Raw genomic sequence first — 288,358 nt, 5'->3', positions numbered from 1 at the left:
AACAAGGGCGATTCATCAACAAGTACAACACAGAATTTAAACATCTGTCACTGTTACTGACTGTTTGGGCACACGAACATGAACATACTGTAGTACATCTACGCACAATTATTTTATATATCTTTTTCACAATAACAGTCAGGATTTTAAATTTCATTGTATGTTGATGGCTTGATTGAAAACAACTTAAAGGAGTCATATGGCGCAATACGTGTTTTTCTGTGTTATAAGTTCCCATACATGTATTAGACACGTACAATTGCAAAAATGAAAGTGTATAACAAAAGATGGATTCTACGTCAGTTGGTGGTCTGATTTGACTAAGACCGCCCAAATGTATACGCAAGTAAGGTGGTGTATCTGTCAGTACAATTGAAGAGGAATCTAATGTTCCAAATATGGTCAGAGGCGTCATTACTAGCTTGGAGTATTCCACCAATCACTACACACTGGTTAACTGGCCAATCAGAGCACATCTCCATTATCAGAGCCATGAGCTTTCCGAAAAATTTGCCTGTTTTAGACAAACATGTGTTTTTGAACCTTAAATTGTGTATAGATATTGCATTACATCTAAAACAAACTACAATATTTGTTTTACCTGTATCATATGACTCCTTTAGAAAAAAACAATGCAATAAATAGTTCTGAAGAAAGATCTGCTTTTTCATAGAACCAGAGAGAAACTTTGAACATATCCATAATGACGCAGTCTCCATACTGCAGGAATGATAGCAGCAAGGCTTTCCTCCGTGTTCACATATCTTTAAAAGTACAATTTTAACTTTATTATTTGTTTTCCTTTCAAAGATTGCACCCATGACCAAGACCAGTAAACCGAGCATATGAAAAACCTGTGACTGTGTTAGCATATTCACTGTGTTCAATATCTAATCTTTCCATCGGTCAGACAATTCAGCCTGGACGATAACAGCATGTAAATCAATGTGGGAGAGTATGAAAATTGAACTCTCTCCTTGTATGACATTTATGAGATTTTTACGGCTAATTACTTGGAACAAGAGCTGAGCCACCTCCTCTCCGTATCTGTGTGCGTGTACGCCGAGGCGAGGAGCTGCCTCAAAGAATTAAAGAGATCAAGTGATAGCAGTCAGTGCAAATCACAGGAGATTAGATGTTCTGGCAGTAAGCGCACAAACAGCTTTGCGAAGTGTAATGCATCTCTCAGATGAGTTCTCCAGGAAACACACACGCGCTGCGTCGGACTTAACACAACATTAGTTCCATTGCCGCACAATGCGCAGCGCTAATGACGGCCATGATGAGTTCGGGCAGTAGCCTTAGGTGCTGTTCAGAGTGGTTGAAGCTGTCTGGGACAATTGAGTTTTCTGATGCTAATGGCCTGAGGCGAACAGGGGAACACAATTAGATCAGTTTGATATCAGAGCAGAGTAAGCCTATTGTTTCTGCATGAAGAGCGACGGCTCTGAGACGGTATTCCGTCACCATCAGCACAGCAAAGGCTGATCGAGATTTCATTGTGTTTGGTGACAGATGTCTCGGTACACCTCCAGTTCTGATGATATGATCTGGGACTATCACTTTTCAATCCCACAGAAATGTTGTGTGTTAATATTACATGTGAAACACTTATTGCATTTTTGTCATAATCCCATGTGAAAACCTTTTTTAATTTAGTGATCGAAAGTATTAAATATATTTATTTACATCAAATGAATTAACACTGTGACTTGTTTCTAATAATAATATATTTAGTTTTTGGGGTGACCTTTGTTCACAGATTGCTATGGACTTCAGCAACATCAGTGACAAATTATTAACCAATTATATATTTTAACTGTTTTCCCAGCTGACATTATGACTATTTGATTTATTATAAAGTCAATATCATCAATGTCTTTACACATTTTTATAGTGTAATAAATATTTCTAAATTTATTATTGACTTTGTCTTTCATCCAATGTCTCATATTTATAAATGCACATCAAATAAAAGTAATATGTCCTCATATCATTCTGCATTGCTTCTCTCTTGTGACACTAGTTCCTGTGCATCTTTTATTCATGTGATAATGTGACAGCGTTAAACGTGACGCTATGATAAAAGCAACAGCTCAGGTGTAAACAAGGGCTGATGGGAAAGAGCTTAGTTTTTTGCGGCACATATCCTGTTGAAATAGCAGCCGACAGAGGTGATGATGTAATTTATATTTACTTGCTTTGAATCATTAATATATTCTCTTTGAGTCGGGTTTGTAAAATGTTGTTGAAGCTGTTGTATCCGTTACGAGCAGAACCACAGAGGTAATGACACAGTGATGCTGAATTATTTATTTGTTTATCCAAGCTCATATTTTTCTGCTTGTATTTTTGTTAGCGAGAGAGACGTCCTCAAGCTTGTGTTGAGGTGTGGAAGAGCAATAAGTGAAGGGCACAGGTCACCAGAACACACTACAGATGATGAAACTTTAGAAAGGGGTGAATGAAATAACAGCAACACTGTTGTATTGTCTCCTGAGATTAGTTGCTGCTTTTTCTGTCTGTTGGACGAAGTGTACCGTTTGAACATTTCTCTTACTTCATCAACAACATCCGATGTGTTCTTGCCCTCTCTGTGAAGGATAAACAGTATTCATTTCTAAACTTTAATTAAACCTTTTAGGTTTGAGGTAAAATACAGTCGACGAAGTGAAACAAACTGGGTTTTAAACAGAGCAATAGTTCATCTCGGTAGCAGGTGCTCTGTTTCTGGGAAAATTGTATTCCAGCATTGATCCAGCATGGACATGTAGTTGTGATGAATGCTTATCCGCATCATTCCATCTTCTCTGAATCCTTTGATTTTATGACAGCTCAGAAGATGATCTTCCCAAGAAGATGGCCAGTCTCGCATGGCTACCACAGGCCACCGAGGTCTATTTATGACCCATCATACTCCATCAATCAACCATGCGGGAAAAATGTCGACTGCAGGCCATTTGTTCCCTCGGTGACATTGGCTCTGTTTTGTCACAACATCTCATCCATATACAAACATCCAGCCTCAACACATTCTGTTGATTCATTCTTTCGAAATACCCTTGTTGTATACATTATAAAACAGTGTGAGGAACATGTTTACTTCTCAAGGACCCTGGATGTCCTGCTTAACTGATCAAAATGCAAATGTAAAATTAAGGATCGTCTTGTTTGAAATGCCATTTACACAGTGCTTCAAAAACAGTTCTTTTAGACTTTACATTTGATATTGAATTGCATTTCAACTTGCAAATTGTTTATTTTACAGAAGTACAGTGCATGGACCATACAGTATCCGACTTATTATTTTGACTCACTACCGCAAAACAGAAGTTTATTCAAGTGTGTTACTAGTTTGCTTTAAAGCTAAAGTAGGAGAGCATACTTTTGCTTGACTTTACTTCTCTACTTAAGTATACTGAACTGTTCATGGGAGCATTTTGTCTCATCATTGCAGTATCAAGTCACGTGACATGTCTTCTATAAGAAAACACTTGAAAAAGTGTTTTAAAACTTTACTATCATTATTTTTGTAAAATCCACTTGCGCTTGTAATGTTTAATCACAAACATTAAGGACCTCTGTCCCTCTAAACAACAAGTCTTCTCTTCATGACGTAATGCCTGAAAAAGAGGTGGGGCTATACTGACCGTCCAATGAGTACTGCTGGTGTACAAGGCCAACATACTAATGATCCAATTAATTACAGGAGGGCGACATGAAGTCCAGCTATACTTTTCTTTCAAATTTCAGATGCCGTTTCACCTGGATGTTCGCCACGATTCTGAAATGAATACAATTGTAACTTCCATTTCATTGTGACTTTTAAGTATACTTATTAACATGAACATGACGTATAGACCGTTTCATCGGATGAGCGCATGCTAGATCCCAGGTTAACTCCGGTTTGTGTTTGGCTATTGTCAAATAATACAACAATTTATATTTAATTTAATTTGTATTAAGTTTTTTCTGTATAATTTTTGTATCAAATGAAGGATTTGTTGAATTTTGTTGTACCTTCATTTTATTAAATAAACAATTTGTTGAATGGGTCCTGTAGTTTGGTCGCATTTAAAGATCCGTATGGTACACTGACATCTAGCCGTTGAGCTTTGTATTGCAGTCTAAACAAATGAACATTGGAGAGACAAGTTTAGCCAAGTAACGCTTCTCGGTTTCTTTAGATTGTTATCAGAAATAATCTACAGGCGCCCTATTGTTTGTGAATTTGTACCGGAAGTTCAGTAAGGCTCACAAAAGTGTGCACGCGTGGTAACATTTGTTTATGTTGTTAAGATGGAACCGTTTATACTTGTTTTGTATGTGTAGACAACATTACAAAATTGCATCCCATATTGTGTTGTGACTCTCTAGTAAAGAACTCCCAATGCTGGGATTTCTACATTTTGTACATGGTGAGAAAATCCGTGTTATATTTTTAAAGATGGATTGTTTAAAATCAATTAATTTCATGTGATTCAGCGGAAATCGAGATATTTCATCCACATTGTAAACAGTTTACTTCATCCTCCAATATATACCACCATAAGTATAATGTACTTGTGTATACAGCTTGCGGACCACCAGCAGCCACCCCCTCAGATCTGATCAGTGTTCCAGCTTCACTGAATCCACACATGATACACCGAGAGAATTGAAAACCTGCCACAGCAGCTATTGTGTTTCAACCATCATTGTGTTCAATATCTCATTTAATCTAATCTCTTCATCGGCCGGACCGTTCGGTCGGGTTGATAACAGCATGTAAATCAATGTGGGAGAATATGAGAATAAAATATCCCTCTATGTGTGACATTTATGAGTCTTTTATTGCTAATTACTGGAAACGTGGGCTGTGAGACTCAGCAGCTGTGGAGAAGATACGTGTTTCAGTGGATAATAGACTGAAGGAGGAAAATGGTAAATGTGAATTCATCAATTCATGCTTTTTCAGTGATCTTAATCAATCCCATCGTATTTAGTTATTGCCACCTATAGCTGCATAATAAGAAGGTCTATGCTATACAGAAATGCATCGATTTTTGAATAACAGCAACCCAGCATAGGTTCATTTATAATGGTTGATTCTGTTCATATTTTACACATGCACAAGAAAAAATCATTTCAGTATTTTTACATGTACAAATTCAGTATAATTATTTACAAAAACTGACATCAAGTTATAAACTATCACGTATTTAACAAACTGTGACAGGCTAGCTGTCATGGATGTGCCAAGCTTCACCCTCACCTCACCTCGTCATTCATCATCTCCAGAAAGTCTGATTATCCACACCTGGACATTAATCAAAAGCTGTTTTGCCACACAGTAGGAGAAGTCAACACCACACACACATACTCCCTTTGACTGAAGTTGTTGACTGCTAAGATGCTCTTTGTGATACGTATAACTGTTATTTATTTACCTCCGTCTCCAACATCAGAATACAGTTTCCTGGACCCTCTTGTCATCCACATCATTTGGCATCTTCTGTAAGAAGGACATTTAAAAACAAGAATCTTGTGTGTGTTTATTTGGAGAAACTTATCAGATCGTCTTATAAATCACGGCTGTGGTTGTTGTTTCAACATTTAACACACTGTACCTTTTATGAAGTTTTCAATTGTGAATCAAGTTTTACTTGTCTTATGTATGATAGGCTGTAGTTCTCATTTTGTTTCACTGATACTAACCACATCAATATTGAATTTTATTAACAGCAGTCAGAGGTGTGCAGAGATATTTCTACGGCTTCCAAAACAGCTCATCAAATATTATCATAATGTTACTTTGTAATTTATATATTTTATTTACTGGAAGTTTTTTTTCACTGATGACTAAAATATTGTAAAAAATGGAATAACTGTTAGTGAATATGTCACATAATAAAGGACTTTAAGAGGTCTCTTCATCACAGGGCTCGAGACGATGTTTCTTGTTCACTGCCATACAGTCATCATGATGGGTAAAACATATGCTTAGTGTTTTATTGAAACAATTTAGTTGTCATTGTTTAAATCACAAGTTACTTCTATTAGTGCTTCTTGCTATGATACATTTCTGTTGCCTGCTTTCAGCTTTACATTACACATGATCTGTGAGACATCATTGTACCATCTCTTAAAACTCTGAGCAAAACTTTTAATTGCGTATCGGTGTGCTTTATTGATTTCCGCATTCCTGCCTCCTCGGGTCATTTGTAGAGTAGTCCGGCCTCTTCATTATAACATATCCCACAGTGACTTTGCTGCTCCTTGGTTGAAGTGTAATTAATAGCAGAACTAAAGAAAGGACTTTTCTTCACAACCATCACCAAGCGACACTTTCTCTTGTTGTCTCCTTCACCATAAACCGATAAGTTCAGAATACTCAAAACTTCTATGGAAAGTGATTACCTACGTTTTTTCAAGTAGCTAACATAGTTAAGAAGTATAACCATTTTGTTTAGCTTAATATTTTTATATAATCAAAACTTCATTATTTTGATGAAATATTCCTTAATCAATTATTACTTACACATAGAAATGGTTCAGAAGATTGGTGCTTGTGATACGATGGCACAAACCTACAAAATCCTAAACACACAAATGCATGAATGAAATTAAAGAAGTCTGCTCCTCATAACAACAAAAAGTGGTGCAATCATCTTGTTAAGGTAACCTTTGCTCTCTAAAGGGGTTGGTTATAAAAGGGAGCTTTCGGGAAGACTTAAAAAATAGTGGGAAGTGAAGATAAACACAGAAACAGACTATTTTTTACGTGCGATTCAAATCCGAACCGCTGCCCAGTTAAAACTGAAAGAAATTTAGCCTAAATGTCAAATTCATGTTTAAGCAAACATATTCAAAACATCTTATTTCATACAGATTACTTTAAAATTCTAAAACCAACAGTTCCTAAACATGAGAGTCTTATAATATTAGATCAAGAAGCCTTAAAGTGCAGTGCAGCTGCTCAATAATGTGAATTTGATCTTGTGGAAACAGTTTCAACAGGTTTTTGCAGCAATATTCTTCACATCTAATCTGCATTTAATTTTATACAACATTTCAAGTCTTACGCAACTCAACAATCAGTTGATTTAATCAAAATAACTGTTTACAACAACAGGGACTTTATAAAGATCTCACCTGCTCACAAAAACTGAAAAAACTTGATTTTTGATGATTTTTATAGCTTAGATCTGGTTTTGGCAAAGAGTACTGTAAAAACTGAGTAATAAGGACTCAGCATATACTAATGGTCCATTGGGGCTTCAACAATTTTTTATTATTATTATTGTTTAATATATTTTATTAATAACACTAAAAACAGCATATTTAACTCAGTAGCTCAACATTTAACCCAAATTAATTCGTGTATCTGCTAACAAAATTATCCAAAAGAAATGAAGAAGTGTTATGTTACATACCTAGTTCACATTTACTTTTTCTTAATCTAACAATTGCTCCGCATCCACTTCAGCCTAACGTTATGAGGAAAGGACATTTGAAAAGGTTAATGCAGGTTGGTAAGGTAATATTTAAGCTTATCTTGCTCACCGTGTGACATTAACCTTAACTTAATCGTGGATAAAGTTTATTATTGATTACACGCAACGCAAGCATTAAGATATACTAACGTTAATACATATTATCATAAATTCAAGAAGCAAGCAAGTCATAAAGTTTGACAACTTTAGTAACAAGTTTTTCAGGTGTATTGAAAAGTTTTATCTGGTAGCGTCGGTTAGAAAGAATCATACATCATGATGTATACTTTATGATGTCAGCGAACATCGCGCAGTACACTTAAAAAATATAATTGAAGCAGTAGTGTTTATTCAGTTTTATTTTGATCTAGCTCAACATTTCTAAGTAAATAGTTCAGACAATCCAAAAGTTGTAAGATCAATCAACTATCTGAACTATTTTAATTATGGTGTTGTCAGTTTTCATAGAGTAGTAGTTCTATTGGCTTTACAGTGTTGTTGACCTCATATCAGTGGTGTAGTTCTGGCCAAATTATATACACGTATTGTATACTTACTTCGTATATGAACGCTGCTTTTAACGTTTACAATAACAACTTAATCTATTCTTATACCCACTTATATTATTTTGCTGCTTGAAATGTCTTCATTCTGCTTTTGTGGTAACTTTCCCTTTAATTTTATCCCCTTTTTCAGAATTTCATTTTTACATGTGATTCTCAAATTTGCTTTTTGTTTTTCCTAAAAAATAATTGAAGGCTGCATTTCAATGACCGATTGTGCAACATTAGCCCTATTCGATGGCTACTTCAAATGCAGCATCACCTTTATTCAAATGAAACAGAGCGCTTTATAACACTACTGTTTGAAAATACATCTTCTCTGTATCCTTCTTCCTGTAACCGTTGTTTTAATCCCCCGCTATAGGTTCACATTTAAATGAAGGTATTTTTTACTTTAGAAATGTATCTCTTCCAATCAACTGATTTATAAGTATTCACACTGAGATGAGGTTTTGCCATCTATATTTGTACAAAGTAAAATCTGTATTGAAACTACATGTGTTTTTACTTATATTAACTGATATCAACTAATATTATCAGCACTCTTACTACATTTTAACAGTAAAGCTATTTAATTAAATTGAAATTTAATCGTAAAAAACCCAGAAACTTTCTGTAAACTGGAAAAACAGAAATATACCGTGAAATATTTTTTTCCTGTAAAATCAATCGGATATAAGAATGTATATTAAAAAAATCCCATATTTCCTTTAAATGTTGTTCTGTAATTGTTTTGAACTTATTATAAAAATAAGCTGTAAAAAAAATTCTTGTAAAAAAATGTTTCTGGCAGCAGGGAAATAAACTGTACAATAACTGTTTCCCCTGTAAAATGACCTTTTCCAAGGTCTTCTTGTAAATTTGCTCTCATTTTTTTCTGCAACTCCTCCTGAACCCAACTTCTGGAATCCTACAACCCTGCAAAAGAAGACTTTCTATTAGTTTAATAACAAGAATACATTTATTTTATAGGCGCCTTCACATAAAATCAATAAAATCAAATACAAAACAGTTAAAATACGAAAAACAATATAATCAAAAGGAGTAAGCAGCACTAAACAAATACATTTTAAGCTTAGATTTAATTTAATATAACAAAGTTCAGACAGGAGAGAATTCCAAAGCTGAGTAGCAGAACTAAGCTCTGCTCCCTATAGTAACAAGACGGACATGAGGAACAGAAAGATGAAAACAGGAAGAGGATCTGAGTGCACGTGCAGGTGTAGAAATATGGAGGTTGTCGAGAAGATATGAAGGTGCGAGATTATAAGTAACATTAAAAGTAAGAAGAAGTATTTTGTATTAAATTCGATAAGTGATGGGGAGTCAATGCAGCTGTTGTAAAATAGGTGTGATGTGATGGAAAGAAGAGGTGCGAGTGATAATACGGGCAGCTAAGTTTTGAAACAGTTGTAACTTATTGAGGGTTTTATGTGGAAGCCCAATCAAAAGGGAATTACAAAAAGTCTAAGGGAGACGTGACTAAACTATGAAAGAGAATGGCTCGAGGGAGGCGCGAGGGAGGAACCTAAACGGTTAATGCTTCAAAGGTGAAAGTAGACAGACCGGGTAACATTATTAACAATAGTGGGAATAGGTCCAGAGAGCTGACATACTGTAGCCTCAAATGAGTGACAGACGGGAACATTCACAGGTGTTAATTTCCACTTGTCGCAGCAAATTATTTTGAGACCTCCTCCTCTGCCAGAGCCACTCGGTTGAGAGATGTAAACAAATAAAAGTAATTTGGCTGCTGCCACGTTTCAGTTAAACATAAAAAGTCAAGCTTACGGTCAATAACACAAGATGCCACTTACTCAGAAGTGAGCAGATGTTAAGAAGACCAAAGTTGACAATGGTGTTGCTGAGTTTGGCTGCCGTGTTAGAGGACTAGCTGGGCGGGCCGCTCACTGAGGTCAGCGCAACGACCGGCATTCCTCGGTGGGCGTCGAGCAGTAGACCAGAATGACTTTATGGAACTGGCTTTGTCGTGCAGAAAGTTCAGACGCGGTCCACGGTGAATTTATTATTTCGATCCGGGTGCAGAACTAGAGCAGGTGGTGGTGGATTGTGCAGACATTGGCGGAACCTCCAAGGTTCAGCAGCAGAGTACTGGAGTAGTGATGTCGATGGGTGATGTACAAAAAACAGGACAGTCCAGCTAAACACAAGCCACACGTAGTTATGTCGTAGAAGGGAAATAAAATAAAATGACCAGAGAGCAGTGGCAGCAAGGACGCACAAGCGTTCACTCAACCGGAACTTGACAGTTTCAGGAACTGGTGAGTATCATCGGTATTTATTAACCATTCTCCAACTCTGTACACAGCAACTCGGTTCCAGCAATTGTCTGTGTCTGGAGTCTAGCTCCTGTTACAATAGTAAAACTAATAGTTAAAGGGATAAAATGAACATTCTGTTATCATTTACTCATCCAAACCTGTATGGCTTTCTTTATTCTGCAAAACATAAAAGAGAATTAAAGAATACTGATAACGGAACAGCGGTGGCACCAGTTGACTTCTATTGTATGGACACAAAACCAATGGAAGTGAATAGCTGCCATCTTTCTTCAAGACATCTTTTGTGTTCTGTGGAAGATAGAAACTCATACAGTCTTGACGTGACAAGAGATGATTGAATTTCATTTTTTGGGTGAACTATCACTTTAAAGCGGGTGTAACACAGGGTTTCTACCAATAAATCTTGAGTACCTATAGAGTAGTATTGCATAGTTTGTATCTTCGAAGAGTATTTAGTTTGATCACACATTACCAAGTGGCGACATTAGTGAATAACAGCAATGAGTAACATTAACAAACCTTTACAGCCCATGTAAATAATTCGCTCAAATTAGGTCTGATCTGAGCTAACTGCAAAGCATGCTGGGTAACCAGTAGTGCAACGACATTTTGGCATTTTTAACAAATAAAAGACTTAAATTACATTCTGAGACATTGTGTGAAGCAGCATGATCTCAAAGACAACCACTAAGATCATTTTCCATTGAATGGTCTAAAAGCTGAATTAAAGGTTGTAATTTGAGTTTTTTCTCCAAAGCGCCCAGCTTGGTGGGTTAGCGTTATAATTCAATTGCTCTTCTCCGATTAACTAATGATAAATCAACAACTCTAATGAATTTAAATGTTCAAAACAAGTCATTTAAAGTTCCCAGCATGATCCACTTTAAATTTGATCATCAAGTGAAAATGTTTGTTTGAGGAACGGTTTAAAAGCATCATCATATCAGTCGTGTCAACTGCATTTTTTGTTTATGACAGATTGATTAACCTTAAAACGCAAAGTTAACTAAACACTTCTGTTCTGCACTTTGGGTTAATGGATATTATTTGGAATTGTTTGAAGGAAAGATATACTGTGCATTCCGGGAAACGGGAGTGCTGTAGTGCCACCTGACTAACCTGTGCCGTTTTGCTTTGTTTCAAAAATTAGGTTTCAAAAATAATGAACAATCACAGTATTGATCTGTGTACTGTTCCTCTAAGAAAAATTTCACTGGTTTCATCTTTGCTACTGTAAGTTGTTCAGTGAAGATCTAATCTTCTGTTCGAGCAATACCATTAACATCAGTCAAATGTTACGGTTCAGACAAGTGCTGCACCACAGTCACCAGATTCTCTCTGGCACACTCAAAAATGGTCATTATAGCCAAAAAGTGAACATAAAAATCTTCAAAACATCAAACAAAAACTTCCCACAAGGGGGAAAAACATAACAGGGCAAGAACTAACAAAAACTGTAGATGACTTCAAGATTTGGCTAACAGGAAAAATGACATGGGTAGAAACGAGAACATAAATAATGAGGAAACGAGGGGGCGGGGTCAGGAGACGAGACAGGAGAGCACATAGGACACCAAAACACACGATGACCATGTTCTTACACACAAAAAACGTGGGACTGTCATGATCCTGACACAAGAATAGAAAAGCAGGACTGAAAAGCAGGATCATAACATGAGACTCCTTTCCTTTCAATTTTCTCCTTCCTGTAAGTAAAGTCTTAATCAATTCGCTCAGATAACAGAGCTCAGTCCCCAAGTTATATCACAGATGGTGTAATGGGTACATTAAATGTATTTATTATGTTTTTTATCAGTTTTCTTTCTCTGAGGGCAACTCTTTATCAACTGGAGAAGTGCGCTTGAGTCAACTGCCTGAAATGATAAGCGCTGGTCTTTGTTAGGTCTTCTTAATGCCAGCTCATCTTTAAATGTGAGGACCATGAGATCCGTCTCACAATGACCGTAATCTCCCGATGGAGGTCCTGCCATTCCACACAATACGAAACTGTCACATCCAAAATTCCCATTCGCCGCCAAAGGTGGGGACGATTCAAGCAAATTGCACCCGGAACGATTCCATGAGGCAGAATGCAGCAGAAACAAGACCTGAACTCATTGGAAAAACGCGAAGCATCGAGAGAAAAGTGGTACTATCTGATCTTTTGTGCAGACCCCCTCTTTCAGGATATAATTGCAGGCAGAGATGAAGATTGGTTGGGGGCAATTTGTCAAAATGGGTAGCATTGACTGCATGTGACAGGATCACGTGTGTCTTTGTAATAATGTAAGGTATGAGGCACGCGGGTGTGAAGATGGAGGATTAGTTATCAGAGCTGTCTAAAGGCCAGGGATGGCTTTGAGTAATTCCATAACGCGGTGGGAATAATTAGCTTCTGCTTGACCTTTAAACACAACCTGGCTGAAACGAGTAGAGGAGTATCATCGCTACACAGATCCGAGCGAGGTGCTTTGTCTTAGGTTTTACATGACGTTACCGACACTAATAACCCACCACTGGCTGTGTTTCTTGGACACATAAAGCCCTGGCTGAACAAAAGTTGTTTCATCTGGCTAATTGCTTCTTTGTTGTGCGTGAGATAAAGGATTCACTTCTTTCTATCAGTGTAACCCATGCCTGTGCCGACAATACATCCTACTGCTTCTCGTGTTCAAACAGTTCTCATCTCAAGCCAACTGACAAGGTCGCAAATTCATATTCATTCGATTGATCTCATTTGTAGTTTTGGTGCAATCTGCTTTTGTGACACTGACGGCTAGGTCTATGGGTTATGCTTTATTCTTCGTTTTTTTCTTATAATTGAATGTTTTTTTATGATTCCCGTCCTACAAAGTTATACGAATTAGAAACCTTGTAAAATATCTCGTCTATTCAGCTGTATTTGTAAAGATTAAAAAATCTCTAAATATCATTTATGAGAAGTTTGAAGTAAACAGGAAAATCCACATTATCAGATTATAAACACGTATTATGTCACAAATGCTTTCACTTGATTGCAAAAAGTGGCGTTTGGGTTATTTTATATTATATTCTTGTTTATATTGCCTTATGTACGAACAGAAACAGAAATGATCACCCAAAGATTTTAATTGTTTCATCATTCATTAACCTTAGTGTCGCTCCAGATCTGTGTGGGCTTCATTCTTCTGCAGAACACAAAAGAAGATATTTTGAGGAGCGTTGATAACCAAACCATATTGGCCCCCTTTGACTTCCATTGTATGAACACAGACATTTCTCAAAATATCTTGTTTTGTGTTTCCTTGAAGAACGACTCACATGACCGAAGTTTAGTTTTTTGGCAAAGGTATTTTTACAAAATATTTAATAATTCAATATATGAAAACAGAAAGTGAGCATTATCCATTTGGAAATGCTGACAGAAGACATACGGGAAAGATTCTGTTAATTGTTCCAGCAGGCACAGTTATCTTCATGGGCAATATATCATATGTTCAAACTCTTTCTTTGCTACCACAAAAGAAGGCTTATTAATGGAAGGGTGTGATGCTCTGTGCAGCTGAGAGAACAATTATTGATGGTTTGTAATGCAAAAATGATGTTCGCCTCAGGTTTGTGCCTCCCATATTCCCATAACTGCTCTGTGTCGGTTCACGTCGCACGGAATTACTGTCACTTTTAAACAGCAAAGTTTAATCACAATGGTCAGAAAAACCTGTCTGATCTGCTGGCTGCTGCGTTTTTTATTCCAACGCACGAATGCTGTCAAGCGGCAGTTAAGAGTAAACAACAGGGTCATATAAATGCATGATTGTATGAAGCAAACACCAAAAAAATATTAGGAAATGTTTTCACATTACAGCAAAGGTCCATGTTATTGCTTTGCAAGTCACACGTAGGTCTCAAGTCTTTGCATGCAAGTCTCGGTCAAATGTCCAAGTCGAGTCCAAGTCCTCAAGTTAAATGTGGAGCTCTTATTCTATGTCAAGCATTCTGATTTCTTTACACTGTTAAACGTGTTGGCTTCTCATGCTTAACATGGTCAACTTAAAAAATGAGTTGCACGTATGACATAGTATTTCTGTACTTGATACACTCCCCTAGCACTCCAACTTGTTTCGGAAAGTTTGGATTCCTGTGTCGTCCTTTTATTGGCCAAGAGCACGACAAAGCGAAGGCGAAAGAGCCCTCCCACGAGCCAATCGAACAGTGAGACCCCCTCACCATCAAGATTATCTGCAGCTGGTTACTCTTATAGTGAAGTTTAGGTGTTTAATGTTATATAAAGGTGGACATAACGCTGGATCTGGAGATGGTTTGAAACTTATAGATGGAGCGGTCCCAGTGCTAAAACACGCCGGACATGAACTGCACATGGTAAGTCAAACTCAGTCATACGTCTGTGTTTTGTTGGCAATCGGCATGATGTTCAATACAGGAAGGCATTAATGTGATGATATGTTGTGTGCACGTGTTGTAGTTTCATCCCAGTCTCCCCACTGGTCCCACCTCTCTTATTTGTTTAGCAGCTAGATTAAATGTAGGATTCACATATTAGTTGACAGTTGCATTGTTCAGGGACGTTAGATAATTCAGGGATGGATAATAATGTCTGAAATTTAAAACCCTATAATGTTTGGTCATACCAAAAGTGTGTTTATAAGTATATCAAACTTTTGTGTTGTGTTGGCTTGCTTACTGACTAATATTCATCTCTGTTTATCATTACTAAACCTTCATCATTCTCTAACTTATCTCCAGTGTTTTGTTCAGAAATCTGGTAGTGCCGGCAGCAATTGAAAAAAAATTGTGGCAATACTTAGCCCCCCTTTGGAAATTTTGGCCCCGATGTGGCCCCTACTTTAAAAATTCTAGATCCGCCACTAAAAGCCCCACACGCTATTCCTAGTGCTTGAGACTGAATACATTTTTTTTTTATTAAGGATGGAGCTGCTGAACTATAGGCCCCTTTTTTGTTTGTAAACATTGTGACACGTTTTTGTGGGCTGAGCATAGCTGGAGGCAGAAATATCCCCCTTGCAGCTTTACTAAGGCTAGCGAGCGTGTTTCGATAGCTTGTTTTTTTTTGACAATGACCGGAGAAAACCCAATTTAATTTGAATGTGTACGGTCAGTAACTGCCTGTGACTGTTGTTGAAAATTTGAACTTTAACGGAAGGAACTAGATTGGTGGACCTGTCTACACTCAGGATGTCAGGGTTACCTTCCAAACCAGTTAAGTGCATATATTTCTTTCTTTACGTATGCACTAGTTTGCATAAGTAGCATGCTAAAATGAAATGTCAATGTTTAACTATGCCTTTTAAAGGAAATTAAAATGAAATAAAAGAACTTAAATAAAGGAACTTAACATTCCAAGTAAGATTAACTATTTTTGCAAAACGTAACCAGACTATCCAAAAAGATAAATTAATTCAACAAGCTGTTTATTTTATCTAGTTTGCACAACTAATAATTGTAAGTGTATGCAACCAGACACTTAGTTTAAACAACTAAACATCAATAAACATTTGTTGGTCTTACTAATTTTATATTCTTCTTACTATGATTTAGTTGTTTGCACAACTTTCTTTTCTTGTTGATCCAATTGAAACTAAACAAAATATGAGGTTGATAAGAATTAACCTTTTTAACCCCAACTATTGATTCTTAATTCAAAGAACAATTAATATGTGTTAACAACCAAAGTTTATTAGCATTCTGAACTCAATATTTTAAGGCATCCAGGTTACAAATTATTTCAAGTTGAATAAACTTGTTTGTTTTACAGTGTCGAGCCCCAGCACATGGGCTGGCAGTCTTGATTTGCTCCCGGCTAGTGTATTACTCTTCTGGTGATATGGAGTGGCACTCCGTTGTGCCCCAGTATAAATCTCAAGTTTAAGTAACAATTTCTCCTTCTCTACTTTCAAAATACTGTAATATGTTTCTAAACATTGCAATACTGTAACACTGCATTACTACAGCTAGAAGATACTGTATTGTTTTGAAACCTTTTAACGAAATTCTGTCATTGTCTTTAGATGAGTTATTTTTATAATGCTAGTGCACGATGGGTTAAGAATTATAGCATTTGAATGAGTCCAGTGCTTTCTGGTGTTGGTATGTTGTGAGCCATCATGAACGCTGTGCTAATGAAAGACATAACTCAATGATTTTAAAGCTCCATAGGCAATGGTTTGGGGCACATTTGGCAAAGCTCTTTTTCTTTAAGAAGCTCTGAAAGGGATTATCTGGGATTGTCTGGGAGTCATCAGGATCCAGAAATCTCAGTCACCTCTACATGTCCTTTGTGTGATGTGTTTGAGTTGGATTAACCTTTAGGTTCAGTGTTGTGGCTATTGGGATATATTCTCTTTTTTATTTGTGAAGATTGTTCTCATTTGAACACTGTGATTCTGTTTGTATTCCATTTCGCTGTGAACATTTGTCTGTACGAGGTTGCTGAAATGTTGGTTCTGAAAGGGCAAACAGTGGGGTTCAAAACTGAAATGAAATTATTTGAGGCCGTGGTTGCAAAAGTCTGAAAATCATAGTATTTCTAGACATCAATAAGATTAGTTGGTAACAATGTACAGTAAGGTTGTTAAAATTAATTAACATCAACCAACAGCATATTAGCATTAAATGAATCATTGTTAATTAATGCCAATTTTTGGAGCAGGTGTTTCATAATGTATTGATTAACTTAATAAACAACCGGTCACAAGACACATGAGAGCCATGAATGGTATTTCACAATAACAGATGATGTAACGCTTGCTGGCGGAATTTTTTTAATCTTCGCGCAGCCGGACCAAGGTTTGATGGTGGACGGAGAAGGGCATCGCTTTTGGGTCTGATCTTCTGCCTTGGAATGCTTGGAATAATTGCACTTTTTAAATAAAAATATCATCTGTAGCTGGATCTGCCATATTTTAAATATGTCTAATTCAATAAAACAGATTTATTTCATTTTGAAACCAAACTCTTCAGTTCCAAACAGTATTGTTTAAAAAAAAAAACTTTTATAAAAATGTTTTGACCTCTACAATTCCATTTTACTTTTCATAAACAATGACAGTTTCATTTGTTTAAAACATTTTAAACAAAAGAAACATGATGACAAAACAAAATATTATATCGAAGATGCTTTTAGTTTAGTTAAAACTAGGCTGATATGTGACATTGATCTTGTTGTCCTATTTTTTTTAAAAGATCTGATTTTGCATCCATTCAACCACTAAATTTGTCCGATCATGCTGAAGTAACATGAATCCTTGGGGTTTCCTTCAAGTCCATGACAACGTTTGCTGACAAAGTTTTCAGCATCAAATTCTAACGCGAAATCCCCATATCATACATGCTGATGGTGTTTCCCGTGATTGTTCTTACTCACTTGTGACTTACTCACCCTCATGTCATTTCAAACCTGTATGCCTTTCTTCCCCAGAACACAAAATAAGATATTTTGAAGAATATTTTTAGCTGGCCCCCATTGAGTTTGTGTTCATGCAATAGAAGTGAATGTGTGCTGGTTCTTTTCGGTCACAAACTTACTTCTGAATATCTACTTTTGTGTTCTGCGGAAGAAAGTTCTAAAGGTTTGAAATGACAAGAGGGTATGTAAATAATGACATCAGAATCTTCCTTTTCTAGGTGAACTATCACTTTACTGGCACCTATACTACTTATGTCATAAAAACTAAAGAATTTCATGAAAGAGGGATTTACACTACACCATAATCAATGTCTGTGTAATGGAATTACCTCACTCGAACCTTTCCAAATGCTGCTAGAAGGAAAATTGCTTCATTTTCTTGGGCTCATTATGTGTGAAACAGTATAATATACTTGAGCAGCACTTTACATCCAAATGAGATTCTCTAGTTTGGCTCTCACTACTTCAAACCACTAAAATATACCTGAAATGAGTTCAATTCACTGTAGAGTGTTCAGAGAAATGAAGCACTTATTCCTTGATATTGTTTCCATATTGAGCTCTTGGGTAAAGGACAAAACCTCAACATGTGTTTATAAATTGCCATGATACGTAAACATAGTCACTGGACTATAGAATAACACATACAATATTCAGTTTGTAGACTGTTAACGATTTCTTCTCAATCTTCAAAGTGCATAATTATCAGCATATAAAGAATAAAAAAGCAAAACAAAATAAATCTCGATCCATGATTTTTGTTTTTGTGTGGAAAATGTGTTTGAGAATACTACGCCAGTTGCATAAATCACAGTTTTCTTTTAGAACGATGACAAAGAATTACTGTATACTAAACCTTGGCGCCTGTTTCAGAAGCACTCTGGTTTTATTGATAAAACACTGCCAGAATTTCATCAGGTTGTTTGTCTGTTTAGCGACTCAAAACAAATGAGAAATTCAAATTAAAAGTGTCTTTTCCGTGAACTGTTCTTTGCCAATGTCTCGTCACATGTGAACAGGTCAGCATGCTTCATTTTTCTTGTGTGTGATTATTGAAAGGAAAAACAGGGCTCAAAACCACTTTGCAGAGATTCATATTTCTGTGTTTCCAAAGTAATAAGGTTCAAATGTGTGTTTTGTACGAATCACATCTTGTCCGAAAAGTAATCATTAAAGATGTTGTGTATCGTTGATCATGTGATCATAAATCATGTAAATAATAAGGCAGATACAGGGGCCATTTCCCAAAAGAGTGCAGCTAAACACATCTGGCTTGACTAAAGTGGTATAGATAGACAGTACATGTACAGTAGATAGAACAGCACATCCATGTGGGATTTAGGTCAATATTTACGTAACATTTAATCAAGCAATAAACAGTCTAAAGATCACAAAATATTGTGCAGTGCCTGGTTATGGAAGAACACAGTTGTTGCAGAACCTTCCTTCGGATTCCGACATTATTAACTTATTAACATAATTAGCTTATTTTTAAAGCTGTTCCAGCTAACGTGCCCAAAATGTTGAGCGTTTCTTCACTTCATTTCACTGCAGATTTCTTTGTCAACAAGGAACATGTCGTCGCTGGATTTCCGGAGAGACTAAAATTAAAAAGCAATGCTGTGCCGTCAATATTGGATTAGACAGGATTGATGCTGCAATCTTATGTGAGTTAAACACATTTGTACTATGTGTCACTATTGCTCTGTTAGAGATTGCTTGATATATCATGATAATGTATATTCTTATGTTACTTGTCTCACCAAACGTCATAACTAGACCTCATACAACAGTATAAAACAATAAACAAGCCCAGTTTATCACGCCTTTAAAACAAAGATTACAAAATCAACCGGCACGAAACGGCAAACACAAGGGCATTAAATAGGGGAACTAAAGGGCATAATTACAAAGGGCAGGAGAGGGGAATAAAACACTCATGGGAAGCTAGACAGGAAACGAGGGGGCGGGGCTTAGACTCCCAACAGGAGAGCACATGGCACAAGGCAAACAAAACAAAACAAAAGCCATGTGCTTCAACACAGAGCATAATAAACACAAGGAGATAGTACTAGGGTTGTCACGGTACCATAAACATGTCTTACGATACTATACCAGCTGAAGTATCTCAATACCAAGTAGTATCACGATGTTGTGCCATGGTCATAATTCAAATCTATACGAAAAACACAGATTTAGATGAAACATTTTGTGTTTACTGTAGTAAACTGTATTATACTTTGCACTAGAGTAAGTTGTTGTATTAACTGTTGTAATTGTATAAATTGTAGCAAATACTGTATACTTAAATATTTACTATGGTAAGACTCAAAAACACGAATTACTGTTGTTTACTGTAGTAAATACTAAAGCACACAAGATAATTTTTCATGTGAGAAGTAATTCAAATGTGGGACAAACTTCATTGATACATCATTCGTTATGAAGGTAAATATTAGGCCTACCCCAAATGTAGAACTAAGACGGTCAGTAGGCGGCATCAATTTTCCACTGAGTTTCATCATTTAACCAACTCGTTCAAAACCCTAATTTGAATCATTATCTTGTCCGAGTCATTCAAACACACATTCATTTAGGAGAGCAACACCGCAAAAAGGCAGATGTAAGGGTTCAAATGAATCTAAATGCAACATTAACGGTATGATGCTACCGTTTCAAAAATAGAGAGGCATCGTGGGTATTTTGAAGCTCTAGAAATGCGATGCTACCGTAGCACCGGTACACTGTGCAAACCTACATGATACTGTCATGACCCAGTCCACAAAACTAGAAATTTCTTGACCAGAAGGACCGGATTATGACAACAAGTATTATAAGATCAGTTTTAATTGTTTTATTTAGTAGATATACAGCTGCAGTTATGTAGTGCCACACGTACATTTCAGGCCGAACACGCCAGGCCACCCATCTTAGACCCAAAGTGAAGGCGAATCAAATATATTTCGGGGGAGTGTTTGATCTTTATTTATATCACTTACAGTTTTGAATAGCATGATATTCTTTTTTAGATGCATGATGAGCTATTTGGGATTTAATAGGATTTGTATATACAACATAAATATTACACATAAATGACAATTGAAATACTAAAATTACAATATTTGAATATTTACTGATATCCTCTTTATTTGTAGTGCTTTCAATTCGAGTGTATGCCGTTCTGACATTTTGAAACACATATTTTGTTTGTAACAAAGAGATGAAGAATTAACATTTAATGTCAAACATACTTTTTATTAGCAATGAACAATAAGTTTAAAAAAATAAAAAATAAAGTTTTTTTTGAGAAACATTAAATGGCAAATTATCAACACTGTTCAAATAGAACTGAAATTCTCCCATTTTACACTACATTTACTAGCAATGGTAGAGAGACATTATCTTCTTCCGGCGACACAAGCAACAGTGACTGTTGGCGACTGGAAGTGGGTGTGTCTAGCGATGCAAGGAAGTTAAGAATTTCTCAACTTTATGCAAATGATTGCAGGGAGTCGTAATACGTTCCATTATATTTTGTCTGTCACGTCACGTCCAGTTTAGACACGGTGTAATACAACATGAATGCAATAGATACTGTGTTGTACTTCTTTTGTGAGGCCAAAATAAAGGGATTGTTCACACAGAATCAAACGTTGAAACTTTTCAGTGCCTTAAACTTCCTTCATTCCGAAGATCGTGTTAAATCCTGCATCTGTTGCATTTAATGAAGCGAGTGAGTCAGGGGTATTTTTTATTTGTTGTATTTACTGCATAATGCTATATGGAAGTATCTCTCTGCAGCCATTAAAGACTGACTCACGCTGTTAACAGTCAGTCTGAGGCTCTCATGATAAACAACCGGCCTGCTCAATGGGGAGGAAAAGGATATAAACAAAAAGATTTATGAGATCATAAGCTGAGGTCTGAGAAAAATATCACCGAAAGAATAATTCCTCAGGAGTCTGGTAAACCCATCATCCAGATTCATCATTCTGTTAGCCTATAGAAGGCAAGCATAGGTTGACATCTGGAAGAGTTAGAAGTTTGAGAAAAGTTCAAAATCGCTCATGTAGCTTCCGACTTTACATAACTCAAAATAAAATACAGTCGCTGTACTTCTGAAGCCTCGAATGTCCAAGCAGTTTTTAATGATTTTTTATTGGTAAGATATTTGCAAAAACCAAATGACAAACATAAAGGGTTGGTGATTATGATCATGAAGAATGGAGATACGAGGTTTCAGAAGGACAGCAGTGAAAAAGAGTGGGTCCATAAGTTTGAGTCCACATTTCTTCATGTGTTTTTTGTGTTGCTGTTAAATTAAGAACATATTTATTTAAGCTTTTGCAATATATATTATATATCTCAAGTCCACTGTGCTGCATAACTGTGCTTGAAATTGATGAGAAAATCTTTTGTTTATCCCTCGGACACGGCCTCCAGAATAAAGCAAACCGTGGGTTTAACATGCCTCACATTCGCAGTCGTCTAGCAAAAGATTTTGTTTGCTTTCAGTAAGATAACTAAACAGAACCTGAATAGTCTCGGTGTGAATTTCGCTTATAAGAGTTATTGAGGAAAGCAGATTTATTATGTCTCAGTGAACGCTGCCTCTCCTATAAATCTCCAAGCATGAAGAAATTGAAACATGGAGGGAATACTTTCTGAGGTAATGCCAGGGCAGCGGGATGCTGATGCTATCTGGTGTCATGACTAATTGTCTTTGATCGAATATTGAGGTGACAGAATCATTAAAACACACAGATCCTGTCAGAGCTCGCCAAAGGCAGACGGCTTTATTATTGCCTTGCCATTTCACCCCCCTCAACCAGCTAGATACAAATCTGGAATCGATAAAAGACAAAAACGGCTGTTTTCAGGTCTTGAAAGACCTGAATGATCTATTTCCCACACCCACCAGAGCTGCCAGGTTGGGTTTTTAATTTGTGTACACCAGCATCTGGTCTTCTTCTGCTATGTTGATGTGGCTTGAGGAAGTTTCTCAATAGTCTATGATAATAAAGGAGTGGTTCACAAATTTGCCCCCATTGACATTCCATAGGAATAGAAATTATTATGGAAAGTGAATCGGCGCAAATTTGGAACTTCTCCTTCAATGGCATCACTTTCATTGTACCATGTACAGTACACTCTTTAAAACAAACCAGTATTTGGCTCAAATCAAGAAAATCATATTGAAAATGTCAACCTTACCATAGTAAGTTTTTACTGTGGTACCAGCACAGATTTTAACATTTGGTGTTTCATATACTCATGTGAGATCTCTCTTCAAATTTGTAAAGCATTTGTTTTATTTTTTGTGGATGATTTTTCATAATCAGGTAAGAGCCATTTTAAGGATTGTCACATCCATAACGCTACATGTTCCTCATAAATGGACACATGAAAATGAATATAAAGTAAATATATATACTATGTTCTATAAAGAGGCATCAATTCTCCATTCATTGGGTATTATTGCTTCAGGATTGTGCATTTTATTTTACAATAAAGTTTTATGATAAGTTTATCATCTCCCAAAAAACGTGTACTTTTCTGTCACATCCATAATGCAACATGTTTATTTCCCTTTTTTTAAATATATATTTTTTTCATAGACTGACATTTTTTTATGTTTAGACTCTTTCAACAAGGGTTCGGTAAAATATAAACAGATGGTTCAATATATTCGTAACAAATTCATTCTCTGAGCATTTTTTGTCACGCTGGAATTGCCCAACTGTGAATGGATGTCCAACAGCTTCTTTTCCATTTTTGCTTGATTCTGCATAGTTGAGTGATGCCATCAAAATGCCACATGCTGCATCTTCTCGACCACGCCTTCTGACAATTTAGCAAGGAAATTGTTTTGTGCTTGTTAATGAAGCATGCCATCGCAGGTGAGATCGAGCTGACATAAATCAAAACCGGGCAGGACATTGTATACCTCTTGTATACTTCTTTCATTTAATTACCCTTGTTTTCTGTTTTTTTTTCAGATGCTGCAGCTCACGTCACATTCACAGCGCTGACAACAGAGGGCTCAACTCTTCTTACACTACTCAAGTTGGATGAACTCTGACTGGACAGTTATTTTCTCTAATATTGTTATATTGTCCAATAGGAAACATGTTCACTTAAAAGCTGTGTGTTTTTTTGCAGTGTTGCTGGACAGTAGAGTAGATGATATGTTTTGAATGATTATTGTTTTCTGTGTTGTATTTATTACAATATCATCATACAGTAAACAGCATTATTACATTTCATTTTTAACTTCATATTTTCATATTTCATGTATTTGTATGTATTAAGCTGCGCTAGTAAAGATGACTCGTAGTACTTATAGTTGAGCAGATTGACATCCATTTAATCATATGTCAGCATGTAATAACAGAGCTTGAAATGCTCTCATTGACCAATCAGAATCAAGTATTCGGATGGGCAATAAATGATAAAATCAAATCTGGATTTTAATAGAGCTCAATAATCTGCAGTGTTTAAGTGCTAAACTTCCATTAGACACTCGAGCATCATGAAAAAGGGGAACCCTCAAAAGTCACAGAGTTTCTAATGCTAAAGGCTGTCTGTGTTTAAATATACACAGAAAACATAAATATCCTTTAACAGAATGTGCTCTATACAGTGAGGACAGACCAGGGGTGGACTGAGAAGGGAAATTGTTCATGCCAATTTTTGCCCCACAGTGCCCCTCCAATATTTTTGTCGGCCGGAGAGGGACGGGGGGGTGCTAATGTATCTTGTCCACGTGGGGGTTTCGGTAGTGTGAATGGTAAATATTTTGCGGGGGACTACTCATGGTACCATATCTTTTGCATTCTCCGTGCATGCATTCGCTTTAAGAATAAGTCCGTCGGAGCGGCCAAAGCGTCCGTTCCGGCCCGATTCGTTAGTGGCCCACCGGGAATAGGCCTGGTACGCCAGATGCCCAGTCCGCCCCTGGAACAGAAAACCATCAATATCTTCAACATACCAGTGCTTAAGTCTTTATTTGAGCTGTCTTGATGCTTGTTTGACACAAATGAACTTACTGGAAAGCTTATTAAAGTTTTTAATCACATGAAGTGTTTTCTCATATTTTACTACTGTTCAGCTAAACCATATCTCATACAAATGGCATTTTAATGAACACAAAAGGAAGTTGAGCTTGGCAAAAATCAAAGTAAAAAAGTACAGACTTTATTTGTAAAGAAAAAACAAGGAATAACCTTCACCTGCATGTTATTATTATGGTGTTTATAATGTGCTCTAAGTATGTACTTTGTTAGAGATAGAAATGTTTTTAATCTGTTTTTAAAAATGATTTTATAAATTATAAACACACACACACACACACATTTTTTATTCAGGTTTGATCATAAATGTGTGAAAAGTCAAGACTAACTTTGATACTTTTGTAACATTATAAATAGAAGTTTAAATTGACTGCATGTTACATTGTTTTTATATACAGTATATACACAAATGAAGCAGTTATTTTCGCGTAGTTGGACGCTTGAACATTTTGAGTTTACTCGCTTCATTCGCGCGTCAAAATCACTTCATTGCGGACGCGAATTCGCGTCATGGGAGGGGCTTCTGCCAGGCGGCTCAGGTCTCGTATTTTGACAACCAGATTGTCCGACCTCCTCACTCACTTTCTTCCAAGCAAGATCCTTTTTATTCCTGTTTGTATAAAATTCAGATGTATACAGCTCCAGGTCTCCACATACAGCAACGATTATTTTGTCCTCCATTGTTGTTTGGGATTTCTGCCTCCGCTCGCAACATCACAATCACCTCATTGCCAGAGCAAGCTCCTGATTGGTTAACGCGGCGCGACTTTTCACCAAAGTTTAGATTTTTCAACTCGCGCGATTCGCATCATTCGCGCCGCCTCATTCGTGCAATTCGCGCCGAAAGTTGGTCTATCGCGTCTTTGCATTTACTTAACACTCTGACGCGTCATTCGCGTTTGGTCTGAACACAACATTACTCACATACATTTTTTAACACTGTCAAAGGGAGCAGTTGTCATCTGCTTGTCCTTTTATAATTAAAAAGATCATTTGTTTTATTGCAGTTCTTAATACAATTATTGGTCAACTAGCGAGTAATGTGTTATTCGTTTTAGACCATATAGGTTTACATCTAGGCGCCCTTTCAGTTCTTTCTAAACTTTCATTTTGTTTACTGCAGTCTCTCAATAGATTTTCCAAACACCCATAAGGGAAAAGCTTCAGGGCAGTTGACAAATATTTAAGTTCCTGAAGTTAATATACAAGACTATATTTAAAATATTGTCCAGATGGTTTCCTGAATAGTGCTTGAGAATCTTAACACAAACTTACATTGCTCCAAAATCTCCATGTAATGAAAATGAAGGAGGCACAGGCATGACAAGTTATACTACAAAAAAGCAACATTGAATATGGGTAACAATTGATATCATAAAAAGCAGTGAACTGTGTGGCTTTATGTGAGGAATAGACGGATACTGTTTACATACCAAAGCTGTATTATTTACTAATGTTATGCCTCAGAATAAATAAGAATTTAGTTAGATATATATGGATTTTAGCCAAGACAGTAACTGTCTTTGAAAGGTTGTGTTTAATGTCAATAATGCTTTTAAATTATAATTAGTACACTTCAATAAATAAGAACAATTAAATGAATGTGAAACACTAGTGTCAACGCTCGGGGTGTTGTTTATTAGAAAACTAATAGCAGAGGACACATTGGATTTATTTTACCCGTCAGCATATGAACAAGGAAAACCCTCAAGGATATTAAACTGTTTTATTTTTCTGAAGAAATAAATGCCTTTATACACATCGTTATCATGTCGGACCATTGGTGTATCATTCTGAAAATTAAAGATTTAATTTCCTCTGAAGACACTAAACATGAACATTAGGACCTTGTAGATCTGTATTTCCATCAGACCTAACCAACAAATCAGTTATCTCATAAAAATTGATTCTCATGTAAAGGTTTCAGTGTTTCAGTGCTGCGTTCACAGGCTCTGTGGTGATTGATTGAATAAGAATGAGTCAATACTGCCCTGAGCAAAAAAATTATAATGATGGGAAAGAGCTTAATGTGCTTGCAATTTTGTTAGTGTCCATGACCTTCACATCACCCGATAAGTCTTGACATATGAAGTGGGTCGATGCTCAGTGAGAGAGGAAGCATAAGCAAAAATGATATACACAGCCTAAGATATACTAAAGATTTTAAAGGCCTGAAAAACACGCCGGTAGCTGAAAAGCCCTCTAGGCCAGGCCATTTTTTATTTAGAGAACAGAAGAACCAAAATGAAAACACTGTTGTCATTTGTACAGCCTCCTATCAATCCTCTACGAATTTCTCAACACAAGAGAATATTCATGCAGCCAGTGTTCGAATTGTTTTCTGTTATTTTTCAATTTTGCATTGTACATTTTTTATTCACAAAAACAAATTTCTTAAGATTTAGCCTGTTTGATGTCGGTCTTGCTGAGATTTCACTTTTTGCAAAATCTATTAAATTTATTAATAACAGTAAAATAAACAATTTTTTCAAATTTTATGAGAACATTTTTCTTAGCAAATTAGATTTTCCTTTATTCATTTATTTTCTCGTCCTTTGATTTTTGTTCTTTATCTTACTGTAATGCAGTGCTGTTCCTTTTTTAGGAATATTAATACAACAATTCATTGGAAAGAGTGAGGGAGAGGACGCGTCAAAATCAATAGTGGCCGTCTGTACAGTTCTGTTCATCTCATGATAATGTAGATTAAGTATATGAAAATAATCCATATGAACCACTGCAGAATAAGAAAAACAAATGTAATTCCATTGGGTGAAAGCAGAAGTGTAACCTTCTCGTCAAAATCAGAGTTAATGTTTGGAAGAGGAAGAAAAAGGAAGTAAAGGAAGAAAAATATTCTTGAGGAAACGCAAAGGTTTTGCAAAGGAATGCGTTATTATTGAGGAGAGCAAAATATTTAAAATATTTTCGCTCCTTTTCCTATTTTTTCCACCACCTGTGTGTCCCTTTAGTTGCTTAGTAACTCATTGCATCTGTTTTGATAACATGAGATAACATCGTACATAAAGAAAACCTTGCATATCCAAATTATAGTAACTTTTAAGTTTAAGAAAGACGCTTTCAATATAAGAGGATCCGCACACGCCATTGTCTAAGTGCAACATCTCTGCACATGTATTCATCAAACACTGTGTGGTGCACTTGAACATGCAAATATATTTTTATTACCGTGTTATGAAATTTGGACAAATAACAGACAACAACAGTGTTTTGTTTTAGTATGACAATTTGACAAAATAATGTGGGGTTTTTAGTAGTCTAGTTTTAACGGAAAACCAGGGGAGCCCCAAATTCATTATTTTAGACCTTTATGAGGGGTCCAGGACCGCCCCAGCCCCCCCTCAATTCGAACCCTGCATGCAGCTCTTTCACATATAATGAGAGGGAATTGGGATAACAACTGTTAAGATCTATCAATCAAATTCATCTTTATTAAAACTTGAGTCCAGGGAGTTTGTAATCATTATGGCCAAACATTACTCCTGTGCAGAACCACCACCTATGCGGTTGAAATAAATATAATATTATCATATTATAAGTAATAACACAATATCATTAACCATCACAGTTATTCATTTCACGGTTATTGTCATTACCTGTATATTGTGATATAGTTGATCTGTGACACCAAATTCTATCCTCAGAACTTCTTTTGAGAACATCTTCATTTAATCAAAAAAAATGTACAAAAATGATAGTGCTCTATCTTAGAAAAGCAATTATGTAAGATTACATGCGTTCATAGGGAGTAAAAGCCCTCAATCACGAACAATGAAGAATGTAATTTCAGAATTTCTGATGCGAATGAATATGCGGCTTATGATGATTGACCCTACACAGCCTTTAACGTTCACAAACAGCAAAAAGGGGAAAAGCCACCCACAGCTCGGATGCATTTCCACTCAAATTTCATTCCTCAAAAACCTTCCTGCAATCTCTCAGAATGCAGACAGGGTCAGTCTTTGGATTTTTAAGCCCCTTGACAAAAGAAAACTCATCTTTGATCTTTTGTTCAGCGCTGTAATGCAACCAGCGGTCTTTAAAACCTGATTTAAAAGGTGTGTGTCTCATCTGTGGAGTTGATGAGACATGTTTGAAGGATTTAGCTACCTGAATGGGACCCTGGAAAGCCAATTTATTTTCCTCTGATTCCCAATTCTTCTTGTTTATTCCATCAAAATGAGTTTCAATAGCTGATGAAGGGGAATTGCATTTTAATTTGTCCAAAGCTTGTTAGAAAATGATAATAAAAGCACGCTTTGTGCCTTCGACAAACAACCACCACAATACTAAGAAGAGAGTTATGAATAACTCTTGTTCATTTACATTTTTGTATGCTTATAAATTTGCATCAGTACTTTAAAATCCAGCCATTTTTGGTGGTTGGATGAGCGTTCAATCAACTTGTTGGACTTGTAATCGTAACCTATGATTCTTTATAATTCTGTTCTTCATTGTTTTAAACACCTGCCCATTTGAGGACAAAATATATAGTGTATAGGTACATAATGGACTTTATTTTCTCTATTTAGAAACAGGGCAGAAGAGGAGATGGTCCTGGTTACATGAATGTATTCACATGTTGTTTCCAAATATGTTTTATAGATGTTTTCCTCTTTCTTTTTATGTTATAAGGGGTATAGAAAAGTGTATGTATGTACATGCAGTTCAACATTTGGGCACCTCATGCGGTTTTTAATACTGAGGTTTCTGATTAATTTCCTATCCAGAGATTCACACATGAAACTCTCATAAAACTTTGATTGTATTAAGAAGTTCACTGATTTGTTCCACACAAAATAGTCTACAAGATCTGTTTGAAATACTGATATTCTACTCGATAATTCGCTAGTTGCACAAGATGGTTCCGGTGAGCTTTTGGGATGCCAGAGTCGGCAGAATAATTTCCGGTCGTATGGAGAATGTGAAGCTACAACTTTGTCCCAATTTGGGGGCTAAGTGTTTAAAAGGCTGCATTTCAAGACCGATTGCATCAAAGCAGCGTGACTGAAGGCTTGTAAGGCTGTCCCTTGCAAATGTTGCTTCAGAGGCAGCTTCCAAATTCAACCAGTTTTTTATGCGGGTTGACAAGGCTACAACAAATTTATCCTTACATTAAGTCATTTAGCAGACGCTTCTATCCAAAGGGATATGTCAGACTGTAGCAATAATACAACTAAAACCAAGTTACTAGTTTAAACAAAACCTAGAACAATACCTGTGATCCTTAACAGTCTCAGTTATCTCGATATTCACTGCACGCATGTAACGGCTGCATATTGTTAAGTATAAATTCAAAACTTTAGATAAATAAAAGTACATAGTCTGCAGAAAACTGTTCCTCTCTGTGTTTTATATATTAAACATGATTTTGTTCATTCAAATTATTAATGCATTAGTGTGTTTAACATATACACATTTCTAAGGAGGGTTTATTTGATATACTGTTGAGCTGTTTTAATATCCTGTAAATGCGTAGTATTCTCTCAAATAAAATAAACATTTTAAGGTTCTGTGTCTGTTTAAAGAGTCAGAAATGTCTCTGCAGTGTCCCGCTGCTGTCATCTCCAGACAGGAGAAGCAGGTGACGTTACTTGGAAATCCTGCAAAAGGCTAGACCGTCTCATATCTGTTCGCTTCGTGGAACCAATACCTTGTTTTGAGTCTGTGATCTTAAAAGATTGCAGCCTTCAAATTGTCACGCTGTCTACATTGTTGCGCCATCTTTGGAGGGTCGCTGCTAGTGCGTTCAATGCAGTGTTTTATTTTTCGTGTTTGATTGGGAAATACAACTATACTGTAAAACTTTGCTGTAGTTTTGATGCAGGTTTGCCAGCAACGTACTGTAGATTTAACGACATTCCTATTAGTACTGTTTTCAATTTGAGTTAAACTTTACTGCAACCAAAATTAAAACACTTTGACTTTTGAGATTCAAAATTAGCAAGAAGAGACTGACATTAGCAGAGCATCACTGCAAAAAAAACCTCTTGTCCTAACCATTTTTGACTTTCTTTTTGTCAAAATATTTGAAACACCTTAAATTACGATAAGTTTACATAAGAATAATTATAATAACAAATATAAAGGCTTGTTTTATGAAAGAAATATAAGAAATGGGCAAGTTTATGTTTAAAACAAAATTGTGAATTAAATCTACCGTAAATTGGCAAACCTGCTGCAAAACTACAGCAAATTTTTACAGAGTATGGTAGGTTGGTCTTGCTGTGTTAAAAACTGCAATAGCATTACATAGAGTCGTTCAGGAAAAGCATAATATAAGCGATATGACAGATCCTCTTAACTTTGCTGAGCACACGACTATAACAACTCAATAGTGTTATACGACCGGAAATATGTCTACGGACTCTGGCGTCGCAAAAGCTCACCGGCGCCATCTTGTGAAACTAGCCCATTCTACTTTACAAATAAATCAACTAATTCTTTGACTATGACCTGACGGAATGTTCTCTCAAGTCTAATTATGATACAAAAGAGATGCCTCATAGACTTTCATCAAAGGCAAACTAATTGCATTTTAGGATATAAGTCTGGACAATGTTTTACATGCTTCGTTGTCTGAATTGTTAACATTGTCTTTTGCATCGTAAGAGTTCAAGAGAAGCCAGAAAATGTTACCTGTCATCAGTCCTTACATAAGCTTTGTGGAAGTCAAAGATGACAGCCTGCCAGTTCAGGTACAGATCTTCTGCTTTTCTAAGACTAAGCCTTATTTGCTTTATTCTTTTAGGGAGTGCTCTGTTCTTTTGTTCTCTGGTGTCTTTGTGATGTTAGAGTCAAGGTGTTGCCAACAAAATGAAATCCCCTTTGCTTTAATAAGCCAAGTCTAAAGGACCTTGAAGGACTAACTTGGAGCCCACTGTATGTTTACAGCCCTATTATATGGAACGGCACAGCTGCGGTTTCAATCTCACCTTGGCATGTCACTACAATGGGCAGAAACGGCACCCAGATATTTTGTTACTGAAGTTGGAGAAAGAAAGTTCACTTAAAGCAGTGTCGAACAAAACTGTGCTATTACAAACGTTTGCGATGGAAAATGAATTCTGTAACTGCTCAAAAGCGAGAGGTCAAAGGTGCGCTAAGTGCAAAAATATTGATCGCACAGACAAATAGGTGGTATATCTTTCACACAGCTTGAAGAAGAATTTATTTTCATTCTTTTAAACAACTTGACTGGTAGTACACCAACCTGGAGTGCTCAACAACTTAACACAACAAATCTTAGAAAAGTGTTTTTGACTCTCTTTAAAAATTGGAAAAATGCTTCAAGAATAAAATTTTACATTTTAGTAGACTTTCTGTGTTTTTTTGATTGCAGAGATCTGAGACATTTAAAATATTAGACCAGTAAAAAATGAATGTTAATTTAAATGAGTTTTTTAGTGTTGTAGAACACAAGTATAAGGTTTTTAACTTTCTGTTTTTAATGCAGATAAGCTAAGCTCATCTAAGTTAAACATCTCATAGGTAAAACACAGGCCAAGACACTCTCAAAAAATAATTCATGGCATCTGTTGGCACAACTTACTTTAATGAATTGATGTAACGTTAAAAAAATGTATAGAATGGGAAAAATTTTGTATAATTAAAACTTTTAAATGTGAAACTTTATTTTGATGAGTTGTACTGACTTAATAATGTTGATAATTACTTAAGCTTAAAATTGTGTGTAATTTTAACCTAAAAAACTGTGTTTATGTGTTTTCATAGTTCACTTTCAACAGTCAATTTTATCATAAAAAACTGTGTTTATGTGTTTCACTCATAGTAATTGGCTAGATTACTTAATTTTTCAACACCAAATGATTTCCAAATTTCAAGTACATAAACAAGTTCAAACTCTTTGTGTCAAGTGTTTGAAAAGCGTAAAGTAAAATACATTTGTTCATGTTCAATCATATAACTTAATCTATTACGAGGGTACAAGACTGATGCTTGTTTTATCAAAGTTGCTGAGGCTCTCCATTTCCCATCATGCTCTGCAGTCAATGTAGAAATACATTTATTTTATGGATTTTGATCAAGATGACAATAACATAAGACTTAATAATGCTAAAAATGTTGTTCTCTTGGCATTTAAAAGGGTTCTGGTTGTGTTTAAAGAGGTTACCATTGTCCTGAAGGATAGAGCATTTGCTTAGGATATGGTTAGGCTCAAAGAATAGGGCCACAAATGCTGATGCTCTCTACGGGCATCTTATTGGAGATGCTAAAGATACAATCTACTCTTGCTTTTAATTGTTATTGAGCATTTTGAAGTGTATTTGCAACGTCTTTGTATTTAGCGTCTTTGATTTAATTAGTATTAAAACAAGTTGGAACAACTTCACAATTTCAATAACGTGCAACAATTTTTAAGTTGATGTTACTTAAAAATACAAAATAAAGAAGTAACCTGTCTGACCCAAATTAGTTTGTTGGATGAATTTAATTTTGTTAGAAGTTGTCACCACTCAAAAAAATTGATGCAAACTGTTGCGTTTATTCTTTTTGTAAACTCTACACAATATTTTTTAGAGTGTATATTCCTTTCCCAAAATAACATGTTTTCGGAACAGAATGTATCCATTCCGTATAACTTTAAATAGTGTACTTATAAGATTTTATTAACCACTTAGTACACTCTGGAATTCTGATGGATCTATCAATGAGACACATTCTCCAGTCATGCTTTAATATACTGACCCAGCATAAGGAAATAATTTAAACCCAAAACATTATTTCATGTTTTTTTTCATTAATTGCTATAATGTATTTGATTACTTTTTGTCCTTGGTCTCCTTTTCTTCATTGGCGAATGCTCAGTGGTAGCGTCTGGTTTTCTTGAACCTTCTGACTCACATAAGTGCAGTCATTCAGAAAAGTGTTTTATCATGATGTATAGTACTTCAAAATCCCTTATTTACAGCAGGTTTTATTTCAGCCAGAAGGATATTAGTGTAGGTTTTTTGATCTTTCATCTTTCAGAGATCATTTGATAAAGTAAAAAGGGTATCGAAGGCCGGTTTACTCATTAATAGAAGGTTCATAAAACTTCACATAATATCATCTCTATCCTCATGTTCTGTTTCAAAAAGTCTTCAAATGAAACAGTTTGTAAGCTCCATGTATGACCAACAGCATCTCTCTGTAACATCAATTACAACATATCGAACAGTACTAATAGTATGGACATCGTTTACAAATGATGCAGGATGTGTATATATGTGTGTTTTTATTTAAACACCCTCTGTGGCAAGGATGTTAAACTCCATTTAAAATAATGCTTACCTTGTATAAACCATAAATTTTACATTTATGGGCATTTATGACCCTGGACCAGAAAACCAGTCATAAGTAGCACAGGTATAGTTGTATCAATAGCCAACAGTACACCCGGGGTCAAAATTATACATTTTTCTTTTATGCCAACAGATCTTTAGGATATTAAGTTAACATCATGTTCCTGAATATGTTGCACATGTCCTACTGTAAATATATCAAAACTTTATTTTTGTGAGTGGATACAACAAAATTGCAAACAAAAATGGCCAGAAACAGGCCTACAAACTTCCCTCGCTGTATCCTGCTCTTAGGTAACTACCCACTCAAGTTTGGTCTCTAAGCCAATAAAGAACGTTAAAACAAACTAGTTTTTTCTTAGCTACTGCCTGCAACAACGCCTCTGATGGACAATTTTAAAGAGGATTTTCTCAATATTAGGATTTTTTGCACCCTCAGATTCCGGATTTTCAAATATTGTCCTATCCTAACAAACCATTCATCAATGGAAAGCTAATTTATTCAGCTCACAGAAATAAAAAAATGAGACTCTTATGACTGGTTTTGTGCTCCAGACTCACATTTGATCATGGACATCTCAATGTAAACAGCCCTATATAACATCCTAATTTGACTTGGAGTTATTTTTAGGGAAGACTCGTCTGTTTACATTAAAACGTCCACATTAATACAAGTAAACGTATTTTCATAAGAGTGGATGCATGTGTGTTTCAGAATGTGATGTTTGTCCTCTGTTAGATCTCAGTATGCATCATTCTTGAACCTGAACCCTGTTTATAATTCTCATCTCATCAAAGCCACAGGAAAGACTAATTGATTCTTATAATGATAGACTAAATCCTGAGTCTAATGACTTTTTGTAACAGTGTGAATTCATTTTCAGCCAGATGAACAATTTATTGCTCTGATGTTGTCCTTTCATTGCTCAGGATGTGAAATGGAGTTCTCAGTTCACTTAAATATCAACATCGCCTACGATTTTTAACCTAAGTTTGTCATTGTTGATCGTGAAAAATGTTTCCATGCATGCTCTTATTTTATCATGTATAAAAAGAGATCTCATCTGTGACACAGGAGGGGTATTCACTGTAAAATTAGTGACTGTCATGTAATGAATTTCTTGACACAACGATCAGAAGTTTAAACACACTTGATCATACAGTGTGCCTCGTAATGGTACCATGTATCAAGAATATAACCGGCGGACCTTTTTTAAGGTTTTACTGGTTTAAAGACTTCTTTGGGCATCAAACAGGTGATTTCAATAATGTGTTTCAGGACATATAGTATGTTTGCTGGATGATAAGAAACAAAGATGTTTGTGAAAACAAAAATCCGTAAAAAAAACCCCAGGAAATTTTCAGTAAAAAATACTTCTTTACAGTGTCGGCTGTGGTTTTTGTTTATATTTCTTTATCATTTTGCTTCTTTGATTTCAATGAAGGCTTATCCGATGACTTTTGCTTACATGTTATCATTTACTGAATATTATTGATTTGATTTATAAACATTATGTGTACAACCAGTGTGCTTATTTACATGCATTTCTTCTCTGTAAATCATGTATTGTCACTGTATGCAGTTGTAGGATGTCTTTGCGTTGAAGTCAAATTCCTTATACTTTCACATGTCCATCACATAAATAATTGTACCAGTAAAAGTTCAACAAAGCTGCACTGTGACAACCCAATGATGTCTGTGATACTTTGATTTATGTTATAACCAGCCCGCCATGACAGATCCAGTATTTGCAATGTTTTTTAATACATTAGTGGTGGTCTTTGGTTGCATGAAAAGTGCAGATCCCCTGACAGGTAATCACAGCGACTCACTTCTTAGAAAGAATGAACAATGACTAATCTACCACCAACCTGTGAGGTCATGAAGAACTATTCACCTGTTCAACAATACACGTAGATTACATAATACATGACCTTGAAAACCTGAGAAACCCTGCTAAGCTTATGAAACATTTTTTTACTTTAGGGCAATTCACTTCTTTTGTGGTAAATGCAATGACCAATGGGAACGAAAGTAAATGAAACTACATCAAATTTAAACAAATATTCAAAATAAAAAAAAATGTATACATGTCACAAATATTCCTGAGTCAAGACAACGCCAACACCAATATTTCGTACGGGTCCGATAAGATAAAAATAGCTGTTAAGATGAAAATAATTTGTGCATTTTAGTTTATTTATTTATTGTCAACAAAGTAAGTATACTATTGTAACGAGGTAGAAACAAGGCAGAAAGAGGATCCAAGTGCAGTTGAAGATTTAATCAACACAACGTACAACAAAATGAAAGAACATAGAAACAAGGGGCAAAATTCATCCAAAACAGAGATGAACCAAAGCATAATAACTACAACTGACATACGACAAGTGAAACACAAGGGCAATGAACAAAATAAATTCAACGGACTACACAGGAAACAGGAAGTGACAACATAACTTAAAAACGTAATGTCCACATCAGACACGGGAAAGCATAGACCCGATGACAACTATAATGTATTCTTACAAATGTAGAATAAACAGTATTAATAATATTTTGACCAACACACGCTATAAGACAAAATAATGTTGAAGTGCATTAATTCCTTACTGTCTTAAAAAGATTTCATTTTTGTTCAAATGTGACGTGGAAATGTTTTTCTAGTTCATGAGATTCAGCCCTCAAACATATCTTTCTAAATACACACTGTCTCTTTCCTTTTTCCTTCCTTTCTCCCTCTCTTGTGATGTGTTTGTGTGTACGTGAACGATCTACCAAGAAGCCTTTGACAATGTCCTGAGTCTTGTGAGGAATGGAAATGAGAGCAGGAGGCTGCTTGCTAAAATGTGCAGAGAGCAGATGGAGAGATACCTGCTAAAATGCCAGCTGTTCTGCCAAAAGAAGCGTTGTTACTCAGGCTGAAAGAATTGAATAGATGCTCATTCTAGAGATAAACTTTGAGTTGGACTTAAGGGAGTTATTCTGGGTGAATTATAGGCAGAGAACAGTAGGAAAAAGACAAACATTTCCACATGTTACCCTGCTATGCAAAAAACAAGCCTTGCTGCTTCATTGAAGTCCTCTGTGAATTTAATGTTGATCATTCATTGGCACTGAAAAAGGATCCAATGAGCTGAAGTTAAACTGTGAGATTTAAGTAGATCCGCAGAAGAGTACTCCAATCAGAGAGACAGAAAAAACAGTAAAGACCCATTCACTTTGGAAAACACAGACAAAACTATTTTGAAGAATGTTGGTAACAGCAAATTGCCCCCCATTGACTTCTATTGTAAGAACACAATCAAAATATCCTATTTTGCTTCCCTCAGAAGAAAAAATCAAATACAAGTATTAAACAACATGATGGTGAATACTGTCATTTCTGGTAACTGTGTTGGCCAGTTTTAGAAGCTTCAATCTTTTCAAATTCCATTTGACTTTGTGGATTTGTGTATAAAAAACACCCAAACGTCACAATTTTAACAAAAAACATCACATGTCACAGAATATGACAAAGAACTCAACTTTGACAAAAAAGTCAAATTGAGTCCAAGGCTACAATTTTTCTTCACCTTTGGATTTGATTGTACTATAGGATTATAAGGAAAGACTTTTGATTTCAGTAATTGTGAAAACTGCTCTTAAAGAGTATTAAATGTGACTGTATCTAACGTCATGCCCCAGGTGAGATTAGACATGACGCTCAACACTCAAGAACCCGGAAAACCATGTGTCAGTCAGAAGCTTTGAGGAACGCAGGTAAAATGATTTTCATTAGCCATCATGTAAGTGCTTTGTGAATTATAAAGATTAAAAGACACCATTGGAATCCAAAAACTCGAAATTTTGTTCAACAATTCTCAGACTTGATTTATTTGCATAGAATATTGATTAATGGAACATTAAACGTCTGTGACATCTGCAACTGTTGTTTCCACTACCACCAGAGGGAGCCTTCACCCGAAAACTAATAAACCACGTGTATTCATGAATTCATTACATAGTCTTAACCTTTGTATGTCAAAGTGGACAAACATAGATGTCAAACTTAATGCATGTGGGTTCCTGTGTTCTTGAGGTTTGGACCCTGACAGTCCTGTTCTAGTCATGGTTCTTTAGCGGGGGTAAAACTCAACTATGTGTCTTTCCTGCTCGGGTGATTTTTGGGGGTAGGCGCAGAAGACCCATGTTTGCCATCTGCAATGCAGTCGTATGTTTGGTGTTGAAAGTATACGGCTGTAGTTTGGTTTCTGTGTCCCACGTGCTCCCCTATTTTGTAGAAGAGTTGTGACAACATCGCTGCCATATTGGAGAGGGCAAAACTGCCTTATGAACACATACAACAGCTGCAGTTTTTCTGAAAAAACATCTCTCAGCTGATTTCCTCATGACACACAAAGATTTTTGTCCCACTTTAGTTCTCAATGTACACCATGATCCATAGAAATCTGTAGATACATCTCATTCCACTGATGCTGAGACATACCATCAGTCAGACTTTATTTTGAACTCATGGGAAATTTGTGATTAAACCGGCCATATAATGACCACTATAATTACCGTTATAATGACCACATGCTTGGTTTTCTTCTATAACTGATGGAGGTTTAACATAATCAAGAAGTCATCCAGATATTCCTGCAGTATCTTTAAATCAGTGTTCCTGGTATCACAGTTTCCTTTCTGTCGGTCTCTCATCGTTGTGTCGAGAACGACAGATGGGGTTCGCCCTTGAGAACCAATCAACTCTGACTACTATAGAAAATGCCAATGAAATTTGGCGAATGCAATTTGCATGCCGGGCTCCGCCCCCGGAAATCCGGTATAAAAGGAGGCCGGCGTGCAGCATTCACTTACCTTTTGTTCTTCAGAGCCATCGCTCATGAGTACAACTCAGGATTCAATCCTCTACAACTACACGCTGGTGCTACGACGTGTTACAGCAGATCGTCCCTTCCTGCAGCGACCTTCCCCTGGGCGTCTCGGCGGTTCCGGAGGTGTTAGAATTTTTTTCTAAAAGTCCTTTTCAGGACTGACTGAGCATTCTCCAGCGCGGCATGTCCCGCTCTTCTCTTGGGTGCGGCACACTCATTGAGGAGGGGGATGGACACGATCGCTGCATTAGGTGTCTGGGCGTCCAGCACACTGAAGCAGCGTTCGTTGACACATCTGCCTGCACTGCGGGCAGATTGTCATTCAGAAGTTGCGGTCACGGGTGGCTGTCTTCCTACGGGAACCAGCCACCATTTCGTCTGCTACCCGGGCTGTGACATCTGTGGCTACGGCCCCGATGACCACCCACGTTAGCAGCGTTAGTGATATGGGGAACTCTGCGAACGTAAACCCGCCAGCCAAGTGCTCACGGGCCGATCGCACCCCGATTCGCTCTTCTGAACGTTCCCCAACCGGCGGTGGCATACCGTCCGGATCCTCACGCACACACTCGGAAACGATGTGTGACGTAGATGAGATGTCGCTCGCAGCATCGGAGGGAGACTGGCATCCGACTCTGCCGAATCCAAACTCCACCCCCAGCGGTCGAGTTCAGGAGGAAGCAGAAGTGATGTCATCCGTGCTAAACCGGGGATACGTGGTTCCCGAGGTCGGTGCGCGGTGCAAACTGCGCCCACCCCGGGTGCCATGTTTTTCCCGGAGGTGCATGAGGAGCTGTGTAAAACTTGGAACGCTCCACTCACGGACCGTTCCAGTGAAACCAGCTCTGGCTCCCTTACTTCCCTCGAGGGTGAGGCAGCCAAGGACTGCGTCGAGATCCCCCGGGTGGAACGTCCGCCTGCGGTGCACCTGTGCCGCGGACGGCTACCACCTGGGGGGGGATCGACCACTCCTACCGTCCAAAGCACGTAAGACTTCGGGCATCACTGGTGTCGAAAGCTTGCGATGTTGCGGGCCAGGCTGCCTCCTCTCTCTATGCCTTGGCCATCCTGCAGGTCCGCCAGGACAGGGCGTTGAGAGGGCTCCACGTGGGTAAGGCCGACCCGGGTATAATGCAGGATCTCCGTGCCACCGCTGACAGCGCTCTACGGGCGACTAAGGCGGCGGCACTGGCCCTGGGTCGGACGATGTCCACGGTAGTGGTCCAGGAGAGACACCCCCGGCTATACCTTGTGCAGAAGAGTGACAGCAAGGAAGTCCGCTTTCTTGATGCACTCATCTCGCAGGGTGGGTTGTTGGTAACACCGTCGAGGACTGCGCTCAGCAGTTTTTTGACGGCGAAGCAGACAGTGGCAATTAACCAAATTTTTTTTCACGCCGCGACTCGGCCGCCTACAGGCCTCCGAGATCTCACGTGACGTCTGCTTCCCTGCAACCCAGGACCCTTTCGACATCGGCTCCGGTTCCTCAACTCAACTCAACTCAACTTTATTTATATAGCGCTTTTTACAATTTTCATTGTTACAAAGCAGCTGTACATGAGACACATTTAATACAAGTATGAATTCTAAAGCAGCCCCCCCGGCCAGGCAGATAGTGCAAAACAATATGCAAACGGTGGTGAGGAACCCAAAACTCCCATCGAGAAAAAAACCTCAGGGGAACCCAGGCCCAACCAGGGGATTCCAGTTCCCCTCTGGCAAAAGCTGCTGCCTCTGCACAAGCTCAACAGTGCTTGCACAACAAGGCTTAGTAAAAATATAAAAATTAAGGATTAAAGATTATCATTAACAATCTAATAGCATTTGAAATGTTGTAGGAAAAACAAAGTTGTCGCGTCCTTTATCCAGCTCTATCCTCTTAGCACTTGTCAGGTCACCGCTTCCCATTCTCAGCTCTGCCATCAGGTCTGGGCATGAACTGCATCCTGCGGTAACCTTGGAACAAAGAGACAAGACTGGCTGAGAGTAGAGTACTGTTCTGCACTCTTTGATGCAACAAGTACATCATTTGTTGTTGGATGTGTTCCTGGTTCCGGTTGATCTAAATAATGCAGCCTAAATCCTCTGAGGATTAATATTATGGAGGTGTAGTGTATGCAAGATTAAAAAGATGAGTGTTTAGTCTAGATTTAAACTGACAGAGTGTGTCTGCCTCCCGGACCGTGCAGGGAAGAATATTCCGAAGTTTAGGCGCTAGATAAGAAAAGGATCTACCACCTGCACTTGATTTTGAAATTCTAGGTATTACCAACTGACAGGACCCCTTAGAGCGTAATGTACGTGGAGGTCTGTAATACAATAGAAGTTCATTCAAATACTGCGGCGCTAGACCATGTAGGGCTTTATAGGTAATAAGCAAGATCTTAAAGTTAATGCGATGCTTTATAGGTAACCAGTGCAAGGTTGACAGAACCGGGGTTATATGCTCATACTTTTTTGTACGTGTAAGAACTCGAGCTGCCGCGTTTTGAACCAGTTGCAGTTTTTGTAATAGGCCCGCAGGGCAACCACCTAGAAGTGCATTACAGTAATCTAGTCTTGATGTCATGAATGCATGAATTAATTTCTCTGCATCTGACAGTGACAGCATATGACGTAATTTAGATATATTCTTAAGATGGAAAAATGCAATTTTACAGGTGTTTGCGACATGGCTTTCAAATGAGAGAGTACTGTCGAATACAACGCCAAGATTCTTAGCTGATGACGAGGATTTTATGGAGCATCCGTCAATCGTTAAGCAGTATTCTTGGTTGTTACACATAGCAGTTTTCGGTCCAGTAAGTAACACTTCTGTTTTGTCCGAGTTTAGTAGTAAAAAATTGTTACTCATCCACATTTTTAAGTCAACTATGCAATCCTTTATTCGATGAAACTGCTGGGTTTCATGAGGCATCGAGGAAATTGAGTATTGAGTAATTGAGTATTGAGTAAAGTTGAGTATCATCAGCATAACAGTGAAAGCTAATTCCGTGTCGCTTTATTATATCTCCTAGAGGTAGCATGTATAATGCGAAGAGCAGAGGCCCCAAGACTGAGCCCTGTGGTACACCGTACTGGACTTGTGATTTGCGGGACACCTCATTGTTTATTGCTACAAATTGAAAACGGTCGGATAAATAAGACTTAAACCATTTCAATGCTATTCCGTTAATGCCGACGTATTTTTCGAGTCTATGTAGAAGTATGCTGTGGTCAATGGTGTCAAATGCAGCACTGAGGTCTAGCAGCACCAATAACGAAATACAGCCACGGTCAGACGCTAAAAGCAGATCATTTGTAACTCTGATCAAAGCAGTCTCTGTACTGTGACATGCTCGAAATCCAGACTGGAATTCATCATTAATGTCATTCCTTTGGAGGAAGGAGCATAATTGAGTTGAAACTACTTTTTCCAGAACTTTAGATATAAAAGGTAAATTCGATATAGGCCTGTAATTCCCTAGTTCTTTAGGGTCGAGTTTGGTTTTTTTAAAAGAGGCCTTATAACAGCCACCTTAAATGCTTTAGGCACATGTCCTAATGTCAGAGATGAGTTAATAATACTAAGAAGAGGATCTATAATTTCTGGGAGCATTTCTTTCAGTAGTTTTGTAGGTATAGGGTCTAGCAGGCATGTTGATGATTTAGATGATCTAATGATTTTAGACAGTTCATCGTGATCTACTGTAGAAAATAATTGCAATTTCTCCTTAGGGGTGCTGTAGTTAGTTTGTTCAGCGGATTTCACTACAGGTTGCATTGTTATAATTTTTTTCTTTTATATCTTGGATTTTACTCGTGAAGTAGTTCATAAATTCATCACTGTTATGCTGATAATCAGAATCTGACGTCGATGACGACTTATTTTTTGTTAATTTAGCCACGGTGTTAAATAAGAACCTAGGGTTGTGATGGTTCCTGTGCCCCCACAGGCGGCACCCCGGAAGCAGAGGTCGAGGGGGAAACCTCCACCCCGTCAGCAACCTCATCGCGAGAAGGGACACTGACGGGAAGTCCCAGGGAGAACAACATCGGGCCCGAACCTTCACAGCCACGGCTCTGATCGGTCGGTACGAGACGACTCCTGCCTCGTCACCAAAGCCAGGCCCTTGTTAGGGCTTGGCGCCCACTTACTCACTGAGTTTTCTGTTCTCCCCGGGTTTACTTGCAGCCGATCGCACACTCCACTGGACTGTGCTCGGCGAACCGACCTCACACCCTGGCGAGGCGTGAGGTCGTACACATACGACAGCCGTCACCACTCTCAAACCGACAGTGCGTGCCGTTGTCCCGCCAGGCAGGTAAGTAGGCGGAGCAAACCTTCCCTCCGGGGACTCCCCACGACATGGTTAGCTCCGCCAGCCGACGAACCACCCCCCGTGGGAATGATGAAGCAGACCGTCCCCTTGGTCACCCTGTCACAGTCCCTGGGAGCTCAAGAGCTGCCCACACTGTCTCGCTGGCTAATGAGGGCGGTCCGTCTTGGTTACTCGATCCAGTTCGCCAGAGACTCACCCAAGTTTCGGAGCATCATCTCTCCCTCTGTCAGAGGCAGGGACGCCTCCGTACTTCGGGTAGAGGTCACCACCCTTCTGGCAAAACAGGCATCGAGTTCGTCCCTCAAAACCAAGATGTTCAGTGGGTCACCACCCGCACTTCATCGTTCCCAAGAAAGACGGCGGGTTGCCCCCAAAGGCTGTGTACCCTGAACAGAGCACCTTCACAAGCTGCCATTCAGGGTGCTCACACAGAGGCGCGTCCTGACATCTATGAGGTGTCAGGATTGGTTCGTGGCAATCGACCTGAAGGACGCTAACTTTCATGTCTCGATCCTCCTCGACACCGGCCGTTCCCACGGTTCGCGTGCGAGAGGCGGGCATATCAGTACAGAGTCCTCCCTTTCGGTATGTCCCTGACCGCCCTTTCTCCCTGAGAGGAGGAAGGCGAGCGGGTACTAAACTATCTCAGCGACTGGCCTATCTTGGCACACTCGCGAGATCTGTTATGTACACAAAGGGACCTGGTGCTCCGGCACCTAGGTCGATTGGGACTCCAGGTCAACCAAGAGAGGGGCAAGCTCTCCCCAGTGCAGAGCATCCTCTTTCTCGGTATGGAACTCAACTCTGTCACCATGTCGGCACACCTGTCCGCAGCTGAAACAATTCAGAGGCTCCTGGGACACATGGCGTCCTCGCGGGTTAATACCCCTCGAGTTGATGCACATGACACCGCTCCAACACTGGTTTCAGAGTCGAGTTCCGAGGAGAGCGTGGCACACCGGCAGCAGGCGCATGGTGATGCCGCCCTGCTGCCGACGCACCATAACCCCTAGTCTTTATGACTTTTTCGACGGACTCAGGTCCCTCTGAGCAGGTTATGAGGCAGGTCGTGGTGATGACTGATGTCTCCCTGCAGGGGTGCGGTGTAGTGTGCAACGGGCACGCAGGTGGGGTGTTGGACGAACCCCCGCCTGCGCTGGCATATCAATTGCCAAGAGTTGTGGGCTATGCTACTTGCACTGAGCAGGCTACGGCCTCTCGTGCGAGACATGCATGTGCTGTTCCGAGGACAGCACTTTAGCTGTAGCGAATACAGATCGTCAGGGTGGCGTTCGCACACAGCAGCTAAACACAACTTGCTCGACGCCTCCTCCGGTGGAGTCAACAGGTGACTCGTTCCCTGCAGGCCACACACCCCGGGCAAACTGAACTAGACAGCCGACGTGCTTTCTCGCCAGTTTATGCCTCGTGGAGAGTGGCGATTCCACCCCCGTGCAGTCCAGCTCATTTGGAGGCTGTTCGGGTAGTCCCAGGTTAAACCTGTTCACCTCCCGTAACACCACCATTTGCCCGCTTGATAGTCCCTGCCCTCGGCACGGATATCCTTGCGCACAGCTGGCCGCGGGATGGGCGGAAGCACACCTTCCCCCCCCCAGGAGCCTTCTTGTACAGACTCTGTGCAAGGTCAGGGAGCAGGAGCACCAAGTGTTATTGGTTACAACACACCGGTCTAACCGCACTTGGCCTCAGAGCCGATGCTCTGGACAGCGACTCCCCCTGAACCATTCCCCTGACAGAGGACCTGCTCTCTCAGGGGAAGGACACGTTCTGGCATCCCAGATCAGACCTCTGGAACACCCATGTCTGGTCTCTAGACGGGACGAGAAGATCCTAAGATGGCTACTCCCCCTATACGGCTGAGACCATCACCCAGGCTAGGGCCCCATCTACTAGGCGGTTACACGCCTCTAGAAGGTGCCTCTTCTCGTCCTGGTGTCTTTCTCAACGAGAAAGACCCACTGAGGTGCTTGATCAGGATTGTGTTCCCCTTCTCACGAGACTGGAGACTAACATCTCCCTTCCACACTGAAAGTGTATGTAGTCGCTATTGCCACTCATCACGACTCAGTCGGTGGAAAGTTTCTAGGGCAACACGACCTGGTCACCAGGTTCCTAAGCAGCGAGAGGGCGGAATCCGCCTCATCTCCGCTCCATACCCTCTTTGGACCCTAAGTGGTCCTGGGGAGCCTCAGGGCCCCCCAAAGAGCCCCTCGGAGGTTCCGATCTTCCTCATAGAGTAAGACGGCCCTCCTGACGGCGGGGCCAAGTGGTGAACTTGCAGGCGCTCCCCATAGGGGAGGAAGACCCAACCCGATTAGTGTTGTGTCCAGTACGTACTGGACCGCACGCAGAGCTCTGAAGCTCTGACCAGCTCCGTGTCTGTTGGAGGACAGCAGAAGGGGAAGGCTGTCTCCAAACAGAGGCTGGCGCACTGGGTCGTGGACGCCGTTACGACGGCATTCCGATTCACTCCACACGGAGTTTAGCCACCTCCTGGACACTGGCAGAAGCGCCTCTCTAGCAGACATCTGTAGAGCTGCGGGTTGGGCTATGCCCAAACACCTTCGCAAGGGTTAACAACCTTCGCGTAAACCCGGTGTCAGCCCACGTCCTGCGTGGCGACATGTAGGACTGGCATCCGGGGGGGCGTATGCCTGCGAAAGCACCTTTACACCCTCTAACAGGTTGGGTCAGTGTGCTATTTACCTTTTCTTCTTACCCGAACACATCGCTAAGAAACTGGTACCTCACCAGCCTCCCTTCTTACCCAGACACTGGTTAAGAATAGGCATTCCATCCATCACCAAACAAGCACCCCCTGGGGGCTGGCTGGGCAGAGCAGCCTTCCCCCTTAGGCCGGGACACCATGTGAGCTATCACAGATAGCTCTAACCGGACCTAGTGCTACCGGACGTCTGTAACACCCCCTCCGTGGGCTGTTCCGTCTGATGTATCCTCATGAGAATGGTTCCCACTCCTGGTAACCCATGAGCTTCACCAGGTGGATCTCCACCTCGCGGTTAACTACTCAGTCCGCACGTTCCATGCGTTCTCCTCCAAGGACGAGACCATACCTATATCCACCATATTCCTCCCCACGGGTAGGAGGTGGCCTCTGTAGCGCTTCCCTGATTAAGAGTCGCGCTTACCCGGTGTAAACTGATCTGGACGGCCTCTCGCCTATAGAGAGCTAAGGCCCCGTCCGTGAAAGTTACCGGTCAGGGCTGTACCCATCTTTCTCCAAGAAAGCTCTGGAACCCCCCGACCACCACACTGGAAGGTTACAGTCTCACGAAAGCTTCGAGATGACACGCCCAGGCTTGTTACCGTCGCTTCGCTAGAGATTGTGACGCGATACAGCGTTGTGGCGTTTTCCATAGGCAACCCCATCTGTCGTTCTCGACACAACGTCGAGAGACCGACAGAAAGGGAACGTCTTGGTTACGTATGTAACCTCAGTTCCCTGATGGAGGGAACGAGACGTTGTGTCCCTTATGCCACGGACACGTATCGTATTCTGCTGCAGTTTGAGAGGTCTCAGGCTCTTCAGAACAAAGGTAAGTGAATGTTGCACGCCGGCCTCCTTTTATACCGGATTTCCGGGGGCGGAGCCCGGCATGCAAATTGCATTCGCCAAGTTTCATTGGCCTTTTCTATAGTAGTCAGAGTTGATTGGTTCTCAAGGGCGAACCCCATCTGTCGTTCTCGACACAACGTCTCGTTCCCTCCATCAGGGAACTGAGGTTACATACGTAACCAAGACGTTTCTCGCTTGACTTAATCTCGCTTGACTTACAGCTGCTTACGGCAACATTAAATATATAAAACACCAGCTGCCATAGAAAAACTTACAGTACAGCATACAGTCAAGAAAACAAGGATGAAAGAATCTCCAAAAGGATACGAGATGTTTTTGAAGGCATAATAATGTTGCTTGTTGAAAACTGGGACAGAGCGATATCTAAACGAAGAAAGCAACTTAAGGTTTGTTTCAAGAGCTCTTTGAAAATGAAGACAGTGAATCCCTTGAGTTTCAGAGATACTGCGTGCCCTGGGTTTCCTCTCTCACACATCCTAACAGCAGCTGGCCCTGAACGATAAGACTCCAACCAATAGGAAAGAGTGAGATATAAAAGAGGAAAGAACAAAAACAGATGTAAATGAAGAAGCTGCTGGAGCTGTGTGGCTTCAGGACTTTAAAGAGTCGGACAGTCAGGGTCAAAACAGAAAGTTGGGCTGTGTGAGGGGCTGTATTTAAATGTGCTCGGAGGGAAGCGAGTGGGAAAGCGTAAAGTAGCGTTTCTGTGACATGACCGTGGCACTATGGGATGTGCCAGCTGTCAATTGTTGGAGATGACAGCGATTTGTGAATGGTTACTCTTTTGCTGCGTATCTCTTTTGTTCTTATGCATTTCACCATTTTTCATCATTTTGTGTTTCCTTTCATTGTTTACCAATCTGATTTTGTGTCAAATGTATTTATCCCTTGCATCTGATAAATGCCGCTTGTCGTCAATACGCAATTCCACTTAGAAAAAGTGATTTACAGACTAAACTCATATGCATGTTGTTTCCTAACCATTATGAGTGGCAGCACAGCTTGGCAACAGAAAGTACAAGACACCATTATTTCTAACTATACCCTGAAAAATAAAACACACAGAGAGTGTCCTGCCATATTAGCAAATATGGTCTGTCTTTTAGCATATAAAGTATAAAAGCTGAGATTCAGCCCTCAAAGGACAACTGTGAGTGCATTTTTAATATTTATTAACAAACAGCAAGGAATAGGCTGATGAACAAATTGTGCTGCTCGGGTGAAAACATTTGCAAATTCTCTTAAAAACAGTTTTTTTTTCAAAACAACTTGCACCTTTAATTTTAAATTAATGGAATATTTTGACAGGCTTTTTGTTTGCTTGTTTTCAGTGTGCCAAAAATGTGGCAACTTCATTTATTCTCAATAAATATTCTCACAAAATGACTGGATTTTTGGGGGTTTATATAAAGTCCCTCCTTCGGAAACGTTCTGATCAGTTCTGTCGTGATTGGTTCCCCGCATTGAGTTTGTGAAGATGTCCCACCCATCCCATATCAGGGAGCTTCTGTTTCTCAAGCTGTTGTGATTGGTTGGTGCCCCTCTCAGTACACGTGTTTTCATAAACTTTGGCTTTTAGCGATGAACAGTAACAATGGCGTCAACTTCACTTCATCAGTTAAACACATGCGGATCCATCGAAGTGTGATGGAGGTCTGCTAGTACTTGTGCAAACCTCAATGTTTGTTAGAGATCACTTTGTTCTACTATTGCGAGGGAAATGACACCGGAATGAAAAGCTTCAAACTATATTAATCAACACAAATAACAGAAGCGTTAGTTTTGCTTTTTTATATTGGACCGGAGTAGGATAATATAACAAACAGATTGATCAGGAGACTCAAGCAGGACTGCAAAAGAAGTTTCATAGAAGTGTTTTAGAGGTTTATTACACAGAACAGCTTTCACAGCCGATGATAAAGTCATGAAGCTGTTATTTGAGCGCTGGTTTTCTTAAAATGTGTGTCGCTGAATTCTTATGACCAGCTGTAGGACTGTGATGAAAGTGAAAGTATTTTAGCGTGTAGCTCAGTCAAATGTTTACAATCTCTGACAAACAAACACTACTCCAGCGGCTCTTCCACTTCTCTAAGGATGATTTCACTCATTGTTTGCCGTATTCCTTTGGGTGAAGGTTATTAAAAGCACTCGGAATAGTGACATCATGTAACCAGGAAGTAGAGGGCTGTAGTCCGATCCAGCCATTCTCTGTAGTCCTTTAAAAGTGAATTCTGTTAAAGACAATATCTCGCTTGGCACTAAACTTTGAGCTTCATCATTTGTGTTAGTCACACTTAGGGAAACTGTCCAGACACTTTATCATAGTTATTGTGAGAAGAATGATTTTTGTTTTGGGTACATAAATGGGACATTCATAAAGTTCCCGAGCATTTAGGTAGCTGTGATGTAGTGTGAAGAACATAAGTGCTATTCTCTCTCAACGGTGAAGAAATGAAAACATTAACACACACCAGAGAAAAGGACACAATCTGCAATAGATACTCAGTCTGACATATTTATAAGGTCTAACACAAATATTAGCTTAAAATGAGCACACTCTTTTTTATACATTAAAGCCCACTGTCAACACTCACAGACCTGCTGTAGAAACAAGCATCGTGAAATAATGGGTTTTATTTAAGGAACAGTTGACCTCCAAATCAAACTTCTCTCACGCTGTATTGACTCACCCCAATGCTAGATAAGCATTGTAAATAAGTGCGAATAAAACCAATAGTTTCATTTGGAATAATGAAGCGTATTATTGGGTCTATGTAATTCATTTGAATATTACTCAATTTCATGATTTGGTTTGAAGGACAAATCTGAACACTTTGGGATTGAGTAAACATTTAAAGATTAAAGGGGTCATATGGCGGAAATACATGTTTTTCTGTGTCTTTGATGTGTTATAAGTTGGCCACGCATGTATTAGACACGTAAAATTGCAAACATTTAAGTGTCGTTTTGTAACCTTCAATCACGTATACACATTGAATTACATCTAAAGACAACAATAATATTCGTTTTAGTCGAGTCAAATGACCCCTTTAAAATAAAATCTGCTTATTATGCCAAACCAGCGCTAATAAGCACTATGCTGAAAAACATGTTTAAAAAGGTTATCATTTATTTGTCATTGAACATGAGGTTGTCTTCTGGTACACATGGCTTTTGGCATGTCTGTGTTGCTACTCTGGTTTGAAAATTATTCACTTAACATTTTGAACAGAGAAAAACAACCTGTTTTCACAATTTTTATTGAACCAAATAAAAGTGTTTCTTAGTACAAACAACAGAATACAGCCAACTAGATGTTTTGCTCTTTTTATTTTTTCTATTTTACTGCCGATGTTGTCTTTATGTACACCTGCAGATCACACCATACTGTATGTGCCTTTAAATTATCTATTGCAAATTCTAAAGCTGTCGGTGCAAATATATGTGGGGGTGTTTTTGTTCGTATGACAGTATACATGCGTATTTTACAAATATATATACATTTTTTGTCATTTCTGTTAGTTCTTAGGCTCTGCTTAAGTTTGAGTAATGCATCATTTTTTAACAACATGTTGGATGCACAAGAATTTTGTTTTTCTCTTTGATGTCTCTGTGGTTTTTCTGGCCGTTATTTCACCTTTCCCCTGGTTTCCATTTCAACAGATGCATGTGTGGCGCAGCAGAGGGAGGGAATCATTTGTGTGAAATTACCTTGGCTACTGACCACACACAGTCTCCATTCAGAATGAAAGCGCTGCGGGAGAGAGATGCCAGCACCATTTTTCAAAGAAGATTTGCATTATTCTTCAACAGGTAGATTAAAAAAAAAATGTTGATTGATAAACTTCATTTTATTACTACACCCATTTCCACACAATTGAATTGATTTATTGAAATGTAAGATTTACTTTTCCGCATAATTCACCCAATTTAAGTTCATCAACCTATTTTATTTTATTTCAGCTGAATGTAATTTATTTGTGTTGAGCAATTTAAATCCTTCAGTGATGTAAGCAAGCTGTGATGTATTGTGCTGGCAGGAAGCACCAGATAGTTTACTGCATGACCATTTGCAGAGTACGGATTTGCATACATGCATGAATGTGCTCGTCCAGAACCTAAGTAAAACCTTTACCCTTCACCGCTGTGGTAACCACTCAAAAATCTACTAAAAAAATCATATAAACAAATTATTTTCTAATCTTTGAAATTTGCCAGGAAGATTACAACAGCACACACTGATGAGGATGGAAAGAGAGGCAAAGAAGAACCTAAAGATCACAGTTTCATAAGTGCACAATGCATTATTTGAGTAGAGTCATGTGATATGATCAGATGAGACAAAGGCCGAACCTGTTGGTCATGATCATCACACAATCATCATGTTTGGTGAACGAAGCACTGATTATAAGGAGTGGTGGTTCATCGCTGGTCTGGAGCTGTTTTACTGCACGGTTCTTGGAGCTCCAGGAGAGATTTATGGCAATGAATTCTATAAGAGAAGGAAGTTTTAGCCCCAAATCTGATTGCATCTGCCAGAAGGGTAAATTTGGCAGAGGCTGAATCGTTTAGCCAGATAATGACCCCAAAATCCACACAGAAATGGCTTTAGGGAGAATAACATCCACAGTTTGAATCCAATTGGAGATCTGTGTCCCAAGGATGTAAAGGAACTGAACGTCCAAAATTACTTGATACATATTCTTCAGCCTCGGTAGACATCACAAAACAGCACCACCTGCCTCAGTGCTGTTCTCTTGGATGAGAAGCCTGACCTACTGGAGTGGATCTCAGATGGGACAATATGAAGACACGGGTTTGAGGATGCACACCACCTTTCAGATTTGCTGGGTGTCCCGTTAGAACGCAACAAGACCCTCATCGCCATACACAATATTATAAGATTTATGACAGCTGATGCAGTGAAGACTAATCTTTCTGAGTTTGGATGTGACTCTCACAAACATATGCCGACAGCAGATGGCTACAGTGGTATCGGGCAGCAAGTAAACAAACAAACAAATCATTTTTCTGACAGACATCAGAATGCCAGTGGCTCTAGAATTCTCTTGAGGATCCAACTCGTTTTTTTCATTTTGTCAGGCAGATGAAAAAAGAAGGAAAACTCATAAAAACGCATCTGAGCTCTGTGTTCTCTTTTGTTGTTCAAACCCAAGGCGAGATGAAAGAGCAAGTCCAGCTAGCATGACACGCTGTCACACACCCCACATTCCCACGCTTACCCCAAATCAAACCCCTGCTAACACACCATAGCTTTTTTCTTCGCCCTAAGAAGGAAATTAAGCTTTTGATCCAGGCTTGCTAAAGGCCAGTCCAGGTTTTCCCAAGATAATCCTCAGTCCAACTCTCTCTCTCTCTGAATCAATTAAATGTGGACGTGCAACAGAGCCTGTATTTCCCTGCTGGGCAGAAAGCCACAGCATAATCTCACACAAAGCAAAATGCTAACTGCAGATAAACCAATGACTCGTAGAAAATATATTTCATCATCTTACTCCTGCAAAGCCTCGTAAAGAAAGCTTATAACTTACTAAAAAGTATCTAAATTATTTTGCCTAACCCAAGTGGCACATTATTGACCTTCAATGTTGAAATAGGGTTGAAATGATGTCTGTTATTTTTCAGAATTGATATAACCTTGAAACAAGGTTTGATGCTAAATGGTTGTAAATGGTCAATAAAATACTTATAAATCAACGTTGAAATTTTGGCATATTAAATCAACGTCATTGCATATAATGCATAGTAAATCATATCAAATCAATGCATATTAAATAAGCATTATCTGTTTTCAACCACATACATAATATATTTGTCTGGCCTTTAGTTTGAATGATTTTTCTGATGATTATTCGTTTTTATATTTCAGTTCCACTACTTTTATAACAGCTCTGCCCAGGAATTTCCCAGGGTCCTAGAGTACTTTTGTTTATGCACATGCGCATAAAACAGCGCTTTAAAGGGGTCATTTGACACAGCTAAAATGAATATTATTGTTTGCTTTATATGTAATGTAATGTGTATACACGATTTAAGGTTTAAAAACGCTGTATTTTCCACATACCGTGCGTGTGTGTATCTCCTCTTTGATCCGCCTCTCTGAAACGCACAGATATTTTACAAAGCTCATGGCTCTGAAAAGTGTGGTGTGCTATGATTTGCCAGTTCACTAGTGCGTAGTGATTGGTCAAATACTGCACAGAAATGTAACGCGTATATTTGGAACATCAGGTTCCTCTTCCATTGTACTGACAGGTAAGGCCACCTTACTTGTGTATACATTTGGGTGGTCTTAGACAAATCGTGTTACAAACTGACGTAGGTTCGCAGGTCTGGGTGAGCATTCGCTTCTAGATAAAATACATCTTTTGTTCTGAAACTTACTTTTTTGCAATTTTACGTGTCTAATACATGCATGGGGAACTCACAACACACCAAAGACAAAGAAAAACACGTATTTTTGGTCAATCACCCTTTAATACTCTTGATGAACTAAAAGGCTTAAAATGAAATTTGTATACGGTTATAGAATGCTCTCCCTATTACTTGCTTATTTTTCTCAAGAGCATGATGTCTGCTAGTCTACATGTTATAATATTAAGGAATATGCTTCTAACCACAGCTCAAGAGTTTGCGATGCTGTCCTTACTTATTTATTTAATTCCCTTTTCTGGTGCATTGTAAACAAGTGGGAGTTATGCTCATAAGTGGCGTGGTTTTGTTAAATAATCATATGGTTTTCGTTTGATAGACCTATAATGAACTAACTTATGGTTTGTTTTTCCCATTTAGATACTTCTGTTATCAGCACATTCAACACAACACAAACAGAAGAAGAAGTCATGTCAATCTGTTTGAAGCATGCACCAGAACGGATGGGTGGTGGTGGCCATAAGAAGGTGGTCAGATTTTCTTGAATAAAACAGTTTTTTTCAGGTGAAAGAAAAATATGTTTGTTTCATATTGTATAATGGCATCTTATAATGTTTTTCTTTTATACTTGGAACAAGTAATAGAAAGATCAACTGGATCTTGCGATGCGTTGTGTACCGTCTCGATCAGACTCCTGAAGTCCCTCTTCAGGATCGCCAAGTGCCGCATCCTGACGTCGATCACCCCTGCGTGCAGCACGACAGCTGCGATGTTAGAGTCCCTCTTCAGGATCGTGGGTACCTGGGCAGACACATCAAGAACAAGGGCGCCGATGACAGTGTTGCATTCTGTCTCGCGGATGGCGTCGAAGCGGTTCTGGTCGTGCTCTCAGTTTTGTTTGTCTTCTCTGTCATTTGGAAAAGTTCTTGTAGTTTGTATTCTGTTCATGTTCTTTAGTAGTTCCATCACTGTTGTTCACATGATGACAATTTGAACTGTTGCAATTGGCTTGTCTCCTTGTTTTTTGATATTGAATATAATGCATTGCCTACAATACTGTTTCTGCTTATGAAAAGTTATGCTCGAAATGTCTTATACTGTATTGGTCAAGATATGCAGTAATTATTAGTTACGTATGGTTGTGTGCACCCATGGAAAGAGCTATTGATCATCTAATGAAAGCTATCGATGAATCTGTTAAGAAGCTATTAAAAGCTTCAGATTTGGCCTATTTTTGGTGCTCAGCATGTTTATTCATTTAGTTTGTCTTTCATACTAGCTTTAAAGTGTATGCCTTAAAGCGGTCATATCATGAAAAATCTCATTTTCTACAATGTGACATGCTTTTACTGTCTCATCTTTATGTTTATGGATCATCTGTCAAATATGTCACTGGGACTTATGTCTGGAATTTATAATTCACTCTATCCTAAAATTGCAATCCTGGTGCTCAACCTCGTGTTTCAGACTGACGTTTATCAATTCACTAAATTCCCTGGTCACTAGTCACCTTTTCAACTTTTGGAGTTTCAAGTTTTTTGTTCCAATAATCTTTCATCGATAGTTCTCCCACAAGCAGAAATATCTTAATCATTTACTCATGCCATATCAGATGTGTTTGACTTTCTTTATCTCAGTGCTATAATCAGTGTTGGGCAGTTGTGACGCTACTAGTTTGACTACATTTCTCAGTAGTGTGGTGGAAGCGTCGCTGTTTTCTCAAACAAATAGCTTTTCATTAGTCAAGCTCTTTTTTCCACAAAAGCGACATTTTCCCAAGCATTTCTAAACCTCAAGTGCAAATCAGAAATACTGCTAAGGATCACTGATCCTGGATCAGCAAGTGATGCAATCACCACACACGGATCTGAGTGACATCCAATTGGCCACCATGGGTGACAACCCAACATTTCATTTGATACTGATGGTGATTGATGTATTTATGATATGTCATGTGCTCATCAGACTTATTTTAGTTTAAAGACTAATCAACCTTATACGTTCTGTCCCTTTTACTATCCATATTTTTATTATGTACTTCTTGCATTGTACAATTTTCAGATCAGGATTATAATCAGGATATTTTCAGCGATTAATATCTTGAACTCTGCTCTGTTCCTCACACAAAACTGTAGTATTCCACCAGAGAGGGCTGTGACAGCATCATCATTCGGACACTTTTGGTATTTCTGAAATAAATTTTTGTTATTGCACTTATGTGTCTGTCATGTTTTCCTTTATGCTGTACATATTTTTAAGAAAAAGTTATGCTAAATTTGGAGGTAGAAGTAGGATTTGCGACTATAACTTATCTTTCTAATGGTATATTGTTACTAAAATGGTTTCTGCATGTTTCGGTCTATTACATTTTATACATTTTTTCTATTTACTATTAAGTGGGTAGGTTTATGGTTTAGGTTTGGGGGTAGGTAAGGGGTCTAAAATATCAATCTCATATCGTTACACTTTTTGAAACACACTTTTTTTTGCAAAAAATATGTAACAATTTGTATGTTTTATATGTTGTAATACATCCAAATGAAACAAAAATGTACCTTTTGTGCTTGTTAACAAATACCTACGTATAAACAAAGAGATCGGGCTGATTTATAAATGTGTTTTTTATCTCAAAGGGGTACTCCACCAAAAAATAAAAATCCTGTCATCAGTAAGATTGTTCCAAACCTGTATAAATGTCTTCGTTCTAAGCACACAGATCTCTTCCCAAATTAAATGCTATAGTAGGGAAAATATATATACAGGGATGTGTGTAAAATATTTATTTTATCATTAAATGTGTAATAATCATAATTACACATCTTCATGATACAGCATAGTCTTCCATTATAAAAGTCTGAGAAAGTCTGACATACAGTGTCATGACCCAGACAAAATGAGAGATCAAACACAAACATTTGAACCAAATTCACTGAAGGCTCCAACTACGCAAACTGTTATCCAATCAAAGCAGTGGGCGTTTACTTATAAAGTCTTCAATGTGGCACGCCCATTAAAACCGAGCGTTTGTAGAGCTGGCCTTCAAAACCCGTGTAGAAAAAGCCTATTGCTTATTGATCTGGATGTTTTTTAATGTAAAAATCATGCAAACGTCAAAACAAGTAAAAGTATTATAAAACAATAAACAAGGCAAGTTCATTAAACCTTTAAGTAACCACCAGGATAGCCAGGAGAAACAAGACCATGACTTGGATGACCAAATAAACACAAACTTGGAGGACGATTTGGATATATGGGCACAGAGAAAATAAACTGGAGATCAGGTGTGTATAAGGTTAACCAACAAAGCTCTCTTCAATTTTCAAGTGTTTGTCTGATATTTTCTGTCTTTATTTATTAGTTATTCGCTTTGTTCAATAATTGATTCAATCATTAAAAGGAATTGATCTTTGTACAACATCAGTAACAGACATCATGGTTTCTCATTGCATGAACTATATGAATGGACTATATGAATATTGAAAGTGGCACGGTGACTTGATCTTATGTACAAAATGAGATTTTAAATTGCTTTCATGGTTGAACATTTAAAACTGCAGGGAATCAAGAATCTGCTTATTTCTTATGAAGCAATTTAGAAGTGACTGTCGCCCCTGTCAGTGTGAAACATTAGATTTCATAAATGTGTCTGTGTCCTGTAAGAGCTGTCAGTGTAGTACAAAACCAGCTTTTTATTTCCCTCACATATATGTATGACACAGACTAAGATGATTGTGAGTGCCGTTAGCTGACCGGGAATACAAACAAAGTGACCAAAGACCCCATAAAACCAAATAGGACCACTCAGTTCATGTCTCGTTAGATCTATGTGATTCAGTCCTAAAGATTAATATTCAATAAATGCCTCTGTGATTAGCAATGTTTCTTTTCCAATATTGTAAATAAACCAGTGTCTGTAATCACTAATCACTGATGACCGTGATGACTAAGATTGCGTTGATACTCTGCACATTAAATAATGTAAATAAACCTGCATTAGTAACACTTATATTATTAACAGTGAATATCAATAACGCATTGATACTCTAGACATTATAATATTGTGAATTAACCAGCGTCATTAACACTGATGTCGTGATGACTGATGCCGTGTTGAGACTCTGCACATTACAAACAAACGTCAGTTACACTAACTAACAAATCTAAGATATCGTGTTGAAATTTGTTGTGTTGACGATTTTGTTGCACATTAAGTTTATATTATTATATTGTTTTACAACTTGTGGTCTTATTCGTCTAAAGTGAGAATCAATGCATGATATTTTAAATGTTTTGACAGTTACTGTAGTTTTGTTGGATAACATATATGTGTAGAATGTATTGCCAAAGCATTTGCAATTAACAGCACTTACAACAATTTACAATTAACAGCAGGGTTTTATCAAAGGTCATGATAGACATCTTCTGCAATCATTTCACAGTAATAATGATAAATCTAAAACAGACAGTTGTTTTAATGGGTTTGTGGGATTTATCTGAAGTTGTTTAAAGATTGATCATGTTTTGTAATTGCTGTTAACAAATAATTATTAGAAGTTTAGTCATTTGCACAACTGGTTTTAATAAATGTTGTTGTTTTTCTAAATAATGTTGTTTTAATGACCTGAAAGTAGGAGCATACGAGTTTTATCCAAAGAAAACCAGATTTGAGAAAATTGTGATGGGTAACATGGCTCAGACTTCCTGAATTTCCCAAGTAACGAATGTTCAACATAGTTTCTCACATATCACATTTCTACAAACTCTAAGCATAACGTATGACTAAAATCAAAAGGAAATGATAAGTGAATATAATGGTGAAGAAGCCTTAACTCTGGATGTGAGCCTGAACCTCAAATCTGATTTAATTCAATGTTGTGCCAGGGTCAATGATAATGCTGACCAGAGAACATCTCTCACTTCACAAAATGTTGAAGGTCTCAAAGTGGCAGCAGTCAGTGAAGAGAAAGCAGATATGTTCTGATGGTCTTGGGTGTGAGGTTTGAGGGCCATGGTTCTTGTGCAAGAAGAGGAATATGCACTGTAGACTATCAAAATCAAAACCTTTTTGAAAAAATGTACAAAGTATTTAACTCAGATTTCAGAAATTCAGGGTTCAGTCTAAGTTTAGGATCCAGTTTCAGGGGAAGGTGTTGGTGGGTGCCCTTGGGATGATCATGTCGAATGCTGATCTGTAAACATCAACTTAATGGAAGCAACACAACATCCTTCTTTTAACCAGAATGAAAAGTATGTCAAGTTTGCCATCGCCCTATAGCCTGATTGAAAAGCATGCTTTTTAAAACACTAAGCATACACGAACAAGCAGGTCCCTTCATATATTCACACTGTATAACTTCAGGAGCAGATTCTTGTCTTACCTGAAGAACAGTGCAAGATTATTTATTTTTCATATTTGACTGTCAAGGAGTTTTACTGGGAAACGAATGAAAAGAAAAATGAAAGGAGAATCTCATAAGGGAATCACAATGACAGTTGTCACACACAGCGGATGTGAATTTGACTGCTGTCACTTGGGGAATAAAAGTCATTTCAGTTGCAAAGCCTCATGTAGTCTGCGCTCAGCTCTGTATTGGTGGAACAACATGACCTGTGGAGTCGTGGATCCCTGTTGTTTCATGCAGGGATGTAGTGTACGAGCACTCTGAATGACATGCCCCCATCAGACACTGCAGGGAGTCAATGCCAGTCTGAGTTTAACCGCTGGCTTTTAACTTGAGGAGAGCATGTTGAATGGCGGTATGACTGCTTTTTGTTGAATCTGTGTTCAAAATTGTAAATTATTCGGGCCCTGGGACATGTCCTGGTGATTAAAAGTGATCTGAAATAAAATAGTAACAAGTCTGTGCTGGAGGTCCAGTGGATTGTGTGCCGACATGTTGTGTAGTTGCATTTTGGGCGACCCAAGCTTGAATCACGGCTCATGGTCGTTTCCTGGCTCGGATTAACCAATGTGCATTATGGACACAGGCCCAGGGGCCCAAGCAACAGAAAGAAAATTTAAGATAACAGTGTTTCGCTATATTGTGTATTGGATTGCACTTAAGTCGCAAATACAGAGACTTGCGACTTCATTTGGACTCCTCGATAACTGACTTTCCATCTCTGAGGTGTAAGGTGATTTGTTAGATGATGTCAAGTTGATCTAACAAGAGAAGCTGAAAATATTCACCAATGAGACGTTGTAAATGTAATCAATAAGTTATAATTAGCTCACGGTTGTCTTAAATATCAAAAGGCGAGTTTATTTTTATATGCATGTTCAAATGTGACTCGTAACGTGTCGTGTCGAGTCTGAAATCCTAAATTTGATTTGCCAATGATGAATTTTATTGATATGATGATGATCAGGTCTAACTGCCTTACTTTACCAAAATTTAGCCTTCATTATTTGTTAATGCGTCCCAAGGTGCTTGTTGTTACACACATGAAGTTTAATACATGGACAACTTTACTGTTACTCTTAGCAGGCGAGTATAACCATTACCAAAGCCTGCCCTTTTATTCTTACAAAAAATGAAGACGTTTATTTAAATATTTGATAACGTCTTAAGAAATGTTTAAGAAATTGCACTTCTTAACATTCTTAAGAACTTCCTATAGTTTCTCTTAAGAACAGTTCCGTAAATCTGACCCCAGGTTTTTAATCAAGTTGACCGATAGATAGACGAAAAGAAAACATAAACAGGTGTGTATATGCGTGTTTGTATGAGAAAAATGGAGGAATCTGATAGAAATATGTTTGGAGGAGAGAAAGTAAAGCTATATGTAGCATCAGGCACAGTGGTGGTGGTATTTTGCTTTGGTTCTATAAATGAAAAGATGGGAATGGATGAATACATAACACAACCGGTCTTTGACCCAAACACACATAACATGTGGTAAAGAAATGGTTAAATCACACTAGAGGTTTTACCCTCCAATAGCCTAATGTGAAGCCCATGAGGACGGCTGAAGACACTGAGCAGTTTCTACATTGTATTGGATCTCTGTTGCCTGATTGATTGTATTTGGCTGTACATCTCTTTTTTGTCCCTTTAATTAAACTGTGCAAATGGATTTTACCTCTGCCTTCATTGAGAAACCGAGGAACACAATTTGCAAAATGAACTAAATGATACTAAATGATAATTGACCAATACTTTCTATGATCCCTTCCTTAACAAGTTCATTGTTTTAATGGATTGTTTTTGGGAGACGTGGTTTTAGTCAAACATATGATGCAGTTTTTTAGCATAAGACTTCTGAATGTCTCCATTTAGTGTGTCATTACTTTCTTTTCAGTGTGTGTGATTGCAAATGTTTTTCTGATATTTAAATGAGCTATTATTACTAATTGTTATGCAGCAGTTCTATTCTCATTAATACTGTCACACACAAGTCAATGTCTAATCAACGAGGCAAGTTCATTTCGAGTGAATTATTAAGAGATTTAAACTTTACGTTGAAGTACAGCCATCAAGTGAATAATAACAAGGCAGAATAAAAACAGGCCCTGTAGAAAACATTGGTCCAGAATGAGATAATGAAAGTGCAGTCTCAATTGATTAAGAGCAGAGATCACAATCCAATTAAGGAAAATGATGTCACACAAGCAAGAAAATGTCAAAACCTTGTATTTATTTCTTCATGAGCATGACTTTATAATGTGTCCCAGATAACATCAACAGATATACAGGTTAAAACAAGGGTTGCAGCAGGACACCTACTAAAAGTGAAGCTAAAGTAATTTGATCGCCCCCATGTGGCTGGCGCCAGTAATAAACCGCCTTCTACATGTAAAACAGACGGGATATGAGCCAAACTACAAAAAAAGGTACACTTCAATCTCAGTTATTGGTAAATTTACTTAGTTCTCATCACGCTGACATATGTTCAAGAGTTTGTTTTTATGGGTTTAGTAAGTTATAAGATGGGGTTTGACAACATAATTTGTGCGTTTTGATTGAGTTGTTGGAAAATATAGCAAATTTTTACATCATTTATGTATATTTTCCACATAAAATGTAAAAAAAGATTTTTGCTGTGCATTTCTGGAATACGATCAAAAAACGTAAAATTACAGAAAAAGACCGCAAATAAAAAACAAGGAAACATGTAATTTTTCCGTTTTTTTAACAAGATTTTATTTTCTATTATTTATTTTTGAAATACAGTCAAAAACTGTCAAATTTTCAAGAAAATGGAAAAAATTGATTTTATATCTTATGTCATGTAAGTGCCCAATCATTACTGTGCAGACGCTGACTCAAAATGATATCATTGGAGCAATATGTTAAGATCCATTACTTGCATTTTGGCTTTTAAAATTTAGGAAGAATTCAACTTAAACTACCATAAGAATGTGTTTTGATTCTAATGTTTTATAATTAATGTGTTCTCACAGTTCCTTCGGTACGGGCTATTAAATTGATTGTCATTAATTGCTATAATCAAGTGTAGTTGAAAGTCTTCAAATGAAATAATGAATGACATCAGCTTCTGACACAAATGTCAAGCCTACATTTAGTGACATAATAAGAGTGTGTGGAGGTGACCGGCAGCCTTCTTCATTCTTCACTGATGTTTGATAACATGACACCTGCTCGGTTTTATTGGTCGACATAGACTTTCTCTTATTTCCTGAGACAATATATTCCAGGTTTGCAGACAAGGTCCCAAACTTTCTTTCTTCCGCAGAACACAAAGCAAGTTATTTTGAAAAATGTTGTCAACTGGCACCCCATTCACATGCATTGCCTTTGTGTTCATACAATAGAAGTGAATGTGGTACAGCGCTGTTCAGTTACCAACGTTCTTCTTAAAATGTTCTTTTTGTGTTCTGCGGAAGAAAGAGATTCATACAGGTTAAAAATGACAAGAGGATGAGTAAATAATGACAGGATTATTTTTTTTTTGTGAACCATACACAGTATAGTATTTTAATTACTATTCAATACTATTTCATTTGTGCGCTTTTAATCCAATTTTGCAAGATGGAATCAGGACCAAATCAATTTGGGGGCATAATAAAATAAAAATGTAAATAAAATAAAATAATAAATACTCATGTCACGAACCCTTTACAAAACTCTGGGTAACATAATTACAAGATTTAGGTTTGTAACAAAAATCGGTGCATTTATTAAGAAACAAAGTACTTTGATTGTATTTTTTCTTTAATAAAAAACATTTTATTTCCTAATAATGATAATTAAGTGATTATTTTGAACTTTATTTGGAGTACGTGGCTCTGCCCGTAAGAAGTGTGTCTCTAAACACACAAGAGAATGTACACAGGTTGTTGTGAATGAGTTTATTTCTGGTGCATTCAGTATCTCACAGTCAACAGATGGAGTTTAACCTTTTACCGGCACCTCTGAGAACGCAGCTCTATTAGTTAGGCTTGTTACAGGAGGTGCTAACCTTTTCACAAATTCACTCGGCACGTTCAATCTGCTTAGATCTGCACTCACGCTCGCTGAGTCTAACATGGTTAAACTACAGAGAGTCGAGAGAAATATGTAAGATGAAATAAGATTAAAACACCTTGTTTCTGTGAGGTACATGATGACGGACAAGAAGTTGAATTGAGACCATAAAAGAACAAACAGGACTTTATTCCGGCATTACAAACTCACATGCTATAAAGTTTTTATTTGAATATAACAACACCCAGTGACTGACAATATTTAACTCTGCTTTCATCCAGCCGCAATAATATTTAAGTGCATTTAAGGCAAAATGATATAAAAATAATAAATTATATTTATAATTAACATTTATTATGTTTGATTTCAGAAACACAAGAGTCATGCAGGCTTGTCTTGTGAACCTTTTAGCATCTTCTATCAGTTTCAAACCATCTCCAAATCCAGAGTTATATCCACTGTTTATACATCATTCCTCACTGAAATGCAGTGAACAAACAAACACAGCTGAACTTGTGCTCTCTCTCTCTTGCTCCAGATGATTGAAGTGTACACATGCTCCTTCAACTGCTCTCCAGAATGCATTTTGTGTGTGCACTGTAGCCCCCTCCCTCTCCCGGTAATGTACTTTGATATTAAAGAAGTGTTGTTATTGGTTTGTTTGTTTGGGGGGGTCATTTTTAAAGGCATGCACAAATGTTTGGTTGGGGCTGTAGCCAATCTTTCTTTGTGTCCTAAGAGATACCTGTTGATTTTTTTCTTTACTCAATTGTTTTGTTTTCTTTAATAGTTATTGGATTATACTGTGTAAACGATTAAGAGGAGTGCCAAGAGACTTCTTATTTTCTGCCTTCCATTGCTCAGTTCATCATAAAACATATTATCTTGTGGTTTTTGGAAGTTTGACAGATTTTGTTACGCATGGACACTGCAGGGAATGTATAGGGAACGATTTCGGTTATTAAGGTTTTGATGAATTCAAATTCAATTTCATGTTTTTAGCTTTTTACTCTAAGCATGTCAATGTGCTATTATTGCAGTTCTTTCATGTCAAGCATTAAGAAAAGATGAACTGTTATTTACGTTAACACAAAACATGCCATATAACATTGGGTTTTTGAGAGATTTTTGACTTTTGTGTTGTAAACTGTAACAATGAATCGGTGTTTTTAAGGTAGGCCTATACTCCTTATTTCTATATTTTTTATCATGTCATAGTCAAGGTTATATAAAGGTATGTCTAAAAGTGGACACATGAACAATGGTTGTAGAGTCCCTCTCTATATGAACATGTGTGTTGAGTAAAAAGGTAAAATGAAAGAAAAACCTTCAGATTGAAATGGTAAGCGGGTTAATTAAACAGAAGCGTTGACTGTGATGTATACTTCAGTACTAATTAGTATCACGTCTCTGAGGACACAAGTGATACATTCATAAAGCCTCCCTGATGGAAACTCGATGAAATTGCTAAAGAGCCTGTGGAGGGATTCGCTTGGAATTCTCAGCCAGACACACATACAGTGTGTTCTTCTGAATGACAGAGCAGCTTTCTTAACCAGATGCTTGAAAAAGGCATTTTGAAACGAGGGCTTACATGTTGCAGATTTAAGATTTTAAACCCAAAAGGATTTCCGTTTTTCAAAAAGATCTTTGAAAAGACTCAAGCGCATGTGATGAATCGTGCTGATGGGTAAATTATTGCAATGTGCATCCCAAACATTTAAAGGATTACGTCCAGCAAAAAAGAAAATTACATAAGAATATGGGTTCATTTTCACATGTCAGTCTTGTGTGAAAAATGTATTTTTTTAATGCCAATGACCAATTGCACTGCCATGCAGATGTGTGAATAAGATTTCGGCATCCTAACTTCATGCGAATTGGTAACAGTTTTACTAGGCGGCTATTTGGTATGAATTTGTATGAAGTATGATAAAATTCCAAGAGAGCAATAGTAAAGGCCCAGTCTTATTCCGTCCCCAAACCTAACAGGGTCAATTATGAAAATATTGATAATTTGGGCGGTAAATTATTTCTTAAACAGGACCTGTATAAAAGTAGGCTAATGTCCTGTTTCTTGGTCTTTTGTCATAGTTAAATGTTCACTTACTCTTGAATCTTCCAAGAGCATGTACGTAATAAACTAGAACATTTTATATCCTGTGAAAGTGTCTGGGTTAAGCTCATTGCGTAGCTGTGGTTCAGCTAAAGTCCATGGCAACCGTATTTTAGCCAGCCTGGAGAAGACAGAGCAGTCTTTAATGCAAACGGATGGGCAGAAAAATCAAATAGTGCGACTAATAAGCTGAATTCAGAGCAGGTGCCGAGGGAATGTAGCCTGCAATCGCTCAGAGGATTAGTCAAACACATGCAGCACTAACAGTGTGTGTGAAAACATGCCGGCCTGCGTGCCTCTGAAGACTCCATTTTACATTAGGCTATAAATGTCTCTCTCAACACTGTGTACGTGCAGAAAGATTTTAGTAGAGACCGCCGCTGTCATTTTGTTCATTCAACGGTATGCTTCACAAATTCAGGGGCGGACTGATCAGTAGGACGTTCTGTCAAAGCTCAGAACGGCTCAAACCAGGGGCGGATTGGCGGATGTATTATAAATGTGAATGCACAAATCTAGAACTTGTCAGTGACATGACTTATCTCAAAATTAGTTTTGTTTGTTGTTCATTTTTTCTTATTATAGGTCTGCGTTAAGATAAAATTATTTTTGTTTCATTCTGTGAACTGCTAATATGTCTCCCAAATAAAAAAAGTGTTTTTCTGTTTGCCTTTATTTGCAGAAAATGAAAAATGTAAATATGTACAGTATTTTTAGACCTCAAAAACGGCAAAGAAAACAAGTTCAGATTCACTTTAAGCAATAAAACAGTTATATTTGTACATGTTTTTAGGAAAAAAATCAAAATATAGATCGTTCATGTGATTTGGATTTGCATCACAGTTTTCATCCATCAGACAGCTCAGTGGTTCGAGCATGGCGCTAGCAATGCCAAGGTCAAGGGTTCGATCCCAGGGATTGCACCTCCTTTCCAGTAGCCCAGTCTGATGTGATTGGTCAGATGGTCTAGCCTGTTGTGATTGGTCTACCGTGAATGAGGCTCACGAGCTGCAGTGTTTGGGTGAGAAGAGTGAAGTTCTGCGGACTGCGGCGGTGGTCCGGTGGTCCATTTTTTCCAAGCCAATAACTTTGTAATTTATTTACCTTCTGCTTTGCAACTTGGCAGACTGCTTACATCCACACACGGCAACATTATACACTGCATGAAATGTCATTTTTATGATCTCACGTTATGTACTCTTTAAGTGTGAAAACGTCACGTCCTAGACAACTTGCATCTGATAGACATTCATAGGAAAGAAAAATCATAAACTAGATCTCTTTAATATTGCAACCATTTCACCTAGATGGTACAAAGGTTGAATGTAGAGAAAACTTTTGCTAAATTCTCCTTAATCCCAGACTAAAAACTCACACCAATAAACTGAGCCGAGATCAATTTGGCTAGACACTTGAATAGCACTATGCTCTTAACGAATTTGAACAATTGTCTCATGTGTATGCATTTCAGTTTCTTCTAAGATATTCTTGATTTATAGACAGCACAAACTTGATACTTAGATGAAACACGACTGACAACCCTTAATCTCCAAAGCCATGCAAGAGCTACCTCTGAGCAATAAGAATTACATCAGGACCACTTTAATCCAAAACATCCCACTGTGTATTCATGAATACATTTCATCATCATGTATGGGTCAAGTATTTCAAACAAAATCCCTCCTTCAAATCATTGTCCAATGAAAATAATTCATGATTTGTGTCGTGTGATATGACGTATTTAAATACATGATACAACAACAATCCTTTTTCCTTTTATAATATCTTTATTACCACCAGTAAATTTTCTTTTACGGTATTGGCTCTTCTCTCAATCAGATATGACCAAAAACTGATATGACAAATGATTAATTCATGCCAATATATTGAATGAGACATCCATACAGTCTCTATGTCTAGCACTCACAATGTATTGTAACCTCACAGGTCATTTATTTCACGAGGTGTGGTCACATCATAATCTTCCCGAACATGACTGAAATACGGTGGATTTGTTCTGTAGTGTTTGTTTTTTTTCATCACGCTCTGTGACCCTGTGTTCAGGTTAGTTGTTAAGGCGGCACTGAAATCCTGCACACCTGCCGTCAGAGAGGTTCAACTGCGGGCCAAATACTGAGATTATCCTGCCCTTGTAAATGAAGAGGTTTGTCTTTGAGCATGAACAGCAGGTCTTTGTTTAGGGATTTTATTCTTGACCGAGTCTGTGTGATGGGGATGCCGTGTTTTCTGCTTCAATGATAAATGGAGAGTGTTTATGTACATGTTTTGAAGCAGAGTGTCAGAGATCTCAGGGGTCATAAATATTAAAAGGCCAACCGCCAGAAAATGTCTGATGCATCATTATGAACCTCGATGAATTCTGAAGATGCTATGAGGGTAGAAATGTTTCTCCTGTAACACCCATGATATCTTGTTCAGTGTATCAATGGATGAAGCTGAAGTTCTAATCAAAACGACAATGAAATTTGTCTTTGAAGATGTTGAATTCCAACAGAAACTCACTTTTATTGTGTGGGTTAAAGAGATATGTGGAGAAAGGAACCTTAAAACCTATTCACACGGGATTAGAATAACCTGCGGACCTCTGGTCATTTGTAATAGTTGCAGAGGTTGTCTGTGATCTTAATCCCATGCGAAAGTAAAAATTCCCCCACAATGACCTACCATATTGTGACAAACACAGAGGTCTGTGATGATATTAGTCCCGTGCGAATCGGCATCTCTGTGGTTTGTGGAACATAAATTATTTTTCAAGGTTTTATCCACTGTTTGAGAAAAATGGAGGCTGTTTTGAAATGTTTTGATAATACTTTGGTTTCTGGGTCATTTCCATACATTGTTAAACCTGATTTAGCAAAAAAAGATTTTAGATTTAGAGATTTTGATTTAGCAAAAGGAAAGATTAATTATTAAAACTGAGAATTTTTTCACCAAAATGCAATAAATCCATGATTAAAAAAAATGCAATACATCCATTGAATTAATATAATAGAAGCTACGATGCCGACCTTATTCAGAGTGCCGCCATTACTGTTTACAATGCGTGGAATGGTGTGCTGTGATCGGTTGAGCAGATATGTAACATTCTCCAGAGAAGTGAGACTGGCGTATATTGCGGTTTGGAAAATAAGGGAGAAAACATGACTGAATAACACTGCAGATATCCCATTTAGCCTAAAATTAAAAAGTGACTTTCAACACTGACCTGACACAATACTGATTTTTTTAGATGGCGTTTATCGCGTTTTGGAATCAAACTCTTTATATAATCCACACTCTCAACGTGTGAATTATATAGATACACAGTAAAAGTTTATTGTATCTTTTTTAACACTTGCGTTTTTGCTCCGTAATTTTGTTTTTTTTAAATGGCTGGTACAATAAAAGACCTTCATCTATGGTATAATCATATCCTTGAAGGTAGCACCCCACAGACAAGCCCTTTAAACGATTAAAGGTCATTTACCTATTAAATAACATGCAAATTCAACAATTGAAACAATTTATTAAAATTGGAAAATGTGTATATTAATCACAATTTTTTTGGTGGCCTCAGGCAGTTCTTTCCACCTTGGCACAAGAGTGTTTGTAGACTAATTTCCCCAAAGAGTGTATAAACCATGTCCTATCAAAACATTGCTGTGTTTATTTGAGCATCCCCATCAGTGTGAAAAGGCAACATTGGCTCAACTGATGACGTTTTGCTTGTTGACTTTTGAGGAGGACTATCAATTTGCGTGACTGCATCTAGAAAACTGTTAAAATACATTCATCTCGTTTCTGATTCCATTTGGTGTTTGTAGGGAATTATGTCAACAGATAATCCGATTAATGTCCTAATATGTTGAAAAAAGCAACTATTAAAAAGCTATACACACTACGTCACTGCAGCAGCTTGCTAAAGTGTCCAGCTATCTGCAAAGAGAGTGTTAATAGCACTTGTCAGGATGCAATAGTTCTAGCACTTCATTCCACATGAGATCATGTGTTGATAGAGGCGTAACAGCGGAGTTGCACGGCATCCAGATGAAGGTCTTTTACACAGCTTCTTTTTCGGCGCAGGTGACAAGGTCAGGTGTTACGACAGCGGAGACTTTAGAGAACTCCCGATACCGCGGCAGATCAATCACGGCAATTTGAGCGCACGGAGGTGTGATAATGTTTGAAGAAACCATTATGAGTGATAGATTAAAGACGATCCCTATATGCACTGCTGTCTCCTGTCTCTAATGCTACCCAGGATAAACACTCCCTCGAGACAGACCTCAGACACGGAACCATTACCTTTCAGAGAAGAAAACAGCCGGGGTTTCAATGATAATAGCCAAGAGATGAATGTCACAACATAAATAAGGGAAAGGTTTAATGCCTGACAACAGAATCAGAGAGGTTCCATTACAAACTGAAATTGGATCTTTTATGTTACACCTTTAGAAGACAATTTAGTGGTTATGCAAGTTAAAGGAATATATGGCTTTGTTAGAAGATCAGCCAAGATCAAGCCAGATGTGTTTCCCTCACTTCAGATGAAGCAAGCTTTCATTGTCTTATACAGATGGCCGATGGTGTGTGTCTCAGATGCTGTTCGCATACAAATGTACAGATTGAAGGGGGCGAGCAAGTTGTTCTTGAGCTGTGACTGCGAAATTCCTCTTTTGGCACCTGATCTGGTGGTTCACATTCAAAACATCTTTCTAACATCTGCATACATTTACACTGATTTATGAACATATTATACTGAAAGCATTTCATTTGGAAAACCTTGAAGTTTTTTTTTGCTCTCGTTGTCGCACAAATTCATTTATCTGCTAAGGGACCATCAGATGATTTTTGGCTAAATGAAATGGAAGAATTTATATTTTTGGTGTTATTGTGGAAAAATCACGAGTGCGTGATGTTAAAGTAAAATAATGAACATATTGTACTTTTAATAACAGATTATATCAGATAGGCCATGCAAGTTATTGGTAAATTTAACCAAAAGCCAAAACGCTATTTGGTCAATGACGCCTTTCTAAAATGTTGCTAATATAAATATGTCATTGATGATAATTCAGTCATTTAATTTGCTTTATTTTTGATAACATCTGACATACCAAATGTATATTATTCTTTAAGTTTAACCTCTTCAGCATTCTCTTACTTTACTAGGTTTGTAATAAATGAATGCCTGTTGACGCTTACGTAAAATGATTACAGCAATATAAAAAAAACAGCAAAAGAATTTCTGAACAAAGAGTTGCTCTTCATAGTGAACTTGTCCTTCGTTGGATAAATCCATACAGAAATAGTATAGAGACCTAAAGGCCTTTAGACTGACTGTATCCAGATCATTCATGAACACAAACCCTCAAAAAAATCATTTGTTTGATTTACATAAAAAGAATGGTGTCAAGTGGGTTGGACAGAAGTATGTTGTGTAGTTTCTACAATTAATAAATTAGTTGTATGAACAAAAGAAATCCACCTTAAGATGATAATACGTTTCTGAGTACATCCAAAACATCCCGATTGTACCAATAATTCACCAATAAATTAAAATTTTTGGTACATCAGAACTGTTTGGATTTACTCAAAACTCAAATCCGCTTATGTTGCATTTGTCAATCTGCATTGTGCTATATTTTTTTACCGATTTTCCATGTTTTATATATTGTAAAAAACTTTAAAATTAGACAAAAAGACCCAAAATTACAAGAAAAATGGGAAATGTTATTTTACAACGAATAAAAGGTTCATTCTAAAGTTTATTTCTGGCACCTCAGCTGTATATTTAGTATATATCCTTATATCCTAAACGGTAAATTTCCGAATTATTTTACAAAAATATTTTTACAGTGTGTGCATTCCCTCGGATTCAAAACATTTACATTACACTTATTAGGAGAGAGACTCGAAAGGGTGTGAAAAACAAATCTGTTTTAAACAGGAGCACAATGTCAAAACTACAGATGAAAGTCATATATTAATTTTATATCTATGATTTAATAATGCATAACACTGAATATTTACATTTTACAGAACAATCTGTAAACCTACTAAAAATACAAATTATATCGGATGTCTATACGATTCTCATGAAGCAGTTGCAGTTGAGGTAAAATTAGGAAAATTGTGGCAAGCGTCCATAAACTCCATAAGGTGTTGGGAGAATCTACAGACAAACATGTTTACCTCAACTCATCTGTTCTCAACAGTAATTAATCAACTTAAATCAAATCTCTTTATTGACTATAGAATCAGAATAAAGATTTACCTTGCACTGAAAAAAAATATGTTGGATTAACATGACAAAATATGAACATCGGTGGCACATAATAAAGTTGTTTACTCAGCATAATTTCACATTGTTCTAGTTGCCAAATTTATGGTTATTAAACAAACATGATTTTTATGTTAACATTTCGCATTTTCATTTAAAGATATGCCAACATAAGGGAATAAATAACATAACTGAACATATAAATATCATGTCGTGACAAAAATTGTGACCAAACAGGACAAGCAGCAAAAATCATTCTTTTCATAATATACATGCTCACCCCCAATTGTGTGTTTTTCTGTATGTTTATACAATGTGAAATACTTTATATATGAACCTTCATGTCCTACAGGAATCTGCATCTACACACATGTGCTGTTATTTTCTGTAGATAGTCACAAATGTCAGAAAATTATATCAGCTATGAGTCGGTCATGTGGTTTGGAAGCATTACGTTTGTGTTCACAATGACACACACACACACATACTGTACAAGTATACAGAAACAGTGTTTCCTAGAGACCCGGACAGAGGGATGTGATCCGCAAAGTTCTCTGCATCGCAGTTTCACATTACATGATTCCCTCATGTTTGCCGAAGCGAAGTGAGATTTTTATGAATGCCCGCTGAGAGCTCTCTCTCCTGTACTGTACTGTCTGAGATGATGTGGAGACGCTGGAGAAATCCTCCAGGGCTGCTGGTTTGCTCATCAAAACAATGTGTGCTGGAAGAAAAAAGGTAAACAGTACAGAACAGATGAGTGGGTGTGAGGTGGGGGTGGCGAGGAACTCTTCAGCAGAGGCTTATTCACATTGCTGTTCACATTTTACACAGTCTCTTGATGGTCTGGCAACTTCCTTAAGCCCCCATTCCTTTCCTTGGAGGGTTATGACCTACACTGCAAAAAATGACTTTCTAACTTAGTCTTTTTTTTATTGTTTTTCAGTAAAAATGTCTACAAATTCTTGAATCAAGATTTTCTTGATGAGTAAATTGACCTAAGAAAATAAGTCTTATTTTTAGTAAAAAATTCAGTGAAATTTCAGTGAATATTTGCTTAAAACAAGCCAGCCAGTCCCCTTAGGATGCTTTGGCTTCACTTTCTCAGCACATGGACGGTGATTGATTTGAGGAATTAAGATCAATTCTCATCAATTGGGATTTCCAGGCACAACCATCTCTAGGGCTTTGTTTGTCAGAAGCCCAGTTTTGTCTTTTTTTATGTTTTTTTATATAAAGCACAATACGATGGCCGTTGAACCATTGTGCTTAACAAAAGTTTTTCAAATATAAATAGTAAAGACAAAACAGAACGACACAGAACAAGAAATAATACATATACAAATGCATTTTCTAAAAGGTGTGTTTTGAGTTTTATTTTAAACAGAGATTGTGTAGCGATCAACCTAATGGATAAAGGGAGGCCATTCCAGAGTTTGGGGCCAACTATAGCAAAAGTCTGGTCACCCTTTCTTTAAAGCCTTGATCTGGGACCCCTAACAGTTCTGTTAACAGTCACAAGTTCAGATAGGTAAAAAGGAGCGAGACCATTTAGGGCAGTGCTGTCAAACTCAGTTCCTGGAGGGCCGCAGCTCTGCATAGTTTAGCTCCAACCAATTCCAACCCACAGCTTTTTAGAGGTTTCTAGTTATCCTAAAGACATTGATTAGATGAATCAGGTGTGTTCGATAAGGGTTGGATCTAAACTTGAGGAATTGAGTTTGACACCTGTGATTTAAGGCACCCCAGTTTTGTCATGTTCTACATGACTCCTAAAAAATATAAACAACAATCATACTATTGCCAAACTTTCCAGGACATCTGTCCAGAAGAGTTTTTTTCCGATCGTCTCCTGATTTGAAACATTTGAATTATACTCCCCATTACAAAGAAAAAGCACAGTTTTTTATTACCTCAATTATTTCTGTGATGTCAATTATCAGGGAGATTAAAAGAACCCTGTGTTTGGTCTAAATGGAGAAAAGGAATCATCAAAATATTTTTCATACAAATAGATCCATGTGCAATACTTTATCTCATTGTCATTCATAGAACAGTACATCATGTTATCTAGATGAAGCATCCAGCACAGCAAATGCTTTCTTAATAACTCCAAAGAAATGAAAGCGGGAATTAAATGGGGAAATGCCTGCAGGGCTCAGATGTTAACATGTCTTTAACCAGTGTGTTTCATCAGCTGAAAGTACATTCTTCATCACAGTAAAGACTCTCCTGCCAATGCTGCTAACCAAACTGATCATTACAATGATATCCAGCTAAACATCATCATTACTGTTATTTCTTTATTAACGCTCCTGCTTTCTTCAAGTCAGAACTGGCCGGGCAATTGTTATTGCAGAATGAACCCATGACTCGACACAAAGCGGAATGGTAAACAATTCAACTGCAGAAAGGTCCGATATATTTCTGTCTAGTTAAATATTTTTATTTTAGAATTAGCAAGGTGTCACACTGCCAGGGGGAAGAATACGATGCAAACATCTCGACCAACAGAAAAGTGCTCATCTCTGTGCTAAGAACCTTGTGCTGAATGATTCTCAAACAGAAAACAAGTGATTGACTTCTGATGAGGGTTGAATGCTCTTGTGACACTAACCATCAGCGATCTGGAGGTGGAAAGGGTTCACAAGTTCCTCTGCACTACAATCCTCTCCCAAATGAGACGACAACTCAACTTACATCAACCAAAAATCTCACAAAGACTTTTCCTCCTGTGATCGAGTTTTGGAGTGTAAGGCTTCTATACAGCTGTGATGGATCCTTGTTCAATCCCACTGAGGTCTGGAAGCGTCACAGCTCAGCAGTGGAAGCTAATATATAGCATTGTACCCTGTAACCTCCAAAATCACCGGCTGTGATCTCAATTCTGATTAGATATTTCACATCAGCTAAACTTTTTTAATGCTCTGTTGTACCTTGCAGCCTGAAGTGAAGTATGTCAAATATATAATTGAAAACTATTTGAGTTGCACTTCACACATTTCCTCCCTGTAATGCTGAAAAATGACCCGCATCATAGCTGAAAATACATAGTTTGTTAATTTCTTGCCCCAGCTGAAATGAAGTTTAGCACTTGTCAGTCTTGTTCATGGCAGCAGGTCAGTGCTCTGTGCCCTCAGAGAGAATATCAATGTATGTTTTACATAAATTCACACAGCTCACTGTAGAAGTTTGGAACACATGCCAGCTCACCCACACTAATACTTAGCATAGCATTCACATTCTGTGACGTGTGTACAATACACGCAAAGCCCACAACAACAGAGTAGAGTTCCAAAAAAGGGTTTAATAAATCCACAGGAGTACAAATGAGAAATACCACACAAACCTATAAACCAAAGCAAAGCCAGGTCTTAAATAAAGAGGAGAACAGAATCAGGAGGTATGGGCAATTGACAACTGTAATGATTCTGCCCCATCACGTCCTGTTTCTCTTAATCTAGTGGCAGGATCGTGACAGAGCCTTGTGTTTTATGTGGAGAGAGGAAATTATCTCTGCGGTCTCGTCTTTGTCCCCTCCCTCTCGTTTCCTCAGTGTTGCTTTGTTAAGGATTTCACGCCCCACACCTGTTCCCCTCTTGATTTGATCTCTTTATAATGCCCCTGTGTTTTCTGTCTTGTGATTTCTGTCTTGTCTTGTCTTGTGCAGTTCATGTCAAAAGTTAATTTTAGTCTTGTTTAAGTGTAGTTAGTCTTAGTCCTGCCTTGTCATATTATTATATTTCCCTGTTTTGTTATGTTACCCCCTCATGGGTTTTTGTTTTTTTACAAATTCTACAATTTCTCTTCTAAAACAGTAAGCAACAAATGGGGACAGAACCTCTTGTCACAAGCAGAAGCTCTGTACTAACTGTATAACCGACATGTCTGGATTGAAGTTTGCAGTCACCAAACAAATGCCCAATTTAAGCCTTTAACAGTTACAGTAATGGGAAAATGAGAAAAGAGAGCTATAAATGTCAATGGCGCATAGAGATTGATTTGAGAGAAAAGACCATTCTATAAATCTAAAAGATCAGTGAAATATGAAGACATCCCAGGTCCACTAATGTTAACATCAGCTCTCCTCCGGTGGATTATTGGGTAGAGAGAACATTATTACACCAGTGATGAATAATCAGTGCATCGATCCTCAACACCATCTTGATAACACTATAGCAGCCCATTGTTTCTGACAATCCGTACAGTGTCATCACTCTTCATCACACAAAATTCAACTATCAGACTAAAAACATTAAAAACACTCTAATTTGCGTTTGGAATCAGTAATAGCCATCAGAGTCTTCCTCTTGTTGCTTCGATTGAACAAAGTTTATTAGAATTTTTCTTTTTTTTAGACTTGATCACAGGATAAGTTCATCCACATGCTGTTTTGAATGACGTTTTCCACTTTCTTCTTTTGAAGTTTTATGGCGGTTGGCGAATTAACTTCTGGTGCTTTTTCCGCTTTATGAGACTGCTGCGAGCAACCCCCCAGATGGCGGAAAGTTAGCAAAAAACTAAATCTTTAGAAAGAGTATATCGCTGGTCTGTTTTACTGTCGCTCAAAATGAATCTCTTACATTGAATTACTATTGTACTGTCAGCGGTAGCCACAACGAAGGCCCCCGACGTAACCACTGCTCCGTCATCTTGAATTGCTCTCATGAGACTTGGAAATCGGATGTAAATAGAGTCTGCATAGATCAGGAAAGTCTGATATACATACAGTATCTAATAGGAAAATTGGTCCTGATTTTTTTACAAATTATTTTATATAGCTCCTTTATGAGTAGCATCTCAAAACGCTTTATATTAGAAAGATCAAATAAAAGTAACGACCTGTGGATCCACCAAACTCAAACCTTCTGATTTGGTGTGCTGTACATTGATGAGATCTAAGCAAATTCCATTTGCTTCCTATTCAATTGCATTTATGTCAGAAGAAAAGGTGAAGTATTAATGAGATCTCATCTCTGATTTTTCTTTGTCATGGGTGTGATGGATGGTATAAAAATATATCTGTCATATTTTTCCACAAACACTTACAGGTGCCTATGATTTCAGGTGAGTGCTGGTCATTTTCTGTAGTTCTGATTGGTTACAGTTATGGCTTTATAACTCATTCTGTGCTGCAACACTTCCTAGTCTCTTCTACATAAAAATACAATCTCATTACATTTCATTACCTTAACATGCACGTGTTTTAGATCGTCTTTATCCTGAATCCTAATGAAAATGTACTTTGTGAGAGATTGTGCTTTCTCTGCCTCACTGAACAAAGTCGACCTACATGTGGTGAAGAAAAGCTTTCTCAGTATTGTGTCCTTCCTGCAGTTTAAGTGTAACAGTCTTCTGCTTTTATGTGCAAACTGAAGAGGACAAAAAGTGCTTTAAAATGGAGGCATGGAGAAATGAAGTCGCTCTTGAGATCTCACTGAATCACAGTCTTAAAGAACAGAGATATACTGTACAGGACTTAAAATTGCATGTTCGGAGAAACACGGACCTCATTTTTAAAATGTTGCATAGAAACTGTTATAAATTTGATTTGTACTTTAATTTCTCAAAGTGTGTACATGTAATTCATAGAACGAACTTATGCACAGATAAAATGTGTATACCTCTCTGATTTAAAGTCAATAATCGCAAATGATTTCTAAAATATGATGTCTAATTAATGTCATTGATATATGATAGAGCAAACGTTTACAAAATCCTCGGACACTCAGACAAGCAATAATGAAGCCCCTGGACTATTTTATGGTAAAGTTAAACTCATGAGTTGTTTATTTGTTTATTGATAATATACTGAAATAATCCTTAATGTTATGTTAAGAGGATAATATAGCGTATTATAATGGAGAGTATCATGCTCACTTTAAACACACACCAAGTGAGGAAATGAACCGATATGGTGGACAAAGCGAGATACAGAAAGTGTTCAATTATAATTCTGAATAGTATGTGAAAGTATTCATAATGTTCAATAAACCTGGATTAGGTTGCAAAAATGTAAGATCCGCTTCATCATTTTATTCTCTTTAACACGAAAACACATTTTGAGTGTATGTGATAGGGAAAGCTTTCTATAACGTCTATGTTTCTTACCAAGACTGCTAAAATGTAATCAATGAAATTTTGTCTCCAGTAGAACAGGCAATTAAAAGTATAATGAAAATACACTTACACTTCTCAATACAGCACATTAAAGAGGTTCAAAACAACATACTTTGTGTTTTGTGGAAAGATTGAAAAAGTGGCTAGCTTTGGGAAGTATAATTTAAAAGATGAAAAATCAGTCTCTTTTGTGTGATAATATGTGTGATGAGACAAAATAAACAACCGTTCACAACAAATACAGTAAAAAGCTGTATCCTCACACAATGACAATAATAGATAGAATAAAACTGTATATACTCTAGACTTTTCTTTTGGTTTTGGACACACTCTCAGTTTAAGCCCCATCAATGTCATGTTAGTCATGTTCAGGCTGATATAAAATTAATAGACAATTCCAAACGCTTAAAATTAGATGATAAATGAAAGTCAACAACTATATTTAAAGCTTCTGAAGAAAATGTGACTGACTACAATGTACGACTGTTGTGCTTGGCTTGTGCCAATATACAGTATGTTGCTATGTGATTGTTAGGATGTTGTGGATTGTGTCATACTGTAGGCTTATTTAAATTCTGTGTATCATCTCTTTCTCCACTTCATTGGCTTTTATTTGACAGTTTCATGTTAACTGGCCTCATTGCTCGAGCAAGTACTTTTTAATGTTATCACTGTATGTGAACACAGCCACTATTGCTGATGGTCATAATGGTCTCCGTTTCCATTCGTAATGGCAAGAAAGGTCAGCCAATGATGTATGAAGTAAAGAAAGGTTTGCACATCTTGTTGTCTGTGTAGTTCTGACAGTGTGTATGTTTGCTACAGCAGCTTGTAAAATGTAAAAAAAAAAAAATATGTAAAATGTTGACTTAACCTGCAAGTTTTGTTAAAGTTTGTACACAACTTTGTATAAATAAGCAAGACACCAATAATCAAAATGAAATTCTAGCACATTTTGGGTCGCAACTGCATCACACACCCAGAAGGAGGAAAGAAGCTCAAAAACATACTCCGTGATCTATTAATATTATACTGGACAAGTTCCCATTAAAAGATATGACCCCATGCATTGTGTAGGTTTGGTGGTGCTTAAAGGAGGGCTGTCAAACGATTAATCGCATCTAAAATAAAAGTCTGTGTTTACATACTGCATGTCTGTGTGCTGTCCATTTTAATTTATTCGTTTCATTGTACACAAAATGTTAATATTTAGAACATGTTTACATGTATTTATTTATAGTTGCCAATAATTTAAATGATATATACATTTTTAATAATATGAATATTTAATTTTTTCAGAAATAAATTCTTATGTTTTTATAAATGCAGAATTAAAATGCACAGTACACAGACATACCCAGACTTTTATTTTAGATGCGGTTAATCGTGATTAATGGTTTGACAGCCCTACTTAAAACATAATAAATGTGTGTGTATGTGTCACTGATCTATATAAATGACTGAATTGCACCTAGAACGCTAAATCAGGAGGTGAAACCTCTGGAAGTGATCGCGCCGCCATCTTGGTATGCCCAACTGACAGAGAGCACCATTGACTTACAGTCAAATTGATGATCTAAAATAACCTGTTTTCAGCTTTTAAAGTGTGCGATATGTTTTTAGTTCACATGTGTGTTTAAATTAATTGTTACTTCTGATGTTTTTACCAATGTTTCAGTTTATTTTGGGCAGAATGGTTTCAGAATAAGCATTTCTCATATGTTAAGGAGTCTTGTTAGTCTGCTGATCTGATATGTAAGACTCACTCTTTAAGACTAGAAAATTCCCAACTTTAAATAATTAACCATTTACATGCCTAAGACATTTGCGTTGTAAGAATGTACAGCGAGACTTTTGTGATGAAGTATTAGAGTTAATAACAATATTAAATATAGCTGCAAGCAGAAATTACGGGTTCAAACCCGACATGTGCACAAAGTGAAAATTATGTGAATTTAATGATGTAATTTAAAGAGAAGTTTATATGTCTGGGGGGAAATCAAACAATTTCTATATAAATGCTCTACATGTCATTGTGTGTTCAAATTGAGATCAAGTTCAGATTTGTTCATTCAACCATAACCCTTTAAAGCTAAAGGCAATAACCAACATAAGTGACACAAGATGGACAACTCAATGGGCCAATAACACAGTGGGATGGAGCTGCAAAGTGTGACAGTATGAATGAGGAGAAAGAAGAGAAAAGAAAAACATCTGTAGGCGTGTAACACCATTTCTGTCAAATCAAATTTGTCGACCAGCATTTAAAATGCACTTCAGCTTCAGTTGGTTAGTTAAAACTAAAAGCTTAAGATCCATAGGCATTAAAAGTAGCATCTTGAAACATTTACAACAAAGCAAAATATTATTAATATTTCTGCTTTGCGTTATTATCCATTTTGTCTCATTTTTGTTTCTGTTGTTCTCTGCCATCAGTCCATTAAGTCATGAAAAAGCATGGCCATTATATATCCCTGAGTGGCCTATGAGCAAAATAACACCCTGAAACACAACAAATGTATGAATCATATACAGCTGCCCCTACCAATGCCCCCGTCTAAATCTGCAAAATAACAGGCTTATTACAATAATGACCCAAATCCTCCAAATAATGACAACTACTTGCAGGACAAATGTTCATGTGGTTTGCTCCAGTGGATAACAAGCCAAAACAAGTAAACGGCATTATGATTTGTTAACAATAGAATGTCCAACCGAGCATGTGCAGTGGAGGCTGCTGTTTAACATGATTTGCATGATGCACTTTTTGTGCTGAAATCTTGTCTTGTGGCGTAGCCCCTATTAAGGAACAAGTCAAATCTGTTGATCTTTATTATTCTCAGTTTATGTAACGTGCATTTGTGAATTGACCATTGGATTCTGTGACTGTGGTTTTTGAAACCCATTTTGTTTCCTACTGTAGCTCCTAAAAAGTGATAAATAGGTTGTCATAAATGTCTTTTCATCAGATTTAATCCATTTAAATTTTAGAGGTCATGATTTTGTTCAGTTATCACACACGCTTGTGCTGTTTCTGAGCAGACTGAGCTGGAGAGACAGAGGCTGGGAAATCTAAATAAACCTGGAAAAAAAGGAGAAATCATTTTGAACTGACAAAAACTCTAAGGTCCAATAAGTCAATATTGAATCAGTCACACAAAGAATACAATTCTGTCTCTGTCCTCAGCAGATGTTTTAATGATAGACCAGTCCTTTATATCCAGCTAGATTCTGTGGTTACACTTCAGGCATTCTTCTAGCTGTACTGCGCTGTTAGGTTAAGATTCTTTTGCAAAACACAAAAGAAGATATTCTGAGCTCACATTGGAATTCAATGAAGTGCAATGTTCCTTGGTAACCGACATTCTTCGAAATATCCTCTGTTGTGTTCTGCAGAAGAATGAGGTCATTGAGGTTTAGAAGGAGCTAAGGTTGAATACATGATGACAGAACATTTTTTTGTGAACTATATCCTTTCTAGCCACACCTATCTAAAATAAGTTTAGTATCCAAGTACATCCAACAGCTTTTGATTTCAGAGCTCAGACTACAATTTGCATCAGTGATTGTATCTCATTGAATCTTCACGATGTTTGAAAGTAAACGAAAGTAAGCTCACTGAAGGTCTGCATTCGTTAAAAAATTGCCAAAAAATATTTCAAATCAATATTTAATGTTCGTTAACTTATAAAGCGTTGTAATAAATCAAGGTAATCAAAAAAAATGATTGATTTTATTGCAATACAAACATGATTTTAACATCCTAAATTAATAAAATTACAGGTACACTCATAAAACAGATTATTCATTTCCAAGAAATAACACATAGATATGTTCGATTTAGGTCAAAACAGTATTGTCTTTAACTGAATACGAAATGTGTTGTTTTTAACACAACTGTTTTAGTGTGTAGGTTGTCTTTGTCTTTGAGTTTGCATTGCATTTGGTTTGTACTTTAGTGAAAATCTTACTTTTGGCCAGCAGCAATGTAAGCACAATTCTATAAAAATGACTTTAAAAGGATCATTGACCCAGGAGAGAAGCATGACTTTATTGACAACTGATAAAAGTGCCCATGAAATTACTTTTTCTCCTTTTGGTAAAAATATGTTATATCAGTAAACTGGTATGCTCAAAAACACTGACTAAAACACATTTATATCCTGTATCTAACTGTGACGAGCAAGGCGAGAGACGTGAGGGAATGATACAGGGCCGGTGACGCGAGTGATAATGAGTCTCAGCTGCGCTTTGCACCGGCTCTGCATCTCTCACGGTGGAGATGGGAAGCTTAAAAGGACGAGCGGCAGAGTGTACGACGACAGAGGACCAGGCCCAGACATGTTTAAGTTTAAGTGTATTTTGATTAAATCTTTATTTGAATGTTCGCCTGTTCCCGCCTCCTTCCATCCCTACTTTGAACAGTATTACATTGCAAAAAGACCAGTTCAAATACGCTATGCATGCCACGACCATGATACTGTAAGAAAGCTTGAATAGAAGTATGGTAATATATGGCATTGACACACAATCAAATACAGAATGCAAAGCTTCTTTAGACCTCACAGACCTGAAACCCGCCACACAACCCTCAGGTTAAACAAACACAACTCTCTGCATTGCTGTGTGGCTGATTGGTTATTGATTTAACGTCAGTGCATTATATAGGTTAACTTCTGCCCTGCTCGCAACAAAACAGGAAGAGATAGGCGAGAAAATTGCCTCTCATGTCATTATTTCTCTGAAGGCATTAAAAAGCCAAGGGCTGATTTCCAAAAAGCCGTCTCCATCAATTACATATTTATCAGCCCAGTGATTCTGGAGCCGTGGGACACAACACGTCCCATAATTTCACCTGCCATTAGTTCTGAAAATAGCAACATTTCCACTTCAACACACTAGTATAATCAGATGTGGTGACCAGAATGTTCCTACAAAAACATTCTTTATTGTGTCAAAATTAAGGTATTTTATTATCGCTCACTACCACTAAAATGATCCGTTCACAGATGCATCATTTGGGGGAAACTATTTACAAAACTAATGTGGAATCTTTCAAATAAACACCAATATGTTCTCACAGAGGGATGTCAGGAAAGGATTTTAAAATGACATCATTTTCCTTTGTGATAAGGTTTCATATCAACCCTGTCAGACACTGTCAGTTAAACACGCTTATCTCCAAAATATTCAGCTTTTAAAAACATGAAAAAGAAAATATTAAAATCTTAGAAAATGTGTAATCTTTACCTCTATAAGAGCCTCATTGGAAAGCAACAGGCACACCCGCTCACCATAATTACAATTACTTAAAATGGAGTCTGTAGAAAAGGGTGGTTATTCCAAAAACGACCCACATGGCAACTTCTCAGGAGTGAGGGCTTCTAGTGGCCAGAGGTCAACATTCTTCATTATTTCTTCAGAGCCACATAGAGATGAGGTCACACGTGTTGTTTGGACCCGATTATCGTAGCGGGGCGAGCAATCCCATGCCATTGTCGCTTTCCTTGATTAAAATGTGTGGCTTCACAGCTTGCAGATAGAGAACTGAACAGAGAGTGCTGCTTTCATTAGTATTCTGCCTGAGAGAGCCACTATAAGTCCTTGGGAGGGCTGTTTGCTCTGAAGTGAATGACAAACTACAATCCGAGAGCTTAGAAAAAACGGTGAAGTCCATACATCGACCTAGCATCTGAAGAATGGATAAGAATATTAGAGAAAGTTTCTGTCATACTTCATTAAGGGTGAGGCTGGTGTACAGATATTAAAGGACCAGAATCATTCATCCTGTCTTGTCTTTTTTCTCTGAAACACAAACGGTGATTTTTGTAAAAGAATCCTAATGTACCTTATTTAGTATTATGGATCGACAGTTCTTACAGTATTGATCAAGCTCCAAAGAAACTCCTATATGCAACATTTCATAGATTTTATGTGTCGACAAAGTCTGATATGCCAATAGCACTTTTTAACCTGCACATATTATTAAACAGAGACAAAATATAATCGAAACTTAGAACCAAATAGTTTTGTATTTATTTATTCTGTTGCAACATTTTGTGCAAAAGATCATGAAAGAAACGGTGTAAAACTATTTGCTAACTTGAGGTTACCCTACTTGTGTAGTCCAGGACCTGCGTGGGTATACGGCATATACCCTCGCTAATTTTTCCATGGTATGTCATAAAAGTTGTGAATAACAGAGCAAACTGAATGAAGCTTTTACAAACATTACTATGTTTGTTGCCTGACGTAAAATAATGCAATAGTACTTTAATGCTAGCCTACTTGTTTTGCGCTTACACTACACAACAAGGTTTCTTTTTCATCCGACATTACTATTTGTCCCTTTATGTGTGGGCTTTAGCCACCATTAAGTTCTAGCTTAGCCGCCCTAAAAATTTTGAGTAATTATGTAGTCTGTAGAGGAATTTGAGATTGCTTGAGTCCTCTTTAAAACTCTATTATGTAAATGGTGGTAGGCTTCGTTATTTAGCGCATTCTTTAGTTCACAAGGTGTGTGCATTATCAAGATATCTGCATCTTTCCCATTCTTTGTGAAAATTGCAGTTTACATATTGTGAAGCAGGAGCGATACAAGACCCTTTCCCATCTATTGTAAAACATTTTGTCTGCGTTCACCCCTCATCACACTGTTAACTGGTTGTTTATTGAACTCTCCTCTTTCACCCCACTGACTGACTGTCACCAGACTTCTCTCCAGCCACCCCACCACTTGTCCCCTTGACCCAATCCCCTCCAATGCCCTCCAGATCATATCCAGCACACCCACACCTGCACTCACACACGTCACCAACACCTCCCTCATCACCGGCACATTTACATCCACATTCAAACAGGCCCAGGTCACGCCCCTACCTAAAATGCCCACATTGGACTCTTCTACTACCGACAGTTACAGACCTGTCTCTCTACTACCATTTATTGCTAAAACACTTGAAAGGGCAGTTTTCAACCAGGTGTCTTCCTACCTATCCCAGAATAAACTACTGGATGACAAGCAGTCCAGCTTCAAAACAAGCCAAAGGAGTGACAGCGCTTGTGCTGATCAGAATGAATGACAGGGAAAAATCATATCAAGTTATTCCTTCTACTTAATAATGACTCAGCAGTTGATTGTGACATTTAATATATGGATTGTGTCTGTTGTTGTCACTTTGAATTATACTGTAGATGTTGCAAATCGATCGATTAATGTGATATTAATCTTCATAACAATTTCTTGTCTTTCCTGTAGCTTTCCTGTAGCTCAGTGGTAAGAGATTGCAAATACCTTTGTAAAATGTATAAGATAAAGCAATGTAAGTCACTTTGGATAAAAGCGTTTGCCAGATGCCTTAATAATTGTCTTTATTCTGCATATTCTGTCTAAGTTACTTATTTTAGTCATCTCCTCATTGGAGGCTGACACCCCTATTGTTGAAAACCTAGAATTTATTCCAAACAACAGACATGCTTTCATGTGGAACTTTAGAGAAATAAAAAGTCACCTTTTCCTCATCTTGCATACACGCCAATGCACAGGTCTGATGGTGAATCATATTTTAAGTAAAATTTCTGTGCTGTTTGTCTCAAGCTAGTTTTTGTTCCTTTTACTTAGATCAGCTACTCTTTCTGCCAGATCATGACATTGGCCATTATAATACTAATACACCATTAAATAAGAGACGTGTGATAAAGGTTGTAAAGAGCTGTGGAAATGATCAAGTTAGTGCTAATTGCTTTATAAGAAACTCATTTCTGCGGGTAGTTACACCTGCCCACATGAGAGATCCGGATATTAGCAGTACAATAAGTCAGTCAGTAATCACAGACTCTCATTCATTACTTTAGATGGGAATTAAGCAGAATGAGATGTTACGGCCGCCTGATTGAATAGAAAGAGGATACAAGTGGGAATCTATTATAGGTAAAATGAATGATAGTAGCTAGCTTTAATCCACACAGTATAAACTAATGTTTTGCTGTTTTTATTTTCATTCATCAAATGCTTTGAAAGATTCTGGGAATGTTGTAACGTTTCATTGCCAGAGATGATTTATCATGATTTCAACAATGGGCTGTCAGTATGTTTTTGTTAAAGAGGCTAGTTACAGCATGCTTCATTTTGATAGTAGTAGATTGCAGTTATTGTCTGGGTTTGAGTCAGTATTGACTAAATGTCGCTCCAGATGAATTCTTTAATGTTTGTGTATGAAGGAACCTTGTCAAAAAAATCTGCCAGATCTATAACCACATGCCTGGTGATCTCTCTTCAACCATTTCATATGATCCCTGCCAGTGTTTATTGTATGCAATACGTTTATACAGAGATGTGTTTAAATTAAACAGAAAAAATATTAGAAATGAATCGCTCATTTTAAGATTTTTTTAATGGAGTGTCTTACATTCAGTACAAATCTAGTACCTCAGAGATGAAGTATTTTTGTAGGCTAAGCTGGAAGTAAGCGTTGCGCTGGTTCCCTCAATGAATGTGATTAACAAAGGTTTATGATGTTTAACATTTTGTCTATCAGGACAGATAATCTTTACAAATGAACACATTTGTTACTTTTAAGCCGAAATACAACCGGCAGAAGTAAAAAGCTAAAACGATGCTATAAACAAACGACTTAAGGTCGCTCGATATCAACGTCACCACCACCAAACCAACTTTATTCAAAATTTGTTCCCTGGTGAGTAATTACTCCGTGAATGAATCCGCATCTACATTTTAAGAGATCTGTGCAAATGTAGCATCAATTGTCGGCTTAACATGCGTGATGACATCTAATGTCCCCGCCTTAGGAAGTATAGTCACTTTTAGCTACGTGAAAGTAACCACCATTTTGACAAAATAAGACAAAATAAGGCTTTAAAAAATCACAAGCGGTTTATAATGTGTGTGTTTTTTGTCATAGAATACAATGTGAAAATATTTAGAGGTTTTGTAAGCCACAGACCTTATTTCGGGAGATTTACCAAAAACCCATAAAAAAAACCCCACAGACTTTTGAGCGATGGAACCGGAAGTCCTAAAATGCCTACTCCCTTCCGGGTTTTGCATGAACGGAATATGTTATGTTCTCGTCTTCCTAAAGCCCGGCATGTGTGCAGAGACAATTTGCACTAGCTCCGCCTACAATATGTGATTGCAATAGTGAAAGTTTGAGAACAGCGCATTTCTAACAGTAACTCCAGTGGCGTAAGGTGCTGAAAACGTTCTTTAACCTTTTTCTATTACCTGACAGATCATAAATTACATTTTTTGCATTTGTTTTTAATAAAATTTATTTAAGACTTAAAATTCATTTTTATTAATAAAGTTTAGGGTAGGTGTAGGGATTTAATATCTCAATAAGTTGCCATTAATATAAATATAATGATTTACACAAAATATTTAATGCACAGCTACTGAGGAGCAAAAAGTAACGTTAAGGCCGGTTCAGATTGGGGGAGATGCGAAAAAGCAAATACCCGACGAACCAAGTTTTCATATCAACGACAAAACGAATGTTCGCTTTCTACAATTTGATGCCAGCACGGTAAATGGCGCTACATAACATAAGGTGGCCCTCAACCGCTATTCAGGCTTCGGCTGCTGAGAAGAAGAAATCTTAAAGCAAAGCGCGTAGCAATACAGACTACTAGTACTGTTTGCTTTACCTACATTCAACAGCAGAACAAGAAATGGATTTCTCCAAGATGAGTTTATTGTTTTTTGCCTGAATGAGCAAAGGAAGAGAAAAAGAGGATATTGCGTTCACCCTATTCTTGAGAAGAGAGAGGAGCACAGGGCAGTTTAATAGATTGAGTTAAAGCTGTATCACCATTGTTTTCATCGTTACTTCAGGACGACGGTCTCAGGGTTCATTATTTACCAAATGGAATTTGCATTACAGCTGTACTATTGAAACAGTTGTTAAATATGTGTACACATAACTTGATGTTTGTTAACATGTGCACTGTGCTTTTTTCCTACTAGCAAAACTGCTTAGTTATTGTATATAAATAAAAATAAAGAAATTTGAAGAAACTGATCGTATTTGATGACTTTTACTGGTTACGCCAATATATTTGTAATATCCCACACTACAACATTACATGTGAAGTGTATTCATATGAAAGATTATATATATATATTAGTTTATATATACTGTTTATACTTTTATATTGAATGGAACCTCAAATTATGCCACAGAAATGTAAGCTTCAGCGCAAGTTCTGCCGGGAAGACTCAATCTCACGTCACTTACCACGTATAGACCAATAACCAATCTTCACCTTACAATCAGAGTATATAAGATCGCCACTTACCCTTTGTTTGCGTTCGCAATTGAAGCAGCCGATATTCACCCCTGTGCTGTGTCGCTTAATTTGAGATGTAAATAGATTAATATATTTGTAAATTGTTTAAGAAATTAAAATATATACATGCACTGTAAAAAAAATGACAGTACATTTTTTTGATACCTTAATGGTGAAAGTGTAGAGCATACCTTTTGTTTTCAAACTCCTTGTTCATATAGAAATCTTTCTTGACTATTAAAGTTAACGGCAATAATGTTTGTACATATATTAATAACTACTAGTAACACACTTAAACAAATGATACTGTATAAATAAACGTGTTTGCAAAGCATCTAGTTGTTATTCATGTTGTGCCTGAAAGGTTTTGATATTGTTTTCACTCCTCAAGTCATTACATAGTTGGTTAAGAGCTATCCTGTGCTGAATAAGCTGGATTTATGGCTAGCTCCTTCAAAAATAGGTGTTTCCAACCAAAGCACATCTCGCACATACTTGTTTGAGAGAAATTGAAAATGTTAACTTTAAATAGCAATGTTTTTATTTCCTGCTTATTTGTACAGTGTGCAGATGAGGTGCTGGTTCATCATTTTCATGAACACATCTTCTTTCTTTTCACATGCTTTCAGATCCTATAAATGTTACAGCAGGCAATTTCGCAGCATGTCAGACTGTCCTCACAGATCCTCCGTGATGGAGCTGTACAGAAAAACAACCTCATGTCAAAGCATATGAGAGATATCATCAAAGACCAGAAAAACACAGACAATATTCTATTACGCGTGAGATTTAGTCAGCAGGGATGCACAGATTCAGTTTTAGGGCCTTGGTGTCAGTGATCGAGAAATAATCAATTAATTTGTCTCAATTTACGCTGCATAAACTGAAAAAGTTTGTTTTGTGGTTTAGAAAGTTCAGCAGAGCAAACTTCTTTACTCCACTGATTTCATGCAAGTTCAACCGTGAGCTTGAATATATCAAGCAAATGTAAATGTGTACGCAATTCAAGCATGAAGAAATGAGAGATTTAACCATAATAAAGTCAGGAGCGGATCCAGACGTTTGGAGAACCAAGAGAAAATATATGTTTGAAGCTCACTACATTTAAGAATAAATTAAAAGCATTTTTCCTACACAGTGAAAATACATTATGTTTCTCATTACATGATTAAACATTTTCAAGTAAAATTAAAACCTCATGAAGCCAGACTGAATTTCACAAGCCAGCTGACAAAATGTTAAACCTTTCCATTTTAAAATACTCAAAAATAACACATTCAGCCTTTATGCATGTTCTCACATCTGTCAAAAACGTAGGCGTGCTTTTGGAATAATAAAACTTAAAAAACACCAAACATTTCACTCTCATGAAGGAATATTTGCGTGCTAATAAATAAACTTTTACTACTTTTTAATCCATCTGTTGTCATATATACATCATTTGAAGACCATGACTCGTATATACGTCAATAAAATAACTTTTACAAGCATTTCTGAGAAGCTGAGATGTTGTTTAATTTTCCAGTAATAGATGATCATCTTTAATGTGATTTGTTACATTTACTCAAGCCTTAGCTGGAATACATGTGCATACACAATGTCCTTTTTAGAACCCAGTGTGACTTCTTTCTTATGAAAGGAATGAACACATATGAAATGTTTCGTTTCTTTTCAAGCTGATGCACAAAAAACCTTCATTTGGGAAACAACAATAAACGATATCTTGACATTAGTGACGCTTTTTTCATCATGCAAGCACTGCGCAAACAATGAAAAAAATGTCCTTTAGAGTATTTAACAGAAAATTCACAAATTAAACAAGATTAGGGATGATATTAGATGTATAAAGAATGTTTATGAGACTTGTATGTGGGTATTTGCATTTTTATGAAAATAAGTCATTATTAATTAGCCATTTTAATTTATATCTGCTAAACAACAGACTCGCTGGTTTCCTGAGGACATCCCCTTGTTTGGGTGCCTGTGTTGAGGCTGGGGCAGAAATGTTCCTGATTTTGACAGACACTTAGCTCCAGCCAACACAATCTCACAGCACTATTTAAGGAGGTGTCTAATTCGTAAGAATTTACATGATCTTATTAGCTGTGTTTGCTGTCACACCAGTGATGCTAGGTCTAGGGGCGGGGTTAGGGGAGGGGCTTCAGTATTGCTTCTTTTTGAATAATTGCAAATTTTTGAAGACTTCACATTGTGCGAATTCAAACAAATTAGACACCTTGTCAAATACGTACAAATTCCTGTGAGATCAGGTTGCTTAATGATTTCTGATTTGTTATATGTGTACAATGAATGTTCTAAAGAAGATTTTGGAGTCCAGCAGTTTTTCTTTTCAACTCAAAAATAAATAGAAATTGTTTCAGGATTGTTTAAGTTAGAACCACTGGCCAAAATGTAAAGTGGTAAGTAGCAAATTTTATTTACAACCACAAAACATCCACACAGCTCATGTTAAATATGATGGGTGACTTAAACAATATTTCTGCAATACAAAAAATTACTTTCTTACTTATTATGTTTGTCTTGTTTTTTAAGACAAATGTCTTGAAATTCTTGAATCAAGATCCATTTTCTTGATGAGCAAAACGACCCATGAAAATAAGTCTTGTTTTAGAACAAAAATATGAAGTTTCAATGAATTTGTACTTAAAACAAGCAAAAAATCTGCCAATAGGGTAAGAAAAAGAATCTTGAATTTAGTGACTAAGAATAGGGCAAACCTTAATTCAAGATTAAAGATTTTCTTGCTTGTTTTACTGAAATTATTTGTAATAAAACAAGACTTATTTTCTGAAGTAATTCTGCTCCTCAAGAAAACGCATCATGATTCAAGAATCTTTAGTACTATTTGTACTGGAAAACAAGACAAAAGTAAAGTCTCTTTTAGCAGTCTGTCACGGTTCTGATAAAGAATGCACAATGAAGGAGTCGAATAATCCAAGAGAGTTATTTAATATAAATCCAAAGTGAAAACTGAAACACAAAACCAACACATCCAAACACAAGCAGACAAGGAATTAACTAAAACGAAGGGTTTGAATAGACAGATGATGAACAGAGTGAGCGCAGGTGAGAACCAATCAGTAACTACGGAAACACATGAATTGGGGAGAATAAGAACAAAGGAAACTGGGCCACTTTAAAAAAGGAACAAAGAACTAAACCAAAATGTGATTATTTCTGTTTTTCTTATTTTATTAGATATGAAAAAAATCAGAGAATTTCTTATTTTTTGACTGCATTCATTAGAGTTTACATACTTAGGAAAGCACGTAGACTGGTTGTGTTGTGATAAAGTCACTGAGTGCAAACCTTGTAAAAAATACCGAACGAATGTTAGCCAAGACTATGAAACACAATGAAGCAACGTTCATATTAGTAGCTGCAAAATGGGATGGAAATTTGGCCTTGTAGATGGAGGTATTGTTCAAGATGTAATAGAGAACATCCAGGTGGTGTAATCGCTGTTGAACAGACAGTTCTGCTCTGCTGTACTCTTCCACGACACAATAGAGCACTGTGGGCTACCCATCATTCATCTTCCACTTTCCTGAAGGTGATGGAAAATCATGCTCCAGCTTCCAGGAACAGAGCTTAGAGGTCAATCTAAATAGGTTGAGTGAGTGTTTTTGAATGGCAGTTGTTTTATTATTATGACTTAGTGTAAAGAGAGAGGGTGAGGGGCTATTTAATCGTCATTGAAAATTGTAAATGACTTAAAAATACAATGTCTTCATAGTTTGTAATGCAGCATGACCTTGACACAATTTGAACGGGTTTTGTGAGTCTTCAAAATAGCAGAAGAAAAAGCTAAATTACCGACCAATCGAAAATCAGATCATGTAGAGTTAAGTAGTGTGTAACCCAATGCATGAAGAGGCGGAAGAAGAAAGAAAGATAAATGTAGGCCGTTTCATTGAGACAGAGAAAGCAGTCGTTCATTTGACCTTATCAGACAATTGTAAACAAACCGCATTGTGGAAATAAGAACGAGATCAATGGATCAGCAGGAGTCATCCATCGCCATCATTGAAAGCCAGTGGCCTGTTTAGGTATTTGATAAAAAGCCCATTAAAGCATGTCTAATTAAATGATAAGCACAAATGAAATCACAGTTTGGGAAGATTCACTTCTTGCTGCAGCCGGAGTAACAACCTCACGGCTGCTATGGGCCGTATCACTGAGTATCACATACAAACACTAATGTGGGCGTGTCAGTATATAACCAATGCATGAATTATATTAATACTTCAATAAAATGTGTAAAAGGAATATGTTATTAAAGTGTGTCCACTGAAGCAGCATCACTTCATCTGTATACATCTGATAAATAACAAGTGTGGAAAATGTTTATAATGAAAAGCAAACCCACCATGATGATAAGCAATAATTGGGGTAATTTACTTTTCTGTCGTTGATAATAAACAACTTATAAGTGCAAATAAAAGAAACATTTGCCTGGAGGAACAATTACAATTTATATATATATATATACATATATGATAAGTTTGGTTCCAAAATGATATAACTTGAAATTTTTCAAAATTCATGTTTTTCATGCGTTATTATTGTGTTTTATTATGTTGGTGAGCTGTATCTTTTTGTTATTATGGCTTAAATCAAAACAAACCAACTGCAGTTTGATTGATATTAATTGGACAGTAGAAAAACATGATTTTTGGAATCAGAGTTATCTCATTTTGGAAGCAAACTCTTCATATATAATTGGATATGGATTGAATGTTATATGCCATATTAAACTTGAATCTTTATTGCAAACTTCATTCTTCGTACATAGATTCCACCTTTTACATTATTCCAGTGGGGAATTTCTAAAACATTAGGATTTGTTAATGTGACTAAATTAGTGAACTTACACTACAAATCAAAAGTATTTCTACAACATTCATTAATTTGGGAATAAATGTTAATTTAAATTGAATGTATTTACTAATACATTTATGTATATATCTGTTAACATAATTCACTTTTAATGCACTTAGAACCAACATAAGCGAACAATAAACACTAGTTTGGTTTGTATTTTAAGCTACCTTATAAAGCAGTTAAGCATTATAAGTATAATAAAACATTAGCTAACATGAACCAGCAATGGGCAAAAAGGAGATTTTTGTCAAATGCACCTGGTATTAGATATTTGGAGCGAGACAAAAGTTATTAAAAAATGAATATCAATAATGACAGAATGAAGAGATAAAAGCAACATCAAAATGTTTTATTTTTTCATGTTACATCTTTATTTAGAAAATAAAACACAACAAATAAATACAAAGATAAAAAGCAATTTCTTGTTGAGTGCCTCACTTTATTCCCACAGTAGCTTTTTTTTTCTATTTCATTCATATATGTGTTTTTTAACTGTACACATTGACAGCGGGCACCTAGCATTAGAAACCCAAAGCAGACCGGGTCACAATGGATTGCGATGAAACGTGAAACAGGCATGCATATCCATGAGTGATCCTCCTCTCAAACACACACACACACATACAAAAATGAGTTGGCACATATAGACAACATCTAGAAACATTTTTGTAAAATATATATTATATATACACACAAAACAAGAAATAAACCCTAAAGCCATCTTTGTATATTTTCTTGTCACATGCTTGTCAAAATACTAACATCGTCAAGTTCATACATCTTGATTTAAAGGTGCGGTGTCATTCGTGTGCCGACTTGAACAAAAACAAGTGCAAAACTGATTGGTTTGGATACGTAAACACTATTTTTAATTTGTCCAAAAAACAGTTAATGCCTTTGGAAACGTCACTGGTTGCTATGTTGAGCCACAAGTTCTTCCCTCACTCATCAATAGTTGTCTCTTCATATTAAGATTGGGCTAGGAAGAAAATAGTCACTAAAAACAGGGGAGAACAATGCTAAAATAAAAACGACACACCACCTTTAAGTCATTCAATGTATAGTAAAGCTCCATCAAGAATCACCTCCTCACATTCAAGTAATCCTTTCAGTTAAAAGCGGTAGATTGCACCGTGTACAACAATAAACATAATGTACGTACACAATATCACCCATTTTGTCGCTGTCACATGGTTTCGTTGGATTGCAGCGTGTTTTCCTTCTGCTTAGTATATAAGGCAGAGAGAGTCTGGCCAGTAACACGGTCAAAGATGTACATATTAATCTCAAAGTGGGTAAAATCGCATCAATGCCATAAAGGGGTGCGCAGGAATATCTGGCACAAGGAGCCGCAGAGGAGAAACATGGAAAACAAAAGTGCACAGAAGACAATACAGGTCGAAGGTTAAAGAAATGCGTATAGTCTGGCATTCCCACTCTTGACATAGATGTGCAATCTCATAAGATGACGGAAAGGCTCATTAATACGGGCCCGAATCGACCCGAGCACGAAGAAATATATCGGAGGCAAGATGGAGAAGTTGGAACAAATGTTGATCGTGCTCATGAGCTCTGGTGTTATCTGACCTCCAAACACTCCAGGTACTCCAGAGCCAGTTCATAGCAGAAACGGTACTGCTCCTGTAAACAAATGAAATGACACGTCAGATGCTTCTGCGACATCTGCAAGCAAGACAAGACATTCAAATAAATCAAACACTGACCATAGACTCCACCATGTTGGGCTTGGAGTTCCGGAGAGTCTTCACAGAGTAGAACACGTCCACCATGTTGTGATGATGCACCATCTCCATTATCATGGTGCAAGCGCAGAAAGTGCCACTACGTCCGCCACCGTTTCTTCAAGAAAACGAGTTTTATTAGCATCTTAGATAAAAATGGGAGTACTTGTGACACATTTAGGAGAGGGATCTCTGCAATACACTTTTAAAGCTGGAGGATTATTGTGTTGGAGATGTCTTGAGGGGACGCCTATAAAAAAGGAATATTTGTGTCACTAAGGACCGCGTGCAATACTTTTTGAGAAAGAAGGAATGGAAAGCACCGGCGCTCAGGGGGGAAGTCATGCAATAAAAATGTCACATCCTACTGAGCTAAGATCATTTCCCTGGGGCTGCTGATAGAAGAAGGGCACCCTGGCGCACCGCTTTAAACACGTCTGCAAGATGCTCTCATTAATACAGGCTCCACGCATTAAACTACACACTCCAGCAGGTGCCGGCTTTGTGTGCTAGGGGACAGAAGTCAAACACTGAGGACAATGAAGACATTAAGAAGCAGCCAGAGATGTAAAGCTTGAAGCAGGTTTTCACTGTTGAGGGTCTTCTGAAGCTGTGGTGACCCAGATCTTATAATCAACTCAACGATGTGTAACTTCAATTAGCATTTGGAAACAGAGCCGTTTAAAACTTACAGGCAGTGCACTACAGTGCGTCCATCACCGCATTCCCTCTGCCACTTCTGCACTTGTGCCAGCAGGTTCAGGAAAGCCGTCTTGGAGTCTGGAATTTCCCGATAAGCCGACCAGCGCAGGAACTGAAAATGTCTCACGACCAGATGACCTTCTTGCAACTGTGTGATAAAGACAGAAGGATCGAGACCAAGAGAGAAGAAAGAAAAAGATTTAACTCATGCAAAACAGCAGGTCTTGGTTTAGCTTTGCTGTTCGCTGCCCTGTTCACTTTCGTTTTCGATTTCTGCCCAGATTTTCATTTTTGGAATACTTCCCCCAAAAACGAAAATGTTGTCATGAATTACTCCGTCTCCAGTTCCAAACCTGTATAAATGTATTTTGAAAAATTCATGCAACTCTGAAAGGGAATAAATGTTATGACATTGCAGAAGCTTATCAAAATGATGCCACGGCAAATGCGTGCCGTAATCAAAACTGATGTCTAATGGAATATTAGAGCGTGCGACTTTGTTTTTGAACGGGTAGTGTATCTTTAATTTGTGTTGAACCGGACAAAGAAATTGATACAGGTTTGGAAAGACTTGAATGATGACAGAATTTTATTTTTGGGTGGTGTTACCCCCTTAAATGTTGACTGCATCCATGAAGCTCAACCCTTCAACCCATAATTTAATGCTACTTTAAATCTGTATTTTTTGTTTTGTTTTGTTAAAAATAAGTTATTTGGCAAGTACATAAACAATCATTGTTCAAAACTGACATCTTATCTTACCCCGATTCATAATGCTAAGCTTATAAGAATGATTTATATATTGTTTCATGGAAAAATCTGCAGTTTGGTAACACATGTAAAAATCTGCTCCAAAGTAACCCGTAATTTTATGTTTTAAACAGAGATGGCGACAAAGTGATGGACTGCCAAAAGTTACATATTGCAGATTAATACAAAAATAATGACATATGTTTCTCTTTATTTAGCGAGAAATATATGTTTTAATAACTACAAACCATCATTTGGTCACAACATTTGGGACAAGTTAACTTGTTAATGAAGTAAACTTTCAGTCTGTGTTAAGTTACAATATAACGATTTATTTTAGATGTAATTTATAATTAGGAATGCAGTATACCATTTTATAAAGACAGAGAACGAGTACCGATAGTTTTTTCTCGGCTATACCTATACCGATGACTGTATAATGTACAATTATGTTAATAAACCAGTATCTTACTGGTACATTTTCTTTTTTCTTTGGTTTTTATGCCTTCTTACATTTAAGTACTATTTTTAAATTACAATCTTTTTTTTATTGATAAATAGCAAAATTTTACTAGGAGTAAACAATATACTCTGTGATCAATTTTTTTTATTCAAGGGGGTCGATGTGGTAAAATATGAGTTTAACAGACTTTTAATTTGACAGGAGGCTGCAAAGAGCGTTTGTTTAAGTTATTCAGACATTTATTTAGCTGGATCCCTGCAAATGGTGTTTGTTTATGTGTAAGTGTCCTTGTGCAGTGAAACACTGGCGCTGTGTTGTCTGAAGTCTGTGTCATTGAAGTCTGACTTCAATGAGATGCTGAAATAGATGTCAAAACTGGGTGGGAAATGTATATTGGGGGTCCAAGCCTGACAGTAGTTGTGGAAATGTCTCTGTTTTGCATTTTACAAACATGTCAAGCATGATATGATCATGATTAAACTAAATGAAATGAAACCAAAGTCCGTTTACGGAAGTCGTGTCACTTGGCGTTCATTTTTCTAACGCCTCTGGGCAGCTATTTACGTCATAGGAAGTCCACAGTCATATCTACTTGAATGGGGAAATGCAGATATTTCTAAAATCTAGCAAAAATCACAATAAAACAGTATATTTCCAATCCAACTGTATCATGACTTTGGTTTGCTAAATTTTAATTATCATTAAAATCCCCTTTTTCGAGGTCGCCTCATCTGCTGCGCCTGCACACAGGCTGGCAAGCGTCTCACAAGAGCCCTGCCCCTAAGAATCTTAGCCAGGGCCTCATGTTATTTCAGAATAATTTAAGATATCAATCAAATCAATCTGATTTTGAAATGAACTTGATTTTCATTGCAATATCTCATTAACTGTATTTTCAGATTCTTCACCACACAAACACTTACCCGTGTGATATTGTTGACCCTGAACAGACGAGTGACAACATTCTCATCGGTGGATCTGGAGAGCAGTTCTACAGTCATGGGTCCATACTGCTGCATACCTGTTTCAGGCCAGTACTGAAGACAAGGCTGTAAGAAAGAAAGAAGAAAACATCAGCTGTGAGTTGCCTTATTTACATTTAGTCATTTAGCAGACGCTTTTATCCGACTTACAAATGAGATAAACAATGGAAGCAGTTGGAACAACTGAAGGACAACATAAAGCATAAGTGGAATAAAACTGGTCACACAAAGCCTACCACAGTACACAAAGCTAAGTTAGGTTTTTGTCGTATAGAAAAAGTAGAAAAGAGATCAGAACTGATTGGTCAGGTGCTGACGGAAGAGATGTGTTTTGAGCCCATTAAGCCTTTTTAACAACTAAATCAGACGATAGCTGTGGTTTCAATGTTTAGGGAAAGTAAATGACACATCTGCAATAGTAATTGTGTCTTGATGGTCTGTGCTGAAAGCCTAGTGGACAGCGTGTGTTAGAGAAGAATCTCAGACGTTTAAATCCCGGCTTTTGGGCTTTTGCTCTCCCCAGTATGATTTCCTACATTTGGGATGTTTTTCTTAAAGCAGTAAGCCATGCAAAGGGTTGTGTGGCACGATGTGAAGCGGAGTCATTAAAACCCCCTTAGCTGTTATAAAATGCACTGTAACCCACTGCTTTGCGGGACTTATCACTTTTATAAAACGGTTATTCCATATGAGAAGCAAGGTTTCATAAAATTAAGTAAATAAAATGATGTTTCGGCTAGTAATGCGGTCAGCCGTTAAAAATTGAGGTATTTTATAACGGCTTAAAACTTGGCTCAGCCAATCAGAATCTAGCACCAGAACCGACGTTTTATAATTCGATTTTTGGACTGTTTGGACTGACTGATTTCATTGGACTGTATGGAAAAGAGCTGAGTGAATTTTTCCGCAAGGTCATACAGATTTAGAAAAACATGAAGCCATTGCACAAAGTAAAAATGTAAGCAGAGGATTGGAAATGACACAAATGAGGAAGTTGAGGAAGTGCCGGTGACAGGCCAGTCAGCTCTGTAAATCCTATCACAACCCATCAGGTTAAACAATCCCTGCTCATTCCTTCATATCGGCCACATTTTCTATTCCAACCTTCCTTCCAGCATCCCAAAAGATTACCATTTACTCAATGTGTCAATTAATTTTCTCTCATGCTAGTTTTCATACTGATCTCATTCAGCACTGCTTTCTTAAACACCGTTAAACTCTATATTTCTATGCTGAGATAAAGGGCACAAGATAGAATTTGATAAAGGCTTGTCACGGTGTATTAACATAAGTGACACGCTGCGTAAAAAGATAAACATTCATTCAAATACACTCCGACAGCTCGGAAACGGCTCGCTGCAGCTGAAGAAGAACACCGAGAGATGTTTCTAGTAAGTTAGCTGACTAACTGGCTGTGATAATGGCTTGAAAAACACTGGCATGCATCAGACGAAAGAAATGAACTAGAAAACGGTTGTGCACACTTCCCCTCACATATAACACCCAGGGTACATACAAGGCTTTATCAGGTGAAACATTAAGACATTAAGTAATTTAGATTTTTTGGGATAATGTGCATCAGAGAGTCTGTATGATAGAGATCATGTCACATTGACTGCCGGTGTGGGTGTCCTAGTAACTTTATGAACTTTCCATTGCCAGTCTGTTATTGTTTACAAAAAGCCCCTTATTGTAAAGTGTTACCGATATAGCCTTGTTGTGGATCATAAAATATGGTAATACAACAGAAGAAAGTAACTTTGCTCATGTATTGTGACTTTTTGCCAAAAAAAAATGGAATTTTTAAGATTCAGTTTACACTCAAAACACAACTACAGTATACAACAAGCTTACAAAATATTGCTCATTTCTATTCAGTGTGAATAGTGGGGTCTTACCCAGGCCGAGTTAGACTGGTTAAGTTGGTTGAGCATGATGATGGAGGTACAGCCGTAGTCAAACACAAGTCTCCAGAAGTCTGTGGTGGTAGTGGGCAGAGGGTGAGGGGTCACCACAAACGCAGCCGGCTGCAGAAAACTGTCCATCAGAGCAGCGTTGATGTAGTTGCTGCCGTCTCCCTCGGTGGAGACCAGAAAGGCGAGCGCGCGGTCGGGCGGCAGCACGTCCATACTGCGGTTCTTCTCACGGTTACGCGGCAGCAGAGACACGCTGCACTCCTCCACGTCCAGGTGAGGGGTGACCGAGTTTAGAGTCTGAAAAACATCAGATACACAGACTGATCGCAGGTGTCTGAATAAAGACACAATAGAAGAAATAACCAGAGAAAATGGGATTTGTGAGTCAGAAATCTTACAAATGTGTGTGTCATTAGAGTTTGAGAAGAGATGTCAACAATGTGTCAAACAGGGCACAGATTTGTCAAGTCTTCAATCATAACTCAATATTATTTAAGATCTCAATATGAACTCAAATTTACTCACATCCAGATTATGTGACCTCTACAATCTACATTCATTTTACACCTGCAGACTCTTGTGTTTCAACAGTTAAACTCTCATTTGTTTCTGTTTTTATGTCTCCATGTTGACATGAAACAAATGGGAACTCCATCAAATCTCCTGAGGGTGGATGCAGAGAAAAGCACATTTTGCTGTATAGCAGGTAAAGCCGCACAGCTTAATGGCTGCAAACAAATGGAGTCTGGTCTCATACAAACAGGTGTGTTGTGTGTCTCGGGGAGAATAAACTCAAGAATTGTGGATTATTAAACTTGATGTTTTTCATTCCTGATGGGCTCTGACAGCACAAATGAGACATTATAATTATGATGATGAAGATTAGATTCGGCTCTGTTATCAGGTGGACATGAGCAGGTTTTCACTCGGGGTTCATTAGGTATGAAACCATTAATAGTTGATTGTTAAAACACACGTGCAGAACTGAGAGGTGAGAGAACGCCTCATCAAATTCACACCGAATGAACGAAAATAGACGGCACAGCTGGTTGACTTCATCTCCGTCTCGGACGGTGATTTAGTATGCGGCGCGCATAACCTGCCGGAAATATTGGAGGGGTACGCCGCATGACTGCGAAGCGTTTGTTATTTAGATCACAGATTGAGAGACTGTTCAGAAGACTGCACTTGCTGTATCTGACGTCTTTTCTCATTTTTTAAAGGAAGAAAGTAAAGAACGGCTTTAAGTAAAGTTAAGGGTTTGAATTAAATGTGTTTCTTGGTGTCCACTAAAATGTGTGCATAATGAGGCACCGAGGAGAATAAAGCAGCAGCGTTGTTCAAGAGCCCATGAGATTTGTCTTGGAAATATCACAAAATAACATTAAAAGCAACAAACTATAAGAACATGTGCACAGTTAAAGTTGCTTTAAAGGTGCTGTGCGCAATTTTTGGGCGGATCTGTTGACAGAAATGTAATATAACAAATATAACTATGTCTTCAGTGGTGTATAAAGACTTTTGAAAATTATACCTCAGAATGAGCTATTTCTATCTCCGGCATGTTGTTTCTACAGTACCCCTAACGGACAAACTAATTTACAGAATGCATTTCGTAAATACGTTTTCTCCTTCAGGAAAAATAAGAAAACGTGACGACATCTTAGTTCTTTGCTAGCCACTGTAGTTCTTCAAAAGGGAGGGGGAGGTGTGGAGCGAGCCCTTGATTGCAATTCGCAACCTGACCACTAGATGCCCCTAAATATCCTATACTGGGCCTTTAAATGAATCAGTGAATATTGTTGGTAAAATGAAAATCAGTGATGTAGCATTTTGGTACATTAACTTTGTTTCTGAGAGATAAAGCTGATGTCACTCTTTGGAAAAATGTCAACTTGCTTTGGTTAAAAGGAGAACTGGAGCTTAAGCCGAGACATTTCTCAAAATATCTTATTTTTTGTTCCACAGAAAAGTCATACAGATTATTAAACATGAGGCTAAAGATGACAGAATGATGACATATTTTTTATTATTAGGTAATCTCTCCCTTTAAGATAGTCTTGGCACCATTTGTAGCCATTGTGAATGATGAACTGTAGATAAGATAAAATAACTCACCTGAAACTCTTCTCTGAGCTGAGAGGTGTTGGTCTGAGAGTCCACACTCAACATGTCCTTATACGTGAGAGTGAACTCACTGATGGGGATTGAAGTCTCTCCGCACAGACACGCTTCCAGTATGGCATCATGTATGAACACATACTGTTCCTGAAAACCACAAGAGCCAAATAGTAACATCAGATCAAACTGGTAAAACAAGTCATCCTTAAGACCCGTGTCCAAAAAAACATCAGTGCTGTGACCAAATGTTGAATGCAGCTTTGAAAGACGTTTAACATTCCAACATTACGATAAACAAAACTAAAAATAAACTTTTGAACCAAGTACAGTATACAATATAAAATATAATTAAAGATACGTTGCAACTGTATTATTGACACATAAAAATCTCACAATTCCACCAGCCATTAGTTTTGAAAATAGCAACATTTTTACTTTCAAATGATTTTCAGAATGTTCTTAACACAACATTGATTCTCTCTTCATTTAGACCATTAGCTTTTCCATTAATATCATTACAAAATTCCTTTTTGAAGTGTGTTTTGTGCATTATTCCAGTAGGATTTAGCATCCCACCAATATAATCCATCACATACCAGTAAAACCATTACAGTTTTCTTTAAAACCAATACAAATTGCTTTAAAATCATTAAAAACATCATAACTTCTTTAACAGTTTCTATTTTTTTTTTTTGCAGGGATCCCTGCTGAAAAAAACTATAGAAACCCAACAGAAACCAATACAGAAATTCCATTGGTTTCCATTAAAATACCATTATGAACCATCAGCTTTTTCCAATAAAACCATTACAAAAATCCTTTTTGTAGTGTGTTTTGGGCATTATTCCAGTAGGATTTAACATCCCACCAATATAATCCATCACATACCAGTAGAACCATAAAACCAGAACAAATCCCTTTAAAGAAGTTGTAATGGTTTTAATGGTTTTTAAGGGATTTATTCTGGTTTTAATGGAAACTGTAATGGTGTCTACTGGTATCCCTGCTAAAAATTCAAAGAAAACGTTGTAATGGTTTTAATGTTTTCTTTTTTTTTAAGCAGGAATGTTGAACGAGTAAAACTATTAAAGAAATTGAAATAATGAACAAGGTTTTTATTTTGCATAATTTGAAGACCTCACATGTTAATCACTTCTATGAAATGTTGTTTCCTTAGAAAAGATGACTCTGTTGTGTCTCTTTGGCTTTGTTGAGAAAGTCTATTGGACTGACCTTCAGTTTTTTTATTTCTTATGAGCATCAACATACAGACACACAAGATATGTCTTGCATTACATTATTCATTTTACAGCAGTCTAGACAGGACACGTTTCATGGCCTTGCTCTAAACGCTCTTTTGATATGAAGTGAACAGTGATTATACATGAATTGATCGTTTCCTCTTTGTTGTCCGGCGCTGGACCCCTGAGAGGTTACTTGAATAGAAACACATTCACAGCCGCTTTGATCCTGCTCTGCGTGCTGACATTATGAGTTATGTAAGTGAAGAAAGTTTTCATTGAAAAGGTGTTTTAAATATTTCTGAATATCTTTTTACTAAGCAACCTCAAGGTGCTTTGTGCTTTGAATCTTGTTTCTTAATAGAACACATACTGTAGATGGTAAAAGACGGGCACAAAAACTAAATAATGAGTTAAAATATGAATTATTGAGAATGACGGCCTTTGATTTTACACATGAATGAATGACAGCTGCATTTGGTCTAGATGAAAACCAACGGCATGATGTTAACTTCTGCAGGCCTTTATATTACCACATGCCATCTCCCCCCCAAAAAACAGGTCTCTTGGTTTCTCTGAATCACTGCTGAACAGTGTGTGCAGCTTTTCATTTTACTGCAGAAACAGAGCATAAAGTGAATTGAAAAAGTTCTCACCTCAGTCTGGATCATGTTGATCCGTCGTGAACAGAGCGTCTTCACGCAGTTGTAGATGTCCACCACACCTTCACACTCCGCCATGTCCAACATCACGTCTAGCACTATGTAACAGCCCGTACGGCCTGCACCCATACTGCAAACACACATGAAGAGAATGAATCTCTTCATGAATCTCTGAATGAACCTGACATCTGAAATGGTTTTATATGCAAGGGGTAATGCACAAGGAATTATTGGCTACATCGGAGTACTGATGTCAATTATCCTTATTATTACATGAAAAAACGTCTTTTATTATGCAAGAAAATTTACAAACATATTTGATCACAGACTCTCAGAATTGACCAATTAGAGTCAATTATTCAGATTAAAAACCACGGTTTCGCATCGAGTGGTTCTTGGCCCCAACATCGTGCATTAAAACCCTTTAACGCACGGCTAGTTGTGGATTATCCCATTTATACCACGGTCATTTGCCAAGTTAAAGCTGTTATTGACGTTCACAGTGTAATTTTGATAAATTAGGTGAAAACGACTGTTATTTTCTGTTATGTTAACAGGTTTTAATGCACACCTTCCAGGTTATCAGAATTGAGTATTCATACAGACCATGGTATAAATAAATAAATACACTACATGTTTTTGTCTTTAATGACCAGGACAGGAGAGAGAAGAAACTTGTCAAAAATAGCTAAATCTGGACGTTATTTGGCCAACACAGATATATCTAGCTGTTTTAAACACAGATACTTTTTCAAGTTCACTTGTTACTCGAGAGCAGAAGACAAGAGGAAATATAATGTGGGTGGGATTTGCCTTCGGTGAGGCATAGGGCCAACAAATAAAGGAGCTTTTCATTGCACATAAACTTTATAGCAACATTATGTAAGAGACAGAGTGAACCTTAAAGGACATGTGACATCAAAACAAATGGATCTGTTCAATGTACTGCCAATCTTACATGAACCATTTAACCATATCTGAGTTTTTTAAGTCCTGCTGATTCTGAGAGAATTTTGCTTTATATCACAGTCAATCCGTTTTTTGGAACAAGTGCTGTAAGGGGTGCAACACAGATACATCCTTGGACCGGTGAACCACATGTGCGAGTGTTTCACCCTTTATAATTGACAGGAGAAAACATTCTTTCAATGCTTTTTTGTAATATAAGCCTAAAACACTTGCTGCCTTTCAAAGACAGATTTCAAAGAAAGAGACACTAACACTGACGAAGCACTGTTCAGACATTCTTTCTGAAAGAATGTAAACTTCTTATGTCCCCTTGTCTAACAATATTCTACGGTTGAAGAGTCTAGTCGACGGAACACACAGAGTTTCTGGATCCAGGAGACAAAGTTTGACACAGACACAAGTGCTTGTTCAATCAGAGTCCAATGTTTATTGTTTTAGGACTAATACTTATAATTTTCTCTTAGGAGGCGTCATATAAAACCACCTAAACAGTGGAAAATCACCAGACTTTCTGTTTAGTCTTTCCTCCTGAACAATCAGATATGATTACATATTCATTATTACAATAACAGAACAATCGTCCATAGGCATCATTAGGAACCTTGATATGGAGAACAACAGATACTTATATCAACATAAGACAGCATGACATGATAGAACTTCCAACGAGGTTAAACAACAAGAATGAAAGGCACATCTTATATGAATAGAAGCTAATATTAATAGGAATTAATAGGATTTCGTCCTGTCCTCTACAAATATTGCATCTGTGTTTAATACAAAGTTCATGTATCATATGTATTCATTCCTATTAATTCCTATTAATATTAGCTTCTATTCATATAAGATGTGTTTTTCATTCTTGTTGTTTAACCTCGTTGGAAGTTCTATCATGTCATGCTGTCTTATGTTGATATAAGTATCTGTTGTTCTCCATATCAAGGTTCCTAATGATGCCTATGGACGATTGTTCTGTTATTGTAATAATGAATATGTAATCATATCTGATTGTTCAGGAGGAAAGACTAAACAGAAAGTCTGGTGATTTTCCACTGTTTAGGTGGTTTTATATGACGCCTCCTAAGAGAAAATTATAAGTATTAGTCCTAAAACAATAAACATTGGACTCTGATTGAACAAGCACTTGTGTCTGTGTCAAACTTTGTCTCCTGGATCCAGAAACTCTGTGTGTTCCGTCGACTAGACTCTTCAACCGTAGAAAATTGTTAGACAAGGGGACGTAAGAAGTTTACATTCTTTCAGTTGGGGGCTCGTCTGAGGGGAGACTCTTCTCTCATTGAACGAAAGAGAACAAAATACCTCTGGCACACTGACGATCGGACACAGACCTACATTAAAAGGGGTAAGTGTTTTTCTATACAGTTTTTATGACTTAAAGAAATCTAACGCTTACCCTGTAGGATTCTTGTGTGTTTAGATTCATGTTAGTGGGAGTTGATTCTCCCATTGTTGTAACACTGAGGCTGGCAACAGTAATTAGTAAAATAATTATTAACGAATATGAATAGGTTTCAATTCATGTTAGTGGGATTCGACTTCCCATTGTTGTGACAGCGAGGCTGGCAACAGTAATTAATAAAATAATTATTAACGCACGAATATGAATGGTTAATGCAGTCTTGATCACACTGTAATTTGGGATCGAAGTGTTAGCTTTGAGGTAAAGGCTTTGTTACTCACAAAAAATAAATAAAAATAAATAAAATCTGTTTAATGTTTATTCTAAAAGATAACATTCTTACAGTTAAAATTGAAAATATTATTGATATCACTGTTACTGCATGTATTGAAATATTGGTGTCAGAAAAGGACGGTGAATGTAATATCCACCTCTGAACACAATATAATACATGCAGCACTGTTGAAACTGTTGGTCGATTGAACACGAGGGTCTTTCTTTGTTTTGTCTGTACTGTACTGTCTTATCACCGCCGGGTTTGAAAGTGTAAGATGGAAAATTCTGTTTCGAGGCCACTGCCGGGTGAAACGCCAGTCGCCTGTATGTACAGAAATAATCAGGGATTGTATACAGATCCATATGTTAGCAATCTTGCAGGATGGTTGGAGGGAATAAAACCGAAAATGTTATATTCCCTATCCGAGGGAAGGGTCCTTTTCTGATTAGTGTATGTTATTGGCAAAGGGCATGAGACCCAATATGGGATTATCAATACATGTTTAAAGCTTATGCAGTATGGAAAGACATGAAATTGTTGCGTATGCAAATCAAAACTGCCCCTTGCGAAACACAGACTTCTCCCTCTGCACCATCACTGTCGATAAAACCAATAGAGATGAAACCAGAAAAATTAATTGATAAACCTAATGTAACTACAAACCCTCAAAATTCAATGGTTTGGGTAAGAGCTGGAAACACGCTAAATGATAGACCGTTGAGAAAAGTTTGCCCTCCCCACAATATCAATTGAAAATGATAAAATCACAAACAGCGATACGGGGGCAAACCCACATGCGTTGTTTGGGAAAATTTTACAGATGTTGAAATATTTTTTTAGACAGATAAGAGTGTTTCTTAATACATTTTTAGAGAGTCAACAGGTCTTATCTTTTGAAACAGGCAGCAAGAGACTCAGCTGCTCAATTTTTTGTACTTTTTAAGAAAGCATGGGTTGAAGATTCTAAATTGCCTATGAACAATGATATAAAGCCTCTATTTGTCAATACTCTGTTAAATAACATGAATCATAAACAAGCAATTGATCAGAATAACTTGCATGATATGACTTTAGAGAATGCCATGTTTACAGGCTATCTAGGAAAAAGGAACATTGAACTAACAGCTGTAAACCCTAGCCAAAGGAAGAAGTCTGAGGTCATTTGCTTTCATTGCGAAGGAGGGGCGATTACAAACAAGAGTGCAGAGAGTTGCACAAGTTTCGCACACACACACCACAGAGCAGACATGAGAACACCGGTGCTTCATATCCTACTGAGTGGCATTCAAATCAAGCATAGGGATACTCACAGAGAGATGTCGGTTCTAATTTATGTGAGATAACCCTAACATTTTCGAGTAATGTGGAGGCCAATGGTCTTAAACCATTTTTCCACAAATCCACAATTATTACAGGTGCTCCACTAAATCTTTTAGGTCGTGATATGATGCATAAATTAGGCATGGATATTAAGTTTACTGATAACAAGGTTGTTTTTCCTTTCTGTCTAGTTTACAGGCATCCGTCGATCCTCTGCTTACGAGTGGACTGATAAGCGGCTCAAGGGTAACTCCCTCCGGTAGCAGCATATCTATAGGGGCGGACACCATGATTAACCCTTTGTTATGGTCTCAGTTCAGGGATGAAACTGGTTTCATTGACATGGGTCCTCATCGGGCTAAACTTAAAACAAACAAACCTGTCTACATTAAACAATACCCTTTGTCTAAAGATAAGGAACAAGGTATTCAACATTTGATTGAAAACTTTGTCAAGCAGGGTGTCCTCGAACAAACACATTCACCATATAACACACCAATTAATCCTGTTTTGAAAGCGGATGGGAAAACTTGGAGATTAACTCAAGATTTAAGGGCAGTTAATCAGTTAATTATACCACTCGCACCAATTGTGGCTGATGTTTTGACTGTTATGAATTCAGTGCCACATTCGCACAAGTATTTTACAGTAATTGATTTGTGTGCAGCCTTTTTCTCTGTGTCTGTACACCCAGATACTCAGCCTTTGTTAGCATTTACATTTAAGGGGCAGCAATATTCGTGGAAACGCCTTGCTCAGGGCTATGTAGACTCACCTGCTGTCTTTTCTGCAGCAGTGCACAGAACTTTGGCCAAAATGACTGATTTGCCTTCAACAGTGTGTGTGCTTCAGTTTGCAGATGACATACTCGTGTCGGGGGAGACGGAGGAGGACTGTGAAAAAGCCTCTATAATTGTTTGCAATGTACTTGCCGAAACAGGTTTTAAAGCCTTGAAAGAGAAACTGCAATGGGTTCAATCCAAGGTAACCTATCTGGGTCATGTGTTGATGCAAGGTCTCAGAGCAATATCTACAGATAGGGTCCAGCTGATCAGAAAGGTTAAGTCCCCACGAACAATAAAGGAGCTACAAAGCTTTCTGGGACTAATTAACTATTGTAGACAGTGGATACCTGACTGTGCGATTCACGATAGGCACCTGAGGGGTCTGATAGATCACAAAGCTCCGCCAAACACATCATTGGAGTGGACTGCGGAAGCTGATGAACATTTCAATGCTTTGAAAGCAGCCATCACGACGGCACCAGCATTGGGCCTGCCGGACTACACCAAGCCTTTTCACTTGCATGTGAGGGAGACAGCGGGTGCCGCCTTAGGGGTCTTATTGCAACTTCATGGCTCAACATATAGGCCAGTTGCATATCTGTCTAAAAAGTTAGATAACATAGTCACAGGTATGCCAGCATGTCTTCGTGCTGTAGCGGCATGTGCTCTGATTGTACAGATGGCTGAGAAAACTGTGCTGTCACACCCTTTAATACTATATGCATCCCATCAGGTAGGTGTAATTTTACACAACATGCAAACACAACACATGACAGCGCAACGACGCTCAGGTTACGAGGCTACTCTGCTGGCAACAAAAAATCTTAGCATTCAAACAACAGCAAACGTTAATCCTGCTTTGCTGGGTATTTTGGGTATGGTAGACATGGCAGATTTTAATGTTGAACATGATTGCATCTTTGAACTGACCACCTCTTACTCTTCTAGGTTCGATCTGTTGGACACGCCCCTAGAGGGGGGAGAACACATTTATGTTGATGGGTCTTGTTCAAAGCCATCTGACGGTGTCTATCTCTGTGGCTATGCTGTGGTTTCCGAGACAGGAGAGGTAAAAGAAGCTTTTGCTCAAGATTACAATTCGGCTCAAGCTGCAGAGTTGATAGCATTAATACGGGCCTGTGAGCTGATGACAGGAAAGAGAGTAACAATTCACACCGATTCTCGGTATGCTTGGAGTGTTCTTCACCATTATGCCAGAATGTGGGAAGCGAGAAGTTTTAAAACTGCTGATGGAAAGCCAATAGCACATGCAAATCTGATAGGACAGTTGACTGAAGCAGTTCAGCTTCCGCTCGAAGTGGCCATAGTAAAGGTCAAGGGTCACGCTTCGGGGGAGGATGAACAGACTATAGGCAACAGAAGGGCTGATGAAGCCGCAAAGGCAGCAGCCCAAGCTCAGATTAAATCACCATTTCATATAAAAAATGAATCAAAGGTAGCAATGACGGTGCACATAACGAATGTATCTGACATTGATATCAAATTCCTGCAAAGTCAAACAACACAGGGAGACTTAGAGCATTGGAGAAAAAATGTTTGCACTCCTGATAAGGAAGGGATTATAAGAGATGGACAGGGTAGAATAGCACTACCGAAATTAGGGTTAATCATCCTAATTAGACATTACCATGGGTTATCTCACACCAGTTGTGCAAAAGTAGTTCAAGCAATTAATCAATTGTACTGTATAGCCGATGTTCATAGAACAGCAAAGCTTGTTTTGGATGCATGCTTAACATGTGCTCAGGTAAATCCGCACAAATCAGCTAAGCACGATGCATTGACACATCCGGAAGCTCCTTTTCAACATTTACAAATTGATTTTACGCACATGCGCCAATAGGTAACTTAAAATATCTTTTGGTAATTGTTGATCGATTCTCAAAGTGGCCTGAAGCATTTCCATGCGCAAAGGAAGATGCTAAAACAGTGGTAAAAATCTTAACGAAGGAGATTGTGCCAAGGTGGGGCGTACCGGCCAGATTGGAATCGGATAACGGGACGAGTTTCACGTCAAAGGTAACACAGCTCTTAGCAAAAACATTGTCTATTGATTGGCATTTTAATATTCCATATCATCCGCAAAGTGCAGCAGTCGTGGAGAGATGTAATCGAACACTGAAAACACGACTAACAAAAGCTGTACTCGATACAGGAAGAAAGGGGCTTGATTTATTGCCCGCAGTCTTGGCAGAAATAAGAATGACCCCATCTTCCACGACAAAATTGTAACCGTTCTAAATACTAATGGGTAGACCTTTCCCGACCCCGTGGGTCAAAGGCCGGTCTGGTATTTCTTCTTTAGGTGATCTGAAGGTGATCCAGGAGGACTATGTGACTTCCCTAGTCGAAAAGTTTAATTCTATATGTGCTGATGTTTCTTTGTGCCTTGCTCTTCCCTCAGAGCAGCCTACTCATAACTTTGTTCCAGGACAAAAGGTCTTTGTGAGGAATCTGAAGCCAACAAAGGTTGGAGAACCAAAGTACCACGGACCAGCGACTGTGATTGCCGTAACACGGACAGGAGTTCTGACGGACTACCAGCCACAGTGGATACACGCTTCCAGACTGAAGTTGTGTTCTTCAGGAGAGCAGGCAAGCTCCAATTTAACATAGAAACTCAACAGGGGATTCACCTTAATACATCTCAGGGTAGAGAAAGCACTGACTAAGCTGAGGACAGAACTACCTTTTGTGAGGTAGGGGCCACCCAAAGCAAGAAGATAGGAGGCCCATTGAGCCAACAGTGCTGACTCCGTAGCTTCCCCTGAGGTGCATTGAAGGCCAAATTGAATCATTGAAATTATCCTAATGATGGGTATGTATACAGCTCCACTCAATGTGGAGAACGCAGGAGCTTACAGCAGACATGCTAGTAAATGGTAAGGGTGATTGCAATATGCCAAAACAAATGTCTTTAATTGTACAAATGACTCTGAATATTCGAGAAGGAAGACCACCAACATCCGTAATGCGAGACTATAACTGTTCGTATACAGGAGAACCTTTTCAAGGTCCTGCCTTTTATGTAAATGCTCGTCCCGCAGAATTATGTGTGTGTTCCAAATCAGGCAGACATATAGTAGGAATGTCCGATTGTAGAAATGAAATTACTTTGTCTCAATCAAATAACGGACATCATAATTGCACCATACAATATCTCAATAAAACTACTGAGGGATTTGAATGTCCATTTTCACACTTAGACAGTTCACCAGGAATGGTGTGGGTTTGTGGTGAAACTGCATATTACCATTTAGATGCAGGGGAATGGAAAGGTTGTTGTTATGCTGCTATTTTGTCCACAGGAACTAGCATAATGGAAAAGACAAATCTGGCCACATCTTTGAATAGACATAAAAGGGAAGTAAAACTGCCAAATTATTAAGCAGGCCATAAGACTAGTGATCCATGGACTACTCCTTGGGAGAACGTGGGATGGTCCCTAGCAGGTTTGTTTACAGGAACCGGTACTACTGTTGCTCTGAATAAAATTAATGGTCTGGCATGGCAAGTTCTTTCTTTGGAAAATGACACAGCACAAGCTTTAAACTTAATCTCTAACGAATTAAAGAAAATGAGAGTTGCCGTCGTGCAACATAGACTTGCTTTGGATATATTAACAGCAGAGAAAGGAGGAGTGTGAAAAATGCTAGGAGTATCTTGTTGTTTTTCAATTCCAGATTATGCAGACAATATCACCGACGTTGTGAAGCACATGAGAGAATCAGTTCGTGAACCCACACCGGTAGATGCAACATGGTTTCAATGGTTGGACAGCCTATCCGGGGGATGGGGATATTGGATAACCGGTACAGTAATTCCAGTTGTGATGACCATCTTAGCCTTGTTATTATTTTTACCATGCATGATGCAGTGTGTGGTGGGATGTGTTAAAAGATCTGTTACTTCCTTTACAACCAAAGGAACCGATCGAATGATGTTAGCAAAAAGAACGACTGACGTCAACCAGGCTATGCTGGTTAGACGCACATCTAAAGGTTATCGTCCGAAAGATCAGAATCAAACTTGGGGATCCATATTTGATCATAACAGCGATACGGACGAGGATGATAATGATTGTGTTCAAACACAGGAGTTAGAACCAGAACCAATACCGGTGATAGAAGAACCAAGAAATGTTGATGGACGTGACAATGTAATGGAAGGAGATAATGGGCTTGACGATTCGGTAATTGAGATTGGCACGGTAGATGATGAAGAGTAGATATAATTATGTTTATGTTTTCGTTTTTATTGAGGGTGATTGGTGTTGTCATGTTTTTATTACAAATCAGTCCGATTGATCTTTTACCTCAAAGAGCAGCTTGCAAACCAGAAAACCACATAAAAATACGCAAATGCAACTATCCTTTTATTAAAAATTTTGTATTAACCTTTTGATTAACCTTTTGTACTACTCTATATATATTTGTTCTTTAAAAGGACACAGGACTGCTTGTAAGACCGTTTGTCTGAAAGTGGCCATTGTGAGAATCTGGATTTCGTCCTGTCCTCTACAAATATTGCATCTGTGTTTAATACAAAGTTCATGTATCATATGTATTCATTCCTATTAATTCCTATTAATATTAGCTTCTATTCATATAAGATGTGCCTTTCATTCTTGTTGTTTAACCTCGTTGGAAGTTCTATCATGTCATGCTGTCTTATGTTGATATAAGTATCTGTTGTTCTCCATATCAAGGTTCCTAATGATGCCTATGGACGATTGTTCTGTTATTGTAATAATGAATATGTAATCATATCTGATTGTTCAGGAGGAAAGACTAAACAGAAAGTCTGGTGATTTTCCACTGTTTAGGTGGTTTTATATGACGCCTCCTAAGAGAAAATTATAAGTATTAGTCCTAAAACAATAAACATTGGACTCTGATTGAACAAGCACTTGTGTCTGTGTCAAACTTTGTCTCCTGGATCCAGAAACTCTGTGTGTTCCGTCGACTAGACTCTTCAACCGTAGAATATTGTTAGACAAGGGGACGTAAGAAGTTTACATTCTTTCACTTTCTATATAACAGCATGGACTTTTTTCTTTTTAAATCAAAATATAAAGAATAGTAGTGTTTTAACTGCACATTATATGTTACATAACTGTTTTTTAAAGAGTAACTATTACAATGTCCTTAAAATTACACTACATGCGGTGTGTAATGTTGCTGTGTGTGAATGTAAGCTCTCTGCTGAGTTGTAAAGCCGAAAGTGAACAAATACATTCAAATACGTTTTTTTGGGGGGGAGGATCGTACAAGTCTCTGTGACAGTATTCGACTCTTCAAACAGCAAAAAAAACGTGTCAGGGAGCATCCAAATCTATGTCATGTGTAAATGCAAAGGGTGATTGAGGTGTCATCACCTGCAGTGAACCACCACCGGCCCGGCGTCAGGAGGTGTGGAGGCTTTGACCCGTCGCAGGAAGGCCAGAAGTCCTGTGGCGTGATACGGGACGCCGTGCTCCGGCCACGATGTGAAGTGAAACTGGCAGACCTCATGCTTGGCTGGATAACCCCGCTGATGTGGCACAACCATATTTAGGGAAGGTTCATTTCAAAGAAAATGTTCTTCATTGCTTTTGTCAATTTGTTTCTATTATCTCTCAACAAAATAGCTCTGTTGTTTTGATATTTGATGACAAAATGTATCTTTTTTGAGGGGCTCTTACCCGCTCCATGGCGAAGGTGCGCACAGTGTATTCTGCCAGTGTTTCTGTTTTCAATAAAGTGATTTTTATGTCTCCGTATAGCTCGCTGTCATCGGGCCAGTATTTACAGCATTTCATCTAAAGAACACACGCACATAATTAATGCACAACAACGGCAATATGATTTTGCAGAAAGAAACATATCAATAGTCTAGTGTTACCACAGTAATGGTTTCTGTAAAAGAAATTGCCAGCACAAGATAAATTTATCAGAAGGAATGCGCTGTGCTTTAAGATTTGTCCTGGTCAAGTTTATCTTCAGTAACGGTCAGCTCTGAAGAACACTGATCAGTGATCCGTAACAGAGAGTGTCTTTTAGTGGGCGGACGGGCGACTTCAGGCAAAAGTAGAGTTATTTTACTCACTCTCCCCACCTCCACCAGTTTGGTGATCATCACGATGCTGTAGCAGTTCTCCTGCCAAACCATCCGCCAGAAGTCATAGATCATGTCCTGTTTGGGCCCTGCGGGGAGACACAGAGAATGATGCTGCGTGTGGGGTGGTGAGTGATCTGAGCGCAGGATAAAGAGAGGAGAGAGGTGCTTATATTGAAATAGAGGGTCGTGACAGAAGAGAGTATTACATAAGAAAAGAAAAAACACAGATGGAAGGATGTTGGTGGATTCCAAAAAAAAAACAAGAACAAATACGGTAGGCTTTAAGAAAGCTGTGAGTAACAGAAAAGTTTCCATCACAGCGCTGGTGTGTTGTGGGTGCTCTCCAGCATGTTTCGAAACACTGTCTTACTGTAGGTATTCTTACATATCTTACACGAGGAGTGTGTTGATTTGAGGTTTTTTTTAAGACAATGTGGTTAATGTAGTGTCTGTTGATGTATCTGTAAACAATTTATACATTTCTCTGTGTTTTCTGGTGTTATTTTGGGCTGAGCTATTAAAAACTGAGCTCAACCCCAAGTCTCTACGATATCCTGATTTCTAGATCATTGGTTCTCAAACTTTTTCATTGTAATGCCCCCTTTGTGTAGGGTCCATCACTTTGTGGGCCCCCCATCAAAATAAAAACTCATAATCTTAGTAAACTAAGTACTGTTATTCAACCAAAAACATATTCAGTTATGCAAAACTGGAACATCAATTCTTTTGGTCGGATCTTGGATAAAGTAAAATCTATGAAACATATAATAACATTAGATCTTTGCCCCCCCAATGGATCCATCTTGGGGCCCCCCATTTGAGAACCACTGCTGTAGATAGAGATCTATAACATTCATGAGGATTTTAATGTCTGTGAGATTCCTCTGCTTAACAAACACAAATAGTCTGATATGTGTTAGCAATTGTACCACACTGAATATAGTTTTCAGTAGACCTGGACCCCCGTTCATTTATAACTACATTTACAAGTAGTCAAAGGATCACGCTCTATATATATAACAGTGAAGCTTTCTTTTCAAACACCACAAAAGTGTGTTGACTGTTCTGAGAACCCAGCACAATACTCTCATAGACAAGTGAGAAACATGTGTCCTGATGATATTCCAACAAACATTCAGCTGTATTATAAAATGACACTAGACAACTTCCCTTTAAACCACTTTTCTGTTGTACTGTTTGTTATCATGAATGACCTCGGTTTCATCCTGGATATTCTCTCTTGAAAGCACAACGCATGAATTTTAAAGGATGTTGCCAAAGGCGAATGTGGAAGAAGCTGAGCACCTGTTGTGTGGATCTGTTGCCTGTGATTGTTTTAACAGGTGGATGTAATAACAGCTTCACAGCCTGAGGGCACTTCACAGAGACATACCTTTACAGACTGAAAATAAAGCAAAAACAGGAAAGATGTGGGGATGCAGGAGTAGACTCCATCAAACTGGTGCTTTAACCCATGTCAATGTATTAAAAGACATCTTATACACTGCATTTATATGTTTATACAGTACATCATAAAAGCTGTCCGATCACGTTGCCACTGTATGCTTGTTCCTCAGAGAACCTGGACTAAATGTATTTTTTCTTTTTTTTGCTATACTAAAATAACCAAGAGAACCGGACTACAAATACAGGAAGAACACACGCTTAAACACACGTGATAGGATCAGTTCAGATCAATTTTCTTCAGGGAAAACATACATTTGCAGTTTATACAACTTTAATGAAAATCAAAGAGTTACCCAGAAATATTTACTTTATTGTAGTTTCGTAAAGTTTTATACTGATTGATTTATTATACTGTGCTTGTGCATAGCTGTTAAATGTGTCATGAATTAAGAAATCAATTTTACCTGAGCTTTTGTTATATAAAAGCTCATCGTATTCAAACGAACATCCTTTTGGTGTCAGAACCGAAGACGTCCATGTTACTGAAATGACAACTATTATTGACACCAGGCCGAGCAAATGGTGCTGGAATGTATATATCATCAAGTCTGCGGTAGTGTGCGAGTCTGTTTATTCAATTATTCATTGACTGATTGCTAAGATGTTAGCGTTTTTGTTACATTGGTACTGAAGTCACATTAAGCTGTTAGCCGCTCGTTACTGCTTGACATTATAATTTAGCACTTAAAACCACGTAGCTAGTTGATCGCTGTTTGATCCGTGGCCCATTCAAGTCGTTTAGGCTTTGTTTTTCTAATCGAGAAGCCGTGTTCCAGTGACAGTATGTGCATTTAAACTGCTCGCTTACTTTGGTAACTTAGGAGAAGCGTATCGTCATCACAAGTCTGCTGTAGTGCGTGAGTCTGCTATTTACCCTGTTACCTTCTTTCAACTGTTGAACTGGACTGTTGCCCCGTCAATATTGCTTTGTTAGAGATCGCTTTATATGTCCTGATTATGTGTAACCTACGTGCCTAACCAAGTTTACAGAAGGCTCCAACTGAGCATGTAGCTTGTCAAAGAGACACACAACAAAGTACATCACAGGGCACAATGCTGTCATTTGGAACTTTAATCCAATCATAGCAGTGGGCGTATACTTCAAAGTCTTCAATGCTGCCCACCCATAAAAACCAAGTGTTTCTTGAGCCGGCCTCAAAACCAGAGTAAAAAGTAGCCTATTACTTATCGATATTAATGTATTTGAATGTAAAAACTACGTGAACCTCATAAGTAGACCTCATACAATACTATACAATAAAAAAGGCAATTTCATGACACATTTAAAAAGTGCATTTTGTAGTTTTAATGTCTAGCTGTTGTGTGAAGTGCTTAAATGAAAAGCAAACAGGTGTTTACAACTTTACTTTTTTAAATGCACGCTTTACTTTCGTTGGCTTTAAAGAGATTGGTTAAAACATAATCGTATAAAATCTTGAGAGTAAGCACCAATCACCCTGTTTATAGCTTCCAGAAGGTCTGGAGAACAATCATTGTTAATTGATCAAGGAGGAGCTACAATTGCTGACTGACGATTTACAGAGTATATAAGACTAAACACACAACTCCTAAAGTGTCTGCTTGTGGCAAGATGGCTGGAACTACAGGAATGTTTTGTCTTGTGGCTTTTTGTGTATGGTTTTGTGCGGTCTGTCGTGCTGTGCCACAGTTCAGTAATTTTCCCCAGGAGCCTCAATTGTCAGTCTTGCAGCAAACTGAACAACAGTTTTCACAGAAGTTTCCACTTCAGAAGCCAGTGGTGCAGTCTGAACCTCTTGACAAGTGTGCTGTAGCTGATTATGAGCAGATCCAGTGTGGACAACCTGGTATCAGTGGTGCTGAGTGTGAAGCTATAAACTGCTGCTTTAATGGACAGCAGTGTTATTATGGGATGTCAGGTAAGTGTGTTTAGACCAGTGGAATGTTTCTTACCAAGCTGCTTCTCTTATAACTTCCTCTCTCATTAGTGACTGTCCAGTGTATTCGAGATGGTCAGTTTGTGGTAGTGGTGGCTAGAGATGTTACTCTCCCTCGTCTGAGTCTGGACACTGTCCGTCTGCTGGGTGGAAATGAAGCACCTTGCGGTCCTATTGGTTCCACGGCTTCCTTTGCCATATACCAGTTCCCAGTCACTGCCTGTGGCACCACCATGATGGTGAGTTTGCTTTTGATGATTTGGATGTCTAGAACAGGTTTGATGTCAATCCTGTTTTTGCGTGCAGGAGGAAAATGGTTATGTGGTGTATGAGAACAGAATGACTTCATCCTATGAAGTGGGCATTGGACCTCTTGGCTCCATAACAAGGGACAGTCAATTTGAGTAGGTCATCTGTGTTTTCTCTCAGGACTGTGAATCCTTGAACAGATGTAAGCTCACCATTTTGTTTTCTAGACTTCTCTTCCAGTGTAGATATTCTGGCACTGCTGTGGAAGCTCTGGTTGTGGAGGTCAACACAGTTCCACCACCTCCACCTGTAGCTGCTCCTGGACCACTCAGGGTGGAGCTTAGACTGGCAAACGGCCAATGTGTCACTAAAGGCTGCGTAGAAGGTAATGATGTGCTAGTCTTTGAGAAATGCCTCAATAGGAGTGGTACTAGTAGCACTGGTCTCAAACTCTAACGGGTGTTCATCCTTAGGAGATGAGGCATACACCTCCTACTACGGTGAGGACGAGTATCCAGTCACTAAAGTACTGCGAGAGCCTGTGTATGTCGAGGTGCACATATTGGAGAGGACCGACCCCAATCTTGTCCTGATGTTGGGACACTGTTGGGCGACATCAACCCCCAGTCCTCTCAGTCTACCTCAGTGGGATCTTCTAGTTGATGGGTGAGTAGCATTTGTCCAGATAGTGTGCTATGAACGAGTCCTGACTGTCCCTTTTTATTTTTTTAGATGTCCTTACCAGGATGACCATTATCTGACCGCATTGATTCCTGTAGTTGGCTCGTCTGATGTTCAGTTCCCAACCCACTACAAGCGCTTTGTTGTGAAGATGTTCACGTTTGTGGATCCATCATCACTGGCCCCTCTGCAGGAGACTGTATGATTTCTTTACAGCCTTCCATATCATCTAAACCTCCTTGTATTTGTTGCTAAAGCTGATCTCTTTGTTGGTCAGATCTATATTCACTGTAGTGCTGCGGTTTGCCACCCTGCTTCTGGTTCATGTGAGCAGAGCTGTGCCAGGAAAAGTAGGTGTTTCATTTTGGTTTGTCTACAACATCCAAAGACTTGAGTTTCATCGTCTGACTCTTGTGTTCTAGGGAGAGATGTTGCTGGAAAAAGGAGCGAAGAAACTCTGGTTTCCAGTGGAGGTGTTTTCTTTACAATGTAAATTATTGTCGCTTTTAATAAAGTTATTAGACTATACCTGGTGTCCGCATTTGTTTACACTGAACCCAGCTCTTAGTCTCCTGAAAATGTCAAAGGAAGCACCAGAAGGTTGAATGTTTAGAGATGTGCCCTTAAACTGCTTGATATCTGGTGGTTTTTGGCTAAACTGCCCAAGTTAACAGTGTGACGTAAGCATGAGCAACATTCATTAACTGTCTTTATTCCCAGTGACTCAAAATTCTGCTGGCATAAATGTAGGTTTCTACCTTGGAACTCTAAAAGTAGATTTGAGTGATTTTGTACAATGTCTAAACATGGCGTAATTGAACTTGTGCCTGGAACTAGTTTAAGATTGAGTTTCTATAAAACAAGGCCATAGACTTTTTTTTTTTTTTTCTCATGGGGAATACTTAATTGATGGTTCACCTAAAAATGTTTCTATATCTAATAGAATGGGTTGGTAAATGTTGATCAAATCAATATTGTGTTGATAATGTGGTGTTCAGCAAGTCATATCAGTGAATGTAGCAAACTAATGTTAAAAATTAAACTAGTGGTCAATCTGCCAAAAAAAAAACTCATCTGACCAACAAAAATATTAACATCCTTGAAAGTAACAGAAAACATAATGCATGAAAATGGACTAGGTGTGATAAAGATCGATGGTAAATATAAAACCACCATTTGCTTTTATCTCTTTCATACTGCTCTAATGATGTTGTTAGTGACGACTCTTCATGTTTTGGGACTTCATGAGATTAGTTTTTCAGCGCACTGTTTATTTGAGCCTGCAGTGTCTGCAGTTTTTTTTTTTTTTCATTTTATTTATAAATGTTGAGCCTGAACATGCTTGATTTTCTAATCGAGAACATGTGGAAGAAAAAACCTTACTATGTTCTGGCTTAAGTGAATATGTATGCTTGGTGCATTAAGTAATTTGGTCTGTTTTTACATTGGTTGTGTGTGGATTAGGCCATGTTCACACTTGACTTCATTTTCAAAGCTGCTAGCGTCTGTTTTACATAATTTTATGGAGAAAACAGTGTTTTAAAAAAACACCCAGAGCGCTTTTTTAAACGCCAGCTTAACCTTTTGAGGTTAATAAAAGTTCAACTTTTCTGAAACCCCCTTCACCTTTTACACAGCTAACCAATGACAGAGAACTGTTGTTTCCATAACTACATAAGCTCGGAAAAATGTATATGGCGGCCGAAAAGCCAGTTGGAGCATAGTTTTGTATAAATGTAAGTTAAAATTTCACTTTCAATAACTTCTGCTTGCAATTCTAGCAAGAAATTAGTATTATAGTTTTTAAAAATGTGGTTATTACAAAGAATCTCTCTCTTTATTATTCAAATAGACTTCTGTTATGCCTCTCTAAGTAGCCTGTCCTCCTTCGTGCACAAATGCTATCTTTGAACATGGCCGGCTGCTATTTGTAAACACAACGCTGATTACTGCCATTGTCAACTTTTTCTCATGAAAAAGAAGTAAAGTGTGATCACGGCCTTACAAAGCACCCAGCTGCAGGGACGACAAGCCTCCAGGTACACATGTCAAAAAGAAACGTAAAGCTGACTCAGACTACACTGCTTTCACAAGTCACCAGGAAATCGAACCGCAAACCAGACTAGTCTAAGAACGGTTCACTTTTAGGGCCTTTTAAGGAGGTCTGAGATCACTTGGACTGTTAACATATTCACGCTGAACTGCTCCGAGAGCATCAAATGAACTAGGTGTGAAGATGCCCTTATACAACCATACAGAACCATTAATTGCTCCAAGCAACTGCATAGCAACAGCCCTCAGCATCATAAAAAAAAAACGTGTTGAAATGCTCCTTAGCAACGTGTTCAAAACCACCTTAGCAACAGGAACACTTAAAATGGTTTGGGATGAGATTGCAGATACAGCTCATTGAGTCCGGAGCACATCTACATGCAGAGCACATCTCACACCCTAAAGCCAGTTTAAACCTCCGGAAACATCACCAACCCAGCAAACCAAATACACACCTGCTCAAACAGAGCACAGCGGCGGCCGGAGGGAGTTTATGTTCAACAGTACCACTATCATGAGGGAGAGAGAAAATGAAATGAGATGTGTGTGCTGTACAGACAAACAGAGAAAATGAAGACAGCAAACAAACGAATGAATTTCAGTGTTTGGATGCAAACGATGGGGATGGGGAGGCTGGCATCTGTGCAGTGATGTACAGGGCTGTTGGTCAAATGGCCATATTTCACACTCGGGACATGATCAAGACCTTCATCTCTAGTTTCTCTATGAGAACCGAACCTGTGAAAAAATGTCATGCTGTTCTATGGCAACGATGTGTGAAGGTCTCAGAGGTCGCGTTTGTTATAAAACAGCATAAAGACTCACCTTGTGTGGCGATGAAATGGTTGGAGCGCTGGTAACCCTGAAAATCAAAAAAGGACATTTTATTAAACTAACAACATGCAAAGTTGTTGTGAGAGACTGTCTAAAAAGACATGAATAAAAAAATGAATGCTGTATATATTGTTCTGGCATAATCTTATTAAATGATCTCAATCACAGGAGTGAATACTTTTGCTTTATGCTGGATGTTAACTTTCTTCACAAGAAAGAGAAAATAAATAAATAATGTTTGGCTTTAAGATGGATGAGAGTATTTGAACGCCTCCAAGGCAAAGAACCAAACTTATAAAGATAGAGAAACACAGACAGAAAGCACAAAATGACATGCAGTACAAAGCCTGATGTTATGAGGTGTTGATGTAATAAGTGAAAGATTTCCTACTTGACATTTGATAAAACAAGCAAATAGAATATTATCTAATATCGTATTTTATCATCTGATATTGCATTTTTAAGGTTTTTGAATTGAATTTACTGAGGCTAATCTAAGAACGGATATCTCTCTCTGTTCAAACGTAACACACGGCTGCAATCTAAATGCCAAACACAAAATGCAAAGCACGAAATGTCACATGTGACAGCGTGAGATATTACACGGCCATCTCTTGGGTGATTCTAATCCAGGTTTACGAGATGTCAAGCATGATTTGAAAAAAACTTGCATCAACACATTTCTTGTTAACGCATAAAAATAAAAATAAACAAATAATAGAACATCCAATTAATTTACTCTGTTACGATAAAATTGTTCATTCGTATGTTAATGTTCTTCTTTGTACAAGGCAGAGAACACAATTATTTATATTATGAAAATGTTTTGTCTTGCTGATGCTGTACTTTAAGTGGGGAGCAAAATGGTCCCTTTAATTCATTTAAGGTAAATCCCAAGATAACCGTGTGTGTATTGTATGATTTACAGAATGTATGCGGAAATCCCATAATGCAGTGCATAAAAAAGTCACTGGGAAATTTAAAGCAGATCCAAGATTGCAGACAGAGTTAAGGATAATTCGATTTTATTCACCACCAAAAAATCCATGATAAACTTTGAATAAAGTTTCGCAATATTTTACATGATATTTAAGACGAATCAGATCCCAGCACTACAGAGCACATTTGAAAAGAACAATAAAGGAAAATAAAGTTGAAATGAATGATGCAAATTCTTCAATGAACACCAGACATGATTGAAACGTCAAAGATGATTAGATTCCCACATTAATCTCAACGGCATCAGAGACCCTTTAGAATTGCGTTAAGGGTCTCAATCTCTATATTACGGTCACTAAGTATATAACGAAATGGCAATATGACGGATTACAATGCGTATTCTTGTGTTGCAAATCCAATGAAGACGCTTATGATTCTTTCGGCCCAATCAGTGATCCGTGTCTAAACACGTCACATTTTGGTATGGGTACAGTATGGAACCTCAACTGAGGTGGACCTAAAAGAAGTGTCAGGTACCAGGTACTCTACCCAGTAGAAATGCAGTGGAAAAGCACCATATCTCTCTAAACACATCCCAAACCAGCTTCCTTTTACAACCAGAAATAGCTGAACACAGAAAAGAAGGCATGGCATGACGCCTTTACGAAACGTGCGAGGCCGTTTCTTAAAGGAAGGGATGTAATAAGAGCAAAATTAAGCCAGAGTAAAGTCAAGTGCCAGAAAAGAGATTCCGAAAGACTTCAGAGCCATTATACGCCTGGAGAAATGAGTGCAAAGAGAAAGAAGACAAGAGTACTTACTTCCCTGTTTATCCGAATCTAAGAGATCCCAAACAGTTAAATGGAGGAAGACAGAGAGATGAGTGAACAAAGACAGAAAGAGAAACAGAGGGAAAGAAACAGACCAATTAAGATGATCAGAGAAAAGCTAAAGGAAATAAAGGCTTCAGGCATCTTGAGAACTAGAGACTATCTACAAATAACGCATCAAATGTATGTTGATGCTGTCATCTCATGGCTCATTGTGTAAAAACAAAGCAAAGATCAAATTTTGAGTCTTGCACTAACAATGCTTGTTCATACGGCTGAACTGGAATAATCCTTTCCATCAATATATATTAGTAGCACAATTCAAACCCTTCAACCATGAAAACATTTGAACATGTTATGTTCAAGTTGAAACATAAAAGTATGAAAGTATTTGTTTTTATAAAACAGAGCAGCCAAAAATGGCAGGCAAAGTGTTGGTTTAGTGCATGTGAGTGGTGTGTTTAGGGTGAACAGGCCAAAGCTGTTTGCATTCATACCACATCTTTCATTTGACACTTTATGAAAACCGTTAGAAATCAAGGTGAAGTGACAAGGTCTTGTATTCTAGCACATGCACCTGTGTAATAGCGTGTCGTTGCTAAATGCACAAACCAATTTCCAAGTGCCATTCATGTCTAACTGCGAGAAGTACAGCAAAGCAGCTCATTTCACAAGCGTTGATCATAACAACGGGCCGTAAGTGGCGATGGAAATGAATGCTGTTAAAGGAAATTCATCTAGGTGTTAGTCGAGAGAACTTTGGTCCTGGGAGGTTTTCATTTCTCCAATCCAGTTAGAAACCTTCACGACAGAAGACGACAAAAATGGATTGACGTCAATGTCTGCTGAGATTTGTGTAAATTGAGGCTTCTTATGTGGCATGGGAAGGTATATTCGAAAGCTTTTATCAATCATATGGTTTGGATTGCCAGCAAACTGCCAACTTTAACATTAACGCACTGGGAAATGAATGTCTTATATAAAGCATTATCGAAAGCAAATGGTTTTGCAAAAGAAACGTCTCTGCTTAAGTCAGATGTCAAAGTCGTACAGGGTTTTTTTTCAATTGTTTCCAACGGAACGGCAGCGTTTCTAGAAAACGCAAGCGGCCGGAGTTCTTTCCACAGGCTCAGTGCTGCGCTCAGCGTATAAAAATAAGCAACGTGCCTCCGCTTGGAAAAATAATGCCATTCAAGCACCCGTAACCAGCGTTTTCAAGCGACTCGATGGAGGTGGAGCCTTACAGGATCGTACGAACTTGTAAGAATGAGAATAACAGTCATATGCTTTCTGTGAAACAACAGCTGTAAGATGACAGTGTGCACAGAAGACACGAGGTGTGAATGAGAGAGTGTAAAGAGAAAAAAGAGGAAAACTTACATCGATGTAGTTTGCATTGACATAGTCCGAGTTGGAATCAGCCAGGAGCGAATGCATTTTCACACAGTGACGGTCTTCTGCGTACCGTTAAACATTAAGAACAATGACATTCAGTGACAAGAAAAGAAAACTGAATATAGACTTTGTTTAACACCAAAAATTGACTATTTTATGCGATAATTGTGTCTGCTGTGAATAAATCAGAACTTCTAGGAAAATTTAATCTGATATTTGTGTTGTAATACTGTACAGACTTTACAACCCACTGAACTCTTTAGAAGCATAAATGACAAAATAAAAGGTTTGATTAAAATATTCAATATCAAATATAGCATGTTCAGTGTTGTTAACACTTACGATCCAGCAGGGTGTCATGTCTGCCCTTGGTTTTGTCCTTCTTGTCAGTTATGTCCCAGCCATCAAAGAAACTCTATGGGCATACAGGTCACATCGGTTATGGTCAAAATACAACATGAATGAATATGTTGCCCATTTAATTCAGAGGAAATCAATACAATTCTTTTAATTATTTATAAGCCCAGCTTTCTGTAAAAATAGCAGATATTTCTGAACCAGTCTTGTGATTTACTGTCTACATAAAATACAAATAGCCGCAGAATAAACGAAAAGACCATTTACATGTTCATTTAACCATCAATTCTAGATGTGTTGTGGTCATGTCAGTCCACTGTTTGTTGTATTCAACATAATCAAACCATCATTCAAGTCATCCAACAGCAATGTGAGGAGTGACAGAATGACAAAACTGTGATCAAGATATCTTGATATAAAATATCTATCAAAATAGAAGCAACATTTGTGTTTGAAATTTGAAATAATTATTGTTGGTAGTTCACAGAATTGTATAAAATATTAAATTCAGAAATATTCAAATGGATTTCACTGACTGGGTTATATTGATTTATTGTTTTGTAGATGTTTTAACGGTGCCCACAGAGCAATGAACTCTAAAGGTTTTTGCAAATACAGTCCGAAATTTTCGTATGTGTTTTTCCGTATTTGGCTCTTTTTTGTACGGTGTCTCTCAATTGTTACGAAAGGCCTCTCAAAATGCTTGCTATGGATGAGAAAACGCAGAAAATCGAACGCGGTCCGAATATTTTTATGACAGACGGAAATATCGGAGGCAGTGTGTAAATGTGATTGACACAACGTGAGGTCGTGTTTATCTATTAACGTGCGGAAATTTCGGACGCAATGTGCAATCGTCTTAAGGGTTGTTTTTCTACAGAGGTTTTTCCCCGTCTTCTGGCCTTGAGGTCACATCAAGTCACATGACATTTACACCTCAGATGATTGGTTCTTGGGTAGTCACGTGAGCGATGATCCTCCGCCAGCCAAACAACTGCCATTGACATGAATTGGAATACTTACAGAAAGTTTCCAGCAGGTATGATACAGCCTCTTTGTACTAACATGACATTATCTTTCTTTCGAGAGGTAAAAGTGTTTCTTGTGGCAGATATTCTTGCTGTCATATTTTTGAAAAATCACGTTGCTGTTTGTTTTCAGATGTATGTTCTGTGTGTACACACAAAAGGTGTGATGGGAAGATGTGAGCTCTGCCAGCGTACACCGGCTGTCTAAGTGCTTTCTAATGCCGTACAGTTTTGGAGCTAATGTTTGACAGCTGTTCAGCACACACACACCAAAAGCAGGTGAACCACAGCACCTGGCAATTACATCTAAATGACTGTAATTTAAAAAAGACCCCCAAAATAAGTGCAAGTCACGTTTTCCTACTCGTCCATTAAATCCCCTTCCGCTCCTGCATTTTGTCAAGCCAGATGCACTTTACACATCGCAGATGCATTATGGGGATTGTCATTTTGGGCACAACGCCTGTTTTTATCACATGTGTGTGCGGGTGTGTGTGAGTGTGTGTGTGGGGGTAGGATTAAACCCTACGGTATGGGGACAAAATGTCCCCACAAAGATGGCAATATCCAAAATCCTTGTTATTGTGAAAACATTGAATTGAATGTATGGAATGTCCCACAAAACATAACATAAGAACGTTTTGCTAACATTACCATTAAGCTATAAAAATGTTATTTATTTATTTTATAACACTATAAGAATAACATTCCTGAGTGTCACAGCTGCTATTTTACAGTTGAAAGTTTTGCAAACTGTCTCAAGCTTTATCATTTGGGTACGATTTAATGAGAAATTTGTCAATTGCATTTTGACTTCAGCTCATTTTAGCTCATGCTAAGATACTTTATGTATGTAAAGTAACCTGCAATGTTATGCTTTAAACCTAGATGTCAATAGATTGGCAAATTAATATTACAGATTGCAGCTTAAAATATCAAAACCGTTTTGACTCCAATGCAATTTGTTGTTTTTTCAGTCTGAATTTCCTGGAAAATGTACTTGTTGCATTGTCTCCGGTTAGAAAACAGTTCAAATCTTTTTGGCACTCCTGTTTCTGAACCTCACTTTCCATTAAACTTTCTCTCTTTGCGTCTCTGTTTTCAGTCAAGATCACCGCAGGCTCAGCTGCTTCCCAGCGTGACATTTCCATCAAAGTCTGTCGTACTATCATTCGTCCTCAGCCAAATCACATAATCAATATTTCTCTCTCCATCTCAAATCTTTTCCTCCCACGCATGGTCTTAAAGATAAGAACCGGAACACCAAAACCGATCTAGCAACAATGAAAATAAGTCATCGGAAAGATTGCTCTTAAATGGCTGTTCGGCTGTCACCATGCGTCCAAATGTGCAATAAAAAGGTATTTAGACACAACCCATGCTTTTATTGACTCAATGTAGGTTTGACATTTCATATAACAAAACAACAAGTAATTTCTTCAAGCAAAGCATCACAAATAAAAAGTTCATTTTGTGTAAAGTTCCTAATGAATTTGTTAAGTTTGAAGATGTAAATCTGGCATCACCTCATACTCCTGTTTGAAGCCGTAGCTCTCTCCTGTCTTCATCTGGTTGATGTGTTGAAGCAGGTCGGCCACTCTCACAGCCGGATGGAGCAGTCCTGTGTGGTACGGTGAACTTTTCCTCCTGCAGTGTCTTCTGGGAGATCCACCCAACAGACTGCTGGATTCATTGACAGTGCTGCGCTGCTCATCTGAGGGTGGACACAAACACAAACCCACTGTAGTCTAAAGGGAACATGTGTGAGTGCACTCAACGGTGGACATCCCAAACCTTGAACGCGCCAAACATCGCCGTGTCATGCGAGGTGTGAATTGCAGTGGGACTTAATTCGCTGAAGAGGGATCAGACGTGCTTATGCTGTGAAACTGTGAGAGTGTGAATTGAACTACAGAGATAGAGATGTTGAAGTGAGTTAGATGTGCCGTGGGAAACCCCTTCAAGAACAAAAGCTTTTGTGTCCAAAAGAGATGCCCTTATAAGACACGTACCGGATTACTTTGGATTGTGTTTGACTTTTGACATTTCTCTTTGGATTCAATGGCATGTATTCTTCATCTTCAACCGTTGGGTTATACAACACCCAATGGAAAGACAGTTGTTGCCTCTACAATGTGTTGACTGGTGTCTTTCATGTGTTGATTTGTCTATTTATGAAGACCCAACTAGTGTCTTTTGTTTTCTCTAAGTGGGCGGCTGCTACTATACAGAAGATCACTATACAGTCAGGTGCTAAAGGATGCGTCAGTGAATCTCTGTCAAACAGAACAGCATCAGTATTACGTTCTCTGTCGTGTTTGAATGAACAAAACCAGATTATGCCAGAAAGCCTGTTTAGTCTAGCATTTTTGTGAGCACAGATTTCAACGTATTAAATAAATGCTGTCACTAATGCTCATCAAAGAACAAAAGAAAAGAGGAATTTAACGTGTTTTGTAGCTGTAATTCTGTTTTTAATTTAAAATGAACCGTTAAAGACTGTAAAGTGTTTGAGAACTTCATTCACGTTCTGTATATTTCCAACCTGTTAGACATGAGAGCTGTAAGTTACACGATTGAATGGTCATAAAAGTTTATTTAATATTTATTTAATAAAGATGTAGTCCAATACCAGAATGTTGCCTTTCATTCATAAAATGATGTTGTTAAAGAAATCATTTGTTTGTACATTGATCTAAAGAATAATGTGAAATTATTAGAATGTATAAGTATATTTAAACCCATTAATGTTGTGTGTGAATGATCGTGATCGTGATGTGATGAATCAGATTATTAAGTAATCGATTGACAGCACTATTATTAATATTAATAATCTGTACATGCTTCACTTTGTGCCTTTACAGCTAAATCACAGTCAGAGAAGGCTAGATTATTCTTCTGTAAGGTTTCATAAGCATACACAACACAAACAGTGTGATATAGATAGCATAAGCACAGACATCTGGAGGAAGCGGCAGAAAGCCAGCGATATCACTGGACTGGCACATTATAACACTCGTCTCTTCCACCGGCCGAATAAGAACGCTTACTCAGAGATGTGTGGGAAGATCACGAATACGTGTAGGTAGATTACACTGATCCATATGCAAACAATGACTAATGGAGATAAACAGTGGCTTAACACGACTACAGTAACACAACAGAACCCATCATTTATTATCTTCTATTACAAGAGACGCGTTAAGTGAGTGCATTAAGAGTCTCAGGTGGTCTGGTATTGATCTGTGTCTTATGTGGTCTGGGAGACTGGTCTGTGTTCTCACGTGTTTAAAGATCAAACAGGTCAGAGTCTCCTCTACACCTCAGAGTTTGTGAATGAGAGTTGTGTCCTCCACAGATTAATGCAACATCATTTATTAGACAGCAGAAGGACTCAGCACAACCGTAGGGTGGGGTGTGGGGGGGTCTGTGCACTCAACCGCAGCGTTAATTTAGCTCAACAATCAGTCACAGTCACTCAGAGCATATGCGTACACAAGTAAACTGTGACCGCTGGCTGAATCACAAACAATAACAGCTTTAAAGAGTTTTTAAACCATAAACTTAAGAAGTTGGTTATACTTTTCTACTGTTGATTTATTTCTCCGATTATCTGTAGACACGAATGCTTTAGGTTATTTATATCTGAGCGTGATGATGAAACATGGAGTAATCCTAAAACACCGAGCAGGACGTGTCCCGAACAAAGAAGAATTGTTTGATTAAAAATGCGTGCATGCATGTCTACTACGTAAATGAGATCAAATATTTGTGATTTATTTAATTGCACAATATGTAAGAGTTTTGCACTAGCACACTGTTATATAGAGTATTTTGTTCATTTGTGTACTTCCTAGCTGTTTCCACAATGTCTGAATCCAGAAAAGTCACCGTTTATACAGTGTACGTCCGTCCTCACTATGGCACCGGTCATGATCCTTTCCTCCATGTCATGTGTTTTCTAGTTTTAGGGACAGGGTCGTGACAGAACCATGTCTTTTGTGCTTGTTGTGTTCTGTGTGGAAGCACATGGCCATTGTTTTGTTGCTTAGTGCCATGTGCTCTCCAGTCACGTATCTTGGCCCCGCCCCCTTATTTCCCTTCTATCTTCTCGTTAGTGTTTCATTCTCTAGTGTTACTCTAGTAGTTTTATGTTTCATGTTGTGACACTGTCCCAGCAAAGCCTCCTGGAGAGTAACTTACTATGGGTAAAGATGTGAAAGATTAATAATATATAATTGTATCACAAGCTAAAATGTTTGATATGTTGCCTTTTAAACAATCTTTTTGGCATTGTGGGTAAGATAAAATATGAAGACTTTTGTGTGCTGCCAAGGACTTTTATTATATCGGGCCTGCCCATAAGAGGGGTAAGGCGGCCATTTTGGGAGAGGTCTTCTTGTTTGGTGAGGTGGCATGTGTTGGTTAGCATCAGCTCTGGATCAATTGGCGCACTTCTGAGGAACATGAGCTGGGGAATAACTTGGTTTTGAGGGGCCATAAACCAGTGGATTCTACTTTTTCACCTTTGGGGACATTGGAACTATTTTTTCCTTCATCTGGATTTTTGTTACCTGCTTTCCATATCTTATCAGAAAAGGATTGAGACGACCTACTGATAAGTACTTTGATTATTTTTTCCTGTTCTTTTTACATGCCGGTGGATTCATTAACTGGAAGCTGCATCCAACGCTTCAATTGAAGAACTGTCATGCATGGGACTATGTGTGTTTGAGTCTTTAAATGTCAATAACCTTGTAACAATTTGGTCAAACGTTTCCCGTGATTGTAATTAAACCCTTCTGGAAAAAGTTGTGTTTGTTATAATGTTTTGCCCCTCTCGTTGGAAGTGTTTTGTTTTGAGTTTTATCAAACTTTAGTTGTGATTATTTTCATGTTTTTGCCCCATCTTGGGTTTTTTCTTTGTTAATAAAAGTATTTTGTTTCATCTGCTGTCTGGGTTCTATGTCAGTTCTATGACAGGCACCAGTCAATGGCGTCACGTCCATGTTATTCTTGCCTTCCGCTTTTATTACAGTTAAGATCATAGATGTATTCGACTTCACGTGGTGCCCCAACAGTTCTCACAATACTTTAATGTCATACATTAATAGAATATTGTCCCTTTACAAACACAAGCTTTACAAGTTTACAATCAAAACAAACTGCAAGTTTCAACAGATTGCTCGAAAATCCACCGTTCTGAACGACAGGATCATGAAAACTCTCAGTTAACGTGTGCATGTCTGTCCATTATTGACAAGAGCAATACAGCCGGCCTGATCTTAACCTGGCTAACTAAAATTAATTTATACAGTGCGAATAAATCAAAAACATACGGTTCAAAAAATCTTTAGGAAACGTATCTGTCTCGGGTACAAAAGCTGATTGTACCAACACACGAGCAAATTCATCACTGAACTAGTTGAGATTGTGTTGCTTCATCAGTGAGACGTCACAAATAAAATGTGCAATGTTTGTCTCTGGATGCACACAAACTACTACAATTAGCCTATTAGAAGTATTATAAATGCTTGAATGATGTTTATTTTTCAACAACCCGCCTGAGAGATTAAACCGATATGTATTTATTTTGTTTTTATCATTTCACCTCGCGCTGTTTTCTAAATTAAATATCTTGTGTTTAAATCTGCAGTATTTTGTCTTTGGAGACAACAGCAGTATGTTTATTTATAGCTGGTAATCCTCAGTGTGTTGTAATAAATGTGAATCCAGTGTTTAACACTATTATTAATAAGTGTTTCATTGTCATTAAGTGCTGCTTATGAAATCAGTACAAAAAAACAGACGAACAATGTTTTCTTGAGTTCATATGTATTGCGTCTACGAAAATGTATGTAGATATGTGTGCACCAATCACAACAGTGGACATTTTCCCCTGTCTGGAAACGAAACGTCCATTGAAACAAAGTGTTGTTGACACATTTTATAAAAATGAAGATGGCGTTTGTGTGTTGGTGTGTACTCACTGCGAGCAGTGCAGTTATGTGAATCCATGAATGTGTGTGTGGTGCGGTCGTCCTGCTGAAGCGTGCTGTGCTCTGTGGTGCTGCAGTCCAGTGACCCCAGCTTCCGGCTCTTCTCCTGACGATACGTCATCACCGCTTTGTTTATGTTCACCTTCTTCCTGCTGTGGAGTATGAGACACATCAAAAGACTGAGAGAGCAAAGGACGAGTGCACATGAGTGGAGAAGAGAGAACAGATAAAAGATGGTGAAGAGGCTTCAGTGGACTAGAGGATTGTGGGATTGATGATGGCCTCACACACAACAGCGACTAGATTTTTGACAGATGTGTTTTGCTCTTTAAGTCCACCGTGAGGCTAGGATGGCTTTGGAAGGGGTTGTTGTCAGGGTGTTTGTATGTGGTCACTAAGGAGTTCTGAGTGATTTTATCCATTTTAAATGTAGTTGCTAGTGTGTTGAGAGAGGTTTTAGCGTGTTGATATATAATTGCTAAAGTGTTCAATGATGTTTCTACGGCATTTCTGCTTGGTTGCTAGGCTCTAGTCAGAGGTGTTTGTTGGCCAACATTGGGTCGCTCCTTCGTTTGGAAGTCTATGAAGCTTTCCTGTCTTTAGTATTTCCCCAGCAAGCTAGTTGATTGGTGATGTGTTCAATATTTTAACATCTCTGTGACACCTGCTTCAGCAAACACCACTAACTATTCAAAGAGATCTGGAGATGGTAGAGAGAGAGAAAGACAGAATGGAAGAGAGAACTGAAGACTGGGTATTATGGAAACTGATGAGAAAGTTACTCACGGGTAGTAAGGGTTCGAATAGATGTCTCTTCTGATGAACATAGAAAGAGAAATTGACACCCAGTTAGGTGAGTTATAATTGTTCTTAACATATCGTGAAATAATTATTACCAAATCAGATTTACAATCTTATATGTAAACGCTGCAATCTTAATGAGCACAATATTCAAAATCACATGATCTTGACTGACTTTGAATTATTAAACATCAGATCATATGTCTGGCTCAAATCAGAATCAAACAGATCAATTTCCGTGTGGATTGTGCGTTTCACACCGTCATGCTACAGATCTGGGTCACATATGAGCCGTCTCATTCGAGAACAGTATGAATGCAGCCACAAATTTTCCATTGATTCCTAGAAGGATTTTTCAGGTTTTCAAAAGACTTTTGCTCCTGTAATCTCTGTCGTGACATTTAATTGGAACACTTTCTGTATTATAAAAAACAAAAACAAATGTTATGTGGCTAAACTTTGCTTCTTGTAGATTGATAACTGGTTAGTAGTTTTAAATTAATTCAATAGGATTAACATACAATAAGTAAGGGATTATGTACAGGCAGCTGGTAGTTATGGCAGAAATAAGCGCAGACACATGATAAAAAACTGGACATGAAGTGTGAACTTGAAATATTTTATTAGCTCATTTAAACTGCAGACCTTCCGTGAGGAAAACCCCTTTACTTTTGTTTTTTTGTCAGCATCCTTCCTCCTGTAGTTGCTCTCCGTGCCTCTAGAGGGCCCTGTGTTTCCTTCATTAGTGTTATCCAGGCCACATGTTCCTTGTTTCCCCAAAGGGATTTAAGTTGTGTTTTTCCCTTTGTTTCATACTCGCTATTTGAGTCTTGGCTGCTAGTCTCCGGCATCTTTCCCCCAGTACTTCCAAGCAAGGTTATTTTTAGTTTACTAAAATTAAAACTTTGCAAATGTTTCTGTTCATTGAAATAAAAAAAATATTTACCTAAAAATGATTGGAGAAAATGTAACTGAAGGGAAAATTGAAATGTTGATTTAAACTAATAAACAAAAACTAAACCAAAATAAAAATGAATTAATTTTATATAGCAACATAGAAAATAAACGGATAAATTATAAATTGACAACAGAATATACACAAATTGCTTTAAAAAATTAACATAAAAACAAAATATTAAAGGTCATTTTATAATAACTGCTTCCAAGCGACCTCAAGTAAGGCTAACTTAATCATTTATATAGTCTATGCTCTCTGGATTGGTTTTCTATCCTCGTGGAATTCTTTGTTATTGTTTGTTTTTCTTTATTTTTCCCATGTGGGTTTTTCCATTGCCTCAGCTGGTATTAATGCCTCTGTCCAATAAAAAACTTTTGTTGGATTATTTTTCTTGCAATAAACTTCCTTTTTTAAATAGATCTACTTTGGCTGGAGAACTCTCTGGAGTATTCTGTTTGAGTCCAACTAAACCTCCCCTGTGGCTTAGCAGTAGAAATCCTAACTACCACACTGGAGACACGAGTTCTTAACCGGCTTAAGGTAAGAAATCACATTGAAATGTCACAAAGAGGCAGTTTGGTTTAATCATTTGTAAATATAATGTTATTAAAAGACATATATATATTTAATTTGTCAAAAAAACCTGTTAAAAAGATTAGCTGCATCCGGGGTATTATGTGTTATTAGTTTTAGAGGGTTTATCAGGGAATGACGAACATCCAAATGTAGCAGGAGACCAATCAGAATCTAGCATTCCAATAATATTATTAACATAATTATTATTTATAATTGATTAAAATTATTTTGTTTAATCATAAAATATTGATAAAATTTCATATTAATATAAATAGTCATTTTATAACCAAACCCAGAGCGGAAGTTAACTTCAGGCCAGGCGTGTGCGTCTGATGAAACCCTCAGTAGATCATAATCTATTGAGCTTCTCTGTGTTTTCATTTCTAAATCCAAAGATTTTGAGAGAAGTGTGAACAGTTTTGCATTTTAGCATGAGCATGGTGAGAACAGCGTGAGCATTGTACACAGTGACAGTTTAAAATTCTAGTTCTTTCACATGAACACATGATATAAAAAGCTGAATTTGTGTGTAAAGTTTAAAATAAATAACAGATTTGCATATTGTGAGAACAAGAGAAGAGTGTTTATGGATTTGAGAAATGAGTCATCATTGGACACGGCACACATTAAAACTGTTAAACTGTTATAAACGTGACAGATGTACTTTTCTAACAAACTGTTTTCACACAAGCAACAGTCGTCTGTGTTTTATGACACAATCATTACAATTCTATTGGCAAAAGTATTTCTTAATAGAAAAGCACATTTATAAATCTCCTACATCAGTCATGACATGATCATAATGATTATATTCAAACGCCTCTTAATAGCAATTTAATAAACAATGGATAAAGTATACTTCATCTGCTCAAAATCAATATATAAATGTCATCATGATACTGACTGAAAATTATTCTGCTTACTACATGAAATGTACAGCTCTTGACTCTCATTGGTCAACTGTGGAATCTGTGAATCATAGAGTCCGTATTTTATGTCCATGCATGACTTGACACGAATGCCTTGTGTTTCTAGTCAAGTACATTTGCCTTGTTTTACATCTGAATACTTCAGAATCAAGTATTCAAGAGAGATTTGTGTTATAATAGTCTCTCCGTGAAGTCAATCTAGATTATCATTTCATTTCATTTGAATTGAATGTGACAGCGCACACATGCTCACCCTTTCTTCACGATAACCACGATAGCTCCCAGCAGCAGGATGAGAACCACCAGACCCCCGGCACACGCTCCCAGGATCAGACCCATGTCCTCGGCATGCTGGGATACCTCCAGAGCACGCTTGTGGTCCTTGCAGGCCGCTGTGAAGGTAAAGACAATAAACATGAGGGAGAGACAGCAAAGTAGAGATCACCAGAAAATTGTGGTAATAAATGGAAATCTTCTAGAACGTTGGCAATATGTTGAATATTTATATATAAAAAAAGTGATTAGAATCGTAAATTAAGGCTTTAAAATGATTTGGTGCATAATATAGGCTACTGTATGTAGGAAGATACTAAATATGATCACAAATATAAATAAGCAAAATCTATAATTTTCCTTCATTTTGTTCAGCTATTGAAAAACATTATTATTGTATACAATATAATTTATAGACTGCAAAAAAAAACATATTCGTACTAAGTGTTTTCATCTTGTTTTGTAGTACAAATATCTAAACATTCTTAAATCAAGATCCACTTACTTGACAAGAAATGTGACCTTAGATATTTACTCTTTTTAAGGAGAAAATATAGGAATTGAATAAGTTAATGGTAAAAACAAGCAAAAATATTTTCCAGTGGGGTGAGAAAAATAAATTGAATTAGGTACTTAAAAATAAACTTGAAAAGAGTTTGACATTTTTCTCCTATCCCCGCTTGCAGATTTTTTGGCTTGTTTTTACCATAAACTTATTTAATTCTTATATTATTTTTCATAAAACAAGTCTGAATATCTTAGGTCACTTTCCGTGTCAAATAATTGTGCATATTTACTAAAAACAAGATAAAAATGCTTGGTAAGAATGACATTTTCTGCAGTGTAATGACAAATTTTTTGGCTGTTTACATCTCAATAAGCTTTTATAATAAGATGTCATTGTTCGAGCTGTTTGTGTCTCGTCCAGTCCTAATTTTAGCATTGTATATTATCACAAGCAGCAGATGAGCATTGAGAGATTAGAACAGACGCCAGGTAACGCTGGCTCATGACTGTATGTGAATCTGGTGAAGGTATCACAGCAGTTGGACGGAGATGAAGGAAACCTTTATCAGCATCAGGCAGCCCATAAACAAGCCACAGGGGAAAGAGCTCAACCTGGGACGGCCTAAGAGCGACTTTAAAAACTGGGGTCAGGTCCGTGACACGTGAGACACGTAAAATGGACGTCAACGGACACTGCATTGAGTGCTTCCAACAGCATCAGCATATTGTAGTGTCTTTGTGTGTCAATGGTTTGAACTCCTACCCAAATTACAAAATGTCTCTTTGCTCTAATGTGTTTAAAGCACACTGGCTTCCTGCTCATTGAAAACCGCTCAAATTTAGGCATAATGGACATGATTTCGGCTCTTGAACTTTGGATGCAGTCTAGTACACAAAGACCTGGAGATAAATGTCCCAAATTGACTAGATTTTAAATCTGTTCCCATCAGAGCATCCTTCAGTTGTTTGTGTTAAAAAACAGACACCAGGTTCCCATTCACCAGCACTGTACGAAATATGCAGTTACTTATATAAAAAATAAGTTGATTGCTTCGAGTTAATTCAACTTAAAGAAGTCCAATTAACTCAAAATGTTCATGTAACCAGGTGACATTATTTAAATTGAACCAACAAAAACTTAAAAACATAAGGCTTCTTTGGTAAGGTCTTTATACACCTCTGAACACACAGTTGTGGTTATAATATTGCATTTCAAAAGATTCTCTTTAAGTATTACCTTTAAGTATTCTTGATAGTTATAATTCATCTGCTAGACCTGATATGCAATAGGCGATCATCATAAAGAAATTAATTCTGCCTTTGTCTGTAAAAATGATTGAATATCTTTAAAAGACGAGTTGTAAATTAACACAAAGTCAGCTTGTATGTTCACCAAAAGTTTTTTCTCCACGCTAGTCTGTTACAACTTCTAAACGTGGAGTACAAACAATCAGTGGCGGATGGTTTAACGCATCCGACAGATGCACCCTTCATAAGCCAATGAACATTTCTTGGACGCAATATCATATATGTGGCAGATGTAATGCAAACTTTGGCTTGCGAGACTAACAGTCTTTGTTTGGTAAGAGCGACTAGCAAGACCAAACGGTTTACGAGGAGCAGATTTCGACTTCATTACATCCACATTTGATATTTAGGCAGAGCAAATCATTGCGGTGTGTTTTGGCCGCAAATTTGAGGAAGTCGTGAAGTGAATCTCGCGGCCATTTTAAATGTGCCCCTGTGGTCTTCTGGGTCTCTGTCTCCATTTTCTCTCTGTGTGAATGCAGTCAATTTCCAAACGGGTCCAGTGAACAGCATGAAATCTCCCTCTCGATTAGTCTGAGCCCCTGCGGTGTCTCCAACCTCAGAAATTGCCATTTGAAAAATCACAGAAATGGAAGCGCATCATCATTATGCCATCTGCAGCGGGAATGTTAATTACAACATCCTCTGTTGTCAGGCTAAATAAATACAGAAAGAACCTTTTATGACAGGTACAGTAAAGCGAGACGCTCAGCAGGCAGGACAGGATAGTAGTGTGCTCGGTGTGTGGTTTCATTTAAATACTTCATAGAGATTCACAGTTGAACTGAACGAAACGATTTTCCAATTAATCAAATATAAGGAACTTGATATTGGAAACTTTGTGTAAAATAATGTTTTTGTAGTGAATTAAAATACTGTAGGACAGTGGTTCTCAAACTTTTTGTAGAGTGCATGGATTTGCGCGTCCCCCACCCCGAAAATAAAGATTAAAATCATAAGGTTGGAATAGTATTCGAACCAAAAACAGATTCAGTTATACATTGCTGGAACATTAATTCCTTTGGGTGCTGGTCTTATTTTTCTGATGTTTGATTGCATAAAATCTATGACAAATTTCTATACTTGAAAATGCCACAAAATCTGCGGGCCCCCCTGGATCCGTCTTGGGGCCCCCCCAGTTTGAGAACCACTGCTGTAAAATACATGAACAGATTTAGAAATAACGATGGATTCTTTTCGCATAGCTTTAAAATTTATCAAATTCTTTATATAAGGAGCTTGCCTATGATGCTTCAAATACAGCCTATGTAGGCAGCACACGACGCTTTGCTCCAATCAGCGTCTTTCTTCCTTTATCTCGCTTGTTGCTTTTTCTCATTTTCTCTTGTTTTCGGCCACCTATTTCACTTTTATGGGCACACCGTGTTGGACTCGAATGAGAAATGCTCGGGTAATGTGCATTATAATACTAGGTGAATTGAAAGCATCAGCGATTGCGTTTAGCGAGAGTGCCACGTTAAGATAACAAATAGGAATTCATCTCCCGATAAAGTGCGAGTGAGAGAGCAACGGGGACGTTCGGTTAGCGTTGATGTATGTGCTCTGTCAATGAGACATGCCCTGCAGTGTGTAAACAGTCTAGATAAAGAATGAATTACCTTTACGAGCGATCCGAATGCAGTTAATCCGGGTCTCCTGAGGACAAAACACAGAGTGGATGTAAGTTATCAGGGCTATCTGAGGCTAAGAGAGAGAGCACGTGTGTTTGATTTATCTGAATATGTGACTAGCGATCCCACAGGCAGCAAGAAATAAATAGAAATGTTCACTTTGATGACATTTACTAGCAAATGAATAGGAACGTTAGTTAGACGTGAAGGTCCTGCAGTGCCTGGTAACACCCCAGCTGAAATGAAAACCCATTTAGAATGCTCTAGGCCGCTGTGGGCTGCTCTACGTGAACCGTCCACCAAATTGGACAGTAATAACTGAGACTAATGAGTGATAATAAAGAATATCAAATGTTTTGTGCTGTTGCGGAGAACAAAACATCATAATTGCTAAACTAACACAAAATAACAAGGCGTTAGTTAACACAACATTAAAAAAGTGACCATTGTTTTAAAAACAAGCCATATTGAGTATTTACAAAACACAAATCAACACATTCTCCCATGTTTTTGAACTTAAATCCCAGCGATTTTTATAACCAGAGAGTGCACAACTCATTGACTTTTACTGTGAGCCGCTGAAATGATGACTGTTCCAAGATGTCTGAAGAGATCTTCATATACGTTTGCCTAAAACAACATGATGCTCTGATAAACCTCAAATTGAACAACACAGAGAAATATTGGGTACAACAATTACATGTTAGCTTGTTTTTGTTTTTTCTTTTTTATTGTTGAATGAATTACACAGAGTAACAAATTGTTATTTCGCTCAAGCTTTTTATAGTTCTTGTACAATTGTGTGGTGCTTATTATTGTGGTAATATTTATTTTCATGTAACATCAATGTTTAGTGTATATTTAGCTCAAGTAAATGTTCAGCTTAAATTATTCCTTACGATATATCGGTACATTTCAAATTTCAAATAAACATGTTTCCAAAATGTGAAACATAAACAAATTTTCACATATTTTAAAAATTATTTTCCAATTGCCACTCTCAGAAAATTCTAGAAATGTCTGCGAAGGTGTGATGAATGGATGACAGGTGACCACGTCTGGAACTTGGTTGGTCATAAAAGACTAAAACTATCAAATGTACACTTATGAAGTCTTGGACGACACATTTTTAGTAACTGTTATGTGTCAACTATGTGTACAAGTAATAATACAAAATAGCATAAATGTGTGAAAATATTTTTTTGTTTATTATGTGAGTACCATCAATGGTTAAAAAATGATGTGATTTTCGTATTAAGCATGTTAAACTTCATAAAGAAACTTGAAAGCGTAAAAAAAACTCTTGGGCTATTCACGGCAATAAAGATCTGCGCATGTGTAAGGAGACATGTCCGGAAGACGACGGGGAGATGTGAAAACTCCCCTGCCGGCTTCTGTTCTTTATTTTTCTTGCGTTTGTGTCTGTGACCACAGTTGGATCCTTTTATGTTTTGTCGCCGGAATCTGCATGTATGCTGATGACTGTGATGATGCACAAGCAGCCTTAAACTCGAGGGAAGTATAACAGCTTTTGCTTTGTGTCATACCATTTCTTTTCTCGGGTAATTTTATATATTTTTTTCATCCTAACTTTGTGTTTCAACAGGGAGATAGAACTGATAAAAACGGAACTAAACTATATGACATGATATATACCAGACATGAGAAAAAAAAGCGCGTCATACGTTCTTTATTCACAAAGCGCCTCATACTGGTAATTTGCCGGTAATCTTACAACTCCTATTCCTGGTAAATTGGGAGTACTTATTTACCGGAAAGGTTCTGTTCAAACACAATCTGTTAACTGCAATTTTCTGGCAATTTACCAGTAAAGATCGGATGTGTGAAAGGGCCTATTGTTTAAGTCATCATTCCTCTCACTTTGTCCGACATCTGAGATGAATTTGTTTTGTTCTAAGCTGAATGCAGTGCATTCTGGGATTGCCCCCGCCACAAGAGATGCATGTTATGCCATGTTAGAATCTGGCTAAAAGAACACATCCAAGAAGACAGAAAAAGCAAGAACTGTTTAATGTACACACTGCAAAAAAAGTGGCTTTTGTTTTCTTTTGTAGTACAACTATATAAACATTCTTAAATCAAAATATAATTATTTGAAAGAAAAGTGACCGAAGATATTTGGTCTTGTTTTATGAAAAATAACATAAGAATAAAGTATGTTTATGCTAAAAACAAGCAAAAAAATCAGTCCTAGGTGAGAAAAAGTACCAAATTCAAGTTTATGTTTTCTCACCTATTATTTTTGCTTGTTTTCTTGCTCACTTCTTACATAATTTTTCATAAAACCAGACAAAACTGCTTAGTAACAAAGTCTTTCTTTTGCAGTGTAATCCCTCCCCATTAAATATTGGGCCACACAGAGCGTGAGCTATAGAAACATTAGCAAATAAAGATTTACAGATGCAAATTGTGACTTCACAGGACAATTATGCAAATGGCTCGACCTAGATTTGAGTTGAGACCTTTCTCCCCTAAACTGCTGTTAAATTGCCTTTTTAATTGAAAATCTGCTTCGTGTTGTTTCCTCGTCTCGCGGCCATCGTTCACCAGGGCAGATGTGACAACATTAACACAGATGTCCAACACGTCCTTTAAGCGTGTCCTGCCGTGTTCTGTACAGGTTACTGGGCTCTGGGGTGATGCTGAAGACCAGCTGTAAAAATAATGGTTTCAGATGAGACGATATTATGCGGCTCACGTTTTATATTGGTTTACCAGGGGTTGTTACACGCAGCACTGCCCAGATATTTTCCACGACTCAATACAGCCAATATTCAGGATACAAACGTGTTTATCTGTCAGATCCGTTAATGTGATTTACTGTTACGGGTTGGTGGGATGGACGGTCACTGCATTTATCTTTTAGAAGAAGAAAACATTTGGCTTCTGGTGGAAGTCACTGTAAATGTATGCAGGGCTTAATACCTAATGGAGGTTTGTTCAAATACCCAACCTTAAATATGAGCAAAACATGCTTGCCTTGAAAAAAAGAAAACACGACAATTTATCTTCATTTTATTCCAAAACTAAGCCCCCCACACCAGGATTCACTAAGCAGCTTTTGTCAGAGTAATTGTGCTTTAAATTCAGGCCAGTGTGAAAGCACTTCATGAACCAGCAACTCATTATCAAGAATAAAAGTCCAAATAAAAACCATCAGTGGTGTTCATGTTTAAAAGATTCATTTAGTCTGATTGAAATGGTAATGCGTGTGGGTCCCATTAACAATAACCTGAATACATTTGATTCATCTTGTGCTTCAATAAATTCACTTTGAATGGCGAGTGTCAGGTGTTGAGTGGTAAACGTTACAGTCTGTCACCTATCACATGTTCATTACTGCCCATTAGAAGAGGGATTTTAACACAATCCTATCAATGAATACAATACCTTCTCTGAAAGGTGACCTAGATCGCCTGAATGGACTAAAACCAGAGTCAAGTGGTTTATATTGACAGCAACACTTTTCTACAAAATATATAAAAAACTAAACAAATTAAAGAGGTAGTTCAACAAAAAACGTGATCATCATTTATTCATCCTCAGGTCATTTCAAACCCATTTATGAATCTGTGAAGATATTTCTGAGAAAAGTGGTTTTGGAAGTCAAAGGAGTTAAATGTTGTTTGGTTCCTAATGTTCTTCAAAATAGATGTCAAATCTTATATAATATATTTGAGAGTTGTTCCTAATCTGTATGAATGTGATGAACACAGAGAAAGATATTTGGAAGAATGCTTATAACCAGACAGATTTTGACCCCCATTGACTCCCATATTAGGAATAATCACTTTATCTTTTTTTCTGTGTTCTGATGAACACAAAAGACATTTTAAAGAATGTTGGACAGCAAACAGTTCTGGAGAACTTTTGACTTCCATTGTATCGATCCTACTATGGGAGTCAATGGGTGTTGAAATCTGTCTGGTTATGAGCATTCTTTCAAATATCTTTCTCTGTGTTCATCAGAACAAAGACATTCATACAGATTTGAAACGACTCGAATGTGAGGAAATGATGACAGCATTTTCATTTTCGGAGTAATTGGTGAAGGGATTCATAATTTTGGGTGATATTCAATGTGCTAATTTCTGTGCAAGATCTAATGAACAACCATCTTGGTTTCTTCATAACAATGAAATCTTTTCAGAACCCATGCATCTGATTTTGTTGGATGGCTTCCCTCTATATTTCAGCAAATGATTGTTGTTTGTTTAAACTATAGAAAATAATTTACAATACAATTACCTACTGGTCCAACAAACCTTAAGAACCAAACCAAATCTGTATACATTTTTTGGTTCTGTTGAACACAACGATAGATATTTGGAAAAAAAATTGAAACTGACATTTCTGGGGCACAATTGACTACCAAATGATTGTATTTTTTATGTTTGTGTTGTGTTGTGTTAAAGATATTTTAAAGAATTTAGCAAAACAAACAGTTCTGGGGAACCTTTGACTCCCATTTTTATGCCATATTTATGTTGATATTTAACCTTCTTCCAAATATGTTTTCAACTGAACAAAGACATTTTAACAGGTCTGTAACTACTTAAGGTTGGATAAATCATGACTGAATTTTCATTTTTGCGTGGGGTATCTCTTTAAGGAATAAATCGGAAGAGATTAGGAACAGACTGAAGTTTCAATCCTTGAACCATCCCGCTGTAGCCTATGAAGAATTAATGATGTGTGGCAACAAATGAAAGTTTCTTATATGAAAACCTCAAATGAATCTTTCCGAGCGCAGCAAGTATATTGCATCCCCTGCCCGAGTGTGAAGGATATGAAGATGTGAGAGTTGACTACTGTAATTCTCTCAATGGGTAGAAGGTTGTCCAATGAACAGAGACACAGCAGAAATGTGACGTGTAATGTAAAGAAGGCGTGCAAGATTATGGCTAAATGTACATGCTCAGACCTTCAGAGCATGTAACACTTATGGCTAAGTGTTACATGCTCTGGCACTTTGTGTGTTTGGCCTAACCTGGTTCTGAAAATACACCCGTGTACAACACGTTGACTTCTCTTTTGTATCATTAACCAAATGTGAGACAGAGACACAAGAAAGGCATGTTGGGTGGATGATGTGACTCACCCCTCTGAAGTTACTGGAGGCCTGGAAGTAGATGAGATAGTTCTTGCTGGGGTCTAACGGTGTGTTCCAGTAGCCGTTGTAGGTGTGGTTATCGCCGACGGTGAAAGGTGTGGCCTCAGGCAGGCTGCTGGGAGGGAGTTCAGCGGCGTAGTAATGAGTAGGTGTGCCACTCGCTCCGCCACCCGAAGACTCGCCGTGAGAGGACGGTGAAGGGTAACACTCCAGGTGACCCAACTCCCGCCTCCTCACCTGCCTGGAGCCATCTTTCTCCACCACCACCACATGATATGTGCTGCACAGGAGGACACGGAGCCTTTGACACATCTAACCGCTGGACACTACAGTATATACTATATAATACATTCATAAAAGGATTGTATCCGATTGGAACGTTTTTTGCAAGCCTTAAGTGGGTGTGCTCCGAGACAACAACAAAAATTACTTTAGGATGATATAAACATTCAAACGTACGCTTTCTCACTTCTGCCAATACAGATCATACTATTCGTATGACATCATCTGTTACCTCACAGGAGCTCCTCTTCCCAGGGCCGGACGCAGAAGAACCGTGATGGTGCTCTCAGATTCACTCAGTTGAGAGGGGATGTCCTCATAGTCAAAGGAAGGAGCTGAGACAAAATAGGAACAGAAGCAAACTGAGAAATGTAAAGACATTCTAGTCTCGCGTAGCCAGAACGTATCGCCACTTTCTTTGGACAAGGCCAATCACGTTTGGTTTTGTGCCGCGTCATGTTTAGAGGCGTGGAAATGTCCCCGCAGTAACAAATCGGTGTACATTCATGAACGTGTCAAAAGTTAACCTCAACAATATGATTATAAGTTTATGCCGTAAACCACGCAAACATTTCGGAGGCTGCCGAATTCTTATAGCAAACGTTGTAAACACCACAGCTTACTTCTTAGATCAGAGGGCTTTGCGATATTTCCAGACTGTTGAAGAGCGCGATAAGCTACGTCTCCCAGAAACCCTGTGAAATTTAACCAATCAGATGACGACTTCGAACGTGTGGAAGTGTTTACAGAAAAATGTGACTTATGCACCAGATGAATAGCCAACGTCCATGGGCTGAGGCTGAGACTAAAGAGATGCAGACTTGCAAAACAGCATCATACACAGTCATCCGCATGGAGCACACAAACACACACATCCTTCAAATTAGTCTTGGTTTTCCACAGAAATGAAACTGTTACTCCACAGAGGCCTTTCCGAACCCGCCCTAGACAAGTGCAATGAAAACACCGCACTGGAGGCGGATAAGAGCGATCTACACTCTTTTCTAAAGTCTCATGGGATCAAGAACAGAACACGAGCTCCGCTCCCGTTCCCCGCTTATTATCGGAAGTCAATTAGCGCGGCAGTACACGGAAACAGGTCAATGTCTCAGCCTTCAGAACAGCGAAACAAGCAGAAAATCTGGAGTAGAGCGATTGTGAGCGCTGACATCACAGCGATACTGCTGGATTTGTTTCGTGCAGGCATGTGGGATGGCACGATTGATATACTTATGGGAACAAAGTTTCGCGCCTTAAAAGAAATGCACGCATGAATAAACACGAGGAAGAGGAGAAGGTTTTGCAGCCCTGTGTGCAGCGGTGTCTGACGGTACTATACCCTCAGCATCGCTTTAAAGTGTGTATTCATATAGAAATAGTTTTAGGTGCAAATTTATAGTAACTGTAATTGTAAATATGCTACGATGTAAACAATACTTGACAATACTGACGTCTGTTCTTCAAAAAATTCTCGAAATTTCTAATTCCCACTTCAGTTTACACTAGTACACTAGTTTACGTTCAGTCTGTCGACCTAAGATTCAGAGGACCTTAATATCAATAATTTAAGAGTCAATCTCACCCAAAGAGTGGCTTTTGCCCCGCTCAGATTAAGTCTAAATGAAGTCCAAATAAAGTCTGCATAAATCCTAAACCAATTAAAAAGCCCTTTCGGGCATCTAATATTCATTTCCCTGATAAAAGCCAAGCCCATTAAGTGAAGAACGTAAGATAAGAAATACAGAAAACGTCAACTTTCATTGCGTTTCCAAGCGTCGTGTTGGCCATTAGGATTCTCTCACCTGAGATGTTGGTGGTGATTTCGGTAAGGGCGGTCTGGCCGAAGCCCTTGGCCGTGCGGGCGCGAACAGACACCAGGTAGGTGGTCCCCGGGTGAAGTCCAGAGAACATGTGATATGTCTCGTTCTTCAGTTTAGAGACGGTGCGGCGTGGGCCAGGAACATTAATGCCAGGGTCTGATGACTCAATGCTTTGGTAGCTGATCTAAAAACACAAGACATGATGTCATACTTTATTACATTTAAGCTGATGGAGAAATAATGTTGGTGTGATGTGAAGAAGTACCATGTACTGTATTCTATATAATTCATAATTTCCTGGTTTTCTCTCTTTTATCGGTTCAATGAAATCTGTTAACTACAATCCAAAATTGCATTTGATCTGAGAGTCTGCTCAAATTTGATGTTCTGCATCAATAAAAATCGACAGTATGTACTTTGTACATTATATTTGATGCTCAGATAATACTAACAATACACATATACTGTCTTTCTCACCCTGTCTCTTTTATTATAGCGACACTTTCCCTTTTCATGTGTATTTTTATTTTTAGATAAATGTCAGCTGTAATTCCTCTGTATCTGTCTAACTCCCCACCACAACAGCTTGAAAAGGTCACTTTATATTAAACATATCAAATAACCAGCGTGTATTACCAGCACTAATACATCCTCGAACTCTTACAAATAAAGGTGCAAATGGAGCTATGCCATCGAAGAACCCAAAAGAACATGTTTTTTTCTCAAGAAACACTTTGCGTGGAAATATATTAAGTCTAGGAGTTAAACACTGTGATCTCAGAATAACTATAATAAGTCTAAATGGTATACCAGTAGGTTGTCAATGAACTCATCATCACTAAAATAGCTCAATGTTGCCTCGGCAGCGCAGATAAGACTTTGATTTGAATGACTTTTCATCTGGAATGATTTCAGCCGTCTCTATTTGCTCCCCACAAGACTCATCAGCTTCAACAACTATACACTGAACATAAAGCTTACCACTGAGTAAATCATTACGAAAACTCCAGACGGAACAAAAGAGCGCATGTCAACACTCCTCAACCGGCAGACGTGACTATATTCTGACAGCTTGAAGTAATTGAAGTGGCGTGAGGCAATGAAATATTACCGGTCTGAGCACAATTGCCCCACCCGACAGTCACTGTGAGGCAAATAAGCAATTATAATGTTTGCGCTTTGACTAATTGAAGCCTGAAGAACAAACCAGAACACGATTAGCATGAGAACACCTGGAGACTGAAGGGAGATGGGCATGGAAAATTGAGAGATAGAAATCCCATTTCTACTGAAATCGTATGGCTACAACACAAACGTTTCTGGGGTGTTTAATGAACTTCATCTAATTGTAAATCGGCATCCAAAAATATAAGGTAGGCTTATTAATAACACAAGTATTGGCTAAATTTTGCCATCACAGACAATAGGAGCACAGACGCTGTTCTGTGCAAAACTTTCAAACGTGGCAAAAAGTGATATTTGCGCTGCTATGTGGAGCTATGATAACAATACAGTAGCCTTTACGGTGTTTTCTCAAGCGATACCACAACAACATGATAAAAGATAAATGCTGGTAAATGATAACTGATGCTGATGCGACAGCAAGCAAAAAAAACATTGCGCATCGGTAAAGACTCGTCGGAAAGAAACGTATAGTCTGACACATAATTCATCTATAATCTTACAATAGTTGTAGCTCCTCAATGTGTGCCATTTCTTTTCTGGTTTTGGAGGTTCCTAGAATCACTGACTTTGAATTGTTTCATTGAATCAATGACTTCAAATATCAATATTAGGTTTACAGAATGACATTTTCTGGCAGAAACTGGCTTCTTAGAAGTGCGCTTGAATTCACTGAAGATCTTTGAAACTAAACCTTTTTCACCTATTGAACCTATTGAAATCTTTTTTTAGATGTGTGTAAATGAACCTCTGTGTGATGTTAGCTTCATGTCATTGTGATGACGACACACACATACCTCATACTGCATGATCAGACCGTTGGGCTCCAAAGGCTCCTCCCACTTCAAAAAGATCATATCATCCAATGGCGTGAAGGTTAAAGACTCTGGTGCAATGCCTCCTGGGACTGCAAGAGATGAGACACGTATGGTCAGAGCGATGATACTGCAATACACGTAGCATCATAGCAGAAATGGCAAAGAAGGCCATAAAGCAACGGGCGGAGGTGAAAGAAGATATAAAGCTGAGGTTAGAATGATGGTTTGATGTCCTGGAAGCCCGCAGACTCATCTCATATCTGAGCACAGCGGTTAGACGCATGACAGCCTATTTGTCTTCTTTACTAACATGCGGAGGAACAAAAATAGGGTGCATTGCGAGACGGAGAGAGATGTATCTTATCCAAGCCAAAACAATTCAGCGTGACTACAGAAGTCATGTTATTAACACCTGCTGAGTGTAGGAGTTCAGACTCAAAGTGGTGCTCAGAGAGGCGTCGCAGGTTCACATCTAGCTTGCAACACTATCCAATATTGTAGAAAACCATATAGCTACCGCCATACAGTATGTGGTCGATGAATATTTCAATCCAAGACCTTCCGGTTGTTTGTTTTTTAGGGGCTGATATGACAATAGCATCAAAAGCAACCCCCCCAACCTATGAGTTTTTTATTATGGAGTGCACCTTCAACAACTCTCTACCCAAATGTTATTCAACAATAGTTGCAGAATGAATTGATTCACCACATTTGCGTTTATTAATGTTGTTTTCAATTAACCAAACACATCAGACACAAACAAGCATTATCGCTGTATGGAAAAAAAACTACAAGCGATAGAACACTGAAATAAATAAATAAATAAAGCAGCAGAAAGAACCTTTTCAATTTATGAAAATGATAAATGGAAAGCATTCATCTTGAGCGGCGTTTCATTTTCAGATGCGAAGGTTTTCTCTTGACCTCCGAGGGTTTAATCTTAACGTATTTGCATGAGAATGCGCCTTCCGCGAAAAAACAGAAATAAGCAAAAATCTTTATTTCATTTCGTTGGTGGCTTCAGCTTATTAATTTTTCATACACTTTCATTTGAAAGTATGATCTTCCATTTAATTACGCCGAGACGCTGTATTCCGAGAGTCAATATTTGTGTTGTTGCTATAATTGGGGTTGGAGCGCTGCGGGCACACCGGGCTCTGGTGCGGTCACCACATCATAATTGCCCAGATAAATGCATGCCTAAGCAAAGATGAATGGGTTATGAGTACTGACCCGTGAACAAAAACACTGCTGGGTAAATGCAAGTTTCAACAAACTTGGGAAACTTTACCAACAACGTGCAGAAAATAAGTGTAGTGATGTGTTTCTTCTACGGAGGTGAAAATGTTGGTGTTTATAATGCTGTTATTATGGGATGTGCATACATGTGAAGGTGTGAAAGGAGCGACTGTGTGTTAGTATTATAGGGGTCTATGGCAACTCCATTTGGTAAAATGATGTGAAAATTGGCACACGTTTGATTTGGTTCGGTGTTAACTCTTAGCGCAAGAGTTTTTAAGCTAAATGAACTAGAAACTAAATTCTTGACCAACCAACATACATCAGGCTGAAAATACCATCAAACATCTACAAATGATCATTCCACTACATTCTGCTTTTTTACTATCTTAACTACATTTCCCTTACTGGTCTAGAGCAATAATCCGAACCTTATCTAAATATCTACAGTAAATCAAAAACAAGGATCTAATATTGATGCCTGATGCTTAAACCTCCAGGAGGACATGTAGTCTTTCCATTTTTATGCAGACGCCACTCAAATCTAAGAAATAACTTCACTGTTTTTACCTCTCTTTTGCATAGTTCGGAGGAGTTTCCTCCAATTTCCTCTTCCGAAATGAAGACAAGACTGAGGTCATTGTTTTCAGTCCGAATGGGAGCTCAAAGTATACAAGCCCTGAGCAAGAGGATGGGTCAATTTCAAGATCCTCAAGGGTTTGGAACGTGTGTGTTCAGGGCCATGATTGTGGACCGCCCAACCTTTAGTGATCAAGATGGCATCCACTTTGTCTGCTTTTAAGTCTTTGCGTAAATCTTATCTAAATTCTTTAGTGTCTTCTGACTATTAAAATGTGGGATTATAATTGGGGTTGTTACAGATTTGTCTGGTCTGTATCTATGTATATATTTGAATTCTTGCTCTTGTGTAAAGCACTTTGGTCAGCCTGGGGGCTGTGGTAAATGCGCTATACAAATAAAGTGAACTTGATCTAGTTTGTCAACGTGAAATATGTTCTTGACAGTAAAAGCATGTAGTAAGAATGGAGCGGTGTAAACAAGCATGTGTTCAGTGGTACTGAGCCTGTGTGACTGTTAACAGTTTCACTCGATCGTCTTTTATAAACAGACTGTCAGGAGGGTCATAAACACATTTATCTCTGCAGCTCTATGAGGTGTATCCCACAAATCCACTCCAATAGCCACATAATTGCTTATATTTCTGCTCACGTGCTCATTAAACGAAATAAAAGCATGCCAGATCAATGCATAAACTGCTTTAACATGAGATCACAAAAAAGAATGGTCTAAATAAGCATAAAGATGTTCTGATTTAATGAAACAGCCTCTTTAGAAAGCTAAAGTTCTAGATGTCCATTTTTGAGCATCACTTTTGGTCACTGTACATAAACAGCAGCCTGACTTCATCCAACACAATTCTTCTGGCTACATCAAATGAACCTGTTATCCCTGTTATTCTGTAAATAATAAAACAAATGAAAACGTGATCTTTTGCGCTTAAAAACAAATGTTGTACTTGAATCCACAGTGGTGAGCACACTTAACTGATGATAAATATATATATTATTCAGCAGAACTAAAAAAAACATGTTTGAATCTGTCCCACAAGCCCTCGCTCCCAAACGTCACGTACTGTCCCATGAAGAAAGAAAAAGAAGAGCGTGTACTCACTGTCCTCTTCTGTCTGGAAGGTCACCTCTCGGCTCTCTTTCTTGCCCTCTGGATTGGTGAGCGCCAGCCTGACGTGCACGGCATGGAAAGGTGGCAGATCCCTTAGTGTGAAGCGGGAGGTGTTCCTCTCCACTGACAGACACTCCCTCACTGTGGCGTTATTGCCCCCGGCTCCGCCCCCGGTGGCGGTTGAGTAACGGTAGCACAGCGACAGAGAGTACGTGTGACAGCGCGTCAGGTTGTACCCCACCGGCTCCCACTGAAGCAGAAGCTGACGGGACTGAATCTCTGTAGCCGTCAAACCCCTGAGAGGACGCATGGGCTCTGAATGAAACACAGACGGGTCAGACAGCTCAAGAAAAACATCATCTCCTTAAAGAAATGGTGCTATAAAGCACTAAAAGTGATTCTTGGCTGATTATCATAGGGGAACACCTTTATGTGCTATATAGCACCATATCTGGGTGCTTCCGTGGTTCTTCAGAGGTTATTTGGGGTGACCGAGCTGCTTTATAGCACAGTTTCCGTATAAAGAACCTGTTAAGCCCCTGTATGGTTCTTCAGCGGTACTATAGCATATCAGTCATCCCAAAGAACCATTGAAGCACCAAAATATGGTTCTTTATAGCACTAAATGTGGTTCCTCTATGATAACAAGCCAAGAACCACTTTTAGTGCTATATATTTACAGTGCTCTGAAAGAAATGACAAGTCAGATGTTCCCTAATTTCAATCAGATCATGTGTACTTTTACAGACATTGGAGAAGAATAAGTCTTTCATCTGAATTTTTGAAATTTAATTCAATTAATGTAAACATGGATTAAAACATTGTATAAGGAATAGATTTATATTAAGTATAATCCTTCTCAGAGTGAACAGAATTAGTATAATTTGTTGAAAAAACCCTGATCAATACATCTTAAATCATACAGAAATGTACATAAGAAAAAACATAAGAGAGACTGATAAAGTACATTTAGCAAGTAATTCAGTTCTTTGATCATTGAATCTAAATGACACATCACAACGCGTCTTCAATAGCAGTGTTTCTCAAACAGGGGACCGTGGCCCCCGGGGGGCACAAGATGGATCTAGGGAGGACACCGATTTAGTGGCATTTTATGATATATAGAAATTTGTCATGCATTTTATGCAATCAAACATCAGAAAAATCTATTAATAAAAAAGCTAGCTGAATATGTTATGGTTTAATAAAGTGCTAAATTTAAGATTATAATTCTTTATTTGGGGGGCCGCAAATTAATTCACCCTATTCAAAGTGGGGCTTTTAGAAAAACTAAAAAGTTTGAGACCCAAGGTTTTATAGATCGTGTGCTTCCTCTCTCTCTCTCTCTCTCTCTCTCTCTCTCTCTCTCTCGCTGTAAGTAGAGCTGCTGTGTGTTCTTCATGCATTAACTTTCTTTCACTTTAATTCCTGTCTGTCACTCTCACAAGTATTTATACTACAGACTGTGCGACACACCAAAAGATATGAATGAGAAATTATAGTTGTTAATGAGAAAATGAAGCCAACTTTTATGACATTTGCTTTTGCGTGCATATATTCTTACTATTTATATATATACAGTATAATATATAAACATATATATATATATATATATATATATATATATTTATATAAAAATAAACAGACTTCCAGACAAGAAGTGATGTGTACAAATTCCAAACAAGCTGAACATAAAGCCTCCGGTCAATGGGCAGTCGAGCCTGCAGTGAGACCCCTGCCTCTGCCCTCCTGAGTCCTCAAGACAAATCATCCAGATTACAATAATTAATGAGACACATCTACTAAAACTCCCACAGGCCTGATGAGAAATGGCCTAACGGCTGGATATCACACACACACACACACACACACACACTCCTCAGAGAACAGAAGTTTGACCTCCGATATAAACGTAAAGAGCCGTTCTCAGACAACAGACCACACTTTTAAAAAACTAAATCTATACACACTTCTGATGCATTTTATAACATATTATCTTTTTGATCTATGTAGCTTTCCTGTAGCTCAGGGGTAAGAGCATTGCGTTAACAACACAAGGTTGTGGGTTCGATCCCAGGGGATTACAAATACCTATGTAAAATGTATAGGATAAAGCAATGTAAATCGCGTTTATCCAAAGCGTCTGCCAAATGCATAAATGTAGATGTAAACTGTACTTTTTTTAGCAGCGCAGTTATGAAAAGGGGTGAATATAGACATGAATGTATTACGTGGCAACACTATTTATTAAATGGTTATATATTATTGTTACTATTATTAATCCCTAAAGAAATGTTTCCAGCTCCAGTGAGATATTGTTGCTTGTCATGTGTGACCCTGGACCACAAAACCGTTCAAAAGGATAAATTTGTGCCGATTTTGACATCATCTGAAAGCTGAATAAATACGGTTTCCGTTGATGTATGGTTAGTTTCGATTGGACAATAATTGGTCAAGATACAACTATTTAAAACTCTGTAATCTGAGGGTGTAAAAAAATCTAAACAGTGAGAAAATGTCCTTTGCAGATGTTTATCTGAGGCGCTGTAGCAGGCTGTTGCTAAGAAGAAAGTGGTTTGTTTTATCACTAACCGCTGTTATGATGTTGTGGGGAGTAGAACAACATAAAAGCTGTAATTCTAAACTTTACATCAATACCAAACTTGAGTGGATAATTGAGTGTGCTTCATAGAAACACGAATGCGGTATAAAGTTTGTTCAGGAAGTGTATTCTCCTGTGACTGTTGACCAAGATGAATAGAGTCTCAGAGCACATCTGACAGTGATATATTACAAAGTCCAAACTGGAGGTTATAACACAAGTACTTTTATACCACAGTTGGTCCAGTTTACCTCACCCAGCCCAACACAAACACTTGTGTGATGGCCAAAGCCTTCTTATTCTCCTCAGAGAATGTGATTATGTACTGTTACCTACACAACACTGGACTTGTTTTTCTCACTGCATGAAGGTTCAAATCATATATTTTTGTGTTATTTGTTTTCCCCGTGGTCCACTTGTAATGAAGAAGAGAAATAGTTGTTTTAACCCAAAAGCATTTTTCACTTATTTGGGACAAGGCGGTCAGGTTTCAAATCACTCAATGTCAGTGGTTTTTCGAGGTAAGTAATAAGTACAGAATGTATGTTTGAGAGGCAAAACTTACATTACAGATCGCGGCTACAAAGTTAGATGACATTATATTTAATGCACAGCTTTAGTATAAACCTCTTCTCACCTGCACACTTGGTTCTGCTGACCAGCGGGGGTCCGGGTGGGCCGGTTCCACCCTCTCCGGGCCGGGTGAGTAGAACGCTGATGCGGTATTCTGTATCGGGCTCCAGGTGCCAGACTTTATAGGTCAGAGAGTTGACTCCGTGTGTTTCGGACCAGGGTGAGTGACTGGCCCTGTACAAGATCTCCCGGCGGATCACCGGCCCGTCGCCTACTATAGAGTTAGTGTTGAGCTGGATGATCAGGTAGGTGGGGCCTGAGCGCAGCAGCTGGGGCGGAGCTATCGGTGTGGGCGGGACTAAAATAGAGAAAAAGAAAAATCATTTTTAAGTGTCAATGCATTCCTTTATTTTGTCTTGTTAAGCACGAGCATTGGTAGTGTTGTACATCTTATTATAAGTGAATTTTTTACTCAAAATAAATGAAACATTTAACATTTAATAAGAACAACACCTGGAAAAGATGACCCAAAAATATATAAATTGCAAATCGCAGCATATAAATGATAATCAAGCAGTTGGATGATTACTCAAAACTTTATAGTTAACAAATCCCCAATATCATCTTCATTGATATCACGTTATAAATACATGTGACGAACCCTTAACAATCTTATGTAAAATATTAATATTATTAACAGCTTTTCTACATCTTTTTTTTTATATATTTTTCAGAAGATTCAAATTAACTCAAGGAAATACAATAAAATCATTGAATTAAGTGAAGAGTTTTTATTATTTAAATGTCACACAAAGCACTTGAAATCAATCACACCTGTATATTAAAACAGTCATCATCTCTCTATGAGACACAGTCTGTATATTATTATCACATTAAAAACTTGAGGTACAGAATTGCTGTTAATCATATCTCGGCAGGACAAGTAAACATGACTCAGTGTGTAAGTGAGAGAACAGATGTAGATAAACACATCTGAACGCGCATCAGACGGCTCAGAGGTCACTATCGGCTCATTCTCATGAGAGATGCTGCAAGAAATATTATCTGAGAGACAATATCCTCACAATAGAAGAGCCAACAAGCTCACCTTGCTCTGAGACCTTTATTACTGAATCCAAGAGGATGATAGGAACTGATGATAATGATATGTATTGGATAATGAACGCAATAACTTTAGAGAGGCTGAGAATGAGAATATAGAAATGTTCTGTGAGAAATCTACAATACTAAAATATACAATGCATTTTTTAAGTAGGAATCCATGTAGTGTTTTGTGCATGTTGAATTACATTTTTTTAATCAAAATGTGTAATCTGAATTTTTACATTAAACAAGGGTTTGAAAGTACCCAGAATGCATTGTTCCATTATGTGGTTAACATTATGAAAAAGATGACTTTTTCCGTTCATGCTGTTATTGTTGTCAATATTACTTTCATATATTTATCATACACGCTCGATAGACATGTTGTATTCGGTGAATGTGGCACAGTTTTTGAAAACACTTTAAGTTCAATCACTTCGTTTCAGTGGATTGGTCAATTCTCATGTATATCCAGTTAAAATGACATGTTCAATTAAATGAAATTGGAACCAGAATTCTTCCTAAAACCTTTAAGAATCTCATTGAATTGCGTGAGTTTTATTACAGCTTCCAGTCAGGATTTTCATGAAGTTGCTTGGATAGAAAAAAACTGAACCAAAATCAGATTGTAGAACCTGGTCATGGAAATGTGCAACTATTTAATAAGGTTGCAAAGTCGTACGAAAAATAATCTGTACTGAAGACTCACCCATAAAACTGCTTTTACTTTTAAATTACTTTTACAATGAGGAAACTACTAGCAGGATTTCCTTCTTTTTTTGCGCCAATATGCATATTTTTTCTTTACCAAAAGGTAACTTTACAAAGTTGTTGTCATGTGTTAGCAAATATAATGTTTGAGTTTACACAACAGTAAATAAGTTTTGATAATCATATGTCAGCTTGCTCTTGCAGTGTTCACGAACCAGTTTGTCAGGGTTGTCATATTTGTGTAAAATATCAGTCATCACAGGCATAATATCCCTGGTTTAAAAACAGAACCTGAGATGATTTTATTAATGAAAGTTAAGATTGACAGCTTTATAACAAAATCCTTCCACTCCAAACCTGCGGGAAAAAAAACAACAGCAACAGGAAAACCGCAGACATCACTAGTTTACAGACTGGCTCGGACCGTTTCAATATGGTGGCCGACCCATGTATAGCAGACTTTTACATTTAGGTATCTGGCAGACGCTTTTATTCAAAGAGATTTACATTGCTTTATCCTATACATTTTACATAGGTATTTGCAATCCCCTGGGATCAATCCCACAACCTTGCGTTGTTAACACAATGCTCTTATCACTGAGCTACAGGAAAGCGTATAAACACAGCTGCTGTGGCATCTACTTGTATATATCTATAGGGAAACAGTTGTGTTTTGCCATCAGACTGTGTTAGTTTGTAAGTATATAGAAATATATATATATATATATATACACACTTTATTTATTTTTAAGTTTTACTTAATTAATATTAGGAATTTATAGTCTGTTTAATATTTGAAATGTGTTTCTCTCTCCCTTATCTTAAATGTGTGCTTTAAATGTTCTGCTTATAGTCAATATGTTTGATGTACGGCTGCTTTGAACCAATGAAAGATGTAAAAAGCGCTATATAAATAAAGTTGACTTGAATAGATCCTGTTTTTCTTCATGCTATGACGCAAGTGTGGCACACTTCAACAGTTCCTAACTGACGCAGAAAAAGACGAAGCCATTGTGAAGTGCACAATTCATCCCTGCTGAGCAAAACACAATAACAGTGATTATTTCTATTGTTGTTTTCTGAGTTTCGGTGACATTACCTGACATGATTCACTGGCTCTTTTCATCACGTCACCATCACAAGAGGCACTCGTAGGGAGCAGAATCCGTACCAGCACCAAAATGAGGCGGCATGCGGTCATTTGCATAACTGATTGCAGCAGTAATTTAGATATTTTTGGCTAAGATATGTCTCTGATTGGTGAATATGACCATAATCAGGCCGCTGGTTCATTCGAGCGCACCAGTCAAAGAGGTTATGGCACTCGTGAGGATTTGGCTCGTGTTGAAGAGATCTTTACGTGGGGACGTGATGTGGAGTCAATCAGAGAGACACGCTCAGGTGTCCAGAACATTCTGTGCACTGAGAACACAAGCTGGCAATGGAGCACAAATGGGACGTAAAAATCGGATTATTTTCTCTACGGAGGAATTGATTTTAGCGATAACGTATTTCTAGAAGGACCTACGGTACGATCTACTATGAGCTCTGAGGATGTTAAGATATGATGTATGGTTCTGTTGAGGCCCCACATAAAAAAAAGCAAAAAAAACATTCAAATTCCAGGTGTAATACTGCATTTCCCACAATCCCTTAGTATGATTCATCAATCACTGAAGATGCTGTTAGCATGGCAGCAGGGACTGCAACCATCTTACTCAACAATTTGTACCACGTTTAGCCGTTTAAACTCCTTCAACTTTTAAACAATGCATATAATTGTGTTAATAGATTATCAATTTGTAGATGTAGTCACTGTGGAGATCTCTAGCAATGACCTCATTCATCACCCGAGATGCTACATTTGCAGATTACAAAGTTTTGTTGTGATGATACTGATGTCTGTTTTCTACACACATTAAAACGAATGTGTCGGTCTGTCGTACCTCTGACAATCAGTTCAGCAAAGTTGGACACGGCGGCTCCGTATGTGGACTGAGTGATGCATCGGTAAAGGTCCTGTTCTCCACGGTGGACTCCGCCTACCTGGAACCACGCAACCAACCGCCGTTCACCTGCTGATGATGTCACTGAGTACGGTGACATGAGAACGCCATTACGCCTCTGGAAGGTAAGAAAATTAATGTTTACTCGATCTTTTTAAGTAGTTTACATCAATACAAAAATAAAGAAAACATACATGTGCTTTATTAAACTGATCTTTTGATCAGGATGGTTGTGAAACTGTCGTGGAAACTTAAACATCTACCTTTTGTTGTTGTTTCATGGTAACTGCATACTGTTTCAGTAGCAGAATATTTACCATTCGTGAGCAAACACTCAGAGCTTCTTCAAAAAAATATATATACATTATAAAATCTGACATTCTTACTAAGCATTTTTGTCTTGTTTTTAGTGGAGTTTCTAAAACTTCTTAAATCAATATACAATTACTTGAGAAGAAAAGTGAACTATTTAGTCACACCCTATTTAGAGATATTATGTCTTGTTTTAGGAAAAATAATGTAAGAATTAAGTAAGGTTATGGTAAAAAACGAGCAAAAAAATCTGTCCATGGGGTGAAATAATAAACTTGAATTCAGTTTGACGTTTCTCAAGAACCTAATTCAAGTTTATTTTCTCACCCCATGGACAGATAAACTTACTTAATTCTTATGTATTATTTTTCATTAAACAAGACCAAAGATCATAGGTCACTTTTCTTGTCAAGTAATCATATTTTGATTTAAGATTGTTTAGATATACTACAAAACAAGACAAAGACACTTAGTAAGAATGTCTTTTTGCAGTGTACTTACTAGTGTGAATGACGTGAACATCCCTAAGGTTGTCCACCCTTGATTTACGTTTCTATAGTGTCCGGAGGAACATAAAACACGAGCAGCCTATATTTACTGAGCTTTTATTACCTCCATTGTTCAAGCTCATTAAGCATCTCTGAATATCGTGTAAATAACAAGAGAGAAATAAAGATGTCAAGTGGAGAAAACTAATGCTGTATAAAGAACAGGAACAGAACACACAGTTCCTTCTTTCCATTAACACACACACACACACGCACACACTTCCACCAGGTGTTTGGACAAAGCCGCGTCTTCCACACAGGAACTCGGAAAACAGGAAAGAGAAATGTTGCCAGATGTGTATATATGTGTGGATCTGATCTCTATCCGGACTAAATCAATCAACAACAATTAAGATGAAACAACAATTCTCTCAAATAAATATTTTTACAAGACTGACATCACACTAACACTTACTATATGTCATTCTAAACCTCTATGACCTTAGTGATGCTTAGCAGAATGTGCAGACGCAGTCTAACATAAAACATCAGTTTGTGTCAGTGATCCAGTGATGCTCAATGTCAGTGCTGTTTTTATATGATAATGAATGTGTGTCTATTTGCATGTGCTAAACATAGAATGTGTTAATATTTACATGTGCTAAACAACAACAACAACTTGTGTCAAAGAGAGAGATAGAGAGAGAGAGAGAGAGAGAGAGAGAGTATGCATACATGTATCATGAGGATGATTAATATTGACAAGTGTATGACAAATATAGGAGAGATGGAAGGAGAGGGAAGGAATTATCTAAGAGTGTATCTACTGAAAAAAATTATCATTATTATTATATGACTAATACAACATTAAAGTGTTAAAGCCGCAGTCCAGGACACGTCACAATGGTGCATCAGGGATAGGTGGCGTGCAGCGACCAGGCGCTTAAAGGAGTAGTTCACTTTCAAAATAATGTTGATGATCATTTACTCATCCTCATGTCATCCAAGATGTTTATGTATTTGTTTCTTTTGTCTAGAAGAAATGAAGGTTTTTAATGATAACATTCCAGGATTTTTCTCCATTTCGTGGAATTCAATGGACTCCAAACGGTTGAAGGTCAAAATGACAGTTTCAGTGCAGCTTCAAAGGACTTTAAACCACACCAGACCATGAATAAAGGTCTTATCTAGTGAAACCATCGCTCATTTTCAAAAAGAAAACCATATGCTTTATAAACACAAATGCTCGCCTTGCTCTGTTCTACGATGCGCATTCATGACTTCATGTAATACTACGGTGAAAACTTTCATGTTCAACTTGTAAACACTGACTGTACTTTCGCCTACATCAAGCATGACCTTTTCAACGTTATTACGTATTTTGTGAAGTCATGAACGCGCATCGCAGAACAGAGTAAAGCGAGCCCTTTTATAAAGTTTATAAAGCATATACATTTTATTTTTATTAGAAAATGGACGATGGTTTCACTAGAAAAGCCTTTATTCATGGTCTGGTCTAGTTTAAAGTCCTTTGAAGCTGCACTGAAACTGTCATTTTCACCTTCAAGCGTTTGGAGTCCATTGAAGTCACTATATGGAGAAAAATCCTGGAATGTTTTCATCAAAAACCTTCATTTCTTTTCAACTAAAATAAAAAAATGCATAAACATCTTGGATGACATGGGGGTGAGTAAATTGTCATGAAAATTTATTTTGAAAGTGAACTACTCCTTAAGAGTACATAAATAAATATCTAAGTAGGCTTTTCTACAGCACTTTTCATTAAGATCGAAACATCAGGTTTGGAATATGACATTAGGGTAAATTTCTCTTCAGTTGAACGAATCCTTTAATCCTCACATTGTGTAAATTGCCTTACAACATAAAGTCCTTTGTGCTGTACGTGTTTAACACACTAAAATAGTTCTTTCAGGCCTGTTTACTGAACTGCTTTGAAACCTGTCCATGATGCTGGAAAACAGAAATGTTTGCAATTTACGGCCACAGCGGAGCAGCAGAATCAATAATCCACAGCAGTTAAAGAGGAAAATAAGCGTTCTAACATCAGCACGTTTTGAACTCTTCCCCTCAGCCTCAGAAGAGCATGAGGGCTGGAAACTAGTGATGTACACAGACAGATTTGTTTGTTCTATTTAAACTGCAGCGAGAACACAGCCGAAAGAGAATGTCGGCCCAATGAGGTCTCGCCCAAAGCCTCGAGGATCAAAGCACACACTCCAATTAAAGCCTTCGCACCCCCACGCAGCCATCACACGACAGGAGACCTCAGGTCACACTACTGGACACAGATGTGAGCATGTGATCTTGACTAATTTTAAGTATATCTTTTTGACAGAGAAAAAGAAACTCCTACAGTGCAGATATAAAATAAAGTTGTGATACATGCAAGAAGAAACGGCCTCTTCTGAGACTTCTGAGAGCTTTCCGAGCTGAATTCAAGTGATTTTCAACCCTGTTTCACGTCATAGCGTGTAATAGACAAGCCTGACCACTCAAAAATACAAGTCAGTATCACGCTTTGCCTCCTCTGCGCGTGATCATGACGTTACTCTGAAAAAGAAATGAATTACTAGTTACTAATGGCATCTTCAATAGAGTAACTAGATTACAGTACAAATCACTCTCTCCAAAGAGTATTTTAATTGCCTATTACTAATTACTTATTACAATAAGTATAAATACTCAAATAAATATTATAGAACTGTATAAAGTATTCTTAGTAACTGAGTTAAGCATTACAAATGAGAGAAGATACATTAATGCATGCATTTTAAAGTTAGACTTTGAATTTGAGTGCATTGTATATATGGCAAAGTATTTAGTTCAATTATATATGAAGTAACTGTAATTAAATTACAGAAAAAATAAGAGTAATCCCTTACTAAACTTTTTTAAAAATTACTTAGTAACTAGTTACACCCAACACTGATCATGATGTATGAAGGTGGAGTAACGTTAGCAGAACGGGACGATTTCTAATGTTTTTATAATTCATGACGTGTACCGGTGGCTCCTTCTCTGCCCATCGTTAAACTGGTTACGGTTGCGTACAATTAAAAAAATCGCCGCCTGAACATCAGCTTCGATTGTGTTACTTTATTAAATGGCATTGGCTGTCCTGCTCTGATTGCGTCATACGCTAAACCTGCGTGCGTTCCTCACACGGTCGTAAGGCTATAAAAGACTCGGAATAAATGCGACCTGTTCGTAATGTTTTTATACTGTTTTTGGTGCTTTTTAATAAATCCCCGTGGCTAACTTCTATTTACTTGTTCCGTGTTTTTTAATCGTCTGTAGGGGGGTAGGTTTAGGTGTTCTAAAATATGCATTATTTTATATACGAGTACAAATAATACGTATTTATAAAAATTGTTTTTTTTACAAGTGCAAAGAACTGAGCGTGTCATGTTCACGCCTAAAGGAGGCAATGCGTGACATTGAGGGGACGCAACTTTGAGTGGACCAGCGTGTCTATTACACGCTTTGGTATGATACCGGGGTGTGAAAATGATTAGATTTTGGTGTGTTTCTTGCACTAAGCTATAGTCTCTCTGACTACAATCAACAATATATTTTAATTTTTTATATATTTTATTGTTTTTATTTTCTTTTTCTCGAAGCTTACAAGCACAACTTAACATTTATTACATCTAAAACAATAACTAAACGCAACTCATGCATTACGTTTTGTTTTCTGTTGTTATACGTTATACATCATATGTGCAATAAGGGTTATTTTGCTGTATGTGCATGTTGTTACACGTAGCATTTAAAAACAGTAAAAACTGTAATAGGTGTCATTTAAATGCATAGACTGGTTGTTAGGGGTAACTGGTATAAGAGAAGATCAATGTTTGCCTGTGGTGAGGATTAGAAAAAGACATCATGAACATTAATTAAAGGTTCACTGAATTGAAGGTGGTAGAAAATTCAATGCATTTTCATGCGCTGGCTTGTATGTGCGTGTTTGTGTGTGTGTTATTTTGTCTTTATGCATCAAGACATTCTTATTTTCTTAATATTACTGTGAATGTAACTACTAAACTACAATCCAATAGTTACTTGGTTCAATTTAAAAAAGTAATTCAAGAAAAAACAATAAACATCTATTTTATTACATACTGAAATGTAGTTTCAATCTTAGTAAAAATGTCAACATTTGTGAGTGCTTCGAGCATCATGTTGATGCTTTAAACTATAAATACTGCTGCTATTTCTGCTTTCTAGTGAGAGTTCAAGTGTTTTAATACAGTCACACACACAGAGCTCGTGTCTTTCTCTGTTTTAAGATATTTTTTGAAGAATTTACATACAATAAGAATAAATGCATAAAAGGAAATAAAAAGTACTCATATCTAATGCCTGAGGACTCGCATCCAAATACTTAGAACTCAAATGCAAAAGGGCCTCTGGCAAAATTTGTCACCCAGAAAAGTGTTTTAGACGTGTTCACTTAGAAAAGTATGAAGAGAGCATCCAGTCAGTGATGCCAGGGCCTGGAGAGAGAGAGATTATACACTGCAATGAGAAACTCAATGTCGAAAAGAGAACACTGCCACTGAAACAAATATGAGCAATACAAAACATGCCAAGTATGAGATTGAATGTCAACAACTGATCATTGTAAAGTACTACTTTTAATTCTGGAGGAGCTTTTCAAGTATTTATAACGTCATACAAATCTTATTGTTGTTTGAAATGTATTTCTAATGTGCTATGCACAGTTCTGAATTGTTGCAAAGCAGCTTAATAGAAAATTACGTTGAACGCACTTGTAGGTTGTTTGGATATGAGCATCTGTCAAATGCATAAATGTAGAGAAAAAAAAACAACAACAAGAAAATTAGAAACGATGAAAAACAGTAATAATAAAATAAAATAATTTATAAAATATATTGTATAATTCAGCAATCTTATCTCTAATATTTTCTCTAATGGGCGGCAACAACGCATGCACTCATGCTGAATAAGACAAGAATAAAATTCAAGTAAATAATTCAACACCGTTGTAAGATTTTCATTGTCACAGTTGAGTTGAGTGAAGGGGTCAGCTAAATTTTATGTAACATCTATAATATTTCATGGTTCTTTTAGTTGACTTTCAAGCAGGTGCATCAAAATAAACTAAACATTTATGTTATGATTAACTTGGTATGCAGTCTTAAAAGAATGAAACATTAAAATCAGTATTTATGGAATACAATCAGTGGCGGAACCAGAAGGGTGTCCGGGGTGACCAATTAGATGTCAAGGGTGTCTCGTGCCACCCTGGACACCCTTCTGGGTGAGACCCCAACATTTTATTTGCTACAATCAGTTTAATATCGATTCATAACATTGTGCAATTGTTTTGTATACATTTGAAACACTTAGAACTCTTGAAAACAAATTATCCCTTGTACATCTAATCAGCAATCTTATCTTATTTATTTATGATCTTTTGATGCCACGTAAGGGTTACACACAAATGTTCTGTCATGGCCTCTGAACCCCCTGAAAGTAGCCTTGCTATCTTTAATAACATTGCACATACTTAAAAAAATGTAAATGTATAACATTTATTTTCATCTTTTTGCTTTAATATATGTTCTGTGACTCTTGCGGCCGTATATCACAAATTTAAAATGCAAGTTACAGTAATGAAATACTGAATGTCTTGCGTTTCTTGCGCTGATGTGACTGAATCAATATACATTTTTACTAAGGTGTGAATGTTAGCGTTAGTGAAGGTCATGTGATCTGGTCGTGATTTATGTATATAATTAGGAGAACGAATGACTGAATGTGAACGCACTCTAAGCAGCCTGTTATCAGACTCAATGTATTGATTTTGATGTAGTGGATGGGATGCCAGCAGTCATTGGACTCCCAACATTATTTTACACACAATATTAGAAAGAAGATCTAGTCCATAATACAAAATGCAGCAGGTAGCACAACAAGAAATGAAGCTTTGGTTATGGAATTTGATGAAAATCCAAATAAACTTGGAAAAGCGTTACCACAATAACAGACAAATTAAATTAAAAGATTAAATCTCTCACATGATCCCTGATTTAGCTGAAAAACTCTAGGTACCTAAAATGTTCTCTATAATATTTACCATGGTTTGATTCAGATAAAAACCACAACGTACTGACTGTCTGTAAACATTACAAAGTTGCTCAAGGAAATCTCCTCAAGGAAAACCTAAAAAAAAATACTCTTGATAATGAAGCTAAAGCCCTTTTCACACAGAGATCCTGGAAAATACATGGAAAATGTGTCCAGGAATTTGTCCCGGGGTCGTTAGATTTTGTTAATTCACACTGCCAGTGAATTTCTGGAATCTGTACGTGCGTTCACACACAAATCCCGCAAAGATCCCGTAAAGACACGTGAAGACACGTGAAGTAAAATACTGCAGTGTAACGTTATGGGCCGTTTTTTGTCATGAAAATATGGTTGATCATGATGAAAGATATTTCCTTGCGGTCTTTTCCAGGTGGCAAAATAGCGCAATTTGTAATAATAACTGCCTCCCTGCAGATTTGGCACTAAATAATCTCTTTTGTTTGGGTTATTATTCTGTAGAATATATATTTGCCTTTTGCAAATGACAGAGACATCATTTTTAAATCAAACCTTTTTATTTATATTTCTTATTGGTAAATACAGAACAACAAAGAGGAATCAGGCACAACAATGCAAGGTAAGCTATATCCCAACGAGAATAAACTAAATATTAGCTAAATATAAAATGTAAAATAAAAACAAATTGAAAAAAGCGAATTGTTCAGGCTTGTTCAGTGGAAATTTTCGACAGGCTTAATGAAAAAATATATCAAAAATCTGCGAAGTAAAAATTAGCCAGTCTATCTGCAAAAGACTCAGAATAATATTTTTTTCAGAAATACGATGTACGAAGTTTAAAAATAAGTTGATCTTAAAGTTTTTTAGCATTTAGATTTTGTAACCATCGAATAAGATCACTAAAATCGAATGAAAAACCCGTAATAAAGCATATTGCAAATAATGCTAAATACTGCATAAATAAACACTTGGTATGAGATGGTTTATATTGTTTATATTGTTGTTAATATGTTTATATTGTTTACAATGTTGTTAACATAAATGTTGGAGTTAAAGTTTGGAGTTAGTCTTTTAACCGTGTCTTCACAGAAACTGGTGGGCTTCTCCGCAGCGCTGCACGAGCACATCAGGTGCACACAGCCGTGTTCTAAAGGTTGGTAAGTGATCAAGTTTATTGAAGTGCTGTGTATTTTCATGTTAATAGTTTTGATAAAAGTCATTTTAAATTTAAACAGCGTTTAGAAGCAGACAACGCTATACACACATCTGACCTTACGTTTGGTGATTGGGACACTTGCATTCATCCAGGATTTATCTAAAGACGAGTAGTAGGCCTATTTTTTGTTTTAGTTTACTAACAAACAAAAAACCTCACTTAACTTTATTTGTTTTCATCAACAAATTACTTACAATTTATTATAGATGTGTGTCATCCCTATACGGCTATTACAGCATTGTTTCTGCCTTTCGTTCACACAAGGCGCTTTCCGAGACTGATCCCGTTAATGTCCCCTTTCCGGAATCACTTTTCCGATCTATCCGAGACTTGTTTGCGGGAATAGGGTATAAGATGATGTTAATAATACTTCAAACGAAATATCCTTTACATATGAAACTGGACCAGAAAAGGGAATTGCTGCTGTTTAACTAAAACGAAAGTCATTGCCGACTTTACCTCAAGGTCACATGCTTCTGCGCTTCATACTGTCCTGAAAACAGTTTCTCTGAGCTTAATGATTCATTAAGTAATTTAAAGTTATAGGGATTGGATTTTCTTCTCTCACACACACACACACTGACCTCCATCATGAAGGGGTCCGTCTTTGCCGAGCGTCCGGTTGCCACACACTGAAATGTGGCATTCTGTCCTGCGTTTACCTCCACGTCCCCCAGCCTGGAGAAATGAGGCACTTTATCTGCACAAAACAAAGAACACACACATTAAACTAAAATAACAGAAAAAACTGTATTTAAAATATTTTACTCAGAAGGCACGCAAAAACCAGTGTAGTTATTGATGTTTCACCAACATTTAGTACGCAGATGGGCTTGTTTTGGCATAATGTCAGTAAAAAGCTCTAAAAAATAATGATTTTCTCCTAAAGTCATTTATAAACCCACTGGAGTCATCTGGATTACTTTAATGACGGAGGTTTTGAGCTTCAACATTTTGAGTTCCATGTAAGAAGATAAAATGATCTGCTTAAAGGGACAGTTTTATGTCTTTTGTGCTTGCTGTGTTATGTGAAGAGTCACATGTTGTGCCTTTGCGCCATGTGTCCTCTAGTCGCGTCTCTTAGCTCCGCCCCCTTGTTTCCCGTAATCTCGCCCATAGGGCCCTATTTTCACGATTCAAGCACATGTTCTAAAGCGCAGGGCGCAAGTGCACTCAGGGGTTGATGGTTGGCGTGCCCGGGTGCATGGTCTAAACGGGTTGTCCTGATTCTCTTCACGAGTATTGGGTGTTTTTTAGGCGTAACGTGCCGTAAACCCATCAGCGTGTCATCTCTCATTCCCTTTAAGAGCCAGTTGCGGTTGCGCCATGGCTGATTCGCTATTTACACGGCGGGCTTTGCAAGAGCAAAGACTGTACGCTTACTCCAGAGAGGAAACAGATCTAAAGGACAAGCCAGATTTTTATCTTTCTGTCCACAATAATAATCTTTTACATTGTACTCCAATTATTTTTTATATTTGACATGTTTGTGTGCTGCTGCGCTTCCCTCTGTGTAATAAATAAAGTGAAAGCCTTGTGGATGCACCCGGGGGCGGATTTTTCTACTAACACACTCTAGAAAATAACAAAAATTTCCAACCAAAAATTTCCTATTTTCCAACAATGTGCCTGAAAACACCTCTTTTTTAGACCAGCACGCCCATGGGTGCACAAATGTGTGCAAATGCATTTGCTGTTTAAACAATGCAGCACAGCACAGGAAAATGTGTGTAGGGCTGAATCTAGCAATAACACTTGCAATGCACGTTGCGCCGGGTGTTTGATTCCTGTCACCTGCCCGACACCTCCCCTATGTAATCATCCCTTCGTTAGTTTCCCATCTTGTTGTTCATTTAGTCAGTATTATTTCCTGTTTTGCCCCATTGTGGGTTTTGTTTTCTGTTCACATTTAAATATAGTATTTTCGTTAACACTTTCATGTCTGCGCTTGGGTTCTGTCCTTCAAATCATGACACAACAACACTAATCTGAGATTAAACTGCATGCTAGAACAACACATTTCCTTTGTACCTTTTGATGTGTTTCCTTTGTAAATCTATTTCCCCAAAGCCATCGTGCAATAAAAATGAGAAATAAAAACATTTTCTTTTGCTACCTCAGTTGATATGCACTCCATTTATTTCACTTATCTCTAAGCTTCATGTTCCATCTTCACGCTCAACAAAAGCCTCATTTGTTTTGATCTGCCTGTGCTTGTCAGGTCAGGATCAAATCATTACACACCGCATACGGAGAGCGTTCATGCCATAACATCACTGTTCTTCATTTATTCTCAACGCCTTCCTCACAACACTTGCGCTGTCAGTCCTTTTTTCTGTCAGTCTGAATCGCATCGAATGCAGCAGGTTTGCACTCAAAGTGAAACAAAAAACCCATCCACAATACAGCGCAAGTAGATTTTCATTTTTTCAAAGGCTTTTACATTCTTCAGGTCGCGCTGATGAAAAGTGGACAGTGACTAAAGCGCTTTCTAAGATCTAGAGAAAATTCTATAGCATTTACTTAAAGATCTCTTGACGAGCACTTTGTAAGCGTTGACACAATGCATGTGGCGAGTGGCTGGCTCTGAAATTGCATCGGCCAGCTAACACGCTGCTAATAAGTGCAGCACATAAATGGGCTGATGATGGTTTTCTTGCAGCAGGGTTTCCGTCATGTGAATATACTCAATGAAATCTCTCTGTTTGCTCGACCCGCGCTGTGGGCAAAGCTGTACACTGGTAATAGTTCAATTACGATGTGAAACGGGATTTAAGTGGTTTGATTTGCCACCTTTTTGCTTCTATAGAGGTAAATGCAACTAATGCGTTGGTTCTTATTGAATTTAATAGTTTCGCATAACAAGACCTTCAGACGTTCAAAGAACAGATTGACTTCAGAAATAATGAATGTTTCCAGTTGTGTGTGATATATGCATCAGACCTTTGCATGAGGCTGAGAATATGATGTAGGGTAAAGTCTCAAGACTAAATGGCAGTCGTTCTAAACGGTTGTGTTGATACTAGGGCTGTCAATAGATAAAAAAATGAATCGCACAAAAAGATTAATCTCACACGTATAGACTATATACACTTTTTATTTTGTTTAACATGTTTATTTCAGTGCTGTCAATAGATAAAAAAATTAACTAACTACTCACACAGCTTTTATGTTTTTAAACATACATTCTAATCATTTCACATTTTATCTCCAAATTAATGTAGAAACAACAAATTTCTTTAACAGCATCATTTTATGAATGAAAGCCAACGATGCTTCGCAACTGATGTCTTTTTTAAATATATTATTTTTGTATTAATCAAACCCATTATAGTAAGAGTGCCTGTCTAAAAGGTAGGAAATATTCAGAAAATAAATAAAGTTCACAAAACACTTTGCAGTCTTTACTGCCAAATACATGAAATACAGAAGAATCCTCATTAAAGCTACAAAATCACATTGATTTCTTCTTTTCTTCTGTTCTTTCACTAGTGACAGGAGTAACAGCAGCAGGTTAAAGAGCGCGGCCCCTTTAAGAGCTTCCGCTCCCCGCAGGTCTAAAATGCGCTTTCTTATTTCACTACTCTTTGCATTCATTTAAGATTTTATTTAATTCGTTCAAGAATGTTTTTGCGAAAATACTAGACAAAGTGTGCTTTCTGGAGTAATCTTGTTTGTTTTAGTTCATTCAAGAAAAAATGTTTCCCCCGTTGACAGCCCTAGTATAAAATTAACCTTGTATTTAATACAAAATCAACACAAAATGACGCATAATGTGTTATATAACACATACAATGTGTGAAAAATGAAAACATCCTCTTTGAGAATGTAGTTGTTAAGTAGTAGTTAGTGTTTGTTTGTTTTATTATTAATTACTGGGCGTGTAACTTCTCAAGCATGTTGACCATGATTAAAGTCTCTCTGTGATGTTTACAGTAAATTTAGATGTTTTAAAGCTTCAAAGCAGCTCTTCTGTAACAAATAAAGGGCATTCAACAATAAACTTCAAACAGGTTTTGGTGTATATAAATATTATGACGCAGAGTTATTATAGTTTAGATTTGAGTTTTATTTATAATTTATATATATATCAATTAAAATGTTACTGCCTTTAAGAATTTAGATTTTTCCTTGAGTTGAGTTTTTCCAAAAAAATGTAGGTCAATATTTGATTTGATTTCAATGAACAGGAATGTTTTCAAAGTTTTAAGTTTAGTAAACTAAATGAACCGATTGCTTTATGTACATAATAGCTGTTATATTGCTTTTTCCTACATTTTGTGCCTCAGTATTGTGGTTTAGGGACCGTATGCCAAGAAAACAAATAATAACACACACATAATAAAAGACATTTCTTCAAATATCTTCTTTTCTGTTCCAGTCAGACAGATTTTGAATGACATGAGAGTGAATAAACGATGACAAACATGATATTTTTCTCCCTTTAGACTACAGTCATTCAGAAAACCAATGTGGTTTTAGTTATCCCTATTTCACAAACAGAAAACAGCTCGGCTCTGCTCTGCTCGCAGGTCCTTCGGCATGATGTCGCTCCAGTTCCAGCTGAATTGTGTGGCATCTGAGCAAAAACCTCCCAGTGCTGCCTTTGGCAAGAGCACAGGATTCTGGGTAAACACAGTGGCCTGTTTCTGCTCTTTCTGTCCCTATACCTCTGAAATACTCTCAAAGACCGGCCACTGATCTGAGTCACTGCAGCTCTTCCCATCATCCCTTATTACTCTTTCTTTCTTTCTTTCTTTTTTTTTTCTCAAAAAGAGAAAAACAGATCTGAATATTGCATGATCCAAATAAGCGTCCAAGATGAGGAAATTACAAATCTGTCTAAAATCTAGTTAACAGCTTGGTTTTGGACCAAGTTTCAGGTTATAACCGTGATCCCCATATTTATGTTGGTTTCAGCGGATTTTTCAAACGTTCAAAATAAACGTTTTATTACATTCCTTAAACTGCTTTTTCATTATTTCAGTCTGTGAATGGTTGCACTATGTTGACAGAAATGTATTGCTATGACAATTATCAAAATTCATTAAAATAATTTTTATATGAATTAGCATTTTTAAATACTGAATCGATCCAGAATGAACTGTCTGAATATCTTCATAGATTGATGGGCTCACATCATCGTAGGAACAAGTGAGTTTGCTCTAAGGTTCCTTCATCAACCAAGCGTGTTCTTTTTTCAGCCTTTCAGCAAAAGCAAAGGATTTGACAGATTTTGTTTGGTGGGAATGCTTGTCTGGAATAAACCAGACACCACAGAACCAAACGTCATGAAAGAGGAAGTCTGTGTGCCTGAGGTCAAGCAGTTGCTCTGATAAAAAAAAGACCGCAGATCTCTTTCAATGGAGGTCTCTGGGTGACATAGTAAAACCACTCTCTTGTTGTGGTGGCTTCTAGAAACTCGTCTCCATGGTAACAGTCTCTCACCCAACCCCTAGACATCTTCTTTACTGCATTGCCGTTCAGGACAACAATTGCTCGCTGCTGGTGGAGAGGATTCTCAGGCATTAGCAGCGTATTGAGGTCAGTGCTGTGTCTCAATGGGTTTCATTTTCTTAGCAACACCCTCAATTATCATTCATTATTATGAAAGGGGCTGATATTTTACGACCCAAACAACCAGCTGAAAGACCACAAATTATTAATGAGCTATAAGTCTTTAAACTAGCTATGAAAGGAAAAGACCTGGGTGACCTCATAACTGGCTACGGACGGAATGTTCCTGGTTTCATGAGGTGAAATATCTGTTGTCCAGATATATTTTATTCTTTCAAGGTTAACATTCTGAATATCCATATAGCAGTCACGTCTGGAATCATGAACAGAAGCAAACACTTTTTGGCCTTTGCACAATAATTTGCCAGAGAATTAGACTGCACTACATCTGGTATCCATTACATTTCATCATTGAATCGTTCTTCTTCATATATCGCGGGTCACGTTGAGACACACTACACCTCTTGTTCTCAGGAAAAGAACAGAATCTTCTGTGTGTCTTCTATTCCATTTAAACTTTTAGTTCTCGGATTTGTGAATGTTTGGGTAAAATATTCCGCCAGTGTCCTCAAGACCAAAGTTTAAAACCATAGTCACCCTATCTAATAATCTAATAAACACCTGATACGGACTCAAATACTGTTAGTCAATGCATCTTTAAGTACAGAATCAATTTCAACCATCACGCTTATTTCACCGAGTTTATTCCTATGCATTCTGGGAGTGTTTTATTCAAATAAAGTTTGGATTATGCAACTATATGGAAATAATAATAGTAAGAAATGATAATAATGGTCAAGTAATCAATGTAAGAGAGATTGTAGGCAATGCATTTTACAATGACATCAAAACGTTGACTAATAATAACTATGTAAATGTCATGTTTGTAAATGCACAGAACTAGTTGTTTTATTACCAGTGAACATTAATATGGGTTGTACACAAAACCAAAATAACATGATGACAGTGAACACAGAGTGTTCAGTAAGCAATTTATCTCATGGTCTGCAGAGACTGTCAGCTGTTTTGCTTATTTTTGGTCCTCATCAGCAATGTGTAAATGGCCAACTAGTGCATCATATTCCTGCCTTAAGTCCACTGCTACTGTAGAACGTGCTCAGGCACCTCATGCGTTCCTGAAATGAATAATATGTCTCATATAAACAAAAAACAGGGTATTGTTTGGTTAATTATAGTTTGTAAATGAACTGTATCTTAACATCAGCTGTGAATAGAGTCAAAGGTGCGGTGGCTCTGAAGGGAGCTGTCCGTGGTGCTGACCGTTTAGTGCCCTCATCTGTGCAGCACAACCCCTTCAGTATCCACAGGTTTTTATTTTTTAAATATATTTCTAGCACACACAGATTTTCTCAAATAAATGTACATATGAAATTATTCAGGCTGATAGGAGGGCAAAGCTAGCTGATTGAAAGCGGAAAAATGTTCAGTTCCATCAGCTTTCTTGGGCAAAAAGCAATGATTTCGAGCAATTACAAGCTTCAGGAGAGTTTTTGAAATGTGTAGGAAATATGTATACCAAAAAATCAATTTTAGGTTCTCAGACATCCCATAGCCTGAGTGATTTTCAAACACTATAATGAAGCTTTTATCCAAATTTTGTGTATGCTGCTTTAAAAAGTGTTGTAGAGTAGCTAGAGGATGAAATTATTGATTTATGCTGCTGAAATACATCTTACCCTAATATATAAATATATCTATATATATATATATGAAGAGTTCCAATATTATTTGATAATATTTTTTATGTTAAAATGTTTTTATTGTGTTTTATTGTGTTACTTAGCTGTATTTTTGAGTTATTATGGCTTAAATTAAAACAAACAAATTACAGTTTATTGAAATTAATTGGAATGCACAGTATTTTTTTTCTTTGATATCTCATTTTGGAACCAAACTCTACGTATATACATATATATAAACTCAACTTGAATGCTAATGTCATAAAAGTGTATTCAATGTAGGTTTCGTGTATTTAAATTTATTTAAAGACTGTAGTTGCATTTAAAATGAAAAATTTAAATTGGTTAAAGTAATGGAAAACAACATTTTTACAGTTAGGGTGTATTTAAACTTCAATAAGCAATTTCTGCTGAGCGTAACTATAATATGGATCACTTAGATTATTTTAAACATACTGATGTCAATTTAATCTCTTTATAGTGTCCTATTTTGTAGTGTTTTGCAATAAAACCGCTAGACAAAAGATCAAAAGTTGCTGTTAATCTAAATACGGTTAACATACGTCCGAAATTCAGCCTGTGTGAATTGAACAGTAACAGTAACTTCTGTAAATCACTAAAAGGTTTTGTTAAATATGTATCATAATGTCTCCACGTGTCATGTTTTTCCTATAGACTGATGTGAAATAAATGAACCTTTAAATATTTAAAAACTCACTACTGAGCTTTCCGACTCTGTACATCTTCCTGTATCAATTAGATGTCTGTTTCAATAGCATCTACAATTACGCTCTTGCTGTGACTGTGAAATTGAAATGCAAAAATACAGGATTCCTAGTTTCCACTCAGTAACTTGATCAAATTAAAGCAGGAACCAAACTGAGTTCTTGAATTCAAAGGCACCATCCCCATTCTCATACAATCGTCTTTTTCCCAGCATGACTGCACTACACTTCCCAAATGTCAGCAGGTATGGAGACCTACAGTGTGTCGTGGCTTTGAGCACCTCAGCCGGAGCAGAATTCAGAATTATGAGGCGTTCGCTAACGCAAGTCTCCAGCCGTGCTAATGGAGTGTGTGTGTGTGCGGGGGAGGACACGAGAAACATGTGGGGAAAGAAAATAACAGTGTAGAGACGGACACAAGACATTCACATTCACACCTGACTGAAGCAACAGATCGAGCAACGACACACAGGGCTCAACAACCAAAGAGAATAAAGAAATGCACCCGAGACGTCCGCGGCGGGGGTCTCGAGACGGAGAGATATCAGAACAAAAGGTCACCCGAAGGAAGATGATGTGAAGCACGAAAAATGGAAGAAAAAGTGTCAGTGCATAATTGTCGTCCTTGATGGCTATTCAGATGAAAAGCGAGCATCCCTGGAGCTCTGACAGGAGGAAATGGGCACCTTTGTCTCTTGCTCCAGGTGGTCTGACCTGGTCATACGCCTCCCTCCTGACTGGAAAGGTCAGTGAAAGCGTGTGTGTGTGTGAGCAAAGAGACAGAACTTACAGCAGGGATAGTTTAACAGCACTATGTCATCCAGACCGATGTAACCCTTCTGCTCCGATGAGACGGTGGCTTCAAAAACGACCTGGGGAAAGAAAGACAGAGGCTAAACAGACTACACAGAGCATATAGGACTGATAACCACACCTGAAATATTAATAATGTAAACTGCCCACCAATTCTCAGTCATGACACAAATCCAAAAATGTTGAATCAAAAAAGAGTTACAGTTCTCGCTATTATTGCACCCTTATAACATATTTATAACATATGTATAACATGTATTGATAATAATGTATATTGCAATGAATACCTTTGTCTTTGATTCTTTTGCCACTGTAAACAGGTCTTAAATGTATGTGTGCGGTTATACGTGCGAGTAAATCTCTGTGTTGTTGAAGTATTTCCAGCGCTGGCTCTTGGAAACAGACTCTTTTATTATTTTCTGCTCTTTCAATTAAAAACCCGATCTTGTGCTCAGCCCACAATATAACTCATAAACTTCACACAGGTCTACCGCAGCCGCACAAACGCAGTTATCGCAGAGTTCCCAGAGTTAAACGCTTCATGATTCAGCACAATAGACTCCTGCTTTTGACCCATCAATGAATCTGACGTGAGATCTCCTCTCTGCTGAGAATACAGATCGTAACTCCCTAGTGGCCAATTACGCTGCAAATTCCCCACATCACTCATCCCTTCCCACAACCTTTGGGGCTAACAAAGGCAAGACTGCCTCTCCGGCCGCTTTATTGTTGGACAAGCTGATAGATGTTGTACTTCTTTAAATCAGACAACAAGTTCACAGCCAGCGAATCAAAGCTGAGTTAAGAGCTAAGAGCATCAAATCTCCACAAGTTTTCATGCCAACCTTGTTTCCGGAATCTTCTCTAGGGTTTGTGCTGTACATGTAAAATAATACAAACTGCGTCTCTTGTTGAGAAACGAGGTGAGTTCTTTTATAAACAATTATAAATACGGAAATATCTCAAACACGCAGACAGAAGGACACAAGCAATCTCTGGAGATGAGGAAATCAGCCCGACATTTAGCTCCTGAAAGATGCCCAGAAGAAAATGTGTAAACACAGGAATGAACTGTCAACAAGTTGATTTGTGGCCTGGCATGTAGATAAAAGTACAAAGAGGAACAGAACAAAGCATGAGAAGACACCGCAGGTCTGTTAATATTTGATAAAACTGTTTCCTCATCTCCAACACCTCCACCGATGACATCAACACAATACACATCAGTGACGCTGGCCTCCATTCACCTCCCCTTTTGGTATAAACCTTGCCAAATTTCTCAAACATCACTGTGATGCAGATACAAGCACTGTAGACAGCAAACAAATGTTCAATGTGGATGCGACACCAGTAGGATTCTGTCACGCGGCGCGTATATATCCGTCTTATCAGGGCTTGCTCAGGAACGCAAAGACAAATAACTAAAAGCTCCTTTACGTGACTGAGAAAAGCCTGTGAAAAGAGTAGAATGTTGACAACGGAAGTCACATCTCAAATAAACCCGGCGTGAAGCTATGAGAGACACTTAGAACATGAATTGGAAAAGCGCTGTGAGAAGCAGAAGTGGTCCCATAGCCTTCAGTTCAGTCAGTGGTTAATGATACGAGATGTACACCTGGAGGATTACGCTCATGTACAGTATCTGTGTCAGTAACCTCGCTTAAGCTTTGTGTTGGTGTTTTGATGTCTCCAATCTGCAGTGGGAGGCGGTGATCTGTCTTGATGATTAGCTGCGTCCATTAGCAAGACATGTGCGCTGCGTCGGCTCATGGAGCTCGCTGATGAATCTTAGACTTATTAAAAGAGACGTACTAACCATGTAGAGAACATGCAGAATGCATGAAGGCGAAGGAGGAAACCAAACGAAAAATTCTTTACATATCAACACTTTTGGATGGAAACCGTGTTTTGTTGATTTTAATACATTTTAATAATTTATCCACAGCGACTTACAAGTTGGGTAAACAAAGGAAGCAATTGGGTCAACATTAGGACAACAAAAAGCATAAGTGCAATAAAAACATGTCTCACAAAGCCTACTACTATTCATTACTAATAGTCTATTAGTATTACTATTCATTACCCTTCATGTGTGCAAGCAGATTATGATGACATATAGAACACCTCGCAAGATGTGAATACTGATTCAGAAGCACTTGGTTTTATTTTATATATATATATATTATTTCAATCTTACAGATGGCTCAACCCTAAAAATATTTGTTTAACATTTTGATGTATTTTAAATGTTTGTGTAGCGTTAAAAACAGAAAGAGGACGTTCGTCTGGACCAGCATTTGGACGTCTCCCGAAATACTTCTTATTGAGTTAAATGTGTTTTTTATGGCTACATTTTTTTAATTAGTTTAAGAAAATGTATGTTTTTTTTGTTCAATTTCATCTCAAAATATATCGGGAATACTGTGTGTGTGTATATATATATATATATATATATTAGTGGTGGGCATAGATTAATTTTTTTAATCTAGATTAATCTAGATTAAAATGGCTCATTTGAATTCTGCCGAAGGCATTCAGAATATGTGTTCTACCCAAATAATGACTAAAAGTAAGTCTTTGAGAACGGATTTCTCAAGCCAGGTGGCGCATTAGCTAAGGGATGATTAGCGTTTAGGTGGTACTTGAGACTGGAAGAGCTCCTACAGTACATTTACATTTAGTCATTTAGCAGACGCTTTTATCCAAAGCGATTTACAAAGAGTGAGGGAGCAACAAGCGATATGTCATACAGGAGCCATGATACATATAATAGCTGCATCCATGTTAGCACGTCACGTTTGATGCAGTAATTTCACAGTAACGTTATGTTGTGTTCAGACCAAACGCGAATGGCGTGTCAAGCGCAAGTGATTTATATGTTAATGCAAAGAGCCAATAGACCTACTTGCTGCGCGAATCGCGTGAATGAAGCCCTGGTTATGAGATGATGAGGCGGCTTCTGCTTCCGCGAATGACGCGAATCACGCGAGTTGAAAAATCTCGTTCTCGCCCCGTACAGTGCAGTTAAGCTGGTATACATCCGCGCTAAAAGATCAAGGTGAAAGTCATCATAGCCTCCGTAGTATAGCTCCCAACCCATTTTTTTGCGACATTTTTTTTATCGCGCGATAAGAGTCTCACTGCGCCGTTAACGGCCCACCACTAATATATATATATATATATATATATACATATATGTCTTGCAGAGTGGCATGACAAAAAATAGGAGATGTTGTGGATTTTACTGTTACATGCAAAATAAACACAGAAAATGTGTTAAATAAGGTAAAATGTGAAATCCGTGGTTTCTTGGCAAATCTCAGCATTGTTTGTACATCTAGAGAAAAAATATCTTCAGAAGAGAACTTTGAGAAACAAGATACTTGAGCCAATTTTAATCATTTCTGTATTCTCGTGGCTGTCTGAGTGAAACAATTCAAATATTAAAAAGATGTGATTTGTAAAGTTTATTAGTCTTGGGGTTGATGGATGGCGATAATGTTTGATTTAAATGATCTGAGCAGCTGTGCTCTGAGTGCACCAGACCATTAAGCACCCAAATGATGCACCAAATAAACCATTAGACTCAACTGATCAGGTGTTATTTAGCAACACACAGTGACGGTGAATGTGATGGAAGACAAAACCACATAGAAAGGTGAGATCCAAGAGAAGACAGGTGGGATAAATGACACATTACTGGAGTTCATCCATTAAGATGAAAGATGCATTGAGCAACTGTTTGGATGTAAGTCAAAGTAGAGAAGCAACACACATATTACAGATTTCCTTCTACTGGTCTTTCTATTGATTCATAGGATGTGCATACGTGTGTGTTGTTTGTTCATCGTTGACATCATTGTTGGATCCATTTACACATGCTTTTCGCTGTCTTTTGGGGAATATATTTTGCTGGTGTGAGAAAGTAGGACGGGCAACAGGTCTATACAGAGAACTAAAAGGGCTACAAATCTTTGCTTTTATATTGCACTATTAGTCTTGTCATGCATGTTTGATCAACATGTGTTAGTAAAGATTTGACCTCTTGTGGTCTTGGCTGGAAAACTATTGTTTCAGCATCAGAACACAACACACGATGTCTTTGTGATGGCTAGAGAAGAAAATAAATATTACAAGTAGGTTCAACGGGTGGCCAAAAATGTTGACAAGCACTAGACACACTAATAACACATCTTTCACTTGAAAAGGAGGAAAATGTCAACAGCATGTAAATGAGCAGATGGCTGATTGGTGGAAAGCCCAGTTAAGCAGACGGATGAAGACTTTTCAATCATCTGATGTGATGACGGCAGTATTCACATCAACTTCAACACAACTTCTGTCATCTTTTATTCACCCTAATCCCATTCAAAACCTGTATTTGACCCTAAAGAAAAGATTTTAAGAAGATTACAGAAATACTTTGCAATGGACTGGTGCAAATGCTGTGTGGCTGTCAATTTAAAATAACTTAATTTGTGTTCTGCGAAAAAAACTGCATTTTTTTCTTAACCTGGAAATTCACTGTTTTTTTACAGATTTTTTTTAAAATACGGCCCAAAGCATTAAATGACATAAAAAGACAGCAAATTTACAAGAAAATCAGCTGGAATTTAATTCTACAGGGAAAAAAACTTTATTTTAGAGTTTATTCGTTGCACCCCAGCTGCCAGAAAATTAAAAAAAATTACAAGATTTCTTTATTTAGAGTTTATTTTTGAAATACGGTCAAAAACTATAAAATGGCACATTTACAAGAAAAATGGGGAGAACAATTTAACATATATCTTTATATCCTATAATCTTACTGGGAAAAAAACATTGTTTACGGTATATTTCCATAATGCTAGCCTTATTGCTAATCTTTTTGTTTTAGCTTTCTTATGTTTTAGCTTCTGTTCAGATATTCCTCTTGGCCCTTGCTGGATCTTGGATCCATGTGTCAACAATATTTCAGGTTTGCCACTGATCTCCAGGTGGGTTTAGAGACGCAGGTGTGGACTACATTCTAGAGATGCACATTTATGTGAATTTGAACCGACAGGTGAGTTTGTCCATTTTTTACCCGACCATAGACTGAACCCCATTGTTTAGCGTGCTATGTTTCTGTAAGATCAGCCAGTGTAAATCCATGTAGCTTGACTGATATGTCAGAATTTGTTTGTGGGATGTTTTAGAGAATAAAGCAGCGCAGGCATTGAATCAATGATGAATCTTCACAGCTAGCGTCTGTAAGCCTGCTGTCTGAAGAGCCCCTAGTTCGGTCGACCTGCTCAAACTGGTTTCACAAATGTGTGGTAGCAGTCTTACGGTGTGAACTCCACACCAGAATTACAGGTGACAGCAAGTGCAAGAGCTCAATGATACAGATCCTTTATGTTTTCCCAGAGCACCGGGGGAATGGCAGCCGGGATTAGACGGGGAGGAAAATGATATCCTCAAAACAAGCGGCAGCCCCATGGGTTTGACTCCTGATCTCATCTCCACTGACCTGACCAGACACTCGCCCGCTCTTGCTCTCTCATTCCATCTTTCATTCATTTCTCTTTCTCTCTCTGTCACCCGGAGGGAGTTGATTTATTCTGTGGGAGTTGGGTGGAGAAGCCTGCGAGGCCTCCAGTGAGCCGTGACCGAGAGAGAGAGATGTATTGGGAAGATGAACAAACAAGTCAAATGAGCACGACCGAATCTGGAAGAGATGCAATGAAGGAGTCCAAAATAAAGCAACAGAGCAGTGCTTTCCCAGAGGAACTCCCGCGGTACACATTCTGGACGGTGCCTTATGTTTCCTCACACCTGAATGAGCTCATCAGGTTTTTAATAAAAGTCTCCGAGACCTGAGTGAAACGGGCATGTCAGATAACAGGGCTGTTTCAGGAACATGGTTCGGAACCGCAGGAATGGAGCACATTGATATAATATACCTGAAGTTCACATTTACTCGCAGCACAACCGTTACAGATTGTAATAGTTCACACATCACAAAAGTGAAGAATTGTTCTCACTCATTTTCATGCAGTCATTGACAGGGTTCTCTCTTTGTGAAGCGCTAACTGCTTTGCTTGTTTCTCCTTGATTTCTAAGACTGACTACATTCCGCGAGAGAGTGTCACATTAACATTTATCTTACGTTGCTTGTGAATCAGTATTTCTAATAAATAAATAATCCTGGATGATAATCCGTTGAAATGGTTGCAACACATTTTAGCATCTAGAATGGAAACGTGGTCAATTCAATGTCTTAGAAAGCTAACCACGGTGTCTCAGAAGACTCAGAAGAATGTTTACGATGTCTTAAACTGCTTTGGTAGAAAAGAAGAGAGCTTGCGTGTTTTATTATCGAGGATGCTGTCTTCTGCAGGCTTGTTATCGGCGCCTGACAACGCAATTTATCTGCATCTCTGTGTGCATATGCATATAAAGAGTTATGAATTACAACTTCATAAACGACTTCAGGCAATTTCCTTCGAAAATCTGAGCTAAATTCAGCTCTCTAACATTCCTAACTACAGTGTCAGGGAAGTGCAAAACAAGACAAAACAACAAATGGGAAAAGAAATGACAGATCTTAAAGCACGATGCTTGGAAAAGGTAGAGATAATGGAGGAATGTAAGACTTATTGCTGATTGGCTGAGTCATTTGTCAATAACCTGACAGACTTAATAGAATAAAGTTGAGCTCTCCATGTGCGGAGATCAATCAAGTCTGTCAGCATCATTTGCTTTGCATGAACCAACTGCTCTGCTAAATGTTGTCATTGTTTCAAAACATTCACATTTTTTAACTCAAATACTATATTTTTATTCAACTGGTTTAAAGCAAACGAATGTGCTTGCAGGCGCATGCTGAACCAAATAATGTGGAATATTGGAATCTGTTTTTTAAGCCTAGTACAAAACTTAAGATCAGCTGTAGACCATTGTCAAGATGTGAACAACACTGGTCCAGAAGAACATTTCGATTCAGTTTTTTGAATCACAATGGGCTCCTGGACCAGTGTTGTTTATGCCTTGAAAAATGGTCTATAGTCATTTGACAGTAGGTCAATGGTTCCTTTCCCTGTTGAAAACACTAGCACATGCTGGTTATGTAGGTTTTGAAGCATGGCACTGGTTTGAACCAGCTTAAACCAGCACAAACCAGATAGTATGATTCAAAACCCGCCCGACAAGTATATGTTGGTTTTTTCAACAGGGTTGGTTCGATGCGAACCTTGTTGCTAAATTCATGCAGTTTTCCAGATTGTCATGTCCACCAAAGCAAAAATATCACTAGGGATACGACTGTTACTGATCCAAAAATCTTTCTTAATATGCTCTCTATCATGATTAACAGATATTTAAAATATTTCAATTCCCCAATCATACTCAAACTTTCTATGTTGACTTACTTGCTAAATAGTTTGTACATAGTTTGGCATTTGTGGTTTTATTTATCGCTTGCTACTGTACCGAACCATATCAGAGAGATTATTGGGAGGAAAGCAGACTATGCACATATCATTCTTCCAGTTAAATGAGCAAATAGCTTTTTGATGAGACATCGCAATACTCAATATGCCAGCAGTAGAATTTGTGATTAAAAGAGCCCGTCAGCTATTGGATTAGCTCAGAGTTAACAACACTATATACAGCTATACATCGACAGCAAATTAACATTGTGGGACATTGTGTCTATTCCCTTTCAAAAAGACAGATGACAGCTAAACATGTCTGGAGGCATTAATACGTGCCTTTCTTTGTTGGGTATGTCAACATCATTTTATCATTTTTATGTCAGTTTTAGGGGGGGACATTGAGGGGCTCGCCCCTTTTTAAAAAATAAATAACATTTTGTTTACCTCACAATCTGGAATCTGATGAGAAGCTAGAATTTGGACATCTTTAAAGGCAACATGCTAAACGTTCCATATAATACTGATTTCATAGGCACTTTACTTGACTGACCAGTTCCCCAAAATACCGTGAATGTAAAATTTCATGAATCTCTCAACCTGGTATATAAACAGACAAGGTACTTTTTTATGAAGTGAAAGTGAGAAGCCACGGCACACAGAACGTGTGTGTGTGTGTGTGTGTGTGTGCACTAGCTGTGGCAGGTCTGTAATCTCATTAAGGCTGCTCTGATTTATGGAGAGAGCAGTGATACAGGTCAGGGTTACAGAAACCACACTGGACCGACTCTTTCAAGCGGGTCACACACAAGCAGAGGTCAATTGACTACACACGCATACACACATATTCTACTTACTGATGATCATAATGGGCTTTCGAGGTGTAATTAATCACGGCCTTTAACAAGGTGACACTGCTGTTCTGTGTGCTAACCATCAAAGAAACACAGGTGTGCGTGTATGCCGCCGTGCGAGTGTGGATACAAGTATGAGTCCAAGAAAATGAATGCACCGTCATAACTGTAAAAATGTTTTCTAACTCTAATGCAGCTTGACTGCAGTTCAGAAATGATGGTATTAGAACCAGGGAGCGGATTCACAAAACATTCTTGAGAAAATTCTTCTTAACTAATTTTCATTAATTTAAAATTGTAATTTAAGAAAACGGTTAGGAATGGTATGTATTCACACAAAAATGCCTGAAGACAGTTCTAAGATTGATTTTAGGAAAAAATTAAAAAGGATCCAAATTATCGAAAAAACAAAAGCTGTCGTAAATATCATCTTAAAATTAGTCCAGCCTCACGGTTGTCTTAAATCTCAAAAGGTCAGATGTTTACTACATGTATTTGGTTGATGTGACGTGTATTTTTTTGAGCCAGAATCTTAATTTTGACGTCTACTTGACATATATATAATATTTATTTTGATATAATAATGGAGTGGTCTAACTCCCGTTCTTGAGCTTTCTCTATTTAAAACCTGGGACCTTTTTTCTTAGACAAAGTGACTTGAGACGGAGTGGGTCAAAAGTATTATGCCATTGTTACACACAAAAAGTGTTATAATAAATATATTTTGTAACGCATCACATACTAATATATACAGGCTATATAAGAATGCCATGTGCTTGTTACACACATTAAGTATATTGTATAGATAAACATATACAGTTACCACACGAGCAAGCCAGTGTAATCATATTGTTTTATTCTAACAACAAAAATTAAGATGTTCTTAACAAAATAATCAAGAACGTTTTAAGAAATGTTTGAGAATTGCACTTACATTCTTAAAAACTTCCTATAATTTATCTTCAGAACAATCTTATATTTTGTCTTAAGAGCAGTTCTGTGAAAAAAGCCCAGATCCCACTCAAAGCACAACTATTTGACAAGGTTCTAATTTCGTATAATGTGGATTGTTCAGAAACGCAATCATCAAAAAGCCAAGTAATTAAGTCCAGTTCTGATCAGAACCGTCATGTGTCCAGATGAGATTTGGCATACAAATAAGCCTTATGCAGTAGAAATGAGTGTATTTTGCCTTAAGAACATAACGTGTATTCATGTGTCTTACCTGGTACTCGCTGGGCCAGAAGGTACTGACGGCTATCTCCACCTGCTGCCACTGCCGGCCCTGAGAGCCAGACACGTTCCACACGGCATTTCCCCGAGATCCGCCGTTCACCCGCACGTACACGCCCAGACCCCCGGGACTGTGTCCATCCCGGCTGTAGAGAAAATAACTGAACTGCAAACAGTGCGTGTCATTCTCGCTCAGAGGACGCAACATGAGCTGAGCCCGCTGCCCTGGACCGTACTGAGAGGAGTTCACCAACAGGTAAGAACCTGAAAAAAACACACAAGAAAAATGCTTTGGGTTGAAGAAACTTCATCTTGTCCCTGAGGGAACCAGTGACAGGTCATTATAAAAAACAAACAATTAAACATGAGACCAAAATGATCAGCAGTAAACCAGATCATTACAAAGCTGATGTAAATACGTTTCAAAGGGCCACGGAGAAAATGTTTACGGGTGAGATTGTACTAAAATAAAGCCTAATGAGCACAGTGTATCAAAGGGGATGGTAGTTCCCATTCTCACAGGCCCCGAACATTTTATATACTTACGCCAGCAAAATCCCTAAACAGTTGTTGCAATTTACAATTTCGTGTAGTTTGTTCAACCATCTTATTTAATAAGCAGCATCATCCCTGTTTAAGCAGATCTTGAGTCATTGTTATTCTCTTCACACTTTCTTTCTATGTAAATGAGACTTATTATAGCATGTTTCATATTCACAAGAGTCAGCACTATTTGCCTGGCACGGTTTAAACTGTGCTGTATTTTAACACCTCATGGTGCTTTTCTTTTTTTATGCCAAATAATTTACAGACAATTATATTTAATCATAATTCTTTAATGAAAAATTCTATTTAGTGAGGCATTACATGTGATTTTCTACTTGGACTGAAACAAAGTATATTGGAAAATGCTTTATATTCATGAAATTTTAATTGCATTTTAAACCAGTTCTAAACTCCTCCTTCATCGGTTCCCATTGGGTCACATTTAATGGGTGTGACTAACAACTCTTTGTATGGGTTGGAATAAACCTCTCTAAAGTTTCACTGTTGACTCCTTTTCTAGCAAACATGGCATCAGTAGTTCATCAAATAAAGATCAAACCACAGAAAACTGAACATATATCTAGACAAAGTGCAGTATGCGTTTGTAAATCAACACAGACAAGAAAATGGAGAATATGCCATCTCTGGGCACATTAGAGTCTTAGTGAATTCCCCCGGTGGTGTTGTTTCAAGGCGACTTTGTGGCGATAAAGAATCAATTTCATTATAATAGATGGCATGCAGTTAGAAGGACCTCATATAAGTCACCCTTACATCATACTGAGTCAAGCGAGGTGCTGGAACTATGCTACACACATTTAGATGCAGTGACTATAAGTGATTGCTGTGACGTTGGGGCAGGGCAGAGTGCACTGTGGGTAATGTAGTTTAAGGCAGGTATAATGAGTGTGCTGATAATGGCAGGGCTGCTTGGGTACTTCCCCATCATTAATCACGCCGACACCGTTATTAAACCACTAATGTCTGCCACCAGGGTATGACACACACAACACTCAATCTCATACAGCAGGGTACATTTAAAAAGCAAATAGCTGCCAAGACCCGTAACAAATTAAGGAACCCACACACAAACATTGCTACACAAACATTATCACACACCTACACACATCTTAGCATTGAGTGCTATGTCTTTGTGCCAGGAGAAGTCATATCAATTATTCTGTTATTCTGTGTCGTGAGAGCATTATCTTGTGCCCTTCATTTCCTTCCGGGGAGTGATGCTTGTTTGTGTCCCAACCCTCAACATCAGCCACAGTAAAAGTGCTGCTTTTAACAAAGCATTTAAGTTTCTCAATAGCATTGTAAACATAGTAGATAACTAGTAGTTGTAACTAAGAACACTAACGTAAAAGTAAACACTATCTGGCACTGACAGATTGTTAGCAAATTGACTAGATCTTCTTCTGCCTGTGACAGAGTGAAACAACAGATCCTCTCTATGCTCTCTGTTTGAGTCATTCCATACATGCAGTTCCTTTGAGGTCTCCAAGAGAGGAGAAGTGTCCAAGTCACATCAGCTTACCACTGGGGTGCCTCAGGGCCCAGTACATGGTCCCCTCTATTTCCTTATATACTGTGCATAATGTCATAAATATGACCCTAGCTCTGCCCACCACAGCAGAACCTTGATTCAACAACACTGACACTCAACCAGGAATCCAAACCATGTCTGCATATCTGAGTCTCTATGAGCGAAGAAGGCCCCAACTTCACAGCTTTGACTGAACCAGCATCCTCATACTTCAACCCATCAGAGTTATAGTAAATATGTTCAATTTAGATTTTTATGTTCACTTTTAAGCAAAAACACTGCCTGAATCAGAAAGTTGTGTTGACCCAAACTTCCTTAAAAATATCTCCACTTCCCGTCATGCATCCCTGCCTCCCGTTCCCCATCCTTGCCTCTGCACTGCATCTTTTCATGCCTACTTTTTGCCGTTTTCAAAAATGAGCTGAGATTGGAGCTGTCCTGACATTTTCATGATTATGCTTTGTACTCTTGGTTGCATTAAAGCAAAATAACGCTTTCCAATATTCATAACAGGTGGCGGCCATAATGGTAATTCTGAGTCTCTCGCTTTTTGTATAATTTTTGCAATGCATAAAAATAAACCCAAAGCTGTTGTACGATAACATCTGTTAGGAACGGCACTACTTAACTGAGCTAATTTATCATTTATTCAACCATTTCCCAAAGAGACCCAATGGGCCATAGCACAAGTACAGACGCATGGGTTTAAAAATGAATCAAGATTTGTTTCACCAGTATACCAAAGAAAATATTCAGATTTAATTTGGGGAATATATCTGTCTCTTGGCCTTGTAATGTCTGAATTTCTGTCACTTTGGTGCTTGCCGGAAAACCCTTCTTGTTTAGTTTCCCCTGAGCATTCAAAACAACAACCTGTTGAAGGAAGTCTGTCGCTTCATCTTCAAGAAGAGCAAACGGTCCCGACTGTCAGGTTAAGATGCGTGAGCGGTCACGTGGAACAGAGCGCAGAGGATGAAAATCAAAAGTCCGTCTGACAGTCTTTATGCAGATCAGGACTTGAATGCACATCAGCGGCTGCGCTTCAATCGCTATGACAGTCACAAATGAAAGAGTGCTTTACTGCAAGAACTGACACTTTGAAATAATCGGCCAATTTCAGCACCTTTGAATGCGGGAGGATAATATTGTGCTTTGTGTTTTTGTTGGGTTATAATTGGTTGGGTGTTGCCAGTTGCTGGGATCAGCAGGTTCAGCGAGCTCTGCTCCAAGCAAACAAAAGCGTTTAGAGCTCATGTTGTGTGGATGTCTTCAATAATTTCACACCCGAACATCATCCCACCTCGAGGATAGGTTCAACAAACATGAGAATATTGTATTTTTATGTCCAACATTCTATGTCTTTTTACGTCCAAATTTATTTGAACCTTCATCTACTTCCATGCCAATAAAAAAATGCCATTGTCTTTATAATGGTTCATCAAAATAAATCACCTTCTCTTGAATTTCATAATCTTGGTAAAGTGTTAATTAGCTCTTCACTGATCAATAAAACTTGAGATACTTTAAAGCCATCAATAAAAATAGTGTCTAGACTAGACCTAACAAGCACTTCAACACCCAATCCCAGCTCTGCTCGCACCGGCCGCTCATGTTCCTGTAATCACATCTGAGCTTCATGGAGGCTGGGGCTCTATTTCTCAGAACGTATTAATTTTCATCCCCCTCCTCCTTTGGGCACATGTACGAGCCTGCCTCCTCTCAGCTGAAGGGTGTGAGCACCAGGGACCATGACCCAAATGATATTTCCTCACACACTTGCTTTTTTGGAGCCCATTTTCAGACCCTGCAGGTGGCAGAGGAGAGAAGAGAGGTCAGGCCACCGGAAGACAGCTGGAGATCTCAGAAATCATTCTGTTCCTTATTTTATTTTAACCATGTTCAATATGACGGGCAGGACAAATTGCATATACAATACACATATACTTAAGATTGCTATAAATACAACGATCCAATGACAGATTTGTATACTGTTATTTGCTTCTTTAACATTTAGAAATTATAAATCAGCATCTTCAACCTTTATTATTGGGGGTGTTAATTTGTTTTGATCGTAAATCTAGGAACATTTTTATCAAATTTAATTTGATTTGGGTTTTTTTCAGTCTCTTCTGGTTTTGTGTTCGGATGTAATCTGCATAGTCTTGCAAAAATCACTAAATAATTAAAATGAAATCAAATAAATAACACCGCAAATTGTATATTTTTTAAATGACTGTTTTTATCACTAAGTAAGAGGTAAGAGGAACAATGAAGTAGATCTCGAACATATTTTTTATGTTATTTTTCCCTAAAGTGATACTTGCATAACAATGCAATACTAACAATTATTGACATATTAATATAAAATTATATTATTATAGACATAGAATATAATAATACTGTTTAAAGTATTAGCAGACGACAAATAGCACCATCACCAGCCCTGCTCGTCAATTAAAAACCTACAGTATATTCTAAATGAAGATGTGTGGTTTAGCTTGGTTGTGACTTATATAAATACACTTAATGTCAACACCATTAGCTTCTCAACATATGTGACCTAAAAAGAAGCTTTAGTTTAACAAGACAGCCCTTGAATCAAAAGACACTTCCATTTTGCAACAACCCGTATATTAGTTTGCAAGAGAAAGAGTGAGTGGGTGGGTGAGAGAAGCGTAAGAAAAAGAGCGAGAGAGTGAGACAGAATCCAAACTGAGTTGAAAATTGTCAGTGCAGAAATATTTTCCATAAATGTATAAACGCTGATAAGACTCCATCTTTCTCCCATGTGCCTCGGCCAAGGACGAGAGAACGTACATTAGGAGATTAAGAGCAGTGCTGCATTTCCATCCTCCCGCTGAGAGCGAGACCCACGGCCACAGCGCATGATCTTATCAAAAGTCACAGCACAGACAAGGCCAGTTTTCAGCTTCATTTTCTTCCACTGTTTCTCAAAATAAAATAAAAAAAGTGTAAAAATGCTATCAATAGTTTGTATCATCAGTATTTAACAGATAAAGTCGCATCTGCATCATCAACCCTTTTCACTCCCGTCACACATTGATGTTCGTTCAGCACCCCTCAGCGTGGCTTTGTAACACGCAGGGTACCCCTTTTGCGTCATTTTTCGACGAGCAGTGAACTCCGTTGTTGTTCAATAAATGCTTCAGACCGAAGCAGGTGTAATTCTTAGAATCTATTAATTAATTATGGTTTTAATATTTTGGAGCCCCTTACCCGAACCCCACCCTCACCCTAAACCTAACCACTTCTCAACCATATAAAACACAACACACAAATAAAAGTACAGTCATGGGTACATTTCACAAACTATCTAAAAGCAGTGTAAATGTATTTCAAACAGGTCCAGCTCAACAGGGGGGGCAGGGTAGGCATTGCCCATCTTATCAGAAGCTTTGCCCACCTTGCCGCCAGATCCGTTGAGAGAGAGGATCCGCGAACCGCCGTTGCTGTGAAAAAACTGATCCATGCAGTGAACGGAGTAGGCAGGACTCCCTCTCTCAGTGACTCTGCGTCTGAGTCCTGCACGGGTCCTTTTTGATAAATCTGCACCCACAGTAATAAAAAGAACATTTAATTCCGAACCCAACCCTACCCATTTGACAAAAATGCCTCGACCCTAAACTGCACCTGCATTACATCTACATGATGTAGACAAAAACATTTATTTTCTCACGTAACAAGTATCAAAATATTATCAAGATATTAATTAGGTTTTAAACAAAAATAACTTAATACTGCAGAGTTTCGGGAGAGACAACCAAGAGTCAATCCACTAAATTATTGTTAGCTAGTAGCAACTGTATATTTGATTGGTGATTTTTGAAATGTGTTTTGATTTATGCAAAATGTGTAAAAAATTGCCTATATTGTTCATGTGATATTAACAAGGTTCCCTCACCTCTTTCTGTAAAAGTATAACAAAATCATTAAAAGTTAAGCTGCCATCAAGGCTAAATAAAGCTTCATGCAGAAAAGTGACCAGGAGCATTATGAGCTAAAACGTTGATTTAAATGGTGATAAGAGGATGGAGTCCTGACTATAACTGTCCATCAGTTTCACGCGATTGGCTACAGTGCTCAACGTTGAGAAGCGTGCTGCACTTAGAAAGCATCTCTTTAGGCAGAGATTGATCATAAATAATTACAGGACCGTTTTAAAAGCGTATCGGCTGAGGCTTGTCGAAGTAGTCTTGACTACTGGATCCGCGTTCCGCCCGCGCGTATTATTTCCCGACACGAACCCCCAAATGACACATGAATAATTATTTCACCCATTACACCAAATATTAGTGGTTTACCTAACAGGTGATGGAAATAAACTTATACTTTTAGCTCATGAATAAGTAATCACACATTAACTAGACAAGATGAGTTTGTGATAGCATATGAATAGATCTTTTTTCTTTTCCATCAGTCTAAAGTTATTAAATTGTAAAATAAATATAAATGTTAAAAATATATACATAAGAATTTAAAAATGAAAATGTTATACAATATTAATAGACTTAAGAATAATTAAAAAAGTGAAATAGTTGTTTTGTAAATAGTTTGTTTATAGTAGGTTAAATAGTTTGGGGCAAAAAATATATACTGTATAAAGCCCCCCTTCCACCCACCTGGAAAATCAATTGGCCCACCTTGCATCTCATATCTGGAGCCGGGCCTGATCACAAACATCTCGTGTCGCAGACCTTTTTGCACCGAAGTCGTATCTGTGAACGCGTGCAGTCAGCTCCCGTTCATAAATTAACCGAATCATTGCTAGATGCTGTCGATCAAGGGAGCCAATACAGTTTCACGTTCAAAGCCAACGTGATGACGCGATCGGTCACGAGACACGGGAGAGCCAGTGACATCGAAGCTGATTTAACTAATCATTGCAAATTATACCCAATAAACAATTTTATAATGACGGTAAAATTTGCATGCCCGGAATACACAGCACGTCAAAAATGACGCCAGAGTGTTTATGTGCTTAAAAGTGACGCTGAGGGGCACTGACCGAACGTCAATATCGACGAGTCTGGAGTGAAAATGTGTTGCCATCATACTGTATATGGGAAAATTGAAACTCAATGTCATTTTTTTTCTTTAGGTTGTGCGACAGATTTCGGGTGAGGGAATTTTTTTTTTAAAAGAAAAAAATATTGACCTCTATTGATTGCACAAAGACAACGCAAAGAGATGTGATTTAAAATGCTTTGAATCAGAAAAAAATCAGATTAATGTGGTATTAGAATTTGAATTAATTTATTATCAATCAATGAAATTTTAGGAAACACTTATGTGTATGAAGTTATATTCCCCTGCTGTCCTTCTGAAACCTCGTAATATTTAGCTTAGTAAATTAATTTTTTGAAACGTTATTTTTCATTGAAATCAAATAAAATATTGACCTAAAATTATTGAAAAAACAATATATAAACAAAAACTAAAATAAAAACAATATATATCTTTTAACAGCAACAAAAAATTAACCAATAAATTATAAAATGACAAAAACACATACCCAAAATGCTAAAACTTTATGTAAAATGAACACGTAAACTAAAAATCCAAAAATAAAAGCTCATTTAAAATATTAATAAAGCGAAATAAAACTAAATTATCAACTGTAATTACTGTAATTGCGGGATTTTTATTTTTATCATAAATCATTATTATTAGAAACCCTTTATGTTTGTCACGGGGTGTTAAAAGATCTAATCAATCTAAAACGTTGTACTATGTAAATGATTAAATACTGTGTAGTCAGTGTTTTTTTCAGTTTCTTGAAAATCTCCTTATTCGGAGGTTTAGAGGTTTCGGTCGGACAGCGATGATATATGTTTACGGTTTTTGATATGTTTGTTTTCCTCTTTACATATAAGCACAGAAGCTGGAAATCCTTACATCATGTTGGTGATGTCCAGCTGAGCAACGGAAGAAACATCTATGAAATTCATCTTTATCAATGTTCTGATGGAACTTTTAATTGTAGCTCACGCTGGCTTTCATGAGAGCCGTGACGGTTGTGTGTAAATCGGCTTTGATCTAAATAAGCTCATTCTTTTTTTCTCTCACTCTACATGTCTCACAGTTTTAAAGAGAACATTGGCTTTGTTGTATAAGTAACTTTATTTATGTTTCCACACGGCTTTGCGCCGAACGACACTACCTTGAATATGGTCTTTAAAGGGTAGCAGGAGGATGGACAAAACTGTTTCATTTCTTGCTAAACAAAAAGCAAATATTCAGTGACTTCTATCTGTATGAGATTAGCTTTAATTGGTATTTCTCTTTGATCCATCCTCTTCCGGCTGCGCTCTCCGGGCTTTAAACCCTGCAGGCTCACTGTCTGTCCTCTGTGGAGCTTGGAGGCCATGCAGATTCTGGCATTTACGGAGCTGCGTGTTGCTCAAATGAACGGGAGATTCATGTGAATAGGAGACGGGTGAGGGCGGTGATGCCAAACCCTCACAAATATCCACCCGGACCCCAGCAAAAATCACAGATCTCTGTCTAAACCACTGGATCGTGATGTCTCTGAACATGATTTCCATCAAAGCTAAAAACACAACGGACAAAATTGTCACATCTGGGCACCAATGCAGCAAGTGTCTCGGAGGAAAATGTTGATCTAGGATCAGCCTTCAGCTGTTCACTTAATCCTGTTCTGTGGGATGCCAAATGCAAACTGCTTTCTGCGGGCACAGTCATTTGTACTGTGTTTTATACAATTCTTTTGACAAGGTCTTATTTATAGAATTTTCCATGAAGTTGAAAAGTTAAGTGTTATGAGTCAGAATTTATTTAAATAAATTTCACCTTTTAGCTTTTCTGCAGTTTAGTTTCATAGTCCTTAGAGTTCTGCATATTAAATGAAGCTATAAATATTCTGTGTAGTCTTAATCAACATGGGGTTGTTATTGAAAACCTTATTGAAAAAACAAAGTAGCTCGGCATGTCACACTCCAGAACATTTCAAAGTTTGAACTAGTCTGGCACATTGCTGAAAACAATTGGATATATACTTTCTGTGCTTATTAATACTGAAAATCATCCTTTCCTTATGCGGAGGCGTCACAACAATGAAGGACAAGAAAAGTTCAACAGAAATAACATAAAAGTTTATTAAGTAGAAGGCGACTTTTCCTTACAGACGTAAAATGGCTTATTTGCTTTTTTAATAATCCCTGTGAGATTGTCCATTATGCTGTCATTAATGTTGTGTTGTTTGTCAATTTTGTTGGGTTATTATTTGTCGTATGTCAACCATCTGATGGATTTTCCTTTTTCTTGATCTTTGTCTGTATTTCTACATTATCTGTCTATTTTGCGTCTTCGTGACTCTGAAAGGTGCTTAAGAGGGATCATTATTAATATTATTAATACATTTCTGCATTCCTATACACAGTTCATGAGGACAAACTTGACACATTTAGAATACTTTTGTTATCGAAAGAAATCTAGCAACATCTAGTGGTGAGGTTGCGAATTGCAACCAACGGCTCACTCTGTCCCTCCCTTTCAAAGCACTACGGTGGCTGATACAGGACTGAGATGTCATCACGTTTTCAGTTTTTCTCGAAGGAGAAAACGTATTTATGAAATGTGCTCTGTAGTTTAGGACTACTGTAGAAACAACATGACGAGTTCCATGATAAGGGACCCGCAGTGTATATAGATAGAAATAGCTTATTCTAATAAAAACATAATGCTTCATTACGTAACACCGTGTCCACACCGGACACAACATGCTTTATAGACCTCAGATCACATAGTTAAGTAAATTATATTTAATTTCTGGCAAAAGATCCTCTTTAATATCAAACCTTTAATAAGATTTCTATTTAATCACATTAGCCTCAGTGATAAAATACATACTATACACATGAATATTAAATGTTTGAGGCTTCTTGTATGTGCCCAGCCAAGAGGCTGCTCAAAACTGTGTGCTTTGTTTTACATGTTTGTTTATAAATGAGTAATAAGACATTTACAGCACATCACTGGTTTAAACCGTGCAACACTTTGATCTTCATGTTAATTAATAATTGAGCAGCTCATACAAGATCCCTGAAGTATTAAAGGGATTTTGTTTAATCTTTTCTGGTGTAAATGTGTTTAACCATGATTAGCCTGATTCCATGCATAGTTTATTAACGTTTACTTTACAAAGTGAATTTAAAATAGTCACTAAAATGATTTCCTTGCGTCCCCCAAACTTTTTAGAAAATACTTTTAATTTTTTTTTAAAAGTCCTGGAGCAAGTGTCAACAACTCTACAACACCACTGATCTAAGTGAACATATCAATTGAGTGCATCAAGGACATCAGTGTGTCTCAGTGTGTGTGTATGTGGGGAAGGGGGTGTGAGTCTTAAGCCTTATGATGCTGGACTGCCACAAATCAATAGAGCCGAGAACCAACTGTGAGACCAGTGCGCTGTCTGTCTGTCTTTTTCAGTGTCTGTCTCTTTCTCTCAGTTTGTCTGTCTGACTATCTCTCTCAAGGGAACTCGAGTATTGTTTTAACCGGTGACCGTAACATTCTCATTTTCTCTGACACTCGCAATACTTATCTTCCGAGAGGTGAGAAAGTGTGGCGAGTGAAAAACTGTGAGAAAACAAGAAGAAATATAACAATTTAAAAAGGCCAAATTCATAATATCTGTCAAATTGATATGAGCAGAAACTCACTGGCGCGGAAACTACAGACGCTGAAAGTACGGTCAAGATTCTCTTCTGAAAAACTGATGAGCAGTTTTGGGTGTAACCAGATACTAAGTAATTAGTTACTGTAATTGAATTACTTTTCCCTTGAAAAAGTAAAGTAAGGGATTACTCATATGTTTTCTGTAATTTAATTACAGTTACTTTTGATGTAATTAAACTAAATACTTTGTGAAATATATGTGTGTGCCATAGTGTAATTGACATCAAAATTCAAAGTCTTATTTTAAAATCTGTGCTTTAATGTATAATTCTCACATTTGTAATACTTTGGTCAGTTAATAATATTATTTATTTGAATTAATTAAATAAGCAGTTTCTATCTATCCTTGAATCACTTAACTAATCAAGGTTGATGTAGGATATAGAAAGTAATTAGTAATGAGTAACTAAATACTTTTTGGACAGAGTAATTTGTACAGTAATCTAATTACACTATTGAATATGTAATGAGTAACTAGTAATTAATTACTTTTTCAGAGTAACTTACCCAACACTGCTGATGAACTACAAAGAACTTACAACAAAAAAACATCTAGATATAAGATTCAATTTAATTCAATAGTAAGTAAATATTGATAGAGATTGTTCACAGATTTTAATTCTGATATCATTCACTCACTCTCATGTCATGTCAAAGCTGTATGGGTTTCTTTCTTCTTCAGAACACAACAGAAGATATTTTGAAGAATGTTAATATTCAAACAACACTGAACCTCATTGACTGAAGAAAGAGTCACGTTCAGGTTTACGAACACATAAGGGGGAGAAATGTATTTGGGGTGAATTATCCCTTTTAACAACATACATTGAAGGGGTCATATGATACGGCATATTATGGTTTGTTTTAGATATGATGCAACGTGTAAACACGATTTAAGGTTGAAAGAGGCGTTTCAGGCAGGTCTGGATCTTTTGTTCCGTCTCTTACATTTTTGCAATTTTACGTGTGTAATATATTTAACTTATAACACACCAAACACAAAGAAAAACACATATTTGCGACATATGACCCCTTTAGCCCCCCAAAAGTTGCAAATTGCTTATTCTTTTTTTAAACTGGTGTTTAGGATGTGATAACTGCCTCATGGATAATGTGTGCTAAAGCTACTGTACTCCTTGAAAAAAGCTCCTCTACTTATAAACAGCCACTGTTACACTCCTGAAAATCACTCGACAGTCAAAACAGCAGCAACATTATTAAGGGCACTAGAAAAACGAGCGTACAGCCCAGCGTTTTGCTTCCGTTCAAACCTTATTTGAGAGAGGAGGAGGAGAAACTGAATATGAACCGAGAGACAGGTTAAAGTATGGAAGAGAAAAAGCTGAAAGATTTTGTGAGCTTTAAGCTGACAGAACCCATCTCACGCGTCTCACAGCAGATGAGGGTACTGTACCGCGCATTTACTCTAACAGCCCCGAATAAACACCTCGAATACATTAACAGCTGAAAACCTCAAGACTGAGAGATGCATTCAGTATCAACACGACCTCACACGAACAGAGGAATTCTCCAACAACTCAGGCCTGCAGCACACATATATAATCACATCTGAATATTCATGAGAAATATCATTAATAACCGCATGAACAGAAGCATGCACATAATGGCCAGAAAAGAGAGATGATGACATCATTCAGCCTTTGGGAAAAAGATGTGATTAATATACTTTGAAATATGGATCTGTGCATGAGTCAATATTGATTGTTCATACCGCTGTTCATATACGTGTCAAAACACACAAATGCTAAATCTGATCGTATACTTTAGAAATCCTGCTTTCATGAGTCCTACAGTAAGTGTGATTATCCAGCGCAATCGACCTTCTTTACAAACAGACTATTGTGTAAAACAACAGGAGAGCTCACTGAATATTAAAGAACAATGCGCATGAAAACAAAAGACATGCTGTAGGCGAGATACAATTAAAGTGAAACAAAGCCACTTCAGACTGAGTGAAAACACTGTAATTATAGATGACATACACCAGCTCTCGCACATATCACACTATCATAAAATCTCTCTCTCAGGACGCACATCCAAATTAAACTCAGCCCACAGCCAATTGAACAGATCTTGTCTCTTTTCTCTCGGTCCGTTCATTTGGGCTCATTTGATGTCTGAGTTTGACCTCTGCTAAATGCATTATGGGTAAGCGGCGGCAGAGGAAGCGGCGTTTAGATAAATGCTCGGAGTCTGATGGAATAGAGATGCTATCAGAGGATGAATTTGGGAAGAAGTGAATGAAACAGTGGATGACCTCTTCCAGTCCGGACCGGGCCGGTTGAGTCTCAAACCATCCGGCGATAACACGCCATCCGTGTTACGTGATCTTTCCACAATATTACTTATTTGCTTATTTAATGTGTATTATATAATAATAAATAACATGTTTTGTTATTTATTGATTGTTTTAAATAGTCATGTATACACACAGAAAATGTGTCAACTAATTACACTGTCCATTTTAACACTCTCTCGGTGTAATAATATGAAAACAAATGTATTATAGTTTACTATGAGTGGATAAAACATAGGAAACAGAAGGTAGATGTTTTTCTGTTTTATTGACTCGTTTGTTCTGCAATATTAACCTTTAAAGTTTCAAGTCAGTTTGTTTTAGTTTCGAGAGGGGGTCAGTAGGGGGCGCAGTAGCTCTTACTCTCTCACTGCAGTTGTCAGCTGGTGTGACGGTTGGTCGGTGGGCTGAATGAATGACTGAATGCTAATTTAACATTTAAAGCCCCGGGGAATAAAAGAGGGGACGCATTAACAGCCGGATCGGTTAAACCACAAGGGACCGCATGGCAGCGGTCCAACGGGACCACCAACCGCCAGTTTACTTTTAAAATGAACGACTCTCCACTCCTATTGGCCACTGGAGTAACCTGGGAGCCAATCAGATAATGTATATAATAATGTTAATATTCAATAAAATCTGGCAATAAATGCCTCAGACAGCATCATTGTTGAACAAATGAAGCCGATAGAAATATGAAATCTATAATGTTGTTGAACGCACAGACTTGTAAATCACCTTGACCTGTTGCTGGACATACAAGGTATGAGACACATGGTTAATTTGACAATAATCATGGGAATGAAAGAAATGGTGTGCATTATTTCTTTTTGGATAACACTGCTGCTTATTTTCTAATGCAATGGCATTCATACATCTTTTGTTATGACTCCAAATACAACGTGTTTTTTCCACTGAAACCTAAAAAATGTCCTTCATCATCGGTGACATTTCACGATCACGTTATTGAAATCTATTGCTGAGGACATTTTGAATCAAAGTGCTGCTTTGTGAATCTTGAGCACTTAAAATCAAAGCAGTTCTTCGGTGTTTGTCCATAACAAAAAGAAATGTGTGTGTTGGACCTGAGGTGTGGGCTGTCAGACAGCTGAGGGCCGGACCCCTAACGGTCGCTCTTTACACAGACTACAATAGATTCAACAGCACGCCTTTCACAGCCTGTGTGTGTGTATTGTTTGTGTTGTATGTATTGTGTGTGTTCATCTCAGCTGCTTGACTATCAGAGGATTTGGGGGCCGTAGGAGTTTGAAACACACATACACACACGTTGCTGCTTTTTCTCCTATGTGTAATATTAATTAAGTAAAACTTAAAAAATAAATAAATAAGAGATTTTCAAACCATAGTTATACATTTTTGTTGTAAAGTTAGTCAACCATTTTTGGTGTGAAAGCAATATTTTTTACTTTTTTACTAACTATACAATTAAAAATTTACAACTATGGTTTGAAAATCTCTTTGGGTAGACACGGTTCATAAAAATAATAATATTGACAATATTCAGTTTATTAATCACATCATTACTATAACAGTTTCCATAGTAACCATTTTTTATCATATATAAATAACTACACATATTTTATATATTTTATATAAATATTTATTCTAAGACGTCTTCACTTTGACAGTTATCAGACGGTCAGAGAGGACAGTTTGAGCACTTTCATCTCAAAGTTAATTCCAGAAGCGCACATGAGCTTTTTTATGTGTCACCCGACTGAAAGACTATTGGAGTCCGTCCAGACTAGAGCAACAATCTTCTGTTATTATTTCAGTCCATTCAATTGCTTTCAGTCCTGTCGCTGTGAGATTTATTTTGGCACGCTCACTCATATCTCCTTCTGTCTCATTCCAGCTCAACGGGGTGTAAATGCTGTATGTCTCTGTGATGTGCTTTTATAGATCAGCACTCTTAAAAATAAAGGTGATGTCATAGAAAAAACATTTTGGGTTCCACATATAACTATTCAGTCAAAGGTTCTTTACAGAAGAATATCTTTCTTACTTTTTTATAATCTGAAGAACCTTTTCGCCACAAAGAACCTTTTGAGAAACAGAAAGTGTCTTCAGATGTTAGCTTCTTCATGGAACAAAAAGGTTCTTCTATGGCATCGAAGAACCTTTTGATACACATTTTTTTAAAGAGTGTATATTGCTTATGACGCTTCTGAACAGAAGCTGACAGAAAACAGCAGCAGTAATCACACAAACACATCAGAAACGTCTTCTTTACATACAGCAGCAGTGTTTATGTTACTGCACTGAGAAATAAACACGTCTAATAATAAGACAAGACTTAAACTGTCTAATGTAACAATATAATAGTGCTTTTACATCTTGTACGTACGTAAACTTGTTGTTGGACACTCCATAAACCAAAAAAAGACCTTAAACATCAAGGAATATTTGCATATGTCTTGATATTCTGCAAACGTTTGCCTCTCTATCGCCATATCAGTTTGAAACATAGAATTGCAGATAACTACAACATCTGAGCTCACAGCTGAAATTATAAATCATTATTTTAGCTTATTTTAGCAAAACGGAGTAAAGTTGTGAACGTTGATGTTTTTATGTTGTTTTTTGTTTATTCTTAACTAAACTTGCATGATTCGGATTTAAGATTCACCAATTAATCTTCCTGTTACCAAGGAAATGGGAATCTTCATACTGTATAAGGTAATTTTGCGAGAATAATTTTTATACTTCTAACCTGATTGGTTTGCTTCATGGATCGTGATAATGGAAAAGTAATAATACCACAGAAGAAAAAAAACATTTACAGCCCCAAAAGCACTCAAAAGTTGATCAATATCATCTTGAGAGGGGTCACTTCTTGAAGTGTCTTTTAGCGACATGTTCTCAAATGTGTCTGAGAACTCCTGAACATACGCCTCAATACAGTATATTTCCTCCATTTCTGACAGTGATGATTTCTGTTTATTTTTGGTGGGTTCTAATCTGTGATTCATCCTAAACCCTTTGTCTTAATGGCCCTAGTGGAAATCCCGGCTTTGTAAATGTGTTTAACTTTGATAGGAATTTGATGAGCAGTGCGGTTGTGAAACAGTTGGCTGGTGTTTGCCGGTTATTAAATTTCAGCACAGGGGTTGAGAGCGAAGCGCTTCTCAGACGGAGATAATGCCGTTATAGTGATGAAATCTACTGTGTGTTTCACACACTTGATTTAAGACGCAATTTCAAGTAAAGTAACCTCAAAAACTCAACATACATTAGCCATGGCTCATCCCATTTTCCTGTAGTGTTCACAGTCTGTCATTTACACTTCAGGCTCTCTTTCTGAGACACAATGAAATTGTGTGTGTGTGTTTAAGATTAAAGCTAATGGCAGTGTGTATGTGTGTGTGTGTGTTGTGTGCAGACAGCGGCGGCTCTCAGATGAATCACATCCTCCCTGAGGATTACAGTCACATAAAATAGACACACAGACACATCGCTGCTCAAACCCCAGCCACCAGCCGTCAATCCATCTCTCTGACACATCATGAACACACGAGAACAGAAAATGTCAATGGTGCTTTACATACGCAAAAGTCCTGACCGGGCATCAGGGTTCAATCTAGAGTTCACGCTGTTTCATTTTTGTGTCACTTATTCTCTTAATCAACACACAATTGAATGTCTAAAAAACAATCAAGACAAAGAATTCATCAATACCCCGATATAATTCTCTGACTGAAATAACAAAGAATCATGCGGCTTTCAAAGAAACCGGTAACAATCTGCGGAAATCAGCCGTCTGTGAAGGAACAATGGCAGGAAAATCAAAGCGTGAAAAGCCATTTGACAAAGGTTGTAAAGACGGGAGGTGAACGGGAGTTTGCCGTACAGTAAGTGCAGCTGATGGCGTCTGTAACCGCTGGCCTCAAAACACACTCGTGTCAGTGCTGGATTGACAGTGATATACAACTGCAGTCATTTCTCATTGATCTTTTGAAATAAAAGAGTTCAATTTACTGATCACGGAGTAACTTTCTGAACTCGAGACCTATTCACACACGCAAAGACCTTATATTTGTATTTCAATGCGACATTTCAAAAACTTGACTGTTTTAAAGTCAGACAAATATATTAACACATGACTGTGCGCATTTATCACTATACACTTTTTAAAGGGGTCATATGGAGCGAATACCTGTTTTTCTCTGTCTTTGGTGTGTTATAAGTTACCCATGCATGTATAAGAGACGTAAAATTGGAAACATTAAAAGTGTTGGAAAAAGATGCATTCTGTCTAAAATGTAGATCTTTTTTGGGTTAAAGGGGTCATACAGCGCGAATATGTGTTTGATTTGACTAAGACCACCCAATTGCATACGCTAGCAAGATGGGTGTACCTGTCAGTACAATGGGAGAGGAACCTGATGTTCCATATATGGTAAGAGACGTTACATTTCCGCCACATGCTTGCAGTATTCCACCAATCACTACACACTGGTTAACTGGCCAATCAGAGCACACCTCACATTTCAGAGCCATGAGCTTTCCGAAAAATCTGCGCGTTTCACAGAGGCGGTGCAAAGAGGAGATACACACACGCACGGTATGTGGAAAATACAGCGTTTCTCAACCTTAAAACATTCTTAAGATGAAAATTCTTAGTAACAGCCATATTTTCCCTTAAATTCTAGTGTAAGAAAAAAGGTAGGAATGTTGTGTAGTCAGTTTTTAAACATTTCTTTCTCAATATAGATTTACAAAGCGTTTTTCATTTTATTCTTATGAAAATGTTTAAAAGAAAAGCTTGAGAACTTCTTAAGGAACATTCTTACGAACTTTCTATTATTTATCTGAAGAATGATCTTATATTTTGTATGTCTTGAGACCAGTTTCAGTTGTTAGCATTCATGTCAAATACAATTTCAAGAATTTGTAATGATGCAGTGTGTATTTTCTTTCACAAACTCCAAAGAAACATCCTTAAACACTGCAGTTAAAAACAACACTGAAGGAAAAACAAAGAAATGGGGAGAAAGAACAAGATAAAGCAAAGACAACAGGGAGAAAAAGGCTAAAATTACAAGAAACTAAGAAAAGTTCTGAATGTCGAGCAACTATCGGCTCACAAGATACAAAACCTTCTGATTTCAAAGTGAAAGAGCATGAGATGTTTTTTTAGGTTTGGTGAGAGCTGTGCTCTGCAGTAGTTCTGTCAGTGGGCAGAACCGAGTTTTACCACCGGCTAAAAAATGAAGTAACAATCGGGAACAGAGCATCAATCACAACCTCCTGTGAAACTTCTCTGTGCCGAGCTGGAGCCCCGTCCACACCCATCGCCACGGTGATGAATTAGTGCCGCAGCGCTGGACTCATCAACACCGCTGGCACATCCACAGCCCTCAACACCAAAACTAATCTGTTTAGTTCAGACCTGCAACCCGAGCCCAAAATTAACACCAGTCAAGTGCCAAATGCAGGAGAACATTTGCCTTTGAAGAGAAAGTGAAATGAAGTTGTGGGCCAGTTGTCCTCTTTCTTGGTTCAGTGATTGAATAATAGTCCTCCCCTCGAGCCGTTCAACACGCACTACCTGACTTGGATTATAAAAGATGAAAATATGATTTTTATACAACAGACTACAGGGTAATATTTGTGATGTATAAAGACCGTTTTTTCGGGCGCACAAGCGCCTGTCCCTTAGTTAACTTCAGGTTTGTGTTTGGCTAGCGTCTCATAATATAACTATTTATGTTATTTAATTTATGTTAATATTCGTTTGTATACATTTTTACTGTATAATAGTTGAATTTTGTTGTACATTAGTTTGATTAAATAAACAATTTGTTGAATCTGTCCTATAGTTTGGTCGGATTTATAGAAACCGTATGATACATTGACATCTAGCGGTTGAGCTTGGTATTGCAGTCAAAACTACAAACATTGGAGATACACGTTAAGCCAAGAAACAGTTTATTTGTTTATTTGTTTATTTCAAAAGGATCCCCATTAGCTGACGCCGAAACAACAGCTAGTCTTCCTGGGGTCCAAACAATACATACAAAAACCCAATAATTACAATCACAATTACTCCCAAATATATCATATGTAAATACACATGAGAGAACAAAAAAAATAAAATTAAATATAAAATTAAATAAAATAAGTGTCACATAATACAATCTTATGATGTTAACAACAAATACAGTCTTAGTCTTTTTTTAAAACCAGTTTTTCCCTTAATTTCACGAACCCCAACTGGAAGATTGTTCCAAAACACAATTGCCCTATAAAACACTGTCCTCTTCATAGAGTCAGATTTAGGTAGGGGTAAAGAGATCTGTCGACTATTCGCCCCTCTTGTGTAATGTAAATGCATATCTGAATAGTAAATTATATTATCATAAAAAAATGTAGGAGTCCGAATGGTAATAATTCTATGAAGGTATACTAACATATTAGCAGATAGTCTATGCTTGACCAACATCCAAGCAAGACGTTCATGCATCTCCGCAACATTGGTTCTCGAAGAACAACCAAGAACCAGTCTTGCAGCCTTGTTTAGAGCCACTTGTAATTTTCTTAAATGACTACTTGATGCAGCAGACCATACAACAGAACAGTAATCTAAATGACACAAAACCAACGTACAAACAACACGACTAAATAGCTGTGAATTTAGAAACTGTGCACATTTACGCACAACTGCAACAGCTCTACCCATTTTAGCCACAACTGTATTAATGTGATCAGACCATGACAGTGTGGAATCAAGCCAAAGTCCAAGAAGCTTTACCTTTTTTACTTGCTGTATATTTTGACCATTTACATGTAAAGTAAGTTTAGGATAATCAGATAATCTATATTTCGAACCAAATATTATACTCATAGTTTTTGAAATATTTAGAACAAGTTTATTTGTTTTGATCCAGTTATACAATTTGCTAATCTCACAAGACAGAACCTGATTAAGCTCTAAACATGTAGGAGCTGCATAATAAAGAGTAGTATCGTCAGCAAACATAGTCAATGTAGCCTTACTGAGTATATACGGCATATCATTTATAAAAATTGCAAATAGCAAAGGTCCTAGGCAACTTCCTTGAGGAACACCACAATCCAAAGACTTGCTACACGATAATGCACCATTAAAATAAACTCTTTGCGACCTCTCCGACAAATAGCTCTTAAACCACTTGATTGCGGAGGAAGTGAAACCATAACTAATAAGTTTGGAAATCAAAATTTCGTGGTCGATCCCATCGAAAGCCGCACTAAAGTCCAGTAATAGTGTACCCACTAGCATTGAATTATCAATTGATGTTAGCCAGCTATCCGACATTTGTGTCATTGCAGTGCAGGTTGAATGACCATACCTATAAGCATGCTGAAACATCGTAGTCAAATCATTGTTAGAAAAATAATCTTGCACTTGCTTAAATACAATCTTTTCCAATAATTTACTTAGAATAGGCAAAATGCTTATAGGCCTACTATTTGAACCACAGAAAGTTGATTTTGTGTCTTTGGGTAAAGGAATTATCTTACCCTCCTTCCAAAGTTTTGGACACTCACCATCAATCAGACATCTGTTAAAAATATGACAGATTGGTTTAGAGATATGCCCAGCTGATAACTTCAACAGCCGACTATCCAAGTTGTCTGTACCAACAGACCCACCAACAGTCAAAGATCTCAGCAACATTTCCACCTGCACAACATTAACCCGATGAAATTCAAAACTACACAGTTTATCTTTCATAATACACCTTTCAATTAGCTCATTTAAGTTGGAATCAACAGTGGATTTCATTGTCTCTCTAAAGTTAGAAACCTTATTTACAAAATAATCATTAAAATAATTTGCAATCTGTATTGGCTTAGTCAAATAAACTCCCTTCCATTCAACAAAAGAAGTACGAGTAGATTTTTTTCCCATGATATCATTGAGTACATTCCACATTCTCTTACAATCTGTACCACTATCGTCAATTCTCTTCTGAAAATATTTTTTCTTTTTCACTCTGTTCACCTTGGTTACCTGATTCCTTAAAATACAATAACATTTTCTGTCTTTAAACGAGTCAGAAAGAACCGCAACCTTTTTAGCCTCTTCCCTTTGAGCCATTAAGCTCCTTAACTCCGTGTCAACCCAAGGAGCCCTTTTGGCTTTAACTGTAAATTTCTTTAATGGGGCATGATTGTTAACAACTCTCATAAAACAATCCATAAATAAATTAAGAGATGCATCTACATCATCAATGTCACATATCAAATTCCATTTAATATTATCCAATTCATTTAGAAAACTCTCCTCATTAAATGCCCTATAAGATCTTTTCATAATAATTTTAGGACAGGCTTTAGGTAGCTTAGTTCTCCTAGAGACCGCAATACAGTTGTGATCACTAAATCCAACTGTTACAGAAACAGGTGTCGAACACACATCAGGATTGTTAGTATAAATATGATCAATACATTTCGATGTTAAAGATCTTGTATTGTTACTAGAAATTCTTGTTGGCTGATCCATTAATTGAGATAAACCACAGATGTCTGTCATAGTTTTAAGCTTATTCTTCAGAGGACAAATATCCGACAGCCAATCAATATTTAGATCTCCCAGCCAGTATAGTTCTCTGTTTTCCTCAGTCACCTTGTCTAGCATGTTCTTCTCGGTTTCTTTTGATTGTTATCAGTATAAATAAATAAATAATTTACAGGCGCTCTATTGTTTGTTAATATTACGGAAGTTCAGTTTGTTTATGTTATTGAGATGAAACCGTGTATTACAGCCATTGGCTCAATTGTAAATGCATGAACGCTCGCACTGTTTAACAATTAATCATTTCATATCAAGTGCGCTGTCCTATGATGTATTTATCATGATCTGATAAGGTTCCCATCACATTTGTATTCACAGTTCATCTTGTCTCTCAGTTCATACATTTTCCTGTATCATTTGTAGTAGCACTGTGGTAGTAAAATGGTACAAGTGGTAATCAATCCCCCAAAAACATGATCTATTACTTATCATTTTTCTTTAAAACGGTTAAAAATTAAAATCATGCTGAATTTTCCTTTAGGTTACAATAGTGATTAATGTCTTCTCAAGGTTCAAAAGAACACATCTTTAAATTTCGTTTTCAGACTACGTATGTGCAAATGAATGGGTCTAGTGAAAAAGTATGCGTTCAAGAGAGCAGGAAAGCCATTTCTAGAGCTCTTCCAATGTCTAAATGAAACATTTACTGCATAGAAACTCTAAAAAAAGATATATCATAAACTATATGATGAAATAATTAATGACAGAATCTGGACACAACAAGTTTGTTTGGACAACTTTTTGACCACATTTTTTGTTCGGGATTTAGCATAGATGTGTTTGGACTGCAAACTAAAGCTTAGCTTTGAGAAGAATTTAAGAACAAGCACATGAGCAAAAGTCTTTTTTAAACCTGTACAGCCTGATATGCTTTAGTTTGCCAAATAAACACCTTAAAGGTTTAGTGTGTTGTCTACTTTGCAGCACACACCTCATATTTTGGTGGTTTAATCTAACCTGAGGGGGTGTTAAAAGCAAATATTATGCAAATGTCTGCCCTCCAGATATCACTTTTGGCCACTGCTGTAAGTGCGTTTCTGTCAGGACAAAAACAGAGCGTTAGCACAACACATTTTCTCCAGCATACGTGGTTTACACATTTATTTCAAAGATCTATAACTCAAAGCCCAGAGCTCGTTTGTTCTCTACATACCCACTGAAACAGCAAATGGCTTATTCCATAAAACACCGTTCCTGTGGGGAAGAAAGCTTTAAAACAGCCTCTGCTAGCGCCTCTAATTCAAACACATCTGAGAAAGCTAAGCGACAACTCCTGAGGGAGGTCAGGACCAAACACGAGACATATCTCCAAGTTAACAGCAGTTAAAGGCCAGCGGAGTCTGAGAGAGGAGCGTTTAATCCACACCACACCGGCTGAACGCATTCAATTCATCTGTTTCACGCCCGTACCCTACACGCGCCAGAGAAAGAGATACGCCGTCTCGCCAATTGTCTGACAAGTGCTGGCAGTTGTGCTTTGAAGTGTCCGAGCCTTTGAGCCTCTTGTGGGATGATACGTGTGAGCGGTTTAGGCTGGCGAAGAAACTGGATTACATCGCTTCTACTTTTCCAATTAATTATCCGGCTGTTTGGGAAATGAGTGCGAGGGTTAGGTGGGGTTCCTGACGCCCGCTCGAGAGCCCACCCGCCCAAAAATAGAGTAATGAAGCCAAAGACGAGTGGAAGAAGGAATTTAGAAATAATCCCTGCACGCTCTATTCAAAACCATTCAGTTCTGTAGTGATGCTTCACCGGTCTCGATGAGTCTGAACGCTTTGGAGAGTTTTGTGAAATGAGCTTCACGAGTTCACGTTCTCCAGACGTGGCGGTGGTGTCGAGACGGCATTTGACCACTTAACTCGCTCTGAAGTGATATAAACAAGAGCATAATTCCTTCTGCAGACTTTATCACAGTGAAGGCAGTAGCCCAGGGTTGGGCATAGTCTCCAGAGACGTCAGTGTGGAAGAAAGCATTAACCTGTGAGAGGGATATTTTCCAGAGGTTAACAGATTACTGGCTTTTGTGTGTAGAGTAGATATTTGTTTGCTGAAGAATTCAGAACCCACTCAATCCATCATTGAGCAGTGTTACAGGTGGTTGTTGTTAGATGAAGAATGTGCATTATGATAAGATGTATAACTCTTCCCACATTATCGTGTTTCCAAAGGAGACGCTTCTTACAAAGCAAAGAGACTGACAGCAGGTCAAATATTAAACGAAAACTTAAATTCTTCCGATGCAAAAATTGAAAAAACAATGCAGTGCTTGATGGAGTGTGTCCAACTGATTTGCCAAATCGAATAGTCCAGTTGGCTGATAACAGACTTTCTCCTATAAATAGACAAAGCTGTCATACCTGCATTCTCTCTACAGTTTTCAAGCTTTGGTCCACCCAATTGCCACTTCGTCTGAGAACAAAGTCAAGCCGCTCAAAAAGTAAAACTTAAGGTCCCTTACCCACGCTTCGACCAAACTCCGTTACTACGGCCTACGTGAGGAAGGGCCTCCTACCGCCAGGCCATGGTAGCAGGCTCTCGGCAAGCCCAGGCCAGACTCAACCGCTTGCAGCCCCCTTCCACCTCTCTGCCCCGCCGAGCTCAAGATCGAAGCTTACCCAGCGTGGTGACGGCCGCCATCGGCCCAAGCCAACCCGGCAGTGTGAGTAGGACTCCACCAGTGGCTCAGGCCAATCCTCAGCCCTTCCCTTCTGTCTCTTTATATCCCTTTCATCGTCCATGGCCCAGCCCCTCCCCTCCCTCAGACTCTAGCGCACGGTTGCCTCCGAAAGCAACGCAGGCCCAGTCCACCCGCTTTTTCCTTTAAAGTATGTCTATCTTTAATTGACTTCCTACAGAGGAAGCCGTTGGGTTCATAACACTTGTGATAGTAAGGGGCTGAAAAAACGAAATACTGAAGGTCGGGATATGAGCAGAAAGCAGGCAGTATGTGTGACATCCACCGTACAAATCCAGTTTCGGGACGTCACATGGAGACTGCTAGAATGATTTGATGTGTAGACTCATAATCTTCATTACAGTCTATTATACTTACAGCGTATCAGACGTCCTCAGGGGTGTTTGCAAACTGAACCAGGATATATCTCTTACTTTATTTCATCCTTACTGTCTTTCTGTTTCTTACAATATGAGCATTTAAAGATAGATAGTTCCTGTCTCATTGCATAAGAATTTGTAACTATTTTACAGAGTGGCTGATTTGTATGTAATTGTTTAATGTGAATCAAACCAAATTGTACCAAACATACGAATAAAGTTGAAATTCTTACAAATTAGCTTTAAAGTTTTTTTACCATCTAGTGTGGCAGTGTCGTCTCAAATAAAACAGTAACCAGTTTAATACTAAGTTGTATAAGCCACTTCACAGTCATTGTCAAATGATGACCAGTACGCTGTGATTTTGATGTAATAGTTGGCTGTTTTGCCCAAAATTGTAATGGTCTCTGTAGGTGATATTTGCATCATCTGGTTATGTAAAGTGAACTTGTTGGTCTTGTTGGAATTTTCAATCTGAATACACCATCAATTATGGTGTGGAGTAGAGCATAAATTCGTGATTGTGGACACAGTTAGTCATTTGTGTTCTTTTATTAGTGCAGATTGAAATGGCATTAGAGATGTGAGCGAATCTCGTAGCCTGATCAACTTCCTGAAGTCACGCACCTGGACAAAGCAGCACGGTGAATATGCAAACTCAGAAACATTCCAGTTGCAATCATAGCGCAGAAACAAAGAAGTGCCCTCCAGTGAAGGACCGCTGAACTCGCAGACAGAGTTTTATTATTCCAGGCTTGAAAGAAGTCCGTTCCCCGGTTATTTTGTCCGAAGGGCTTTCATTAAAATAACAAACATTGACTTTGGAAGAGCCATGAAAAATGTAATGACTTTGAGGAGCGCGTGCGTGTCCGGGCCGGGGGTGACGATCAGTCAACACAGAGGGAGACGAAACACATTCGCTCTGGACTTTAATTCACCCGTCTTCCCTTCAAAGTTTCACTATTTGCAGAGCGACCTACAACCTGCTGCCTGAGCTGTATACAAAAAAAATAAGATCTTTCGTTTACTTTCAGGAAAAGACTGGCCTGACATTTCCCCTTAAAGTACGCCTACCTGGAAGTGTCTCTTCCAACCTCCTGATATTTATAATCCTGCACCGCTGCCATTACCCAGCATCCTTATCTTCTGGTCCTGTCAGGACTTGGGCTAGCCGGGTCTAGAGTGCTGTCTGCTGGAGACGTTCCCCGACATTCAGCTTGATTTCAGGACAGAATGTGAAATCCTGTCTGAACCAGCACCCTTATTAGGACCCTACACGTTTGGACATTATTTCGCTGAAAATACGGTACACTGTAAAAAATATCAGTAAATTTAACAGTAAAATACAATTTTAAACCATATTTCATAAAACATGAGAAACCCGTAGAATTTAAAGTGGAAAGCTGTAACAGTGGATGTTACAGTGGATGGCAGCATGCCGCCATCATTTAGCAGAAAAACAAACCTCTCGTTCGCTTGAAGGGGATGTTAGACATTAATGTTAATAGTGTTGTCAATATGTACTGTATATTTCTTTTAAACAAACGCTTTGATTCACTTCACAAGACCTTTGTTAAGATCACAGAGCCCCGTCAAGCCATTTTTTGATCGATGGATGCACTTTTTGGAGCTTCGGTCATTTACATTTAGGCATTTGGCAGTCGCTTTTATCCAAAGCAACTTAAATTGCTTTATCCTATACATTTATAAATAGGTATTTGCAATCCCCTGGGATCGAACCCACAACCTTGCTCTTACCACTGAGCTACAGGAAAGTGATCATTAACTCACCCTCAGGTTCTTCCAAACCTGTAGAAATTCTTTGTTCGGTTGAACAAAAAGGAAGCTATTTGTAAAAATGTCAGAAACCAAACAGATCTTATACCTCATTTACTACCGTAGTAGGGAAAATAAATACTATAGGAGTCAATGGGGGATGAGATATTTTTGGCAAATGACATTCTAAGAAATATATACAGGTTTGACATTTCAAGAAGGTGATTAAATGATGACAGAATTTTCACTTTTGGGTAAAGTATCACTTTAAATTCTGCATTTAAATTTTAAATATACTGGACAGAATGATCTTAATTAAACCACTGTATACCAGCTGAGACATGAGAACAGAAAAATGTACTGCTAACAGACCTGTAGATCATGGGGGCATTTCTCAGAATATCTTCTTTTGTGTTTCACAGAGGAAAGAGTTACAAGGGTTTTAATGCATATGACAGAATTGTTATTTTGGGCTGAGCATCCGATTTTGTCTTAAATGTGTGCCAGTATTTATTAAAATGACGTGATGTCTTTGTATTTTATAGATTTTGATGGGTTTTGATGATTTGATTTACAATTAGGTTTGCAAATGTAAGATATTTATCAATTAGTTTAAAATTTCCTTAATAATTTCTTAAATGTTAAATCTGAATGTTCAACAAATAATTATACGGTTAAACTGTAATTATAACAAGATTACCCTTTAAATTATACAGTGCTGAACTATAAAAAGATGGTTATGAACCGTAATTAATACGATGTAAACTCTGGAATTTGACGGGTATAAACTGTTTTTTTAACAGTATAAACAAGTACATTAGACCGGTAAAAAATAAAATTATCACCCGTAATATATACGGTACAGTGGGTGCAATCCCATACAAAACATTAAATTCTATTTGGGGGTCCCTGTCATCATAAAGTTTGAAAACCCCTGCCTCAGATTATTTTTTACACCGTGGGGAATAACAAAGATGATTGACGATGACAGAAAAAAAATCAAAGTCACCATAAAACGGAAGTTGCGATTTACCTCTTTTCCGAATTTTGACGTATATCTGAGTGAAACTGCTCAGAAGTTATTTTGCCCTTCCTTTTTGATTGGTTTGTCGAAAGTTGGGCAGTATTTGCTAACACACTATTAAAATATAAAAAATGTTTATTCTATTGATTTTGGGATACAATCATGTCGAAACATGATAAAGATAATAACCTTGAAAGATTTTTTTTCACTTTTCCAAAATATCGTCAGTGTCTGTTGAATAAAATAAAAAGCTCATTTGTATGATCAATCACAGTTTTGTAGGAACGATGTTCTATTTCCAAACAACACCGAGACCTCGAACATCATTTATAAACGTAACTCACTTATTCATTTTCATTGTAGTAAATACAGTAGACTGCTGTATTCTTCTATTAACATCGATAAACTGTCATACTAAGAAAATCCTTTTCTCTCATTTTCATTGTTCACTCCGTGTTTCCATGTATCTCATTGATTTCTGCTGTCTATAACTCTGAAAGCCGTATTTAGTTCCTGCAGACGCTCATCTAATGACACCTATTGATCGCCAGTCGAAGCCAAGTGTACAAGTTCATCTATGCTAGGGTGTTCAAAAAAAGCACAAAAAAGTTTCTTTATTCCGTCATGTTTACTGACGTCAGGGACACGACAAAATCCACAAATCAGAAGAAATCACCTTTTAGTTGTTAGCAGAAAAACAGCAATCACAGCCGGACAAAGGAAGTGATAATTGCAGAAGAGTCGGTGGAAACAAGTTTCAGTGGCTTTTGAATGAGTCTGATCTGCCAAGAGATTTCAATAGATCTGATAATTGCAGAACCAAAAGGATCTTCTGTGTTTTAATGTGGCCGCCGTTCAGGTCTGGAGAGAGAGACATTTAATCGGTTGAGGGACTCGCCGACGTGCCGTCAGTCAAACCTGATAAAACGGCCAGATTAAATTGCCTTCAGCGGTGCTACGAATTACGCTGGGCTGAAATTGTATTTTTTTCTCATATGAAAGGGTACAAAGAGAGAATTGATCTGCGGAGAATTCACTTAGGCAGTGAGAGATGGAATGGCAGGAAACAGAAGTTTATGTCTCTCGTTGCCGGGTGGGTCAACAGACAGAAACTGTAATGTTTGTCAATATGACTCCCTCCTGAAAAATTGACATGAAAAACATTGAATTGTTTCATGGGAATCCCATTCAATTTAGCTGACAAAACCAAACCTCTCAGAAAATTAAATAAAAACATTTTTTAAATAAACTTAGATTTAATAACATATTTCATATTGTTTGCTTGGAAATGACATACAACATGCAGTATAATACAAAACTACATACTGCTCTCTTGAATACTTGATTGTAATGGGTAAATTGTGCCATTTTTTTCCCATTTGTTACTTGTTATATAATGAAATTAGGTATTTTCGACGATTAATCGCGATTTGTGTTTACATAATATATGTCTGTTTACCGTGCATAATAATTTTGTATTTATAAACACATACACCCTTGATGTAAATATTTCAGAAACGTATTAAAAATAAATAAATGTTTATATATATATATATATATATATATATATATATATATATATATAAATACACATGTATGTGCATGTGTGTTTATAAATACAAAATTAATATGCTCAGTGCACAGACCTTTCTTCTGGACGCGATTAATCGTGATTGATCATGATTAATCGCTGAACAGCCCTAAATCAAATGTAAAAGAGATTTAAAGGGATAGTTCAAAAAACATTGGACCCCATTGACAACAATTGTATAAACGCAAAATCATGGGGGCATTTCTCAGAATATCTTCTTTTGTGTTTCACAGAGGAAAGAGTTACAAGGGTTTTAATGCATATGACAGAATTGTTATTTTGGGCTGAGCATCCGATTTATTTATACCGTATGTCCTTATCAATTTACCCTATTTACCTTGTTTCCTTGGTTTGTCCATGTATTGCTGCTCTTGTACCATATATCAGCACACATTATTCCAAAGAAAGAAAATGTTTCATCAGAATGTAATGAGAAGAAATTCATGGCTGTGGTCATCAAACCATTTACTCACACACAGAGCGGACATTCTCTCTCTCTTGCTCTGTCGCTCGCTTGCTCTTTCTCAAACACACACACACACTGATGGAAAGTCAATGTATTCTAAAGCTTTAATTGGCGACCGCAACGCAGCACAAAAAGACTAAATAGGACACGTCAGACGGACGCACAACTCTACGGTCTTGACAGTTTATTGCAGAAATTATAACATTCCCTGTAATTTTGCAGATTGCTCACAGTGAAACGCTTAAGGTCTTCTCTTGAGCCGTCACCATTCTTCATGATGTTCACAAACCATTAATTTAACATTACTTTCTCCTGCAGCGCTCTTTCTCTGAAGTGACAGTGTTGGCACAAATAAATACTTAAATACAAAGTAAATCATGAATTTAGCAAAAAAGCACTCATCTCGTGCAGTCAGACTTTAACTACTACCTAATAGGGAAATGTGAGCCGTTTTGTCGCCCAACCTTTGGATTAGATTGGAGTTTGCCAGAAAAGTGCTAGCAATAGACATTCCACATTTTTAAATGACAGACTAACATGACGTTATCTCTCAGACCTCCTCGAACTTAAAACAGGAGCTGGACCTGAACTTGAGAAATCATCCGGCTGCACTGGCTGTGAATGTGATAGACTGTGATTTAAAAGCCTGCGTTTGGTTCATTATTCAAATGCCCATCCATTTTAGGGAAGCTCACACTAATGACAGCGAACAGCCCATCATTATCATTTCACTTATCACCCGCCGAGCCATGCAGACACCCACTACCTGGATATCAATTACTCATCTCTGCTCAGATGTCGGTCAAACCCTCTCTCGCTCTCTCACTCCATCTTTACTAAAAATAAGAGCATGGCCAACCTCGGGCCTCCTCAGACTCATGCCACTCCAATGTATGTGTTTCCAGAATTTCGGTTTCTTATAGATGCCTTCTGAGCTTTTTAAACAATGACATCATTTTCACCACCCTGGGAAGAAACTAAATTGGTCTCTCCACTGTTGGTACAAGAACACCACAAACACTTGTGAATGAACCACATACACAAATCCCAAACTCTAAGATTATCTATTCATTAATGTAGAGTTGATTCTGAGGGCTATGAGTGAGAAGTGATAGAGGAACTTATCGAGGTCTCAACATTGAGCTGAAGATAAGTGTTGTGTTCAGAGGCAGAGAAACCTGTGTTCCTCTAAACTACAGTAACTTGATGAACAAACCGCCCTTAGCCTCGCTTTCTAGCTCATGCTAAAATACCACTCATGGTGTATGAAGTCACTTCTAACTTCAAGCTTTTGACTTTAACAGGACTAGGAAAGTGACAGGGAAGTATTGGGCAAGAGAGGAATGGAATCAGGATGTGCCACTGGGAAGATTGAATGACATAAGCTTTTGTCGTTTAGTATTTTGAGGTTGTTTATAAGACCAAACATTCAGTTAGGGCCATTTTTCTTGAGCCACCGCAAAAATATCCAGCTGAAAATTAAAAGCTGGAGATCTATTAAATAATGATCTGTCAATTTAATCTAAGAAAAATGTACAAATTCTGCCAAACCAAAATATATGATTCCCCCCAACCCCCCAAATAAAGTTCCAGTCCTGGAATCAGTTCAGTTCGACATAAGGACATAATCAAATGTATTTTCTTAAAAGACAACTGAACTGCCAAAGGAGCGCGCTGAAGCAAAAGACAAAATATTTTGAAGCAAACGGTCGTATAGTGGAACATCACAGCTGATGTAACACTTTCTCACATACTGTAGTGTAAGTTTGTGTTGGTAAATTTTGAGCACATGTGCTATCACTGTATATATCTGACAGAAGACAGCTGTTATTTTATGCTGGAACGTCATGTTCCCAAACCGTTTTTAGTTTAAACTGCAACTTGATAGCATGGCAGTGTAACGTTTGCCTCTCTGATGCCATCTCGGTTTATAACATGAAATTGCAGGTTATTTTATCTCTACATGGACTGACAGTGGTGGCCCTGGGGGGGCTGTAGCCCCGTCGGGAAAGGTGCTTAGCCCCGGAAAATCACCCCCAAGGTTTTACTAATATGCTTTGTTGGAGTGTAGGGAGTATGTTTACACTGATTGCAAATAGCCTGTCTTATAAGCGGAGGCTATACACACTGACTCTGTTAGCATCTCCAGTGGCGGAGAGAGTAAAGCCTATGTTGACTTCTTCATATCGTTGAAGGTTTGGATCAGCCTCAAGCCTACTTTTTCCCCATCACATATCAGATCATAAAGCCATTTATATTTGATAAAGTGAAAAAAAAATGAAAAGTGGCTAACAGGTGTTGAATAATAAAGTTGTAGGGTAATGTTGGGGTGAACGTCTGGCAATGTAACTAAATGTACCTGATGGGCGTTTGTCCCTCCCACCAATGATGAATAGTCCCACTGATGATATTTTACAGTGTATAAATATATTCTTAACATATTATTACTTTGTTGATTATTATAAGATTACAAACAAGCTGATAACATCCAAAATCAATATAATGTATTTTTGGATAATGTTTGATGGGCATCTGCTGTCAAGAGTTTGTGGTTGGCTGCCCAAAAAAGTTCAGAATGCATGAAATAGCATTTTACCTACACTTTAAATATTCGTATCATAAGCTAAACGTTTTGAATCAGGTTGAGGTTTACAACAAGTCCTTATTTCATTACCTCAATCCTTTATGGAACAGCCCATGTTTCCCTGTATGAGAGAAATTATGGAAATTTTGGCTAGATTAATTTTGAAAAATGTAGCAAGTCAAAACCGTTTCGCAGCTTGATGGACCGGAAAGCAAGAATCCAGGATGTTGTGAACGGGCCCAACACTTAAAGTGAAAATGCCAGACTCGCTGTACATCAAGAGCGTAACTTGAATAGGATGAAATTCTAAAGCGTGACCTCCATACGACATGAGTTTTCCACGCCGTCTCGTTCAGACGCCAGAACAAACGCAGCATTAACGCTTATTAACTCAGCCTCTTATTCCAATAATGTATTCAATCCATCTCTCTAATCAAAGCGGGGTGCCAGGAAAGAGCAAAGCAACAAGCCAACAGACAGAAAGCTTGCTTATTACACCTTGACATCAAAGACAGCTGCACTTCTTCATCAAGGCAAACGAGCATCTCAATCTCATCAGAAAACAAGGGCAAAATTGGCCCGTGCTAATGTGCCATTTAAATGCAAAGAGCCATTTCAGTGTCGCTCGCCGAGATTTTGCCTTTATAGCACCTGATCTTCAAAGGCAGTGTGTTAGAGCGTTGGAGCCAGCTCGACATGTTCATACACTGGAGGGCGACGGAAAGAGCGGCGTACCACCCGTCTGTTTGAAGTCAAACTTCATGAGCAGAACACTGACACAGATCTCTGACAGCAAAATCTTCAATTACAAGCAATGGGTGGTCTACATAAACAATTTATTACAAAGAGATTTGAAGGAATAATTCACCCAAAAGTGCGCTTGCGGTAGAGCAACATCATTTTGAGAATGGTGCCGAGTCTTGTTGAAATGGCTTGAACATCGAATCGTTTCGCACCAAAACCAATCACAGTACCTGAAGAAATGTGTGAGCTGCAGTGTGATTTCAAACGAATCTCTGGAGGTCAATGTCAGCGCTCATGTAAAGCCAAATTGGATTGAGGGGGTGTATGTTGTACCTCAATCGAAGCAGGTCAGATTCACTAAGTCTTTATTTTTAAAGTCTTTCTTTTCTGGTAGACCTGCACATCGGCCCCCGTCGTCCCTCCGTCAATCTATGAGTTCATTGGCATGCTGTACAAACCTCAGTATGGATCAATAATATTGAGCAAGTAGCGCCCAATAAACTAAGCTGTTGTCTCAATTGGAGTGTCTTTAGGAGCTCTGATAGAATTTAACCCTCCAGATAAGTGCTGCAATGCACGGCGACTCACACACACGTCAAAACAAAGAGTCGCTGATTGTTTTCAAGCCCACTGAAATGGATTTAGGATGGTGGTCTGTGTAGGGGTGGGCAGCGCAACCAGAACTACTGACTGCAGTATGACTCATTTTACAACATTGTAAATATTTGAGTAAATATTTCTACCAAATAACAATGTGGGAGTGCCTTTATTTTTAAGTCAATTCATTTATTTTCGATTTATTATCAATTCAATGTTATGCAAAAAAGTTCATTTTAATTTAACTCGATGGACTCAAACCAAAGGATGCTTATTCATAACAAATGGGCGATAAGTCTGTCATTAGTGCAAAACACTAAAAACAATTAAACTAAACTCTAAATTATGATTGGATGAGCCACATTAAAAGCTCAATAATACGGGACTATCTATCAAATAGTGAGACATGGGAATTGTCAGGCTGGAAGAGAGAGACTCAGAAAATTTTCTCGAATGTTTCTGTGTGACATTGAATGAAGATTTGTCTGTTCTGGTATTAGGGGGCTTAGATGAAACCGTAATAAAAAGTTCTGTCCGTAATCTTTTGGCCATGTAGTGCAGCCAACACAAATACATCTGTTCAGTTTACTGATGCATCAGGTTGAGATGTTGCTACTCAACCACAAAAAAGATTGACTGGTTTAGGACACAATCCACATATTTTCACATGAATCCATTATGCTTAGTTGCTCTCTCTGAAAAAAACCCAAAGAGCAGTCCTGGTCACGGATAGCCACAAAATGTACAGTTTCTACCAAGTGACGTATATCACACTCTATACAGACCTGTAAACATATTATCACATATTTTATATTGGACAATCATATCACTTGACGAAAATTCCAGTCACATTCAGTTGCTGCTAGTTTAATGATGTATTATGCATTATAAGAACTAGAAATATTCTGGGGGACAGATTTTAAGAGATGGGTATTGGTCGTTGATTGTAGTGTTTGCAGTGTCCAATAGGCACTGAGAGTCTGCTCTAATCATAAACTATGATTATTTACATTCTTGAAATTAAAATTTCTTACTGTTCGTGTCACACAAGCATGGAATAATGAAAAATTGTGTTTGCCATCTAATGTTAACTTTAAACTTTAATGTGTCAAGCCATCAGAACCGGACTGAAAACCGAGTTATGAATTGACAGTATTGTTGCATCCCTAATAGTAGACATAGATATGGAGATATTTTCTGCATCTAGAGATCCCACAGTGGCTCTCGATTGGGCATTTTTACCACTGAGGTCACAATACCCCAGTCAAAACAATTTAAGAAATTTACAAGAAACACGGGGGAAATGTACAGGGAAAAAACTTTATTTTACAGTTCATTTCCGGTGCACCAGCTGCGAGATTTTTGTTTTTTTGACAAGATCTCCACTTTTAAATGCGGTCAAAAACTATGCTATAAATTATAAATAATATGCTATAATTTATATGCTATAAAACTATAAATTACAGAACAAGAAGAAAAATAGTGAAAGCAATTTAATAAATATCCTTATATTCTTTAATTCTACAGGGAAAAAATAGGGGAATATTTTTCCAGTTTAAAGAAAATATCTGATTTACGGAATTTTCTTTTACAGTGTGTTCGAGCCAAGTGATGTCAAACTGATATTTCTAACAATGTTGTACAAAACAGCTCAAACTCTATACTCTTATTATAAACTGTTCTTATAACCGATACAAGTAACAGATTACAGCTAGAATTATCAAGTACTAATGTCATCCTCATAATTGAGGCCTTTCTGCTTCATGATAATTTTTGCAAAGTGTGTATGATGATAAAGTTTGTCAGACACAGGGGTATTGTGATGGTCAATGGGTCATGTTTTTTATTTACCAGCTAACAGAAACCCTTCAGCAGCCACACATATTAGATATAGATATAAATACAATGTGGCTTTGTTCTTTCTCTTCAAGCAACGTGTGTATTAATGGTGAAAGCGTCTAAACTTACAAAACTCAGTGCTCAGAGTCCAAGTAACAGCACTCTTACAACAGAAAGACATAGCACACAGTGGACATTACTGAAGACACTTCAGCTGAAAAGAGTTGCCATGACAATCCATCCGTGGGGGTCAGGATAAAAAGAAGACACTTTCACATCCTCTTAAGAACACGCCAACTTCCTATAGACCTCGCAGCACGAGGAGTGTGTTATACCAGCAGCTCAAACACAAGAGCATGGTGCTCGCCATGGCAAGGTCATGGGTTTCATTTGGAAGGAAAGCATAGAAAGTCACTTCTGACAAATGCCTGAGCGTTAAGGATCTAAAGCCGTCTTGCAGTCTGTTGTCTATATAAACAGAGACCTATGGTAGCATCCAATTGGCCTATACAGAATGATTCAAAACAACCATCACAGATGAGATCTCTTTAATAAATGATTTCTCCTAGACCAGTGCATTGCATTAGGTTATTTTAAATACACTGATGCGCAAAACTTATTTTACTGGCATTGATGAGCGGTAAAGAAAGAACTACTGTGAGCTGCCAGTGTTGATCTTTTATATATCTTTATTTTATATAATTCAATCCACCGGGCATTTGTAATACATTTTACTAAAAATCATTGTGTCATTTTAAATTGTAATAATTTCTGATCGTTCGTATTACATAAGCATGGAATAATGAAAAAAAATCTTTAATGTGCCGAACCTTCAGAACTGTACCGAACTGAAAACCGTGGATGAAAACCAAGGTACGTATTGAACCGTGGGTAAATTTAATACTTCCTCCAAGGATTTCTCCAAGACCGGTGGTTCTCAAAATTTTTTTAGTTGTTGTGTAAAGTGCATTGCTTTGCGGTCCCCCAAATAGAGACTTAGAATTTTCAACTTTCAATTTTAATTAAACCAGAAACATATTCAGTAATACAGACCTGAAACATCAATTCATTTAGTAGGTGGTGTTATATTTCTTATATTTGGTAGCATAAAATCTGAAATATTTCATAAAATGCCTTAAAATCTGTGGCCCCCCTGGATCCATTATTTGCCCCTGAGAACCCCTGTCCTAGACATCAATGAGATTAAATGCAAAGCAAATTTAAACTTCTGCCGAAGTCTCATCTGTGTCTCAGATATCTCACCAATGTTCCAATTAGAGTTGTTCAACTGCCAAATAAAAGATATTTCCGTTTACAACCAGCACATTTCTTGACTGCCTTCTTTGCAAAGGATTCTGGGATTGCTTTCTCCACAAAGGATACATGCAATCTGGCTTCCTACTGTTTGCCTAGAGTGCGTCTGTGATGTCTTAAAATGCTGCGTTGGCAGCTCAATCCAATCATTGCTGAGAAGCGCAACTGTCAACAGTTGCATGAAATATGCCAGATACAGCAATTTCACAGACAGATGAATGCAGAACCGTACAACAGTCATGATGTTTGTTTATCACGCAGAAAACTTACCCCGTGTCAGGTCAGAGGTCACGTGCGGCCAGCTGTAGGTCCGCATCAGCTGCCAATCAAAATCATCTTCCTCTGCCTGTCTGTATTCACAGAGACCGGGGTCCGAGTCTTCCTCGAATGTGCAGCCCGCTGCAAAGAGACAAGAGTACATGAAAAAACACACATATTACTATAACACATGTAGTGACTCTGTTCTTTTAACACCCAAATTCATCTATTCAATGTACATAGACTTCACTTTTACAAGACTCCTTTCCCAGTCCACATAGAAGTTCTCAGAATTTAAATTTAAAGTTACATAATCTATGTGAGTACTGTGGTGGCGTGTCTGTATCAATGAAGTGCTATACAGAAACTACGGTGGCCGGGAAGTGCGAAACAAAACAATACATCGCAAAATTTAAGATAGTGTAAGAAACACTTTTCTTGGTGAAACGCATGGTTAGATCTGTCAGGGGGGTTGGTGCAGCGCCGGCATGCACACGTGTTTTTTGCATTCGCATTGATAATACATCCGTCTGAGCACCCAAAGCGTCCGGCCCCAAAGATAGCGGCCCACCGGGAAAACGCCCGAAAGGCCAGATGGTCAGTCCGCCCCTGCTTACAGCCCATAAATTATAGCCAATATAGTATTTAATAAATCATAAATGCACTGCCTCATTCTCCTTCATCCAATGATGTCCGGCAAAACCTCTTTAAGAGGAAAACATCTTTCTCTCACAACTGTAAATCAATTTATTGGATAAATACTTTCATGTGCAAACGCAAATAAATTGTTTAAACAAAACAGAAAACACAACATTCTAGCATCGCACAAATTTAAAAGTCTTACAGCAGTAGGAATAAAAGAGTTTCTATATCGGTTGCTTTTATGTTTAGGCATACTATCAGGTCATTTTTATTTGAAATGTTGTGATTTGTTTCTGGATAAATCATTTCATTAAACAGAAACCGAAGACAAAAAAATACATTTAAATGTAAACTTTCTGAACAAACTCCAGTTCGGGGATCAGTCAGTCGTTTCAACAGTGAATCATCACAAGCCGTTTTGAACACAATCTGAAAACTTTTTCATAAGAATAGATGGCAGCTCCAGGCAGAGGAGGTATTTCTCTTAAGAACTTTCTGTGGAGAAAACAGCAACCTGCGGCTGCGGATAATATATGAGGCGTGTCTTTCGCAAATAAGAAATCTAAAGCTTTGTGGGTATTTTAGCTAATCGAACTCAAATCTGTGTAGTTCTTTCTAGTCTGAACATCAATCGAACCCAATCAACACAGTACACATAGACGCAGAGAAGTGAAGGGATAGAAACAGTGCTGTTCAGATGAATGACAGGACTGAAGTTCACGTCCACAGTGTCCTCCATAACGCTGAGGATTTTCTCCACAGTTTTAGACTTGAAATCATTCATTGATTGATAAAGTGATACTTCAACCAAAAATGAAAATTTTGTCATTATTTACTCACCTCCGAGTTGTTCCAAATCTGTATAAATGTCTTTGTTCTAATGAAAGATATTTGGAAGAATGTTTGTAGCCAGACACATCTTGCCCCCCATTGACTCCCATAGTAGGGAACAATCACTTTATCATTTTTTTGTTCTGTTGCTGTTGCAGGACAGCAAACAGTTCTGGGGCACTTTTGACTACCATTGTATTTTTTCCTACTATGGGAGTCAATGGGGGGCAAAATCTGTCTGGTTATAAGCTTTCTTATAAATATCTTCTTCTGTGTTCATAAGAACAAAGACATCCATACAGATTTGATGCAACTCGAAGGAGAGTAAATGATGACAGATTTTTCCTTTTTAGGTGAAGTATCCCTTTAAAGTGAAAACCGCTCTGAAGAAGCACGTGTGACAACATCTCCAACTGAAAGAGGAAAGTCAAGAAAAGAAACATCATGGCTCTGTTGATACTAGATATTGACTACACAGATCCGTGTCACTGCTTTCAGGGGGATTTCTGTACAAGGATAAAGACTAAACCAATTGATCACCAAAAATAATCAAAAGCCACAAAAACTCTTGCATGTGATGCGATATCCTTTCAGGCAAATGCATTATCTGAACGTCTTTCTCCCTCTTAATGACATCTAATGATGCCTATTTGCTCTGTGTGTTCAGCCCACGCTTGATAAAGACGGGTCACTGGACAAACAACACCTCACCAGATACTCTGAAACCCAACACCAGGATCATGTAAAAACAGAAGCATCTACACGTTTTCAGGTTACATTAGATATAATAACCAGACACATGGAGTGATCTCACTCGCCGTAAACAACATCTCAATAAACACACTCTCAAACAAATTAACTCAAAACTTTTGATTCTGATGTATTATATAATGATATTAAACTGACATCTTCACTAAAATAATTTTTTAAATCTTATAAGAGTTTCAAACAGTGAGAGACTATGAACAGGAGGACAAAACATTCGATATGTATTCGTCTTTCTCCTATAATGTGAGGTGCACCGTGATGTGAAGAAGAAAGCACACCACACACCAACTGTCGTGAGCACAGGAAATCTTGTGAATTCTCTCGATATTTCAGAATACGTTTTTCATTATTTCACTGTATGTTTATTATGTTTGCTCAATATAAACAAATGTGTCCGTAACCTTTTATATGGTTTTAAAAATATTCTTCCTGTTCCACCTTAAAGCATCCACACACTCGGACTCCTACCACTACCCTCACTTGCACATAGCCTGTTTTTTTATTGAAATTATTCGTAATTGTGATGATAGTGTTTGTAATGCTTTTGACAGAAAATTGACGGTTTGTTGAAGTGATAACTATGGTGGTTATGCTTCTGTCAGCTGGCTTTCTAATTGGGTGTCGTTTTGTTCCACTTGACAATCAACAGAGTTCTTGTGTGTTTGTCCTCGGGGTTTCCCCCACACATCAGGATTTCTTATCGTAAATATTCAACATGTTTAATATTCGCGATCGGGGCGGCTCTGATGTTCTTCCGATAGTTCATTCGATCTTAAGGCGCATCACACCACAGGAAAATCTGATAAGATCATCTTTAGAGTCGTTTAAGATCATCAGGACTTTATTAGGATTGTCGGAAGGGGAGAAATCGGGCCGATTATCTTGTGGTGATGCCCCGGAATAAGGCAACAGGTTTTCTGAGTAGCTGTGCTAGTTTTAGTGTCTCTCCTATCACTCTTCTTGTGTAATAAAATAATGGGTAACGCTTACGATTACAGCTATATTTACAAGGAACAGTATCATCTCCCTCCCTACTGGAATTTGCCTGTTAATGTGATAATAGCTTCTTGTACAAATCAGTTGATTCACTTTATAAAACCTTATAACATCACAAGGGGCAGGGATTACTTTTGTGTTGAATGTATTAGCGTTTTAGACTTTTTGACTTTACTAAATATTTTACTAAATATCATCTTGAAATACAATGCCAACCACATCTTGAATGTACTGGGGGACAGGGGATGAGTAAATTAACAGCAATTTCATTATGGGTAAACTAACGCATTAGGGATTATAAATTACAACTAAAAATATCCTTTTGAATTAAATATCAAGAAAACGCAAACATACTGGATGTAATATTTGTGTGCATGTTTTAATATATGACCTATAAGTAACAGCAACGAAAAACAGCATAAAAGTAACAAAATGCTATAAATAACAGAAGGACAAAATACTAGAAGAAAAAGGATATGGTAAAAAAACTGGTCCGCATCCTATTTATACTTTTGGAATCTGGGCCTCAAAGAAAAGTAGTTGAAGACCCCAGAAATATAAACATCAAAATCAAAGTGATGTTGAACTGCTTGATTATAGTCTCAAAAGATCAACATTGATTTTGCACAAAATAACTCATAGTAACTCATAACTAAAGTAAAGTATTTGTGACCAACAATCCTAAAATCAATCAAATAAAAATTTATCATAAACTCAAAACTCGGTCAAATTTACAATTGACAGACAGTCTGCATGCTTCATTTGTAATAATTTCCCCTTATTTCATGTTATATTTAATAATAAAATAAGAACCCGTCCTTAATTAATATCCATAATAGCTTAATTATAGGTATATTGTGATTACAAAAATGTAATGTATGTTCACACTAAGACTGTGTCCGGACTCTGCCTCGTCATGTCTTTCTTGATCTTGTGACAGAATCATGGCAGGATCCCTTGTTTAAAGTGGACAGAGGCATTTTGGGCCCTTTTGGCGTCTCTGTCTCTTCCCCCCCTTTCGGCTCTTCATTATTTTTTGTCCCATTGCAGGAAGTCTTTTGTTTATTGTTTGTTTTCAGTTACGTTCCTGTTACACCCCATCGTGGGTTTCATTTTTGCAATCATTTAAGTTATTCGTTGTGTGCACTGCTGCCTGCACTTGGGTTCTTCCTCCAAACCCTTGACAGATTGTTGTATAGCATTCTGCAGGTCATGCATATTACATCATATTAATATAGTTACAGTATACATTTTCTTTTTATTTCCTGACTTCTTTGTTCCCCAAACTTTGTATATTGTTCCCCTTTATCTACAGATATTTAGTGTAGAGGTACATTGTTGTTGTAACGCTGTAAATTGTATTTAAGTAAGCGGTACACTGCGGGCCGTAATCTAAAGCGTTACCAAATAATGTTAACTAAAATGAATATTTCATGTCTATTTCTTTGTTTGTTTGATGTGAACAGGCTGACAGTCACAGGTTATTGAAGTGGTTGTATGAGACTCAATAGCAGACGGATGACAGATGAGGACGGCCAGCGGTGGCTAGTGAACCTCGAGATCGACGTCCCAGAAGACGGTTCATCTTTGGATTGCACTCGGGCAGCTATCTTCAGTCATGCGAGTGCAGCTCCAACTGAATTAAACGAGGAAATGCTAAAATTCTGAAAACAGGGGATAATATTCATTCTAATCTTAGCAAATAATAAATCGTGAACCGGTTTCACATCACCCTGAATGGGTTTGTTTGTCAGTGAGTAACCTAAGCAATAACTTCCTCCTAGCATTTCTGAAAAAGAAGAATAGGAAGAATCACTTCTATATAAATGCATGATTTGTATTTAATGAATTTGTCGCATTACATTCAAGATAAGTTGGAAATAGCACACTGTGCATTTTAGCATAGTTGTATTATTGCCGTGCAGAGATTTGTTGAGTATAATGAAACAAATTCGATCAGACACAATTTCATATAAATTCACACAATCTCATTCTAGTGTTTTACTAAATTCAGTTTACACACAAGGGATGGTTTGGTTTAGGAGTGGGGCTTTATCAACCGTTCTTTCTAGTCATATGTTTGGAAAAATTCACATTTTATATACCTTATGTACCGTAAAATCAGCCTTAACATGAAATGTCATGTGAGACTGAAATAAAGGGTTGGGATTGTCTAGGACGTGCATCATCTTGGCTAAGAAGAGTGTCATTACGTGCATTTTGGCAGATTGTACACAAGAAGGTGGTAGCTAACAATAACTTCTCTGGATCTTACAGTACATCTGAAATATAAATGCCACATTCAAACAGATGAAGGGTTGCGTAACACACGTCTAGATGAAGACATATGAAGAACCATAACAGAAGCTAACGGTCAAAACTGAGTGAACTGTGCAATTGAGTTTGCAAAAAAGCCAGCAGAATTGATAAAACACAGTTTTCTTTGTTCTTTATTATGTTGCATAAATGCAAATACACCTCTTGTCTTTGTAAGGAACAGAAAAATAGCCTTGAATATTAGGGTACCCGAAATGTCTCTTTATTCCCAACCAAACAAACGCACGTCACATTGTAATTACACCTTCAGACTAAGTAGAGTTTCCCAGAAGGACCTGAAGGGCACCGTAAGACAAGCCGAAGCCATTCATAGTGTTTTTGAAAAGGTTTAGCATGGATCCATCATCGTGACAAACTCGCTAGCGGATTAAATAGGGATTTTTTCGCAAAGCTACAAGAACAGGGCTCGCGGCCGAGACTTTTAGTTTCTTCTGCTTGTCAAAATGAAACAAGCGTATTTCATCAGTTTATAATCCGCAGCTGCCATAACCGGTGATTTAAGAGTGGGATTTGATCATCAATCCTCAGTTTTCTGTGAAGAAACTCAATGTCAGGGTAAGTACAGCTTTGGAGTCAGGAAAGTGTTATCATCAGACGCTGCTGGCCTGCGAAAAGCAAAGATAATGATTATTACAAAAGATCTCTAGAGCTTTTATCCGAGCAACCACGAGCGGCGAGAAATTATGATGTCAAAGATTATTATCACTCGCTTTGTCTTTTTCCTTTCTGCTGGTGTGAAGTATCACAGCCGATCGACTTCAAACACACACACACATTCCTCTTCGCAAGTCAGAAACAAATACAACACAAAGACACAGAAGCGGATGGCAATCAATGCATTGCAAATGCGTTCTGATGTCATTGCTAAAAAAACGGATTATATGGGAGGATTCAGCTAGAGAAAGTCTAACTTATTTTTAACTGTTTACTGTTGACCAACATTCTCTTTCAGATACTTCAAAGATATAAGAAGTGTTTATGCTAGTACCTGTAATAGCGCCCCTAGTGGTACTGTTGCATAGAACTGCATTCTAACACACAACCACCCACTCTCACAGACGAGGCTTAAGGGAATACTCTAAAAAGTTTAAATGCGATTTTATGTGAAACACATTAAACAAAACATTAAGAAAAGTACAATTAAAACAATTAAACCAATGAATTATACTGTTTAAATGGAGAGAAAATGTAAGTAAAAATTAAGTACATCTTAGTTTATATATATCAAATATTATAATTATATTTCACCGAAAATATTAAGTTAATAAACATAATTATTTTCACTAAATAAACGAAATATATGTACATTTTTGAACTGTGAATTTATGCACCTTGCCTTTCTGTGTTTTTATGTTTTTCTTATTTGCTCCTGTAAAGCTGCTTTGGAACAATGCACATTGTGAACAGCGCTATATAAATAAATTGAATTGAGTTCGATGTTTATTTCTAAAGCAACTTTAATATCCCAATTAGGAATGTCAAACGATTATTCGCGATTAATTGCATCCAGAAAAAAAGTTTGTGTATACAAAATATAAGTCTGTGTACTGTGCATATTCGTATTGTATTTGTCGCATACACATACGTACATATATTTAAGAAAAATTTAAATATTGAAATGATATATAAATGTTTAGTCATTTTTATATGATCAATATAAATAAATACATGTTAATGTTTTAAATACAAAATGAATATGCACAGAACACAGACTTATGTAAACATAAAATTTTAATCTGGATGCGATTAATCGTTTGAAAACGTAATAAAAATTTAACAAAGACATAATGGGGCAGCTTCCCGGACTGGGATTATTTTAAACCAGGACTAGGTTTTAGTTAAATTACATCTCAAGACAAAACAAACGCACTGATATATTTTAAGATATGTCAGTGTAAGTTGTTTTCGATCAATACAACTCAAGCATTTTAGTTAGTCTAAGACTAGTCTTGAACCCTGTCCTGGAAACCGGCCCATAGAAGTCTTAAAATTAGAAACCTTGTGTGTGTTCACCTAACACTTGTAAATAGGGTACAATTCATGGGGACTTTTAATAAATAAAAGAACATAAAATAACCTCCAGTTATTCTTGTTTTAAACATTACAACAAATTAGACTCAGGATGTGAATATCATGCTGAAATCCCCGAATCTAATGATGAGATAATGAGCATCAAAATGTCATTGTTCATGTTCTTTACTCAGTCAAGTTTAAAGATATCAAGGTAATATTTTTCTTTTCCTACATTATTTTAGGAAATCACAAATAGCCAGGTTTTACCAGACATGGTGACAAACGTCGACATGTCTTTTAAAACATTTGGATAACCAGTAAGCTAACGTTTCGATGAAGGTTTTATTTTGGATCACAAGAAAAACAAGACTCTGTCTCCTCATGCTGTGTCGGGTTTCATTTTGTGCATATTCATGTTCAATGCTGTGTTATAACAGCGTGATTTCTGAAGGTGTTAAAGAGGCTGAATGAATCTGTGCCAGTCTCTGCTCACGGGTTACACTGAAGGAGACTCCAGGGCTCTTTCTCTCTTTCCTGTTCCATCTGTTTCTGTGAATAATGCAGAGGCATGATCCCACACGTGTCACAAGCTTTACTGATCCTCTAAGTACCTGCGCTTAATGTTTCAGTTCAGGTGTCCAGTCATTTTTTTAGGCTCCAAAACAACACACAGAAATGTCCAATTTGACAACAAGAGAGCATAATTCTTCCTCAACTCAAAGTGAAACACATGAATTGTGAAACATTGAGCCCCTGTAAAGCTGCTTTGAAACAATACACATTGTGAAAAGCGCTATATAAATAAACTTGAATTGAATATCAGGATCAGAAGAGAAAGCTAAGAGTCAGTCTGTGTGTGAGGATGAAAAGTTAAAAGAATTAGTAAGCGTGTTGGAATTCAAACGCAGAGAAATGTATCGCAAAATACACACGGGATTGTGAATTAATAAATTATAATTAGTGGTGGGCATAGATTAATATTTTTTAATCTAGATTAATCTAGATTAATTTTGGAATTAATCTAGATTAATCTAGATTAAAATGGCTCATTTGAATTCTGCCGAAGGCATTCAGAATATGTGTGCTACCCAAATAATGACTAAAAGTAAGTCTTTGAGAACGGGTTTCTCAAGCCAGGTGGCGCATTAGACCAGGGGCTCATCTCCTGTTTCCAAAATGCATCACAAACTGCTTGAGAAAGCTGTTCTACTATGATAATTTGTGATGAAAATTAAATTATGTTCAATAAGATGTTTTTGTGTTACTTCCGCAATAGCTAAGGGATGATTTGCGTTTAGGTGGTACTTGAGACTGGAAGAGCTCCTACAGTACATTTACATTTAGTCATTTAGCAGACGCTTTTATCCAAAGCGACTTACAAAGAGTTAGGGAGCAACAAGCGATATGTCATACAGGAGCCATAATACATTAGGTGCCAATACAAAGTTACTGGTTTCAACTAAAGCTAGACCACAACCTGTTGAGAGAAAGTGTTTTTTTTAAACCAACTGTATGTAAAGCAATTCCGTATAGTAAACCAATTCCACATTGCACAAGGTCCAAACAACCTCAGTCTTGTAGAGGTTTCTATTGGGAAGCTTCTTAAAAATACATTTTCCCTGAAGCAAACCCGGCGTCTTCATAGATGCATCCATGTTAGCACGTCACGTTTGATGTGGTCATTTCACAGTAACGTTATGTTGTGTTCAGACCAAACACTAATGGCGCGTCAAGCGCGAGTGATTTACATGTTAAGTCAATTCAAAGACGCGATAGACCTACTTGCTGCGCGAATCGCGCGAATGAAGCCCTGGTTATGAGATGAAGAGGCGGCGCGAATGACGCGAATAAAGCCCTGGTTATGAGATGATGAGGCGGCGCGAATCGCGTGAATAAAGTCCTGGTTATGAGATGATGAGGCGGCGGGAATCGCGTGAATGAAGTCCTAGTTATGAGATGACGAGGTAGCGCGAATCCCGCGAGTTGAAACATCTCGTTCTCGCCCCCTACAGTGCAGTTAAGCTGGTATACATCCACGCTAAAATATCAAGGTGAAAGTCATCATAGCTTGCGTAGTATAGACCCAGCTCCCAACCCAACTTTGAGAATAGATTAACGGCGACATTTTTTTTATCGCGCGATAAGTCTCGCGTTAACGCAGCGCGTTAGGCCCACCACTAATTATAATACATTTTCATCTTATATTGACCTCAACTGTGTTGACATATTCTACTGAAATAGTATGAAGCTTTGATGCAAACACTTTATGGCATTCAAATTATGTAAAACCTTGTGTTTACTGCCAGGGGCGGACTGGGATGCCAATTCAGGCCTGGATTATACAGCCCACATTGGTCCTCCACCAAATTCGTTGACAGGGGGGTGGCGAGGGTGTGTTTGATGGAATCGGCCCTCCACCATTTCTGGGGGATAAGGGGTTGATGTATGTAACATGTGCATTGCATCCATATGTGACTGACCCGCTAATGCCTTCACATTGCGTGCATTCGCGTTTATAATATGACCACCAGTCCGTCCCTGGTCATGGCCGTAGTCCGTTGGTGGGACGGCCGTTGTGGACTTTGACAGAATGTCGTTATAGTCAGTCCGCCCCTGTTTACAGCTCTGGAAAAAAAAATTGATCTTTAAATCTCAAAATTTGATCTTAAATCTCTTCAGTAGGCCTATGCAAACATCCTCATTTCTGTTCCTGTTAAATCTCATGTGTGTATTACTACCAGTGAGATATAGGAAAGATGTCTTCTGCTCAGACTGTACATCAGACAGTTGCGTTTGATCGTCTGGCTCCGTATTACCATATGTGGGATGTTTACGGCACGAACCTTCTTCTCCCCCGAGGCAGCGCTGGAATATTTCACACACGCCACAGTCCACAGAAACCCCAGAGCAGCGCTCCCCGCTGAAATGTCAAACACGATAAATGAGGATGAGAGAAGTTCTCCCTTTCGTTTCTGATCCGGGAGCTTTGCTAATTAGTAATTGGCTAAACGAAAACCAGCCCGACACAGACACGCGCGCACAGCCAGCTCCAGAAAAACAGGGTCTTACTTCACACGCCGACTCTCACGTCTACACACGCAGCTCTGCAGGGTGTGGTGAGACACAACAAACTGTTGTAAATAAACAACACGCTGTGAACGTGTCGGCTGCGACTTTGAAAGTAAGGGAGGTAATTTGCAGAACGGCGCTAACACAGTGATGCAGGTATACGAGCGGCGCCGCTGCCTTTGATGTCTGAGAGCGCACAGCCTGTTCCCTTCCTTCCCCGCTCGCCTCGGTATCTTCTATTTATTTTTATTTTCCAGCTCCCCTTTGGTGGCAATAGTCTGTTAACAGAGTTAATATCTTTCCCGCTGTCCCCATTTGTAGCACTGTCATAAAACTCATGTTCACCCGCAGCAAAATGCGAGAAATAAAAGAAGCACAAAAAATGTGACTAAATGCGACATGGAAAGATGGCGGTGCCTATGTAGATGCCACCTTGAAAGCGTGTTGACAGTTCAAAGGCCTGAATAAGTCATCTATAGAATGTGAATGAACCCACAAATAAGGGACGTTTTTCAGACTGCCTTCAAGCAGCTCACAAAGACTCTTGTCTCAAAGTTGGAAAAGTCTTGTGTTTTGCGGGCTGTTAAGGAAGTAAATACTTGTTTTCTGATATTGTTTCCTGTAGAGAAATAACAATCCTACACAGCGAGTGTTATTAATGGTTAAGCAGAGAAACGGTCCATCGACTCGCAGGGCAATTACTTAAAGTCAAGCGCTTACAAATGTCTCTCCCATCCCAAGATACCATCGATCTCAGTCAAGAAAAGGAAGTCATTTTCGTTATGGTCGGTGTGCGTGACGCGTCCATCAATGTACCGTCTGACTCAAGATGATATGTTTGCAACTGTTTCAGCGTACAATCACAAACGCAGATTACCGCTTGTCGAGTTCTTGACGGGAATATCTGACAACAATTAGGAACCACAGAGCAGATGCTAAAGAGATTTTTTTTGCCAGCTTCAATTCTGTGAAGGCAAAGCAACAGTTTTAGGAGGATCTTGCTAAACTCTTAAAAATAAAGGCGCTTAAAGGTTGTTCACAGCGATTTTTGGTTCCACAAAGAACCATTCAGCCAAAGGTTCTTTGTAGAACCATCTCTTTCTTTCTAATCTGAAAAACTTTTTCCCGCCACAAAGAACCCTTTGTGATAGAGAAAGCTTCTTCGGATGGTTCTATGTGGCATTGAAGAACCCTTTGAAGCACGTTTTGTTTTTAAGAGTGAAAGTTACAGTCATATAAAAGTTACAGTCATATAAAAGTTACAGTCATAGCTGTCTGCTTTAATAATATCATAAGTACTTCACTATCCGTGCCTGTCTGTGTGCTTGCGTGTGTGTGTGCGTGCTTGTGTGTGTGTGTGTGTGTGTGTGTGTGCGTGTGTGTGCGTGCTTGTCTGTGTGTGTGTGTGTGTGTCTATGTCTGTGTGTGTCAGTACGTGTGCATATTGTGTGTGTGGAGTGTTGTATGTGGGTGTGTCGGTCTTCTGTGTTTTCAGCTTTTTCTTGTTTTTACAGGTATAACTTTAATTGTTTTGTTTATAGTCAATATGTACAGCTGCTCGTAACAATGGAAATTGTAAAAAGCTTTATATAAATAAAGTTTAGTTGATTAAGTAGTTTATATGATGAGGGTAACTTGAAGACCAAACTTTTCATTTTCTGCCACACTTGCTATTCAAATCAGAATTAAGGACCGATGATTGATCAAGAACTGGATGTCTGATGATTTTCTGTCTCTAAACGGCTCCAAAGCTGCAGTTACACTCTTTGGCTCTCCCCATCAGCTAAGAAATGCATGCTCTATAACTTTATCTGTCGATGGAGCTGCCCTGGAGTTTCAAAGCAAAGTAAAAATTCATGGAGTCATTTTTTAAGCTTCACTGTCATTTTAGCCTTTTATTCAGAATAGGTTAAGACACCCTTTTCAATCTGAGAAATATCTCGCTTGAGTCCTTTGTTGTCCTTTTCGGCTGCTGAGAGGGTTGACAAATTATTTAGTCTCTTCACGTATTGACTATTGTAATGGTCTTCTTGCTGGAGTATCTAAAACCTCCATTAACAAACCTTAATACGTACAAAACTGGGCTGCTAGAATTCTGTCTGGGGCCAGGTCTGGTGATCATATTTCTCCTCTTTTGGAGTATTAACACTGGCCTACTCGGGTACCGTATTGATTTTAAAATCCTTATGACCTGGCTCCTCGGCACCTGTCTGATCTGTTATTGGCTTAAACACTATGTTGAAATCTGAGGTATTTTCAGCATTCTCCTTATATGCTGACATCAGGGAGGCAAATTCACAAGCGACTGTTACATTTCTTTCAATTTAGGATTGCTTTTCCTTGATTGGATTATTTGTTTTTGTTGTGTTCTTTTACATGTTTTGTTGTCTGCTGTGAAGCACTTTGAGAAAGCGTTTAATGGCACTATATAAAATAAATGTATTATTATTATTATTATTATTGTAATGTTAGCTATAACAATAAATATTTTATTGTCCACAAAAATGACTTCAATTGCTGATGTTTTATCTATCACCATCTGGAAAAAAGTAATTCAACAAAAACTCTAACATTTGTTTAAATAATCTTCCATAGTATGTTAAAAGGAGTTAAAGGCTTTAATGACAAGTCATCATTTTACCATTAAAACTGTGCATTTCAATTTTCTTTGATACTCTGAAACACTGCACAGTAAAGTCGCAGTCACACTTGACTTTTCCCTCCATTGACTTCCATTCCTACACATGCGAATGCGACACAAGCCCGTCCAACAATATTCCGCATTTAGCTCTGATTAAAATTTCAAGTTTGGTGAACTCTAACCTGTGAATTCGTGTGACGTGTGTGCATGAGACCAATAGAAGATCAAAACGTCACAGCGTCACCTCTCGGTACAGAAATGTAAAAAATGGAGGAATCGCACCCGACCATTTTCGTACCACCGTCCCGAACGATCTTCGCATGCTCAAATCAAGTATGACCGCGGTTTAAGACATTGTGAAGATTTCGACAGTAAATAGGGCAAAGTTTCTTTATTTTGACTCAAAAGTCAGAAAGTGACGCATGCGATGTCCTGGAGAATGAACTGCAGAAGACAGTGAGTGGAGTCGTCTATCAGTTGAAAGTCTGAAAGGGTGAGTGGCTCGCAGCAGGAGATGTGAAGCATGCATGGTCTCCTGCTGTCTCAGGTGAGTTTATTCCAGCGGGAAGTCCAGGTGTTTATCAGAAACCACTGCTGGAATATGCCTTTTCTGTCCGCTGTCAGTCGTAGGAGTTATGACGGCACCGAGATGGGAATTACGTGTTGATGATGGATTATGAAATGCGTTCACAGCAGCTGTCGCTTCTGGAATAACTGACCCACATGCGGATAATAAATACAGACACCAGCTACACTTACACCCACATTTACCTGAAATATTGTGTGCAGCCGAAAACACATTTGCCATGTCTCCATCCAACTATTTTGACGTGCATATCGCATAAACAAACACTGGATGGAAACTCTAAGATACGCAGACATTTAAAAAAATTGCATAACTTTCCCAGAAACATTTTTCTTATATCACGTTGCAAATTTGTACATACGTTAGATTTACTTAGGTTTGGTGGCTTAAACAGAAATGTGAACCAGAAGCGAATTAAGTGATGCGCTTGATGGCTCCTCTCCAAATGTCCAATCATGACTCCACACTTTCATCCAGAAGAAGGTGTAAGAAACCACTCCCAACACTAAGTGGACTTATTAAAAGGATAGACATTTTTAAAATAGAGTCCCTTTATAATATGATGATTGACAGGTGGATTTGCGAGACCGATTTGGAAATGTAATTATGATTTCTTTCACCTTCTCATGAAATGAGTGATCCACAGAGACAGAACTCTGGTGAACGTTGAATGAGAAATCAGTCGGATGCAGAGAGCTTCAGCATCATCTCACCTTATGTCCCGTCCTCATATCAATTATTCACCGACTCACATTTTCTTCTGAGCTTCCATCTGTATTCTGAAACTCACTGACTGACCATCAGTCTGCGCCAAACTCCTCACTGGCTGTTTTATACGGTTGACAGCTGTAACTTCACATTTCTGATATCCACTGTGACATAAAGAACACTTTCTCAATACTTGATAAGAAAGGCAAGTTAGAAAACGCAGTAAATAACCGGCTACCTATCATTTTCTTTTCTCTGCTTTCAATTTTTAAACTCCCAGTATGGACTTTTGGCATCATTAGGGGCAACAAACTGAACAGCAAAAATGCCTGTAAATGATCGTTTCCAGCACAGATTTCCCTGTCTGACCGCAGTAAACCATTAAAAAACACTTCACCTTTCTTTCTGTTTTTCACCAAGTTTAATAAAGTAAAAATCTGACAGGCAAGGTTGCTAAAGTTTATAGTTTTGATGAGAAAAGTCACAGATTCAAGAATATAAAGTTTTGACCTCCCCAAAAAACACAGTTAATATTGTAAAACATGTTTTTTCAAATGTTAATCAACGCACCACAGAAAACAAACATGGTCACTACACTTTGACTACAACAAAAATGCAAGGTTCACTATTATGAAGGATCAAACTAGTCACAATGAAAAAATGAAATAATTGATTAAATAAATCAATAATATATCAAACAAAAAATAAATATATTAATTTTGCAATAAATACAACACAATTTATACTTTTAAATATAAAAACTCTTATTACAGGCTTAATATTCAAACTTAATGAATCACATTTTCCAAAAGGTTTTTCATAATAAACAATGAACATTCACCCTAATGTGATGTAAATAAAGTATTTTGCAAAAACACTTGGAATATACTTATTTTCATTATTTATCAATGACATTATATATTAAAGGTCATATTTAATTAATGGTTTATTTCCTCATTTATTCATTTTATTATTTCCTTAAGCAAATTGTGGTCCTTCATAAACTGTATTAAAACTTAGAAATATATTCAGATTTTATGTTAGTCACATCAAATACTCCAATTCAGAACATGAATTGAGGTGTTGACGAACTGTTTGTATAATAAATAAATAAAGATATGAAAATATCTCCATACACTTTACATTGAACATTCTAATTCTTGGAAACAGCTAAAGCAGTCTGGACATTGAATTATTATTTAAATTATCCTTTATACAATTAGCAGGATGATTTCCTCTCCTGATTTGTTCACTTCACCTGTTAAAGGCTGTTTTAAATGTGATTTTGCTTGAGCAACCCTTTGACATTACAACAAAACACACACAGGTACTCTGAGTCCCGCAGCAAATGCCTCGGCTGGTAGTTGAGATCCTGAGGGAAACGTTTTAGACAGAACGTGAAAGAGGGAGGAAGGCCGAGGCTTTTTATCTATTACCCTCCGATCTGCCGCAGGGAGAAAAACAGAAGCAAAGAGAGACGGAGGAGAGGCAGCGGCTCTGTCATTATCAGCCGCCTGCCCATTTTTCATGTGATCTCTTCCTTTTTTACCTGCAGCATCGTGAGTTATCAATTAGAGCAACACAAGACTCTATTGTGCTCCGGCGTGCCGTCACGCTCACATCCACACAGACTATCAGAGAACACACAGAGCTAATCAGACTCATTAACACGCTGCATTCAGCACCTGCTCGCTTCTGGAGAGGAAGATGAAATTTTCATGCTGCCTTTGGGGGGAAGTGCGTATCTCTTTCTTCTTGGGGAAGGTGGATGGGGTGGAGTTGACGCTTTTAACGGCGGTTATAAAAGTGTCAGCTGCTTGGTCTATTCAGAGCACGTCTGAATGCGTCTCTGCGTGGCTCTTTTGACATTTATAAGTCGGCTTTTGCAGTTCCTGACACCCTCAAAAGTAGTCTCAGGCTAGACCATTAACACTTCTCTCGGGCTCCGGTTGAGTGCCCTAAGAAGTGCTTGCAGGAGAAGCGTGCCTGGAGTAGATTTTGATGTTTTCAGTTGAGAATCTGAGCAAAGAAATCCTCTCCTTGTATAAAATTCGGATTTATTTTATTTGCCTCGAAAATACCAGAAGATCTACAGGAAACAAGTCATGTAGATGAATGAATGACATAGTTCAGTCATGAAACTGTAAAGACACACGGTGATTCTTTCTTGAGATTCACCCGGTCAATCAGCATCAAACTGTTTGGCCTTTCAGGTCATTTGTGACTTGGGCTGCAACTAAGGTTTCTTTTGATCGATTAGTTTGACGATTTTTTTTTTCTCGATTAATCGGATTAAAGGTTCAATAAGATACTTTGCGTAGAATAAGTAAATCAGAGATGGGACAAAAATACACAACTGAGCTCATTAGCCTTCTCCCAAAATGTTGTGGATGTCTCCCTAACTAACACACTAAGGCTGATGAGTTGATTCAGGTGTGTCATAATAGAAGCAGCCGACAAGAGTCTCTCCCAAACGTAGCAGGGCGGGGACGGTTGGCCAAAGAAATCATTTTTTCTATTATGTACTTTGGAACGTGCAAACACCACACATTTCGTCATTCAAAACACCTCTCTCCTTTAAACTTTAAGAGATACATGCAAAACACGTCTGACTTAAAAACTGTGCAACTTGTGCCGCAGGGAGAGACACATGCACTGAGGGACAAAAACGGTGATTTTAAAAGGGAAGAAGATGCTCTTGATTTATAACTGCGCCGCTTGCAAGTGTCGTCACTTACCAACTAATCAATACGTCGATTCGTTGACAACAATTTGCATGATCGATTATTATCGATTAGTTGTTGCAGCCCTATTTGTGTCCAATACATGCTTAGATTTAAAAGGTCTTGTTGTTAGCATGCTGTAAATGGTATCAGAGCTCTAAAACTCACCCTCCTCCATCCCCAGCTCCACCGGTCCCCGTCTAAACCTAAGCAATACAGTAATACACTATATTCTGTCACCGTGCTGCCTGAAGCCCAGAGTATAGTTCCCTTTTTTACACGCACTCGAGGGATAGCGTACAGTGACGCAAATTTCTTCATCAGAATAGTATGCGCGTATACTGTTGCGCATCGCCAGAATTTTGTTACCTCGCGTACAAAGAATTTCGTATAGTAAGTATATTTTTTTGTAGTAACCACGAGGTGGCAACAGTGCCCTGGGAGCAACGATTCAATGTAGTTGAAGACTACACGAAATAAAACCTCTCAGCATGACATCGGAGCTCTGATCACTCTGTTGGGTTTTACAGCAATGACTGTCTGTCATGATCTCTTACTGAGTTTAACAGTATCAAGATGAAAGATGTTTACTGCGAATCCACAAGCCACATGTCAACGTTATATTTCTGTCTCGTTTTCTCAAGACAGATTCGCTTTAATTGAATGTGTTTTTGTGAAGTTACTTTTGTTATTTTAACACGCTATTAACATCCGTCTTGTGTGATCTGATCACGCTGAAGGCTGAATGGCACATCTGGTATTAACATTTGTCACGAATGCGGTTCAAGAGCAGAATCTCTATTTTCGAGACTCAAGATTTCAAACTTCGCAGATCTCATACAGTACATGTACACGTTTATTTATTTTCCATAGGACAGATTTTCAAACCCTTATTTTACTGCTTGATTTAATGCAAGGTTCTCCTTCGCTGAGGTCGTGTATGCATTAGTCCTCTCCCTGACCTTCAATACAATCCAAAAACCTTTCACTTCAGACAGGTGTTAATAGCAGGTGTAACCGAGTTGTGTATTAAGATTAGTCCGCATGAATTCATTCATCACAACATTACACACAATGGCTCATCTCTGCAGAAAGTCGCCTCACAAACAAACTTTAATGTACTTTTAATGTGCAACAATCTATTACAATAAACTCTAATTCCTCTCTGACTTTTGTAAAACATGACTTGCTAATTCATTCTTCAACCACTGCTCTGCATTAAACTGAAAAGCAATTTAAGAAATGGTGCTGCTAACTTGGAAATACGAGTTTAGGAGTTATAATGGTGCTTTTAAATGATCCTCTTATAAGTTTATGACATGGAAATAAGAAGTGTTTTAACAGCACTTCTGTGGAGCGGGTTTGACAGAATCTGTGACGTTGTTAAACCTGCAGAAACCCCTTGGAGATTCTCCACAGCAAGAGTATTTGCATACTTTAATGGCTCCATTTTGCCAAATGCTTTTATTTGAACCTCTTTTTATCCCATTATAAAACTCCTCGCAACTTTTAAGAGCAATACACATTTGGTGCTTTGAATAAAAGCGTCTACTAAATGAATAAACGCATGATGTATGTCAATACGACATGCTAATCATACACAATTTACACTGTATTTGTTTTACAGCAGTTTATTGATAATCAAATGTTTCGGAGTTCTAAACAGAACTGTGCAAGAATACGTTTTTGCAAATTGTCAAAATTCTCAAATTAAACTTGAATCCCAAGCTTATACCCACAAATAAATATATATACTTATATATGTGAATATGAATGTGTTGTATACATGCATAAACAGATAAGAAATAGTAAATCATGATATTATATCATTCATAAGACTGCTTAATTTAAATTTTTCTTAGGTGTAACTGCAAAGAGTAAAGAAAATACTGCGATAATTTTACTAGCGATGTTAATATGCTATTAATATTGAATCAAAAATATGATTATGATATGTTTCTAATGGAATTTTGTGGTTTGATGAAGATTAGAAGATATTCTGTAAACATGTGTAAGTTATGACAGTGAAGTGAACTTTAATCTTTACTGCGCACTCGCTCATTGTCAACATCAATATGACAAAACCACATCAGTGTTCAGTAGAGTTAATCAAAAGATGTAGATGCTTATGTGGATGATATCAGAAACATCAACTTATTCCTTAAACACTCAATCAAAAACAAAAAAAAATCCAGATCTGATTGCATTTACATTTACTGCATTTAAGATTCTTAGAATTCTTTTTAAGGTTCATTTTTGTGTGTTTGTGTGCGTGCGTGTGTGCGTGTGTGTGCAAATTGAAGAAGAGGAGAGAAATTTCAAATGAGCCGAGTAAAGTAAATGTGAAAATAAATGGAGTGATGAAAAACAAATGGAGTAGAAACATACACCGAGCAGAGAAGAGAGCAGAAGGTGCATCTTCTGATGTGTGAGTGGAACGAGAGAGAAATAAACAAAAGTAGTGTGTAGATAAATATGAAGGTATGTCCTTTTGTTGTTTTCATGTTGTATGTTTAAACTCCTCATTGTCTGTGTGCTCCACAGAAGAGGGTTTAAATAAGAGTTATTAAATGATGAGGGAGTAAATAACACACTTTAGGGTACTAAGACAACCAGGGCTGGACTAGGAAGAAAAATCGGGCCCATAGACCGGGGGGGTGGCATGTACTCGTGTTTTCTGCATTCGCATTGCGTGCATTCGCATTCATAATACTTCTGCCTGATCGGCCCATGGGTCGGTTCTTGCCCCATAAGTTAGCGGCCCACCGAGAAAACTCCCGGAACACCAGATGGCCAGTCCACCCCTGTAGATTACCCATAGGCCAGTCATCCTCAATTGGCGGACCACAGTCCAGATCCCGACCTTTGTTTCTTTTCATCCGGACCGCGAGACATAATAATCCTTTTGAAACTTTTGACCATTTTGTCTGTTTAAATTGAGCCGCGTGTCTACACAGCGGAGAATCACATCACGTGCGCTCTCAGGAACAAGTATGTAATTGATCTTTTGCCGCTTTACCCTAGGATAATTGTTAGATAAAAAGTATAAAATAATAATTTCAAGCATTAATTTCACTAAGAATTTTGGCATTATTGAAGATATTGGAATATTTTCACAGAATATTCTGTAGGGTGATTTTATCAAGGATTTTTGCTGGGTTTTCACAAGCAAGTTCACATTCTGTTTTAATTGGGAAATTATTTAAAGAAAGATGTAGTTTTGTAAATGGCATGGAAAGGCTAATTTAGTAAGTAACTTTGTTTTCTGTTTATGATGAAAGCATTTTATTTTTTATATGACATTCGTTGTTTGAATGTTGTATTTTTCCACTCACAAATATGAATTATCAGGCTTCTATTTAAAGGGCTTTCCCCTACAGCCACAGAGCCTACAATACATGCATACTGTGGATAACAAATATAAAATAAATGGCCTGATAAAAGATCATATCTTTTATACAGTATATGCAACTGGGCTATATTGACTAAATATTATTTATTTTCCAAAGTCATATTGTCCGGACCTCCTTTGGTAAGAAAATATAAAGACTGGACCTCTTGGAACTTTAATTGAATACCCCTGCCATAGGCACTACAGGGATAAGTTATGAGCTCAGGTGTCCCGTCATGAGAGAGACAAGAGATCAACACGAGCCGCACTCCTGCTTCCATCAGTCAAAGCTGTATTAGCACTATAAAGTCACAAGTGCCCTCTGTAGTGTGCACTCGCAACAAGGTCAAGAGACCCGGACAACTGCGCCTCTCAGTGGGAGGAACAGGTGGATATCAGCACACACACTCAGACAGATGGACACCTCATGTCAACTGTACTAGGTCAACTCAAACCAAGCACAAACTTTCTGTGCGGTAAAAGTCACGACATATTAAACACACATACTATGAGCGTGTGCAGAGCCACAATAAAAACACTGCAGTTAATGCTGAAGGAGTGTGATGTAATATTAGGCAAACGGAGACATGCACCACACACTCAGTGAGAGAAGCTTTCAGTTTCCATTGTTCAGTCTCAGGAAAAACTCTCATCATTTATTCATCCTCATGTCATTATAAAAACTTTCGAAGAATCTGAAGAATCTCGATAATCAAACAACACTGAACCTCATTAAATTCCATTGTATGAACACATTTCTCAAAATATCTTCTTTTGTGTTCCACTGATGAAAGGCTCACAGTTTTTTATTATGTTGGGTGAACTATCCTATTCGGCTTTTCAAACGAATTGGGATCCTTATTTGGATAAATTGAGCAGTCCCTTGAACGGATTACTGCCTTTTGACCCGGAACTGGATGATATGCGAGAGAAGAGGTTACACAACACTATATATCTACAGCCCTGCATTCACAATCTCTGTCCTGAGACATATACACAGAAAAGTGTGAAAATCACTCATGTTTACATTGAAAAATCCAATTCCGTTCACACTTCCAAACAAAAAAAGTTTAGATAACTTATTTTAATGGGATGCGTGACGTATCATATCATATTCTGTCATTTTGCTTATTTACACAATAAGTAGAGAAACTTGCATCCTCAGGGACAGTCGAAAGTTTGTGCGCCTTTATAAAGTTTGTTTTGTCTTCGGCTCGTGAAGGGTTTTATTAAATATAAGGGCAAATTGGTAAAATGAGTTTGTAGGTCTAATATAAGCAGGATCTCAGCGGAGAACACAAACACACAGCCCTGCAGGAGAGGCACACACACCGTGAGGAACATTATTACATTCAGACCCTCCAGAGTCCCAATCAACACAAACATAAACAAAATACACACACAACCTGTGTTCATGTGTGTGTGCGAGTAGATTCCCATCTCTCTTTGCCACTAGTCTTTGTATTTGCCAACCAACTCTTTTTCTCTTAAATGAACAATAATAAAGACCAAGCAACAGACATGTTGCTCCAGGCACGCACAGAAATAGCTTACGCAAATAACTAAATATGTGATTGTGTTTACAATGCTGTTCTGCGTTTGAGATGTTCCCCCTCAGGTCTCAGTTTAATGAAACCTTGAATGTTGTTGTGCGTGTGGTCGCGTTTCAAAGCCAACACAGCACCCTCAGATACAACATCATTCAGACGCTGTATAACTCACTGACAGACAAAACAAACACGTCAGGTCAACGTAAAGATCACCGGCTGATATTTACATCTGATCTGAGCAATCATCTCTGACATGTTGGTAATTGGATGGATTGCGTTTGGATTGGATGAAAGTGTCTCTTACTTCTAAAATCCTTCCTTGGTGAATTCCCGCTTGATATCTTCAGCTTTGACATGTCAACAGGGTCGGAAGTGCTTCGCAATCCCATCACTCAAAACACATCCAGAGCTCGAGTCATAAATGCATGCGGTCACATTGCATTTGTGTAGTGTAATGTGCTGACAACATCAAACTCATGAAACACTTCACTGTGTGAAGTTTTGCTATGTCTGACATCAGCATTCACAAAAAATTCATGTTGACGTTCAGTAAAATCTGTCGCATTTGAGTGGATATTTATAGCAGGAATAAACAGGACCTGTCTGAGCTAATAGCTTGTCAGTAGCTGTGTTTTACAAATATTTTGCAGAACTGCACTGGAAACAAGAAGTCACATGATCATTTATTAAAGATGTCGTGGTGTGGTTGGGCTAGATTTCATTGGGTTAGGTGTAGTAGAAGTTTGGCAAAACTAACTTATCACAAAAAGAAATAATTTACATTTCAGTTGCAGAACATTGTCTAATGGAAATGCGGTAGTTTTACATTTTATCAAAATGTAGAAAATATTGCGTACGTTTTCTGCAAATCTGTAATGGAAGCTGAGTGTGATTTTTTATATGTTATCTCCTTCAAGAAAGAAGCGAAACATGACAACAACTTAGCCACCGCAGTGCTTCGAAAAGGAGGGATGGAGTGAGCCGTTGTTTGCAATTCACAACCTTACCACTAGATGCTGCTAAATTTCATATATTGGTAAATTGCTCAGAAATAATAAATAGAGAATCAATGAGAGTGTAAGTGTAAATTCATGAGGTTTATGGAGGTATGAAATAAATCTAGATTGAAGAGGTCAAATAATCCGGTTCATTTTAAATTTAAATTGAGATCTTCAATAATATTGACTTAATAAATCAGAGCTCAGTTAGTGACATTGTTGAGATCTCTTCTACGACTTGAATTCTCTAATACAAAAATCAAATAAATATTAAATCAAATAAAAGCCCTGTGTAAATAATAATGTAATAACTAAAACTGACTGTGATCTCAGGAGAAATATCTGAGAAACTGAGAACATCTAAGGACATACTTAAGCAAATGTTTCCATCTGCTTACTATCTAATCTTATTGATGTCTAGAAGAACTCTAAGTTATGACCTCTCTTTCTAATGGGATAGTGTGTATTCATTAAATGAGTGGTTAAATATCTCGAGACAATTTAAATGTGACCTTCGTTTTGCGAACGAAAAATGTGGTAGTTGAAGATTTCACCTCACAGCAGGTGTAAACAGGACCCAGAGGACGGTGTTATACAGTGAAAAAGACAGAACGCAGCATGGTGTGTAACCTGCTATAAATATGGGTCAGAATCTTTCACCTTTTCTTCCCACAGCTGTCACCTGTGCGACGCCGGGCTAACACACGCGTCGAGCTCTCAAGCCAACTCACCAAATGACACTAATTAACATATTTGAACCGCCCAATCACACACACACACACACACACACACAAACGTACACACGGCTGCCACCGCAGGGAAAATAATACTCTCACTGCTGCCGTGTCTGGACCCCTGAAGCGCAGCTCCACAACCACAAATTAAAGCAATGCAAAATTATAGAGAGAGGAAACAAGCGAGACGTCGAGTGGAGAGAGAGAGAGAGTGATGAAATAAGTGGGATACCAGTGTAAAGCGGTGGTCTATCAACAGGCCTGCAAACACTGAAGAAACATGATGTGAGGAATATTATCAGAATGTCAATTTAGTAAATGATTGACATTCAGTTTCAGTTTAGGTATTATTTTAATTTAGTTTCGGTACAATTTTCATGAACTACTAGTGGTGAGTTTGAGAATTGCTACCAATCTCTCAGTCCTCCACTTAACCCTCCCTTTGGAAGCATGACGGCGTACAAACAGATGTCGTCAGCTGAGACAGCAGATAGCTGCCACTTAAGTTAAATAAAGAAAATATAGGGATGGGCCGATAGACGATGTCACCGTCCATTGCCAATGGCTGACAGTGTTTGACGCAATGTCCACGCAACCCAAGTATATATAAAGAGGGCATTTCTATAAATCTGTCAGTGTTTTATTCACCGATTTTAACTAGATTTCTTGCGTGCTACAACATATATACAAAACACACTTTGTAGAGCGGTTTGTCCGTTTAGGGCTACTGTACAAAACATGGCGGTGTAACATGTATGTAGGCACGCTACGTATGGAGAGAAATATAGTTTATTCAAAGGTAATGCAAACATAACAGTCCTTTACCTATTTTATATTGTATACTGTCAATAGATCCTCCCACATTGCTCCTTTAAATCTTAATCCTAAAAGTCTTTGAATCTGAAAGCGTGTGCATACTTTGAATGCATTTTATTAGGTACTAAAATATGTTTTTTAAATAAAATGTTAGTTTTGTGATTAACGAAAAATTATGTTTGAAAAAAGTTTTTAGTGATGAATGACTTGAACCGACTTGAATGTTATAGATGCAATCCTGGTCAAATTTAAAATAAAAAGCATGTAAAAACTAAAAAAAAAACGTTATATTGTTATCAATCCAAAATGTAGGACTTTAGTGATAGCAGACATTTGTAAATTATTTGTAAAGATCAGCTGGTAGATTTTATTTTCGCTATCACCCTTCGATACTAAAACAACATAAAGAAGATTGGGATCATTGTACATGAATGTAACTTTAATGCCGATGGATTTAGTAGATTAAAATGAATGTTACGTGTTGATATAATAAACACACATGAGAACTGAGAGGTCTTTGTACTCTGTACAGCACTTCATTAAAGATCAATAAAGAAGAGAAGAGCTGAAAGGGCAGATCGTGATGAGAGCGGACATACAGAAGCTTTACTCTCTTTTATTCTGCGATTTATCATGTGATTTGGCAAAACCTGAGACATTTAAACAGATGAGAAGAGCAGCTAACCTCTATTGCACTTCAGTAGATGAGAATGTGGGCAGACCTCCAACATCCCAACACATATATAAACCCACATACATAAAACCTTCATGTTTCCATCACCTCACCATCTCAGCACAGACATGACGACTAATGTAAAAGATGCTACATACCAGTTTCCACACTGTCCTTTCAAAACACCACGTTTAGTTACATTAAAATGTGTTCATCCCAGATCAAAACTCAATTCAAACAATTTACCAAAGGTGCCCAGACGATATACTTTTTCCAGTGGATCATCTGAGTCTGCATGCTTTTTTGGCTACATATACAGTATAACACACAACAACTGAAGACCTGATTGTGACGGTTCATCTTTTACTCTAAAAGGGAATGTCCTCAAAATGTTTTCTCAAAGTTATCAAGGAATATTCTTGCAGTAACATTACAAGAACATTTATCAACTTTAAATGTCAGAACTTAACATTCTTTATGTATAAAAACTGTATAAAACCTTGTTACTGGAACATTCAAAACGTTCAATTTTTTTTTAAGAAATGTAACCAAAACGTCATATTTTGTGAAGCAAAATGCTAAAGCTAAAATTGGATACGCTAACAAGGGAATGTGTGGTTTCAAGTTATTATTGTACAATTTTATCATTCTATATGTGTATTATGCATTTCATCAGCAGTGATGAATGTCAATTCAATGCACGATATGATGCTGTCTCAAATAAAAATGTATGAAAATATCAGATTTTTGCAAACAGGAAATATTTTTTCCCAGGATGCAATTCTCTTGAATTCCACTGATAAATCAAAAAATTATACTAATGCTATACATACCACCAGCCTCCTGTATACACACACACACAATGCAGAAAATGCAATTTGCAAGAGGAAATTGCTTTGCGTCAGAGAGAGACTTCCCATCAGAGGCGAAACAAAGATCATCCCGTCTTACAATGTCTTTCGCCTCCGTGCACTGCTGTCGGTGGCCCAGACCTCCCCACACACACTCTCAGACCAGACTTTGTTTTCTTTTTCATTAGCCGCTTCCATCTGCAGCGCGCAAAGTGAATAAAACAGGCGATGCGATTGGGCTTGCAGGAGGATGCGGCGGGTAACGGACGGATGTTTGGGATGGAGGTGTAACGCCGGCCTGTTTCATTGTGAAGATCATAGGCAATCATCCGTCAGGCAGCACCTGTGAGCTCAGCGGGACCCGGCGCCCTCTGAAACAGACGCTTTATAAAATATTCACAGATTATTGGAGGGAAGTGCAGTGGTCTGGAGTGAGGGTTGAACAAAAAGCAAAAAATGTGTGATGCGACACATGAAGAATAAAACGGAGGCAGAACGCAGCAGGACGCTCATGGATGGGATGCTCTCTCCTGAGTCTTGACATTGATTAATTGAAGTTTCAGGATCTGCCGTTCGCTTTCTCTTTTTCTCTGTCATATCAACACCTCTGCAGGTTTCAGGCTGGTTTCTGGAGGTCAGCGCGAGTCCTCTGAACCAGCGGGTCCAGCCAGTCAGCGGTGAAGTTTGTGTTTCACACAGAGAGATGTTATTCAGTTTCAGTGGAGCTCAGGGCCGGCGCCAAGGGGGGGCACTCGCGGGTTATGTCCCCCCAGAGGGTTGTTGTGCCCCCCCACATTACACAGTTTTAAATTCATGTAATACGTACTGAAAAAAAATTATATCAAGTTTTAACGTTTCAAAAATTTTCAACGAAGTTGAAATGAAAATGGTAGACTATGTGTTCATTTTGTAAAAAAAATTCATCTAGTCCGGTTTTTGTGATGATGCGTCATTACGCAGTTTATTAATCTTTCTCTACGTGTGGAAGGAAGCCGCTAGTAATTAGCAAAGTTACAGATGCTCGATGCTTGGAGAAGTAAAATTGACAAACAAATGGAAGGACACAGTTTAATGCGGATGTTTTAACTGTGCAACATTCAGCATTCTAGTAACATAAATTCACCAATTAGCATCTCAATTCTTTAAGACATCAATGAGGTTCAATAAAAACTAAATGGAAAATTGCTGAAGTCCCATTTGCGTCTTGGATATTTCTCTTGAGAAAAAACACACAAGAGTTTGAGAAGAGATGTCAGCAATGTTTCAAACTGAACTCAGATTTCTAAAGTCTGCAATCAAATGTCAATATTATTGAAGATCTCAATGTGAACTCAAACAGTTCTCAACAAATTTATGCAAATCCAGATTATTTGACCTCTACAACCTACATTCATTTACATCTTGATACTCCTCATGTGTTTCAACAAAAACAGTTAATCTGTTTAATTTCTCATAAGCATTTTTGGAAGAAACATCGGAGACTAAGTTAAGAACTCGATCAAATCTCGCGAGCCATAAATGAGCAACATCTGAGCAATAACATTTATGTCTGGGTGTATCAATACTGACAGCACAAGATAACAAAATGAACAATATTGATAAGAAATAAACCTTTGTTATCAAGCTTCAGTGCAGAACTATTCCTCCATCATAATTAAGAGAACGGATGCTTCACCCTTTAGAAATATCAACACAGATATTATTTGTCTGAAGTATTTTGATAACTGGTCAAAGACGAAAAAGGGTTTGACCATGAAAACAATAAGTGTAATACTGCTTAAAATGGTTGTTGTTAAAATAAAATCAAAAAGTTTTCTGTTTAATTAAAAAAAAAAAATATCATGCATTTTTCCCTGATTTACAGAAGACGCCCAATAAAATGTCATTCAGTGTAACAATCTTGTCAGGGATATTTACAACAAATATCCATTTATGACATATTAAAAGACTAATTACTGTCGTGATCCTGATCTGGTCGGGGCTTTATGACTGCTCTGTGTGCTTTGTCGAACACGTGGAGTGACGTTTGGACAGCTCAGCACTTGTTAGGTGTCTGCGTCATTCGCCCCGTCCCCGTGTCTCCCAGTCAGTCTTTCCCCCTCACCGGTTTCTATCAAGATTTCAAGTGGATCCTTTCTCTCTCCTATGAGTTCTGTCGTGTCGAGTCCTCTCACCGCAGACTCCAGTGGCTCCATCGACTTTGTTGGTGGTTCCTGGTGGACTGTCATATTGTTTTCTGTGGACTTTTAATAAATAAACAATCTCCCGCACCAGAGTTTCCGTCTCCTCTGTGAAAGTCATGACAAATTACTTTCACCCCAAATGCTAGTTACTTGTAATTTTTCTTTTTTTTGTCCATTTGTCAATAAGAATCTTTAACACATTTAAAGCACAAGAAAATGTAATATTCTCCCTTATTATTTATATATTTCAATATGTACAAGTCCATAAACCAGTAAACCATAAAGTAGACATTTTACTTACATTTAATGTGCTTACCCTTTTGTAAATGTCTTTTGATCCGGACATATTAAGGTCTTTGACCCTAATACTGTATATTAATCGTATAGATTTATTACAGAGAAAACTGCAGTTCAAGAAGTGTTTATATGTTATGAAATGGCTCGATACAAATGATTAAGAGTGGCTTGCAGTTTGGGTGAGTGTTTACCACTACTAAAGCAGTGATGAAGTGTCAGCTGAGTCTTCAATGATGCCCGCCAAAAACTGACGAATTAATGACAGGTCCAGAGGAGAAGAAAACATCTACCAACCCCTGAACATGACAACCAGTTGTCAGCTTCTCTTCGCTTTCACTTAACCTGCACACTGCAGGAAAAACAATATGCCGTCAAAAACAAACCTGACTTAAAACACACGCTTGACTCGAGGCTCTTAATAAGACACCAGCGCTGTCCTAAACAGAATAACGGCTTGTTTATGGTAATATAGACAGTGATGGCTGTTGCCGCTAATGGCTGAGAAGGTGAATGTGCCAGAGACGGCCGGTAATGATGTCCCAGGGGCAAAACATGCCGCAGACGGAATAATCACGTCCCCATGAGCCACGCTGGATGAGAGATGCAAACATCGCCGCACATAACCGTCAAACTGAGAGACGTGACTCAACAATGACTCTTGTGTGTAAGTCTTGTGTCAGCATGTGTAACTGCCGTCTGTGTATCTGTTGGCAAACACATAAATCACGCCTAACAGGGCTGTTAAAACGTCTGGTTTTATGTCTAATGGCTAATAACTCCGATTCATCCTCATAAGCCTAGACATCTCCAGTGAGAGCGGAATACAATGAAAACATAGATCAGTTTGTGTTAATTGTCATTCCAGACATGTGACAAAAATCGTTCACACCCGTCGCTTCGAGGCATTTAAGCGCATCAGTATTAACATACTATATCCAGTTTCATCCAGTATATCACAGGAAACAAGTGACATGAATGAATCTGAACTGAAAAGCATGACGAAGTCAGAAATGTAATTCATTTTAGGATCAGGTCACATCCTTCAGTACTTTACTAGAAATATTGTCTATTGTTATTATCATTGTACGTGACAACATGAACCATTGTTAAACCCAAATCAATCTCATGGCAATGTGTAGCTACTTTTTAAAGTTGCGAAGTCATAGGAATTTATAAAACGTAATTTGTCAAATTGAGGATGATCTCAGTGGTGTTAGCTTAAGGGGCTTCATTCTTGCTTTTTTAATAATCAATACGTTTTTGTAAAAAATCCCTTTCTTGTACAATCGTTTTCTTTTTTTGGCAAGTTATACATCTTTGGAGGTTGTAATGGTAGTCCCTGAAGTATCTGTGTTAGGGCCGTTATTATTTAGTATATACGTATAGCATATATATATAAATTGTCTGGATTAATCAATTAAACCCAGTTTAATTACACCAGTGTCAAGATTCAAACACCTTAGTTATATTAGAGATAGGTTTCATCATCACACTACCTTTTGGTTCCCATATTAATTATTTATTAATTATAAGAAAAAAATAGGTTTTTATTTTATAAATAAGAAATGTTTTTAATGTCATAAATAAATTGGTGACCTTTCCAGGTTCTTGACTATGGGGACGTAGTGTATCAACATGTGCCCTTGTACCTTCTTGTCTTTTTGGATGAATTGTATTGTGCTTTAGGATTAGGAACGGATTTTACACACATCACTTTGAATTTTACAACAGTTTCTTGGCCTGCATTTACCTTTGGAGGAAATTGCATTAGTATTCCTTGATATGAAAAGCCATTCTGGGTTTCTTGCATTCCTACCTTTGTTGATATATTCAAGAGAAAGGGACTGGCGATTACTGATGATGAAGTTGCATAATTTATTGTCGTATACTCATTTTAAAATGTTACTTTGTAACCTGGAGAGTAAATAACTGATGTTTAAATGCTTGAAATTGGTTTTATGTATTATGATGGATTTAGTACTGAATGTTAATTTGTTGATAAAAAGTTAATTCTGCTGCTCATCTTGGCCAGGACACTCTTCTACAATATATTTAAGATTTCAGTTAATTTTTTCCTGATAAAATAATAAAAACATAAATAAGCTGTAACCCCATAATAAGCAAACACCATTTGTTTATTAATATTACATTATTAGTTCTAGTTTGAATATTTCGTATTTAATATCAACAGTATTAAAATGATATCAAGTTTTATAAATCAGTATTATAATCTGATACCATCACTGTACGCTGGCACTGCCACTGTATTTTCTGAAAGGGGAATCAATGGCAAAATAAATAAATATATTAGTCTGAAAGTAATTATTTAATATCTTTGCACATTTAACCCAGTATTTCCACAATAAACCATTAATGCTGATGCAAGCTGCTCAAGTGGGCAACTGAAGCCGGCTTGCTTTCCAAAACTGGCACAAATTTTTGGATAGCAAACTTTGTATGTTAATAAATGAAAACTCTAAAAAGCGAGTGGTATCAAATGCTGACGTTTAAGCAGAACAGGGTTAAATGCTCCACCTGTTGCATGTACTCGAGATAAAACAGCTCTCTGTCCTTCTGTGCAAAACATGTCCCAATCAAATAATAAATCAACTATCACAAACTACATTTACTGTATTAGATGCTTTATAATTCATGGTCTTACTGTGCAGCTTTAACTATTGACATCTTTTGGGCATGTGGTATGAAAATGTCTTTCTTGTATACTGTCTGTTAACAGTGTCTGGTGTGAAAGCAGGACTGAAGAACTATGTGTTTATCAAAAGCATCGTTCATCTGTCTATCGATATTAATTATTTTAGATTAGGGCTGTCACTCACAATGATGAAATTTGGCTGACGATTAATTGTCTATTAAATAATTGTGATTATGGTCATAAAATTTCTGTTTAAAGGGTTTGAACAATCTATTTACTTAATTAATAAAATGTAGATACAGTAAAAATAACTAGTAGCACCAATAGTGTGACCTTAACAGAATAAAATAAGATATGAGGATGATGTTGTCTTGCTGTATAGATGCAGCAAATGTGGAATAACTTTAATAAAACTCATGAACACAATATACAAATCTGACACAACTGAAATGATGAAGAAATGTCATTGGAACGAAACATTGAATGCAGATTGAGGACGGTAGATGTAAAATGCTGCAGATCATCCTTGTTTTCTAATGATTTACAGTAATTGCGCTTATCTATAATAATTGCGATTATGTCACATATAGAGACGATTATTTAATGATTGTGACAGCCCTATTTAGGATGGAAATTTTAGGCCTGGGAGAAGGTTATAACAATAAAATCTATACATAAGCGCCATCTGAAAATAAAGCATGAGGCAAACATAGACTGTTAAAAAATATTTTCTATTAAAGGTGAAGTATGTCAAAACCGCCGCTAGAGGGCAACAACAATGTTGTAGCTTGATGATGCTGTGAAGAAGCATGGAATGATGGGATCTGTTGTCTTCAACGCCATCAATCAGACGGGAATGAAAAATCATGTTAGCGGATGAGGTAAAGTTTTATAAATAATATATTGCGGTACATAAATAAGGGACTGCTCGAAAAAAGCTAGTGGCTTGCTAGACGCTAGACTCTACTTCCGCATTTGTCCACGACATTGCTGTCATGCAGTTTCTACGTCAGTAAAGGCTGTAACAAAGGGTAACGCGGATATGACGCCTTTAACAGGCGACTGCACAGCCCTGTGTCACTGCTTAGAATGGCGATTTTATCACGATTTACAAGTAGTTGGAAACATTTGAGATATTGTAAGTAATCAGCTGAAAAAATATATAACACTAGCCTATTGCTTTTTGGATATTTTACAATAAAATTGTTACAAACTGCACCTTTAATTAAATATATACAGTACAGTATAGATCTTAAAAGGCTATTAAAAGTTTGTTTTTTAATTGCTTGTTTAAGTCTCTAGATGAACTGTATGAATCATTTTGTTTATTTATTATTAATTTAGTTTATTTTCATATGATTATGATTATTAATTTATTTATATAAGGACGATCAGACTGTATGACACAGGTATGCAGTATTGTACACTACCATAGGTTTGTTGTGGACGCTGCAGACGAGCACTTCTCTATTCTTCTAAAGTGTTAAGCGCGAGTGATTCACAAATGCAAAGATGAGATAGGATATCCTGCAGCGCGATTCACGCGAATTGAGCGTTTTACGAAAATTCACACCGCGTTAACCAATCAGGAGCTTGCTCTAGTAGTGACGTGATTATTACGTAGTGAGCGGAGGCAGAAATCCGAAAACAACAATTTAAATATATATTTATATATATACACAGGTCTGGAGCCGCCTGGGAGAAGCTCCTCCCATGAGACGAATTCGCATCTGTTGTGAAGTTAATTTCATGCGCGAAGGAAGCGAGTAATACAAAATGTTCAAGCGTCCAACTACACGCGAAAAGTGCGATTTATTCCCAGCAAGTCGCGTTTGGTGGGAACGCTCTATAAGAATGAGACTGAAATGCAGAATCAGTTCAATGATCAGCACAGCAACACTTTCTCTCAGTATTTCTCAGACAGTATTAGCAGTCTGGTAAACCGAGTATTGATGAGTCTCCGGGTAGAGTCGATTACAGACGCTGAAGTGGACTTCTAATGACTATTAGCTCCCAGCTAATCCTCTCCAACCCACCGTCAGACCTCTCTGAATGAGCCGTGACTGTGTGTTTGCTGCGCGTTATTCAATTCAGTCATGTAATTGGTATCAGAGAACATGTGCAGTACTGATCCCAAATGAGATCAAAATTCTTCACTGGTCCCTCAAAAAAACTCCACACAAAACAACCACCTTATTATGTTTTCCTCATGAGATCATGCTGGAAATGCATCATAAATCATTTCTCTCTCCTGTAAAACACTTAACATGCTGAAAGTGATGTTTACATGCGGTGTTTGTGTTGTTTTCATGCATGATTCACTAAATAAATTATACAAATCAGGCGAGGGAACAAACACGCCCACAAAATGACTTCCGATCTTAATGCGGATGAGTTATTCTCTATCCTGCAGGCTGCTGGTTTCGTGGGTTAGACCACCATCTGGAATACCATGACTGAACATCATCTCTCCTGCGCCAGGGGACTCTGGGTATGTAGTGGGTGGTATGTGAAAATGTTGCAGACTTTTGCGCGGAAATACTAAACTGTTTAGTGACCTACAGCAGGAGAAGAAAATCTGAACTACATAAATTGATATAAAGAATGGCTTTCATTTCCTCACAGCTCGGACTTAGTTGTTACTCTGGGCATATCCCACACCCAAGAGGAGCTGATCGAGAAGCCCGCCTGTGGATCCCCTGAGACATGAGCTCATTACAAATGGATTATGGGTAAACAGGAAGGAAAGGTCAAAGAGTATTATGCGTAGGATCTGCATTTATTTAACTGGCAACACATTACTGTACATCATTTGTGTCAAAAGACCCGCTTGATCTTAAAGTTCATTTCAAATAGAAGAGAAATTGTATAGGGACCTCACAGACATCCGGCTGACAGCCTCGAGATGCCATGCGTTTCTGAGTCAGCATTAAGCTTTTCTTTCTCCCAGATATCATTGTGCTCCTCATCCGCGTGCGTGCTGTTCTGCAGCCATGCACATTTTCCTGTCAGAAGTGAAGGGGAAAGAGCGAAAGAGCGCGGGCGGGGAGGAGAAAGACTTCCATGTGAATATTTGTTCAGCGTGATGCTGCTGTCAGGATCAGAGAGTTTGACGGAGCGCTGCCGATGGCTCCTTTAGGACAGCATCTCCGACTGACACCGCACCGGCTTCTTTGAGCTCGAGAAAGCCTGATATTAAAGGTCAACCTCCAACGAAAAATCTACATCATTTACTTGATCTCGTGCTGGTCCAAACCTGTTGTGACACACAAGCTGTTCTTTTCAATGGGACGGATTTTCATGCCTTCCTGATGTGACCCCAAAAGAAGTCCTGAAGACCACCAGGTTTTTCCTGCATAGAAAAAGTGTTGCGTCACGTCTCACACACAACGGCATGTTATGTCGGGTGTCTTCAGAAAAAAACACTGCGTGTATTCTGTCAACAGAGCAGACTGTCATTTGTAACAGCAGTTGCGGTATTACGCCACAAGGGAGGCGCTGTTTCGATTTTTCAGCCCAGTGAGACGCTGAAGAGTTGCATTACAAGAGCTAACAGGTGTTGTGTTTCACGGCTTTTCAGGTGAATATTGTTTGTTTTTACGGATGTAACAATTCACTGTGAGCCGGTTGAAATTCGATTATAATATGTGACGATTCAAGTCGGTTGAGAAGATATAAAAATCGCAGCACATGTTTTGAACAGCGAGGACCGCTGCAAATTTACGGTAAATCCACGGTAAAAGGTACAGTAGGGCTACATATGCGTGTGTGTACAAGATAAGGATGGCACCACCTCCGCCTCATACTGAGCCAGGAAAAAACCTGGACCACAAGACAGATTTGTCTCAGGAACAGATTGTTTTTAATAGTATGTATTTTGTGGAGATTGACAGCTCACAGGTCACTGTGTGCTTTTGCTGTATTTAAAGAGTATTGTTTTTATTCTGCTCCTTTTGTGTCCACAGTCATTGAGGATGAGAAAATGATTGACATGCGAGTTAATGATGGCATCCTTTTCATGTTTACTTGAACTTTCCCTTTAAACTACAAATGGTAGCTGCGCAAAACAAAGGAAAGAGATGGACTGAGAGGCAACACACAACACAAGACTGATGTATGAAGAATCAGACAACCTGAAGGAGAAATGTGGGTGGAAACACACACACACATACACACACACACACACACAGGGGAGCTGAGACGTGGGCAGAGAAAGTGTCTCCATCAATCCCACACTTACAAAATGTCACTGCTTTAGAAAATAAAATATCAAAAGCGTGTGGCATTTATTTCAAAAATAAAAGAGAGAACAACCACCCTCTTCGAGATAAATGTGCCTTTATAACATGGTGGTTGTCAGACATTAGCGGAACACGTCAGTCTCACTCTGTTAGGACACCTGTGTGAGAGGAAGTGATGTCACACATACACTTTAAATCCCCATGACGGCCGAAGCTTCAAAAGGATTATTGCAAAAACGGTTAGATGAAGTCATGTTCTATGAAAAGCTGACAACTTGCTCTGATATTTTTTCGATGTTAAAAGTGTTTCTCTGCATTCAAACGTTACATATTCTTACATACTGTGCCTTTAAAGTATCCAAATATTGTATCCAATGTATATGTTTTGTTGTGACCACATTTACATACCACTATTTAACAAACTAGGTATATGGTGCGTGGAGGATGTAGACAGCTTGTTGTGGATCCCTGCTGAAAAACACAGAATGGTTATAATGGTATTGTATTGGGTTTAATGGAAGCTATCAGGATCTCTGTGGGTCTCCACTGGTAATGGGCTGGTCCTTGCAGATAAGAACCAACTGGAATAAGACCCAAAACACAATACATAAAGGCATTTTGTGATAGTTTTAATGATTAACAGCTGATGTTCATAATGCTAATTTAAATGTTATTTTTAAAAGTGACGGGCTTCAGTAAGACTTGTTTATTATTTATAAATCTCTTTGTATAACTCTGAGGAGGATATTTCCACTCTTCTCCTGTCTCTCTGAATTCTAATCACACCTTTGAACTTTGTCTTTGGTGTTCTGTGGTGTTCTCTGTCATGAAATTCAGCTGTTCAAACATATCATAAATGTATAGTCACGGGTTTCTTGGGAATGTAATTGCTGTCACATATTTATATATTACATAATGATCGACCCCATCAGTATAGTTAAATGTAAGTGCTGCATAAATATAAATGTGCAGGATTTGATATGTTACAATCTATTACCCCATGTTGTCTGAATCTCTCCAAACTGGCTACACTTGTATTAGCTTGTATTATCATTTATTATTAAATTATGTTTAAGGTAAATATGGTAAAAAATATAATATTACAGAAAACAAAAAACATTTACAAGAAAAAAGGGGAAATCAATTGAACATTATCCTTATATCCTATCATTTTACATGGAAAAGATATCTTACAATATATTTCATTTTTTTACAAAAAAAAATGTTACAGTGAAAAGAGTGTCAGGGGTTTTTATCACTGACCACAAAGTTGAAATGACATGTAGACGACTAAATAGCATCATATATGTTATTTTACATGAACCACCCCTTTAAATGTTTCTAAGTGCCGTCGTGTTGCTGATGTGACAGACTGCAGCGCTTCAGAGCATCTATCTTCCTCATTTCCATCTCATCTTCACACTTCCTCCTCATGCCTCCCTCTGAGGGATAAAAGATCGATCTGACAGTCCTCTCATTTATCTGTGACACTGACCCACAATGCTTCATGAAAGGTCACCGGGGTGGGGGTAATAAACTCGTCCTCTGCAGGCTTAGAGGAGTCGCTCCCTCATTTTCACCCTTTGTTCTACTGTCCCAGAAACTGTAGGAGAGACGAGGCCGGTGGGGCTCTTGACACATGTGTTTAAAGACTCTCTGAAGGTCACGGATACACACTGGGGCTTCTGGTGGATCTCACTCTCTCTCTCTCACACACACAAGCTCACTGATGCAACCTTTACAGGAATGATCCAGGTTGTAAAATAGCCCACACCATCATTTACTCACGCCTCCGTCTGTTACCAAACAGTAGAGGTAGAAATATGGTTGAATCAGAGTCAACTGTCTTTGGATGAAAGTGTATTTAACATTCAGTCAATGAACACATGTACACTGTTTGGTTCTGGAGTGATATCCGCGATTAAATGCAAAAGTGAATTCCCTAAATGATCGTTCCATGTGTGTACGGAACAGGTCACTGCCGCATTTCACATGACTGACAGACTGGTGGTAACCAACATGTTGCCACGTTCAAATATTTTTAAGAGCTTTTATCTTTTTTTTTTTTATCTTAGCTCATAAGCTCAGCACTTTAAAAGTATGAGATATATGAGATTTTTCGGTCTAATTAAATATAAATCATATGGATTTTTAGGGTTTTTATAAAAGCTTTTTTTTGCTGTTTTTTCTATGAATATTTGGCAACACTGTAACGTCACCGCAAGCACGCTCTGTGTATGTCCAAATGTGTCAAAGTCTTCTTTCACTGTTATGTTCTTGCACCTCACATTGAGTTGAAGACACATCTCTGATGCACATTTAAATACGTTATTAACAACTAGTTGTTGAGTTTGGTTGCATACAGACAGCGTGGAATCTTGGTATATGCAGTTGTCGATTTTGCCTGTTTGTGATGTTTGAACGTCCTTTCTAACTTTAAAACCGAAACTAAACAGCTTTTCCTCGCGAAAGGTCTCGATTCGGTAAAATAGCTATTAAAATATTTCAAATTCACATTTCATGTCCAGTTTTTTCCAGGCCTTACTTCTGCGATAACAACCAGCTGCCTGTACATTATCCCTTAGATATTACTGTAAAATGACGGAAAACATGCCAGACTGTAAAAGACCAAATTTTGTCTTTTTTTATCTTACTTAAAAATGTAAACTCTGTCTTTTTTAACCACAATCCAGGAAACCAGACAATCAAAAATGGCTGCAATTTCTGTTGTCAAACATGACTTTTTGAAAATTAAAACTTGAGAACTTGTTGTCCCAAAGTTAATCAATGTGATATACAGAAAACTAATTAGATGTTATTGGAACGTGAAAGGGCAAATGTTTGCATAAAATTTTATGATTTGAGATATGAACATTCAAAGGAACATCACAGTGTGTCTGTTCAATGTTAAATGCTCTAGTGAATCATAATTAAAAACATCTTAGCTCACACACAAGCACACGCACACACACACACACACACACACACACACACAGGGGAATGAAACTGGCATTGATGCTGAACACAAGGGCCGCTGTGAGCTTTGAAGAGAAGGGCTTTACTGTCTCTCACACACACAGATAATCTATCACAGGTCTCATATAAACATCAATGTCCTGATGAAAAGTATCCTTCAGATGACCTCTCACAACACACACAAACTCACATTCATCTCTCTCACTCCTGTGGCTTCTCATAATGAGTGTCATTTTTTTCTTGTGTGGCATTTGGCTTTTCTGCATTCAGATCATCTCGCTCAGCTCTGCACGAGTCCTGTGATGTCACCGAGCTGGAATACACCGGTGGCATCTCAAAACTACAAATCGCTCGATTGTGTGTGAGGAGATGAAGCCAGTGAGAAGTAAACCTCACAAGAACCTGTCGAGAACACATCCAAGCCATATCTCACAAAAAAACTCAAAGATTTTTTATTTACTGTCCAGACTTTTTCATAATAGCAACAACATTTTGATTCTGTGAGAATTACATTTTTAAAAATGAGATTTTGTAGGGAGTGCTATCAAAATATCAGAATGTAAAAAAATCCCTTTTTACTAATACATTTATATTGATTTGTTTTGCAACATCAACCCTACAGCATGGACAGTAAGAAGCATAAAGAAATATCAGATTATCAGATAAAATAATGTATTAAATTAAATACTTTGATCACAGCCACTATATATTGTGGAAGACAAAGGGTTTCTGGGACTCGTGTCACAGGCTGCTATGTTTTATGTAAATATTTAAATTACTAATATAAATTTGTTAATTCATTAGACTTTCATAGACTCTCTTCTCTTAATTTGAATACTTGATATAAATGGTTGTTAAATATAGTTTATAGCTCCTGTAATGGGTTATCAGTATCAGCCGATATAGCTTTCAATGATCGGACCCAAAAATCCTGATCGAAGCACCCAAACCATAGAGAATATTGTTAACTTTAGTAAACTGAAGAAAATGTGCTAGTAAAATTGTACAACTTATCATACAAAATAAGAAGGTAGTAAAATACTGGTTTATTAACATAATTGTACAACATACAGTCATCGGTATTGGCGTGTACCAGAAAAACATATCTGTAAAAAGTCTTTAAAAAAATGCTTTCGGTGCCTCCCTAGTTATAAGCATTTTTCAAAAAATATATCTCTGTGTTCATCAGAACAAAGAAACTTATACATATTTGGAACAACTCGAGGGCGAGTAAAAAAATGACAAAAAAATATTTAAGGGTGAACCGTCTCTTTAAGGACAATCACCAAATTTATCTCAAATACACTAAAAAGCACTTGTTTAAATCATTCACTTTCATCCACAACACACACACAAGGATTTCACATGAGTGTTGTCTGTGTGGTAAATGGCTCAGCCTTGAAGCTGTTCCTCCTGTCAAACAGGAATGACACTATAAAGTATTAACAATTCTCAAGCCGGTTGAAATTCAAATATTCTTTCACTGGTGTTCAAGAACTATGGGAAGAGAACCTCTGCTCACTTCATTTCACACACACACAAACAAACACGCACACAACTGTTACTTTTTACACCACGAGACACAATCTGTGTAAACCATCACCTTCAAAAAAAGACGGGTGTTAAGATGAAAGCATCTGCTCTGACAGACGATAGCCTTCGCTCATCAGCTCTCGGGATTCAGTCTTATTGTTTGACGTTACTCAGTTTGTTCAATGATCTCTGTGTGTTCTTCTCACAGCCGACACTTGAGATTTCAGAAGCTTGCTGAAGGATCTTCAGTCCGTCAAGAATAACTATGATTCTTTAATCGATGCGCCTCCAACTCGGAAAAGTCAGAAAGTGCCGCTGGTATTTATGACATCGTGTTTTATAAACACCATCAATCCAACATGAAAGTGGTGTGAATATCCAGCGTGTTTAAGAAGCCATGAAGAAAATCTATGTAAAATCATGCACTCAAACTGGAGCTTTTTAGGAAGCTTCAAGAAACTTGGTAAAAGCTTTTAACTGTGAGAAAGCTTCTGCATTTTTGTGTGTATGATAAAGATGACACTACTGATGAGATGCATAAACGGCCAATTTCTTCCCCTTTAACATGGCCACCAAGCCTTGTTTGACCACATGAACAGATTAAGTACAGTGATGAAATCTTCTCTTGTCCCTTAAAGACAGATTATTAATTAAACAGGAAGGACTCGTTCGACAGTTTTTGGTTTAGAGATGAAAAATGAGCAGATCGGTGTCAAAGTAGGTTAAGCTCGATCCACTACATCTGTCTCTCCCTCTTTGCCCTGTTGAATAGAAGCGAGACAGCTTGAGAACAACAGCCCAAAACTCTTTTCTCCTTGATGCTAACTCTAATCTGTGCCCTCAATTAATCTGCGACCAAACTGGAATTGCATTGTCCCCGGATCCAGCGCTAACAATGGAGATTTGTTTGGCCCGATCAAGACGCCATGTGGATCTGTCTCCATACCCTAATGACTGGCTGACTTAATTAAGACCCGTTTTTTCTTTTTCCTTCCTTGGCATGAACGAGAGAGCGACGGACAACAAAGAAAGAAAGAGCGAGGGAATGTAGATTTCACTTCCAAAAAGTAACCCACTTTCCGGCTCGGTGTGTAATAATGGGTTGTCTGGGGAATGAAAACAATAAACCAGTGTGTGATGTGGGAGGGAATGGAGACGGGTTATTTCGGTTGGGATGGCTTAAGACATATCCGGAGCCAACAGGTCCATTCTTGGTGAGACCCACTGCTTCCACATCAACATCCAGGCCTGCCAAAACCTCTGGGATGCTGCAGTCACTGCGTGAAACCTTTGTTTTCTTTCTCGTCAGCGCTCCGAGGTGTAAAAATAGAGCAGAAAACCATCGGAAGTGGGAGGATTGCCGAGCGAAATGCTCTGTCCCTTCTTTTTCAAATATGTTCTCTGCCTCCCTTCTTTGATGGCGTCTCCCAAGTGCCCGTTCCTCCTACTCCTTCTGCTATACCTTTTCTCTCCATAACACAGAAATTGTGAGCGCTGAGAGTAGGGACATCAGACGCTCACACGGACGTCAATCAATCCACACTTCTCTCTAAATAACACAATCCCTTTGGATTCGCTGGCAACTTTACTCGCCGGAAAATGACTGGAGCACAGGTAAGTATCTCAACAAAGGTCAATCATTCCTCTACAATAACCCCCCAAAAACTACCACGCTGTTCTAAACGCTTTAAGGTTCACTCAGGTGGCATTTAAAGAAACCCTTGACCCTAAACATGACCCCCATCCAGCACTGTTTGTGCTCCATGAAACAATGCCACTTCAAGAAAACGTGTGCTTTTCCCATCGTAGCAATTCGGTTCTATTGACTAGATAAAAAGTTATTTTGATGTTAATTCGTAAGTGCCGATTTGAATGATTGAGGTCACACATCTTGCATTATAGTTTCCCTCGTTTCGTCTCCAGTCACAACAACATCTGTGACGCACCGACTCAATCCTCAACAATAGCCCCAGACATGAGGAGGAGGGGCGGGAGGTCATGGGGTAGTGAGGGGAGGGCTCGAGTCTATGATCTTTTCATTGTCTTCTTGCTTTCTGTAACGGTCCAGGTCAAGCATCCAATGAGCGCTTAATCCTGGGGATGAACCGGTTACCGTCGGCCTCTTGCGTAGCAAACGGCCAGAGACCACCTAAGACACCCATAAGGCGCAAAGTACTGCACATCATTCATGTAACGCGTCAGGTCGAATGCTTTGAGATATAACTATGCAAACGTTTCTGTATAAATCTGGCGAGAAAATCTGCTCATGACCTCCACATCCCCTTGAAGAAACCGTGGGTGACGGTGTGGGCTGGAGGGGTCACCGGTGGGGAAGGGTGGCAGCTGTTATCCCAGGTGTTACAGTCTACTCGCACACCTGCCAAAATGACCTTTCCCATTGACTCCATGCCAAGTGTTTGTTTGTTTATGTATTCATATTATGAAATGTACGTTCAGTAAGTTCACTTTCAAATATTTCAGTATGAAAAGTTATTTACAAAACTAAAAGTAAAAAATGAGAGGAACCGTTTAGAACGACATAAAACAGTTCAAGTTTTATACGGTATTGAAGTCTAATATTTGCGTTTAATTGAGAAAAGCAGTGCTTTCCAAAGCAAGGATAACTGATAGCAGACGTGTAGGATGTGAGAAGGTGAGTTTCGTGCGCAGGGTGACAGTGTCTCCTGCAGTTCAGGACTTTCATACTTTCCATGTTGCCACGGTAGCAGTTGGAGTTTAGCCAATCTGCCGGCGAGATGACAGCGCGAGTGTGTGTGTGTTAGTTCAGAGTTTTAGTTCAGCTCAGCATGTCTGTCACAGCTGCAGCAAAACCGCAGTCACAAGCTGATTTGACGATTTTCTGAAGGAAATGTGAGCGGAGCGTTCTTCGATGTCGTCGTCTTCATACAGTTTTGCTATGGTGTCCTGGGTGGCTAGATCATTGCTAGTTGCGACCAAGTTGCCGCGCAGTTTCTAAAGTGTTGTTGGTGGTTGCCAGGGCATTGCTATGCGGTTACATTATGAAGCATTTTGGCATGTAGTTGCTAAGGCCGTGTCCAGACTTGACTTCTTTTTCAAAGCTGCTAGCGTCTGTTTTACATTATAATCCAGTGGAGTAAACCCTGTTTTCAAAAAACGTCTTTTTCTGCAGCTCAGGGTGTCTTTTCAAGTTGAAAAAAATTCTACTTTTCTGAAAAAAAAACGCCCTACTATGGAAGCAAATAAGAGACGTAATGTTTTGAATATGCTATGAATACTTGATTTTGAATTATTTTACTTTGGAAACCATGAATCTGAATTTATTTGTTTCGAATTTACCTCTATGAAATTTAAATATGAAAATTCTTGATTTCCAATTTAAAAACCTGAATTTAATGCTCACAAATTCAGATACAAAAAAAACAACTTACAGAATTTCAGATAAAATACATTCAGATTGATCAAATTTGATTGCTCTTATTCAGATCTCAAATTTCAAGTTAATACTTTTCAAAGAAAACAAATGTCTAATTCGACTGCTCAAATTCAGATCGAAAAATTCAAGTTAAATATTCACATGGTAACATCCGGGCTACCCAGGATAGGAAAAACAGTTGAGCCCAGAGCCCGTCTGCAATTGAACCGAACCATTGAACCGAACCATTGAACAGAACCAATGAACCGAACCATTGAACCGAACCATTGAACCGAACCAATGAACCGACGTCGGGCGGCCTATCAGAGCACGACAACCTGACTGTCTGTCATGATCCAAGAAGAGGCCAAGGCACGGATATAAAACCTGTAAAGAAGATGACTTCTAGGGAAAACGAAGGCGCTCCGGTAAGTTTGCTGTTTATGTACAATCAGACTCTACAGAACAAAAGTATGTTGTTGCTAATTATTTTTTGAACTATTATTATTATTATTTTTCGATGTCGGTTCGGTTCATTGGTTCGGTTCATTGGTTCGGTTCAATGGTTCGGTTCAATTGCAGACAGGCTCTGGGCTCAACTGTTTTTCCTATCCTGGGTAGCCCGGATGTTACCATGTGAATATTTAACTTGAATTTTTCGATCTGAATTTGAGCAGTGGAATTAGACATTTGTTTTCTTTGAAAAGTATTAACTTGAAATTTGAGATCTTAATAAGAGCAATCAAATTTGATCAATCTGAATGTATTTTATCTGAAATTCTGTAAGTTGTTTTTTATTTGTATCTGAATTTGTGAGCATTAAATTCAGGTTTTTAAATTGGAAATCAAGAATTTTCATATTCAAATTTCATAGAGGTAAATTCGAAACAAATAAATTCAGATTCATGGTTTCCAAAGTAAAATAATTCAAAATCAAGTATTCATAGGCTGTTAAATTTCAAAACATTATGTCTCTTATTTGCTTCCATACCCTACGTCAAGCTACTTTGCACAGGTGACCAATGACAAGCGAGTAGTGTGTTGTTTCCATGACAACATGCCAGGGAGGTGATTGGTTGAGCAGGATCAAGCTCGAAAAAATAAAATGGCCGCCGAAACGCCGGTTAGAGCATAGTTTTGTATAAATGTAAGTTGAACTTTCACTTTCAATAACTTTTGATTTCATTTCTATCGATAGATTAGTATTATAGTTTTTAAATATGTGATTAGTTTTTGCAAAGACGTTCTCTGTTTGTAATTCAAAAGACTTCGGTTACGCTGCCTATCTGTTTCTCTGGGCTGCCTTCGTGGGCAGAGGGTGACGAAGAAGTCATGGCGTTTAGCTGCTGATTGTAACCAAATGCTGCCACCATTTTTTTTTACTTGTAAAAAAGTCATCAAGTATGTTCATGGTCTAAGGTGTTCTAGTTTCCATGGTCTTGCTTTGCTGTTGCTAAGGTGTTCTATATCTTTTTAGCATGTTGCTATGCATGTATGCAGCTAAATGTTTAGGTGGGTTTTCACATGGAAATTGCTATTTTGTTGCTACGGTGTCAATTTAGCAAGCAGTTGCAAGGGGGTCCTTGGTGGCCATTGCTAGTTGGTGGCGAGATGTTATTAAGTGTTTTTCACTCTGTTGCTATGCAGTTGCTAGGGTGTTACAAGTGATTATTATAACACTTGGGAGGTTTTGAGTACATTGCTGTGTTGTTTCCAGTTGCCAATCATTATTCCAAACATATTCTGTTTAAACAGCCGTTAACCTTCTTTCATTGACGACATCCTTCCTCCCCCCCGACTCCTCCTTTATTCTTAAATACCTCATTTCATCCAAAGAAGGTCTGCGAAGAGCTCAGGAAGTGTCAAATTTGTATACCATTTTTCGGTTCTGACTGGATGGCGAATGCATTTACGAAACTGTGTTAGTTTATTACCGTTGTTTGATAGAACAACAAATCAAACTTGCCTTCAGTAATAACACAGAATGTATTAGAATGCCAGCACAGCAGTTTATGAAGTTCACATTAGCATCATCAGTGAATTATGTCACAGTTTATAACAGTTCTGTGTTAACTGTGTTGACTTGAGTCAGTCGTCTCAGTCCATCTGTTGACGTCTAACACGCTTATTATCTGTAAGCTAAGTGAGAATAAAATATTAAAGTCGCCCGGTGCTAAAAGGATATTGCTCTGTTGTCTGAATAGCGAGGAGGGCTGCAGCGGAGGGCTGTTGTGGGCAAAACACTGGGTGACAGGACCTGACGCCCCACTGGCAGAACACCATCTGTCCCGTAACGACTTCTGGGAGCAACAAGAGCAACAAGACACTGACAGCACCTGGAGGAGAGAGCTGACAGCCCCTGCGCGCTATCCCATGATGCCTTGCGGGTGAGCGCAGCACAGGGATTCACTGGTGCGAGATCTCTGAGGGCTGTCTTCTCAGATATAGGGGACAGGAACATGAACAGTTACCTGCACGAGACACGATGATCAGCGAGCTTTCTGCGGGATTGGAAAAGAGGACATGAAGCGAGAAACGACCCCCACATGCGAACGCAACACGCTAGATTTTCCCAACCACTCCTGGTGAGAGACTAAAATAGCAACCGCAGCGAATCCAAAGGATTCAAGTTATGCTTTTTTAACAAAGCAACTACAATGACCTACATAAAAGTCAGGTTAAAAGACAAAAAAAATAAATTCTGTAATCATGTATTCTGTGGTTGTAAACCTGTATATGACTCAAAGCAGAGATTTTGAGATACGTCTTAGTGGTTTTGCGTTCATACAATGGACGTCAATGGGATTTAATGTCATTTGGTTATCAACATCCGTATCTTCTTTTGTGTTCTGCAGAAGAATAAATTCTTTGAAAATGACATTTTAATTTTGCTCTTTTTTTGTGCAATAAAGGCACACGCCATTTAGCCGTTTTTTAAAAAACGACACACACGCAAAGTATAAATCACAGGTGTGTTTGGTGTTACTGATGTCAGAACTCATGCAATGCTCACATACACCAAGAAGGTGGGAAGAGTCTTAGTAAGCCAACGTATGGTTTTATAAAACCGCACAGCCGTCAGATGGATTACATTGATGTTTTGTCCTTTTTAGAGGGTGACAGGCAAGTATTTTCCCTTTCGTTCTATGGAAAGAAGCAGCGTGACCATCCTGGAGATAAATGACTCCTTTTGTGTTCACGGAAGTCGTATGTGTTGGAAATGACATGAGGGTGAGAAAATGATGACAGTTTTAATTTCAGAGTGAACTAATCCGTTAAAATGGCAACCACATCAGCCGAAACAGACGACTCAAGCTGTTCGTCTTCACAAAGCATCTATAAGAGCAACACATTAAGACATGAAGCCGTGTGCTGAAGAGATGAAAAGCAGCCCAACTCTTTGAAATCCTCAGAAGATGGTAAATCCTCTTTCAGAGAATGAATCTCTCAGCACTTGCCCTTCTTCATCATATAAACACCCACCCATGCCCTTTCCTGCTGACTCTGGTGGGCTGTCGGGGGTTGCAGGACACCGCTCCAACCCATTTCAATCTAATCTCTCTACCAACCTCTCTCTTTAATGCATTCTGGTGCTCTGTCACTCTTCCGGTCAGTGTCATGCAAAAAAGAAAGATGGATGAAGGACGGAAAGCTTACTTTAGATTTCTGTTTACACAAGTCTTCAAACCGAAATAGTTGCTTCATCTTTAAATAAGCAGAGCTGTATTCCTCCTTTGCTGTCGAAGTAAATCCATACTGTGTGTTATTGTTTATGTCAGAGACTGTGAAGAAGATCAATACTGGAACAGTAGAACCTTAAGAGACATTAGCAAGTGAAAAACCGCCTCCAATCCCTACAGTGTCTATAGTAGAAGCAACACGTTGTGTGTTTGACTGGTTCACCCAACCATGTGTATAATAAAACATGAATAACACGTATTACTGACCAATTTCTGTGACTACATCCATTCAGTCCCAAAACGGACAAAATTTCACTTTCAGAAACAAAGCCTTGAATGAGTTTACTCTGAAGAACCGATACTGTTGACGTCACATAATGTAATAACTTGAACATAGACCGACAAGAAAAATCATTTCTAAACGCAACTGAAACACACAATTTACTAGCAACATAACTACCTAAAGTAATGAAATACACCCAATTTTGGACTTTCCGTGACATAAAGCAATTGTTTAACTTACAAGCTTTTATTTATTTGCTTGGTTTGCATTTCTGGAACTTGATTGTTAAGGTCACTAATTTGTCATTCTACGTGTAAGAGAAGTTGATTGGGTGTGAAATGATATAGCAGTGCGAGTAAATGATGACAGGAGTTTGGTTCCTTAAAATCTGGCACTGCCTGTGAAAGCCTTCTGTGCCCTTGAAGGCATGTTTGAAATGCCCACTCACTTTTTGTTCGGATTACTGCAGCAAGAGACACTCTGTAACCTTTCTTACCACACACACACACTACACACACATACTACACACACATACTACACAAACGCACCCTCACTCGAGCTTACGCACTACACATGCACACACCACACAGACACAGGCACTCGATTACACACGCACGTACGCAAACAACACAAACGCGTGCGCGCATAAACTCTCACACACACATACACGCACGTACGCAAACACCACACACACACACACAGTTGAGAAGTTGCGCTAAGGTCTCATTACCTCCCACACACCCCACTGTCAAATGCTGCAATCTGACTGTAAGAAGGCTTTTTCAAAGATAACAACACAATTCAACCAACAAACTCCTGAAAATCTCCAGAACCACGAAACCACCTCACGAGCTAAAAGAGCAAGTGAACAGACAGAAGAAAATGTTGCCAAACAGTAAACACAGACTCATGAACTGCGTGTTTGTTACAAAACCTTAGAATTCCAAAACCACCAAACGTCAAAAAGTGTGAATTTCCCGCTTGAAATATTCTGTTCAACAACACATCTTTACACAATCGACTGAAGGCTGAAACACGGACTCAACATCCATTCGCAAAACACGACCAAATAAATACTGCAAACATTTCTCCAAGCAAAACTCATTGTGTCTGAACTATTCTATCATCAAATGATCATAATCACCATCTTTAATAAAGACATGTAGCGTTTTATAATAGTAAATGAATGAAACAACAGGAATAAAGCAAATACTTTAAGTGATGAAGTCTTCATTAAATTATAGATTTAACATCTCACAATTTGAAAAGACAACGAAACTAAATATACAGGTTTCTCTTCGTCTCAGTCTGTATAAGCTCTTTATATCACTTTCATAACCGAATCAAGCTCTTATTCCACATTCCTCTAGACTGTTAAAATATGTGAGACAAACTGAAGTCTCGTGTTGTTTGTTTGAAGCAGTCCGTCCAGACAAAAGTTGTGTGAACTTCTTCAGCTCACTGACACGAGGTGAGAGCGCGTGGAGGTCCCGGAGTCTCTGTCCATGGTGCTGTGACATGAAAACGGATCTCTTACCTGTTGGCCCCTCCGGACTCTCGGCGCACATCCTGGCGATGAGAAACAGCAGCAAAGCAAACACGTGCATGTTTAGTCCGCTGGTAAATGCAGGTGAAACACTAGAGTAAATATCCTGCTGCCGGAGAGTCGCAGCACAGACCTCAGATCTGCCAGCTGACGTCAAGACAAACTCTTATAGCCCCTCACAACTCTGATTTAACCCCTGCGGTACAGAGGCCGGTGACTAGAGGAAGAGCTGCAGTGCCTCCCTGTGGCCGAACAACAGAAAACAACAGAGAGGCCATTCACAGTTAAACATTCAACTTCATCAATATCCAACTGTTTACATTCCTGAAGGATTGGATTACTAAACAGGATTTCATGACAGCGATGTCTTCAATAAGTCATTGGTCTAACGTCACCTAACAGCTATGCGTTCCATACCGAAGGCCTCATCCCTCTACGCACTAATCCCTATGAAGGGGTTACACTGTGTGAGAGCTTCAAAGGAATGAAGGGTGTAATGGACTAAACAACTGTTTCTGAAAGTGATCTTCTGTGTCATCTGTCCATGCCCATAAGACAGAGGTGGCTCATGTAAAGAACCTCGGGGGGCCCGAAGTGTCCATCAGTTGTACCCTTCAAATCCTTCATTTCGAAGGGCCCTTGAAATGGCCAGTTATGAGCACTACGGCATGAAACGACCCTTCAATGGGGCGGTCATGATTGTCTTCGCTTCATAGTGCCCTTTGGGGGCAATCTTTCATGTTCGGGACACACGGCAGATCTAGTTACATCCACAGTGTTATGAGCTAAAGGTGGTATCTGTGGATTTTTGAGTTCATCGGCTCACCATGCGAGTTGTTATTTATTTTAACATTCAAATGTCAGTGAGGAGAAAAATAAACTTTTATATATCGATCTGTATGTGATGGTTTGATGGACATTGATTTTGTTTTCCTGTTTCTGCAGGTGACATTCTGGATAGGGTTTTTTTAGCAGTCATTTGGCTGTAGTCAACAGTCAAAACATAATTCAGACTTTATTTGAATTAAAATATGAAATTTATGGATTTAAACATCTGCCTGTGCATCTGACATGTGTGCACACTTACTGTGGATTCTTGAAGTTTTGGACAATGTTAGACTGAAATGTCAACACAACAAATATTGAAATAATTTTGTTAGGTTGAGTTAGGTTGCTCGAAAATGATTAGACTGCCAGAGACCCGAGATAGTCAGAGACCACTGGAGACTGTCAGAGACCACAGGAGACTGTCAGAGACCACAGGAGACTGTCAGAGACCACATGAGACTGCCAGAGACCACTGGAGACTGCCAGACACCACAGGAGACTATGGAGACCACTGGAGACTGTCAGAGATCACCAGAGATTGTCAAAGACCACATGAGATTGTAGAGACCACTGCAGACTGTCAGAGATCACCGGAAATTGTCAGACACCACTGGAGACTGTCAGAGATCACCGGAGACTCTCAAAGACCACAGGATAGTGGTAGAGTATAAATGCAGACAACAGAGCAGCACACTGAAAAAAACTCAAAAGCTCTAATGTAGGAAATGTTTTTTCTTTACATATTTTTGTGTTCTCTCGCACAGTAACTTAATGCAAAATTATTTACAAAACTCTGGCAACAGCTTCATTGCTTATTCATAATATTCTGAACACATTTTCTTGGTATATAGTTCCTACTTGCTAGGTTGTTTGGGGATGTTAGGCATCACATGAGTTAAATCAGTGTGTGCTCTGTCAGGTGTGTCACTCATTTTAAAAGCAGCTTTCAACATGACTTATCCAATCAGAATTCAGATGTATGTTCGTAAAACCATTTTGCCTCCACATCTTACCTTTAGAAGAGTGTCTTGACTCCATCTGGTTTAGTTTCATCTCTTCTCCATCACTTCTGTAATTGAAGCCTGAAAGACAAGCCAGAGAGCTTTATTAACCGCTTCAGGTGTCGTTTATTGGATTGGGAAGAGATTTCTAATGGAAGTGAAATCTCTGGAGCAGGATTGAGCTCCCATGAACACGGATCATGGATTTATCTCCATGTTGTCTTTGGTCACTCATTACACAGCAGCAAATGATGATGAATGAAAGACTCTAATGACACACGACCACGACAGCACCTGCGTCCAGACATACATACGCTTCACTGCTACACACTATGATACATGAAACATAAGTACAGAAGGATGTCCAAAGGCTCAGTGGTATTGGTGAGTAGATGATGAGTAGCACTTCATTTGCTTAAAAATAAGAAAGTGGGCAAATATTTATAACTTTGAGGACATATATTAAGGCCAAAAATAAATGAATGCCAGCCTGCTCATTTCAAATGTACAAAAAAATGGTGTTATGGCAGCCATTTCAAACCAAGACACATGGATTTGTAGCTTTCATCCATGTGTCTTGGTTTGAAATGGCTGCCATAATCATTTTCTTTCACACGTGTATTTTCTGTTCCCCCGTGTATTGTCTTTGACATATCGATGCAGATTGGAATTAACTAAATTACTCTACAACCGCAAGAAGATGATGTCCAGATAATACCATCTGATGACACAATACATCCACTAGAATCTGTCCTGAGATCTCTTTCATTTCCAAAGTCAGAAATAATGATATGAAATAGTTGTTGCTTACAACTTTTGAATGGACATCAATGGAGAATTATTATTTTCAGATCCAGAAGATGTAGTTATGACATCTGTAACAGAAGAATCTAAGTGGTCCAGTATGCAGATGGTCGATGGGACGCTGGAAGCTGGTCAGGCGGGAAGGTTTAGAGTTTTACTGACTTTTCAGGGTTTCTTTTCAGGAAACCTGCTGATTAGATCCAGCTATTTGACTTTGCGGGAAAATAAAGAGCATCTGACATTTTGTCTGACAACTTAATTTTGCTTTTAAACAGCTTACAGAAATGGTGACACGTTCACAGCTCTGCGAGTATGAGAAATGTCACAGAAAGCATTTTTATGTTGAATGCCTGCTAAGCACAATATCATTCCAAGTTTGACATTAGCCTGATATTTGGCAGATTAACTCCAAATAAAACTGCATATTTGAAGGGTTTTTGATCCGACGGTTGTGTCTGAAATGCTCCGAGAATCTGAAATGACTTGCAAATCCCATTAACATTCTTCTTTAATTAGTTTTAGCCGCAGTAATTCACCCACACAGATGACTACAATCTAATATTTAATGAATTTTGATCCGGTACGGTTCCCATCTCATAATATAGTACACCGGCCAAGCCGTTATTTTTCGGATTCAGTTTGTGTATGTTCTCAGTGATGTTAAATAAAAGAGATTTGGTTGGGTGGGTGGAAGATGAAAATGGAGTCTTGCCTCAGGCATCTTCTCTGACTGTTATCATTAAACCCACCGCATGGCGTTGGCTGTCTGCTCCTCCTGGTGCTCCATTGCGTTCACCAAACTATTGTGTCTGAAGAAACAACAAACAGTTGCTGTATAAAATCCTTGTTTTAGTTATGTCAGTGTGTATTGAAATCAAGTAACGATTACTATGATTATGACATTAGTAAAGGATAAGGTCAGGGTCGCGTCAGGGGTTTCTACGCAGCCACGATGTGCATTAAAATCTTTTAGGGTTTACATTAAACGATTTTAATGGGGTCATATGACACGGCAAAAACGAATATTATGGTTTGTTTTAGATCAAATGCAATGTGTATACACAATTTAAGGTTAAAAACGCTGTATTTTCCACATACTGTGCATGTTTGTATCTCCTCTTTGCTCCGCCTCATGCTCATCCTCTTGTCTCTTGTCTTGTGCTCTTTGATTCTGTTGCAGGCAAACACGGTGGTAAAGGGGTTTAAACAGATATTTATTTTACAAAAGACACTACAAAAGGACAAAACAAAACCCACGATGGGGAAAACAAGAACACAGACTAACTAAACTAGAAAATATACACTGGTACAAACACAAATCTAGACTTATTAAAACTCGAGGAAACAGGAACTTTGTAGACAAGGTAACTCTTACAGGGACCAGCAAACATGTACAGACCGCTTACAGGTACAGACATCAAACATTCCAAGAGCACAAGACAATAGACAAGAGGAAGCTTTAAAGGGAAACAAACACAAGATAATTGACAAGGGACAGGTGTGGGTAATGAAACACTAATGGGAAGGTAATAAGGAAACGAGATGGCGGGAGACACAGAAAAGACATGAGAAAGCGCATGTAAACCAATATATAAGCAAAACCATGTCTTTCTCACACAAAACCCAAGGGCTATGTCATGACTCCGCTGCAAGACAAGAAGAAACATGACATGATAGCGGAATCATGACAACATTCAATCTAACTGCTGGTGTTGTGCTTATAGTTTATAGTGTCAGAAGGACATGCTTAAGAAGTACACCAAGCATCCTTAGCACATTATATTTATAATGCTACAGTTATCGAAGCAAAGACAAGAAAGTCCTTTCTGGCTGCTTGACTATAAAAGTGCTGACTATTACAGTAATGTGTATTTTACACAATAGATGGTTGTCACAATAAAAGAAGTGCATCTTCTGTCGAGAGTAAATTGCTTTCAAAAGGAATGATGGCTGGACTTTCTTGTTCACACGACACTTCTCTATGCAGCTATATCATCAATACTGACAAGTATTGACTATAAAAGATCAATATAAACTCCATTTGCCACAGTAAAATGTGTTGTATTGTACCTATATAAGAGCAGCCCCATTGGGCTAAAATGTACTAGCAATATTACATAGACTGACAAAAATGCACTTTGTTTTACATCTTCAAGGCAATAAAGGTTTTCTGTTCTTTTCAAGAAACTTGAATCTGTCATAAAACAGCAACAGGACTTTAAAGATGCATTAGAGATGCTGAAAATGAATACAGAGGCCTTGCTGCAGGGCTGTGTGTTCATCAGTCCACAGTAAGGAAAGTTAAATTCTGTAGTGTTGAGTGACGTCCTGCAGAGATCAATCCAAGAACACAACAGGATATCCTGAAATACATGAGAAGCTGAACAACAAGAAGGACACAGCGAAAGAGGTGTCTGAAGAAAAAGCATGCACAGTGCACGTGGAAACAAAGTTGACCATTCTGGCACCGTGTGATGTTAAACAGCAGAACCTCATCTCAACTGGGAGCACGGTGGAGGGGTCTTCACATCTTTGGTCTGCTCTGCTGCTTTTCAATCATTAGAAAGTCATTTTAAAGACAGAAGGCAGCAGTCTATGACCTCGAGCATTAAAGAGAGGCTGGGTGATGTAACAAGTAAATCAATTGAAGAAGAAAGTCATGTGATTTGGAATGGCCACGGGTCAGAGGTTTGACCTCAGCCCATCTGAGATGGAGTGGGTATGATCTTAACAGGGCTGGACATTCGGTAAAGAACAGTGGGGAGATATGTCCAAAATTTAACTTCAATGTTATGTAAATCTTATTATCAGCTCCAGAAACATATAGCGGAGATACTGTACTATTACTATACTATAGTAAAAAATTATTACTCATGTCTTTAAATGCCTGCAAACCGGAAGTTGCGATCGTTTTAACTTCCGTATTCTGACAAATTTCCGAGTGCAAAGGATTTTTTTAAGTTAATTAGTGGGCGTGGCTTGCGTTATTCACTGCGAATTGATTGGATGTGTAAAACAGCTGTTGCATTGATTTTGAAATGAAACTGCCAGCAGACTGACAGCTAAAGGGCGGAAGTACATTTTCAGATTTTACCTGAAGATTATGAGGGTACATGAATTTTAAAATATAATGACCCACACTGATAAGCTGTTTACTATAAAGGCTGCGATATTTCATGAAAAAATAAGAATTGTAATTTTTTATTTCACTGGGACTTTAATAAAACAGAAAAACAGCATGGTGGATAGATTATTCAGATTATCCCGATTTTTTTTTTAAATAAACATAATATTTATGATAAATAAAACAACACGGTGGCAAAACTTCTAAAAGATATGAAATGCTTTCTGGTTACTCGTTTACTGTACAGAAGTATCAATTCTTTTTTTTTTTGAATAAGCAAGTAACACAGGACATTACAAAAGTGAAAAAACAAAAACAATATTATGACGAATACAAAAAGCATGCATACATAGCAGATTACAATGAGAAACATAGAAAAAGAACAAAAAAGAGAGATTTTGTGACATAGATGAACACAATCAACGCAGGCAAAAACAACATGTAGACTTTTAAGCTGTTCACCAGTATATCACACTATATTAATCTAGTTTAGAAAGTGCCTCGTTTCACAAAATTAAAGTTAACAAAGTTAACAAATGAGATATCAGTCAGAAGAAGATCTCAAACAATTATATCATTTTCAATTGTTCAACCTCTGCTGTTCAGACTGAACCCAATGGACATTTTCCATGTATAAAAGTTTAACCTCGACATCTTATATAAGTGCCCTTATTTGTGAGCATCTTATTGATCGCAAAAACAATGTTTACTTTGTTTTAGCTGTCAAATGATGCATAGCTTGTGATACTTGAATAATAATGTAAAACAGTTAATAGATATGCAGACACTCCCCGTGGGCCCTGTACATATAATGGACTGACCTGTATGTGCAGTTTTGGTTTTGTTTTGATAATGAAGAAGAGAATACACTTATCATTTAGCAGTTTTATGACCGGACAATCTGTGGCTGCATGATAATCATAAAATACACAATCAGCTGCACACTAAATGTACATAGACAATACAATGATTTCATGTTTTATAAATCACAGGAGACTGCTACTAATGGCTGGAATACACTACTAGACTTTTCAAACCGGAACATCATACACTTGCAGACTTTTTGAAAGTTTCAGATAGAAACACACTAAGTGATCAAATCTACAGACTGGCGCAGACTTTCTGCAACAAGTCCAGACTGAAAATCGGAGAAAAGTCTTGTAGTGCATTTGAGCCTTAAGTCATAGACTGATGATATTCATGGTGTGAGATATTTTCAAATAGCATAAAAAAACTCTAACTTAGCTCTGTATACTGTGTTAGGTTATATGAGACCAGTCTTCTTTTTCGATTTCACTTATGCTTTTGTTGTACTTGTGCTGTCCTAATTGCTTCCATTGCCTACCCCACTTGTAAGTCGCTTTGGATAAAAGCGTCTGCTAAATGACTAAATGTAAAATGTAAATGCATCATGGAAGTTTTATCAGCAAGTTTTCATACATTAATTTCAGTCATGGGTGAGAGGCTGTAATCATCACAGATACACTCTTAAAAGTAAAGGTGCCTCACAATGCCATAGAATAACTTTTTACAAGCTTTAACATCCGAAAAGCTTTTCTTTTTCACAAAGCAAAAAAGCGTCAACGTCAATCATCATGCCAATCAATGTGACACTGTTGTGTGTGCTACAACATATACCCATGTTTCTTCTTTTCATGCATGTGCAGTTGATGTAGATATTTACAACCATTTTAATAGATGAGCAATTTACCCTTAGAAGAAAATATGATACACCGAGTGTCAAAAACGTGATTACTCATAATGTATTACGCCCTGCCAGGTTTATGATTAAGGCCTTTGACCGTACATCCTGTGTACATTTATGACCACTTTGTTGTTTGTTCAGGAAAAAATTGTAAAATGTCCAGACCTCGTTTTTTTACAAACATATAGTTGTACAATCATTTTAAATGCCCTTAAAGTAATGTAGATCAGAAACACTTACTGTTTGGATTTCCTTGCTAGATCAGATATACAACACAAAATTTGGCTATGGAGAGGTTTGGTACTAAAAAGAAACTCTAGTTAGTCTAGTCTCACGGCAGTCTATCGCAGTGAAAAAGTGGATGTGGGAGTGTTGAGGGGTCGCCCCCCTCAAAAAAACTCTGTACCTATTAACATAAACGCATCCTTAGCTGCCTTTATCTGCCTAAGTTGCTAGAATTTCTTCCGCCCCTGTGGTTGGTAGGCACACTGGCATCTTCAGGCAGAAGAAAGTCAGCCAGGACAGAACCTCATAACATTGTTAAGTCCTTGACTTAACTCCAAAAATCTATAGTTGTGTTAAACTGACAGTTTAGAGGTGCTAACACATGTGGATTGCCTTCTTTGCACAGGCAGAGAGAACATGTCGGGCACATGCATTAATCGAAAGCTAATTGATGACCGTTGTTAAGAATGGAGACCAGTAATGTACTTGCACTACATGCCTAGCAGATACCCTCCGACATCTTCCACAGGCAGAAGAACATCAGGCAGGATGAAAAACACATATCTTTAATTGAATCTTTGACTTAACCCTTGCACACTAAACCTCTCACCGTCTAACAAAAACTCACATTCAGACACACACTCCATGACCAGGGAGAACATGTCGGGGCATTTCCTTTAAGTAAAATGTAGTTGATGGCACATTGATAAGAAGGCAGAAGTCTCAAACACTTTCATCATTTGGCAGGTAAAAGTCTTAAACATGGAAACAACTCATTCTTAAATGAAAACGTCACATTTTACCAAGGGGAGTGGGGGTAGAAACATAGCAGGGACAGTGGGGACACAAAAACAGGTCATTAAAACACACAAACATTAATTTTGTTTGGAACCCCAAAGTCTCGAACACTTTTCATCATTTGTCAAATAAAAGTAAAAACTAACTCGCTCTTAGAAAAAACGTCACCCACGTTCACATTTAATTGATCTCTTTCAAATTTACAAATCACCCACAGCACATGCTGTCACCAGGTAAAAGACAGCCAGGGTCACATCTAGGTCTTGGTTTGGGGATGAAGGGGTTTGTGTGGGTGGGAAGGAGGGGGGCACAGGATTCCCCCAGTTTAGCTAGAACTTCATTTACATTTTAACAACTGACTGCATGCATCCCACTTCAACACAGTCAAGTTCTTTTAAAACTTAAAACCTGACTTTAAAATATAATTTTATCGTATTTCATTTTTTATCTATTTTATTTTACATCAGTGCTACTTGTTTCTTTAACCCATCTTGTATCGCTTCATTCACAGACATTACGGTCAAAGTCCAAGCATTCATAAACCACATCCTTATCTCTTCTACAAAGAAGGCCGTGTGAAAAAACAAGGTCTGGACATTACAAAAACAAAAACTGAAACAGAACAAAGGGTGTCATTAATGCACACTGACTGCATGCAACACCCTTCAACACAGGCAAATTATTTTAAAAACGTAACTAAACCTTTGATTACCAAGTCATAAAAACACACAATTATAAACTTTGTTCGGGTCATGTTGATAAGAAAGACAGACTCCTAGTTTCATGTTGGGTAATATGCAATACTCAAGGTGATTTGGATTTGACGTTTAGGGAAATATCATTTGTGCCGATGACAGCACATATGGTGGGAGACCAACGGTGTACCCTTTTGATCATTGTTTAAGCACAAAGATAATTATTATATTATATTACTCTAAAACAACATGATATATTACGTATCAGATACTCCTGTCATTGATCTTGACCAAGGCACCTCAGAATTGGAGTTTGTCCCCAGACTGGCATGTCTACCACAGTACATAGTTAGAGTAAATACAGAGGACACAGTTTCCCACTAGGCACAAGTGCAACTTCATACTCATGATAACTACAAAGCTATTGGGAATTCATCTATTAAATGTTGAAACAAAACATTGTAAATGAACATAAATCCTCTAAAGTCAAGTCCATTTTAATTGAAGTGCAAGAACAAATAGATCAAACAAATTTACAAAATCTGAAAATAATACATATAATACAAATACAAAGCTCTACCTGATATTTCTTAAACTTGAGGTGACCAAACAAAAGACAAAAAAGGGGAAATTCACAATGAATAACTGATCAGTTCAATGCTAGTCTTTAATTTAATGCAAGTAAAAGTAATGGCTTGTAATGGCTTTCCTCGCACTTACCATTTATATGTTGTAGAATGTTGAAATAGTGCAAATATTTACACATTCATTGCTAAAATAAGAGGGGATGGCCGTTTTAGAAGGGGGATGATTTTGACCATGTTTATTTCTCAACTCGAGTACTGGTTACGAGATAGAAACCGGCTGTCAGTCCTGCAGGATGGGACCAACATTTTGCAGGTGGTGTTGGGTTAGATAGGCGGGACATTACCCCACGAACCAGAGCAAGACTTTTATAAACTTTTTAACTTGATCTTAGAAGAAACATCACAAGCATTAACATTTAATTTATCTCTCTCTAATATACTAATCACCCACATCAGATAGACTTCACACTGGGGTTGGCAGACATGGCTGAAACATTGTCTTGGTCTGGGGGTGGGAGGTGTGTGTGTGTGGGTAGGAAGGGGGACAGAGGATCCACCAACATAGCTGGAACTTCATTTTCAACAACTGACTTCATGGCTAGTTCTTTTTTAACTTAAAACCTGATTTCAAAATACTATTTTATCTTATTTCAGTTAAACACTATTTATCTATTTTATCTATCATCAGTGCTTCTTAATTCTTTAACTCATTTTATATCGTTTCATTCATAGAGATATGGTCAAAGACCAAGCATTCTGAAAAAAGTTCATAACGTTTTGAAAGTTTTAAAAAGTTATTTTTAAAACTTAAAAACTCAACCTGACTATTTTATCTTGTTTTATTTGATTACTACATATCCATATTATTAAACATCAGTGCTTCTTATTTTCTTTAACTTTTTATTGCTTTCATTCACCGGAGGTCAAAGACCAAGCGTTCTCAAACCAAATCCTTATCTCTACTGCAAAGAAGGTGGGTGAAAAAAAAAACCGAGGTCTGGATATTATAAAAAAATTCCTGAACAAACAACAAAGTGGTCATAAATGTACACAGGATGTATGGTCAAAGGTCATAATCATAATCATAAAACCTGGGAGGGGGTAATAAATGATGAGTAATAAATCACGTTTTTGACACTCGGTGTATCATATTTTCTTGTGTTATGTCATTAAAGCAAGCACAGTAGGTTAGGCTAGAGCTTCTATCTTTATTTTGTTAACTTTATTCAGAGACACTTAACATCCTGAAAATATAGTTTAAATACATTTTGCAGATTTACTTATTGATTTTGGATAAAAGTACACGCATTTTTTTGTCCAGAAACGATTATTTCACGACAAATACTTAAAATACTTTAAAACCTAAATATAGCCACAAAAACACTTTTTTCATTGTCATATAAAGGAAATAAATACTTTCCTGTGTGGTAAGAAAAAACATTGCTATTTTCAGTTTCTCCACTCACACCTTTGGCAGGCTAATTCTGGATGCTGGGCGTATGAGATGAGTGAACCAGTAACATCCAAGAAAATACACTGCGAATGCAATTTGCAAATCTTTCATCTCTCAATAAAACCACCTGTGGACATTCGCTTTCTTCTCCAGACACGAGCGAAAATGAATTCCAAGTGTAAAAGAAAACATCCTGTCAATATGCATTCATTTCACACAAGGTTTGCAAAAAGCACAAGCAATCTATATCATGCGTAGTGTGACAGATGGTTGGGAAATTTCATCAGCCTCCCCTCACAAAAAAAAGAAGTATAGTTTAAGTTTAAAAAAAATGTATTAAGTATGCTTAGGTAAAGTTCAATGCTGCATCCAAATTTGCATGCATATACTGTGCCCTAAAAGAAAGTATGCACTGTTTTTGTATTGAAAATGTATTTACTTTTAAGTGTGAAGCAAAAGAGTATGCATGTATTGGGACATACTAACGCGAAACGGAAGTGAGCACATTTTCTTAATGACAATGTGATCATTAACAAGCATTTGTTCATTTGTAATTTCTCATGTTGTGTAATTAAGTGTATTAATTCTTTCCTGTAGTATCAGTGGACAGACCATGGCGCTATGAACGGCAAAATCATAGGTTTGATCCCAGGGTTTGCACATACTCAGAAACAAATGCCAATAGTATAATGTTATGTGAGTTGCTTTGGATAAGCGTCTGCCAAATGCATAAATGTTATTTAGAGAAACATCACTTATTTCATTTTGACGGAAAGAGGAAGCAGTGCTTGCTTATCGATATTGCGGTACTTTGATGTCATCCGCTGATCAGTCTGCGCAGCATGAAGTTGACCACACTGTTGTCCTGTTGATGTTATTTGGTAAAGGACATTCCGGTTTTCATAGTTCTTTGTTTCACATGGCGATCGTGCCATCTGAGCATTAAGCAGAAGATGTTTGTGATGCAACTGCTTAGGCTATATTCAGTTATTTACCTTATGTGCATAATGTGTTCTTAATATGCACATATGTTGTTACTTTACATTTCTGTAGTTCTGCTTCACAGAGCCCAGATATCCTTAAATATGAATCTACAACAAACCATCAGAAGCTTAGTAGCTTAAATAACAAAACGCATTGCATTGCGCTCGCGTGCCCACCTCTGAGAGCCTCTGAGAGCGAAAAAGACAAATGAAACACACTACGGACTTGTAGACTTGCACGCGCAATTTACATCCACGAGACCACAAGTGCACATGAAGTCCCCCATGATATTATCCGGTTACTTTGAGAACACTCATTTCAGCATACTTTAATTTGGGAAAACGCATTCTAATTTCAAATACTATTAAGGGTGGGTATCAATTTGGGATGCAGGGCAAGTTTATTTTAAAAGCCACTCTAAAAAATGTTAGGTTATTTCAACCCATCGTCTGTTAAAAAATGGACAAACTCAACCGTTAGGTTAAATTTACCCAAATAATTTTTGAATTTGAACCAACAATGGATTTGAAACAGCTCAGTATAGGTTCATATACAACCCAACGGTTGTTGTTTTTTAGACATCATTGTACTGGTATCCTGTATCCTTGGAAATTAATTTCAATATTAGGCTACTAAACAGGCCCACTTTTTTGTATTACTTATTAAGTAAAGACTAAATGAACATCATGCTTATACATTACTTCAATAGAAATACATTATACTAAATTCCAACTTTATTATTTAGTATTTTATATATGTAATTTTTTTTAGATTTTAAGTACTTTTCTATGATAGATGAGCTTCTGTTTTCTACCCAAAAGCTGACTTGTTATGAACTTGAACATGAATGATAATGCAAAGGCAGAATGTGAATTAATATAGAAGGAAGTATACCAAAAGCATACTTCTGTTTTAGCAAAGGTCTGGACAGCTGGTGTGGGTGGACGTGCATTTTGAAAAATAAATGTATATCTGGTCTAAAAAAAATAGAGAATCTTAACCTTGACCCGTGTCAACTGTCTTCCTGAGAAGCTTCATTTAAATACAACACAAGCATGAATCTCTCATGATGACCTCACACTGATCACTTCACGTGTTCAGCAGAATCTCACCGGCAGTCTGAGTTTGGAACGCACCCCGAGCCGCCCTGTTGAATATCACCATGACGACAGCGTGTCAGAATCAGTAATGAGTTGAGTGAATGCCGGGATAAATTCCCTGTAAAATATGCTGACCTTTAGCACAGCACCCTGCACTCTCACATATTTAACCGCTGAGCTGATGGGCACGTCTTACAGGCATTAACATAAATATGAATTCATGCATATTGCAAATCAGGAGCGGCCAGTCATGGGAATAATCAACCTGCATCCGTTGCGGGCAGGCCTCTGAGGAACCACCAAAGCTTTCATTGACATTGAATAGATTCGCACGGAATGCATGTTGATGGTGAAATAGGTTCATTAATAATGTAGGGTTCCACGGCACCGTGTGTGGTCACTACTGTTCCCTGTTGCATCACTAACATTTTGATTTATCAACATACATTTTTCAATGAGATGCAGTTCCGCCTGAGAAAGAAAAGAAGAAAAGAATCTAAATTCTCTCTGCATTGGTGCTTGCGAACGACAATCAGATATTTAATTAAAGTTGCGTTTAGCTTCGTCCCCAGAGCGCGGCTTTTGTTACAGGCATAACAATAGCATTTAGAGCCGTAGATATATGTCAAAACTGTTTTGCGTCCTGAGGACTGGATAATAGCAGCGCACACAGAACAGATATGACGTGTCAGGAATCGTCTATCGTGCGGATGTAACCGATGGTAAGCTTTAATGTGGCCCTGAACATCATTCCAGAGGAAAAAGTGGAGGTCTGGGTTCAAGTTTGCCAGCACCGGAAAAATGCTTCCTATCTTATTTTGGAATTAAAGTTTTGTGATCGATACTCTTAGAATTAAGTTGTTTATTTTATGATATTTACCAAATGACTAGAGTCTTACATTTACATGTTAAACAGGAGATGTTCTGTTTCAAACACTTGAAATAGTATTTAGGGGAAAGTGGTGTAAGATGAGCCAGTAAGTTGATCCACCCACTGTATCTCAGTGACTGTACACTTTTTATGTCTAAATGTGAAAATGTGAAGCACATGGAAGAATTGGACAGCATAAATTGGCTTGTCAAAGTAAAATGTTTGCATAACAGCTGTAATGGCTGGTACATCACAGCAAATGAATCTAGGTCTAAAAATGTTTATGATGCATGTTGGTGACTTACCAACGCATAAAACCATGCAAATGATTTGGGTAAATATTAGCCTGAATTTGTAATCCACCTAGATTTTTTCCAAAGTGGCAGATATGGGGCAAAGTGAGCCAAATGCTGTGGGTTAAACTGAGCCTGTGTCCACATTAAGGTTAACTTCTAATTTTTAAACCTGCATAAGTTCAATTAAACTTTAGTCACTAATGGCCTATCATGTTTGGCATTAAAAAGTACTGTATAATGCCAAGAATCTACAAAGACAGACACAGTGAAAGAAGAAATTCATTTATTTTATTTAAAAAAAAACTCTGTTTAGTTTGTTTTTGGAAGGTTACAACTTTGAGAATTTCAGAAATGCAAACTGAAAGATATTGCAAATTACAGTTATTGAAAGTAAGGTTTTATTTGGTTATTTTTTGTTTAAGTATTTTTAAGGGAAAATAATGATTGAATTGCTTTTTTAGAAGGTAAACCTTTAAGACATGGTCTTGCATTCAGTTACATGCTCAGTATGTCTCCATATGGTTTAAATTACCCCCTGACTCGGATCAACTTACCCCTATCATAAGGCAAGCTGAGCCATAGAAGCACTTTTTTATAAGAAGCCATATTTTTAAAACCATATGTCATAATAGTGCTCTTATAATTTATATTGATAGGAAACATCATGAAATAAGATGAAACACTTTTATTACACTTATGCCTCATCTTCTTTCATCTTGAGGAACACATAAGTAAAAAGTAGCCTGTCTTACCCCACTCTGCCCCTTCATTTCAAAAGCTTTTTTTATCCGTGTGATGCATGAAAACTAGATGCAGAACGGAGCCAAAATGAGAAGCCGTGAAGCTGATGTAACTCGACTGTTAGAAGAGACGGTTGATCTGGAACTTTCAATAAATACAATAGAAGTTATCTCGAGGAGATTAAAGAAGAAATTGTGAAAACAAATTCTAGACAGGAGAAGACCAGAGGTGACAGCTGAAGACAGAATTCGGATATTAAAAATATTATTTAAGAAGGTGACAAGAAAGAAAGAAAGAAAGAAAGAAAGAAAGAAAGAAAGAAAGAAAGAAAGAAAGAAAGACTGAATGAAACCAGGGATTTGGGAAATAACAAATATATTCTGGGTTGTTAGAGTCATGTGGCAGTCAGTCAGGTGTTCAGCATCTGTTCAGTGTCTCTCTGGTCTTGATGAAGGTCTGCCAGCTCTGACATAGTGTCTATAAATAATGCACCTGCTAATACACCACGGATCAATTACTGTCATTAATCACATCATTCTGAAAACTCGAACCTGTGGTTTAGCATCATCCAAAATAAAATAAAGCAGTTTAGGTAAAACTTTAAAAGACATTATGTATTCACGTTTATTTCACCAGTAAACCAAATACTTTCTACCTAGTCTAAATAGGACACAAATAGTAGTCCAGAGAGGCGGATGACAATCTTGTTTATTTCCTCTTGTTGGATGCTGGCTTGAGGTTTTACTGTATGTTGGAGAAGCTTAAGACAGATCTCCGTTTGGGATGCGGTGAGATGTGTCGAACTCAACACCTAACACATGTTGCTAAGCAGAGCTCCTTAATAGCCAGGGACACGGATCGAAAAAACAAAATTCATCTAGCGGACTGACACCAGACAGAGAGTAGGCGGGTACCTTCAGCAGCAGGGTTTGAATACTGAATAAAGGACGAATAGTGATGGTCTGACGCTCAACACCCGTCTGTCAGCCCTGCTGAAGGGGACAGTATGTGTGCGTCTGCGTGTGCACGCAGTAGGCATCATGCATCTTAATGCAAACTAGGCGTGTCGTACTGACAGCACACAGCAGCATTCTTTACTTGATACTGACAGGAAGAAGACAAATACTGCAGCCCACCCCACTCTGTCATCTGTATCATTTTCTTTCACAAGATGGATCATAAAATACACACATGCAGGTGTATAGACCCTTACATCTCTAACTCATATACATTACAATAACTAAACCAACCAGCTATCAAAAGACCAGACAAGCACTAGGTTGATGATGTGACTGTCTGAAATAAAACATTGTAAAATCTCTTGTACTTGTGTCATGTGATTCTGAGTAAAACGGCATATTCAGTTTAGAAAAGAAAATGTAGAAAGCGGCTTTGATTTTATCTAGCGGGAATTAATTGGATCGTGGGTGTTACAAAAACCCAAATAAATTGGAGAGTTTAAAGGGAAAGAGAACAGAGGCAGAACAAGAAATGACCATTCGATGAAAGATACTAAAGACGTTTTTCTTGCCATAAGAACATGGGCTTCGTGCTTCATGTTGGTTTCAGAATGGTACAGTAGCTCTTTTGGTTTTGGAACAGACGTACTAACGTATCTTAGTATCGTTCAGCCTCCCTCCGCTGTTCACGAGCAACTAAAATAGCAACCGCGAACAAAACTGGAGTCACTTGTAAGATGCAAAACAAGTAGGGACTTGGCAAACAGCGCTTGTGTGGCAGCAGAAATGACTCTCTCGCTGTCACATCAGGGTAATTGCTGTGGAGATGGTATTTTAAGCCAATGCATTCTCATCAGCACGCCGCAATTAAACCTGCTCTCGGGGGTCCAGATATTAAAAAAAACTTTGGCTTGGGGATGAACTTGCCAATTTCACGCAGGGAGGCAGTAGGGACGGCCAGATGCTTATTAAACAAACATCTCCGCACGCGGTGAGTCACTGTCTACCCTTTTTTATTTTACCTCCTCCCCGACTCCTTTCTCACATTCCTGCTGCCGAAGTCTATCAGGAACGGGATGTAAGCTAGTCAGGTTGGCATGGAGATGACCTCGGTGACTGGGATTGAAGTGTATCAGGTTTAGGGGATGAGATGGCACTTAGGCAGATAGAGGCAAAGATTTATTTGCGTTTATGTGCAGGCGTTGTTTCCGCAACCGGTTGAGGAAAGAAATCATTTATATCAGATAAGGTGTGTAGTGTATCACACGATGACAATGATTAAAATTGCTTGGGAAACAGGTGACAGATATGTTTGTCCGAAAACAAGAGGATGGGCTCAACACATGAGACATTAAAGAGAAAACACAGAGAAAGTGCTCTCAAACACAACAGATGAAGATCATAAACCATGTGCTCCAACGAAAAAAACACAACACCACGTTCATCATAAAATTCACAAAGCATGAGTTTAGACGCATGACGTCAAGAAGCGTCTACAACTTCAGTGTCAGGATCCAAAAAGCATTATCTGACGAAGCAATAAGATATAACACATCAAGCACAGGAGTCAGTAAACCAGATAAGACACACCACCGCAAACACTCAAATACCCACAACAGGACAAAAGGACAAGACCCCCGAACATGAGATCCTGTCGGCGATATCAAAACCCAGTACAAGAACTGAGAGTCAGGCTCTGAACATCTTGCTCTCACCCAGCGCTTTCACCATCCGCTCATAGAAGACTTGAGTCTGTGACTTCCTGAGTTGATTGTTTGAAGCTGAATACTCTGTGAAACTGTGCTACGGCCAGAGAAAATATTCTGAGGAAAGATTATGAGACTCTGAAAGATC

The 288,358-nt window shown here is 37.9% G+C and overlaps 1 protein-coding gene across 2 annotated transcripts; it reads right to left on the bottom strand.

Moving 5' to 3' along the window:
- Positions 1-92,869: 92,869 nt before the first annotated feature.
- Positions 92,870-270,452, bottom strand: ptprua (protein tyrosine phosphatase receptor type Ua). 2 transcript variants are annotated; one of them, XM_056741056.1, is made up of 31 exons: positions 270,325-270,452; positions 221,233-221,361; positions 184,246-184,517; positions 174,750-174,831; positions 166,602-166,717; positions 157,849-158,026; positions 154,152-154,445; positions 150,904-151,227; positions 147,952-148,061; positions 145,955-146,156; positions 144,385-144,487; positions 143,859-144,150; positions 138,725-138,761; positions 135,271-135,409; positions 132,540-132,569; positions 131,745-131,905; positions 127,281-127,468; positions 124,712-124,784; positions 124,355-124,431; positions 122,966-122,983; positions 121,197-121,233; positions 113,995-114,092; positions 113,591-113,707; positions 113,285-113,439; positions 103,110-103,245; positions 101,210-101,359; positions 99,074-99,388; positions 97,116-97,241; positions 94,970-95,127; positions 94,260-94,395; positions 92,870-94,176 (listed from the first exon to the last, which is right to left on the bottom strand). In XM_056741056.1, the coding sequence occupies exons 1-31, from the start codon at positions 270,392-270,394 to the stop codon at positions 94,114-94,116; spliced, it is 4,386 nt and encodes a 1,461-aa protein (XP_056597034.1). In that variant the 5' UTR covers positions 270,395-270,452; the 3' UTR covers positions 92,870-94,113. The 2 variants fall into 2 exon arrangements, with proteins under 2 accessions (XP_056597034.1, XP_056597035.1); XM_056741057.1 differs by lacking the exon at positions 122,966-122,983.
- Positions 270,453-288,358: the final 17,906 nt, after the last annotated feature.

Source organism: Triplophysa dalaica, chromosome 25 (assembly GCF_015846415.1).
Source record: "Triplophysa dalaica isolate WHDGS20190420 chromosome 25, ASM1584641v1, whole genome shotgun sequence".
Classification (NCBI taxonomy): Eukaryota; Metazoa; Chordata; class Actinopteri; order Cypriniformes; family Nemacheilidae; genus Triplophysa; species Triplophysa dalaica.
This window is presented reverse-complemented; position numbering and strand designations above follow the sequence as displayed.

Bases quoted from the DNA above. Each gene is read 5' to 3' on its own strand.
- ptprua (XM_056741056.1), bottom strand. From the start codon at position 270,394: ATGCACGTGTTTGCTTTGCTGCTGTTTCTCATCGCCAGGATGTGCGCC. The intron at 148,062-150,903 runs GTGAGTACACGC...CATCTCTTGCAG, and splicing joins CTTCCAGACAGAAGAGGACA to TCCCAGGAGGCATTGCACCA. The intron at 131,906-132,539 runs GTGAGTAACTTT...CATACTCCACAG, and splicing joins TATTCGAACCCTTACTACCC to CAGGAAGAAGGTGAACATAA.